Source organism: Myotis myotis, unplaced genomic scaffold, assembly GCF_014108235.1.
Source record: "Myotis myotis isolate mMyoMyo1 unplaced genomic scaffold, mMyoMyo1.p scaffold_m19_p_16, whole genome shotgun sequence".
NCBI lineage: Eukaryota > Metazoa > Chordata > Mammalia > Chiroptera > Vespertilionidae > Myotis > Myotis myotis.
In genome coordinates, this window is record NW_023416320.1 from 12845838 (window position 1) to 13134195 (window position 288358).

Consider the following 288358-nt stretch of genomic DNA (forward strand, 5'->3'; position numbering starts at 1 on the left):
CTGTCAGCACCTTGACCTTGGACTTCCAGCCTATGGAACTGAGAGAATAAGACACCTATTATTTTTTATAGCAGCCTGACTGGACTAAAACAGTGGGTAATCATGAATTTATAGTAGATCCAAGTTATCGTGTATGACCTTTTCTCTAGAAGTATTTGGCTGCTGGGATGCAAATATGGAAAAACTGGATTATTGGGTTCATAATGGGTTGGGGAAATATATACATTTCTTGATTAGGGTAGCCCCTGCACTTATAAAGAAACACTTTTACTCAAAAAGTACATGCACAAGTAATGTAGCTATGATACAGTTTATTTCAACTAAACTAAAACAAAATACAATAACTCATTTCTTTGGGGGGGAAAAATTCTATGTATGCAGGGTTGTCCTGATTGACCATAATGTATTTGAGCAAAAAATATTAGGTACACCACACCTGAAAAAGCTCTCCGTACACAGTAGATACCAAATAACTTTGTTAAATGACCAGACATTTGGAAAAATCAAAACATGGTCATAAAACAAAGACAAATGCATGAGTTAAGAATCTTGTGAATTTAGAAAAAGACTGAGTCGTTATGTTTTTATCTGTATAAAAAATCGTTCTCCAGCTTTTCATTTGTACCTATGTTTTCTTTAATAGAAATAACCTAAAATTCAAAGGCCTAAATTTTTTCTTCGTGCAGCCTCAGGAATGTCAGATTCCCCTTCACACCTGCAGTTGTCTAAAGAGGAGCAGACCACTTCAAACAAAGACATGCAGATCTCACTTCTGTACCACATATGCAGATTCTGTGTGGGAAGAGTTCCTGATTCGGCTACCAATTCACTCAACTTAGTTCAAGACACAAGAACTGATTAGAGGACTCCGCTGGCTCTCATGTAGCCCATCAGCCTTTATCACTGAAAACCAGTTAGTGACACTTGGCCCTCAGCTTAATCTGCACAAATGCAATTTGGGAATTCTAAGACAGTGATGTTAGCATATTTAAATGTGAAATGCAAGATCCTGATGATTAAATAATTTATTTTTTAAATATGCAAGCTGCTGTCTTTTTCAATAATCACTTTTTTAATGAACAAATGAAAAACAAAATGGCAAAAGAAGCAAAAAACTTGAGTTTCCAAAATGAGACAACTGTAAAAATTTCATATATAAAGACATGACTGGGGTAAGCTTGTATTGTAATAATAATGGTTCATTATTGTATATAATTGGACAGTAAAACAGCCCTGTCTGAAAGCACTGGATCAACTGTCTCTCCAAATCCTTTTAAGACATGATTCTACATACTAAAATGAAACATTTTAAATAAATGCAATGTATCATAGGACTACCAGTTTTTATATTCCTAAAAAAAATTAACTTTAATTACTATAGCAATGATTTAAATACATGTGCTGTTAAAAAATTGTAAACATACTCTGACTTTCTTTCTTTACCTGCGAGATAATACTAAAAAGAAATTCCACAATTTCTTGATTCCTTCAAAACTAAGAACCAAAATATTAAACATAATAAATAAATATGCAACCTGGAGGCCTGGGAAGAGATATAGAATACCAAATGTAATACAGCAGTGTATTAAAAATCCAGTATTTCAGTATTAAAATTTCTTCATCTTAATACAGTTAGGTTTATTGCTAATATAAATAAGCTTCATATTAAGGCACCTGTCATTACCTCTGAGAAAAATTTGGGTTCAAAACAAAGGATATATGGACTGTAAATATGGACTATTTTTCTTTCATTCCATCCATTACAGATATTATCAATTTTAAATGTTAAGCTTTTGTACAGGAGTAAATATATTTGAACATATTACCTGAATATAGTTAAGATGTTTATGATACTTTGATACTTTAATTAATGTATACGATACCTCAATTAAAGTATGTAATACTTTAATGGGGAAATAGGCAAAATCAAATCAAGAAGGTTGACAAATGACTAAATACAAGAAACATAATGACCTTTAAAAACTACATTGTAGGGACAGTGACTATGAACAGACCTTGGCCAAGTCATTTAACTTCTCGGAGCCTCACTCTTTCCATTGGTAAAATTTCAGCACTAGCTGCTCTGTCAAGCTCAGAACACTGTTGCGAGACCAAATGAGGTGATGTAAAAACACCTGGCAAACTATGAGGCACTGAACAAACAAAGGGTATTATCATAGGCCAGATATCTCAAGTTTCTGATATTATGCTAACAAATAAGGTTATAGTCATTTCCTTTTGCATCCACTTGAGAACATCCTGTTTTAATCAATTAGGTAGTTGTGGCATGCATGGGACAAAAATTTATACAAAGAGGAAATCTCTAAATCTGAGCGTCCAGAATTTTATGACATGGTATTATGCTGTGAGTGGGGCACCCCACTGCCTGCTGGGGCTCAGGCGACCTCTGACACTTCCTTCCTGTAAAGAAGGGCAGACTGCTCAGAGAGCTTGGCTTCTGGCCTTTCCTCCAACTCCTGCACCATCTGCTATCCTGCAGCATGCACAGTTCCCTGAAAAGAACTACATCTCACAGCAGCAAAAAAAGGGTTTTAAGAGTATTAAACACAGATGAGCCCAATCACAGTACATGACTCAGCTTGGCATAAATCTGAAATGGTTCATAACCCCACCAGGTTCTCCCTGGCTTAGCCACAAGCCCGTCTTCTACATATAAAATGATTCCAGGCCAGCTTTTTCCAAAGTATGTTCTGAGGAATGCCAGTCAGGTTAGATGTTAACGAATGAGAAACATATCTGTGTTAAGTAAGTTTGGAATATGCAGAGGGAAATAAGTTTACTTACTACAGAATTTCTCAGTCTTTAATGTACTGAGTGTACACTGTAAAGAACAATAGACTGTACAGCATTTCCCAAACTCATCTGACCGCAGAACCCCACAAGAGTTATTAGAGAGCTAATAACTCTTCAAACACTCTTTGGGAAATGCTCGTCTAGCTAATTTGCCTGGTTTTAAACATTCCAGGGTTACATCTGGCAATAGTTACCCTTTTTAATTCCTAAAGGAGCAGAATCATTTTGCTCATAAGGCCAACTATTAAGATAACCTCCTGAATTCCACTCCATAAGTATCCTTCCCAAAGCAACTAAGAACCAAATTTCCTTTACTACATACCGAGGAATTCAAAGAAGTTACTCTCAAATTAATGAGAATTATGATTTTTAGGAAATCTTTATATCCTTCCTCAAACATTAAAAATACTAAGATCTAACACTAGATCTTAGGATCTAGAATTACAATTACTTTGATATGGGAGCATTTTACCACAATATCACTGCAATTAACACTATTAATAATAATACGTACTAGTAGTAATAGCAGTAGTGGTGGTGGTGGTGGTAGCACTAAGCACCCATTTTGTGCCTGAATCCTCACATGCTTTCTCTGAATTTAGGACCTACTATTACACTCATTTTATTTATTTTTATTTTTAATTTATTTTAGAGAGAGGAAGGGAGAGAGAAATATCCATCAATTGCTTCCTGCATATGCCCTGACCAGGAATCAAACCCACCAACTTTTGATTAATGAGATGATGCTCCAACCAACTGAGACACACTGGCCAGGGCTGTTACACTCATTTTAAAGGTAAGTACACTGAGGTTGAGAGTAATTAACTGACTTGCCAAGTGTCACACAAAGTAGTAAGGACAGAATCTCAAATTCAAATCTGAGACCTCACCTCAAGCTATTAATCACTACATAATGCCATCTTATATTTTGGTAACAAAACAAAAGCATTTAGGTCACATTCTGGTTGTTAAACTCGAAAGTTGGAGTGTATTCATACAGATCCAAATGGATTGATATTTGGTTTTGGATTTCCTTTTGAGCAAACTCCTAGGAATTCCTTAAAGAAGATACTTAAAAAATTTTTTTTTGTTTTTATATTTTTTAAAGCAGAGAAAAATAGACTGCTCTTTACCAATAAGTTTAGATAAGGGAAGGATTTCAGAAATCTGCATCCAAGGTGAAGACATTATCTGTGTTTTCCGCCATCACTGCAAAACGCTGATACTCTGAAACTCGTTTCTCAAAGAAATTTGTTTTCCCTTCTAAAGAAATGTTTTCCATAAAATCAAAGGGATTTTCTGCCTGAAAAATCTGAAAAAAAGAAGAAAAAGAAATGTTATTAGATATTCTGAAGAAGCCAAATTATATCCCACAAGAAGAGCAACAGATAACACCTATCTAGTCACCCACAGGACCACCTATTCCCTAAGGATCTGGAGAGGCTCAAGGCTGATAAATGTTCAGATGACTAAAATCACCTACTAACCTCTTCAAGATACTATGCTAGCATCTCTGGTATTCTAAGAAGTAGAAAGGGAAAAGGAGGTTATCTCAGGAAATGAAAGATTTAACATCAACCAACTAAAATGTTTTCAGCTTGAGAAATTTAAGACACCATAGATATTATAGACATTTTTCACAGGTATTACCATTAGGTAGTCACCTAAACATGATAGCAGAAAAGATTAAATTCCCAACAGTGTAGTGTAGACCTAAATATTTCTTAGTTCCATAAGAGAATAATCACATCAGGTAAGGAACCATGATGAGGTAAGACAGAATAAATCCTACCCACAGTGACCTTTCCAAAAAAGTGGGACATATGTTGACAAGAAGCTTTTTTATTGCTTCTCAATTCAAGAAGACGTGAAGATACAGCTGGCGGAAACTGTGAAACATTTTAATGAGTCATGAGGGGCAATAAAAGAGGACTTTTTAATTTAGGAGTATTCCAGCAGAAATTATGAACACCACAGAAAGAATACATTCAAATAACCCAATTAAAAATGGGCAAAGAATCTTAGTAGACAAGAAAGCATTTCTCTAAAGAAAATTTACAAAAGGCCAATTAGCACATGAAAAGATGCTCAAAATCATTATCCATTAGGTAAATGCAAATCAGGACTACATTAAGATACCATTTCACACACATTTAGGGCAGACAACAAGCATTGGTGAGGATGTGGAGAAATTGGAACTCTCATATACTGCTGGTGTTAATGTAAAATGGTACAGGACTGTAGAAAATGGTCTGGAAGTTCCCCTAAAGATTAAAACTAGAGTTAGCATATGACCCAGCAATTTCACTTCTAGTTAGATATCCAAGAGAAATGAAAATATATGTCCACACGAAAATTTATACATCAGTGTTCATAGCAGCATTCATAATAGCCAAAACGTAGAAATCACTCAAATGTTTATCACCTGTTAAATGGATAAAATTTAGTATAGCTAAACAAAAGAATATTACTGGGCCATAAAAAGGAATAAAGTACTGATAATACTTTCATTATACTAAGTAAAGAAGCTAAACACAAAAGACCATATGCTGTGTGATTCCACTTATATGAGAAATGGGATATACAGAAGAGGCAAATTTAAAGAGACAGAAATTAGATTATGGTGCCTAGGTCTGAGGTGGAGGTGGGGGAAAGAGAGATGTGACTGAATGCTAATCGGTACAGAGTTTCTTTGTGGGGTGATAAGAATAATGTTCTAAAACAGATTGTTGTGATAACTACATAAATGTGAATATATTAAAAACACTGTATTCTTCATTTATTAATAGATGAATTGTATACTCTGATTTATATCTTTACACACACACACACACACACACACACACACACACACACACACACAGGTGTGTGTGTATTGTCCTAAAAAATGTATACATACTTCAGCAACTGATAGCTTAATTTGAAAGTGAAATGTATTTTAATGAATACTGCCTTTATAATTATTCAAAGTGTGTGCATATATTTTGGAAATATATATATATCTTTTCTTAATTAAAAAAAAAAACAACACACTTCTACGCTAGTATGGTTGAGTGGTAGAATTCTGTGAAATTTTTCCTGTCAGAAAGTGTTTTAGGAGAGAGTGAAAATTTGTGCTACCACATACAGCCAGATAAGTGGAAAAAGTACTGGACCAATAGTTATAGATTCACTGGATTTAAAACTGGCAACCTTCCAAAAATCTGATTCAAATCATTCATGGCATAGACAAAGTAACTAAGACCAAGTGAAATTAAGTGACTTGTTTTTGACACACTGAAGTACTCAAATATTTACCGACTAATACTAAACTAAAAGAGAAGTTGAAAACATCATAAACATGGCTCCTAATTGAAATTCTGTATAAATGACAACCATTTGCTAATTTAAGTAATCTCTTATTTTACCAAAAATTGTCATCATTAAGAATAGTTCTTCTTACAGCTCCTTGAGTTCAAAGTTTAGTTTATGTATTTTAATTGCTGTTTTCTTAATATATACATTCAAGGCTATAAATTTTCCTGAGGATTCTATAAATTCTGACACATAGTAATCTTATTGTCATTTAGTTTACATTTTCCATTAGTTTATATTTTCACTTTTAATCTCATTTTAAAGGATATCTTTTCAATTTCTAAGTAGATGGAACTTTTTGGCAATCTTTTATTATGACTTTCTCATTTAAATGCATTAAAATCTAAGAGGTCTGTATAATTTCTGCTTTGGGGAGTTTATTGAGATATGTTGAAAGCCTGTGAAAAATGATGTTTTACACTATGTTTAGATTTTCTTTTGTAGGAGGCATGTTTTATATACCTATATTTAGCAAGTTCCCAAAGGGAAAACTAGACCCAGGGGTCCAAGGTTTTCCAATAAGCAGGAAAGCATGGATGTGTGGGTGTGAGGATATGGTGGTGGGATAAAGGATAGCGAGTTCACGTTAAGGTTTAAGTACACAAATTAATTTTCTTATAACAAACATATTGGTATAACTTAGGAACAAATATAAATTTTTAATACACAGTTTATAAATTTATGAGATCATATTAATATAATTGTAATCTTGATTTCTCTCATTACTTATCGATAAACAGAGAATGTTGCAACTAAAATTATAAAATACTAGAGGCTCGGAGCATGAACTTCGTACACTCAGGGGGTACCTCAGCCTGGCCTGCGCCCTCTCACAGTCTGGCAGCCCTCGGGGGATGTCTGACTGCGGGGAGTGGGCCTAAGCCAGCAGTTGGACATCCTTAGCACTGCCACACGGAGGCAGCGCACTGACCTGCAGTGAGCATCTGCCCCCTGGTGGTCTGTGTGCATCATAGCAACCGGTTGTTCTGCCGTTCAGTCAATTTGCATATTAGCCTTTTATTATATAGGATAGTTTATCTTACAAAAACCTTTCCCACACCTGACTCTTTACAGTATTTCTGTAGTTACCAGAATATAAATGCATAACCAAAAAAGGTAATAATTACCCAGAATCATGAATTTCATAAGGCTTCTCATTAAATGCAATTTAAACTTACATTTCCATGCTAAGAAATCAAACTTGTACTAGTAATTTTTAATTACCATGGTGTGGAACACAGTAAAGTTCTGTGAATGTTCCACTTACGTTGAATACAACATAACCACTTATTGTGCCTTTACTGTAAGTATGACACTATTTTAAATGCTTTAAACAATCCTTTGTGGTATTATTATTATCATCTCCATTTTATGGATAGGAAACTGAGATAAAGCTTAAGCAACTTGCCTAAGGCACATAGCTAGGAAGCAGTGGAACCAGGATTCAAACCCAGGCAGTCTGGCTGCAGCCTCCATCTGCTACGTCATGTGAAAATCACACCTCTTTACGAAACTCAGATACATTATATCTGATAAACAAAGTGACAGAAATAACTTCAAGACAACTGAGTTCAAAGAGTAAGTTATGATAGTTAATGTTGTCATAATAACTATTTCCTATTTCAAAGTATTTACCCAGCCCAGTTGGCATGGCTCAGTGGTTGAGCACCAATCTATGAACCATGTGCCCAGGTTGTGGGCTCAATCCCAGTGGAGGGTGTGCAGGAGGCAGCTGATCAATGATTCTCTCTCATCAGTGATGTTTCTATCTCTTGCTCCCTCACCCTTACTCTCTGAAATCAATAAAAATATATTTAAAAAAAAGTATTAACCCCAAAATTACAACAAAGATACATGGAGATTTATATGAGGGTAAAACACATATATGCATATGAAATGCAATTATTTAAAAATAATCCGATTTTAAATAATACATGCAATTATTATAAAATAATTTATTGAGCTTATTAATTCTAAGATTTATCAGCCTCCTACTTCTGTTATGAATTTCATTTCACGTTTCAAAGTATTTTGCAAAGCCAATTTGTTCATGCAAAACAATGGAATGGACATTTTAAAAGTAAACTAGTATATTACAAATGATTTCAGTTGAAATACAATATTTTAATCACCTCATTTGACAATAACATTTTAGCTTAGTAGTAATACATTTTAAAACATCTTACTTTTGAGAATCCAAGTTCCACAAGTAATCTGTCAGCTACAAACTCAATATACTGTTTCATCAAAACACAATTCATTCCAATGAGGCCAACTGGCAAGGCTTCTGTTAAGAACTCCTGAGAGAAAAAGAAAAATAGATTATAGTACAAAGACAGAACAATAAGTATGTATCTTCCAAATAAAAGGATAGTTTTAGTCTTATTAATCTTCTAAGTCACTAATCTTGTCCAAGAAAAGTAAACTAGGTTAAATTCTTTCAACATGGCAAACAATGTCCATTTTTTTTAAGTTGATTTCTTTTTTTAAAAAATATATTTTATTGATTTTTTACAGAAAGGAAGGGAGAGGGATAGAGAGTTAGAAACATCGATGAGAGAGAAATATCGATCAGCTGACTCCTGCACACCTCCCACTGGGTATGTGCCCGCAACCAAGGTACATGCCCTTGACCGGAATCGAACCTGGGACCTTTCAGTCTGTAGGCCGACGCTCTATCCACTGAGCCAAACCAGTCAGGGCCAATGTCCATTTTTTAAAAAAATGTTTGGGATATTTACTGTTCACATTATTTCACATTCTCAAATAGCCAAAATAAATGGAAGCTAATTATCAAATTACTGGCACTTTTAATTTTTATATTGACTGATTTTAGAGAGAGAGGAAGGGAGAAAGGGAGGGAAGGAGGGAGAGAAAGAGAGAGAAATATCGATTTGTTGTTCCACTTATTTATGCATTCATTGGTTGATTCTTGTATGTGCCCTGACTGGGGATTGAACCCGAAACGTTGGCATACTGAGAGGATGCTCAAACCAACTGAGCTACCCAGTGCCAGGGTAAATTATGGTACTTGGAGATACTTTGTTCTGAAATATCTAGAAAAAGATTCACCAAAAATAATCATTGTGGAGAATATAATTATGGAAGGATATTACAAAAGAGAGAAAACACAATTAACAAAGAAAATGAGACTGGAAGAGGGTTGGGAGATAAACTGTACTCCAAGTATATTAAAAGACAATGGTAAAGTGTTAATAGAGGAAAAATAAAAACATTAACCATCTGGACTTAGTTCTCAAAATGATTACAGATATCAAAATGTATTTTATGCCTTTTCCCCTCTCCCAATATAAAAAGTCTGGCCGTTTAACTATGCAGTATTTAAGAACATTCTTTAAAATTTGTTTTACTTTTAAACTAGTTCTTTCAAATAATAAAAACACATCCTAAGTGGAGCATCCAGATCTTTCTAGTCATAGATCGTTACATGCTATAAATTGAGTTTTACTATTCATTAATTAATTTATTTATTCTATAAGCATCTGGTGCATGCTTCTAGCTAGATACCCTGCTAGATTTTTGAGAATACAAAACAAACAAGAAACTGTCACTTCCCTCTAGTAGCTAACAATCTAAAAACATAAAGCTAAAATAATTAAAATAGTTTGTTATGGCACAAAATTTGACAGGTCAATGAGACAGAAAAAAAACAGTCCTTAAACAGACTTTATATACGTAAAGTATGTATAATACTTACATATAGAGCAAATTATAAACTGACATAATAATTGTAATACATTATCTACTGGTCCTGTCAGATTGACCATATGAAATTGCTGATTTTTATTTTTACCTGCAAAATGGCAGTTTCATATGAGTCAACCTAATAATAGAACGATACACACTTCAGAAAGTGATGTGTTAATCATATATAAGCTTCCCTGCTTACCTGCTCAATTTCAACCGCATTAACGATGATCTCCCTGACCCTTTTTTCTGAAGGCTTATTTACTAAGTATCGAAACATCAGGCAAGCAAAGTCACAGTGAAGCCCCTAAAATAGAAGAAAAAATGTCAAAAAAACCCCAACAAGTTTAATCAGCTATTTTCACACAGGGATGTGTCAAGCATCAGATAGAATAGGGTCTCAGAATGCAAGAATGTAGAAGAAGGATTAAGAGGGCCAGGAGGTTCTTTTCTTCAGATCTCATTAAAATGCAAATTACAATAACCCGTAATAAAAAATTTCAGTGCCAGCAAATCTTAGCTTATCAACATGAAAAAAGGATAATTAACAACAACAAAAACTATGACCAAAAGCATTTTGGAAAGGAAACCAAAGCAAGAAGAGCTATATAAAAGTTCATTCATTTTTTAATGTCTAAAAAAATTAAGAAATGATTTTTAAAAGTAAGTATTTAAAAAACAGATGAAACACTCAGATTTTGAAAAGACATTTATATTAAACTAGAGGCCCGGTGCACGAAATTCGTGCACGGGGGGTGGGGTGGGGGGGTGTCCCTCAGCCCGCCTGCACCCTCTTCAATCTGGGACCCTTCAGGGGATGTCCGACTGCTGGTTTAGGCCCGATCCCTGTGAAGACATCCCTCTCGCAATCCAGGACCACTGGCTCCTAACCACTCACCTGCCTACCTGCCTCGCCCCCCAACTGCCCTCCCCTGCCACCCTGACCTCACCCCCAACTGCCCTCCTCTGCCACCCTGACCTCGCCCCCAACTGCCCTCCCCTGCCACCCTGACCTCACCCCCAACTGCCCTCCCCTGCCACCCTGATCTCGCCCCCAACTGTCCCCCCCTGCCACCCTGATCTCACCCCCAACTGCCCTCCCCTGCCGACCTGATTGCCCTTAACCCCCTGCCAGCCTGATCTCGCTCCTAACTGCCTCTGTCTTGGCCCCCACAACCATGGCTTTGTCCAGAAGGAAGTTGGACATCCAAAAGATGGCCAGTTGACCTGGTCTAGATAAGAATGGCTCAAGATAAAAATGAGTTTAGTGCAATGAAAATGGAAAGTGAAGAATTAAGCATACCATTTGAAGCTGAAAAAGCAGAAATGACATTGCAAATAACTCAACCAAAGAAAAAGTTGTGAAATACCTTGACAACAGAATGGTTATGCAAATACAAGAAATGGTATAGAATGTTAAATAGTTGAAGAACAGAGCAAGGAGATTCAACCTACAATAATTTAACCCATAATAAACACAGATGTTCTAAAGCTAAAGACAACAAAGAAAATTTCAAAAAGTCAAAAAAAAAAAAAAAAAAGAGAGAAGCCAGAGATACAGAAAGATGATGGCATTCCAAACAAAATTAACAGAGAAGGACACTAAGGCAGAGTCGATTAACATTTCTAAACCACAAGAAAAATGAAACAATTTTGTAAGTCACCAAAGGGTGAAGAAGAGGAAGACACAGCCACTTTAAAGGATTACAAATGAGAGTTTTCTTAGGTTTTTCTAAATAAATCAACAAGTAACTGAAAACTATGTACAATAATAAAAGTGTAATATGCTAATTAGACCAGACATCCTTCCAGATGAAGCCAGGGCTGCACACTGACCACTAGGGGGCGGCTCCTGAGTTGAGCACCTGCCCCCTGGTGGTCTGTGCATGTCATAGTAATTGGTTGTTCTGCCGTTTGGTCGATTTGCATATTGGCCTTATATTATCATATAGGACTGAAGGCACGATGCACAAAATTTGTGCAAGAGTAGGGTAATGGTATCTCGCAGCCCTTTTCCAGTTGCATTAGAAAGTTAAATGTTAAAAAGCCAAAAAGAAAATGTGTGTGATTACTTAACTCATCACACAAAGCTCATCAATAAATTTCAAGGTTTTGTATGTTAAAAAAACAAACAAAATAAAAAAGCAAGACAAACTGGGAAAATATTTGCAATAGATATAACAAAATTCATATTTTATATTATAATCATGATAAATATTTTTAAAAATCATTTAAAAATACTTAGTGAAAGAGCTCAATCACTATGCATTAGGAATATATACCAACGAAAGTAAAGACAAGAATAAGCTAATACAGAAAAACAATATAAATGACTAATATTATTTTTAAATGTTCAATCTAAGTAGTAATCAAACAAATGCAAATAAGACCAATAATGAGATATCATTACCCTATCAAATTTGTCAAATAGCCTGGTCAGTGGTTGAGCATCCACCCATGAACCAAGAGGTTACTGGTTCAATTTCTGGTCAGGGCACATGCCCAGGTTGCAGGCTCAATCCCCAGTAAGGAGCATGCAGGAGGCAGCTGATCAATGTTTCTATATCTCTATCTCTCTCCTTTTCTCTCTCTATTAACAAAACAAAACAAAACAAAACCAATAAAAATATATTTTTAAAAAATTTGTCAAATATTTATCACATAAATCCAAATTCTAGTAAGAGAATATTAAGAAAAGACACATTCATAGGTTGCTAGGTAGGGCTGAATATTGCTATAAAATTTCTGGGAAGAAATCTGCAAGCAAGTATGAATGACCTTTAAAAGTTTTATACCTTAAAATCTAGTAATTCTACCTCTAGTAAATCTAGCTTAGAAAAACATTATGAATTTGGGACAAAGCTTACATACAAAGATATGCATTTTGCATTATAGCAAAGCAAATAAACAAAATATCTGGAAACAACCTAAATTTCTAACTATAGAATAGTCAAACAGTAATATTCATTAGAATATTATATATCTAACAAAATTACTGTTTACAAAAAATGCTTACTGTCATAGAAAAATTCTCACAATATTCTGCTAAGTGAAAAAAAAGAATAGCTTACAAAAATACAAGAATATCTCAAATTGTAAAAATATGATGTCCGTATATATCTACATAGATTTAAATGTCAAAAAAACCACCCAGAAAGAAATGCAATGAAATACTAAAAGTGATTATCTGTGTTGAGATTGAGTGATTTTATTCTCTTACTTCTCTATAATAATCAGATATGACATTAATAATAAAAATATAAGAAATTTAAAGACATGAAACAATAAAAGGTAATTATACAAAGCATTTTATGGCACTTAAAAAGTACTCACACATACTGTTTAATTGTATTTTAACAAAACCCTTTTAAGGTTCATATTTGAAGACACTGAGACTCAGAGAAATGAAGGCCACTTTGAGGTAAGCTCAGCCAGGATTAGTGTAGTCAATAAACATGAACTGAATTGCTGTAATGGACTAAATACTGAGAACAGAAAGATAAACTCAAGGAGCTTAGAGACTAGCAGAGAAGAGAGAAAAGATGTACAATATATGTTATGGACTGTAAGATAGGAACAAGTTCCAGTTTCACAGCGATACATGGAGGAAAGAGTGATCAACTTTACCTAATTAGGTCACGAAAGTTTGAGTTGCAACTTTAAGAAGGAAACCAACAAATTAAAAAACTGGTAGGAAAGATGGAAAGGGTATTGCAGGTAGAGGGAGACAAGGTTTAGTTACTATCTGGGTGTGTGTGTGCAAAATAAAAGAAACCATCTAAAATGACTCCCAGATTTCAAATTTAAATGAGTGAACGGAAGTTGGCAACCCTCAATAAGCTAGGGAAAACAGAACGAAGAATAAACTTGGGGAGAAAGATGAGTTTGACTTCGCCTTCCAGGAAAAACCATCTAACGTGCACCCGAATACACAAGTTTGGAGCTCAGAAAAGAATAGATGGACTTAAGATACTTAAGTTTTGGTTGTTACGAGCATCTGGGTGGTAGCTAATTCCATGAATAAATTAGATCAGTCAGGAGATCATACACAGTGAAAGAGGGAACCAGGATACAATATTTAAGGATGAGCAGAGGAGACTGAGGAGAAATAGTTAAGAGGCAGGAGGAAAGCAGTGTCTTAAAAGCCAAGGAAGAAATGACTTTCTTTTAATTACCAGGATCCTTGTGTCACCATAAGCATTTTCCGGGGGAAAGAAAAATAAATGAACACCAAGTATAAATACAAATACTAATAGAAGAATACTTCATTCCTTACTTCATCTCTGCTGATGAGTTCATTGGAAAAGGTGAGTCCAGGCATCAGACCTCTTTTCTTTAACCAGAATATAGCAGCAAATGAGCCTGAGAAGAAAATTCCCTCTACAGCAGCAAAGGCCACCACCCTTTCCCCTAGGAGACAAAAACTAGTTTCATTGTACGAAATATTATATGCTGCAGACATTTTTAAGCTACACACACACACACACACTTTACATATTTTTATAACAATATCACAACTATTCTGCCCAGAAACCAAATCAAGTTAGTGCAATAGCCAAGAGTCCTTAGGAGGAAATCTGCCTCCTCTACCTACTAGAGCAGAAAAGTACAGAAAGGTATATCTACTTCAAATCCTATGTCTAACACTGAACTCTCCTATAGGTCTTGGTATGTAGATAAAGGAGAACCTTCTACACTAAAAAAGAAGTGATTTATCTGTGCACCACACGTGCCTGTGAGTACAGTAAGTGTGTGGTGTGCCTCAAGAATGGAGAGTAGAAGATGGCTTTTATAACAAACTAGAGGCCTGGTGCACAAAATTTCATGCACGGGTAGGGTCCCTAGGCCTGGCTGGCATACTCACTGTTAGGCAAGGACTTTGCAGAAGCCAATCTCCTAACATGTCTCTAGTGGCAGCATATCTGCAACATTATATCTTGCGGATGATTATAGGTTTAACCCAAAAGAAGATCCTTCTCAAGCCCCTATGCCACATTGCATACCTGAAATATTTATGTACATGTCTGTCTAGGGAGAAAGGTTTGTTCGGTAAGACTGTAAAATAAAGGCAACTGAGGACGTGAACCGACTAAAGATCATAGTTGGTATCCCAGTACTTGTTGGGAGACCAAATACACAATAGCAGGCTCTTAATAAATGTGTCCTGATCTAAATCAATGGAAACTATGTAAGTACTAGATGATAAAAGACATTATGAAATTGCTAAAACTTGATGCAAAAACTGAATAAATATTTATAACTTCCCAAACAAATGTCATTATAATATTTAATTTCAAAAAGAAAGATGACTAAGTTTAAATATTACTGGCTGTCTCTAAATAGTGTTCTGGTTTGTTCTTGTTCTTTTCCCTGATTATCGTAAACAAACCAAATCAGATAGATCAATTATATCAAATACAACTATTCTGCCCAGAAACCAAATCAACAAGTTTTTTCAAAATCTTTTTAAAATTAAGCACTATATCTCAATTTTTAAAAAACTAAGCATATATTTAAGAATTTTTAGTTATACTGGAGTTGAATCTTCTTATAACATGTTAACTTTCAAATAAGCTAATGCTTTTTTAAGGAATATTCTTAAATTCTCTTTAGCTAAATGTAAAGGATTAGAAGAGTCTGGTTCTGAGGAAAGAACAGTTGTTCTACTGCATTCTAGTAGGTCACCTAAAATACTAGCAAAGCCCTAAGCCAACTTCATCAAGCTAAAGGCACTACCGGGCAGGTGGCACCATTAGTTCATAAAACTGCACTTCCCCAGCCAGTTAACAGGAAGTACAGGTGTTTGGTGAAGCGAGACAATGTTTTCGTGTCTTTTAGCTCCTCTCCCAAAGAGAGCCACCAATGTGTTCTTCACTTTTTCCTTTCCCACCACCCATTCCACTCTCCTGCACCATTTGAGACCATGTTCTTTTCCCCGAGGTCCTGACTCAGAACCCTAAACGGAGTTTGCCTTGAGAGTAAGCAATAGGGAGAACTTAAATGGAGCCTCTGGTGCTGCATGCTGGCTGCACCCTCCTTTAATTTTCTGTATTTCTAGGTTGCTTTCTTTGGCAGTGTCATGAAATACATGCTTTCTTGGCACCTGTTCTTCATTTTTTTTTTTTTTGCCTGTTCTCAATTTTCCATCAGTAATTATCCATCCTAATATTTTCATTGCATATTGAACACCTTGGAATTTCCCTTTTTTTAATCTCTAAAGCCATTGTTTCTCAAAATGTGCCTTTCAAACCATTTGTAGGAAATCAACTATGTATAAAATACAGATTCCTCAGTCCTACCTGGGCCTCTTACATCACTCGGGTGAAGACCAGGATTCTGCAGGGCTTTTCCACAAATTCTCCAGTGATTTTTTTGCACATTTAGAATCACTGTTTTTCTCATTCTTAAAATGAACTGAAGGCAACACAAATGTATCTGTTTCTTCCCTAATGTACTGTAAGCTTGTCATACCTTACATTACATCACTGACTGTCAATGTGTGCTCCAGGGATCGCTGGAAATTCACAGACCAAGGAGGTCTGTGGGGTCAAAACTATTTTCTTAAAAATACGAAGGCACTACTTTATATTTTTTACTACCATTCTCTCCTGAGTATATAGTGTTTTGCAGATGCTACATGGCATTACCATAATAATCTGAAAAGCCTAGTAAAATACTCTCTCTTTTCTAACTACTTATCTGAATGAGGGTGGATTTTTTTGTACACTTCAACTAAAACAACATCATGCAAATACAGAAGCAGATATAATTCAGCTGTCTTCTATTTAGTCAGGCATTAAAAAGATTTGCAAAAATTATAAAGTATGTCATTCTCACTAATTCTGTTCTGGAAAATATAGTTTTTTCATAAATATGTTAAAATCTAACAGGTTATTCTCATTTAAAAATGCATTAATAAATATGTTTAAAGTTTATTAGTTTTAATTTCTAATACAGAAATATCAATAACCCACACAAATAAAAGCACTCTGGAGTCCTCAAAAATTTTTTAAGTGTACAAATGAGTCCTGAAATAAAAAATCTTGAGATCTGCTTCCCCACATTTTAATTCAATCCAGAAAGTAAAGAACACAAATTATAAAATAGATAAGAATAAGACAGATACTTAGAGCTATTCAAATGAATTATCTGAACAGTTTAATTAATTTTAAAAAGATGTACTGAGCAACTACTACATATAAGATACAATGTTAATCACTTCCTTTAAAAAGTTATATAATTTCAACTCATCCAGAAGAGTAAAAAATAAGCCTGTTCCTGCAAATGGTTCCTTGCTCTAGTTGAATGCACTAATCTTTAGTTTTTCAGAAACTATATATTTGTTTCCTGAAGAATGTAAGACTTTGACTCACCTTAAATTTAAAAAATAAACATTCCTGAAAGCAGATATAAACTGTGGACTGCTTTAAGACTCTTGCCAGATTCTATGTGACTGACGTATTTACTTATTATACACTGACATCTTAGCCTTTCAACTTTCAATTTATTAAACAGAATAGATACAGTTTTCAATTATTTTAATTTTTTAAAATAACTATTGATTTTAGAGAGAGAAAGGGAAAGAGAGAGAAACATCGATCTTGCCCCACTAGGGGATGAACCCACAACCTGGGTATGTGCCCTGACTGGGAATCAAACCCACCACCTTTTGGTGGCCAGGACAATGCTCCAACAACTGAGCAGGGCAGTTTTAGATTATTTTAATCCTGGTTCCTAATTAATTAGAAAGAATGATTCAAATAAAGGTGCACATTGAGACTTTGAGACAGTTACACCAGGTAAAATAGTATTATAACGCTCAAGGCAAGTTTGATGTATATAAATTAAAGCTACAAACCAAAAGTAGATTTTCTATCTGCTATCCACCGCAAGGCCCAATCTGCTTTTTTCTTAACATATGGCATTGTTTCAATTGCATTAAATAAAAATTCCCTGTAAAAACAAAATAATTAATGGCAAAGTTATTAACATGTTTTTCTTAATCAAAATAAATGTTCATTGGCTAATTAGATATAATAATTGCAACTCTATGGTCTACTACCAGATTTGTAATTTTTCTGTATTTCTGCATATCCACAAAATATAGAAGTTAAAGTAAAATTCAAATTAGTGGTTTGGATCTGGTCTGATACAAGACCAAATAATTACGATATTCAATTGCTATTCAGAATGTGCTCCACAGATTAACAGGTTCTATACAAGTTCTTTTTTTTTTTTAAGCGAACACATTATTGGGCAACAGAAAACTTTACACTCCTATATATACTTCTGTATTTGAAAATTTCCCTAACATTTCATTTCAGAGTAAATTCTGCTCTTAACATAACCAAGCAATATGATAAAACTTTGTAAATAAAACCCCAGTGGTGATACCTTTTCTTGGGCTCTCTGATGTAAGTGTCTATTAGCAAACTGTACATCTCTGAGTGAACATTCTCGATGAGAATTTGAAAGCCATAGAAACAGCGAGCTTCTGGAACCTGCACCTCCTGACTAAATCGCTCCACCTATGAAAATAAGGGAAACATATATATCCAATTCTGTGCATTAAACACTGCAAATCAGAATCTGGACATCAGAATTATCACTTAAAAATTGCCTGTCATGCCACTAGCAGGTCAGAAAGATCCTATGGAGTATTTTAAGCAGTACTATTTATCAACCCTCCACAGTAAAGTAGCGGCATGATGAATTCTTAAGCAATTAAGTGAATTGATCTGTTAGGTAGAGAAACTGACTATAATGACAAATAAACTGTAGAACATCTACCAAAAAATAATTATTTCACTTTATATAACTGACCTTAAGTCTTTTTTTTCCAACAGCAGATAGATCTACTGAAGCCCCTTTCAGTTAATGATAAAAGTTCATATACCTCTATTTTCTTTAACAAGAAGGCATGCCTCCTGGCCAACCATAATACAAGTTTAAAAACGGGGAGCCAGAACCCAGAGCTCTATTACAGAGCTCCAGAAGGGTTATTTAGGTGCAGGTTCTTTATTAGGGTTCACATCTAAGGGTAGAAATCAAACTCATGCTTATGCATTTTAAATTGGTACAAGATGCTTGGTATAATGACATGGTGCTGGTCAAATAATAGAAATGTATTCTTTCCTCTGACACTTTGTCAGAAAAACAAATTCAAGAAATAAGCTTCATCAAGTTCATCTCCTAGAGAAAAATGTTTAGGTTCAGTCTAATTATCTTACTGCCATTATCTTCATTCAACTGCTAAATGGAAACAAAAGTAAAATAAAACAAAAATCTTACCAAATTTTCATTCACTATTCCATCACTGGCTGCAAAAAAGGCTAAGATGTGGGAGATAAAGTACTTCTCATCTGATTTAAGCTTGTGCCAGTGTGGGAGATCCTTTGATAAGTCAACCTAAAATAAAAAGATTTCAACATTTTGACTTGAAGTTAAATTCTCAAAATATTTGGAAAAATAACTTCCACCTCAAAGTTAAGGAGGGACATCTCATTAGCAGGAAAATTTTTAAGAAGGAAAAAAATATTAACATCACACTACAAACTGAATGTTTGTTTTCACCATCATCCACAAATATCTATGTTGAAATGTCCAAAGTGGTGGTGTTTGGAGGTGGAGCCTTTGGGGTGATTAGGCCATGAGAGTGAAGCCCGCATGGATGGGATTAGTGCCCTTATGAAAGAGGTCCAGAGAGCTCTACGGTAAGTATGTTTCACAGTCACCTCATAAACATTTGAGGTATATAATTGTCCTTTGTCCTTCTTTTATTTATTCTACAAAACCCTAATCTCTTTTACCATTTTAAAAAGGACTTGTTCACCCTTTGAATCATTTGTGTTCTTTTCTAAAATCCTTTCCTCATTACTTTATTCTTTCACTGATTACTGAGCACCTACTTACTATTCCTGAACTTAAAGGATTTGACAGTTGGGGTGTTCTAGTCAAGAATGAGAAGTGGCTTTCATTAGTTATTTTTATTTACTTGCAGCAAGTAAAGGAGACGGGATTCACATTCAAAGCACTGGCTTGCGAAAGGGAGGCTTAGCCATTGGTTATCTACACTACTTGGCTAGTTCCACATTGGTTTCTTCTTTTCAGTTGACTACACTTAGTGTTGGGTTCCTGTCAAGCTCATTCTCTTTACAGCTGCATCTGCAAAATACTGTGCTACATTTTACATTTAGCAAGAATAGCATTTAGTCAAAACTAAATGCCCAGACTGTGAAACCCTTGCCCTATCTAACACTACAAATGCCAGACACTGTGCTAAGCATTGGGATACAATGGGGCAGGAAGGGGAAAATATTTGCAAATATCTTTTAAGATATACAAGCTAAAAATCAGGTCCTATATTATTTTAGTTCAACTGAGGTTTAATTGAAGGATACCTTCCTGGTTTTTAACTACTATACTCCTGATATTAAATGTTAATATTACAATATGCTCACTCCGACATATCAAACGTATCTCTTCAAACACTCAGCTTTCAAAAGGTCCTATAAATTTTATTTATATTACATTGGTCATTTTCCATTCCCAGTGTAAACCCTCTAGCCAGCTTTATCTTATTTCAGTAAAGTCATCCATTTACCATCTAAATATTGATTCCAAATTACTAGTTATCAGAATTCTGTGGATAGTTTTAAAAAAAGAATCCCAGAACTTTGTCTTTTGAATCAAGGTTTCTGATAATAAGCCATATCTTACCTAATAATAGACAAACATGTAAATTGACTGTACCTTTCCTATGCTACCAAGCCAATCAGGAGAGTATGCAAATTAACCTAACAAAGATGGCGGTTAATTTGCATACATAGGCTCCAAGCGGTGGAGCAGAGCCTAACTGCCCAGGGGCCATGAGGCTTCGCTGCGCTGCCGGCCCCAGGGCCAGCTCCAGCCGGAGCCCAGCCACAGCGAAAGCCTGGGTGCCGGGTGCCGGAGGAAAACCGGTGCCAGCAGCCAGGGGAAAGGAAGGCCTATTGCACGAATCTCTTCATGCAACAGGCCTCTAGTTTAGGAATAAAGCTAAACCACTGATAAAACAATAAAATCTAAAGTTGATTAAATTATAACTCATATAATTGTTTAAATGAAAAATATGTGGAACTAAATGTATTAGACTCCCTTTCAAAATATGTGTTTGAATCTTCCTATAAGCTGCCTATTAAATATATACAACCTGCATATTACAGGGTGGGGCAAAACTAGTTTTACAGTTGTTCATATGGAAAACAATGCACTAATAAATAATAATCCAAGAATAAACTCAGAACTGTAAACTTTTTGCTCTACCCTGCATAATTTTTCAAATCAGTGTTTCTTAGTCATAATACAACATATATTACATTTGCTTAAAAAATGCATATAATTTTCAAATGAATTTCAAGAAACTCAAGAATCACAAGTACCTTCTAAACACAGTGAATGAAAAAGCCACCTGTATCCTCCCTTTGTTCTCTTAACTATATCTAACAAAAAAACTTTCTAAAAACCACAAACAGTTGGTGATAGTCAGGTGTGCCAAGCACTACAACCCAATTTAAAAATGCTGGGGTCTTGTTTTGCTCTATATGTTAAATATAACAAAGATGTTAACAATATAACAAGGTTGAGTAGGTGGGTAAAATTCATAACAGAAGCTTCAAAAATTGGTGCTTCTGATTTCTGTGCAACTCTCCCCCCATTCTGTGTAAAATAATGGTTTACAGTTATCTGGCTTACTAAGTGCCAAGTAACATTCTAAATATGACATTAATCTCATTAATAAGATTTCTCTGATCAATCCTCATAACAACCCCCCAAACCAGGTACTATTAGCTCAGTATAACAATGAGGAAGATACACAGAGAGGCTAAGCAACTTTTCCAGTTCCACAGCAAATGGTAGATCCAGGATTTGTCTGCTCTCGAGCCTGCATTCGTTACAGCATGTATTTACATGTACAGAATCACTCTCATGAAAAAACAGACAGGCATATAGGCCCAAATATATCTATCCAAACAGATATATATAGAGAGAAATATATAGTAGAGGTAGAGATATAGAGAGATTAATACACACATATACCCAGAGAGCAAGAGTTCTATGCAGGTATCATCCATCATACTGGTACAATGTCCATTTTTCGATGTCTTGTAACAGAAGATGTGAACACTGCAACACAGAACATGATTACTGACGAAAGGCGATGCCACTTACCTCTTCTGCTGTCCAGAAGGATGCCTGTGCCTGTTTATACATTTTCCAAATATCGGGGTACTGGATTGGAAAGATGACAAATCGGCGCGAACTCTTTCTTAGGAGTGGTTCTTCACTTGACTTTGCTTCATTTTCGTTGGTATCTGAAGATAACCTCTTTGAAAATTAAAGTACAAACACCCATTTTGTGTAGACATCTCCTCCTTATCCATACCTAAACATACATCTGAGGGAGCTGGGGAAACAGCATAGGTGTGGGAGCCAGCCTGGTTGGGTTGAAGCCTTACTTGTCACCTCGTAGCTGGTTAATAAGTGTTTGGTTGGTTGTGTAATCGTAGCAAGTGGCTTAACATCTTTGAGCCTCAGTTTCCTCATCAGTAAAATAATACCTCTCTCACAGGTGATCATCAAATTAATTTTGATGATTAAAGTGCTTTAAACAGAGCCTGGCACATAATAAGCCTTGAACAAAGTTATTGTCATTAATGCTATTTTGAGGATAAGCACAAAACTAGACCCATAAATGTCACAGAGGGAACATTTCTAAGTTAGTGAACCAAACATTCCCTTTCGTTCCTCTCTCAAAGACAGAATGCTGGTTTGAGATAGAAATAAGCTAGTTATAAGCTTTTTGGTTTTTTTAGTTTAATGTTTTCTTTTCTAATTTTAACTGAAATATAATCTTACCTGAAAACTCTGTACCAACAGAGGTTTTGTCTGAAGCTGACCATATACCAATTTGTTATTGCTATTTACATGTTAAACTTACTGCATAGAGCCTCACTGTGGGCTGTCTCAAAGCTTTGTGGAATAAAGTGAGGAACACATACCTACGTACATACTACTTGGAAACAAGGTGGCATTCTCACAAGGTAGAGAGCCATATTTCTTTTTAAATAGTCAGCAAGAGTATCAGAAGAGTTGTGTGTCCATGAGAATGATTATATGTAAAGTATATACAAATAGGCTAAAACGTGTATAAATTGAGACTATTGGGACATATTTCAATTCTGGACTCCCAACTCAAACTGTTTCTCTTCTGTACCAGGAATACCAGGCCCGAACATTGTGTTCCTCACCATTGCCTCCACCAGTCCTCATACCTCTCCAAATCAAGTGTGCTTAAGCTTTGAGGCTAAGAGGCAAGACCAGATGACAGAAAGGCCCACAGTCAACACCTGAGACACACAGACACAGGTGGGCTTCCACATTTCACACATGCTGCCATTGCAGCATAGACTGCCTTATTTGGTAAGTACTTATTCTGAAGGCACAAATCTCCCCAGATAGAGCACATAAGCCCCAGAGTGTAGAAACTAGTTTTTCTCTATTGTGATGTTCCTGTAGGACTGTGTCAAGCATAAAAGGCCAATAAGCATTAGCTAAGCAAGTGAATGAATGGGCTAATTTCTCTTTATCCTGGGCTCGGGTTACTGAATATTGTTAGACTTTTTTTAGTTTAACGTAAGGTCACAATACATCAGTGAAATAATATAATGACCACTCAAATCAAGCCTTCTCGGAGTGCCCCCATCTTTCTCCCCACCCTCCATTACCCCAAATGCCTGGATTAAGTCCAACATAGCACATGATTCACTGCAATTTCATTCCCTATTATGTGTCTATAGACTCCTCTAGACTATCCTTCTTGAGAATAAAAACGAACTTTACTTTAGTGGAATCCCCAGAGCCTAGCATAGTACTTGGCACTTAGTCGAAATTCATTCCAGAAAAAAATGAAGAAAATGTTTTAAATGGAAGTGGTCAAGTTTTTTAAATGTGTGTGTTATGTGTGTTGCCACTGAGTGCGTTCATTCTCCAAAGAACCATAAGATACTGACACACTGCGGTTCTAGGCTCCAGAACAGGAGGTAGGCATAAGAGCAGGTCCTCTGGGTCTGGCACGGAGGCTCTTTTGCGCCATCACCACATGGATGCTTTATATACATTATCCCACTTAATCTGTAAACAACTCTGACACATAGAAAACTATTTCCATTTTACAGATGGGGAAACTAAATCTTGAAGGATGTAAATAGCATACCCAGGATCCTACAACTAATAAGTGGCAGAAATAAGATTAGAACTGAGATATGTCTGAACTCAAAGCCTTGCCTGAGGCTACACCTCTGTATGCATGGACAGCAGCTAGAGGAAGGCCAGCTCTATCTAAAACCCAGAATTCAAAACACTGAAATGAACTACACCTACAGAAGAGTATACATTACTATCTCCCACTAAGCAAAGTTCCTTCAACAAAGTGGTAGTGATATAACTGGCAAAGGAGGAAACCACCAAATTTGACTTTAGGAAAAAATAATTTCTTTGTCAATAAAGTTGAAAGAACCAATGTGACTTGAAACTGGAACAAAAGAAAGAAAGAAAAAACACACAGCCAAATCGGTAAGGTTTAAAGCAATGGTTTTTAACTGATGCAAGTTTAAAAATCTACAGAGGAATACTTTCTCAAAATGCATTTGCCTTCCCTTTTACCAGGTTAAAATTAATATATGTAATGAAATTACGAAGCATTGATGGGGACATAGTTCACAGGTGAATGAGACAATAAAAATAAGACTGAAAATAAACATTTTGGAATTTGCCACCTCTATAGGTGAACCAAATAACCCTATTTTATTCTAGACTGTCCTTTATAGTACACAATTGTATTCATTTAAAATAAGCGCATTCATGTTTTCAGGCAAGTTATTTAATCTGAGCATCATCATCTGTAAATCAAAGATAATACTTGCCATACTCTGCACACTTTCAAGTGCTATACACTTTTAAAATTATTACTGTGTTATTATTGAACATAATAATTTCTGGTTGGCTCTCTCTCTATACTTAAAGAAATGATAAAAGAACTATTATAGTGGTTAATTATTTGATCAATCAATACCTTCTATGACTGCCCTCAGGGAAATAAAGAACTCTTAGAAAAGTTTCAAATTTAAAGCCCAATTGAAAAGGCAGAAGTCTGCAGTCGACAGGTATTTCAAACTTGTCTAGGCCCATGTTGTTCTTCCTTTAGTTCTCCTCGGTTGTGCTTTTATCATCATTATAGCATTTTGCTATGATTCTGCATTTCTCTTTTCTTTTTCTTTCTTAAATATGTTTTGTCTCTGGGGTACAGAGCTAGAATCCTTGACCTTCACTATATTTGCGATGTGGCCTGTACTGAAGTTGAGAAGGACATCATAAGCAGCAAACCTTTCACACGAAGCATCCTGGAGTTTTTAAACGCTGACAATAATTGATCAACAACAGGATCTACGAAAACTGCTCAAGACTTGTACCTTTAAATTAGAATGAAAATCATGTTTGTACATTTATTCTTCCTATTCCATCCTGATAATATGTGGACTGTTAAGAGAAGAAGCTGGGTTAAAGGGCAGTATGAAAGATTTTGCAATGTGAATAAAACAAGTTTAACCAATATAAACCTTTGAACTGAGCTAGATATGACATGGAAATATTGCTTATTTTCATGATGCTTGGAAAAATTCACAAACATGTTAATGCAGTGTCAGGAGTGTCACGAGTACATTCCAAAGCTGTAGACTCTCTATGCACCTGGGTTAGGAAGCCAAATGTTAGAAAAGAAAGCAATGTGAAGGGGAGGGGCGGGGGGAAGGGCCTAAGAGCATGTAACATTTTTTAAAAACTGGAAGAATCTTTGTAAATTGGACTTACAGTATGGGGGGACAATGGAAGGAGATGAAATCAGAAAGAACGCAGAGAGTACTTCCCAAGTGTGTTTTCCAAATGTGCTCTGAAGAACTCTGTGGTCTCTCTAGTGTCACAAACATGAGATTAGAACTTTAGTTTTAAATGTGTTTTCAACCTTTTAAAAATAGTAATAAAAATAACAAGTTGTTTTCTACTGTACAGCAAGGAAACTACCAATGCGTGAACTTGTGTTTCCAGGTTGTCGTTTTTCTTTTTGGTGTGTGTTTGGGGGAGGGGATAAGCTTGGAGGACAGTTTCTCTAGCTAGCTCTGCTTAACTGAAGAATGCCATGAGACTGAAAGAGAGGCAGTTAAAAAAAAAGCAAAAAATAAAAAATACCCAGTAATCATGTGTATCTATTTTTCAGGAGTAAACCAAAAAAAATTTTAACCCTCCTCCTACCCCCCCAAAAGGAAAAAGAAATAATATTAATGGTACCAATAATACAGTAGAAGCCCTCCTATTCAAAGTAATCCAAACTGGTAGTTGAAAATTGGCTAATGTAAGAAATCAGAAGAAAATGACTTAGCTTAAAACATGTAACTTACATTTACTAACTAATCTTTTATAAAGCCAAAGCTTTTTGTTATTGTTGTTAAATTGGCTCATTGATTGACATCCCAAATTTTTCTGGCATAAACACACTATGATGCATCACCTATGCTTTTTAGTTTTAACATCCTTAAGATAGAGCAATCTGAGGGCAGAATCCTTACCTCTTTTATAAATATCACCAATCTTTTTTTATTTTTATCTAAGTCTACAGATTTTGTTTTAACAACTTATCTTTATTGAGTTTCCCAAGCTTTCAAGTTTTCATAAACAATTTTCTTTTCATACTCATATATTATTAGTTTACATAATAGTTAAATTACAATAGTTACAAGTACAGTTGGTATAAAGAGGACTAGAAATAAAGATAACTGATGCTGGTAAGGTAAAACTCAGAATTATGTGAATGCATCAGGGAGCAGCCTCAATGCACTCTAACGCACATGGGTTGATAAATGCTCAGAACTGGCTAGCAGTACATTTATTAAGAGAACTCTGGTAAATATGCAAAGGAACTGTTTGCTAAGTTTGGTATAAATCTTCAGTTATCATCTACACCCCAATTCAAAGCAGCAGGTTCATCAAAACAGCCTCATTATTCCATTAATTGATTTATAATATTACATATGTTTACTTTAAAAATTACATTCATAAAATACACAAAAGTGGATTTAATCAGTGTTGCACTTATAATTTTGTTTGGAAAATAGGCCCAGGTGTTAAAGCCATGGGAGGGCCTTAAATGCAAATCTACATGAATTTTGCCACAGCTATTTCCCTAAAGCCATTTTGATGCAACTGTTTTGACTCTTTTTTACCCCAGGGTCATCATTTAGATGAAATGAAACAAAACAAATAAAAAAATAGTTAGCTTTCAGCTTTTAAAATCTGTACTCCATTTCTAGGCTTTATCTCAGGTTAAAGTGGATATGTCTACTTTGCATATTAAATGAATATTAAGATGTTGACTTTAAAAAATTTTGGAGCAAGTCAAAGTGATCTGCTTTGATATATAACACTGGCACCTGGCCTTTATCATGCAGACTATTGGGAGCTGTTGAAAGTCTTTAATCAGGTGAGAAACATGATCAGATCTGTGTTTTAAGATCACTTTTGTAGAAATGTGGTTAGATTAGAAGGGAAACTGGAGGCGGAGAGAACAATTTAAAAATTATTGCACTCCCCATCTCTTGCCCCAAATAGGAAATCAGCAGTAGAAACACAAAACTGATTTAAGACACATACAAAGGGCTCAGCACCTGAAGGATAACTGAATAAATCTGACAAAAACTCTTGCTTCTCTAATTAGATGTTTAACAAAAGTTTAATTTGAATGAACTCGCCCCACCAACACAAACCACAACAAGAATAAAAATCTGCGAACACAAAAGTCTTTAAAAAGTCAATTCGGTCAATAAAAAACATAATGGGTTCAGTTTCAAGATATCCAGGGGAGAGCTGAAAATACAACTCTATGGTAGGCAGAGGCACTATCTCCTCTCCTTCCCGAATAAGATAAAGATGCCATTGGAGGGTTGTGATTTTCCAGGGAAATCATAGAGGAGCAGCATGACTGAGGACCAAGCCTACAGAAAGGGGAGATGGAAAAACAGAGACAGCTGGGATTAAAACCCACTGACGTGGATGTAAAGCAAAGGCAGACTCGATCTGGTCTGGCTAAAGGGTCAACAGTTGAGACAGCGAGGAATTTGGTAAAGGGTCCACACTCTGGATATTTGCGGTTCTCAACCTGTGGGTCACGGCCTCTTTGGGGGTCGAACGACCCTTTCACAGCGGTCGCCTAAGACCATCGGAAAACACATATATAATTAATTACATATTGTTTTTGTGATTCATCACGATGCTTTAATTATGTTCAATTTGTAACAATGAAAATACATCCTGCATATCAGATATTTACCTGACGATTCATAACAGTAGCAAAATTACAGTTATGAAGTAGCAACGAAAATAATTTTATGGTTGGGGGTCACCACAACATGAGGAACTGTATTAAAGGGTCGCGGCATTAGGAAGGTTGAGAACCACTGGAAGAGGTTAGGAATTTTGTGGGCCAAAGATTTTCAAACATCTGGGGAGCTGGGAGGCTCAGACTCTAATTCTCCCCACTTGCTCCCAACCTCCAGCTGCTGGCGTTCTTTGTGCGGCGCCATTTGAAAAGCATTTCTATGGATAGACGTGGAAAATTCCTGAGTAGCAATGAACATGAACAGAGATGGCATTAGGAAGATTCATCAGATATCCATGAATTAAGAAAGAAAAACACCCTAGATTTTGGTAGTAACTATGGTGTCAAGTTCAGAGGTGGAAATGACAACCTGAATTAAAGATATGGCAGCTGGCATGCAAAAGCTGCTTGAGTGGGACTTTGCCAGTCTGAGGAGCCGGGCATTTTTTGGGTGGGAACTGAGACCCTTTGGGGAGTTTTTATTTGGAGGGGGTGACATGGAGGCCCTGATTTGATGACGGATTAAGTTGGCAGAGGTAAACAGGACCGGGGAGCAGGTAAGACTGAGGGTAGAGAGACAACTAGGTGGGAAGGGATGCGAATCTGAAATCAAGTTTCTTAGAGGTATTCCACCTTCTCTTCCATCCCAAGAGCTTTTGATTCATTATCAAAATTGATTACTAGGTGTAGGCCCCGTGATTTACATTTTTTACAAAGTACTCCGGGTGATTCTGATGCACCTCAAATGCTAGACAAAGTACTTAAGGCATCCTTGCACCTCAAGTTTAAACCGTTCAGACCGTAACATGCGTTCACTTAGATTCATTCTAGACCTAAAGTTCTGCTCCTGTGTCTGTGGATGTGTATCGCTTAGATGGGGATAATAAATGAAAATCAGCTGCCAGGTCTTTAGCCTAAATGACTGCGGGCACGAAAGGAAACATCTGAATGGTCTCATTCAAGGGGGAAAATCAGTACTAAACGTATTTGTGTTTCAAAACAGGAAGAAAAATCAGTACTAAACGTATTTGTGTTTCAAAACAGGAAGAAAAAGTTTGAGGGATATTTTCAACAAACATTTAGTTAGTTACTAAATGTTTACAAAATAAAAAAGTATTTTTATTTTGGAAATAAAATCTGGAATCTGCCACTTTCTAAAGAAATGTAGGGCTAAGCATAATTCTCTGTCTGGAACTCTATGAAATCAAAGAAACGACACGCAGCAACAGGTTCAAGCGAAAAACAAATGGTTTAGAAGTATTTACAAAAAAAACCCCCCAGGGTATGGAAGTTATAGAGCAACAATTTCAACTACCCGACGACACTCAGTCACGGTTTCTTTACTGTTCCTATGTACGTTTATTGACGTAGAAGCAGAGGAGAGGACAAGCACGTTAATTTCGGTTTATGCAGCACCGTAACCCACTGTCCTTTGCATAAAGCATTTCACTCCGTGCTCTGTGCGGGCAGGATCATGTCTACTGTGCCCATGAAGCAAGTTACGCCCCAGCGATTCACAGCGAAGCAGCCAGGTCTGCGCAAAACGGGCCGCCCGAGCTGATCACCTTGATTAAGGTTTCCCGTCCACCTGCGTCAACTCCCACCCCACCCACCCCCCCGGGCGGCATGCACTTCGCTACATCCACCAGCCCTGGCCCCGGGCCTCGGTTTCCCCGGCCAGGTCTCCAGAAACGGGACGGACGCGGGGAGAGTCACGGAGGGGGTGCGCTCGCCGCGGCCTGAACCCCAGAGCGTTGCCCTGTCCGGGCCTGGGTGCAGCGCGGGGGAGCCGAAGCCCGGCTCCTACCCCTCCCCTCCCGGGGGGACGGCCTCCTGGGCACTGGAAAGGACGAAAGCAGGCTGCGGCGAGGGCTCCGGGCCCGGCCTACGCAGGGTTTCCGACGGCAACGGGTAAAACTTCCCGCAGCGGTCCTGCCCCTGGCCAGTCCCCGCCGCACCCTGCGTGCCACTGGCCAGGGTGACTGTGGACCCGAGGAAAAGCGGCCGCAACGTTTACCTCCTCCAGCTCAGGCCCGGCCACTTCCGGCCTTTCCGGGTCGCCCATCGCGCAGACTCCGCCAGAGCTCCGGCCGCTGAGGGAACCGAGCGCTCCAGGCCACCTCCAACCGGGACTGGACCCAGGTGGCCCGCGGGGCTGCGGAGTCCGCCCTTCCCCGCGGCAGAGACCCCTCCCACGCCGGTCCGCCCCGCCTCGCTCCACTGCGCCGCCCCGGCTGTCTCGCCCGCCCATTGAGGGACTCTCCCTGCGCAGGCCTGGTCCTGCCTTCCCAGCCTCACGGACCCGCCCACTCCGGATGTCCCCGCCCCCTCTACTGCCCCGCCTCACGCCTGTCCAATGAGGGCGCTCCCTGCGCCTGCCGGCTCCGCCTTCCCTGCCGCAGGGTCCCGCCTCCCGCCTGCGGGGCTAAGACGCTCGCCCAGCAGCCACCGGCCTCGCTTCCCCGCCCTCGGCCTGAGGTTCTCCGCCGGCGGCGTTCGGCCACGCCCTCCACGGCGGCTGGGGCTCTACTGCTCCGGTGCAGGAGGGGCTCGCCATGCCAGGCCACCTCTCCCAGCTGCTCTCGCCGTGGCATAAGGAACATGGTATGTCGCGCTCCTCGGCCGTCCCGAGAGACTGCCAGGTGGTGGTTAGGGGGAAAGCCACACGCTTGGTGGAAGAAAAAAAAACACCACAAAAACAAAAACCGCACCGTTAACAAATTAACAAGTAGCAACAGCCACTTTGTGTTGTCTTTAAGCTCCCGAAAGAAAGGAAGTGGTGGAGGGAAAAGTGTGTGTGTGCCTAGGGGCGGGGGCGGGGCGGCTCGAGATGAGGCGGGGGCAATGGCTCCATTTAGGAAAAGTCGTGGAAAGCTCTGAGATGGTTTCAACAAACGGAGCCTTTAGTCACGTTGAATTACCACTGAATGGTCAGTCAGGACGTCTCTTAAGTAGCGACAGCAAAGCCCCTCCTGCTGCAGCTGAAGAAACTAAGTGTCCGCCTACAGTGGTTCTCAACCTTCTGGCCCTTTAAATACAGTTCCTCATGGTGTGACCCAACCATAAAATCATTTTCGTTGCTACTTCATAACGTCATGTTGCTACTGTGATGAATCATCATGTAAATATCTGATATGCAGGGTGGTCTTAGGCGACCCCTGTGAAAGGGTCTTTGACGGCCAAAGGGGTCCCGACCCACAGGTTGAGAACCGCAGGCCCTAGGAGGCGTGGGCGGCGGGCTCCGGCCAAGCGCTGGCTCCAGTCGCGGAGAGGAGAGCCGCCCGTCGCAGCTGCGGGCAGTGGCGACTGATGGGCACAGCCATTTGGTTGAATTACGGATACCCGGCTCTTAAGGGACCCACCTAAAGCAGTGGTTCTCAACCTTGGCCGCACATTACAATCCCCTGGGAATCTTTTTAAAGTCCTGATTTCTGGGCCTCATCCTCCGGAAATTCTGTTTGTTACTAAAGTTGTGGCCCCACCCCAGAACAAAGAAACAATTTCAGGAGGATGAGGCCCAGAAATCAGGACTTTAAAAAAGATTCCCAGGTGATTCTAATGTGTAGCCAAGGTTGAGAACCACTGATCTAAAGAAATCTACCACAGAAAGGGAAAACCATTTGATCTCACAGACAAAAACGAGGTCCAGGGGCTGGAGGCTGAATCAGTCACCAGCGGCCAGCGACTCTGACCGTCAGTCATGCCTGTCATGGAGCCTCCACAAACCCCAAATGGCAGGGCTCGGGGAGCTCCCGCGCTGGGAGAGAACAGGGAAGCGCCGCATCCTTTCCCCGCGCATGGCCCATCGGACTGTCCCTCGTTTCTATCCGTTTGTAAGAAACCGGTGATCTCGTAACATGTTTCTCCTGAGTCCTGTGAGCCACGCTGGCAAATCACTCAAACCCCAGGAAGGCGTCCCGGGACCTGGGCCTGCAGCGGGCACCTGGGCCCGGGGACAGGGTCAGAGTGGAGGTGACTTGTCGGACACCCGCGGTGGCACGGCGCTTCGTGGGGGTGCAGGGCCACCTCCCCGCCCTCCCCACCCCAGATCCTGGAACTGGGTGATCAGAAGCTCCAATGACCAGCGCACTCGCTTACCATCAGACCTTCCACAGAAGTGTCCAGCCCGCTGTCTGAGAACGCAAGCTCCAGACACCTGGAGTACATACTGCACACGTAGGCTGCGTAACCCTAGTTACGCAAGCTGTTTAACCTGCGTTTCCCTACCTGAGGATGGACAGGCTTTCTCTCATAGGATAAAATGAAATATGCATGTGTACGTATAAGTACTAACACAAGTTAGTAATTAAGAAACTCCAGGATAGTCATAACAATCCAGTAATATGTATTTTTTTAATTTTAAGAGGTAATGTAAGATACTTTCCTTTTCTTTAAAGTATCTTGACATAAAGTCACACTTTAAGTTTCTACATTAATCAAATGATGTTTAAAGAATTAATCTGTATGCCTACCTACTTAATGTAAACATTGAAAATATTTTCAATTACTGCTCAGGCAGGTTCTGAAAGCACTTTAACCAGTCCTTTATCAGGAGGAAGAGCCTAATTCAGGATAAGGTGGTTAACAGAAGCACTTTTAAATAGGTTATAAGTTGTAGCCATTTGGCTCTTGGGAGTTTGCAAACGGGGGCATTTATATTTGGAGGTAAAAAATAGAAAAAAGGAAAAAAAAGTAATGCTCTTTGGGCAGTGTTTCATAGTCACCTGGAATGCTGTTTAAGAATAAGGATTTCTGTCTTCCACTTAAGATTTACTGAACAAGACCGTGACTGAGATCTGCATGAACAAATTCCACACGAGAATCTCGGGCCTACAGTCACGCGAGAACAACTGCCTCGAGGGAAGACCTCTCAGTTTTAAGATTAGACCTAGAAATTACTGACAACCTTTAAACACACAAAATATCTTTAGGAGATAAATGTTTAGGGGCAAATACTAAGCAGTGAAATCATACTCTTAAAAGCCCTCTCAGAGAAGTCTGTCCCAGTAAGCCATTATGCTGGAGTCTTGATATTCAGATGACTTAGGGGGAAAATTAAAAGTAGCAACACTCTGAAAACCCTCAGTAAAGTTCATTCTTGGTCTTCTCTTCCTAAATTTGTTTTCAATTCTATTAGATTTAATCACTAAGCAAGACCAAAAGAGAACTTTATTTTACATGACTTTATTTTACATTTAAAATCATTTTATGCTTTACTTAAAAAAAAAAAAAAAGACTCGCTGTTTTTAATATTCCTAAACGCATTTTAACCAAAATCTTGATTTAGGAAGACTTAAGACATTTTGTATTATTTTAAATATTTTTCTCAGTAATTATTAAAAATAAGTTCACAATTAGGGTTTCAAATGTCCTAATCATATCTGATTTGTTCTCATTTCATACTTTATCAATCCCATAATGTGCATACAGAAGTGAAGGTGATATATGTTACTATTTCAGACATATCAATAATCAGCTCTTAATCTAACTACTATTTCACTTACTCAGAAATAGCATTTAGACACAAAAACCAATGTTACTTTGTAAAATAACCTTTGGTTAATTTACACAAATCTAACAGCATGTTGTGTAAGTTTTGAGTAATACAAGTTGCACTATCATTTTAGTTTTTAATATATATATGTCAGCAAGGCTGAGGACAGCATGTAGTTCATTCTGAAGGAAGTTATATAATAAAAGTGTAGTGCCTTTGAACATGAAAAACATCCTGAAGGCCAGGAGTCCTATGAAGGAACTGAGAGGTAGGAGAGATTCCAGAGAATCTCTGCTCATTTTCAGTATGTGAAGTGACTAGTTTAAGTCACTTTATTGAAGACTTTGTGAAGAAAACCGTGTTCCATATTGTGCCATTGAATGAAGGTACCACAAGAATTTAGGTATTGGTCTGAGGTTACATAATGGGCCATCGAAAAAAGAACCTGTCACATAGTAGATGAGTTAATTCCCTTGCCAAGTGGGTCCCAACTTCACTTCCCCATTTATAAAAAGAAAATGTGGCCTGGCCAGTGGCATTCAGGATTCTCTGCTAACTGTAAAATGTGGACTGATTTTGTTTCTTATAGTCCATGTGTATATAAACTTTCAGTTCTTCAAATCAAAATTTTTTTGCACATAACCATGTCAGTGTATTACCCTTAGTTTAAAAATGTACAACTAGATAAAATAAAAACTATTGTTTCTTCAATATTACTTGACATTTCTTCTGTAATTTATTTAAAAAAGTAAATGTAACAAGATACTTAAAAAAGGCTTTAGATACAAAAGTAGTTAAGCTGCTCACGAACATTTAAAATTACCAAAATGTATCTTCAGTAATCATGATCTTATAAAACATTTTACAGTTATCAGAAAGTGCCCAGGCTGAGTTTACATAACTGAATACCTTAGTACAAATGTCTAGTTAGAACTGAAGTGCAGTAACCTCTTGACTGACTGCTCACTGAGTAAAGATACAAAGGGGAAAAGGTGATTGTGATCAAGTATTGGCCCCATCATATGTACAAAAAGTGCCCTCACTCAAATGAACAATTACATGCAAAATATTAGTGATTTCATTTAATATCCTAGAGTTCAATGCAGCCAAAATAAACCGCAATAAGTGGTTTTTATAGGTAAAAGTGATTTTACCTCTAAGATCTGAATGTCTAGAACTTTTTACAAGTTCCATATACATGATGATACACAATTGCAGCCAACCACAAATTCAACACCATAAAAAAGTTAAAATGAAAACACAGAACATACTTAATTTTTTATTTTGAAATTCCCTATTCCCTCTATACAAGAACCTTTGCTGAAACACTTTTCACAAAGGCAGCAGTGAATTTTCAGAACATTTTACATTTTTCCCCCCTCAGCAAAAAGATAAATCACAGTGTAAATTATGTTGTTCTGCTGTCATCTTTGGCTGGGGTTAGACCCAGAAGTTGTTAACTAGCAAATCATAGTTAAATGTTGCTAGTGCTCCTCAGTCCTTTATGCTACAAACTCAGCAAGGAATGTTTGTATTTATCTCTTTAAGGTACCTCCAGGGGGTGTGACAGCATTGACTTCCATAAACTTTTATAGACAAATGAAAAAAATCTACAAAATTCGCTAGTAATATTACACAGCAGTTACACACTTTTTATACTCTACACAAAACCAAAATTCTTGGTCTTAATGGCGAGTAGCAATTTCTGTTTGAGAATCTGTTTAGAGGAATAGAGTGGGACGTAAAGTCGAGAAATGCAAGTATTTGCAGTAGGAAGATGTTGGTCATCTGGTGGTCTTATTGTGATTGAGGGCATAGGCTGAAATCCTTCTTCACTGGCTGGTAATGATGGGCTTGATGTCCAAAAGTAAACCTAAACAGGAATATAATAATTACAGTTTTGGTTTTTAACAGATTAACCCTCAACCCTTAATTCTCGCAATATACTCACAAAGCCCCATTCTTGTATTAAAATCTACATAAGGGTACTGTACTTTTTGAACTGAGTTTTAAATTTATTTCTTGTACTGAAAAGGGAAGATTCAGGGTCAGAAGGGAAAAAAAGTGTCAGATATAGAAAAGAAACGTTTCAGGCTCTCAGTTTCTCATCTGTAACATGAGGCTATTGGACCAAAGGTTCTCTAAGGGTCTTTCCAGGGGCTAAATTGCATGGCATACCTCATAATGGAAAAATGCAGCATCTCCACACCCCCCCCCCCACTCCCAAGGCTCAAAATTCACACAGGTTTTTTAAAAAGTTATTTTACAGTTTATCTATTAGCAAAACAACCCAGTAATTTCAGTGCTACACTGTGACACAGAGTAACTTTATAAAAGTGATTAATGAGAACATCTACTGTACATGAAAATCCATGCAATAAGCCATATAACATTGTTTTACTACACATCTATTTTGTGTGATGTAAGATGAATGTTAACTTCTACTTTATCTTTTTACTTAAATATGATAACATAATCTTTATTTTTATTAATACATTCCATTCATCATTGACCCATACATATATACATACATATCACTCTTCAGTCTTCAGTGATAACAAAATAGTGCCAATCTCTAAGGTTATTTATTTTTTAAAAAATATATTTTATTGATTTTTTTACAGAGAGAAAGGGAGAGGGACAGAGAGCCAGAAACATCGATGAGAGAGAAACATCGATCAGCCGCCTCCTGCACACTCCCCACTGGGGATGTGTCCACAACCAAGGTACATGCCCTTGACTGGAATCGAACCCGGGACCCTTGAGTCCACAGGCTGACACTCTATCCACTGAGCCAAACCGGTCAGGGCTCAGGTAAAGCCTTTTAAGTCTAACACATTTATATTTATAGTATACAGCTAAACAAACAACTATATCCAAAATCCCAGAGGAAACCTAAATGAACTAACTTGCTGTAATTCCTGAAGCAAATAGTTTTATGAAAAATCCAGTAACTCTAGAAACCCTATAATTTCAGGACTAATAATTCAAGGGAGAACCATTTGAAAAACCCTGTTATAGTCTAATATCCCTCAGCATTTCCCCTCAGACACATCAGGATAAAACCAACAATATGTGAAGGAAAAGAGAAGAGAGGGAAAGGACACCTTGATAAACTGCTTACGCCCTAGGAATAGATTTTATATAGGCATTTAAAGAGTGGAGCTCATAAATTATAGCTATGGATAGGAAATATTAAGGCCCTTATATTGAGAGAGTCTCTCTCGCTCGCTCTCTCAAAACTGAAGAGTTAGCACATTTCTTTCAGGGAAAGCAGAAACTGCAGTGAGATTTAACTTGACTAACTGGAAGAGGATGTTATTAGTTTAAAAACAGCAGAAAATTAAAACTAGGGAATAGATAAGAATTCATATAAGATAGCCAATCATTTCTATTTCTGTTTCTGATAAGCTTTACAAAACTAATACGCTGCTTGTTACAGGGAAACAAAGTTCCCAAATCCAAAGACTGACTAAAGTGATAGAACTCTACCAAGCTATTTAGGTGCTCTTGATGGCAACAAGGACAGATATGGTATTAGCCCTGGTAGGGAATTTAGGGTCCACAAGATTGGGAAAGTCAAATAACATGGAACCAATCACATAGAATTTACCACCTAGGGAATAATCTAAGTGGAAATCAATTACCAGGACGGCTAAGCCAAGAATAGAACCTGGTGACAGCCAGGACTGCTGAACAAACAGAAATATTAGTGAAGAAATACTGGAAGGCAGGGGGAAAAGGGGTGTGCACATGTAAAGATTAAGGAATACTAAAAGTACAAGTAACCATTTCCCCCTCTTGAATAAAATTTGGGGCTATACTAGATAATGTGATCATTTTTATACATTCCATGAATAGTCTAGTCTAGATTACTGAGCACTAAGGCTGGTCTAGTGGAGACTTCTCTTTCAAGATTAATGGACAGGCTGATTTGGTTATGGATATATTCCAGGTTGGTCTGACTTTAGGATCAACTTTTCACTATGACCAAAGTTGATGTTACCTAATCTATGCTTCTAAGTTAATAATAGTAAGATTAAAATCATAGGCTTAATATTCACATATCACAATAAAGCTACTCTATTCCTAGTGCGAGATAATAGTCAAGACACTACACTATTCAGAAATGTTGCAAAGGCTAATCAAAAGGATGACGGAGCAGCCAAAATATATAAGCACTATGGGGGTGGGGGTCTCAACAATATGCTGGTATTATTTTCTAAGACTAATAATGTCATATTAATAGCTAAGATGTATTTATTTCACTCTGCTTATAGCTTTATTAATACTTCAAATGTTCTGTTATAGAGTAGAAAAACAAAACTGCCCATTATTTCTAACTCTCTATAATTTCTTTAGCCAAAATTAAAATAACCCACCATTTCAAACTTAAAACAAAAGGCTATCATACACAGTATTTTAAATTTTTATATTTTGTTATACAAAGTCTGTGAACTTAACTTACAAGATCTTGCCGTTCTGTCATGCTCATCTTCTCTACTATTGACCAGAACCAACGCTTGAATTGTAAGAGCTTCTCGGCATTTTCTCCTAAGAATGAAGAATATAAATTCAATATACTGTATCAGTAGTTATATTTTAGAGTGTTTGTTATAAAAAATGTATATAATTAAAATGTTCTATAGCCCGGCTGGCATAGCTCAGTCATTGAGTGTCGACCTATGAACCAGGAGGTCATGGTTCAATTCCGGGTCAGGGCATATGCCTGGGTTGTAGGCTCAATCCCCAGTGTGGGGCATGCAGGAGGCAGCTGATTAATGATTCTCTCTCATTATTGATGTTTCTATCTCTCTCCCTCTCCTTTCCTCTCTGAAATCAATAATATATACACACACACAATGTTATATAGGTCTAATTCCTAATATAGAAAATCAGAACCATTTGCATAATATAACACCTCTATAGTTTCTTAGTCAATAGTAACTCAAGATGACAAGAAAAATGAACCACCAGTCTCAAAATTGATAATCACATGATTTTAATTCCATTTGATAAGTCATGATTATTCTCATGTTCTTAAACCAGTGCTTCTCGAATTTTAATGAGTTTACATCACTTGGGGATCTTTTTAACATGCAGATTCTCATTCACTAGGTCTAGGAGGAAGAGAGTGGGGGAAAAACAAAAATTCTACATTTATAGAAAGCTTCAGATGATGCTGCTGATCTGAGGATCATACTTGGAGTATCTTTAGATATATTCTTTCCCCTCCTAGGTTTTTTTACTTGTAAATGAGACAAATTCTTATCTGAGAAATACTGAACACTATATTAAAAAATAGTACAAAATGATTACATGATGTCTTATACATTGCCAAGCATGAAGGAAAACAAGAAAATTTATCCAAATTTAACTGACTATAATTTGGCTGAAGCTGTTTGCAAAGTATGGGGGAAAAAAGGGAGAAAACTTGGTGCCTTCAATGTATGCAATAATCTTAGACTATAGGTATAATCCTCTCATAATGAATTTCTTGGACCTTCCAGTATTTTATCGTGTAGTCACAGCTAAAAAGTCTATTCCGAGACTACAGGACTTTGAAAAAAGAGAGTTGCAGCAAATCAAGCACTGAAGGTAAATGTTATTCTAGGAGGATTATTATCACTACCTCTCTTTATTCTTTCTAGATACTCCAGGTATTTGTGTGCTGCTATATCTTTGTGTGTTTAGGTCTAGTTCTACAAAGCAAACATCATGCAAATTCTTTAATCAGAGTTTGAGAGACATGAATTGGATAAGTTTAATGGAACTGACACATGGATTTTTTTTTTCTTAACTAGTATATAAAAAATCCTTCTCACCCAGTTGCTCACCACAAGGAATTTTTACTTTTTTACAAACCATATATTCTTTAAAATCTAAGAAAATTAAGCGATAAAAAATAACCTAACATCATTCAATCATGTTAAAAAAATAATATAAAAAAACCTTTTAAGCATCAGTAACACAACATTTCCAAAGTCCTGTAAATGTATCTAAAAGTTAGAAACTCGGAAAATGCTGACTGACCAACTATCTATGTATCTTATTCCTTAAATAAACATTTCAAAAATTTCATACCTGATTCATCATTGAAAGAGGTAAAACTGATCAGCATCTGCACATTAACTTCACCACAGCCATTTACCAAAAGCCTAAAATCTTCTGCTGTTAAATCTTCTAATGAGTTTTTTGGAAGCACATCCAGTAGACCTTTCCTCATTGCCTAGAGAATTTCAGAAATCATCTTTTTATTACTATTGGTACTTTTCCATGTACCTTTATTGTTAAGTCCCAATATTTAATTTTAGCAGCCTCTCTCTAAAAATATTAGTTCTCATTTTAAACCAGAGAGAAAAACATTAGGTTCTGTATTTTTAATTTCTTAATAATAGATTCAAAAGAGAGGCAAAGGGGGAAAATGGCTTCAGGAATGGGCTTCATTTCAAAAGTGAACTAGTATTATATACCAGCCATTAACTAAAGTAATTGTTTAAACCGTATTAATAACAAACAGGGTAGTCACTGAATAATAAGAATAGCTTCAATTTGTCAAATATGCTATCCTGTCAACATCCTAAGCTAGGTATGATAATGACAAAACAAACTTCTCCAACACAAGCCCAAAATCTAGAAACTTACTGAGAAATTACCATGTGCCAAGAATTGTTCTAAGCACCTTACATGTATTAGTTCATTCAACCCTATCCTCACCTTGCAGAGGAGGGAACCAAGGCACAAAGAACTTAAGTAGTTAGCTAATGTTACACAGCTACAGGGTGCTGCAGCCATGATCTGAACCCTGACAGTACAACTCCAGAGCCTGCAGTTACTCCCAGTCCAAGCATCAGTCCTAACTCTACATAAACAAACATTTTAGCCCAGAGGGGGAGTTAATGTGGCAAGCTTGATGTCGCTCTTCAGAAGGGCCTGGGTGGCCCTTGGCTGGCACCTAGGAACTTAACTTGGTTTTTCGAATATTCCCTACATTACTAACTGATGTGGCTGTACTCAATGTCTGGAGCAATGAACCCTGCTGTACAGCTTGCCTAAACTCTTTGAGCAAACAGGGTGATTTACGATGAACACGTGCTTTTCCCTGGGGGTCTGATTTCCAGTAATCATGGTTGGTTGTACAGTCAGGAATATGCTTACGGGACTGGCCTCCAATTAAAAAACCTTAGGCTGGCTCTTAAGCAAGCTCCCCTAAGCACAAACACTGCACATGTACTGCCGTAACTCACTGTTGGAGGAAGAACTTTGGAAGCCTGCACCTGGATGCCTCCATACTATGCCTGATGTATTTTTTCCCCTTTTGCTATAATAAACCATAACTATGAACACAACTGCCCCTGAGTCCTAGGAGTCCAACTAGTAGGTCAGCAAAAGTATGGATGGTCATAGGACCCCAAAACAGTAGTCATTTCAGTCCCATAAACATCCTTTACAAACTTTTGCCCATCAAATTAACTTTCTGATGATTACATGTTTTTTTCATGTAGTTTCACCCAAAGGAAAGTAATAGGTCTGAATTCAGGTGCAATTTACATTGTAAATAAATGCACTTTGGTTTAAAATTTTTGACCATTTATAGACAGGTAAATATACTCTGAGTTAGTTTACCACACAGGAATACACAGAGCCTCATTAGATCAAGTAACACTTTTTTAGTAAACACTTACATGTAGTGGCTGTTCTGCAACTACCAACATTCTGTGCTCTGCATATTTCCGCACATATTCATACACATTCTGGGGAGTCACTGGTATATTTACACCATTAGGAATAAGTTCAACCTGTGAAAAATTCAGCAATGTAATCTAAAAGCAATTTTGTCAAAGCAGTAATAAGTTTACAGTTTGTATGGTAAACTGAACATGGGTCACTTTCCATGATCCAACTCCCGCTCCCACCCTGTAGGAAATTTAGTGAAGGAATTCTGTAAGCAGACTGTGAGACCTTGGGAACCTGGCCAGCAACTCAGTCTAAATAAGGCCAAAGAGAAACTGCTTCTAGAAGTTAGCCTGAAAAAGGAGACATATGTACTACTATTTGTAGCACTTTAAACAAAATAAAATTAAAAAAAAAATACCCTAAAAAAAAGTTGTGGTACATTAACACAATGGAATACTATACATATACAAAAAAAGAAGTTAGCCTGGATTGTAAACAGCTCGTGTTTTGACCTCATGCATATCCCTCCCATGCATGCACGGATTTTCTCTGTCTTCTATATATTATAAAACCTTGTGCTGGGAAAGTCTGGGTGGTGGCAAACAACAGCATTGGCTAGTCACCCTGGCAGTAAACTGCACCAATCAGCTGCTGCCAGTGAGCACTTAAATCCTAATAAACCCATGTCTTCCACAGTCAGTCCTCCAGGTTATTTCTTTGGAATCCACAAAAAAAATAGCTGAGGTTTTCTGGGACCTCAGCACTTTGCATAACACAGTTCATAAAGCAATTTCATACATTTTTTAATCTAAAAACAATTCTGTATATGACAAGTATCTAAAGATACAAACAAGTGACAACCCCCCCCCCCTTCTGCCTCTCAAATCTCTCCATCTGTTAATCTCCTGTGTCTTTTCTGCATACCCCCTCACACACACCTTCTCCCTCTCCCTCCCTCTCTCTCTCTGCTCCTGTTTATCTAAATTGTTTCTATATAAAACAAGCACAATAGACCAACCAAATGCTCTTTCCAGAATCAGAAAACTACATAACTGCTTTACCTGTCCTCCACCCTCTTCTTTACACAGGTCAATCGCAAATGCCAAATCCATTGCTGAGAAAACAGCATCAGCATCTGAACTCTGGGAAGCGAGGATAAGTTGCCGCAAACTCTCATACATCACAGGATCAAAAAAAGCAAAATCATGCCAGTTGACCTAAGAAAGTAATCATATGAAAAATTTTTTTTTACTTTATTCATTAGTAAATTAAAATGTATGATAAAAAATAATTTGGAGATATACTGATAAAGAATAATTTTCCAGTAAATATCTAATAACTGATCTAAAGGGTTAAAAATTTAATCTTTGGTTCTGATAATACATTTTAATCGTTAACGCAAGTACAACATATTTTTTTGAAACAATTTAAAGCCCATAGTATAATTTTTTAAGTTCCAAAAAAATATATTTGCAAAAACCAGCACTAATTTTTAAACAATGATTATGCTGAGCAACTGATCCTAAATTAAATATGAATCCTAGTCTTGACAATAATTATAAAATACAGATTATTCTAGAACATTTTAGGTAGGACACTTTTAAGAATTCAATAGGTTGTTCTATTTTTTTAAAAAAGAATATGTAATATATTGCTGTATTAATAGAAAACAATAGTGGGCTTGATTAAAAATATTTTTAAATGATTTATAATGGCTATAATGCATTAAAATTTAGTATCAAATTAATGCCATAAACAATATGCTAGTATATAATTATTTTATAAAAGAAAAATTTTACAATTATAAGAGCAGTTTGGTTCATTAAAACACTTACTTTTCTACCAAGCAACACTTTAATCACATGCCTATTCAATGTGATAGGACATAGTTCATTCTGTAACAGACATAGTCCAAGAATCCTAAAAATAAAACCAGGAAATATTTAAATTTACAAATAATTCTAAAACATGTATAACCCCTCACACATGGAGATAATATACATACAGTATTTTGAGAAATCTTCTATAGCCCCATTTTAATCAGTATGAATTAGAATATATATACATTTAAAAAACTAATGTATTTTAAAGTTTAATTAATTGAAATTTTTTGGAAATTCAAATATAAGATGGGAGATATTTTACCTGCCAATGTTTCTGAAACAATTCAACCTTGCTTCTGTATTTTTGCCAGGTCTTGGAGTATAAAATCCTCTTTTTCCAGGTTGGTAAAACAAAGGGGCATTGTCATCACCATCATCTGTATCATCTAGATCCATATCTACTACACTTCGACTAGAGCCATGACGCTTTCGGTTTTCCTAGTAATAGAGTATCAGAGATTAAGTGCCAAAGTTAATTTTAAAAACAAAGCATATGAACTTAAAATCACTCAAAGTGAAGTCAGGTAGGTAGAGCAACACGTCTTTCACTTCTCTGTTTATATAAATAAAAGCATTTTAATGAAACTCTGGTAGCTTCTTTCACCTTAATTCCTTAAATATATTTTCCCTGCATCTAGAAGTCTAGAATGATAATTCTTTTTTTTTCTTTTTTTTATATTTTATTAATTTTTTACAGAGAGGAAGGGAGAGAGACAGAGAGTCAGAAACATCGATGAGAAACACCAATCAGCTGCCTCCTGCACATCTCCTACTGGGGATGTGCCCGCAACCCAGGTACATGCCCTTGACCGGAATCGAACCTGGGATCTTTCAGTCCGCAGGCCGACGCTCTATCCACTGAGCCAAACCGGTTTCGGCTAGAATGATAATTCTTAAAGCACTTTAAGGACGATGTTCCATTCTCGTCCAACCTTCCCAGTTTTTGATGAGAAATCCAGTCTTTCAAATCATCATTTCCCTCTATGTAAGGCACTGGTTTTTGGCTGCTTTGTTTTATTTTTTACAAAAGCAGTTTTATTGTAATGTGTCTGGACATAGGTTTCTTTTAGTTTATCCTGTTTATAGTTCACTGACCTTCTTGAATCTATAAATCTGCCTTGCATCAAATTTGGGAAGTTTCAGCTATTATTTCTTCAATTATTTTTTCTGTAGCAAGCTCTTTCTCCTCTTTTCTGGGTACTCCAATAACATGAATGTTTGATCACTCATGATCCCTGAAATGGTTCCATTTGAAATCTGTTTTTCAACATGGATAATTTCTAGCTCTCTTCAAGTTGACTGGCACTTTTCTCTGTCTTCATTCTGCTACTGAGCTATCCAGTGAAATATTTTCTTTTAGACATTGTACTTTAATTCTAGTATTTTCCTTTCGTTCTCTTATAAAGTTTCTATTTCTCTGCTTAGAACCTCTATTTTGTCATTCCTTTACTTCAGAGAAAGAACATGAGATGTAAAGTCTTTGATAATTCCAACAAGAGGGTCATCTCTAAGTTAACATCTACTGGGAGAATTGGTCAGTCTTTCCTGGTTCTTTGATATTGAGTAATTTTGGAGTGTTTCCCAGATTTTGAATATTAAATTGTGAAAGTTGAGAATGTTGATATTTTGGCAATCAACCTGGTTAGCTTCAGATTGGAAGTGTCACTTTCTGTGTGCAGTGGTTCCAATACCAATTAAGTTTCCAAAGCTTTTCATTTTACCATTTAGGGCCTGCTCTGCATATTCACCATTTGATGTAGACTGGGATTTGGGACAGTGATTTATACGCTGTAAGTTAGTTCCCAAAGCCTTTGTTCTATCTTCTAGCTAAGATGGAGTAGCAATGATCATACCAAGTGTTTTTTCAAACTTTGCTTTCCTGCTCCAATCTGTTTGCTACTGTTTACTTTTCAGGATCCTCAGGCAGTTCCATTTTGTATTTGTCTAGAATTTTTAGATGTAAGCAGTGAAAGAGGTAAGATTATACTGGGTTTGCTCCATCTTGGCTGACAATGAAGTCTTTTGTAGCTAAAGAATAACACGTATCTGCACTAAAAAGCCTTCCTTATTGCTATACCACATCATATTTTGTCTGCATCTTTTGCACTCACTGCTTCTTTGAAGAATAAGCTCTAGGCTTCCATATTGCCTCTCCTCTGCTATTAATTCATGACATCTCTAAATTAAAGCTTAATTCAGGCTGTGATTAAATGGAGGCAGCCAGTGAATGGGGTTATATTGAGCCCTAACTAAACCAATCTCATTACTTGATTGTGTACATGACACCTATCTTTGTTTTTTTCTCTACTATAATCAAGCATTTTACTTATAAAGACATAGTTCCTTCATAAATATGGCTTTTCTCCCCTCCTGTAATTCAAATTACAAGTGCTTATTAATAGCACATATACAAAATATCCCTTACCTGTACCTTTTCTGAGGAGTCTAATAATCCAAGATCCAGGATACTATCAGCTCCATTTTCCCTAAAAACAAACAAAATACCTTTCACATTCCAGGTAAGTGAAATATAGAATTTAGTGTAGAGAAAACATGTGAATTTAAATTTATTTATAATTTATAAATACATTTACGTTTTGAAGTAAATAAAAAGCACTAGATGTTCCAAGCCATGATTCAAAATAATGAACTAAAGGCTACGACAAAATAATGTAGTCTTCATAGGGGTGCTAAAAGTTAAGCTTCGGGAAGCATTATAAAGAACAGAAAAATGTTCAGAAAGCAATCACAATTGGAATCAAATTCTTTAGTGTATTATTCTAGGATACTAATAACTTTATACTCACTCCATAATCCATGTAGGTGAAGAAAGCAGTCAACATTATGTATTATTTGCATTCTGTAGAAACACTACTAAATTAACAAACCTTCCATACATTTACAAAACTTTTTCTCATCAAAAAGGTACAATCCTCTCAATATTTTCTATAATGGGCTGAGCTCTATCAATGTGCTGATACCCCAGAGACAGGAAAGAGGAATAAAGAAATAGTGCATAAAGTCTAGAGGAGAAATGTAGTAATAGCAAAGAAAATAAATTTCTAGCAATAGTTTTTGGCTTGGACCATTCAAAGTCTGAAATAAGGGAAGTGGCTGTTTAGTTTCAGAGGTTAGCCTACCTGGCTTTCCATCTTTAGGACTATATCTAAACTAAGTTCCTCATTCAAAATCATGACTAAGAAGAAAAAATAAACTTTCATCTAAAGTAAGTAACATCTCAAAGCCTCAAACTGGATATTAGGGTAGTCCCAGAATAGAAGGCACAATATAAGTACGACATATTTTCCTAATGTCACTTGTCACCTTGGAAAAAGAAGGGCAAGTATTTAACTGTTAGAAATTGAAACATTTTCTATTCAAGTAAATTATACAATGGAAAGCAAAAGCTTGCATGGATTAAGATAAATCAGGAGGCCTAAAAGAAATTTCATTCTTATAGCAAGAACTCAGGGACTATACCCCAATTTCTTGAGGTATTTAGTTTCTGCAATGAGGATGGTATCCTGATGGGAGAATTTGAGATGTGTTTCTTATAATTTCTAAACATCTCGTACATAAGGGATGCTTAAACACTACTTTCTAATAAATGTGAAACTCGGCTCTCTCAATCATGGATTTTAAGCCATCTCTTGAAAAGCCATTTAAAGTCTTATACTTTATAGTATAAATTCTAAGATATGGTGGCATCCACATCCTAATAATAAAGCAGCTGATATGTAAACTGAAATGCCTTCCCAAATGTACACATTACCGTCCATGTGCAATAATGAGTTCCATGGCTTCATCCACTCTTGCTCTCAGAGAATCTTCACTTGCTAGAAGGAGAAGCAACTGAGCTGGGGATAATTCCAACAACATGCCAGTGATTTTACTTGCAAAAGCCTGTAAATGATGAATAAATGTTAATTGCCCCTACTCTCTGAAATTTGTTTAAATCAGCAATCTTGCATGCTCCAAAAAGAAAAAGGAAAATAAGAAATTTAGATAACAATTCAAAAACTTCTGAACCAATAAGGTATTTTATTAAACTAGAAGCTTAATTATAGAGAACTTTGGTAGGGAATGAATAGCCCATGCACTAGCAGTCTTGTTAAAGCTATTTTAATATTTATATAGTGAGCCTTTTTGTAACGCTCTTGATATTCATGAGTTAACATACAAATAATTTCTGTTTTATTTCCTATCAGAATGCCAGAAACCTTTCTTTCATTTAATGGTAGGAAAAAAGAGAGGAAGGGAAGAAGTGAAGGAGGAAGAGAGAGAAAAAGATGCTGATATTTAAGGCTAAGGATTTACTGACAGAAATATAATTGGGTTTCTGTTTTATTATTCTTTTGCTATAACTTGTACATATAGTTATGTACAAAGACAAAAATCACAACCAGTTTGTTTCATATTATGAAAGAAACCTCTGAGAGAACATTCAAAATAAAAATCTTATCATATTTATCATCAGTTAAGGTACAATATTTGCAATGTGTTCTAACTACAGATTGATAACAGATAAAAAGTGTACTTTAAAATGTAACAATATGTGCAAATATGGCAAATACAATGCACAGGTAATTCTTTAGCACACAGGAACTTATTAGGTAGAATGCCAAGGTAGCACAGGTAGGAAAACTGAACAAACCTCAAGCTATCTACAGTTTCCCTCCAGCAAGCATGTTCCTTCCTAAGCTTTATTCTTACTACAGTCCTCAACCACATGACTTGCCAGGAGCTGACAATTTTTTCAAATACCAACTTTAATTAAGCGGCAGCCAACTGCACTGTACATACTGGTTGCATTGCTTGTACACGGGGATAGAGTCTTTCTCCAAGCGCCTGACGATGTGCAGGCAGAGGATCAGGATCATCACTAGGATTCCCTTCAGATGCTGGTCTGAAGGGTCTAGTGTCGATGGAAAGCTGTCTTCTAAAGTCTCTGAAAGAAGAACAATGCTATTATGATTTGATTTCCTTTGTCTGTAAAATGAAAATATCAGCACAACAGGTAATGAAGGTAGATTCACAATGCATAGTTCAATTTGATTCTAAGGGAAGAGGACCTTAAAATACCAGAATCAAGAGCCCACCCATGATTCCTGGAGACTGTAGTCAAAAGTAAAATGCCAATCATCCTACCAGGAGAAAAATTGAAAGGTTTAAATAACATAATTGCAACAATTATAATTTTAAAATAAACTTAAGAAAGAATGCTATGAAGTTTCAACAATTAAGAACATGAGGATAAATAAAAAGCGAATACAATTTCAACTGCCCTTGAGTTTTTAAAGCAGAACATTTTAAAAACGGTGAGACTATTTTAGTTATTATATATGTATCCAAATATTAATTTTAATTTTCTAGAAAATAGTCCATAATTAAGATTCTCTTATTTACAAACCTGCCTTCAATTCATCAGAAAAGCTAGAATTCAACAAAAGATAAAAAATTATCTCACCTATCCCGATCTCTCCGAGAACCTGCTCGCAAGCCACTACTTCTCCTCATTTCCCTCTCTCTCTCCCTTTCCCGATCCCGCTCTCCTCTATTCCTTAATCTTTGCATCAAACCTGGAAGGAAATATGAAATACACTTTGTTTAGATGAATGTAATTTCAACTACTTCACAGTCAATGTGAGGACATGACATAACAGCTTTAGAGCATCACTCTCCCTATGGTTTTGAGGGTTGGAGTGATTGTGCAGAATGTATCTAGCATATAATAGGTGTTAGTTCAGTATTTGTTTAATTAATTTTTCCTCTTTTGTCACATCAAAGCTGTGAAATAATATGTAGCAACTGGGCTATGTTAGTTTCACCAGAAATAATGCTGACATTTCTTACAGGATTAGAATCATATTCACACATCTTTCCTATTATTAGTATTTGATTTTATATATTATAGGCCATCCAGAACATTAACTATCATTACTTTTAAAACTATAAACATAAGCCTGAGTATGGTTTCCAAAGAATATGCAGAAAGATTATTTTTGAATCATTATGACTCCCTAGGTTTCCTCATTTACATTTGCCAATTTCTTATTGTAAGATTACTAGAGGCCCGATGCACAAATTTCGAGCAAGGGGCTCAGCCCTCGCAGCCCCAGTTTCATCTGGAAGGTCGTCCAGCTGTCCAGTCTAATTAGCATATTTTATTATTATAGATAGAAAGTCAAATGGTAAAACTAATGATGAAAGGCTGGGGTACGCTCCCCATCTTTTCATCCTTAATCCTTTCTAGAGCTCATTCAGCCTCTACAGTGGTGGTTTACAAAATCCTAATAAAATGCATCTACAGCCTAGGTAAAATAGGATTTTCTTAGTAACTCCCTCTCCCCCTCAATTATTATATCCTCCCACCTACAAAACTGATAATATTCTGTCCCCTATTCACGAATGACCAATTATCACTTACTCAAGCCTTTTGCAATTTTCACTTTTTTACTTGCTAATTGGAATCTTGAAAATTAGGCAAGAGTTCTAATCCCAAAGTACTGCTCCTCAAAGGAGGTAAAGACCTTACACCAGAATGTTAACAGAAATCTCACTACCAAAATACAAAGTTAGTGATATAAGCCAACCAATTTACATTTGGTTGCCAAGCTCCATAGCTTACTGGGAGCCAGTAGCAACTCCATAAAGCATACGTTTAATAGCACTGCTCTGGGGAACGTTATTTTCTTCTCAAGTATCTGAACTAATTAAATATAGAGGCTGAACTTGTATATTTCCATGGATCTTTGTTTTACTTTATGAGATGTACCATGGGTCTTACAACCTCCCACCCATAAACCTGTAACAACTAAAATGATAAATTTTAATTTTCATTAAGGAAAACATATGACAAAAGGGCAAACTGCTAAACTATCAATTAGAATAGTGTAAACAAGATTAAATCATTAATCTAGAATGAAAGTATATAAAAATGTAATGTACATTAAAGTTCTCTCACTATAAATACATATAACCATGATTATCACTGTTTTAATCAAACAAGAAAAGATTTTTATGATGTTTGCTATCTGTCGAGTACTTACTTGTATGAGTGCCTTTGTTGGCATTTTGGATACAATCTAGATTTGGCAATTTTTCATTTGACAAAAACGCCTGTGCAATGGCTGTATAAAAACTTCGTGCTACACCACTGCCCTCTCCTGGCTCGTCCTTAAATGTGACTTTTACTCTGTGTACAGCCATTGGTGTAGTAGCACATCTTCGCCCAAAGTGATTGTTCAGCTGCCTCATGGTCTGCTGAATAAGAAGATCTCGATCCCGATCCACCTATTAAAACATCGAAGAGTAATAAATTCAGTGTTGGAAACCATCCTGAAAATTTTCTATGTAACATCTGAACATCTAATTTTAGCTTTTTCTTGATAATTTAAATCAGCAGTCGCCAGCCAACCGGTGGTCCATGAGGTCCGAAAGGTTGGTGACCACTGATTTAAATAACTAACAAAAGTAACTTAGGTTCTCAGAGATTTATACATTCCAAATAAACAACACTCAAAAGTATACAAGAATGTCTTGTATTAAATCAGGATAATGGAATTTAACACTTTCTTAAAAGGTCTACTAGAAACAGCAATTCATTCAATTTTGGAATGCACCAGAATAAACTGCAAGTGGATCTACAGTGAAAATTTTTTAAAAATAGCAAATACTAAAAGAAAATATGGAACACCACACACAAAGTTAAAGGAAATGACAACTAGGGAAAATTTTCATACCTTCTAATACAAATATACATATTCATGAGTAGTATGCATTATCACCTAAAGATAATATGATTCTAAAACACAAACCAACTTAAACAGAAAAAAAAAAAAATGGGCAAGATACATCAACAAAGAATTCACAAAAAAAGAAATATCCTTACATATATGAAACAACGTTTAACCTTGCTCGTAAAGGAAAGGCAAATTAAAACTATACTGTAATGCCACTTTTTAATCTGTCAGATTGGTAAAGTCTAAAAATTTGACAAAATGCTGGCAAGGCTATTCTCAAATTGATGTTCAAAGTGTAAAAATATACAACCATTATGCAGAGGTGTTTGCCAATACTTGGCAAAATTATGTATGCACATGCCCTTTGACCCGTATCTAGGTTCAATGTCTAGGAATCTCTCAACCTAGGTAAAATATAGGACACACTAGACCACAAGAGAAACACAGGAGGCTACTCATCACACTAGTTACTGTAACAGCAAAAAGACTGTAAACAAACCAAAATGCCTATCAATAGGAGACTGACTGAAAAAAAAAAACAACAAAAAAAAACCCCAGATACAATTATAAAATGTCTTAGCAGTACAGTAGGACTAAACAGCTGTAATAGAAAGCAGAATATCTCTACATGCAGTTAAGGCTTTATCTCTAGGATATACGCTTTACTGGTAAAATAAAGATGGAGTAAAATGTATTATCATAGTGGGGGGAGGAAAGGGGAGAGAGAGAAAGGTAATGAATACACATGCATGATTATAAATTTTTAAAGTGAGGAGGGAAATAAACTTTAATTTAAAACTTGAAGGGCAGGGGACATGTAAAAGAGACAAAAATAGGAATAGAAACTAGATTTCTCTGAATACATACATCTTCTTTGTAGAGTTGACCTTGCAACATTGTAGATATTTTACATTCATTATGAAAAATAAAAAAATAAAAGGAGAAAGCAACCCCTAAAAGCTGAAAGCAAAGTAAAAGAAAAGGCCCTAATTATATGGAGATGATAGCAAAACCACACAAAGATAAATTATTTCAAGTAACTTTAAAACAAAGTAATTTGACTGTACATCTCCCAACTGGATATGCTCTAAGGACAAAAAAAAAAAAACAAAACCCTGCAAATAAATCTTAAGCTATTTTCAATAATCATTTTGTGGTAGTGTTGACATTGTGATTTTCAGACTGATACATGTATGCTGTAGGATAAAAGCAAATGAGTGAAGTTATCAGTGTTGTTGGGAATTTGGATATTCAGTTTGGAAGAAAGGCAATCAAGACTAAGAGGTGAAAATCAAAAAAACAACTGTGTGATCCCTAATCTTAAATTTGATTGCGATTATCAGGATGAACTCATGATGTAATTTTCTTCTTGTTCTTTTGTTTGTTAAAAAGCATTTCCTAGCTCTCTCCACTAAAAAGGCCTAGAATCAATGACTGCCCTAGGAGGCTGCGAGAAACCTTAAGAGCCCAGATTATAATCTCAAAATACAATTTCCTACCAAAAGGAACAAGGACTTCTTGAAGAAATGGCTGACTTAAGTAAGGTCTTTGATGGGTTATATATACAAGATGAGACATACCAAAAAAAGAAGGAAGTTGTCAAAGATTATTCATGTCAAAAGGATTCAAGAGCCAAAAAGGAATCAGACTCCCATTAATCAGAGACAATTTGAGCATCAACTGGAATAATATCCCCAATGAAATGAAGCCCATCAGAAACATTTAAATCCATGTGTTCTTAATGATACTTTAAAAGAGAGAGAGAGAAACTGAAACAAAAAAATCACTGATCATCATTAGAGGATGCTAGGAAGCAGACAGCCCCTATTCTAAATGTGGTAACTACCATTTATTTTCTTTAAATTTTGAATTATACAGCACATTATATCCCTAAGCAAGATTAATTTTTGTTTTTAAACTTAATATAAATGGCATACTATATGTTTAGTATAAGAAATTCTAAATACCTTTACCTCTAGTGATAAATCTCTTGACTGCTGATTTCTCAGTTTTTCCATTTCTCTACGGAATTTTGATTCTTTTACCTCAAAACCACCCAATTCGGTTAGGATCTTAAAAAAAATGCATGACAGAATTATTCTCTGAAATACGTTTTTATAGACAAAATAGAATTTAAAGTGGTCAAAATACATACTGATCCAGGTTCTGCTCCAACATCTTCCATGAATACCCTGCCGAACAGTTCTAATGAAAGGCGCCAACGTCCTAGCAGCATATCATGGGAAATAACCATTCCCATGAAGCTACACTGTGGCCTGTAAGAAATTTAAGGGAAGAGGGGGGAAGTAATTTAGCCAACTCTAAAAATTCCCTGTAATTTACTTAGTCTTTTAATATTCTGAGGCTTTAAGTATTTTAAACCATTCTTCTCTAATGGAGAACTTTCTATAGCTCCTCCTTCCTCACAGAACGTCTCATTTTTATTCAATTGTTCCTGCTATCTTTTAAGTCAGGCTACCTCCTATTTTCAACTTTCACTTTACCTCTTCTCCTTCAAGTACAATGTCTATCCCCATTAGGTGATTCCCAGACACCTCTCTAGTTCACACTTCCACAATGGACCAGAATTTCCACTATGTTAGATATAACCACTCCAATGATACTCAGCTCAACATGGTAAACTGAATATGGCCTCTTTGCTACAGTGACATTGCCTCCAGACCTCTTTCAGTAGTTACATGTACTTCCTTACTGCACCAACATGAAACAAATTCTAATTTTTCTTCCCAAAGTTCCTCCAGAGTGATCAAGGCAAGGCCTTCATGAGCTTCTCCTTCCTTTCCATGATTTCCTTTCCACCCCCCAAAGGCATAGGCAATAATCTACTTCAGCCTTTTTTGTTTAAACCAATAGCCAGAACTAATAACAGCTTTCTAATTTATCTCCCTACCTCTATTCTTCTATCAATCCACCTGCTTCTACACATTCTAACCACCTCAGCTCAAGCCATACTGTCTCTAGGAAACCTGGGCCACCCTAGTCCATGATTCTTTCTTGCCTTTTATGGTTGTTAGGCCATGTATGTAAAGTATATATAGTTTCCTAAACTAGTTTAATTCCTCCTAAGCAAAAATATTATCTGACATTATGTAAGCAAAAAACACAGAGCATAATAATCTACAAATCATTTGGTGATTAGCCATATTGAGCAACAGTGTATACTGGCAAATTTTTATTGGGAAAGCAAAGAGCCTATCTCTTGCAAGAGAATGACCTACTGTGGACCTGGCAAAGAATGTCAAGTAAGTGTGAGAACCACAAATCTAGAAACCTTTCTAGTTATTCGCATGTCCCCCCCTTAACTGAGCTGCTGGAAATAAGTCTATAATTGGTTATTTGACATGGAGATATACATATATATAAAATAATTAAAGCATAATATGCTAATTAGACCAGACAGCTGAACGATCTTCCAGACATCCTTCCGCAGCTGCAAGGGCTGAGCCCTTTGCATGAATTTCGTGCATCGGGCCTCATATATATATATATATATATATATATATATATATATATACACACACACACACACACACACACACACACACACACAAACACACACATATATATATATACTTTAACTCAGTACTGAACATTAAAAACCAGTCTTAGAATTTCCTCAAAGGGAGAAAATAATAATAATGCCAACCAAAATAATAATGACAACACAGTCACAAAAAGACAACAATCCATAAAACTAAAATTTAGTATTTAATATCTGCTTATAACCTATGAAAACACAAAAATATAAAATAACATTTAATTATACTATTCGTCAAAAAATGAAATAAAATTGTAAAATTTCTAAATAAAAAATTCTTACAATTATATCACAGCCATAAAAGTAATACAACAGAAAAACTATCTTCACTTAGCAAATACCTGAAAGAGGTAAGAGGTGGCCCTTCACTTTCAGTCAGTCCTATTTCTGCCAGTAAACTGCTTTTCAGCTGTGCAGCAAGATCATGAGCAGATGGCCCTGGTTTAGCACTCTCAGCTTCTTCTGGCACCATGTTCTGTTCTTCCCCTTCCTTTTTTTGCCGATTTTGCATGTTCATTACATTTTTCAAGTTGGCAGCATAAGACATTTTAGTTGGAAGAACCTATGAATTTTTACATTTAAAAGTTACATATTAAAAAAACTAACTAGATTTTGTCTTCAACTTACTACTATACCATAGCAATCACATGCAAGTGATGGAATTCCTTTCTGGCACTTCACCTACAAAGATGCAGCTGTTTCTTGTCTGTCTGATTCCCCTCACTGACCACCAAGTCCAGTGCATCTACCACAGCAGCCTCCAAGAACTTTTAAAAGAATCTCTGTAGCATCTGTGGTTATTAAGTCTCTTATGCATCTTCAGGTTTGTTTTTTTTGTCATTTAGATAATAAAAAATTATATTCAACTAAATTTCTTTGATGACAGCTCTTAAACATGTAATTACTTTTTTCATTGGAGATACAGTACAGAATTTTAGGCTCTGAAATCAGACTTTTATCTAAAATCTAGATCTTTCACTTAACCAGCTGTATAACAATACACATTACCACATGAAATATATGTAATCTCTCCAATTTATTACCCATAAAATCAAGATAACAATGTTTTCTACCCAACGTGGCTATAAGAATTAATTGAGACAGTGCTTAGGAGATAGAATTATTGAACAAATTATTAATATTACCTTATTTATTCACATTCTAAATTCAAAAAGAAAAATTTCAAGCTAATTATTATTATACATGCTCATATAAAGTATGTATTCATATATGTACATATAAGTTTAAATTTTCAGGAACATTATAACAATAAACTGTAATATAGGAAGAGCACATAATAAAACTCCTGCTTTATTGATGAAGTAACCTGACATAGCACAATTAGTCTCAAAGCTGGCTAATAAAATAGTTGGAATTCCTTTTGTTGACATAAAACAGGAATTTCTGATACTTAAATTACTTGAGGAAATAGAATATTCTGAATTAATGCAGTTCCAAAAATTAAAAAAATGCTTATTTACAAATACTGTATTGCAAAGATTTTTACTATCTTACCTCAAGGCAGTTTCTATCCACTGTAACCTCCATTAAGCATTTCCCACTATTGGCAGATGAAGAATAAAGACCCTGACTTGGTCGGCCAAAAAGATCCTCCTTTCTAGCATTTGGCTGCAATTTTAGCAGAAATATTCTAGTTACATTGTACATTTGAAAAAAAAAAAAAGTCAATTAAAAAGAAACCTGAATGCCAGTTAATTTAAATCACCTGCAACAAATGTGGTTGATCAGCCAAGGGGATGGCTTCAGCCAGAGGCACTTCAAATGGATTTGGGGGTATACACCCAAGGAATGTCATGGAATCTGAGCGTCGGAAAAATGGATGATTTTGGCCAGTTTCTGCAGGAAGAGAGTCATCATCCTTATCATTCAAAGTAGCACCTAAACATAAAGAGATGAAATGTATGGTTTTTAGAAAAATTATTTAATCATTGGGGAAGGGTAAAAGAATCTTAATCTGCTCAGTCCAAATTACCTCTATAAATTTTAATGGCACTCAAAAATAAGTTAATAGTCCAAAATTTTTATAATATTTTTAAATAATTTAAATTTTTAGTAGCTCAAAAGGATAATAATGGTAAATTTTATGTTATGTGTATTTTAAATAACAAGAACTTGCCAAAAAATAATTAGCAGTAACAAATATTGCTCCATTTTATATTAGATGGAAGTTTCCCATATCCTTTCTCTTTATCTCTCTCTAAAGATTCAGACCCGAATACGGGGTAGATTCCTGAGCATATTCATGACCCGGCCCACATGACTCCAAAAAGAGGAAATGGTCAGGAGCTGAAATGTGAGCATTTGCTTACTTGTAAGTTCTGCTTCCTCTGTAAGGAGACAGAGAAATTCTCTGGACACTCATGAATCCCGATAGGAAGTCAGCACACCAACTCCCTTTAATGGAATTAAACTTTGAGAGGGGCTTACTGTGTGCTGTGAAAACAATAGGAAGCAATGGCTGGGTACTCAAAACTACCACTTAGCTCAGTTGTCTTTCCCTGGGTTGGGTGAAAGTGCTAGCTGATAATAAGGGTCAAGTGGACTAACTGACCCCATTTAAAAAACTTTTTTAATTCCACTTGAGTAGCTGGAAACGACAAACTGCAGAAAATCCCCAAAATTCCTTGAGTTTGGAATACTTTTTTTTTAATTACAGATTTTGATATTTGATATTTCTCATCTTCTCGACTAAATCTATTTTGCATCAATATTAACGAAGGTTCTGCTAAGACTTTAATGCAATGCCTACACACTTAAGAGTAAAAATAAAACTAAGAAATGTACAGGAGAGATGCAAAGATTATGCAGGAAAAATACTGATTATTGAAAAGTTCATAACGTTTCTTTAATCATTCTTATTTATGAAGCAAATAATGCAAGGTTTTATAAGGAAAAATGGACAGAAAAGGCAAGAAATGGAACACAGAGAAGAATAGAGAAATCCCCACCCAGACAGAAAATAATGAAGTTAAAAAGCTTGAAGGGGAACTACTGAGGCAGCCATTTCTTGCAGTAGATTAGCAGATTTTCTGTGCACTAACTTTGATTGGTGTCATCATCATTTTCGTGTTCTGAATCTTCATTATCAATACCCAGTTCCAAGAGTTCTCGCGTCCTTTAAAAAGACAAATGAGTTGTTTTACATGAAATTTTTGTGTAATATGAACAGAAGCAAAGATGATGGGAATTATAAGCAAAAAACAATGAAAAGGGTTGTTAAGTATCTAAATAACTTCAAACATTTTGATAAAGTTTCAGACTTTGGGAATGATAGACTGACCAGCCATGAGTGTCACAATTACAAAATAGATTTAAATACAAGTAAAAAGCTAATCAGACCAAGAAACAGTGAGTATTTATACAAAGTCTAATATATGATCAACCAGACCAAACTATCTCGAATATAAAGCTTAACTGGATTCTTACGTTTCCTGTTTTAAGTGAGGCTTTAGCTACAGTGAAAGGTTGGGTATACTCAAGTCCACTTTCCCACATGAAATAGTCCTGCACCATTTCTCTTTTGCAAAGCTGTTCTCCTTACTCCAAGTATTGGACAATATACTAATGAAGACCACACTGAGCAATTATTTCTTAAACCAACCTCAGGGCAAGTATGAATACCTTTTGCGTTCCAGTTGAGGTGTATCCAATGTTGTCTGCTGATTCATTGCTTTAATCCAATATATAAGGGCTTGAAAAACATATGCTACATGCTTCAGTGAGCAAACATCCAAAACTGGAAGGACATCCGAATGCTCATCATTATGAGACCGCATTAGAGAAAGAGCATAATTTAGGAAGTCCCCTCGAGCTGACATCATTCCTTGACGAGCACTAAGCAATGTGGCACGGCTATAGGATAAAAAGAAATGAAAATGTTTACAAAAAAGAACACAAACATGAAATTTACCACCATCATAAATATGCAAAATTAGGAACTGAAACTATCCTATATAATAAGAGTGTAATATGCAAATAGACCGAACTGAACAGCCAATCAAAGCATAATATGCTAATGATATGCTAACTGCTCAACTGCTCGCTATGATGTGCACTGACCACCAGGGGGCAGACAGTCAACTGGCCAACCAGTCGCTATGATGTGCACTGACCACCAGGGGGCAGACAGTCAACTGGCCAACCAGTCGCTATGATGTACACTGACCACCAGGGGGCAGATGCTCTGACCAGTAGGTTAGCTTGCTGCTGGGGACTGGACACGCCATGGAGCCCTTCCGTGATCCCTCCCTGGTCCAACTGTGCACCGGTGGGGTCCCTCAGCCTGGCCTGCGCTCTCTCACAATCTGGGACCCCTCGGGGGATGTCAGAGAGCCCGTTTCAGCACAATCCCACAGGCCACTCCCCTTGGGAGGGTGCCAGATGCAGGGCTTCATGGCTGGTGGATGCTGCTGTGGCAGCGCAAACCTCTCCCGATCGGGACTGATTGGGTGCGAGTCCGAGGCAGGCACAGTGGGGCCAGGATGAGCGGGAGCAGCAGGTAGGAGCTGCAGGTGGCATTGGACTGTGGGTTTTCGGCCCGATCCCTGCAGGCCATCCAGAAGGACCCCACCTGTGCACGAATTCATGCACCTGGCTTCTAGTCCATAGATAAAAACTACCCACAGGCTTAAACTATCCATTAAGCCTGTGGCTCTGCTTCAGAAATATGACTATTGTGTATGATTTACAGTCCTGTACTTTGACACAGGAAAGAAATTCTAATATCCTTGGGAATGGCAGAAGGAACGCCTTCCCTAAAGAATGGTTCTCAAAGTTTAGCATCCATCAAAATCACCTGGAGGGCTTGTTAAAGGGGATAGTTGGCCCCACCCTTATAGTTTCAAGTAGGTGTTGGGTAGGGCCCCAAAATTTGCATTTTTAACAAGTTCTTAGATGATACTCTTGCTGCTGCTCTGGGGACCACATTTGAGAGCCATGGCCTAAAATGACACCAAAAGCATAAGCAACAGAAGAAAACAGAGATAGCACTGGACTTTCTCAAAAGTAAAAACGTTTGTCCTTCAAAGGACACCATCAAGAAAGTGAAAACAACCCACAGAATAGGACAAAATTTCTGCAAATACTTTTTCTGATAAGGAACGAGTATCCAGAATATATAAAGAACTCATACAACTCAATAATAAAAGGACAAGCCAACTTAAAAAAGGACCAAGATCTAAATACCAGTAGACATTTCTCCAAAGACAATATACTAACGGCCAATAAAACATGAAAAGATGCTCAACATCATTAGCAATTAGGAAAATGAGTATCAAAACCACAATGAGACACCACTTCACACCTACTAGGATGGCTATTGTCAAAAAGACAGACAATAACAAGTGTTGGCAAAGATGTGGAGAAACTGGAACCCTCCATGCACTGGTACTGGGAATATAAAATGAGACAGCCACTTTAGAAATGAGTCTGGCAGTTCCTCAAAAGATTAAACAGATTACTATATGATCCAGCAATCTCCCAACCAGGTATAGACCCAAAATAATTGAAAACACATGTCCACACAAATGCATGTCTATACCTGTACACAAGTGTTCATAGCAGTATTATTCATAACAGCCAAAAAGGTGGCCAAAGGCATATTTTGGCCATAATAGCCAAAAACAACCTAAGTACCCATAAGCTTATGGACAGATAAACAAAATATGGCATATCCATATAAAGGAATATTACTAGGGAATAATGTACTAATGCATACTCAACCTGGATGAACCTTAAAACCATTATGCTAAGTAAAAGAAGCCAGGCACAAAAGACCACATATTATACAAATCCATCTATGTGCAATATCCAGAATAGACAAATCTAGAGAGACAGAGAGTAGTAGATCAGTGGTTGCTTAGGGTTGGAAGGTAGGGGAAATGGGAGATAACTGATAATAGGCATGGAGTTTCTTGTGTAAAGTATTCCAAAATTCATTGTGACGGTTGTGCATAGCCATGATTATGCTCAAAACTATGGTACTATATACACTTTAAACAGGTTATTTCTCAATAAAGCTCTTATAGTAGAGTGAGAGCAAGAGAGAAAGGAAGAACCCTGTGACCAATGAAAGATCTATTACCAGAACTCTGTTCTTCAGAATAGACTAGCCCAGGGGTGGGCAAACTTTTTGACTCGAGGGCCACAATGGGTTCTTAAACTGGACCGGAGGGCCGGAACAAAAGCATGAATGGAGTATTTGTGTGAACTAATATAAATTCAAAGTAAACATCATTACATAAAAGGGTACGGTCTTTTTTTTTTTTTTTTTTTTAGTTTTATTCATTTCAAACGGGCCAGCCCGCGGGCTGTAGTTTGCCCACGGCTGGACTAGCCTAATGAAGACAAGGCTTGTGCCGGTTTGTAGAGCAGGCTTCCTACAGCAGGAAAGCTGATGCCACCAAAATCTTATCTCTAGTCCAGATCTCTCTGCCAAGAATTCAATTTTGCGTAATGGACATTTCCATCAAATTCTCTCACAGTTCTTAAGTTCAAAAGCAAGTATTTTCATTACACTCCTCTATGTTTTTCTTTATATTTTCCTATTAGTTATTCATAATCAAAGTCTGAAAATCTCAAAGTAAATTCTGCCTCCTTTTGCTCTATCCCTCAACAAGGCTCTAACCTGTTTATGATTTCAAAGCTTCTCTCTCCTCCCTTCCTGACTTTTACCTGCCACTTTAGTTTAGGAACTATTACACTCCAACCACAGTCTGGTTAAATTTCCTAAGCAGTCTCCTAGACCTTGCTTTCCCCCTTTTATGATCCACCCAAAGAAGCAAAGTTGTTTAGCCTGAGCCAAAGCTAGAACCAAATCCTAGGACTCTGACTTGAGGTATAGGCACTTTCACTACATAGCACTGCCACTGCTCTAGTAGTGATCAATGTTTGACCTAATTCCTAGTCCTGAAAAAGGTTATTTTATAACTGAATAGAAAGAACATAACAAATCCACAAAGAAGTATTCTTTAATTATGATTCAGCAGGCTGGAGAAGGTAGAAAAAGAAATGTAATTTGAAGAACCAAAGAACAGCTATGGTAATTACAGAATTTCCCCCTCCTGAGTACAAAGTACATTCATATTCAATCATGTTCAATGAATTTACGCCTTTTCCATGAATATATGCCTTTCAAGGGGAACGGGAATGCAGAGCTTGGGGATTAAGATAAGGAACTTGGGGATTAAGACAAGGACGTAGCCAGGAGTGGGGAATGTCTGGCTCCAGGGCCATATAAGGCCCGCAAAACCATTTGGTCTGGCCTTGCAAAGGCATTAGGGGTGAGTTTGTTAAATGTTTGACCAAATATAGCAGGCTAGTTTTTAAGTTGATAATTTTGTATGGCTCAAGAATGATGTTATAAATACCCAAATGGCCCTTGACAAAAAAATGGTTCCCCACCCCTGATGTAAACCAACTACTTCAAAAATGATGATGTATCCTATATAATAAAGGGGTAATATGCAAACTGACCGCCACACCCTCACACATGATGACTGCCCCCATGTGGTCACAAGATGGCCTGCAGGGGACGGCAGTTGTGAGCGACCAGGACAGCAGGGGAAGGTAATTGGGGGTGCCCGGGCCAGCAGAGGAGGGCAGTTGGGGGGGGACCAGGCCTGCAGGGGAGGGAAGTTGGGGGTGATTGGGCTGGCAGGGGAGCATCGATCAGGCTGGCAGGGGAGTGGTTAGGGGGTGATCAGGCTGGCAGGCGGAAGTGGTTAGGGGCAATAAGGCAGGCAGGCAGGTGAGCAGTTGGGAGCCAGCAGTCCCAGATTGGAGAGGGTGCAGGTTGAGCTGAGGGACACCCCCCCACACACACACCCCATGCATGAATTTTGTGCACTGGGCCTCTAGTCCTATGTAATAAAAGGCTAATATGCAAATATCCTATATAATAAAAGGCTAATATTCAAATATGATGCACACTGACCACCAGGGGGCAGACAATCCAGGAGTTGCCCCTTGGTGGTCAGTGTGCTCCCACAAGGGAAGTGCCACTCAGGCAGAAGTCGGGCTCATGGCTGGCGAGCACAGAGGCAGTGGTGGGAGCCTCTCCCGCCTCCGTGGCAATGCTAAGGATGTCCAACTGACAGCCTAGTGGGCCTAACCCACCAGTCGGACATCCTCCCAGGGCCCCCAGACTGTGAGAGGGCACAGGCCAGGCTGAGGGGACACCCCCCCCCCAGTGCACAAATTTCGTGCACCGGGCCTCTAGCTTAGCATAAGATTCCTACAATACAAATGAATTTTTAAAAAATAGCCTGGATTATAACTTATTTGTTTTGCTACACAGTTAAAAAGAAGTAATGTAAGTTACTAAATTCCTCCTTCACAACAAACTGAGACCTTATGTAAAAAATATTCTAGAATACAAGGGTCTGTCAAAACATACAAGCATAACTGAAGACTTTCATACCGTCTGCCCTCAAGGGTTCGTAAACTAGCCTCTTCTCGTGCGGTCATCCTCTCTCTCCGTGCTGAGTTCTGAGAAGCATGAAGAGGATGATTTGGGTGTCCCGGGTCACCGGCAGATGCTAATGCAGAACCATAACGTAACTGAGCTTCAGTAGAATCCATAATACTGACCATCCAGTTCCATGTGGGAATAAGCTTCTCTTCTACATAGTTCTATGAAGACCAAACTAAAATAGTTAAAACTGTAAAAACCAAACTAATATAGTTAAAACTAACAAAATAAAGTTAAATTTGATACACAGCAGATCCTTGAATAATGTCATTTTGTTGATGTGATACTATAGGAACTTAACTCTTATTTATATCCATTAGTATTATGGTAAAATTGGTTTCATTTTGCTTAAAGTCAAAGAACCTATCAATAACCTATAGGGAGGACTTACGGTAGTATTATGTAAACATTTAAGTATTTGTAACATTAATTCCCATTATACTGAAATTCTCATAATTGACAGCCAAAAAATATATCTGAACAAGTAAGTTTTCAGAAGTTTCATACCTGTAAGTTTACTGCATCTTGGTAAGTCAATTTCACAGCCGCTGGAATCTGCGAGTATACTAGGTGATTATACTTAGGAATAAGGCCCATCAAGTCTGAGATTTGTCTGATGACAATGCTGTAAGCCCTGGCTAAACTGCTTGCAGATGTTAAGTAGCTGCTGGCATTGCTAGCTTCCAACGCAGCTGCTGCCGCCGCAGCACTCGTGCTGATGGTACCACTGCGGCGTAAGTTCGAAGGATCGATATAAATCAAACCTGCTGAACTTGCTGTAAGGAAAAAAGGACAAGCGCAATAAGCTAATGCCAGTTGCTAACTATGTTTCTTGAGCACTATATATATGCAAATGTGGAAACAGCCAAAAACTTTAAGCCATGCTAATTTATGAATGATAAGGGAGACAAGAATTACTATAAACCAGAGGCAATTTTGCCACTGCCCCCACAAAAGGGGGGGACATTTGGCAACATAAGCAAACATTCTTGGTTGTCACATGAGAGCGAGGGGTTGCTAATGGCATCTAATGAGTAGCTAACCAGCACAGATGATGCTAAACACCCTGCAATGCACAATTACAAAAATAAACAAATATTTAGCAATGGTACAAAGATTGAGAAACCATGATATATGCTTATAGAAATAATTTTTATATTTGACCTCAGCGAAATAGAAACTATTATGAAACTATCTGTTTTCTAGAGGAACATGTGGAACTTCATAAAAATACCTAGTCAACACTTTAGGAATACCAAGTTTTCAGACTTACCTGCTGGTGTGGATGTGCTGGAAGGGGCTGTGCTGGCTGCTCGCTGATGCTGGGTGTTGCGGACAGCCCATTGCATGGAACGGGGAGCTTGGGCAGCACCATTAGCGTGGGAGCTGTTCGTGGTTCTCTCTAAAGGCTCATCAAGCATAAAGGTCTCCTGCTCTATGTCGTCACTCTGACTACTGCTACTATCAGAATCACTCGAGTCATTTGACTGCGAGTCATCTTCAGAAAAGAAGGCAGGAACACTGCTTGCACCTAAATTTTTAATTTTTAAAAGCAAAACCATTGTGAGTTTGTTGACATTTAAGACTACAGTGTACCCCCTCATTCAGGAAAATATATGTACTAAACAGAATGTCAGGCTGTATTCAACAAACCACAAAACACATCATTAAAATAGTTTAATTAGAAAGAACTCTTTTAAATGAACCTTAAAATTAATCCATTATTTAAAATAACAAAAAAGCAAAAAATTATTAAAATAGTACCTTCTTTACTAACACTTATAGGGAAAAAGAATGATGTTATATATAGATTTAGTCACCCTTGTGCATAGTATGCAGAATACAGTTTAACCAATTCATGCTAAATACAACAGAGTCTTAGTAGAAGTAAGGAAGTTGCTGGGATAAGGGACCATACCTGCTTCTGAGCCAGCAGTTGCTGCAGTGACAACACTTCTGCGCCCACTGGCATTATCTTGGTTGCTATGATTGCTTTCACTGTCACTTTCTGTTTCAGCTGCTGCTAGCAAGTCCAGCTCCATGTCACTCCCTAGCAAATACATTTAAATAAGAATAAAAAAGACGTACAAACTCCCTGTGGGTCCAGACTGGGTCTTATAAGTCAGAGTATCATAAGGGAGGGAACTATGAGAGAGGGGGAAGAAAGGGCAAAGAGAAGGGATAGATACACTACAGTGAGCATAACTTCCTGTAAGCAGGAAAAGGATGCCTAGGTAAACTATGGCACTAAGTGGATTATCATACAGCAATTCAAAGTCTGCCCCGCAGAGCCTTATGTAAAAAGTGTTGAGCTGACGACTTCAGCAGGGGGAAGAGCTCTGGGCTAGGCCCACTGCTTCCTTCTCATCTATGGGGAAGAAAGTTAAAAACGTCTATTCTTCATGTAAAACAGTAGATACAAATATCAAAACATACAAAAAGATAAACTTTAAATATGTACAATTTATTGTACATTAGTTACACTGTAATAAAGTTGGTTCCAAAAAAAGTCTATTCTATGACTACTGATAAAAATGGTTAAGGTGACTACGTAGCAAAAAGGCCAAAATGATTATTTTCAAGTTAAAAAGAAAGTCACAAAAATTTCATATACAATATCTAAAGGACACAAATGGGAATAGGAAAAATGGTTAAGGTGACTACCTAACAAAAAGGCCAAAATGTTATTTTCAAGTTAAAAAGAAAGTCACAAAAATTTCATATACAATATCTAAAGGACACAAATGGGAATAGGGCAGTACAGGGCAGGACTGAAAGTAAAATACAAACTGTTAGCATACAGCTGACATTATGGGTCATATGTCTTCCTTTTCTCTAATTTCCAAATGTCTCATAATACAGTTATGATTATTTTAATTTCTAAAAGCCCTATAAAAAAATAAAGTGACTTAAACCAAAAGGTAGAGAGGGAGAAGAGAATTATGTTATAAATATACATATATTTATATATGGGTGTATGTACATACAATAGTGGGGCAAAAGTAGGTTGCTAGTTGTGAGCACATGAAACAGTATTCATTCTTGTATTATTTATTAATTACTGTATTATTTTCCATACAAACAACTGTTTGTATTTACACACACATACTACCTCCTAACAGTTGAAACATGCTACAGAATCCCCTGGCAGAAAATAAGTTGAACATTTTGCTAAACATCAAATGGGGCTTTTCTCTGTATTAAAATCTCTCTTTAAGGTACCCGATTTACTCATGTTGAAAAATTTCTCAAATAACTTGCATACCGTCCTCATCATGCTCATCATGTTGGCCCTCAGCCTCAGCATTTTCTTCCCCATGTTCTTCCTGTTCATCATGATGATCCTCTTCTCCAGCCACACCTTCTACCACCTCAACCTAAATCCAGAATCTTATTTGTAGACCATCAAAGCATTAAATAAACCACTTCTCTACACATGTTCCTCCACAGCAATTAGCCAACAAAAACACAAGGATCCCTAAATACAGGGAACTGAACTCTTCATTTGCTAGTGACAATTTGCTATCAAAATTATGTTGACCTATCTCAATGTTTATAATTATTGTCCATATATAGAACCTCAAAATTAGAACTATAACAATGTATAGTTTTTTAACTTTTGCAATTATAAAATTTACCCAAAAAATACGCAGTTTTCTCTTTACTTCAAATACATTGCACAAAACTACTAAAACTGTTTCTAACATTGAGAAGATCTTTTCTATTAATCCTTAAGTTAAAACAAGTTAATGTTTCCAATTTCCTATTACCCAGTTAATCAAGCACTATTAAAATATTTTTAAGATGTATAACCACAAATGAGAACAAAAATCCAGAAGCTGGCAACAAATGCATTCAACAATAGTAAGCTATTATCAATAAAACTTCTAATGACTACTTTCCCCTCCTCCCCTCCCAAATAAAAGCCTCTTGTTCACCCCAGTTAAAACTACCTCTTCCACGTCTGCCGAGACAATGTCATCCTGTTCTTCGTCTCTGCCCCGAACAGGCTGAGACTGGCTGATGCGCCTCTGCTGTGGGTTGCGGAGGATGTAGGACGACTGAGACTGGCTGGAGCTGTAAGGAAGCGGAGGTCAGAAGTACACTGCAGTCACACCTCGGACATAATGGTACTCAGTGTGATTCACTTGCTAGGATGCTATTTTAAATCGGACCTGAAAATTCTTGGAAACCAGTAAAAACTCATCTAGTCTCTCAGGAAATATAAACCCCAAAGAAATTATTTTATCATCAAGAATAGCTCATAAATCTCAGAATTGTGTTGTGGTTTTTAAGATATGTTTTTACTGATTTCAGAGAGAGAAAGGGAGAGAAATAGAAACATCAGTAACAGAGAATCATCAACCAGTCAGTTCACTTCCACACGCCCCCTACTGGGGATCGAGCCTGCATCTTGGCAATGTGGCCTGACTGGAATCAAACTATGACCTCCTGGTTCATAGGTGTTGACACTCAACCACTGAACCACACTGGCCAGGCTCAGAATTGTTGTTACTTTACTTTTCATGAGTCCTTACACTGAAATATTTTAAAGGGAAGTTTTCCCTTTTCCATGCTTTCAATACCAGCACTCCTTAACTTCCAAAGGCTCCAAGAAGCATTCATCCATTAACAAAAGTGTGCTTACTATAAATAATTCACTCTTTAAGAGACCTGACATTATTACCTACTTTGCATCAGCTTATGAACCTTTGACTTGCTGGATGTATACGGGGGGAACACATCAGTTCAAAAGTGTGATGTTAAAATAGAATCATAATAAAAGGTGGGTGACAAAATAATGTTACTTTCCTAAAAATCAAATTGAGAAACAGCCAAGAAAGGACAGAAGCCTCCATTATTTAAAAAATAAATAAAAATGGGAGAACAAGAGAATGCAGCTTAAAAGGCAGGCAGTGGCTAAATTACCCTGTGACCTACCTATTATCCTTTATTTACAGACTAGAGGCCCGATGCATGAAATTCGTGCAAGAGTAGGCCTTCCTTCCCCCGGCTGCCAGCACCGGCTTCCCTCTGGTCGCCCTCCGGCATCTGGGACCTGGGCTTTCCTTGCAGCCCTGACTTTGTCCAGAAGGACGTCTGGTCTAATTAGTATATTATGCTTTTATTATTATAGATTATTATATATTTTAAATCACTTCACCTCAGCTGCTCTGAGAAACAAAATTAAACCAGTTATACATGAAGAGTCATCAACTGAGACACAGCCTTGGACTAGACATGTCCCTTGGACTAAAGGGTTAAAGGAGCCATAGTTTTCACAGAAGACAGCCTGGGTGTGAGCAATAGGAAGTTACATCATAGCAATCCTCTCTTCTATCAAGTACATGAGCCAAATATAAATCAAGAAAGGACAACAGATTTCAAGAGACTTATCCTGTATCAGCCAAGGTGGAGACAGGAAAAACATCTTTTCAGAGAACTTCTAACTACAAGCCTACACTCATGAGAGTTTGGAGCTGAAATTTGCACTTTGAGGGAGGGTGGGCTTCAGTGTTGGCCAATCCAGTACCTCAACACTATCAGAAAGCACCAAGCAGCATTTTCTCTCCCTACTCTGCCATCTAATACTCTGCCTGATGTAACAGCAAAGGAAAATACCTGTCTAGATTTTTAAATATTTCTAAACGTCAATAGCTGTGGAACCTGCTATCTAACACCTCTCTGAGCCTCGGTTTCCTCCCTTTTAAAACTGGAGTGATAGTGGTACCTAACAGTTATTGGGTACCACAAAACAGGTAATACAGCTATAATGCTTAGGGAAGTTCCTAGTTTATGCTAAACTTTCAGTGACAGTTATTATATGAGGCACAGAGACAGAGTAAACACAAATGAATTAATAAAGACATTAAGAGTTTTAAGGAGGTGGGAGGAAGCAACAGAAAAGCAAAACAACTGAACTTAAGAATTTATACTCAATGTAGTGGTAAACACCATCTACCATCTAACATAAGAGAAATCCCAGAAACTGGTCAAGTGTATATGTTTTATTTAAGACATGCTTGGAACCCTGGTCAGAAGACAACCTATTCGAAGGAGTGATTGTACTGTATTATAATGGACTTCTATATTATGAAGTAGTAGAAGACATTAGCACTGATAAGTGTTGATTATCAAATGAGATCTACTTCTGGAAGGACATAAGAGGTTGGCCCAACAATACAACAAGGGGAATGGAGTAAAGAGCAGAGCTTAAGAGTACACAATACTTTAATACTAAGCAAGGTGAAAAAAATCTTAAAATTTAGTAGGAACAGGCTCATGGATACTCTTCAGAGATGAGATGCTTCCAAAATCTGTTCAATGCAATAAAAAATTTTACGTCCTTTGGGGGGTTGGGCGGACACAAAAGGGAAGGGCATAAGGAATTCACAAGGTAATACCACCTAAGTAATTGGGGGTTCCTCACAGGGTGTAAGAATCAGGAACATCACAAGAGTACAAGAAGATTTCACTAGCAGAACCTTTGGATACTGAGGTATATCTGGCAAGTCTGAAAAGATATAGCTTGATTTGTAACAGTTTTCAGCAAATCCTGGAGTACATCAGTGACAAGGCTACCATGGGAGAGCTTTTACAGACACACCTAGATTTAGATTCCAGGGTGTCCTACAAGACCTGATAATAAATGGAAAGTTGGGACACATACTGGCATATGGAGTATAAGGAGAACAGTGAGAGCAGATACTCAACATCACTCAAACGAAACTCAGGGGTTAAGATTTGGGAACTCTCCAAATCCTAAAGGAGGCCATCCTTAGGACATAGGTGTTCAGAAAGAAGAAGGGTCTTTAGGTCTTAAAGATCCTTATTAAAACATTATTACATATATACACAGTAACAAAATCAGACTCAAGAAAACCAACAACATAAACAAGTTACTTGCTAAAGGCCTCTAGTGCCTTGCCACCCGTAAGTGTGACCCCTAAACCAGCAGCTTTGGCATTATCTGACAGTCTAAGAAATACCGAATCTCAGGCCCCACCCAGCCCTCCAGAATCAGCCTCTGCATTTTTTAGTAAGATCCCCAAGTGATTTGCATGCGTATTAAAGCTTGAGAAGCACTGCGCTAAATAAAAGGTACCAGAACATTTAGTTTTAGGTTCCAAACATTCTGACTCAACAAACTTCAGTCTAGCAAGGTAAATTATCAACTAAATGGAAAAGATGAGATTTAAGAATAAGTAACTTTGTAACTAGAAATTTTTATTACTGAGTTGTTTTAGCCCCTTCCTAGTTAATATGGCTGTTGTGGAAAATATTTTAAAATTCTATCATTCTGATTGTTATCTACATAAGTTGTGCGCCATAGCACCAGCCTTTGGACACAGAGAAAGTTATCTTTTATCTTTTCATTCTTTAACTTGGCCTTCCAACAGGCTATTATTTAAAGGTAAAAAAAAAAAACAGAAAATAACGATGTCTACAGAAGTCTTAAGGTTTCTTATCAGATTACCGTCATGGCCTAATAAAAATAGTGCCTTTCCAAACCAAAACGAAAACCCACAACTATATGTCTATTAGATATGGAGGTATAATTTTTATTTATTTTTTATTTTTTTATTTTTAAATATATTTTATTGATTTTTTTTTACAGAGAGGAAGGGAGAGAGATAGAGAGTTAGAAACATCGATGAGAGAGAAACATCGATCAGCCCAGGTACATGCCCTTGACCGGAATCGAACCCGGGACCCTTCAGTCTGCAGGCTGACGCTCTATCCACTGAGCCAAACCAGCTTTGGCTGGAGGTATAATTTTTAAAGTACTTTTACATGTTCCAAACAAAGTAAAATCTTCACCATTTGATATACAAATGATTATGTACACCACCTGAATGCTCATGCAAAGGTTTTCGTTAAGTCAAATGTGATGTTTCCAGAGAAAGAATTAATCAGAATCTGTTACCAGGTAGAAATTTACCTGCTAGACTGATCAGATGATGGTCGTGGTGGTAGTGGTTCCACTGAAAATAATTCTTCACTGCCTTGCATGGCATCTATGCTGGTACTAGCCAGAGTAAAAGGTGCAGTTGGGCGAGCGATCCCCATTCTGACAGGAACTATCAGCGACTCTGCTACATTGCACAATTCTTCCACTGCATAAGGCAGCAGTGCCTGGAATACACGCTTGCATTTTCCAATTGGCTGCGGAATAAAGTTGCTAGAGCAAAAAGGAAAATACAGGAATCTTTTATGAATCCTTTCATATACATGATGTCAGTTTCACAAAAAGTTTGTGCAAAATGATGCAAAAGTCAAAAGGGATGCCTTACTTTTTCTTTTTGGATGAAGCCATTTCCACACTAAGAATAACAAAAACTCTTGCCACAGAGCGCAAAAACCTCATTGTCACAGCAATGGCTTCTTCCCGACGTCCAGGTGTGTACTTGTTCTGGAGTTCTTTCACCAGCGTGCCCAGGAGGGTATCCAGAAGCTTTAAGAAATTATAACCACTCCATTAGTGCTGAGACATCGCAGAAGATGTTTAGACATTCATTACACAAAAAGTTCCAACCCTTTTCAATGTTCACATTTCATAATAAAAATCTCCAAATAAATTTAACCAAAACATTTACAAAGTCAGTGATTAGTTTATGTCACATGTTGACCAGTGCTTGGCCTATAGGTCTCAGATGCCTGACTTCTTGTGTTCAGTCTCACAGTCCTATGGACAGCAATTAAAATTTAGAAGAATAATACCAAGTATGTCAGGTGAGAGGAAGAATATATTTCATTCACTATAGGGTACTTATTAAAGCACCTAAGTAGAGTTAACTATTTATATTAATAAATTTATAATCCCATCCCTATCACTTAACTATTATTATTATTACTTTCTAGTCTCATTTCCATGCATGGTCTACCATATAAGTATCAATTACTGAGAACATCCAATTTCATGTTATTTTCTGGGTTTTTTTTAATGTTATTTAACCCTTATTCTTATTTTTTTTAATTCAAATATCTGTTTTTAAAAATCTATTTTTATTGATTTGAGAGAGAGGGAAAGAGAGAGGGAGATAGAATACTGATGAGAGAGAAACACCCATTACCTGCCTTCTGCCCCTCCTCCCCCCAATTGGATATTGAGCCCGCAACCCTGGCATGTGCCCTGAGACTGGGAATCTAACCAGTGACCTCTTGGTACATGGGACAATGCTCAATTAACTGAGCCATATCGGCCTGACAAAATAACCCTTATTTGTAAATTGCTACATTACATTCAGTAGTGGTTTAACTCTAATTTGATTCATTTGTCCATTAATATTGGATCCATAAAGTATTTTGTTTTTTAATTTTACATTACATTATGATACAACTTTTTCTTTCTCATATAATAAATTATTACCTTACTAGAGGCCCAGTGCACAGATTCGTGCACATTGAAAGTAAATTAATTAGAAGGTGGCCAGAAGGGTGGGACTGGGTGAGAAGGGCCAGCCACACCCTGGAGCCAACCTCCCACGGTCTCTCCCCAGCCGGCCACACCTAGGGCGGCGCAGGGGCTTGAAGGGCATCTGCAGAGTGAGCGGGGTCCCTCCGGCAGGTGGGATCCTTCAGCCTGGCCTGCGGGGATCAGGCTAAGCCGGCAGTCCAACATCCCCGAGGGGTCCTGGAGTGCAAGAGGGCACTCTGCACAGCTGCTGTGCTGAGCGTCTGCCCCTGATGGTCATTGCGCGTCACAGCTACCAGCCAGTTGGCCTGTCAGCCGGTAGGCCACTTAGGCTTTTCTGTATGTAGAGGACAAGTTCTGACAACAATGGTATTTCATGGTTCTTGGCACTGCTAAGCTGTTTTCCAAAAGGGTGCCAAATACAATGCCGCCCATCAGTGTAAGTGTGCCTTTACCATAACCTCATCAACACTGGGTCTTATAGTTTATATCCTTTTCTAATTTCACAGCAAAAGGGATACTTAAAAAGTTTAATTTGAACACTGCTCCAATCATTTTTACACTGTTGTATTTAGGAATTTACTTAGAATGAAAAGAGTTTCTGCTGTTAACTGAGACATTTAAATCACCCCAAAATTCCATTCCCCTTAATGTACTGCTTCATTAGAGCTTATCAGTACTTAGGAATTTGGACTAGTAAAATTATGGAAAGTTAAGTAAGAAAAACTGCCTTTTCATGTGCCTATACATAAACATTCAAAGGACTTACTTACCAAGATATCTGCTGTACACTTGACTATAAGGCAATGAGTAAAACAGTCCAGCCGAATCGTGCCGCTTTGCTGATTGAGGTATACTTGCTCTTCTGGCAAAAGGTGGCCTATCCTACTGCTGGCACTGAGACTGAATGGGGAAGGAAAGAGAATGCACTGTAACTGCCTACACTAACATGGGAAGTAGATAAATCTAAAAAGAATTTAATGAATACACACGGATCTTTATTCTCCTGTGAGCCAAACATAATCATAGATTTCAAAGCATTCCAGTCCTGTAGAACGCGCTCCAACGCAAGCTGGGCAAATCTGGGGGGCTCTAAGTCATGATCAGGCATATCTGAATCTAAAAAGAAATAATGGGTGAGACAAAAGAGTAAACATCCACTTTTCCTATGTGGATGTTTTCCATAACTGTAAAATTTACTCACCTTCGGGATTGGCTGTTTTTCGATTACGATCCTCCCTGATCCGAGGAGGTCTGTACTGGCAATGCTCTACTGTCTGCCTTGCAACTGTTTGCACTAAAAACAATAGCAGGTGCTCTCCCCTATACAAAACAGAACACTGTTGTCAGGGGGACTGTGTGTTTGTTTGGGGAGGGGAGGGGGGACTGGGGACGGCACTCAGATGTGCATCCTTTTTCCACCTAATTTATGTCCTAAAAACCCCACTTGCCTGCTGTTTGGCAGAGTGACCAGATTAGTAGCAGTGAGCAGGCGATAAAGTAGATCAAGACGAGCAGATTTCTGTCCAGCAATTAGAGTTTTGCATTTACATTTCTCCCAACAATCACAATAGGCTGTCGGTGATGTCCGTTTGAGTCTAGAAAGAATTCATACACAACTATAAAAACTGAAATTTTTTTAAAGATACAAAGATTATATTGAAAAATGGAGGCATTGAACCAAACAGAACTTAATAATTTTTGAACGCAAAGTGCAACTGTTAAAATATATGTAACAAGAATTACACAAAACTCTTATGAGAAGAGGTATCTCAAATAGGACTCAGTATAGTCACTTTCTCTGGAGTGTGTTCCTATTTCCCCACAGCCCCAGTTCAGTTTATGTGATCTTCCTATGTGCCTCTCATGAACCAAAACCCTATGGGCAGATGTTTCTTGCTTGTGTCCTCTGATAAGAGTGTCAACCCTGTGAGGACAGGGACTAACTTTGTCCACCACCACCCTAACTTCTAGCACAATGAGAGCACTTAGTAAAGGCAATCAATGAATAAAGACGATCAATTTTAGATACCTAAAATAAGGCAGACGAACAGCCAAAATTCTTGAATAAAAATCCTAAGTATTAATACAATATCTATAAAGTTTTCTACTTGTCCTACATAACTGCTTATTTTAAAGCAGAATAGGTGGTTTTTACAAACCAGCCTCCCTTACCTGTAACACCTACCCATCTGCACCAGTTACACTCATGTCCCTACGAGACTCTGAGGCACTCGGGTACTTACTACTTCTCAGATCTGTGAAAACTAACAAACTAGCTCCGGTAAGTCTACTGCTGAATTGAAAGGTTATCACCTTTAATTTAACATCCATTATGATTCTCTTAATGTGATTTCTTGCTACAAGGGACCTAATACTGGAGAATATAGACAAAATCATCCTATCCCTACATCTCAAAAGATTAACTAACTAGATCCTAGTCACAATGTATGTCCACATATTCCTTTGCATATGAGCCTTCTTTTATTTAAAGAACAAACATTTCAAAGTACACTTTAAATCAAGAGCCACACTCTAATATGTAAACTGGCTTAAAGAGGAAAGAGGACTAGATGGTAAAACCTCATGCTTTCTGAACTATGGAACAAAACATGACTTGGTACCGATGATTTTAATGCAGCAACAGGAATCTAAGCAGTTTACAATGTTACAGGAAACCAGATCGTACTCACTTGCAATCATGGCCTTTATGGCAAACCCTGGCACACTCCGTACAACAACAGAGTGACTCCAGCAAGCCACAGGTTCGACACTCAAAAATATCCTAAAATTAAAAGGGTATACTTCAATAAAACACACACACACACATATATAAAATTATTATTTCTGGCATTTTCTAAAACATTTCAATGATGATAGCAGAACAAAATTAATGCGCTCTGGAAACAAAGTAATGGATGTTATAGTGAATATACATTTTACAATATTAGACAAATGCAAATCATATAATCTTATTCTACCAGTAGGACAAAAATAATTTATACCATCCAAAAAAGAGAATTACAGCTATAAAATCTACATCAAGAGTAGTGGATCAGATTATACTACCCAGTGAAGATTTCTCATTTTCATGATATCCCATAACTAAGTTAAGAATCAACTTCTCTGCTTCATTTATTTAGGAATTAAATAAAAATTAATTTTCTTTGGAGAATTTTATAACTCAGAGTAACAGGAAATATCAGACTTGTAATATACCAAGATAAACTATAACTCTAGTTATGGTCAAAGGGGAAAAAAAGAAAACCTGAAGATAGCGTAAACATAGGAAAATGTAAAATAACTTACCTGGTTAATGTGCTCTGCTCCAGTCCATGTAAAACTGCAGGTATCATTACAACATAAGACATATAATGGAGAGTCATCAGGGTTGGTGCCTGATGGGCAAACCATTCCCATAAAAACATCTTCCTCTTTTTCACTTGAGGATACTTCAGCTACAAAGATTAAAGAAAGGACTTAATCACAGCCATATGCTATTTCCTCAAATGGAAAAGCTCTAACATTTACATAGTATAAATAAGAAACTACTACATATTAATAAAAAGAAAAAAGAAAAAACCTGATATACAAAGTCAATATGCAAGGAAATCCAGTCAATTCTGTGCAAAGTGTAACTATCTCATAACCACGTTTGAGGACAATACAAATGCACCACACATCAGCCACCTGAGTCCTGCACTGAGTTATGCAGTTAAGATTCAAGTTCAACCAATTTAACAAAGTATAGACAATCACATCAAGTATTTATAGCCAGTATTTTAAAGAAGATAACTACTTCAATCTATTAAAGGCTACATGACAGGAATTGATATTCCTTAATGTTTTCTATTAAGCAAGTATTCCAAGTCAGAAGAACAATAAGATATCTGACCTCTAACTTCTATAAAATGTTATCACTAACACCATTTTAACCACTGGCGGGTTCTATCAATAATTCATCTTTATTTTCAAAAGATAGGTCATCACATTATATATTATGGAAACATTTTGAAATGTAAGAAATCTATACCAGCTGCTTTTTGCTAGGAAGTTAGAATATATAACTCACTTGAAAAAAGTGTAAGCATGAATTTTACACACAAACACTAACATATACACGCACAAAATAAGTATCTTGATAATTTCTAATCGATCATATCCTTTCAATATACAGAAATTAGTTTTGAATAATTACAATATTATGTGTATAGAAGAGAATCTATTCAAATTTTAAAATATGCAACTCATTCAGGACTTGAAATAAATTACCTTTTGCAATTTTCTGGGCTGTTTCTAAGATGGTAATTGCAGCTGGGTAAGCTCGGCCACTTACAGCTGACATAAATGGGGTCATTCCCCTTGCATCCCTAAAATGAGAAAAATTGTACATAAAAATATTATCAATTACTTTTCCTTACTGATTGTAAAAAAAGAAAGACATATTCATGATGCAGTAACTAATTATGTTTTGTTAAATAATGTCCCACCACTCAAAAAGAATGTTCTGGTCTCATTTATCTCACTTAGGAAAGAAAGTCCCCGTCTCTCTAAACCGTGCTTCCTTCCTTAGCCTTTAGTGACACTATTGACCAGTAAGGGCTCTGGAGTCAAACCAACTCTTTTTAAACGTAGGAATAGGAATAAGGCTCTGTTTCATAAGATTGTGATGAGGATTAAATAAATTACTTAAAAAGCTTTTAGTACAATGCCTGCCAAATAATATGTACTCAATACGCGTTAGCTATTATTATGTATTTTCCCTTACACACATGCCTTCAATATTCTTTACTGAATTTCTACTCTCCCCTGGAATTTCCAAAATCCCAACCTCAGACATTTGTGCTTCCCCCTCTCATCCACCACAGCAGCTGCCACTTCTATGAGGTCAGTACAGTCCCAGCACCTACACCTGCTCCTTGACAAATCTAGTTAGGATTTCCCAGTGACCCCTCCCATTCAACATACCTAACCGCTAAAGTCATCTTTCTCCCAGATCTGCTCTCGACCTGAATTCTCTCTGAGAGCCAACAGCATCACTGTCGCTAGTAACTAAGACAAAACTTGGATTCTTTATGAAAATCCTCCTTCTAAATCAATTTTTTACCTCTGCTTCTAATCTTTTCTATCTTTAACAAATCAGTGTATTGCAACACACAAAATGAAGGCTGTAAGTAGGCATACACAATATAGCCTCAACTTTACTCTCTACTCGTGCCTAATTTTAACGCTTTTTTATACCACATTCATATTATTATTTTTATAACCCCACTTTGATACTGTTATAGTCTAAACAAAGCCATTATTCAGAGGATCCAAGCCCAAAGAATAGACCGAAGTGGTGACTTTAACCTAACTTTTCAGATTCACTGGCTACTATTCTTCTCTTCTGACCGTCCACCTTCAATTAGACGAGTTACTGTCTTAAAATATTTATAGTTCTCCATTTTAATGTTGTTGCTCACTCTTCTCCCTACTCATTCCTCATGGTTCTACTCAAACTTCATATTCATAAAGCTTCCTACTTCAGAACACATGTTTCCCTTATGTTTATTCCAAAATACATGTGTCCTTCCTGTCCCAAATTAATGTCTCAGTTCTGGAAGCAAGAGATGAACCAAGGTTGGAATTCCTGCTGTGCCACTCACTAGAGTTGTATAACCCTGGGTAAGTTCAATAACCTCTGAAAGCCTGGATTTTCAAATGTATGATGGGAATAATATCACCTACTTCAGACGGTTATTTCTAGAATTAGGAGTTAATGCAAGTAGAGTTTGGCACAGATGATGACTAATTTTTATAAAAGTGTTTATTGTTATGAGCTTGTAAAGATAAACAATCATGCTGAAAGCAGGATATGATCTATTAATGGTTAATGAGCATTTACCACAGAATACTTATCAAAAACTCTGCATAATCTCATGATGATGCATTCTGCAAGCCAAAAAAATTTCCAAAGAAACCATCAGAATCATCATGCAGTTCTAAATACCGATTCCAGGCCCCATCCCACACCTACTGAGTCATACTTCTAGTGTAGAGCTTTGGGGAAGAATCTGTATAATTTTCAAAGTTTTCCAAGCGACAGTGGTAGAACTAATTTACGGATTCACATTTGAGAATAAAACACATCTTTTTAACATATATACACTCAAATCAAGCTAACATAAAATCACTTTATATTCATTTAGTGGACACTGAATTTTATGGAGAAAGCATCTTTCACTGAAGAGAGCATAGTAACAGAGGGCATACAATGTTGGATTCTATTAAGTATATTAAACTTCTTACTTGGCAGAAAGGAGTTCTCGTAGATAGGGCTGCAGAACAACACTGTCACATAACAATTTCAATATAAAATGAGCATTGGCCTTTCGATCCTTGGATTCTACTACAGATGGCTCTGTGGAAGGACCTGTAATTAAGCAGATCCATTTGGTAACAAAACAAGAATAAACAAGACTGAGTGAAAGAATATTCTGGAATAATACATACCAACTATCTATTAAATATACCACGAGAAAAATATTCTAGTATTAGTAATAAATTAATAACTTCATTAAAGAGAATTTAAACACATTAACACATTTTACAAATCTCAACTGATGAAATGTATGTGCATCCACACAATTTCACTGACACATGGAAGATAATTCAGAGAATGAGATGCTTCTCAAGCCAAGGAACATCTCCTTGAGATAAAAGTGTGGCTCTGTCAAACCCATTTGTGAAGTGTGTTCCTCCAAATGTCTAAGCAAATGCAGTAGTAGATTCTCACCTGGAATGGTGGAGGTGCTTGGTCCTTGAGCAGTGCCAGAGGCTGCTGTGGTAAGAGATCCCACAGCAGGGGCCAGGATAAAATCAATGTCACCATCTTTCAGTAAACAGAATAGCAGAATGCATATCATTATAGGCAACATATCCCTAACTTGTTTTCTTAACTGGACTTAAGGCTCTTCTGTACAAGCCAAACGACAAATCAGACAGAGGTTTAAATATAAACTTATTTCCCTAACTATAAAAGAAGGAATCCACTAGATAATTTACTGATTTACCCAGACGTATTGCTAAGTAGCTTATCAGTATGGAAATATTTCAGTAAGAAATACCTGACAAGATTTTCTGGAATTTTAATTCTTAAATTACAAACCCCTTAAACCAAATCTTTATAACTAAATTAGTTACAATACACATTACGCTTTTAAACATTTCAGATTTACCAATAACCCATTTAAAATGCTCAATTTCTCTTCTTTCATAACCCTGTCTTTTTGTTAAAAACTAAATAAAATAACAGATCTTACCAGGATCCATCGCAGGAGGATCAGGAACCCAACTAGGGGGGGCTATCGGGGGTGAAACTGGATCCTGATGGTCACTGGATGAAGCTCCAGCTTCATGTCTACCCAAACCAGCCGCTCTCAATGAACGTCTCATCATTTCCCGTAATCTCAAACTAGAAGAATATGGACAAAATGAAAACTCACTACCATGACTAAATGTAATGAAAAGGTACACAGAACTTCTCATCTGAGATCAAAGTTTGTTCTACAAGCAAATGCTCCAGGCAAAGGTAGTGAAGTACAAATGCCAATTCTGAAATCACAGAATAAATCAGTGAGGGACAGACATGAAACTGGAGGCTCCTAGTCCCCAGCTCAGCATTAAAACCACTAATTTAAGCACAGGGAACAAAAGTTGCCGTGAAGATTAGAAAATAATCTCTCATACAGTTAAGACAAATGAGCAGCTGAATATTAAAACAAAAAAAATTTTCTGTCCCATTTATAATTAGTAAGAATTAAGTTTAATAATAGACATCAGCGAACAGACTAAGCACAAAACTAGTACAGACTGATTTAACCCACTAAATCCCTTGTCTGTGATCTCAAAAGCAATTGAATTAATATTCAGAGTAAGTAATTTTACAACAAAGACCAATTTAGATTTATTTTTTATACACAGTTTGTTTTTTTAACAGTACGACTTCCATCACAATGAAATTAACGAATGAAACTGGAGCTTGTAAAATGTGTTGTTAGATTAATGTCTGGGCGTGATTTTTTTTTTCCTAAAAAAAAAAAAGTACTGCACAGATGTGCACATCACTAAAAAGAAAAATATCATAAACACAGACCTCGTTAGGGGAACTGGTAACTACCTACATATAAAAAAATCTGAACCTCTGAATAAAAGCTTACAAAGGCTACAAAATTAATACATTAAAAACTAACAGCAATTAAGAGAGAGCACATGAGGCAAATCAGACACAACTTTAGAGCTTCTGAATAGAGTAAAAATTCAATTTTAAGGGCCAGGCAACACAAGGGATTTCATTCTACCTTGCAGATTTAATCCCAAAGATATGACATTTCTGATGTAAAAGACCTAACACCTTACCAGGTGAGCATTATGTCTATAAATAAGTGATTTAGAAAGATTCTTAATGTTTGAATCTCTAATTATGATTATTTAATCCATAGTAAATGTGTTTTTCCACAGAAGTGATTTAGAAAGATTCTTATTAATGTTTGAATCTCTAATTATGATTATTTAATCCAAAGGAAATGTGTTTTCCCATAGCAATACATTTTCAAATTTTTAAGTATATTTTTATTTAAAGCATTTACGAAAATTTCTTTTAGAGACTACTTTCAGGAACACGTCTATTTTACAAGGGATTTTGCATGATGATGTACTTTTGGGAACAGAAACATTCTTTGGAAGTAAATTTTAGTGTCTCAAGTAGTATCTTAGTTATTATAACATTCACTATTTAAAAATACCTACAGTAAATTATTTTACGTTATCCATGTCTTCTCTCTCTCTCTCCCAATTCAGAAATCTGAGTTTAAGAGTCTTTATAGTATGGAGGGGAGTAGGTTGCAGTGATTATTTCGGGTGAAGTCACGGTCATGTCCAAAGACATCACCCAGAGAGAATGCAGGCTCCTTACCAGGAACAGCACACACCAGGGTGACTGTCCACACTATGATGCTCCTATGCAATTTCAATTAAGCTCAACATAGACACTTAGTATCCTAATGTGCCTTACTCAAAACATACACAGAGAATCAGCAATAATTGGGAAGCACTGCAAATGACCTGAAAATAAATGCATGTTTGGGCTTAACAAGAAGAAGGCTTACACCAGACCAGGATCACAAACTCAATGTCTCCTGGGCCCGGAAGATAAAGTAAGTCGAGGAAAGGGCAGGCAGGTGTAAGGAGGAGGGAACAATGACAAACTAGAGGTGTACACACTCATCTAAAAGCAGTCAAATCTTAAAGAAAAAAATGTAACATTGCACAGGCCAAAGAAAACATGTGGGCTATTCTCCAACCTCTAATTTAGAGTAGATTAAGAATAAATGAAGATAAATGGAGACCACAGTCTCATCTTGAACTTTCAAACTCCCAACTTTGTTGTTGTGATGTAGTCAATTCAATATTAAATGAGGGGACCATTCCTTGTCATTTAAAAAAGTTGTCCTTAACCTCTTTTCTTCATTAGGTCTTGGGAACATTTTTAAGTACAATGCCCAGCTCCTCATATAGATTCTTTAAAAACAAAAACAAAAAAACAAAAAAAAGAAAATTATTCTTCAAGATGTTGTACACAATTCATGAAGATTCACCTGTATCCTCAGTGGCTGAGGACAATACTGAGGAGATACCACCTTGGCTGCTAAGATTCAGAGTTTTGACATTTCTTCGTATAGGCTTGCCTGGAAGTCATCGTATTTTCTGACAATATGGAAGAATTCAAGGATGATGTAATTTCCTCTTTGTAAGCACGTAATATCCATGCTACAGAAGCCTGAGAATCCAGTCATGTTCAAACATACCACTGTGACAAAAAAGCGAAGGTCATGTGTCTTCCAGATTAACAATCTCTAGAGTACATACACCTGCAATCAGATGCATCAATCAAGCCTTCCACTAACTCTGCCCTTTGTACTCAGGAACTAGTGAGTCACACAACAAAACTTCTGAGTCAAATCATCATCTGAAGGCATTTAACAGTACTCCAGTCAACATTGAAACTGCATCAGTTTTGAGCTTAGAGCTCATGAATCCCAGCCTGCATAATCATCAAGGGGCATCGCCTAGAAAATCCATTGTAGGCTAGAGGAGGGTTTCACTTCAATGAAGCAGTCTGTGGACTTCCTACTGCCCGGCGTAGATAATAAGACTCCTGTGCTTTCATCTGTTCAATCGGCAGCCCTGAGCTTGAACTGTGTAAGAGCACTGCAGTGAAATCTTCGGCAAATGCCTCAAAGGAGCTTACTGGCAAATTATTTCTGTGAGCAACACATCACCCACTCTTGAAGCTCCTTTTAGTCTTTGCCTTCAAAAATAATCCTTATATGAAAAAAAGATGGCAGCACTGGCACTGGACCACCCATATCAGAGTCCAACTTGATTTGCACCTGTATATTCCCTGAGGAAATGAAAGACCTGAAATAATTCAGACACTAATTTCTTCATGAAGAATTTAAGTTGCTCTCCATTTTAGACCAAATACTTTGTCTGCTTAGTGTAATCCTAAACAAATAAGCTGGTCATCATTTCCATTTTGTATAGTCTATATAATGTTATGTACTGTTTTAAGTTATAATTTGGTCACCCAAAAATAGCTTTTTTATAAATCTCACTTTGGGATGTTTTTGAACCTGGGAAGCTATCAAGTTGGTACCAATATTAGAAGAATCATTTCTAAAGGGAAAGTTGAATATGGAACAGAAGATAGGCAGAGACTCTTCATTCTGAATAGACTTTACAACTATCACATTAGCACAGCGAGCAGTGCTCCATTAATGATCTGTCAAGTATTCAGTTTTGGCTGTCATGTCTATTATGAGTGTGCTTTTTCTTCAGAAAAACAACTATATCCTGAATTCTTTATATCCGTTACCTATTCAAACACCTAGTAATTGTCAATGTGTTAGTAAGGTTTGTCCATCCCACAACTCAGGAAGCCTGAAAGTTTATAATACCAACTATTCATAATATATACCAGCCTTTCATTTCTTCCCAGATCATTAAGACATCTGAGAAATTGACCTAAATAAGCAATCTGTAAATAAAAGATTGAGGTTCTTTCAATTACTGTTATTAGTTGTTCTCCAACTAAATAAAATAACTTCCTAGAAAACAAAAATGATCAATTTAAAACACATTCAAAGAATCAAGTTTGAACTACTTGTCTAAATTATCTCAAATTTTTGAAGCATCCTAGGTCCTACTGTTCTATGCTTAAATTCTAAGTAGGTATTATCAGATATTATTCCCAGGGAGGAACACAATAAAATAAAAGGACCCACCAATCATGCATATGATAGGTAAGAGATACATTTATTTCTGTACTTGGGTTATGTTTCTGTCAATGAAACTTTCCTGGTAAAAATCACATTACCTTCGGCTACTTGATGATCCAGCCCGGTTACCCGGGCCATTACTTGAAACGACTGATATTGCATTTGCAATGGCTTCAACTGCAGAAAGCCTTTCAGCAAAAGTATTTCTTTCAGAGCGCTCTGCTTCTGAAACATAAAAGAAGAAATTAGCATCAACTTAAACTTCAAACATAACTAAGAGATTAAATGTGTATAGGCCATTAAATGCTAATCGCTATGTATTCTCGAGTATGCTCTAATTTACATACCAGAGATAATTAATAACTTAAGTTTCCTCTCTAAAGCAATAAGCAATTAAGATATATTCAACTACAACCTTTAATATGAATTACTTTTTAAATCTGCCTTACTTTTCAAACCCAAAAGGTTAAGAATACTGTTATTCATAAATAGAATGAAACAGCTTTCACTACTAAGGAAGAAAAAGACCCCCGTATCAGTACCTCAATCTTAGTTTATATACTACGTATTCAAATCACTATTCTAAAATGTGGCTACTAGAAGATCGTTGGCAGAATTCAAAATAAGAAAAAGCATGAATTACACAGTTGCACTTCAGGTTTTCAGTTTTTCTCTTAATTCATCAATTAAAAACATTAAGGCAAAAATACTTATTTACTTTTCCAAAAACATCTAACAAATAATCAGGTGATTTTTCCCTCTACATTCTGAAATTTGAGATAAAGGTTGTTGCCTTAATATAACTTGTCTTCACTTAGTCATCTGAAATTATAAAACCTGTAAACCTCATAAGTATTACACATACAGTCTGTACATATCAGAGAGAATAGAACTCAAAACAACAAAAACACATTTGATTAAAATTTTATTTGCTTATGTCACACTCAATCCTAATAAGACACAAAATTGTACCTTCTAAGAATGACAAAACTCCTAGATTTTATGAAGAAAAATAAAAGTGCCATAATTTTTATAGTGATTTTTCTTTCCTTTAATAGTTACTATATTCTAAAATTCCTTTTAAAGATGTCGATATAAGTTTTAATCTCACCCTCCTCTTCTTTAGTTTCCTTATTGCTGGTTGGAAAGCAAACTGATACACAAGCATGCAAAATATTCCGATTTCCATCACATCTGTGGCTGATGAATGTCTGTAGCATCTGTAGATTCTGCTCTAAAACAACCGCTTGCTCAAGATTCATAAGATATTGTCGACAGGCCTCATAGTCACAGCGTAAGATGTGCTGCATTAAGGTTTGTTTCTGTGCTCAGACAAATTAGGGAAAATATCTTCAATAAATTTGAGTAACACTGCACATGTCAAAAATTTCTCATGGCCAACAAAATAATATAATCAGCTCTGCAAATAAGTAAAGACAATCTGAGGTAGCCTAGCAAAAGGAGCTGAACTTAAGGGTACACTTTAAATTAAATAAAGTATACAATTGACAGGAATGAAAAAAGGTGGGTAAATTTTCTGTTTAAAAACAACAACAACACAAAACAGTAAATATTTTCAGCTTTTGCAACTACCTCAACTCTGTGGCTACAGTGGGGAAGCAGCCATATACAATGTACAACTGAATGGCAGCAGCTAGATTTGGCCTGCAGGCCATATTCTGCCAACCCCTGGTTTATGTCATGTAAGCCAGCGGTTGCCAACCGGTGGACCACTGGTGGTTCGTGAGGTCCGAAAGATTGGCGACTGCTGATATAAGCGGTATATAACTATCAAATTAGGACCTTAATTAGTATTGTTAATCAATTAAGCGTATACATTTTATTTCAAACCTACTCATACCCTCTTAAAGGTTATTATCACACTATGGTACATGAAAACCAAAATCTTCAACTCCCCAGAAATTATGACACATGCAGTCCCCCAAACGTGACAACGAATGTCCTTCACTGTCAAAGACATGGTAGAACTGATAAAGCATCTATAATAATAAAAAGCGTAATATGCTGATTAAACCGGACAGCCGAACGACCTTCCAGACATCCTTCCAGATGAAGCTGGGGCTGCGAGGGCCAGGCCCCTTGCATGAATTTCATGCATCGGGCCTCTAGTAGAACATAATAACTATCAGAGACAGCATGCTATAGACTGAATATTTGTGTGTGTCTCCCCCCCTCCCCCCACCCAAATTCAAATGCTGAAACCCAATCCCCAATGCAATGGTGTTTGGAGGCGAGACCTTTGGGAAGTGATTAGGTCATCAATTTGGAGCCTCATGAATGGGATTAATGCACTTTAAAAAGGCTGAAGGCCCGGCCTCAGTGGTTGACAATCAACCTATGAACCAGGAGGTTGCACTTCGATTCCCAGTCAAGGCACATGCCCAGGTTGTGGGGTCAGTCCCCAGTGTGGGACATGCAGGAGGTGGCTGATCAATGATTCTCTCTCATCACTGATGTTTCTCTCTCTTCTCTCTCTCTCTCTCCCCCAACCCTCCCTCTCCCCCCTTTCATCTCTGAATCAATAAAAATATATATATTTTAAAAAAGACTGAAGAAAGCCGAGTTCTCCCCTCCCACCATATGAGGGTAAAGCAGGCCCTCACCAGACACCAAATCTGCCCACGCCTTGATTTTGGACTTCTATCCTCCAGAAATGGGAGAAATAAAATTCTGCTGTTTATAAGCCACTCAAGTCTACGGCAGCATAAACAGGCAAAGCCACAGCATGAACATACCGAAAAGTCCAAATGGGCTTCTTTCAGGACGTAAAACTATAGTTATGACATATTTAATGGAATGAATCCAAAGCACTGGGTTTGGAAAACAAACCAAGTACTATTGTTCATTTTAACTAGAATTAGAAATTACTGGAAGAAAGCAGGTGGGAAAAGAGTGTGGAAACACAAAGGAGAGAAGAAAGATGCATTCGAACAACCTGTTATCTCCCCCACCCCAAGCAGACTAAATAACCCATCCTTTCCCCCATCCTCATGGGGAGGAGAATTCAGGATTGGGGGAGGGGAGAGGAGGCACAAGAAAATATAGCTAAAAACTATCTTCAGTACCCACCACATTGATAAACCATTTTGATTGTGGAATTAAAACTAAGACTCTGAGGTGAACCCATAAACTACAATCTCCAGTTCAAGAGTATGAGGGCCACATAAGACTAACCCTGACACAGTCTGGTGACATACTAGTATATGCATTAATCAGTCTATTGAGAAAATATGTCAAAGTCTGTCCAAAGAATAAGCAGCACAGTACTTTTAAAAGTAACGAAAACCCACTCTGCAGCACTCCGCTGTGACACACTTTTCAAGCAGCCAGCCAGCCAGCCAGCCAGTCATCTGGTTGGAAGCAGCTGCTAAGGGAACTTCCATCTCCAACCTGCTGGACTGAACACGGGCTCTTGCACAGAGTGTCAGTATCACACTCACTGTTACAAGCAAAGAAGTTTATTTTGCATCACTCTATGTTGTATTTGTCACTTATTCGTACAGCAAAACGAAGGGAGAGGAGAGTTCATTAAAAATAATTCTTGCAAGTCTACTATGCACCAAGCCCTGAGGTACAAAGATAAATGAGTCACTTTATCCCTACCCGTGGGATGAGGACACATTTCATCTTTACCCCTGAGAAGCTGAAGAAGTGAAGGGGTCATGGAATCAAATGCCTGCAGAAGCATCTGAAGTAATATAAATGAATGAAGGAGGCTGGTTGTAAAAAGATAGACAAACTGTATAGTAAATAAATGACAACATGTGGACTCAGAGCAATAAATTTTAAGCAGCAGGAGCTGCAATGAATTGGAGAACAAGACACCATTCATTCTAGTTTTCCTCCAACCTTTATTCATGCTCCTTTTCTCAGTCTCTTAGGCAGGTTCCTTATTATCTCCTGGCATTTAAATGCTGGGCTGAGTCCTTAGACCTTTTCTCTTCTCCATAAGCTTGCTAATTGCATTACAGTTCCTTTAAATATCACAGATATGCATACTACATCTCCTAAGTATATTTCCCCAGCTTGGTCCTCTCTCTCTTGTCTTCAGACTTACACATCTAACTTTCTATGCACCATTTCCTCTTGGATATCTTAAAGGCATCTAAATCTAGCATGTCTAAAACCAAACTCCTGCCCTAGCCAGTTTGCTCAGTAGACAGAGCATTCATTGGCCTGTGGACTGATGGGTCCAGAGTTCGATTCCAGTCAAGTGTACATGCCTGGGTTTCGGGCTCAATCCCTAGTAGGGGGGAGTGCAGGAGGCAGCCGATCAATGCTTCTCTTTCATCATTGATGTTTCTTTCTCTCTCTCTCTCTCTCTCTCTCTCTTTCTCTCTCTCTCTCTCTCCCCCCCCCTTCCTCTCTGAAAAAAATATTTTTTAAAAAAATAAATAAATAAAACCAAACTCCTGCTATCACACCCCAGCCCCTGAACCTGCTTCATCACTAGTCTTCACCTCCATGAATGGCAATTTCATTTTTCTAAAAACTTTCACCCTCTTGCTTCCTCTATTTAACACCATATAGTTAGCCATAAGCAAATCCTGTTGGCTCTATCTGAAAACATATCTAGAATTATCTAAAATCTAACCAGTTATGACTCATAGCTGCCTCCTGAGCCAAGCCACCAGAATCACCTCCCACCTAGACTATTTTAATAGCCTCCTATGGCCTCCCTACTTCCCCTGTCCTCCTAGTACTCCCAGCATGTCAGCAGTGATCCTCTCTAAGTCCAATCAGGTCAATCTCTGCTCACATTGCTCCAATAAACTCCAAAGGTGTTACCTCCCCCAACAAATACCTCAACAGCAGCATGCGAAACGGACTCCTCCTCCTCCCTTTCTTCCTCCTATGTGTCCTCTCCACATCAGCCTCACCCGACTCAGACGCTGCACAGCCAACTCCTTCCTTTCATTTACTGCTGGCATCCAGTCACCACACTTTATAGCTTCTCCTTCCTCATCTCTCTCAAATCTATCCCCTCTTCCTCATTTTCAGTAATTCAAGCTTTCTCTCTCACTGGATAATTGTACTGGCCTGTTTACCTGGCCTCTGAACTTCTCCATCCACTGCTAAATCTCCCTTATGAAGAGCCAGCTTAAATTCCTTCTCCTCCTAGCTTTCAGGGGAACTCTGACACCCCTTAGGTTAGCACACAAGACTCCCTACTACCTTTCTCCAGGCTTAGCGGTGCCACTCACTAATCGTTATGGGCCCTACCTTCTGGTTCTATCAAAAGAATGTGCACGTCCTGGCCGGTGTTGCGAAGTGGTTAGAGTGTTAGCCTTGGCACCCAAGGGTCTTGGGTCCAATTCCCAGTCAAGGACATGTACCTGGGTTGCACATTTGATCCAAGTCCTCGGTTGGGGCATGTGTGGGAGGCAACCAATGTGTGTGTCTCTCGGCCTCCCTTCTTTCCACTCTTTCTAAAAATGAACACTAACCAAAAAAAGCAACAACCAACAAAAGAGATTGTACATATTCTCCCATGCCTGAGATAACAAACTCCCACCTTCATCTTGTGTCCAAAAGACTCCTCTCTTATTTAGAGTTCCATGTAGACATCGCCTCCTCAGAGAAGCCTTCTCTATAATCACAGTCTGATTTATAATGGTCCTCAGACTGTTTATGCCATTCTCAACACTTAAATTGCATGTAATCACTAATTTACTCATCTCTCTTGTCCTATTAGCTCCTATAGGGAGGGACAATGAATGATTTTTCAAGACTGCTTCCCTGGACTCCAGTATCTTCTGAATTCAAATACCAAGTAGTTTCCAAAGTCACATTACCTCTACAGCCATGATGATAATAGCAGCTTTCTTTTTGATTGTTGAATTGGCAGGCAGATTTATTAAAGAATGTACACCCATGCCAAGACTACTAATGGGTGGAAGATCAAGCCAATCAGGATCCCTTATTCCTCCCATGCAATCTTTGGCCATTGGGTAAATAGTACCATTTCCATCTCGAAGAATAATAGGAGACTCCTATAACAGAGAGAAAATAAAAGATGGCTACCAAACTGTACCTCTCATTTTTTCCAATAGGTGTATTTGTTTTTAATTAGATAATGGGTGTGTGTGTGTGTTAGTAATAATAACCAAATAAGAAACTTAGTATTCAAATGTGCTGAAAATTCTAAATTCTTCAATAGTTTAATAACAAGCAAACTAGAGCCAGATTCCAAGCTTCACGTAAATAACAATGTTGTCATGTCACTTTTCAAAAGCAAAAATAAGCCTCTGTACCTGTCCAGCAGTGAAAATGGCTACATTCCTCTCATTCTGACCAAGGAAAGCAATGCTGCTTGTCGGGAAATTGTTTTCCTGCTCTGCTTTTCCTGTCGCAAGATCAAAGATACAGTACCGTACCCAATTTCCAGTCTTCAAAACAGCATGCACACCTTTAAAACATGTAAATGTAAAAATATTATTACATGTCTTTAGTAATCTCTAATAAGTACTACCAAATTTTGACCTTTCTGCCCATATTTGTAAGTCAATTCTAACAGATACATTTTATTCCATAACATTACACCCAGAGAACAAAACTGTCAACTGCCTCAAATCACTTGATTCTGCTCAACTGCTGTACACAAGTGTTAAGAGGATATAGAATATGCCAGCTGAAAAACTTGCCGAATCTTTACCTTTGGAATCTACATTCACTGCTAATATTTCTGTTTTTTCAGGTATACAAAGCTTTTTAGGAGTCCTTTGGAAACAGTCAGGAACTTTTGGTGTTCCACCAGTTTTGACAACCTGCATGACACGAAAAGAATTTTGCTCTCAAATTCGTAACATCCCCAAGGAGTCAGTCCCAGTATTCACCCACTTAGCGAGTCCGCCACACTTACCTGCAGTTCATCGATTCTAAGTAACCTACAGTCCTGCAGGAGCGAAGAAGGGTCCGCATCTGAGCCAGAGCCGCTCTGACAGTTTGTATTGCTGGATGTGCCAGGAAATTTTACAGCAACATAGGCTCCGTCCACTTTTAGCACCTAGAAATAGAGGTAAGTAAATATGCTACATTAATAACTTATATGAAATCAGTACGCAAACGGCATTCATTCATTAATTTAACATTGAGGCATTTAATTCCTTGTATTTCTTCAATAATCACCAAGTTGTAAAATTAACCTGAACAAACTCGCCAAAACTTGATATCTATTAGCAAGGCTTATTTTCTAGAGAAAAGCTAAACTACATAGCCTGTGGATGTTTGGCAATCAACTGAAAAAATTAGTATAATCTACAAAATCCTCGCTCATTCCTCTTTATTAGTTTAGAGCCCCGCTGTGCAATGATGGCAATGTTCTGTACCTGCACTGTCCTATCTGAGAGCTATTAGTGGCTATTAAGCACTTGAAACGGGAGTTGATGTGACCGAGTAGCTGGCTTTAATGTTACTTAATTTTACTAAAATTAATTAGCCAAATACACAGTGAGGGGCTGCCATGCTGGACAGCACAGGTATACAGTCAATGCACGGAAAGGCAAGCGCAGGACTTGAAACTAGAATACCTGAGTCCCACCTCTGCTACTTACTGCTTTTGATTTTGCGCCAGTGAGACATTCTCAGAAGAAAAACCTGCCCATAAACTATAGTTATATTTTGACAATCAAATGAAAATGGAGTATGCAAAAGGTTTTTGTAAATTGCAGCATGTGGTGGGTATAACTATTCTTTCCATTAAGAACATATGAAAGAACATCATATTTCAGAAATTAATGGGCAATCAGGAAAACCTTTACTTTGCAGATATTTTACAACTACAGATCTATTTTGGTTTTAAGTATATGCAGAGAAAAAGAGGAAATTAATGCTATTCCAGCTGATAGCCTCTACTAACTTGTTTCCTAGAAGGCAAGACGCACTCCAGAAAGAAGGGAAGTGAAAGGTGACTTAGAGTAGTAAGATTTTTAAATGTTATGTAAAATGATCTCCATTAGAACCGTCTAACAGTTCCAGTCTAACAGTTATAATGGACTATATAAAAAGGTAATCTATCTTTGCAACTTTTCTGCACATCTAAAATTATTCCAAAACAATATTTCTTTAAAAATCAAATAGCATAAATGCTCAAGGAGAGGCATAATAATCATCTATCTGTCATGCGTAGAGGAGATACCAGCATCTCATTAGGGATGGAACTTTAAGAGGTCATTGAAGGTGAGAAATAAAGCAGCTTTGAAGAAAGAGCTGATGAACACTCACCAACCATAAACTCTTGGATAACCAATAGCATTACAGTTGTTAGTAATTAGTTCTTAGATATTCTGAACACACCTTGCCAACGGGAACATTCTTAACATCTTCCACAAAAACGACTTCCCGAAGAGACCACTGCTCTTCGTTCACCTTTTCCTCCTCTTTGGGGGCAGGGGTGGACCGTCGTCGTTCTTAGACAACAACAAAATGGTAAGTACCAAAAAGAAAATGTAAAAGAGACTTTATAGATTTCATCTAAGTATATGAATAAAAGATCATTCGTAAAGGGATACATAATTGAGGTAACACAGCAGTCCACCTGGGACCTATTGACCAACAGGTACTACACATAACACTTACTGTATGGCATTGACGCACTGCTGGCGATGGAGGATGCATCACTACACGTGGATGCCGGAGATGGTGGGGGTCCCATTTCTGTTTTCACTGGTTCCTGCTTGCTTTCAGGCCTGAGATTAGAAATAAGATTCTCCTTATAATTAGGAATGTGAAGTATCAGGCACTTGTCAAATCGCTATTTTTAAGACTCACGTTTATTCTTACATAAGGGAATAAAACATTAAAAATTTATACAAAATGGTATATTTTTAGGACTCAAGTTATTGTAGAGGGTACACAGTACCTACTTCAAATTTTTAGTACTGGTTTAAAATAGGGAAGAAAAATATACCATATAATGCTATCAACAACTTGGAACAATGCTTAAAATAAGCCTTATCAAGGAATAACAATGAAAGCTACACTTGGTTTATCAACATAGTTTTATCAAAAGCCTCTTGAGCAAACAAGTTTCACATTTCAGTGAACCCTGATGTGGACACATAACAATTTAACTGAAAAAAATGGTAAAAGCAGCCCTAACCGGCTTGGCTCAGTGGATAGAGCATCAGCCTGCGGACTCAAGGGTCCCAGGTTCGATTCCGGTCAAGGGCATGTACCTTGGTTGCGGGCACATCCCCAGTAGGGGGTGTGCAAGAGGCAGCTGGTCGATGTTTCTAACTCTCTATCCCTCTCCCTTCCTCTCTGTAAAAAAATCAATAAAATATATTTTTAAAAAAATGGTAAAAGCAAATAAATAAAAACATCCACTAGATCATTAATTTCTTGGAGTTCAAAGAAGGAACTCTACTCACAATGGTTACACAATTTATTCTTAAATCATCTGGTGATGAACCATCACCTGCTATAACTAACATGATAAATTAATTATAGGATTAAATAAACTACCCCTCTTCATTGAGTTAGTCTACAGATGCTAAAAATAAATATTTTTATTCATTAAAGGGCAGAAGTCAATTTTTAACCAAAAAAGTCACTTTTAGTCAGAATGTGTTATATACAGATCATCCTGGCATGTATTATAATCAGGGCCATCATCCTACCCTAACCTTCATCTTCTTCCCCCCACCAGGAACTTCATCTGAGTTTAGACACAGTCCACAGAAAACCAGTGCTGTTTTCACCAGCATTTAGCAAAGTGCTCGTGCAAGCACACATGAACAGTTGGCTCATGCAAATCTTGTGATGGTGGAAGCAAGCCGATTCTGACTAATCACTAGCATGCCTTTAAAGTGAATGCATTTCAATGACTTGCTAAAAAGAATTGATTGACATGAAAATGATTATCTTCTTAGCATTTAATTTCACTTAGTTCATTTACTAAATCTATTAATATAGATGGAAAATTTCAAGGAAGATCTTGAAAAACTTATGTACAGAATTTAAAAAGCATATTCCATTTTAATCTCGTTTACACTAGTTTTATGCACATCAAAAATATTTCAAACACTCTTCACAAAGTTTCATAAAAAATAAAAATGTGTTTTTGTTACTTTTATTTTTAGGATTAAAAAGAAATCAATGTAATTAGGGAGAGAGTCTATAAACCTTTTTAAAGAAGATCTAAAACAAACAAACAAAAAACTTTAGACATAAATTACAATAGTTTTGGCTTATTAAAGATTCTTTTGTTTTAATCTTCATACAAAGATATGTTTTTTTGGTTTGAGAGAGCGGGAGAGAGAGAGAAAGAAAGGCTTCAATGTGAAAGAGAAACATTAATCAGTTGCTTAGGGTGAGGGGTCGAACCCACAACCTAGGTATGAGCCCTGACTGGGAGTCAAACCCTCAACCTTTTTGATGTACAAGATGAAGCTCTAACCAACTGAGACGCTCAGCCAGGGCTAAGACTCTTATTTAACTTATTTAATGGTAATCCCCATGTTTCAGAATTTCAATTTGCATTTTTTAACAGTAAGAGGAATAACAGCAATAGATGTAGTAAATTTATAATCATTATATTCACTTGAGCAAACTAAAAGTTTTCAGAACTTTAAAAAAAACTATATGTGTAGTAAAATTCCAATTATTTCTTTTTAATGCCTGTATACATTTAGAAAAAAATACATCAAAATATTTAAAATGTTATTTCTGGGGTAGAATATTCTTCTTCCATGTTTCCATAATAGTCACATATTTTTATAAGATTAAGAAAACAGTTATTTAAAAACTCTTATTCAACTTAATCCTCACCTGAGGACATTTTTTTCCATTGATTTTTTTTTTTGGGGGGGGGGGATGGAAGGGAGGGAGGGAGAAAGGGAGGAGGGAAAGAGAGAGGGAGAGAGAGAAACATTAATGTGAGACACATCAACTGGTTGCTTCCCACTTATGTGCGGCACCCAGGTTTGTGCCCCTGATCAGAAATCGAACCCAAGACCCTTCAGTGCTCAGACTGACACTCTAACCACTAAGCAGCACAGACCTGGGTATAATACACAAATATTTTTAAAGATGAATAGATGCTTATAATAGTACAGGTGTTAAGATCAGTGTACTGAGCTCCCAAACCATAAGCCAGCCCCAGAACATGGGCTATCTACAATTTAGTGATATTTCTGTTCACAGGCAAGATGTTAGTTAGAAACTGAGATAATTAAAAGGGAGAGGGGGAGAAAGCTGACCTAACATAGTAAGGCTGAACGTGTTGTTACCACTACATAACACCTTCAACAGACACACTCTAACAACAAAACAAAGACAACAAAAGAGAACCATACACACTGTCATTCTGGCAATTAATCAAGAACTATAATATATGAATATTAACCAAGCAGCAAACAGTAAATTTTACCAATTCTTTTCCAAACTCCTGAGGATCTTAACAAGAACCCATCATATTAATACTTTTCTGAGTCACCATACAGCTCTAAGTCTCCCTTAATTATTCTCTTCATATACAGTGCAAACTAGAAGTGGTATAAAATCAAGATTAGTTAGGGTCTAGTACTTACTTAGCTTCAGTAGTTTTGCTAGCTTTGTCCATACTTTTCAAGCTCTCAGGGGATCTAAGTTGAAATCTACAGCTATCATTCATATTCCAAACGGACTCCATTAAGACACCAACTTTAGGAATCCCAGCATTAATTGAAAATGCAACTGCTCCAGCATGATAAAGAGGATTATTTCTTAAGCATACCTGGCAAACAAAAGAAAAATCACCATCAAGATGACATACTAGAAGCTATTTCAAAAGTGTATAAAAATGCATGTGAAAGTATATTGCTTCCTCGGTTTTCCAAATACAATTTTACAAATCAAGAGGCTGATAAAGCATTGGCTTCAAGGTCTAAATTAAAAAGTTATTCCCCAAAATAAGGACCAAGAATAACTGTAGGACATTTGCTAAAAATTTCAGGCAGCAAATATTCTGCCATTCTGCCATAAGGAAACAACTGAAATAGTAGAGAAGAAACTAACAAGGTAATATAAAAAGTGAAATGTGAACAAAACAAGTACACTTTTTAAAAATATATATTTTATTGATTTTTTACAGAGAGGAAGGGAGAGGGATAGAGAGTTAGAAACACCGATGAGAGAGAAACATCGATTCAGCTGCTTCCTGCACACTCCCCACTGGGGATGTGCCTGCAACCAAGGTACATGCCCTTGACCGGAATCAAACCTGGGACCCTTCAGTCCCCAGGCCGACGCTCTATCCACTGAGCCAAACTGGTTAGGGCACAAGTACACTTTTTGTCTGTTTCTTGTAATTTGAATTATTTTCTTTAATTCATGACCCTATATAGATTCTATCACTTCACAGCTATTGATGCTTGTTTCCCACAGAAGACTGTTGTTTTCTACAGGCCAGAAGCTTCCTGAGATAATGTAAGTTTTCTCTTAAATTAAAAGAGTACGCACACATTAGTGTTAGCATTTAGCGGAGTTCAATCTATAGAACAATCTATAGTTCAATTTAAGAACAATCTATAAATTTTCACTGCAAGAGAACATCCTGAAACCAATAAGGTGCAAGGCGGCACTGTCAAATGCACTAACGCTAGCACCAAAAAAAGACATAAATATCATTTCTGGAAATCTCTTGATTTCTCTAGTAGCCTAATCTTACTGATGTTCTGTTCAATTACCTAATAACTAATGATCATGTTGTACTTGACAGTGGCATATATGAAGATCCTGTTTTTTGGTGATTTATACTTAAAGTGACACAGAAGCTATACATTTGATAAGTATGACAACTGGAAACAATGGCATAGAATCGCAGTTCTATCAAAAGAACAGTTATACGTCACCAAGTGTAGTTCTATGATCTCTAATGAATAGTTCTTAATAGCTAGCTTCTTGAAAAAGGTGTATCCTGCTTTGCTGTGACTTAAAGGGAAGTTTCACCCACAAATTTTCAGAAAAGAATGGTGGAAAGCTTAAAAGTCTGAAAGAGGACCAATAAGAAGGCTATACTTGAAGAAGAAATGTGGCGAGACATATTAGATGTATTAAAGCCTTCTAATAAAAATAAATGCACCTTAAAGTCAGGAGTTGTATATCCAGGGTCCAACATCTAACAAGATATACAATGAAAATACAAGCCCACCTCAGAGGTATTGTGGGTTCTGTTCCATATCACCACAATAACGTTAATATCACAAAGCGAGTCTCACAAATTTTTTGGTTTCCCGGCGCATATAAAAGTTTATGCTATTATTGTAATCCATTAGGTGTGCAATATCATTATGTCTAAAAAAATTATGTACCTTAATTTAAAAATACTTTATTGCTCAAATGCTAACTATCATCTGAGCCTGTTGGAAAAATAATGTGGATAAGACGTCTTTGCCACAAACCTTCAATTTGTAAAAAAACACAACATCTGCAAAACACAATAAAAGGAGGTATGCCTGTACATTTCTCTCAACAATTATGATCTGTGAGTGCAGGTGCAGCTAAAAACTCTACATGATCAATAATTTTTTCTGATGCTAACGCATGATCACTCGTTCTGTGGCTGTGACTGTCTTAAACCTTCAATTGTTTGTAGGTTCAAAACAAAATCTTAGTTCTACACCAAACTGTTAACATGTTGCTATCTTTCAGCAATTTCATGCCATGCTATTTTTTGTTCAGCTTTTCTTCAGTGTATCTCTAAAGTATTTGTTCAGCTCCGCCCCCCGTCTATAGTAATGTCATCCTACATGGTAATAAGGCAATTGTGAGTCCAGTGAACAACGAACTTGGAGAACATCAGAGAGCAATGTTTGAACTAACTAGGAAAAGGGGAGCTCCAAGAAGAGAGAGAACTGTCCAAAGCAACTGACATAAATAGTACAATAATAGTCAAAACAGTGCGTAATTGCTGAAAACTTTCTAGTTGGAAGGCCAACAAAGGATCAGAACAAGACAACCACGAGTAGACAAAAAATAGCCACAAACAAAAAGAACAGCTCCATTTCAGCTGTGTTTTAGAGAAAAATAACAGCTAAAATGGTTAAAACTTTTTAAGACTCAGAGAATATAAGTAATACGGTAGAGAGAAAAAAATGAACGGAAAGTGTCAGATGAGGAAATTAGCTCCACATTATGTAATAAAATCCACCATTTGTCTAAGTGTTAGGGATTATAAAGTCCTTAAACATTCACTACAGTACTTACTATAATGAATATAAATGTCAAGTTTTATCCTGAAATTAAACTTCTATGAGTCTAATGAATCATGTAACAATAGCCCTCAAACTCTTCCCTATTAAACATCACTGAGAACCTAAAAATATTTTGTTTTGTCATATAGTTGGTTTTTAATATGTAAATAGTTAAAACTGAGAAATTTGAAAATATTCATTTAACAGTAATATATCCCATGTTGATATAATTTTTAAGAAAAAAAAAATAACTACATTTTCAAAGAATCAGCAAGAAAAGTGGCATTGTTTGCAAGTCTCTTAATGTCCAATTTAACAGAAGACAGCTGGAATCCCATGTCTGCTTCTGCATCCAATCTGCTGTGATGTGACTTTTGAGTAAATATGGGACGACAGTCCAGCCTCACACAGGTATGCAACTGGAGAAAGGTACTCTGCAGACTCCTGGGAAGGTTGCAGTATTAGAAAAAGCACCTTCCATAAGATACCTGTAGGAGTCTTAAACCATCTGAGTCAAGAAACAGAAACTGGTGGAAACCTGGGTAATTTGACGAAGCCTCCAGCCTCCACTGATAATGTCCCCAGAGAGCAGTATGTTTTGAAAGGCTGGATCATTAGGAATCACCTGGAATGTGTGTTAAATTCAATGATGCCTGAGCCCCACCACCAGACAAACCAAAGGAACAGGAACATTTCCGGTAAGAGGCTCCAGACTCGGCATCTAAGTACCAAATGATTGTTAAAACCAGACAAGTCTGGGAACCCTGCCCCATGGGGAAACCTCCTGACACTGGAGCAGACTCTCTGTATGTTACTCGACTACTGAAAAGAGAGTGATGTGCCACATTCATGCTACTGGAACCTGGCCCTTTAAATGACATTCAGTTGAGAGGGGAATTACTTACAGGGAAGAAAGTGATTTTGCAGAGAAATAATGTCCCTTAGGACAGGATTAATTCTAATCACTTACCTGGGTGCCAACAGTGATATTAGGCATCGAAGAAATACCAGCACTAGATTTGGGCTTTTTATTTTTTGCTCTCGCTTTCTCTAACATTTTCTTCCTTTGACTGAAAGGGACTACACCCCTGAAAAGACAAAGCATGAATTGGTCAAATAAGTGCCCCAAAAAACCCATTAAACAAATCTGAAATTATACATACTATTTAGGCATTTCTGGTATACTCCTTCTCCAATATTTTTGCTTCAGAATATTAACATGTTCAGTTCATTCTTAAGTATAACTTGTTCATAGGTTTTATACATAACTGGATCCATTTTTATTAAAACCTTTAGTATTAAAATTTACAGAAAATTCATCAGTTGATATTTTATTATATTCCCTATATATTATTTCTGCCAATGCAAACTTACTGACACAAGAGAGAATACATTTAAAATTCCCTTTAATAGTAAAAGGATAACTAAGGTATACAATATTCATAAATTGAAATACTTTAATAACCCTTAAAATTGTATTTTATTTAATTTTTTTAAAAATATATTTTATTGATTTTTTACAGAGAGAAAGGGAGAGGGATAGAGAGTTAGAAACATCGATGAGAGAGAAACATCCATCAGCTGCCTCCTGCACACCCCCTACTGGGGATGTGCCCGCAACTACGGTACATGCCCTTGACCGGAATCGAACCCGGGACCCTTGAGTCCACAGGTTGACGCTCTATCCCCTGAGCCAAACCGGCTAGGGCTAAAATTACATTTTAAGTAACACTGTTGAATTAGAAAGTCCCCTATAACCTATGCTTTCAATTATGTAAAAAAAGGGACACATTTACGTATAAGAACGAACGACTAAAATACCACTAAATGTTAACAGTAGTTATATCTTTGAGATGTGGAATTATAGGTGATTTTTGTTACTACTTTGTATTTTTATAAAATTTCTAATGCACTAAGTATACATTATTTTTATAGGCTTCTCTTTTACGGTATTTTTAATGTTACTTTGCTCCAAAGTGAAACTTCCCTCTCTATAAAGCACCTTTTGCTGACCTTCTCATGTTGGTATTCCAAGCACCTATCTATGCACATAAAGCATTCAGAGTCCCCCTCCCAGTGATACTCACCACCAATATAAATTGTTTTCTAGCTGGGCACAGGTATAGAGGGCACAGCAATGTAAAGAAACTATCCGTTCACCTTGAAGTTCAGAATAAGTCTGTGCAGTGTGCTCTAACTTAGAAGCCACAGAACTTAAAGTTTCATCTACCCATGTGGCAACCTAAAGAATAAAATAGCAAAGGTTTAAATAAAAACAAGTAACCTTTTCAAAAGAATTGTGGTCAAAACTTTATATTCTATGGGCTGGAATTCTAAAATTCCAGTTTTGAGCTAAATGCTAAAAAAAAAAACATAATTCAGAAAAGGTTCTTAGTAAGACTAGAAAGTAAAATACTTTCTTTACACAAATAAGTCAAAATAGCAGTTACTGAAATGATTGTCTAAAGCCATGTAAGGCATTAATTAAAAGTAAACACTTGCTCCAACAATTTTAAAAAGAATTTAATGACTCTTTTAAAGCCAAACTGATAATCTGAGGCATAATATTCATACTTTCTCATTTTATAATGTAATCTCAAGTTACAATGCCTTTCATATCTCTTTTCATCAGCACTTACCGTGAATATTTTTTCCTTCCCTTAAAACAGAAAGCTACCTCCAGAGTTGGATTATAATATAGAGAGATAAACACACAACAAAAAGACTATATTGGATTACTCTACTAAGGCTGAAACACTTTGTATATGTGGATCTACTTAGAAAGACAAAAGGAAAAGATGGAAAAGGGAGAAGAAAATCAAGAAAATAAGCATAAAATGTTCATCAATCAATGCAAAGTGTTTCATACCTTGTTATTTTCTGTAGCTACAGTTGCTCTTATGCTATTTGCAGACAGGAGGACTATCTTTTCATTGGTTAGCCCCAAAAATGTTGCTCGTGGATGATGCAATGAAGGATTCTTTGAAAGCATAAGAAAAATGATCACCATTTGTATGCTGATAATGTAGAGCTAGTCAATGAAAGATTTAATATAAAATACCTGTGCATTCCTGTAAGGCTCCGATTCACTCCACTTCCACTGATAAAGTTCTCCTTTACTGCTCACAGCCAAAAGCTCAGAATATAGGGCCCCAATACAGATGAATTTTGTCCCATCCTATAAAGTAAAAATATCACAATGTATAAATATAACAGTTGCCGAACTAATGGTTTGGATACAATATTACATAAAACCTGGATTATGTGAACACATAAGCCAGCTATGAAATTCTTCAGCACAGCCTCCAGGCCCTCTCTATGGCCCCAGCTCCCTCCCTCCAGTCACACTGGCCTTCTTCCCGCTCCTGGACCATGTCCACCAGGAACCCACCATGTCCTTATTCTTGTCTTGTTTCTCATGTGACTCGTTCCCTCTCCTGAATCAAGTCTGCTCAGATGAGACCTTCTCTGACCACACTATCTATAAAACCACCACTCACATATTTTATCTCCGTACTCTGCCTTCTTTTTCCTTCATAGCATTTCACAATTTATATTATATTAACTTGTTCATGCTCTATCTCAATGGAATAATAAGCTTTGTATTGTTTACTACTGTCTCCCCAGTTCTTAGAACAGTGCACATAGTAGGTAAAGCAGGGAAAGCTGAGTGTCAAAACAGATCCCCTCTCTGTAGGCTTTTTCAAGCTGCTAAAACAAACGTCTGTGTTGGTTTTTAAGGTAAAAGTTTGTTTAGTTTTAAGGTGATGTACATGCAATAAGATGGAATGCAATTAAATTATACAAAGCTTAGACAATAAATGTAAATAAACAATGTCAATGATAATTTTTTTTGTTTAATTTTTTAATTCTCACCCGAAGATATTTTTCCATTGATTTTTAGAGAGAATGAGAGAGAGAGGAAAAGACAGAGAGAAACATCGATGTGAGAGAAACACATCAATTGGTTGCCTCCTACACACTCCCTGACCAGGGTCCGGGCCGGGAAGGAGTCTGCAACTGTGAGGTACATGCCCTTGACCAGAATCAAACCCGGACCCTTTGGTCTACAGTGTGGCATGCTATCCACTGAGCCAAACCGGCTAGGGCTCAATAATAATTTCTTAAACATAAGACCAATATGATCAGAGTCATGAAGCTACCCAGAAATCTCACCTCCAAACTTGCCAATAACATATTTTAGCTTGTACTTTTTGCTACTGGTCTATGCACTACTTTCTTTGGAATTCTGGCTCTAAGGTATGCTAAACTAATGGTGTCTTTATGGTTTTCTTTCAAATTCCAATCTTATTTGGTCAGATGGGTTATAGTGCTCAGCTAAAAAGCCTGTGAATTCTGCCAAGATTTTAAATGTAATAGTAACAGGTTATGACTCAGAGTTGTACAAAAAGAATACTAATTTTCACCTTCTAGTTTACCAGTACCTGTCAGCCCCATTTTCAAGGCATGATGGGAGAGACCAAATTTGAAATGCTCTAAGTTAGCAATTCCTCTCTTCCCTTCCCCAGGGGTATCTGAAAGTCGTATCCACTCTCTCCATGGCTGCTGCATCAAATCTTAACATTTCCCACCACACTTCCTTCTCAACCCCTTGGTTCAAAGAATGATATAATCAGACCAAGTAGGTCCAAAACTGGGACCCAACACTTAAACTAAGCACATGACATCAAGTAACTTATGTCATTTCTCTGAACGCATTTCTTCACCTCTAAAATGAGTGTAATAATAACACATATGGAGAGGGGAGGGTAAAAATCAAGTATAGTCACATATAAAGTACACAGCACAGGACCCAACACAAGCAAGTGATCAGTCCAAGTCAACCATCATTCCCTGCTCCCCTGACTTCATCTCCTACTCACCCAGAAAGCACAAGCTTCCTGAGTATTCCCACTTCTAGATTCATTTAACGAAAAAGCACCCCATCTGAGAGAAAGAAGTGTCCTCCTCGCCTATTTAAAGATCACACACACACACACACACACACACACACACACTGGATACAACCCTCTCTTGTAACACCAACCACCACCCACGCTGATCTCTCCTTCCTGCTACTCACATGAAGTGAAGGATCACTTGGCATGTTTCACGTTAGCAGCTTTGCTTAACAGCCATAGCAGCACCTACAACAGCTATATCAATGCCCATGCATTTAATCAATCCACCTGCTCTTTAAACTTCTATTAGAACCACTGACCCTGCTCATCATCAGTTCTGGAACCTCTTCTCTTCCCTACTTACAGGTAACCACTTTCTGTTGGTCTTCCCCCGATCTTCATGACTATTTTCTCCTTCGCACTACCATGCACTCCCTGCCCCAGATTCTGTCTTTGCCTCTTTATTCCAATTATGTTCCACCCTCAGCCTAAACGACTGCATCCACTAGGGCACCATGCTTTTAAACATGTGAACCTCCTTTTCCTAACCTGGAGGAGCTCTCTACCTGGATGCCTGAAGTACCATAACACTGCCAAGCAAAGCCATCAGCTCCTCCAAAGCTGCCTATCTCCCGCAGTCCCCATCTAAACAAAAGACATCACCACCTCCTTTGGGCACTCTCCTCACCCCTCCTCCTCCCCCTCCCTCCTCCTCCCTCCTCCTCCTCCTCCTCTTTCAACAACCTAATGACTAGTGGACGTGGCACACTTGTCTCAGATTCCTCTCAAATTCCTCCTTTCCTCTCTACCACAGACACTGCTTTGGTTGAGGGCCTCACGGTTCCTCTTTAACAATTCTATCAGTCGCTTAACTGACTTTAGATTTTTCCTATTCCTTTCTTTCTCCCTCAATGCCAAAAATGTTCATCTCTTTAAAAATAAACAACACAAAATCCCACCTATCTCATCAGATTACTTCTCCAAGAACTCGACTGACGTCCTGGGGAGTGCAGAGCAACATCCTAATTTCGTGGCCAGGTGTTTAGGGCCCTGTGGTCTTGCTCCATCTTGCTCTTCTCCTCCCTGCTACAAAGCAGCAACTCTGAATTCTCATTGTTACCAAACACACGGTGACCTTTCATGACTCTGGCCCATGCTCGATAGGTTTGAAATGCTTCTGCATCTTAGTCAACACCTACTTTATCTTAAAAATGCTGCTTAAATATCTTCTTCTCTGGGAGTCTTTGCCAGATCTCTCATGTACTATTAGTTCTTCCCCTCTGGGCCCGAGGCACTGTATGCTCACCTTCAGTGTATCACTGATCACACTGTGAATACATTATGTGGTATTTGAATGTCTATCTTCCCCACTAAGTTTCCTGTGGGAAAATCATACTGTATTCACTTTTATATTCCCAAAGGCCAGCTTGGCACGTGGCACATAGTAGGAAGACACTGACAATTGCATGAACAAATGAATCAAGTCAATGCCTTACCAGAGCAGTGCCATCTGAGCAAACCATCCTTGTGACAAAAGCATGACGCACAAGGCCCCCCCAGAACTGACTTGCCTGTATCCTTCAAGGTTGAGGCAACATTCCCCAGGATGATAAGCCCTGAGTGAGCCAACTGAACCCTGAAGGTCCTAAAAACCCACTATGGACATACGCAGATGATGGGACAACCATCAACCAAGGGAAGACAATGAAAAAATCACTGACTGCTTCCTGCCTGTTTTATATTGTAGGTAGAGAAATACAAAACCATCAAATACACACAAGGGAACAGTGTTTTAGCTCCCTCATTTTCACAATGTCATAGAAAACAGTGCTTTTCTTGTTTGAATGACAGACTAACAGCTGCTTCTGAACAAGTTGGGGGCCTGCTTCAACCCGACTGGAAAGGTGAATATGCATTGTTTCCATAACGATGAGTAGTTTAGCTCTATTTAACAAAAATCAAATTAGAGGTTGAATCTAATTAGTAAATTTACAACTGTCTGGATAGCAATAAGTGAGTCATCAATCAAATTAGAAATTCTTCCCCAAAGGAAGAGGGACAACTTAAAAATATGATGGAAATGAGCTCCTGGCCAAAATTTAAAAAAAAAAAAAAAAAAAAAAAAAAAAGGTCAGCCCAGTAACATGAACTCCCACTCATCTATATTTAGTAATTTATATTTTGAAAAGGTTGGCCTTTCTATTCCTAAATTTCTCCCCACAAAACTTGGTTTTGATCTTTTTGATTTAAATTTTCCTACTATTAGCAAACACTAGTCTTCCCGTAAGTGTGAGCTCCAAAAGCAATGTACTATGTATTATGGTTGAAACAGATGGAATACAACACAGGCTATAGTGCCATTTGGTCATCTGTCCTTATTCACCTTCAGTTCTACCTGCCTACCTAGTTTTCCATAGGATCCTCTGCCTGCCTTTAGTTCCTTTTCAGAACCATTTCTCTTTTTGCTCTTATTTCATTATTAAATTACCAGAGGCCTATTGCACGAAGAGATTCATGCAATAGGCCTTCCTTTCCCCTGGCTACTGGCACCGGTTTTCCTCCGGCACCCAGCACCCGGCACCCATGCCTTCGCTCTGGCCGGGCTCCAGCCAGAGCCGGCCCCAGGGCTGTGAGGCTTTCGCTGCTCCACGGGCCCCGTGGCAGTCAGGCTTCGCTCCACCACTTGGAGCCTATGTATGCAAATTAACCACCATCTCCGTTAGGTTAATTTGCACACTCTCCTGGTTGGCTGGTTAGTGTAGGGAAGGTACGGTCAATTTACATGTTTGTCTATTATTAGATACTAGAGGCCCGGTACACAAAACTTTGTGCACTCGGGGGGGAGAGGGGGTCCCTCAGCCTGGTCTGTGCCCTCTCACAGTCTGGGACCCCTCAGAAGATAACGACCTGCTGGCTTAGGCCTGCTCCCGGGTGGCAGAGGGAAGGCCCAATCCCTAGGTACAGCCCCTGGTCGGGCTCAGAGCAGGGCCGATTGGGGAGTTGGGGCGCCGCCCCCTGTCATGCACAGAGCAGGGCAGATTGGGAGGTTGCAATGCCAACCTCAGTCACGCTCAGGGTAGGGCTGATTGGGGGATTGGGGCACTGCCCCCTGTCACACTCAAGGCAGGGTCGATAGGGAAGTTGCGGCGCTACCCCCTGTCATGCACAGAGCAGGGCAGATCAGGGGGTTGGGGCGCTGCCCCCTGTCATGCACAGAGCAGGGCCCATCAGGGGGGTTGGGGCTCCGTACCCTGTCATACACAGAGCAGGGTCGATCAGGGGGTTGAGGAGTTCCCCCCCCGTCACGCACAGAGTAGGGCCAATAGGGGAGTTGGGGCACCGCCCCCTGTCACACACAGAGCAGGGCCCATCAGGGGGGTTGGGGCTCCGTACCCTGTCACACACACAGCAGGGCCGATCAGGGGGTTGAGGAGCTCCCCACTGTCACTCACAGAGCAGGACCCATCAGGGGGGTTGAGGCACTGCCCCCCGTCACACACAGAGCAGGGCAGATCAGTGGGTTGGGGCGCCGCCCTCTATCACCCACAGAGCAGGGCCGATCAGGGGGTTAGGGCGTTGCACCCTGTCACACACAGAGCCGCAGGGCGATCAGGGGGTTTGGGTGCTGCCCCCTGTCACGCTGATCCCGGTGCCGGAAGGCCTCACGGCTCTGCTGATCCCAGTGCCAGGAGGCATATTACCCTTTTACTATATAGGATAGAGGCCTGGTGCACGGGTGGGGGCTGGCTGGTTTGCCCTGAAGGGTGTCCTGGATCAGGGTGGGAGTCCCCACTGGGGTGCCTGGCCAGTCTGGCTGAGGGGCTGAGGGCCGTTTTCAGGCTGAGGGGTGACTGAAGCTCCCAACCGCTCCTTTTTTTCTTTTTTTTATTCTGGGCCAGCTTTAGCTCTGAGGCCTCGGCTGCTGAAAACAGGTTTCTGGCCTTTGTTTACCGTCTGTATTTGATACAATGTTGCGGTTCGGCTGGCTGAAGCCCTGCTGAGTAAAGCAGGTTTCTGGGGTTTTGTTTAGCTTCTACATTTGCAACATAGTTGCTTAGAGTTGCAGCTGAGAGGCTGGCAAGTCAGGCAGGGGAATGTTGGAGTCCTCCATCACTGAAGCAAGCAAGCCTCATGTTAGTTTCAAGCTGCCTGGCTGCCGGCCACCATCTTGGCTGACAGTTAATTTGCATGTCTCTCTGATTAGCCAATGGGAAGGGTAGCGGTCATACGCCAATTACCATGTTTCTCTTTTATTAGTGTAGAAGACATTTGTGACACACCTAGCTAACTTGTAACAGTTATCCTGGAAACTTTCCAGTGTCAATTAAAAACAATAACAAAGACCTCTCCCACCAGTTTCCACATCTGGAACCCTGCAGGGGAAGCAATATGACTGAGTTTGATCAACTGGTTCCAACAAGGAGGCTGCTCCAAATAGCTTAAGTACGGAGCCAAACGTTATGGAGCTATTTCCTCTCAACACCATTCAAAGAAACTGTGACTATATTACATACAACTCTGTAATACAAAAGGTTGGTGGGATTAAATGTTCTGATTTCTCCTAGACTATGTGAAAATAGATCCAGAACAGCAGGGACATGACCGCAAATTAACAGTACTGACTTGCTGATTCAGTCTGTTTCTTCATCACCACCACACAACTCTCACCAAAGCTCCTCTCTGCGAGCTTGCTGGAAAGAAGGGATGTATTCTGTGATGGGCACAAGTGAAACTTCTATGTTCAGCTTCAGCAGAATTACTTAGCATGGATTTCTGTGTAATTTTTCTCCTTCCTCTCCCTTCAACATTTATTACACTGCTCTTATCTGCATTCTACTTTTAAGTCTTTGTTTCTATAATTGCATTTTCCCCCTTGTGAATAAGTCACTTTAGATTGGTATAAATACATATACAGTTACAATTTACACATTCACATATATAGTTACACATATTTGGTTACAATGTGCAACACAGAACTAAGTTTCTAGTCTGAAAAAAGTAAATTGGGGGGGGAAAAAAAAAGACTGAGAAGTGAAAATGGAGCCATGTTAGATAATCACCTACTTAAGAAATTTCATGTTCTCATTGAAGTAACTGAATTATCAAAGCTATTTCCAGAAATGTAAAGTACAATAAGCAAAGAGAGGGAGGGGCAGGAATAGGGGAGAGAAAAAAGTGCTGGGAGATTGGGGGGAGGAGAGAGAGCATAATAAGAAAGTTGATACTTTCAGTAATACCAATCAGAAACCAGTATAAACTTGGCTAGTTTTTACATCAGGGCCTGGACTTAAAGGCACAGACATAAAACACTCCCTCCACTTCTTACTTTGTTGCATATAGACTGCCTTTTAATGTCCTATTATGCTAAATTATTATTGTAATTAATAATTACATCACCCACTACATAACTCTCTCACTCTCCATGACCTGCAGCAACTTCCTCTTTCTTTGTAGAACAGGACCCTGCCTGAACCTTGGTCTTTACACTTTACTTATATGAATTCATTTAAGTCTAATGAAAATCCCATAAAATAAAAACCATTATTATTCTCATCTCATAGACAAAAAACAAAGTCCCGGGGAGATTCTAGAATTTGACCACAACCAGTAAGTGGCAGAGGCAGGATATAAACTCCAGGAGTCTGGCTCCAGAGTCCACACTTTTAGTAATTACTCTGTGTGGCCTCCTGGGACTCCCCAAAGCCCTTTGTATCTAATTTTATTACTGTACCTACTTGGAAGTATTAATATTTTTCTGCCTTCCTACAAAATTCTCACCCTAATACTTAAGCAAGAAACCTATCACATTCAATTAAAACTGATTTAATTACCCTCACACCTCTGTCTTCATGAAGTTTTCAACATCCTATGATAAATTTCAATTATGCTTTAATACTAGTTTTGACTTTTAACTGAAAGGGTAATTCATGGAAATGAAGTTTAAGGTTATCTCAAACATTTTTCAGCTCAAGATTATACTATAAAGGCTTAAAGAAAAGAGAATATTCCACCTTTAAAGGAAGTTTACTAGCCTACAAAATGGTAAAATTTTGAAGTAGCTGTTCTTCTATGTGGGTGGTGGGAAAGTCAGTACTAATCCAGATAATATACCAATGGAATTACACCCTAACTAAAAGAAAGAATAAAAAAAACAACAACAACTATGGGTACAAACCAAAATTATAATCTAAAATAAGCTGGGATGCATATTTTTAGAAATACAGACAGAGAGACAGACACACTGCTTCCCAGTAGTGCATGCTGACATCTCCCTGAACTCTCCACCTCTCTCTCCATTCCCTAATGAAGGCCTTCCCCCAAACCTTCTACTCCTCGGGAATCACTGTCCCAATTTTGAAGGACCACTATGGTCCAGCATGTTGCCTGATCCTTCATATGGGATTCACCCTATGCTCCCTTATGATAGCTTTGAATGTTGCCCTAAAGTTACCTGAAGGCAAGGTCTTTTTACCCTTCAATAAATAACTCTATGCTGTCTTTCTGAATGTAGTACCCAGCCCTGTAAATAATCATCTACTGGTATTTGTCGATAATTGATAATGCTTAATAGTTTGATTAGGCTTAAGCTGTTTTCTTTCCCTGAATTAAAATTTTTGATGTCTAACTGTCAATCATAAACTAATAAAAAGGGGTTCTTTTTCAGTGACAATATTTTAAATTAGGTGTTTAGTAAGAAAGAAAAGTATAGCTAAGCTACATCTTATTTCACATACTGCTATTCCTCCTCCAGTCAATGTCTAAACAAACCAAGGAAATATACTAAGTAAGGTCTGTGCAGTATCAAGATTTCATGATGCACTTAGTAACTATCTCTGAAAACAAGTTGTGCCTAAAAACATGCCTACCAGTAAAGGCAAATCACTGGCTAAATCTAACAATGGGTACACTGGCCAGAGGGAAACTTTGCTAAACTTGTACAATTCAAAATACTTTCATTAATCAAAAATAATAAAAGATAAAGAAGCTTAGACTAATATGTATGCGATGACACTGTGAAAATAAGATTGTGAGTCTTCTTGACTCCCTGCCAATAGGCAGACACAGCTCTAATATGATGCAGGCAAGAGAAATAGGAAACGCACAACAATGTACTATACAAACAAAAAGAAAGCCCGTGGTTTAAATCACCTTCTATCATATGAAATGAAAGTTAGAACTTTGGAAATTTCTAGTTTTATGGAAATAAGTAAAAGAATTCAACTCAGGGAAAATCTGTCAGCTGCCAAGGAAACCAGAATAACCTTTTGCTTACAAAGAGACTGATTAAAATTCATGCTCCTTCTTACATTCAAGTTTTCTACATGAGCTGAATACAGAAGAAAATAAATGAACTATGTCAAGATTCATAATAACTATGAAAAATAGTTAGATAATATTTTCCTTTAATATTCCAAAATCAACTTAAAAGACAGAAAAGAAATCCTTATCAGAAACTCCTTATCTGCTAGAGTTTAACCTCAAAATTCTTATCTTCTTTTATTTCTACTGATGAACATTTCCTACCCAACTGTTTCTGGAAATAAGAAGCAGCACCCCAAAAGAGGTGAAAACCTACGGCTTCCAATAGGACCCTCTGAAGATGAATCACCCATCACTTATGACAATGAAACCCACACACCATCAACAGGGTGCATCACTAGTGGCAGTGGTGGGCTCTTAAAGACTCAAGTCACCTTAACAAATCACCCTAACAAATCCTGGCTGCTCTCTACCAGCCTATACATGGAGCCTCTCTGGTGGCAGAGCAGAACTCCTCCAGTGCATTACAGTTCAGCCTGTTTGTCGCCCACAGCATTTAAAGCACAGAGGCTGCCGCATTCACTGCCATCCAGGGACAGCTAACTAGTCAGAGAAAAACAGATCCCTGATCTTGCCCTCACATGCATGCTTGTATCCAAATGACCACAAACGTGCCCTGCAAAAACCGGGGTCCACGTGACATTATAAAACAAATCTTATTAGTGATATACCATCAGTTACTGGTATAATTATCACGAGAAAAAGAGTTCTAAAACAGAAGGCTGATGTATTACCTGGAATTACCATTCTGATTTACTTCATCAAGTAGAAAAAAAACCTGCACCACTGAAACACAGCTCACTAATACTACTCATGTAATGCAAAATAAAGATACCCTACATACATGCATGCATGCATACATAAATACATACATATTTTTTTTTCTTTTTTAATCCTCACCCAAGGATATTTTCCCATTGATTTTTTGGAGAGGATGGAATGGAGAGAGGAAGGGAAGAAGAGAGAGAGAAACACTGATGTGAGAGAGTCGATTGGTTATTTCCACATGTGCAACCCAGGTACATGCCCTTGATCAGGAACTGAACCAAACACCTTTTGGTGCTCAGGCCAATGCTCTAGCCACTGAGAAAACTACTTACTTTTTAAACAAAACAAAAAAATCACTGTGTGTGTGTGTGTGTGTGTGTGTGTGTGTGTGTGTGTGTGTGTTTTATTAATAATAGTACAAAAATCTGAAATAAAATAGAAACCTTTTTTGGGGGGTGTGGAGGGGGTAGAAGGGTGGTTATCAGGAATCTATTTAAATGGCAAGGGTGGGGATTTTTTCCAAATACCTTATCAGGCCACCACTGCAAATCTTCTCCTAGAGACACTGGACTTTGAACAGGTGTGTTTTTCTTATCCAAGTTTGGCTCTCCTTCCTTGCTGGTAGAGCCCCTTTCATTATCAAATGAGGCTCCGTCAAGCCACCTTCGTTCACGTAAACGTAAAACGGATTCACGTTCACGCAACAGCTCAGAGTCTCTCTCTAAGGGAAGAAGGAGAACTGGTATGCAATTGGGTCACACCAGTGGGATAAAAGTAAGCCACTCTCTAGTAAAGACCCTTCAGGATGCAACTAACAGCAGTTTATCTACTCACAAAAATTAAATGTAAATGTATTTCTAATAAGCCTGACATGCAACATTCAAAACATTAACTCTTTCAAGTGAAAGTATAAAAATAATAAACTAGTATTTTTAAAAACTCTGTAGAGGCAGACTTTTTTGAATCCCAACATGTTTTTATAGCAGAATTACTTTAAACTGCTACAGATTTTTTAAATGGAATTTAAAATTCTGGGCTTTCATTAAAAAGGCTTACCATAACTTTTTATTTATTTATTAGAAATGTGCATAAATTAGAATTTCAACATGTGAGATACATATGTAAACCAAAAGTATTTGCTAGAATGTTTTGTTACTTAAAAAAAACCAAAAAACTATACATACAGGAAAAACCTTGAAATGATTAAATCTATTAATATTAACTAAAAAACTTTTTATAATCCAAGGCCTAGTTTAGAGTAATTTATAGGCTGGATTTTTATGAATAAGTGTAATTTTGAAATTTTTAAGAAACCAGACAGGCTTTTATTTTTAAGAATCTTTATAGAAAAATTTTCTTATCTTACAAAATGCTTCCCCTGCAATTGACTACAAATTCTCTAACCAGTTTTTGCAGCTCCAAGTTTTTGATAAGAAAGATTAAAAACAAAATTAATTTGATCCATTCAAACTGCCACCAATGCAGGTCAAAAATCAGCAAGTACCAGCAATTTCACATGGTTCAAATTAAAAGTAATGCCTACTATGACATAGAATGACATAAAGTAAAGGGAGAAATTTACAAGGGGTTATTTGTGTTAGGTACTGAATATTTTAAAACTCATTACTTGATGCATTTAAGGCAGTAAAGTATGCATTCAAATTTCTTTAAAGCTATTACATAATAGGTTCAGTATGTTTAAAAAATCATAGGTTTGTTCTTTTAAAACTGGTTTTAATTACTAAATATTTGCAGCAAGAGCTTAATATAATATGGCAACTTCTTCAATTTATTAATGATCGGTAAATTATATAGCTGATTGTTATTAAATGAAGCAGTTTTACATTCCGGAAAGTAAAAACATTTAACAAAATTAAAATGCAAACTAAATCTATACCAACATAGACAAAGTCCTATATTTGTATGATTTCAAAATCTTCTTTCTAACCTCTATTATACCTTCTTAAAATAGCATTTTATTAAGCTAAACACTTCTATATTTATAATTGGCCAATCCCTTTCTAAGAAGTTTTTTCACTCTTTCGTTTAACCAGGATTTAAAATTAACAGAATAATCACTTTAATTTAATCAAATAAACTAAAGAGATTTGTTTTCTGAATGCTGCATGTCACTATAAAGTAGAATTCTGCTTTTAGTTCAGAATCCATAATCCTATTTAAAAATACAGTCGTAACCCTTGATGAGTATTCCAAAGTAGATATAATCATCTCCAAAGTATTGTGGCTCTTCAAAATAAAAATAACTAGTTTTAATGCCAAAACATCCAAAAAAACTAATAAGTAATTATTTCATCTACTGTAATATTAACAAATACAGCAAATTTTACCACTCGCTCTCCATACAGCCAGCCAATAGTCACAAAGAAATGCAAAATTACCTCGAGATGAGCCTAGCCTGGAAAGTGATGAGCGACGAAATGAAGGGTAACCAAAATAGCTAATGTCTTCAGAAAACATGGCATCCGCATCAATAATGACACTTGGGTGGGCAGAATGAATGTCAGCATCAAGAAGAGACATAAGATCCTCTACAAAACAGAAACAAATAAAAATGAAGCAGATATAGAGAAAACACCTGCAGACCATCGAAAGATCTCTGCAAATTAAAACAGATTAAAATCAGAAACTGACTGACATAACCTGAGCGAAAAAAGCAGTCATTACCTAGGAAATAAAGTGATCATTCTTAACAAATATTTTAAGGAACATCAACTGTATGTCTGCTTACTTGTACTACTTACTAAATAATCACAAGAAAATAAGATTTCTTAAGATACTTGTGACATCACAGAGATAATACAGTTAAAATTTAAATGCAGTTTAAGACATATTCAGTAATAAGGGCACCAAAAAACAAAAGTCCAAAGTCATTTGTCAGCCAGTGATAAAGCCATGGACAGACATCCATTTCTTTACTGGGACCAAACACATGTACACTGAGCAGACATTTCCCCATTTTTCCTTAAAAAAGAATTTGTAATTAAAAAACAAACAAACAAACATTACAGGGCCCTAGCCGGTTTGGCTCAGTGGATAGAGCATCGGCCTGAGGACTGAAGGGTCATGAGTTTGATTCCAGCCAAGGGCACGTAACTCAGTTGCAGGCTTCTTCCCAGCCCGTGCCCTGGTCGGGGTATGTGCAGGAGGCAACTAACTGATGTTTCTCTCACATCAATATTTTTCTGTCTTTCTCTCTTCCACATTCTCTGAAAATTAATGGAAATTATCCTCAGGTAAGGATTAAAAACAAAAACTAAAAAGCACTCTAGGGAGAAATATCTACCACCTTGGATATTAAAGTCAGAATACTCATTGTACTTTAAAATTCTATTCCCCAGTTTAAAAACAACCTTTCCCTTCAGAGATGACAAAATCATGATGGTGATCCACCAACCTCCAGGCAAGTAGGATTCGCTGGCTGTGTCATCCCCATCATCTCCATCTTCATCATCCCGGCTAAGTAAATTATTTACTGCAAGGTTTACATCGAGGTTTGTTCGCTGAAGTTCCCGAATAATGACACTTCTGGATTTGCCTTGTAAAACAACTTGGGCCTGAAATGCAAAGAGCGTTATTTTAATTCCCCTTTGATTAAATTCTTTCTCAAAATCATCTTTCTAGGATCAATATAGGAGAGCAATATTTCACAATTCATGATATGAGTCATGACTATAATTCACTATATTCAGTTAAACCTCATCCTTATGTTAAGTGTTCTACAAGGGCCATACCTGTGAAATCAGCTCCTCCGGGATGACGGAGGCTGGAATGACTGGCTGGGGCTGACTGCCCAAAAGCCCAGACCCTCGATCCCGTCCTGTCCGAATCACTCGAGTCTGTCGACGGGAATCTCGCGCTCCAGCTGACGACCTACCAGAGGATCCTCCTCCACTTCCACCTACTCCAGAACTCCAGCGACTTCTAAAATTGGATAATTTAGAGAATTATAAGTTTATACACTCATTCTGAAAAGATCACTTCAGATCTCATTTTCATTCTCTTAAGCTAAGATAAAGCTGTCTAACTGATAATCATATGGTAGTCTTTTGATAGAACAAGATTAATAGTACTTAGCTTTAAAATAACACTTCCAATTTTTTAAAAATGTTTATATATAAAGCCACCCTTTAGAAAGGTACCAGTAAACACCATACTTTTGTATCTTTAAAATATATTTTAAAGGATCCACATACCAAATATTCTAGCCACAACTCTAACGTGAGTTATAGCACACATCTCACCTCTGCATGAAGGACACATCAGACGTAACTACCAACACAGTCACACAAAAAGTAAAATTCAGAGTTTAGGACTCAAAGTGCTTTGCATGGAATAAAACATTCATTTGCAAAGATAATACATTGTTCAATAGTATTTAGCACTCTTAACTAACTTGACCAAGAGTAATTACTCTTAGAAAGGGTTTGACATCTACATGGGCTACATGGACCAAGTCTTGTCCATACACCTGATTGGTTGGTTGGTTAAAAAGATATATACATCATCAAAAATAAGGAAAGTCTGAGAAAGTGTCAGACAAGAGGAGCGCCTAAGGAAAAAAGATGACTAAATATAATGTGGTGTCCTGAATGGGATCCTGGATCACAAAAAGGACATTAGGGGAAAACTCAGGAAATGTGAATAACCTTAGGCCTCCAATTAATAATAATGTATCAGTACATATACGTTAACTAAAAAAAAATGCACCATATAATGTTAGATGTTAATAACAGTAAAAACTGAGTGTAGGGTATATGGGAACTCTCGACACTATCTTTGTAATTTTTCTGTTAATTTAAACCTATTCTAAAAGAAGTTACTTAAAAGAGGATATACATACACAAACAGATCCGTGTGTATATTACACACACTATATATTCACACATACTGTAGATGTATGATTGGTATGCGTGTGCCTGTGTGTGTGTGTGCGTGCGTATTTATTTAAATAAAAATATTAATTAGTTCCAACATTTAAATCAGGAGATTTAACATAAAAATCCAGATTTGCAGCTTTTCTAAGGACAAAAAGAGGGGGGATGGGCCATTGGAATTTGTATTTGGCAACAATTACCCTATAGTAATAGTCAGCTGATCATCTTTTTATTTTATTTTTTTAAAATATATTTTATTGATTTTTTACAGAGAGGAAGGGAGAGAGATAGAGAGCTAGAAACATCGATGAGAGAGAAACATCAACCAGCTGCCTCCTGCACACCCCCACTGGGGATGTGCCCGCAACCAAGGCACACCCCCTGACCGGAATCGAGCCTGGGGCCCTTGAGTCCGCAGGCCCACTGAGCCAAACTGGCTAGGGCTGATCATCTCTTTTTAAAATAGGGCACCCACCTAGTTTGTCAAAGCTCTACTACCTACTATCTTACCAACCTAGTCAGCTTCAACTATTTACAATTATGTTGACCTGGCTTGGCTCTTACATTTCAAATCCTGTAGAAATTATTAGCTCAGATTAAATTTCAAAAGGAATATGATAGTTCAAGCAGCTTATACCTATCACCTATTACGTCCAGTGACCTATAATAATAAAAGCATAATATGCTAATTAGACCAGAGGTCCTTCCGGACGAAGCTGGGGCTGTGAGGGAAGCCTGGGTCCCAGGTGCCTGCCGGAGGCCGGAGAGAAGCCAGTGCGGGCAGCGGGGGGGAGGAAGACCTACTCTTGAACAGGAATTTCGTGCATTGGGCCTCTAATAACAAATAACAGAATAAAGAGACTTTAGATATTAATATCTCCATTTTAAATTTACTCTTGAATACAAATAAATCCTCTCTCTGCCCCAAATACTCTTGGAGTTCTTACACTTACATAACCTGGTTTGAAATGAGTTTAACAAAAATATCTAGTTTTCTGAAATATCTCCCAGGATAAATTTGAGTAAACAATGTAACAGCAACAACTAGAAATCTTTAGCACACAAACCTGCCAATTAGTAAAAACACCAATATAGCCCTAGCCAGTTTGGCTCAGTGGATAGAGCGTTGGCCTGCGGACTGAAGGGTCCCATGTTTGAGTCCGGTCAAGGGCATATGCCTAGGTTGAGGACTCCATCCCCAGTGGGGGGCGTGTAGGAGGCAGCCAATCTATGGTTCTCATCATTGATGTTTCTATCTCTCTCTCCCCCTCTTCCTTCCTCTCTGAAATCAATAAAAATATGTTTTTTTAAAAAAACAAAACACCAATATATTAAAAATATTTAAGTCCCATACATTTTGACTGCTATGCATTCCTATGAGTAAACTAAATGATCAATTCTCAATTATCCATTCTGATGAAAAGAAAACTAGTAACAACTACCCCCAAATCTTTCCAATGCAGTTCTCAAATACAGAGACCACTCACGCCCTGATTCACGACACCTCTCTGAACCCAAAGGGAACAAGCCACGACTCTTAAGATACAGACTGGGGACAACGGTCTTTGGGAATGGTCTCTGTCATATTTGACTGCATTTGATAAATCTGCGGGTAAAAGTTCTCTTTGTAGACTCAAGATCTACCTGTCCTAGATTCTCTATTACAAATTATAAATCGCAAACTTCTTTCAAGTTTATTATAATCAACACAAAAAGAGGGGGGGAAACTACACAACTCAAGGAAAAAATTATTATGAAAGAAAATACTTTTGACCCTATGTAATTTCTTTATCTACAAAATAATCTGATTACAATTTCACCATCAACAAACTGAGAAGACTTTTCATAGAGATTGTTCAGAGAAACAATCAGCTTTTAAGTGTGTTCACTTTGTAAACATCTACAAGTGAGGTAAACAATGACTCGCAATGAGTTGTCAGTGGGCACTGTGACATTTTTTAATATTCCAATTCATGGACCCAATACAAAAGAAATTTTACACAGTTTGTTCTGGAGTGTGCATGTGCGCACGTGTGTGTGTGTGTGAGAGAGAGAGAGAGAGAGAGAGAGAGAGAGAGAGAGAGAGAGAGAGAGAGAGAGAGAGAGAGAAAATGTGGGCAAAGATTGGTAAGGGGAAACTCAAAATTATTGAGTATCTGCATTTTCAAAGTCTCTTTTTTTTTTTAATCTTCACCCGAGGGTATTTTTTCCATTGTTTTTCAAACTGAGTGGGAGAGAGGAGGAGGAGAAAGAGAGAGAGAAACTGAGATGAGAGAGACACATCGATTGGTTGCCTCCTGCATGCACCCTGACCAGGAGTGGGGAGGAAACCCACAACTGGGGTATATACCCTTGACCACCCTTGACCAGGAATCAAACCCAAGACTCTTTGGTCTGAGGGCTGACACCCTAACCACTGAGCAAAACAGCCAGGGCTCAGTCTTACAATTAGCCCTAATCTTCTTTGGAATAGGTCTACCAAGGTTTTATTCAAGCTTAAATGTACTATATTTTATTATATTTGTTGAATATTTTATTAGCCAAGTAATTAAATTCCACCGCTGTATTTGAGTCCTTCTTTACACAACCTATTATAATTGGTTATATAGAAGTTTTATAAAGAGAAGAGGATTTAAATCTAGGCTAGTGATGGTGAACCTTTTGAGCTCGGCGTGTCAGCATTTTGAAAAACGCTAACTTAACTCTGGTGCCGTGTCACATATAGAAATTTTTTGATATTTGCAACCATAGTAAAACAAAGACTTATATTTTTGATATTTACTTTATATATTTAAATGCCATTTAACAAAGAAAAATCAACCAAAAAAATGAGTTTGCGTGTCACCTCTGACACGCATCATAGGTTCGCCATCACTGCTGTACATCATCATATCATCAAGAAGATACAAATTAAAATAATGAGATACCACTATACACCTATTAGAATAACCCAAATAAAGAACACGGGCACTACCAAATGCTGGTGTGGGTGTGGAGGAACAGGGACTCTCTCACCTTTTGTTGGTGGGAAAACAAATGATACAGCTACTGTGGCAGTTTGCTGGGCTCTTACAAAATTAAACATACTCAACATACGATCTAGTAATTGTGTTCCTAGGTATCTATCCAAAGGAGTGAAAGCCTTATGCCCACACAAAAACCTGCACACAATGTCACAACTGCCAAAAGTTGGAGGCAATCAAGATGTTCTTCAGCAGGAGAATGAATAAGTAAACCATGGTGTATCCATACAATGGACTTTTATCGTGACAAAAAAGAAATGAGCTCCCAAGACATAAAAAGACGTGGAAGAAACTTAAATGCATATTACTAAGTGAAAGAAGCGAATCTAGAAAGGCTACAAAGTGTATGATCCCAATTATGTAATAGTCTGGAAAAATCACCATTTATCCTCCCAACAACCTCCTGAAAACTGAAGAGTTCAGTGGTTGCCAAGGGTTATGAGGAGGGTAGGATAAAATAGGCAGAGCACTGTGTGATACTATATAATGGAAACTACGTTATAAATTTGTCCAAACCCATAGAATGCACAGTCAGCTACAGACTGTGGGTGATGGTGTATCCATAAAGGTTTGTCTGGTGTCAGGATGGCCGAGTGGTCTAAGGCGCCAGACTCAAGCTCCGCTTCCATAAAGGTTTGTCAATTATAACAAATGGACCACTGGAGGAGGATGTGAAGCAGCAAGGGCTGATGTAGAAGCTGCAAGTTATCCAGAAGGTTATTTGAGATAATTAATAAAGGTTGCTACACTGAACAACAGATTTTCAATGTAGACAAAACAGCCTTACTTACATAGAAAGAAGATGCCATCTAGTACTTACATAGCTATAGAGAAGTTAATGCTTGCCTTCAAAGCTTCTAAGGATAAGCTGACTCTCTTATTAGAGGCTAATGCAGCTGGCGACTTTAAGTCAAAGTAAATGTTCATTTCCCATTCCAAAAGCATAGGGCCATTAAGATCCAGGTTAAATCTACTCTGCCTGTGCTCTATAAATGGAGTAACAAAGCGTGGATAACAGCACATCTGTTTACAACATGGTTTACTGAATATGTTAAGCCTACTGTTGAGACCTACTGCTCAGAAAATAAGATTCCTATCAAAATATTCCTGCTCATTGACAATGCACCTGTGGTCACCCAAGAGCTCTGATGGAGATGTACAAGATTAATGTTGTTTTCATGCCTGCTAATGCAACATCCATTCTGCAGCCCATGGGTCAAGGAGTAATTTCAACTTTCAGGTCTTATTATTTAAGAAATATGTTTCATAGGCTATTGCTGTCATGATTCCTCCAGTGGGTCTGGGAAAGAATTAATCATCCTAGATGCCATAAGAACAACTGTGATTTATGTGAAAATGTCAAAATAGCAACATTAACAGAAATTTGGAAGATGATCCCAACCCTCACTGAGGGGTTGAGGGGTTCATGACTTCATTGGAGGAAGTAAACGTAGATGTGGTAGAAATAACAAGAGAACCAGAATTAGAAGTGGAGCCTGAAGTTGCTATGAAAATTACTGAAAAAATAAGAAAAGAATTGAGAATTTCACATAAACTTAGTTGATAAAGTAGCAGCAAGATTTGAGAATTGACTCCAATTTTGGTAAAAGTTCTACTGTAGGTAAAATACTATCAAGCAGCATCGCATGCTGCAGAGAAATCGTTCATGAGAAGAAGAGTCAATCAATGTGGCAAACTTCACTATTGTCTTATTGTAAGAAAGTGCCACAGCCACCCCAATAATGAGCAACCACCACCCTGATCAGTCAGCAGCCATCAATGTTGAGGCAAGACCTTCCACCAGCACAAAGATTACAAAGGCTCACATGACGGTAAGCAGTTTTAGTAAGTATTTTTAATTAAGGTACATACATTATTTTTTTAGACATAATGCTATTGCAATTAACAGACTAAAAATAGTGTGAGCATTACTTTCACATGCACTGGAAAAACAAAAATTTATATGACTCGCTTTATTATAATATTTGTTTTACTGCGATGGTCTGGAACCAAACTCACATTATCTCAAAAGTACTTTGCCTGTACAAATACAGAATCATTATGTTGTACACCTGAATTTATGTCAATTATACCTCAATTTTTTTTTTTAAAAAAAGGGCAAAAATAACTTTATTAAAGGCTTTAAGATTTAGTTACATGAATTTCAAACTTCACTAAGTTAATTCAGAAAGAACTATAAGATTTGGATACCAGAAAGAAAAAAATCTTAGGTTTTTTTAACCCAAGAAAGAGTCACAAAACCAAAATGGTATCACTGAAATATTTAAATAATAAAACTGACATAATAAATGGCATTATAAACACATGTGAACACTTTACATTTTTAAAAGGTCAAGAACCTGGGTTAACTGTAACTAGCCTGTATGGGTTATTTTTATTATGGTGGCTCATCATGAGCTACAGTGAGCTCCTGTGTAGAGTTCAGGAGAGTTTCCTCATCCCATCACTAGATGATACTGAAGACGAGACAGCACAATGAAAGCACTCAGAGCACTGGCCCAGACCAATGGATGACAACATCCAGCCACAACTTACCCCAGGGTGTTGCCTGCCAGCCTGCCCAGAGTCTCGGAACCTGAGAGAAACCATGGGGAGTCGCTTGTCCTACCGGGCCTTGAGGTTCTCCCTGCCCCCGAGTTGCTGTTCAACTTTGACCTAGGGAAAAAATAAGAGGTAGAACAATCACAACCTATGTATTCTCTGATTAATCCTACTAAAAACATATACTTCACATCAAAGGGCAAATCTAACAACTTATAGCCCCATAACAATCCGGAATTCTTTACTGGTTGAAACATTTTCAAGGTTTAACTACAGATGAACTATTCTTTATATTTCTTAAAGTAATCATGCTTTCCTTAGAAGCAGTTAATTGAAATTCATCATATATTGTCCAACAAACTTTTCTATATGCTATCATTTATAAAGACCAAAATTTTAAAAAGCCTGTCATTTTCAAGTTGGGTCACTTCATTTGAATATATTACAAAGGAAAAAGGAAAAAAAAAAAAAGAAAACATGATCTAACAAGTTATTTAGATCAAAGAGCAAATTTGACTTGGAACCTACCAAATACATGTCATTATTCTTGATCATCTACTCTGCTGCTATTTTAATGCTAGTATTTCTAGCTACAAATCACTGCAGTGCATAAAAATTAAAATCAAACTACACAGTAACCATTTCACTCTATTTTAAGTGTCTCATTTTCTGCAATGCTTTTTGTAAAAACATGAGGGCTACCAAAAAAATCAAAACAGGTTTAAAATAATACCTTGTAAGAGCTAAATATTAAATAGAAAGGACATCTTACCCATCATTATTATCAGGTTTACCCAATTCCAGTCTGTCTGGCTGTACTGAAAAACCGATCCTGCAAACTCTACCATCCTAAAAGCAAAGAAAATAGAAGAAATTTCCAAAGTAAAAAATGTGAGTTAAAATTTGAATTTATTCAACGAACAGATTGATCTTGTACCTATCACTGTCAATTCAGAAAACAATAAATAAACTCACTTCCAGAAGGTGCTAACACCTGAGTTGGGGAAATGTGTTTTACATATATTATCAAGAACCCAGTAAAAATAATTTAAAATATCTCAATCTAACAGAATCAGAGTAAGGAAATGACTGGATATCAGGAACTTCTTTATTATGTTACTAATTAGTTTCAAGCTCTAGTATATCATTTAAGCTTTATCTGGGCCAGAGAATTTACACAATGGGGAAATGGAACTGGGTGATCTCTGAAGTAACTCTTGCAAGAAACTGATATTTTCCATGGTTAAAAAGAAAGAAACCTGATGATGCACAGCTGTATTTTAACTGTTTATTTTCATTTCTCTCTCTTCGAATAAACAATTTACCTCAAGAAGAAAGGCAGCATGATTTGGTCCCACCACACACTGTTTAATAGTAGCCTGTTCCAATACATTCAAAGGGGGGTGGCTGGTGAATAAAAGAAAGTACGTAAGTAAAATTACTCTGTAAATAGTAAATACATCGCAGGGTTGTTTCCTTTTTAAAAAAAAAATCCAAGTAACCAAAGAAAAAAAGAGCTGGCAAAAACTGTTTTCAAAACTAATATTTACATATTTTAAAGCAATAACTGAAGAATTAACAGTTGTATCCTCATAGTCATTATAATTCCAGTTCCTTGCTATGCCAGATTTTTTAAAAGCCAGCATAAACAGAAACTGTAATTCAAATGCACCCAACTCACAAAAAGTTGAATTAGATTAAAATATTCCTAATAGATGCTTCCTAAATATGAATTCTTTTTCCTAACAAGGAAACATTCTTTTCAGGAAATTTTAAATATTTTACAGCTCTTACCTGTTTAAATTGTACTTGTTCAGTTTCTCTGAAACTTCCCGTAACCTTTAAAAACAAAACAAAACATGAATAAACCACATGTACAGATCCTTTGTAAACAAAATAATTTTATTCTGATAGGTACTTATACCATTATTTTGGTAATTTTTAACAGTAGTACACATAATGTTTGCTATATCAAGAATCCTATCTAATAATAGAGAAACATGGTAATTAACCGTAACTTCGCTACCCTTCCCATTGGCTAATCAGCAAGATATGCAAATTAACTGCCAACCAAGATGGCGGCCAACAGCCATGCAGCTGAAGCGAACATGAGGTTTGCTTGCTCCAGTGACGGAGGAAGCCAAGGTTCCCCGCCTGCCACAGCCCAGCTCTGAGCTCCAGGTGCAACAATGCTGCAATTATAGAAGCTAAACAAACCCAGAAACCTGCTTTCAGCCGCCAGCGGGCTCAGAGCTTAGAGCGCCAGTGATGGCAACAGAATTTCAATTACAGAAGCTAAACAAACCCAGATACCTGCTTTCAGCCAGCCACAGCCTCAGAGCTGGAGCCGGCTCTCAGCTCTAGTGACAGCTATAGAAGGTAAATAAATCCCAGAGAAAAAAAAAGAAGAAAAAAAAGAGGCTGGGAGCTTCAGTCGCCCACCAGCCTGAAAACGGCCCTCAGCCACTCACTCAGACTAGCCAGGCACCCCAGTGGGGACCCCCACACTGAAGGGGGTGTGACCAGCTGCAAACAGCCATCAGCCCGTCATCCAGGCTGGCCAGGCACCCAAGCAGGACCCCCACCCTGATCCAGATCACCCTTCCGGGCAAACCAGCCAGCCCCCACCCATGCACCAGGCCTCTATCCTATATAGTAAAAGGGTAATATGCAAACTGACCCTAACAGCAGAAAGACTGGGAATGACTGGTCACTATGACACACACTGACCACCAGGGGGCAGATGCTCAATGCAGGAGCTGCCTCTGGTGGTCAGTCGCTCTCACAGCGGGGAGCTCTGCTCAGCCACAAGCCAGGCTGATGGCTGCCAGTGCAGAGGTGGTGGTGGGAGCCTCTCCTGCCTCCTCAGCAGCGCTAAGGATGTCCAACTGCAGCTTAGGTCTGCTCCCTGCTGGCAAGTGGGCACCCCCCGAGGGCCGCCGGGCTGCCAGAGGAATGTCTGATTGCCAGCTTATGCCCAATCCCCCAGGGAGCAGACTAAGCCAGCAAGTGGTCACCCCCGAGGGGTCCCAGACTGTGAGAGGGCACAGGCCAGGCTGAGGGACCCCCTATCCCCAAGTGCACAAATTTTTGTTCACCGGGCCTCTAGTCTATATATATAAAAGCCCAGTGACCAGAAAGGCGAAATGACCAGAACAACCAGAATGACCAGTGGCTATGACACGCACTGAGGCAGCCAACCAGCCTGATCTGGGCCCCGGTCGGCCCCCACCCCTGGCTGGCCCGGCCACCAATGGGCTCCCAACCCCCCCATCAGGGGTGGGGCAGGATGGCCAACAGCCCGCGGCCCTACCCCCCACTGGCCCGGCCCAATTGGCCCCCATATCTGGGCAGGTGGCCGGACCCCACCCGTGCATGAATTCGTGCACCAGGCCTCTAGTGTTTTTATATTTTATCCACCCTCCCCCCCAAAATCACAAGTCAATTTTGCAATTCCCTTCCCTTACCATCCCATTAGCAATTTCAATAATAATAATAATATTGTTAATTCCATTTTACACATGAGGAAACTGAGGCTTCTATAGTTCATATAACAAAATGTGTCAGTAGAGCTGGTCCTTGAATCAGCATCCAATGGAAAGCCAATTTTTAAACACTGTGCTATATATGCCAAGAAATTCTTGAATAATGTACATGTATATCGTGAAATGAAAATACATGGGAAGCACAAATCTATTAAGAATTTAATATAACGAGGCAGAAAAAGCCCATAAGCCTAAGGGCACATCATTATGCTTTAAGCAGTTATTAACTGTCATATTCAATTTCATCTTAAAGGGCTTTATGACACAAAAATGGTACAAATTAAAACCTCAATGTCCATATCTATAAAACAAGGACAACACCTCCCATTTTTAAGAGTACTGAATATTCTTAGAAAAACCTCAGGGCTGCATTAAAAGATATTAATTCATATTACCTATTATATTGCTGCTTCTCTCAAACAGCTCTGAATTAATATACTGTAATACCCATTCAAATACTTAGCAAGCTACAGAAGTAATTTTATATGATGAAAACAAATGTAGAGATTTTAAGAGTTTGATTCCATGAAATTTAAAAAAAAAAAAAACTGCCTGGTTTTCCCAAACTTTGTCTCATAAATAATTATCTTAAAAATATACTGACAATTTTAGAATGGGAAATAATTAGGATAGTAAGTCAATATGGAATTCCATAAACTTTGCTCTCTAAAATGTGGCAAAAATACATGAAATCAAATGTCAATCATTTGTACTAACAGATCAAAATAGAATACATACTCAAAAATAAATCAGCCCTTCCCAGTTTGGCTCAGCGGATAAGAGCGTTGGCCTGCGGAATGAAGGGTCCCGGATTCTATTCCGGTCACGGCACATGCCCAGGTTGCGGGCTCAATCCCTAGTGGGGGGTGTGCAGGAGGCAGCCAATCAATGTTTCTCTGTCATCATTGATGTTTCTATCTCTCTCCCTCTCCCTCTCCCTTCCTCTCTGATAGCAATAAAAACACTCTTTAAAAAAATAAAAACTAAAATAAATAAATCAAACCTTACAGCCAGTTTAGAAAGCTACCACACAAATCATATAATATACAGGCAATTCATCTAATTATTTTAGTAAGAGACCTAGGTGCAGCCAGTTGTCCCTCAATGTTACTTTCTCCTGGTAGTTCTATCCTCTGTTCAATGCTGAGCAGCATCGTTTAAACACTAAAATGTGTACAGTATCTGACCAATACCAAATCAGATGCCTAAGCAAGAGTGACGTTCAAATAATGCCATAATTTCTTTCCCAAAAAGCATAATTCACTGGTGACTATTCTCAATCCCAGAGAATAGCATCTGATCATGTGTGATATGGCCCCCAATAAAACACATTTTCCTTTTTATAGCGTGGTATTACATTTATTTTCATTAACAAAAAATGTGTTTTATTGATCCTGGAATGTCAAGCGTTTCCTCATTTACAAGGCACACTTCTATGTCCCAAGACAAGAGAAAACACCATAAGAATAATGCACTGTGGAACTCATGAGCTCTGAGAAGGCTGGTTAAAAATCAGGGAGAGAAACTGGGAGGCTCCAAACTACAAGGCTCCCATTCTGAGCAACAGCAGCCGTTGGAAGACTCTGAACAGAGGCAGGAGCTCACTCGCCTTGGCTCGCATTTACTGCAAGTAATTTACAAAACTTTTCACCCAACTAGAGCCAGAATATGAGAAAGGGCTAAGAAAGGTTGTACTTCCCCAAAACCATAGTAGTGACACTTTTAGAAAGTACTTACTGACTGGCTTACAACTAAACCCATTCATTTCCATATCTTTTTTCTCAGCTCAACACCATCTCTAGAGTTTTCACCAAGTATACAGTAGCGGGGAGAGGCGGGGAGAGACTTGTCAAAGCTTTTTTAAAGCTGGACAACAACTGAAATTAAAGCATTAACACTCCTTTCATGGTTCCAAATATCATTCCAGGTAGATAATATTTCTAAAACTAAAATTAGCTTTGAGGATATCAAAATGCTAGAAAATATTTAATAATACAAGACCTCAGCAAATTTCAGGATACTAAGGCGACAGAGAAAATGGTTACTACCATCAATTAAGTTTTCTAATCTTAAAAATCATAGCAGACTCCTAAGCACAACTGAAATGTACACCCATCTGTATTGGAAATACCCACTGGCTAGGAAGTACTCTGGGGATTACACCCAATTCATCAATTCATCTACTAAACGGGCTCATTTAAACCCATCAGATCTCAAGTCCTCACCTATGTGAGGAAAGATGAATACTCACCTCTGGTTCTTTTCAGTCCTGAAATTCTTATGAATGTATGCAAGCAAATGCTTCGGCAGAGGATATATAAGCAATGGTTTTATGGAAATAGCACTTATGAATTGTCATATTCAATTTCATTTTACCCGTCTGAAATGTTCATATACAATTTGATTTTACCAGGACACTTATCCTATCTAATAAAAGAGAAACATGGTAATTGGCGTATGACCACTACCCTTCCCATTGGCTAATCGGGGCAATATGCAAATTAACTGCCAGCCAAGATGGCGGCCGGCAGCCAGGCAGCTTGAAACTAACATGAGGCTTGCTTGCTTGCTTCAGTGACGGAGGAAACCAACGTTCCCCACCTGCCGCTGGCAGGCCTCCGGGCTTCAGCCAGCAGGATCGCAACATTGTAAGCAAAGGCCAGAAACCTACTTTCAGCCTCGGAGGCCTAAGAGCTGGAGCCAAGCCTCAAAGCTAAAGCTGGCCCAGAATAAAAAAAGAAGAAAAAAAGGAGTGGTTGGGAGCTTCAGTCACCCCCAGCCTGAAAACAGCCCTCAGCCCCTCACCCAGACTGGCCAGGCACCCCACTGGGGACCCCCACCCTAAAGGGTGTGTGACCAGCTGCAAACAGCCATCATCCCCTCACCCAGGCTGGCCAGGCACCCCAGTGGGGACCCCCACCCTGAAGGATGTGTGACCAGCTGCAAACAGCCATCATCCCCTCACCCAGGCTGGCCAGGCACCCCAGTGGGGACCCTCAACCTCATCCAGGACACCCTTCAGGGCAAACCAGCCGGCCCCCACCTGTGCACCAGGCCTCTACCCTATATAGTAAAAGGGTAATATGCCTCCCAGCACCGGGATCAGCGGAGCCGCGAGGCCTCCCGGCACTGGGATCAGCGTGACAAGGGGCAGCGCCCAAACCCCCTGATCGCCCTGTGGCTCTGTGTGTGAGGGGGGCGGGGGGCCACAACCTCCCTATCCACCCTGCTCTGTTCATGACAGGGGAAGGCGCCCCAACCCCGTGATCAGCCCTGCTCTGTGCCTGATAGGGGGGGAGCTCCCAAAGCCCCTGATCGCCCTGCGGCTCTGTGTGTGACAGGGTGCGGCGCCCCAACCCCCTGATCGGCCCTGCTCTGTGTGTGTGTGACAGGGTAGAGCCATAACCTCCCCATCGGCCCTGCCTTGAGTGTGAGAGTGGCGGCGCCCCAACCCCCTGATCGGCCCTGCTCTGTGGGTGATAGAGGGTGGCGCCTCAACCCCCTGATGGGCCCTGCTCTGTGCGTGACAGGGTACAGAGCCCCAACCCCCCTGATGGGCCCTGCTCTGTGAGTGACAGGAGGCAGTGCCCCAACCCCCTGATTGGCCCTGCTCTGTGCGTGACAGGGGTTGGCCCCGCAACCTCCCCATCGACCCTGCCTTGAGTGTGAGAGGGGACAGTGCCCCAACCCCCCAATCAGCCCTACCCTGAGCGTGACTGAAGGTGGCATCACAACCTCCCAATCGCCCTGCTCTGTGCATGACAGGGGGCGGTGCCCCAACTCCCCAATCGGCCCTGCTCTGAGCCCGACCAGGGGCTGCACCTAGGGATTGGGCCTGCCCTCTGCCACCTGGGAGCAGGCCTAAGCCAGCAGGTCGTTATCTCCCGAGGGGTCCCAGACTGCGAGAGGGCACAGGCCGGGATGAGGGACCCCCCTACCCCCCGAGTGCACAAATTTTTGTGCACTGGGCCTCTAGTCCTATATAATAAAAGGCTAATATGCAAATCGACCTAGCAGCAGAACGACTGATAGCTATGACATGCACTAACCACCAGGGGGCAGATGCTCAACGCAGGAGCTGCCCCTGGTGGTCAGTGCGTTCCTATAGGGGGAATGCTGCTCAGCCAGAAGTGCTGAGCTGGGTTCACTGCTGGCAAGTGCAGCAGTGGTGGCAGGAGCCTCTCCCATGGGGAGCGGGCCTAAGCCATCAGTTGGACATCCACCGAGGGCTCCTGGACTGTGAGAGGGCACAGGCCGGGCTGAGGACCTCCCCCCCTCACACCCCTGAGTGCACTAATTTCATGCACCGGGTCTCTACTTTAGAATGTTTCCCCAAATATTAATTTTTTTACTTTTCTTAAATTCAATCCCAAAAGTTTATATAAAAGCAGCATCCTTCCAAATCTCAAGACAGTTATCATGACTAAACTGGCCACCTACATATTAATTTACATGAATCTCAGAAACCTTCAAGCAAAAAAAGTAGTAAACTATGTGTGTATTTGTTCCCTTTTGCATTTCCTCAGCGGACATGCAAATCACAGAATCAGTGACCAAATGACATTCATTTAAATTTACTAAATCCTGACTCTATCTACATAATTATTAGGCCCTTGTCTACTTTGAAGGGTCTTCCCCAAAAGCTTACGATGCTTAAAGTTATTAACTGTATTTCCTCTCATAGTAACATTAACAAAAGATTTCCCCATTTTTAAAATAAAAGGAAAATCATCCTACAGCTCAGCAAATTCCATTTCAGAATAAATCTTTACATGTGGTTGTGACAGAAAACAATTTTAAGAGTAAAGAGTAACATTACAAAATAACCACATAACTCCGCTCAATCTCATTCAGGGACATACAAGAAACAAAGCCTTGTGAGGTGGCTGTAACACACAATGGATAGGTAGGTTAGCAATAAGCTGGCAATCTTAGTACTCCTACACCAAAGATTTATTCGATATTCCCATTCAATACCTATGTTATTCCTTTAAATTTAGAGACATTTTACAGATCCAGAGGCTGGAATTATTTTTTTTTAGCACCACGGTAACAGCAAACTGATGTTAATAGAGAAATAGGAAAGCAAAGTATAACTACTTGCCAGAAGCTAACATTTCAATGCTGCCCTTAAAGTCCCCTATAACTTCAATCTCATTTCCCCCAAAATTTAACATTACAATTTGAAAGACAATTCATCTTCTCACTGATATTACTCAACCGGCAATAGCACTTAGTACAGATTCTTCAATTTTATAATTCTCTGCCTAACCCCCTCCCTGCCACATAACACACACCTCTAAACCAAATGTATTTTTCTAGCTGAATTTCTAATTTTAAAAAAAAAGATTTATCTAGATCCCTAGAAGGCTTCAATCCCACAGGAGAGAAAGATATTCCTGACATCCCACCTTCTACAAAATGATGGCTTTCATACACCTGTAATTGTAAGACAAGGTACACCACCCATGTTTCATGTTTACCAGCAATCGCCTTAATGGTAGCAAGTGGCATAATCAGCCACCAGTACATTTCCTCCAGTCTCACTCCTATAGTTATTTTAGACCCAACTTAAACACAACCTCCTTCCTACACTTTTTCTGGTGGCCCTTGTTTTCTGCCTACAGAAGTCTACAGCTCCCTCCTTCTATAGGACCTTCACTGTCTACATTCTAGTCATTTGTGTTTCCATCTGAATTAGCTTCACAGACTCCAAGCAAAGACAGGATGAAGCTTCGCAAGTCTTTCCCCGCTCTTCTACTTCATTAGACACAGTTCCAACAGAACTAATACTTGTATACAAGCTATTTCAGAGGCAGAATAGGTTTCTGATCATGATCTCAACAAAATTAACTCCCCAGGTCTTCCACTTCAAATTAAATTTTAGAATAAGCAAGAAAACTATGAATATTCAAATTTCTTTTAGGATAGTTGCCTATATAACTCTTATAAGCAGACCAGTCGACATAGAGAAAACATTTAATAACTCACCATTTACCCAATAATCATCTTAGCAAGCGGCCTTTAAAGTGACCTCACTCCAGATATCCACCCATAGAATAAAACTTTTACACACCCATAATGTTATCTTAAAGGACTTAGTAATCCATACAAAGAAACAATAGCCAAGAGTCAGTAAAGGTTACCTCCACTAAAGCACAGACTCTTGCAGAAATTGTCTTAAAGCTCACCTCTTGTCATCCATGTCAGAGAAGGCAGTATCATCAAAATACAAATGCAGTACATTAAAATCTTTACCCAGGTATTTCCTTGTAGAAAAAAAAATACTGTAGGAATATTTATTGCATTCTTCCAAAAGTAAACCCTCAAAATCTTAAAGCCTAAAACTCAAGAAGCAATAAAAATACACATACTTGGGGGGGTGCAGGGGAGAGTAGGGGACGACTATGTTATCAGACAGGTGGTAGAGACAGGGGTCAAATCCATGTGTAACCACAGAACATGGTCTTTTCCACTATCTCATCACGTACCTTCCTAAGTACAGGCAGAAAGAAAGTCTTTAACTTCCACACTTTTTTACACAACTATTGCACCATATTATTCACACTGCTACCTCTGAACTGGTTCTCTGCATGCCAACTATTCACATTATCACGGATAAAATAAATTCAAGCTATCACCTGGTGGGCCCACCTGCCAGCCACTGTCACTGGAGGAAAAGCCTGTGCTTCCAGCAAAGCGGCAGAGGGCATTCTGAGATGGTCATACCTGTGCCGGCATCAGCTAGCTTACTCTAGCCAGTCCAGAGGGCATCCATCCCCAAATTCCATCCAGAGCAAGCTAAAGGCAAACCACCTAAAGGCATGCTCACAGGGAAGCTCCACTAGGTGGTCTTGGGCTTAAGATGGAGGGAGTCAACAATAGTCATGTTGCACGTGACTATTTTTGTGTAAAAGGGATAAAGCCTTTCCCTCTATCCACCCACTTTGTGTTGTGACTTAAATATTAGGTGCTACCTTGACCCCTAGGGCTGAGGATAGCAGAGAAGAGTATGGGAAGATTAGAGTCACCTGGCTCAAGCAAGAAGCACCAGAACATTAGTGATGATTCTCTTCATCTCTATGATTATGAAAGACTCTCTCATTGCATGTGTGAAATTTGACTTCCAAGCATTCAATTTCAGATACATTTTTTGAAAGTCATTCTGTAGTGCTTCTATCTGAATTTGGGATTTCATGAAACAGTAAATGGAAGTGGGGATGGGTGATAATGAGAGAAGTAATATAGCTATTTTGAAAACACACACATAGAAAAAGTATTACCATACCTCATTTTCATACCAAAAATGTAAGGCGGCTATAATCTTGGAATATAAATTAAGTTTAGCTATATTAAAAACTCCCTATTATGTCATTTATTTTTCTCATGTCATAGCTGACCATAGAAAACTCCCAAATTTAACAATGAAGCAAGGAGTAAAATTATTGCAATGGCCAAAACAGGAACTAAAATTGTTACTCAGAAACAAAAGATTTTAGGCTTCAAGAAAGTAAAGAACATAATTGTCTTTCTTTGTATCATCTACAGTATTCTTAAAAAAAAATTAAGCCCTGCCTTGTGTGGCTCAGTAGATTGAGCACCATCCCGGGTTAGGGCACATGCTCACATACCCGAGTTATGGCTCAGTCCCCAGTGAGGGATGTACAGGAGGCAGCCGACCGATGTTTCTCTCTTTCTCTCTCTCTCCCTTCCTCTTTCTCTAAAAACAATAAAAAACACATTAAAAAAAAAAAAAGTAAATCAATCTTTGGATGCATATTTTCCACCTCCCCAAATATTCTTTACATGTTCTCAACAGTCTCTGTTTCTAACCCCTCATAATGTACTTTAATGATTCTCAAACTTTTTTTTACCCAGGACCACTTTATACTCTTAAAAATTGAGGACCCCCCAAAAAAGCCTTTGTTTGTGTGGGCTACATCCATTGATATTTGTAAGATTAAAGTAAAAACCAAGAAAAATTTTGAATATTTTAAAAATAACAAATTCATTACATTTTGACATAAATTACCTTATGAAAAACAACTACTTTTCAAAAAATATATGTGATAGGGGACTGTTTCCATTTTTGCAGGCCTCTTTATTATTTATCAGACTTAATATAACACAGATTCTCCGACTGGCTTCTGTATTCAATATGCCACACAGTACACCGCTTTGGTTGTAGTATATGAAGAAAAGCTAGCCTATATAAATTGTTACAAAAGGATGGAATATTTTAATACCCTTTTCAGATCGTTGTAGATATTCTTCTGTGATTTTACACCAAAACTCAACAACTGACAGTTTCTTAAAGACTGGAAGCAATGTGGAATCCAAAACCTATCTATCAATAAACTGAAAAAATGTTTTGCCCATACATGAGTCTATAACAGCCAGCATGCATTGGTCATTTGAAAAATATTGGTTTACTGACAGCTCTTCAAAACCACATTTGCTCAAGTCACTATCAATTTACAGTGTCAAACTCACAGTGCTGGATACAAATTTCCCAAAATGCTAATTTTTGCTTGAAAGCTCAATTTTATCATTGGCAACAAATAGCTTCGGTTGTTTGCCTTGAAGTAACAGACTCACTTTATTCATTTTCAAGAAAATGTCTGCCAAATATCCAAATCTGAATAACCATATATCAAATAAAAATTATATTCCATGAAAAAAATAGTCAACTTGCAACTAAAATAACTGCAAAAGCATTTCCTTAACAGAACCAATGTTACACTGAATATTAAAATGACATGTACTCAAAGGTTAAGATTTAATAAAATTAATATTTTATAGCTTCAACAAGGATCCCTTAAGTGAAACTGACATTTTCCCCTCTGCAAATACAAAAAAAAAAAAAGTGAATATAATAATTTCCAGTACAGTTGGGTACCAATAATTAGATTTATGCTACGAAGTTGGTCTTTTCTCCACCATCACTTTTGAACAACAGCACAAATAGCAAAACAGTCAAAAGACAAATATGTCTCAGTATTATTACGAAGATAGTTTTGACTTCAGAGCCCCTGAAAGGGTCTTGGGAGTCCCCAGGGTCTACAGACCACACTCTGAGAACTGCTATAGTGAATTCTAAAATGCCAGTGCCATTAAAGTAACCAATTACTAAATATTAATATGGGGGGGGGGGGGATTGTTCTTGCTTACTAAAACAGCCACAAATGATAACAAAAATAATGTCTTTATTATGTACTTCTAAAATATTTTAAATAGGTATTCTTTGATACTATACCAAATCCCAGTAAGTGATAATTTTTATTGTACTTTTTAAATATATTTTTATTGATTTCAGAGATGGAGACAGAGAGGGAGAGAGAAACATCGAGAGAGAATCATTGCTTAGATGCCTCCTGTACACGCCCCAATGGGGACCAAGCCCAAAACCCCGGTATGTGCCCTGACCGGGAACCAAGCCATGACCTCCTGGTCCACGCTCAACCACTGAGCCACGCCAGTGGGCCTGAGTTGTCTAACCGATAGTTTTGTAAAAGTTGATTGCCAAGTAGAATCAGAAACCTGATCAACAAACTTTTCATACTGTGATACTAAAATCCACCGGTCTACCTTGCACTGTAAATAAATTATTTACCCATGCATGAATCTGTTTAGATATAAAAGGGCACAGTAAAGTACCATAAAGCATATTAAAAATGTCAATACTGCCTCCCTCAGTATTCAACTTCCGTGAGGCACTAAGTGTATAGCATTTACTTGCCAGTGATTGTCAATAGCTAAAGACTAGGCAGTAGGGGCAAGGATATAAAAGAACTTCTTTAAGATTTATATGCAAAGCTGCAGTCAATAAGTATGCAGGGACATTACAGACACACTTAAGGAAATTCACAAACTGCCAGCCTACAAATGGCTACATTTCTTTAAATTTTCATTTACTGATTTTTAGAGAATGAAAGGGAGGGAGAGGAGGGAGAGAGAGAGGAGGAGAGACAGAGACAGAGACATCAGTTTGTTGTTCCACCTCTTCATGCCCTTGACAGGGGATGGAATCCACTACCCTGGCATATCAGAAAAATGCTCTATCCAACTGAGCTTTTATTTCCTGGTGGTTACTAGAAGTGTTCTTCTTACCTACCTAGCCCCGGAGGTACCTGGATTTAAGACCACAGATACAGGATTACTCCTCCTCACAACCTAAGGGAAGGGGTACTTCCTTGATGAAGAGTAATCTGAATGCAGTTTTATAATGCAAATTTCCACCTGTACATTAATCCCTAATATATCTTTGTTCAGCCATAAGTCTTAACCACATTTTATTTCTTTAAATTTGACTTGAAAATTTCTAAAATAACAGCCTCAGTTTTCTCACTTTTTGCCTAGCCAAAGAAAACTATGTCAAGTTGCAAACATCTGACTTAATTCTTAAAGGATTCCAAATCACACAAGTGACAGTTTTTGTAGAGGAAAAACCCATCTGTCAGCTTCCTGAACAATTATAGGTAAGATTTATACATACTTTATGCTTATGGAGATGAGAAATGTCAGTTTATACAATGTGTTCACTTTAAATAAATGATATAGGACATTCACCCTCAAGACACATTCAAGACCAAAAAAAAAAAAAAAAAAAAAGAAGTTTCTAAATAAATGTTATAAATTAATAAAATGATATAAATTTTTGTAAATGGGAATTTTTTTTTACTTTCCCCCCTAAAATTGTTTGTTGAAACTGTTAAAAGATTTCTATAAAACTAAGTTAACAAAATTCATGTTGTAGTAATGCTCTACAAACTATCATAGAAAAAAAATGACATTATACTTATAATTTCTTCCTCTAACCTGGAAAATGTCTCTGGCTAGAAATTCCTATATAGTGTCATAAGTAATAAAATTCCGAACTACTGTGCCATTTGAAAGATAAACACATCTCAGAGAAACTAAATGCTGAACACAAAATGAGTCATTTTCCTTTATAGCAAAACTAACCATGTTATTTTCAGCTCCATACAAAACAGGAAAAGGGAAATATGCATGCCAAATGACAAAAAGAAATTTGATAGGAAAAGATAATTCTTCTGAAAATTTCATGTCTTTCTGTCTCATCTAATTTCATTTTCTTAATGTGAGACTGTAAATACATACAAGAATCAAACTGTGCTGACTTCTTTAGAGTTCCCATACAAAAAGTTCAGCACCAGCCAAAATTTCAGGAGAATGTTTTTGGTTGTCTTTATTCTTAGGCCATATTCACGTTCTGAATATCTGCAACATCATTCACTAAAGTATCTGCCCAATGTAGATAATGTATTCAAATCATTACAAACCCAATTTTAACTCTACATACAAATCAAACCTCTCATGAGGTCACTGATGCACTTCATAGAACACACACTGCCATTTGGCAAAATATTCAGTCCTTAAGATAGAACTGCAAACTGAAATAAAATACCTGTAAAAAAAATCTGATTTTTCCATAGAAACAAGACAATTAGAAGGTTCTATTCCTGGCCAAGATCTTGATGCCATTAGATTCAGTGAGCTTCTTTAAACTAGAGCTACTGGGATTCCTTCTTGCTGCCCTTTCTACATAAAGATGAAATAGCAGTTTTACTTAAGTCTTTGAAATGGTCATTTTACATTCCTGAGCTCCCATTCCATCTGCCCCAGGAACCATACCTGCAGCCTTGTGAAGAGCAGCATGGTGGAGTGGGAAAAGAATGAGCTGCAGTGTCAGGCAGACAAACCTGGGTTCAATTCCATCCCTACCATTCACTAGCTCTATAACCCTAGGCAAGCTTTACTTTAACATCCCAGAGCCTGGAAAGTTTCTTCGTCTGTCAAGTAGATATAATTTAAATGCTCAAAAAAATGGCAGCCATTACCATTATTACTGAACTGTATTTTTCATCCTTGGAAAAGTGTGTGTGTGTGTGTTGCTGTTTCAAATCTGCCAAGCTTGCCTTTGAACTGGACGTCAAATTAAATAGGGCCCAAATTGAATCCTGAGATCTGGTAGGAACTTAAGGATGCAGAGAATGACAGCTAGGTCTGGGAATTCTTGGAATTCTGTAGACACAATAATTCTGTTTCTTGTGCATGGGTTTTTACTTCACAAAAGCAAAAGATTCCTTCTCTCCTGGCCCCTACTACCTCTCGAATCTTATCTCCTCACTCTTCCAAAGGACTCTATACTCCAAACATCACTATACTCTCATTAATTCCCTACCTAAAGTATACATCCAAAATACTCTATTTTTTTGTACATGCCTATTCCCTCAGCCTAGAATACTGTAACTACACCCTCACTGCCTTCTACATATCTAGTGACTTAGTCTCTCAAGGCTGGGCTGAAAAAAACTGTGCAAAGCCTTAACTCACCTTTCACTCCAGGCTAAACTAAGCATTTCTGAGTCCCAGTTATACCTGGGGCATATTTCATCCATAGCACTTCTCATGCTATAACTATTTGCTTGATGAAATAGTTGTCTTTCACCACCAGGCAAGCTCTATGTATTTTAGTAATTTCTTAATTCCCAGCACCTGACACACAGTAAATCTTTACTAACTGTCTGCCAATACATGGGTAGCGCTAAACGAATGAATAGACATTTACACACTGCTTCAAAATGGTGGATTTACCACTTCTCTATTCTTTTCAGTCATTTTAGATGTTCTACTATGTGGCCAATATTATGAGACTAGGTTTTTTAAAATACATCAAAGGAATGTTGTCCTACAAAATAACCCACCTGGGGGCTATACTCTAGTTCAAATGGTCCTGCAATGCTAGGAGGAAATTTTGAAATGCTTTCTTTAAGCATTATTCTGAGAAAGAGTGTACCAGACCAACAGGAAAACCACACAGTACTTTGCAGTCCTCGGAGATGGACTCTCCCAGTCTCCTCCACTTGCAGGTTCTCAACCTTCCTAACGCCGCGGCCCTTTAATACAGTTCCTCATGTTGTGGTGACCCCCAACCATAAAATTATTTTTGTTGCTATTTCATAACTGTAATTTTGCTACTGTTATGAATCGTAATGTAAGTATCTGGTATGCTATATGTGTTTTCCGATGGCTGCGACCCACAGGCTGAGAACCGCTGAGAGGGAGGCCTGCTTTCTCTCTTGCTCCCTCCCATCTCTTTCCTGTGTGATTTAATCTGGGCTGGTATTAAGGAAATGTGCTCAAGTGGCTAAAGGAAGCTGGAAGCAAAGAAAAGAGGAGAGCTCATCAGGAAGCAAAATTACAGATGAAAAGTCTGTAAGGAGCCTGCCTTTTAAGTGCCTGAAATTGACAAAACTAGTCTACCTGGCTAAGTGACTTAAAATGCAAACTAGAGAAAGTCTAATCACTGGACATCTTCTACTGACAACTAATGCAATAAAATAACATTTAATTCTGTACCAGATTAGGGAGAATTGGACTTAAATACCCATATTAAATTTTTATTTGTTTGGGTTTTGTTTGTTTTTTGGCCAATCATAAGTATTGTAGCCATGAAAAGGCAGAATTAGTGCCAACTTGGTTCTCCCCAGATAACCACAAAAAAAACAAAAACAAAAAACCCTCAAGGCTTTGAAGCCCAGCTCCAAACTAAAAGGGAACATGCATTTAACATCCCCTGCTCTCATGTTTCCACCTCTGCCCAAAACAGTGATTACCATATCTGTTTCAGAGTTGTTTTAAGAATTGGATAATATGCCACATACAAAAGTAACATGAAATCTCCAAATACAAGGCTCAGTAATTTATATTCTGGCTAAATAAATTAAGGCACATGCATGAAATACCTCTGGAAAGAATACCATTAGTCACCTATGAGGAAAGGAAGTAGGCCAAGTAAGGAACAGAGCAAGGAGAAAAACTCTTCCTGTGTGCCACTATACACTTTTTGAATTTTAAAACTTATATTATCAATTCAAAATTTAAAAGAAATTCTAAGCACTCAAAGTGATTCTGATCAACTAGGTTTGCAAAATACTTCTCTAATATACAAGTACACACAAGGACGACTTAAAATAATCACAAGATTAATGAAATATGAATCACCCTACTGTTTCAAGTTTTGTTAATGTTGCTCAGGAGAGTCCCATCTTAGAAATTCATCACAATTCACGTACATCCATAAAAGACTGGTAAGTCCTACAATAAAGAAACCTGTTTAACTATGTTTAATCTTATGTTTCCCAACTTGAAGTTGAACATGGAACGCAGTTCAGGTTATTCTTTCTAGTAAGATCTCAGGGAACCAGAGGACACTGGTTTGAGATTCTTGCTCCCTGAGGTGGAGACAGACAATGTCTTACTCTCTGCCCCAGAGCCCTGGAGAGTGCCTGGCCCAGAGAAAGCCTCTCAAAAAGCTAGAGCTCAAGAGGGACAACCTGCCTTTCCTGTCCTTTCTCTTTATCTAAACAAAAATGATTTCCCAACTTTCTTATTGCTTAATCAACTTAAAGAACAAGGTAAACAGCATAAACAATCCCACTCTGCCTAAAATTATATTGTAAAAAAGTTCAGACTACCTTCAGCAGATCATTTTTTAAATCCAAATTATATATCAACAGGCATTTTCATTCCTTTAAGTGGAAAAATAAAAGACTGACTATGATTCAAAATCATCTACTTTCAATAGACAGCAATAAATTTCAGTATCATTTCCTTCTACAACAGGGGTGGAAAACACCGGGCCCGTGGGCTATGTAAGGCCCACAAAATCATTTGTTCAGATATTTACATTATGATTCATAACAGTAGAAAAATTACAGTTATGAAGTAGCAACAAAAATAATTTTATGGTTGGGGGTCACCACAACATGAGGAACTGTATTAAAGGGTCACGGCATTAGGGGTGAGTTAACTAAATGTCTGATCAAATACAGCAGACTAATTTTTAAGTTGATAATTCTTTATACATATCCAAATGGCCCTTGGCAGAAAAAAGGTTCCCCACCCTATATAAGAAAATCTTACTGGGCATCTTTATTACCATGAAGCCAAACTAATCAAGTGAGCTTTACAATCAAACTGTCAGACAGCCTGTTTGCTTTTTACTGAAAGCACGTTCATGAGTATACCCAGAGGGCGTCTGAAAGCTGCATCAAATAGCTTCTCTGAAATCTTCGAGAACCAGGATTCTTCACATTCTTAACCTCTGATCCAGAAAGGCTTCCTTCAGGTTTAACTCAGAGATCTAAACCAAAGAGGTCAAACAAATGTCATCAAAACTATAACTCACCAGAGTCAAATTTAAGGGCTCTACCAGGTTCCTTTGGTTTTATCACTAAGGACACAAATGCACACAAATTTCTCCTCTCTAGCAACACAGCTACCAAAGCAAAGGTCTGGCTCTGGCCTTTGGCCCCAGGGGTCCACCGTTAATGCTTCCAATTCATCCCTTGACTCAAGAGGCAGGTTCCAATTTACAGACTGACAATTCTGACAGAGAGGCTCTCATTCCATCTTAGTCCCCATTCCATCTTAGTCCCCATCTCTCGGTCTCCCAACCACTTAAAATAAACAAACAAAAAACCTTAATGCCTTTTTTAAAATCCTCACCTGAGGATATTTTTTCCATTGATTTTTTTAGAGAGAGTGGAAGGGAGAGCAGAGATGGGGAAGGAAGGGAGGAAAGGAAGGGAGGGAGGGGCAGACAGAGACATCAATGGGAGAGACAGGATTGGTTGTCTCCCTGCAAGTGCCCCAACCTGGACCTGTAATCAAACCTGGCAATTCTTTGGTGCACTGGGCCCCTAGTATCTATAATAAAAGTGTAATATGCTAATCAGACCGGACGTCCTTCCAGACATTCTTCCAGACCAAACCGGGGCTGCAAGGGAAGCCTGGGTCCCCGGTGCCTGCCAGCAACTGGAGGGAAGCCCGGGTCCCAGGTACCAGAGGGAAGCCGGTGCCCAGCAGCCAGGGGAGGGAAGGCCTACTCTTGTATGAATTTCGTGCATTGGGCCTTTAGTATATTTATAAAACCCTAATATGCAAATAGGCCGAATGGCAGAACAACCGAACAACCAAACAACCAGTCACTCTGACGTGCACTGACCACCAGGGGGGCACGTGTGGAACATGGAGGCAGACCATGGAACACCGCGGACATCAGCTGTGGTGGAATGGTGGAACAGGCGAGCATGGGTGCCAGACCAAGGTGGGGTGCCGATCGCTGTCATCGGGGTGAGCCTCTGGTGGTTACTGAAAATTCTTTGCTCCCACAAGCCATGGTCCCACTGGGCGCTCGTACCCGCTGCCGGCACCTGGCACTGGCCCTGATTGCTCGGCACCATCAGTGGGTGCAAGCAGCAGCTGCAGGCCCCGATCACCCCTCAGGGTTTCTCCACCTCCCCCTACTCCTGAGGGGCAATCGGGGCAGCAGCTGCCTCTTGCACCCACTGCTGGCAACAGTCCCGCTGGCACCCACTGCCAGTGTCAGAGTCACCACTTGCACCCACAGCAGGCGCCAGCCCCACTCACACCCGCTGCTGGCCCTGATCGCCCCTCAGGGCTTCTCCACCTCCCCCTACTCCTGAGGGGCAATAAGGGCAGCAGCTGCCTCTTGCACCCATTGCTGGCAACGGCAACAGCGGGAGCAGAGCTGCCAGCAGACATGGGACCGGGGCCATGGTGGGAGGGGCCAGGCGGGGGCGTGGAGGATGGGCCGAGACCCGACCCTCTGTCCACTGCAGCCTCACAACCCACAGTTCCTTTCAAGGTGCACAAATTCGTGCACTGGGACCCAAGTCTACAATAAAAATTCTCACTAACCACAGACTGTGAAAACTTTCTTAGAAACTAGCACCAGCATCGAATTGTACTTAATTCCATATTTCTTAACCTTTTTCGATCTCAGGAAAACAAACACATACAGAGGTTGGTTTTTATTGTTGTTTGTTTTTCATTTACTACAGAAGTCCTTGATACAACAGTCTCCTTGTTTTCCATTTGCGAGGTTAAGTGATTTACCTGTAATTACTCAATGAAGAGGTGGGAGGGAGAGCGTGAGAAAAAACCTCTTCAGGCCGCTAGTCCTGCCATCACAGCACAACTGCCAAAGGTCCAATTCAATCAACAAATACTTCCTGAATGCTGGGTGCTGAGTATTACAGGAAGTAAACTGCACAATAAAATACGCTGGCAAGAAGGGGAGACTAACATAACCACCTGAGGGGGTTTTTACACACCTGGGGATACTGCCCCAAAAGGTGGTGCACTACTACTTGGGAAGCCTGAGAAAAAATGTAAAGTTGAGAAACACTGAGTCAAACCACACATCTTATGTAGTTTACAATCTACTTGTTAAAAAACAAACAAAAATACACACACACACACACACACACACACACACACAAATAAAATAGTAAACCAGGTGCCAAGATGCATGCTAAAGGCAAAAATTACAAGAAGGCAGAGCCGAAACCGGTTTGGCTCAGTGGATAGAGCATCGGCCTGCGGACTGAAAGGTCCCAGGTTCGATTCCGGTCAAGGGCATGTACCTGGGTTGCGGGCATATCCCCAGTAGGAGATGTGCAGGAGGCAGCTGATCGATGTTTCTCTCTCATCGATGTTTCTAACTCTCTATCTCTCTCCCTTCCGCTCTGTAAAAAATCAATAAAATATATTTAAAAAAAAAAAAAATATATATATATATATATATATATATATATATATATATATATATATAAAAAAAAAAAAAAAAAAAAAAAAAAAAAATTACAAGAAGGCAGAGCTCACTTTGGTTTAGAAGATTTGATGAGGACCAGGGCTTCAGGAGAGTCAGAATTTGGAAGCAGGCCTTGACTGGTGTTGAAATTCATCATCTCAGAAAAAGGGGCATGCCCTGGCCGGTGTGCTCAGTGGTTAGAGTGTTGGCCCATGCATCCAAGGGTCTCGGGTTCGATTCCTGGTCAAGGGCATGTACCAGGGCTGCAGGTTCGATCCCGGCCCCAATCAGGAAGCACATGAGAGGCAACCAATCAATCTCTCTCTTTCTCTTCCTTCCTTTTTCCCTTCCTCCCTCTCTCACATTCTACCCCTCCCTCTTATGCAATAAAAAAGTTAAAATTCTCCAAAATACTTCAGGATGCCAAAAAGATAATTCTAAAATTTAAATTATTTCATTTTTCTTACAAGTCATCTGAACAATGGATAGTGCTAGAGCAGTCTAAGTCAAAAAGAAAAGACCAGTGTACGTCACAGATGCAGGGTTTTTTTTTTCCCCCTTAATAGGAAAGCAGATGTAAGGGACACAGATCCAACAATCCTTCTGTAATAGAATAGTAAGAAGCTAGAAAAATTCCAGGACAAGGGAAATAGGGAAACTGAGACAGACAGTTAAACAGCTGTTTCTGTCCACCTAGGAAATCCTATCTGTCCTAAACCATGGGTTGCACTTCTCCTCCCCAACCAGAGGGTAAATAGCTTAAATCACCCTATTCAGGGAGACAAATAATAGAAATATAATAAAGTACTATTTGCCAACCATACCCAAGGACAAATTAAGTGAATAAATCTCATTTTGGTACATCAGCATAAAGCTGATGAATATTCTATTGCTCTGCCCCTAAGAACTCCCCTAAATGCCCAGCCTTTAAAAACCCCTGAAAATGAAGATCCCAAGAGAAGAGCAAAAAATTAGCAGACCCATTTCTAGGAATTTAGGGCACCGGGTACCTCTGATGTCTGGGGGTAACCCCTACCAGGAAGACTGCTGGAAGTTTGCAATAAGGAGCAGTTAAGATTCCCACCCTATAGGCAGGAGACGGCCCTTCCTAGTCTCTGACAGAACTATTCCCTGCTTACAAAAATTCCATCAGAATAATAGCCTGGGGATAGCTAGGCAGGGATGAGCACACTGGAAGATGTGAAAGCTATTTATTGAAATAGAAGTCAGCCAACCCCTATCCCAGAATGCTCGAAGCCACACTAACCTTCTAGAATTTCCCTCTCTAGAGTAACTGGCCCAATAGGAGAAAAAAAATGTTCAACATAATATAAAGCAAAATGTCAAAACAATGGAAAATAGAGAAAAGATGAGTAAATCAGAGTAGCAAGGGAGGCATCAAATATCCAAATACCAGGAGTTCCAAAAGAAGAGAGGAAAAATAGATAGGAGGAAAAAGTATTAAATAACATACAAGATTTCCTGGAATTGAATGATACGCGCTCCCAGAATAAAGGAATTTAGCCAAGTGTGTGGGGCCCAAAAAACAAACGAGAAAAGGCCCTACCATCAAGGCATATCAACATGAAATTTCTCAGCACCAGGAACTGAGGGAAGACCCTAAAACTTTTTGGGTGAAGGGCGTCAAGCAGAAAGGATCAGGTGTCAGAATGACACTGAGCTCCTCAAAAGAAATACTGGAAGCTATCACTTTGAGGATAAAGTATTCCCAATCAGAAATTCTAATCCTAAACCAATAACGATGCATCGACAAAAAGTAAATTTGTTTTCATCTAAATAAAGCAAAAAACAAAACAAAAACTGGCACACCAAAAATAAAAATAGAGCCAAGCCTGCGTGGCTCAGTGGTTGAGCATCAACCTATGAAACAGGAGGTCATGGTTCAAGTCCCAAGTCCCAAGTCCCAATCAGGGCACATGCCGGGTTGCGGTCTAGATCCCTAGTGTGGGGCTTGCAGAAGGCAGCCAATCAACAATCCTCCCTCATCAATGATGTTTCTCTCCCTCTTCCTTCCTCTGTGAAATCAATAAGAGTATATTAAAAGTCCAGCAGATTAAAAAAGAAATAGCAAAGTAGAAACAAGGTTCTAAAAACTTTATTAAAACAAACTATCAAAACTAGATCCAAAATTACTTAAAATGTACCCAAAACAGTTAACTGAGTTAGAAACAAACAAAACTTCCACTCTCCTGCCTTTTGGATACAGAAAGTATATAGATTCATTTATCCAACCAATGTCACAGGAACTGTGGTCTCATGTCCAAAAGTGATAGAAAAGAAAAATCACTATTTGTGTTTAAAATGTGTATGTGCAACCTTAAATACCTTTAAATATTCTGAACATTACTGTGCATCTACATAATCAAGAGCTTGGGGTAAGGGAGAAGAGCAAGAGACCAAAATCAAATAAACAAAAACCAAAGACCCTCTAGGGTTTGTAAAAGCTCTTTAAAAACCTGAGGAGTTCCTTACAAGCTCTTCTCTGAAACCAGTAAGTCTAAAGCAGCGGTCGCCAACCGGTGGTCCATGGAGCACTGGTGGTCGGTGAGGTCTGAAGGGTTGGCGACCGCTGGTCTAAAGCATCTTGCCCTACTGCTTTGAACTCTTAACAGTGTCTTGAGTTATTAAGCTTGACCAGAGTCTATAACGTAGACAAGCCAGAAAAACTCTAACCACAAAAATCAGGACTTCTTAAAAGACTCACTTTTAAACTAAATCAAGAGTTTTGATCTGAAATATCCCAGAAAGGTTGTTGAGTCCCTCAACACATCCAAGAAATAATTTAAACCATAATTTCTTTTCTACTGTAGCAAAGCTTACTTCCACATTTGAACTAACAGGGTATTATAGCACATCACATGCTTAATACAGAGCCTGGTACAAAATATTAGCTGCTCCTGCTATTACTGTCATTACTACCTTGGACTGAATGAAAGAAAAGCAACTGCTAAATGGGAACCAGTGAAAAAGGAATTTGAAGATGCACAACTATCATTGATGGGTGTACTACTTAGGATAAAGATAGCAAAGAATGATTCTAAATATCTACCATTATGTCCCAATAAAAAACAGAATTGAAAGAAATCTGAACTAGATCTCATAACTAGCACGTAATACCACTAGACATAACTGAAGTTCATGGATAAAAACATACTTCTTAAGTCGCATGTACTGTGAAAATAATGTGAAGCCATAGCATCTATTAAGATCTGGTTATCTCAACTTCTACAAATTACATTTAGAATTACCTATCTACCCAAGGTACATATCAACTATCTACAGGAAGTATAATTAAGGTGCTACAATCCATAGGGCACGTCCTCTTTTGAGCTCATCTAGGACTCATCAGTTCTATTCAATTTTGTAAATAATCAATTACTGCTTTGAACTATTATCATTGATATTGCTATTTTTTATAACTCAGTTTTATTTTCCCAACTACACAGTACACATCTTAGGAATGTGTCCTGTGGGAGAAAACCAAGATGGTGGCATAGGTAAACACCGGAGATTGCTGCCTCGCACAACCACTTCAAAAATACAACTAAAAGATGGAACGGCCGAAACCGGTTTGGCTCGATGGATAGAGCGTCGGCCTGCGGACTGAAAGGTCCTGGGTTCGATTCCGGTCAAGGGCATGTACCTGGGTTGCGGGCACATCCCCAGTGGGAGATGTGCAGGAGGCAGATGATCGATGTTTCTCTCTCATCGATGTTTCTGACTATCTATCTCCCTTCCTCTCTGTAAAAAAATCAATAAAATATATTTAAAAAAAAAAAAAAAAAAGATGGAACGGACATCATCCAGAACCACAGGAAAGCTGGCTGAGTGGAAATTCTACAACTAGAAGGAGAGAGAAAAGCATACCGAGACTCAGAGGAAGTGCGGTGCGGAAGTAAAATACAGAGGTACAGAGGCACATGCGGAGAGGGTTGGCGGCTGAGGACACGGTTGTCTTTTTCAATCGGGAGGGAGTCTCAAGCTCTGAGCTCCAGTTCCAGGCAAGTCTCTGGGGATCCAGACTTATACGGGAGAAACGGGGCTGTTTGGCATCGGTCAGAACTCCAGGGCAGCTTTCTCTCGGGGGTGCTTGCAGCGATTGCCGGGACACTGAGAAGCAGGGCCTCTGAGGGCAGGACTGAGAGCAGCCATAACTGCTCGCTCTACCATGTTGATCCCCTGGGACCCAGCCCCGCCCAAGCCATGAGGCTTTTGCATATGAAAGGCCTGGCCCTTTGCAATCTGGTAATTGCCTAACAAACTGCAGCTGATCCAAGGCCCCAGGGCAACTTGCATTGCGTCACAGCTGACTCCTGCTGGATAGCCTCCAGCAGAGGCTAGATTAGCACCTCCTTAGAGATCCAGGAGGCAGCGTGCCCTGTGGTCAGAGTGGGACCATCCAGATTGCAGCTCCTTGGATTCATAAAGGACACACTCAGGGGGCAGACTCAGTGAGCACCAAAGCCCCATTGAAGCAAGTCTTGCCCCGGAGGGGTGTCTCCAGCACAGTTCTCCTACTGCAGACACACTGATTCTCACAGCCAATTGGCCTGGAGGTCAATCCCTCCCAGAGTTACCTACAACAATTAAGGCTTAACTACAACAAGACTGTGCACAAAGCCCACAAGGGGGTGCACCAAGAGTGTCTACCTCAGGTAATTGGGGAGGCTGACCCACTGGGCCCTATAGGACACCTAGCACAGAAAGCCACTCTATCGACACAGCAAAGCATAAAAAAAATGCGGAGACAAAGAAACAGGACACAAATGACAGAAATGGAGAAAAGCAAACTACTTGATATAGAGTTCAAAACCACACTTTTAAGGTTTTTCAAGAATTTTCTAGAAACCGCCGATAAACTTAATGAGACCCTCAAGAAATCTAATGAGACCCTCGAGGTTGTGATAAAGGACCAACTAGAAATTAAGCATACACTGACTGAAATAAAAAATATTATACAGACCCCCAACAGCAGACTAGAGGATCGCAAGAATCAAGTCAATGATTTGAAATACGAAGAAGCAAAAAACACCCAACCAGAAAACCAAAATGAAAAAAGAATCCAAAAATACGAAGATAGCGTAAGGAGCCTCTGGGACAGCTTCAAGCGTACCAACATCCGAATTATAGCGGTGCCAGAAGAAGAGAGAGAGCAAAATATTGAAAACCTATTTGAAGAAATAATGACAGAAAACTTCCCTTACCTGGTGAAAGAAATAAGACTTACAAGGAAGCACAGAGAACCCCAAACAAAAGGAATCCAAAGAGGACCACACCAAGACACATCATAATTAAAATGCCAAGAGCAAAAGACAAAGAGAGAATCTTAAAAGCAGCAAGAGAAAGGCAGTCAGTTACCTACAAGGGAGTACCCATACGACTGTCAGCTGATTTCTCAACAGAAACTTTGCAGGCCAGAAGGAAGTGGCAAGAAATATTCAAAGTGATGAATACCAAGAACCTACAACCAAGATTACTTTATCCAGCAAAGCTATCATTCAGAATTGAAGGTCAGATAAAGAGCTTCACAGATAAGGAAAAGCTAAAGGAGTTCATCACCACTAAACCAGTATTATATGAAATGCTGAAAGGTATTCTTTAAGAGGAAGAAGAAGAAAATGGTAAAGATACAAACTATGAACAACAAATACACATCTATCAACAAGTAATCTAAAAATCAAGTGAATAAATAATCTGATGAACAGAATAAACTGGTGAATATAATAGAATCAGGGGCATAAGAAGGGAGTGGACTGACTATTCTTGGGGGGGAAAGGGGTGTGGGGGATTCAGGAAGAGACTGAACAAAAATCGTGCACCTATGGATGAGGACAAAGTGAGGGGGGTGAAGGTGGGGTTGGGGGGGAACGAGTGGAGGGGAGCTATGGGGGGAAAAAGAGGAACAACTGTAATAATCTGAACAATAAAGATTTAATTTTTTTAAAAAAGATAAAATAATAAAAAAAAAGAATGTGTCCTGTGACTTAACTTTTTGCACACTGTAGGTACTGCATAGTTTGCCTAAGTATACACCAGAGACCAACTGTTCACAACTTTCTCACCGAAACAACACATAAAAGATAGAAACAATTCAGTGTCATTACGATAATGAGTCTACAGTTCCCCAGTCTACCATCAGACACTCTAGCATGAAGAGTCTATAGGAAGAGCTTAATATATAGGTATAGGCACACTGGCTTCAGAAATGAACAATATTCCTAGTTTCAACACTCAACTGAGCATGGAAACTATTCATCAATTTATACATGGTTCCTTCTCCTCCCTCAAACCCCAGGCAAGAGGGAGGAAAAGGCACATGATGATGATTCTGCCCTCTGCAAACAGATGAATATTTTAAAGCAATTTTTAAAAATATATTCGTGTAGGCACAAGATACTGCTTTTAAAGGCTAGAACCCAGTTCTTTTCCACAATGTTCTGTTTTTACCTACAAATATTTAGAACTGCAGTTCAAAAAAGTACCCTTGAGCCTCTCAGCAGCAGGGCCTATTATGCGACTTACTATCTGAGGGTCTGTGCTGATAGATCTACCCCTCACATTGCACAGCCTGGGAACCATGCTGAGACTCCTGCAACTCAAATGTCCTCCCCAAGAGTGCTGCCAGGATGCTAAATGAGATATTTGAAAAACAGTGCTCCATAGACAGTAAGAAGTAACAACTAAAAATAATGTTTAAAGATTTACATGATCAGCCTCTAAACACTACATAATTCTAACCTAGAAAGTTACAATCCTCAATCTCCATCGAATGAGCTCCACAAAACAATCTTATTATAACTTTGCTTTTTTTAATATAATCACATAAAGAAAACTTATGTCAAAACTTGCTATCCATTGGGCTTTTTTAAAAAAATATATTTTTCTTGATTTCAGAGAGGAAGGGAGAGGGAGAGAGAGAAATATCAATGATGAGAAAGAACCATTGATCAGCTGCCTCCTGTACACCCAGGCCTAGAGACCCCACCGTGCACGAACTTTGTGCACAGGGCCTCTAGTATAATATAATAAACAGTGCCATTTGCTACCACTACTTTTAGTCTCAGCTTTCAGAAAATCCAAAATATGATTCAACTTCAATTGACACTTCACTGGCACCTCCTACCATCTTTACCATCCAGAACTTCTACCCACTCTTTCCCACTTTGAGTGTTAGACCTGGTAAGACCCTTAGACACAGTCCAATCCCACATCTTCATTTTACAATGACAACAATAAGGCCTCTTTTATTAGAAGCTGGCAAAACAACAAAAAGTACTGTATGTACAAAAAATACAGGGCTTTTCTTTTTCACATTCACATAAAAGATGATGCAACTTCACACATTCATTCCATTTAATAAAAACAGCAAGAAAAATAACAAATGACTAATATCCCTTTAAACTTGACAACAAATAATACCAGAATACCACTTAGACAAAGCTACATACTTTACCTGCAAATAGACCTTATTTTCATATTAATCATACTTTTTTTTTTTTAAATATATTTTATTGATTTTTTACAGAGAGGAAGGGAGAGAGAGATAGAGAGTTAGAAACATCGATGAGAGAGAAACATCGATCAGCTGCCTCCTGCACATCTCCCACTGGGGATATGCCCGCAACCCAGGTACATGCCCTTGACCGGAATCGAACCTGGGACCTTTCAGTCCGCAAGCCGACGCTCTATCCACTGAGCCAAACCGGTTTCGGCATATTAATCATACTTTTTCCAACAAACTTTACCTGCAAATAGAACTTATTTTCATATTAATCATACTGGTAAGCTACATATTTATTTTATCACTGACCCTGCCCAAAAGATTTTGAAACTCTCTTTTAGGAATTGGCTGTAAAGTTTATTCTGAAGTCCACTATAGCCAGTAGCTAGTACAATGCTTGGCACATTGTAGGCATACAAATGATCATTAAAACAAATTGACTCAGCAACAAAACCTTCATGGCATATTTGTCTCAGGACACAGAAAAAAAATTCAGTCCTAAAGCTGACTAATTAAATGGCTGATAAAGCTGAGTAGTTCTTATCCAAAGAAAATTCTGTTTCACAGCAAAATACACCCTGCGTCTGCACAATCATAGTAAAGAAGTAGCCCATATTCCAATCTTTAAGTCTCAGACCTTATCAAATGCTTCACAAGCCCTAAATAATGCACCCAGTCAACCACCTGCCTATGTGAGTAATACCAGTGATGTCAAAGAAGCACATTTAGATTGATTTCCCTGGGACTCAGACCTAGGATGTGGATTGTCTCTGGGATGTTAAGTTGTTTAACTGTCAAGTTCAGTACTTCTGCCTGGAAATATTAAGTGTATTAACAGTTACTACTTCCACAAAATGCATAATGTCCAGTGCCGTAAATGCCAAGTCTTGTTTTTATCTTCAAATGCATACCAAATCTTTTCTAATACTTTCATGGTACCCAAATCTCCTTCTGAATAATTATACTTTCCTAGTTTATCATATTTTTTAATGGTTGCGGTGGTTTTAGAAAAAATCTATAAATTCTTTGACAGGCCTCCCATCAAGAGCTGGAGTCTAATTATCCCTCCTTGAATAGGCCTATGACTTACTTGAGAAAAAAATGAGGCAGAGTAACTCTGCATGACTTCTAAGACTATGTCATAAAAAGGCATTCCAGCCTGATGGTCTTTCTTGGGATTCATGCCTTTGAAACTCTGAGCTGACACATATGAAGTCTGGCTACCTGGAAGCATCCATTCTGCAGAGACCACACACACAGAGGGAGAGATGCCTGAGGACCCAGCTGTTTGACTTCTATATGATGTAAGCTACCATCGACTGCAACTGCAGAAGACACCTAGAGTAAGAACCACTTAGCTGAGTATTGTCAATCCCCAGAAATAATGACTGTCGTTTCACATTAAGTTTAGAGTTGTTTATAGCACAACAATAAAAACAAACACAGAATGATAAAAAACAAAAAACTCAACATTTTCTTTGGTGTTAATTCCACTGGTATATGAATAAAGCCTCATTCATGCTTCATCTTTGATATCTTCCTTAACGGTTTCCTTTAACTGTGACAAGGTAAAAAAACAAACAAAACCTGTATATTCCCTGCACCTGTGGACTTCCTTAAACATTTATTTCAAGTATCTTATTTACAAATCTATTTAACCTTAGACTAATCTGAAGTAAATCTTTGCTCAAAATAAAAGCCAATCTTTATGTAAACATAAACAAAATCCTTACACTTCTATACACCTTTGTAACTAATATAACACTGACAGGCCAACTCTCCTGCCAACCATCCAGGTAACATACACTGATAAAATGTTCTCATTTCCTGATCCCTGCAGTCAGGGGACTATGTAAGGAAACAAAAGCTGACAAGGCTTAACACTTCACAAGTCACTGGTTTCTAATTAAAATGGTCTCCAAACATACCTGCAAGTTTAACAAGTGCACAACCTGGCCTATCACTTCCACATCTTTTGCTGCTGATAATAAGATGTTATCTGACAATCCTATTTAATAAAAGGCTAATATGCAAATAGACCAAACAGCAGAACAACCAAAAAACCGGTGGCTAAGACATGTGCTGACCACCAGGGGGCGTGTGTGGAACATGGCAGGCATTGGCTGCAGCGGGATGGTGGAGCAGGTGAGGGGGGGGGGGGGTGCCAGACCAAGGTGGGACACCGGTTGCTGTCATCGGGGCGAGCCTCTGGTGGTTACTGAAAATTCTTTGCTCCCGTGCCCTGCAATCCCACGGGGTGCTCACACCCGCTGCCGGCACCTGCCATGGTCCATGTGCACCCCCTGGTGGTCAGTGCATGTCATAGCAGCCTAGTTGTTCGGTTGTTCCACTGTTCAGTCTATTTGCATATTAGGGTTTTATATATACTAGAGGCCCTGTGCACGAATTCATGAATGGATGGGGTCCAGTCAGCCCGCCCCAATGAAGGCCTACTGGGCCAGGCCGGTGGGGGGCAGGAGCCGCGGGTGGTTGGCCAGCTGGTCCCACCCCCAATTGGGGGCATGGCTGGCTGAGGGGCCCCTGATCAGGCCGGTTGGCCGACCGCAGTGCACGTCATAGTGACTGGTCCTTCCGGCATTCCTGTTGCTTGGCTTATATAGATTATATGTTAATAAGGATATATTTTAAATAGATGTATCATATGGATATTAAACACCATACATTTCAATGGAAGTGTTTTATAATTATTAACATATAAAAAGCATGTCACTAGAATGTAAGCTCCACAAGGGCAGGAAAATTTGCCCTGAAGTATCTGGCCCAAACAAGCCCTCAATAAATATGCTGACAAACAATGAATGTATAAAAGAAACTTTAAGTCAAATTTTTATAAAATGTTTGCTGAGAATGTTCATTTCTATTTCTAATTTAGGAAGAAAATTCTGGTCAATTTACTAGGGGAAAAAAGTTTAAATTTTACCACAATGATTTTTACAAGCTGTCTTCTCCCTGGGTGAACTCAAAATCCAAAGGCTTTCCTTACACACCATTTCTTTGTGGCATGGTTGTGAGCAAACATTCTAAAAGCTCAAGTCAGAAATTATGCCCAGATCTGATTCTAATGGGCTTTGTTCAAAATCTAAGCTTAAAATAATGTTTCAAAATAATAAATCTATTTATAGAATCATTCCTCGGTTTTATGCAAAGAATTGTATGTCCTATAAGAAGTTTCTAGAGTAAGAAATTTAATGAAATTAAATCAGTATTTTTTATTCAATGCTTTTCATGTTCTTGTTTTAGGTGGATAGCTAACTAAACTATAACATTTTCCTATGGTTTTATTCTTTTTCTATTATTAAAATAATAAATGCTCAAATAGAGTTATATAAAATACTAACACATATTAAAAGACATCAAAGTAATTACTCACCCTGGTCAGGTTGGTCAATTGGGTTATAGAGCATCATCCCAATACAATAAGGTTGCAAGTTCAATCCCCAGTAAGGGTATATACAATAATCAACCAATGGACCTAGCCAGGTGGCTCAGTTGGTTGGACTGTTGTCCTGTACACCAAAAGGTCTCCAGTTTGATTCCCGGTCATGACACATATCTAGGTTTAGGGTGCCATCCCAGGTCAGGGAACATGGGGGACACCAATTGATGTTTCTCTCTCTCCCATCCTCTCTCTCTAGGAATCAATAAAAATATATCCTCAGGTGAGGACTGAGAAAAATTTAAAAAGAATCAACCAATGAATGCATAAATACGTGGAACAACAAATCAATGTTCTCCCTCACTCTAAAATCAGTAAATAGCCAGCCCAGTGGTTGAGCATCAACCTATGAACCAGGAGGTCCCGGTTAGATTCCAGATCAGGGCATACGCCCGAGTTGTGGGCTCAATCCCCAGTGTGGGGTATGCAGGAGACAGCCGATCAATAATTCTTTCTCATCATTGATGTTTCTATCTCTCTCCCTCTCTCCCTTCCTCTCTATCAATAAAAAAATTCTCTTAAATAATATCAGCATATAAAAAAAAATGTTTAAGTAATCACTCATAACCCAGAGACAAGTGCACTGCCATTTTCTTTCAGCACTTCTTATGAAACTTTTGTCTTTAACATGGTTAACCCCATGGACTGCTTTATCTCAGCGATATTGGCTCATATGCAGGATTTGCAGTTTTTCCCAACAGCAATGAGGCATTTGATCTGAACCATCCATTCAAGCTTGATCATCCTCATTAACCATAGCATACACCAATAACCTGGCTGGACAGAGGTGAAAAATGCTATTTGTAATCATGAAATCAAGCAACTGGCCTAAAATGGAATGGAATTCACACCCCTTACTGCACTGGTTCATTTACCCTAAGTCTAACCCATTAAATTAACCAGTCACAGCCAATATATGACCTAGCACATAAGATTTATTTTATCATGATAATACAAAGCTCATTACTGAAGATAGTTAACAGGGTATCTTTTTCTACCAAAAAACTGTTCAACTGATTTGATATCCTATGCACTCATTATTCTAAGCATTCTGGGCTTTAGATCTTCAAATGTACCGGACTCTCTCAATTAAGGGTGTTCACACATGTTGTTCCTCCCACGCAGAAAACTCTTTCAGCCCTTAATACCCTGCCCTGAAAACACAGTCCCCACACTGGCCCCTCAGCCTCCCTCCTATTCAGAATACGGATCCTCCTTTTAAGCATTTCTTCTCCCAGTAAGCTTTCCTTCTTCCTATGTGCCTCTGGAAAAGAATCTGGAACTTTCTCTTCACTGCACTCATCTCACTGCCCTATACTAGCCAGTCTTTCCCACAGACTCAGCTCCACCACCATCCACTCAAGACTTAGACCGACATGCAGCAGAAGGCCCCAAAATTTACCGAATTAAATGAGAAATTATTTTAATGGCATATATACATATGTAGTATATCCATATTAATATTTAATTATGTTTATATAATATATGTATGTGTATCAGAAACACAAGTAACTTCCCATGCTCATTCCAAAAAGAAAAGGAAAAGCAATAAAGCTGAATTGATGCAGAATCTTGGCCACTTAACTAATCATCTTGGGCACTCCAGCCCTCAATTTCCGCAGCTATAAATAAAAAAAAAATCCTAAAATCTTCCTTGGTATAAAATGTCGAACATCTCAAATATTATTTCCTACTCAGCAATCAAACTCAAGTAGACCTGCAGTCTACTACTCCAGTCAAAAGGTAAGATCAATTACCACAGCCTAACATACAGATGATAATAGGTATCCTGGAAAATAGAGGTTCAATTCCCACCGAGCACTTGACAGCACTGGGACCTCCTAAACAGCCTTGGGAAAGAAAACAGTTTCAACCCAGCAGAAATCAAAGGTGAGCAAACACTCCCACCCCCAGTTGGTGACACACAGTCAATGTGCTTTTGCTTTATCCCACATTATTACTAGTGAGCTTTTGTCACATAGAACCTTCCCCCATTAAATTTATATGAAAAGTGTAATTAAAAGATAATATAATTATACTAATACATCAGTCCTAGCCGTTTGAAATTTTTTGAAAAATACAGAATATTTGGGCTGATTTTTAAGAGTTCCCCTCCAGTTAATAACCAACAGGGGAAGTTTAGAACACCCACAATTCTAAAAACCCCTTAGAACAAGTACAAAAGGGCAGAAAAGCAGGTCTGAGGCAGGAAATAATACTAAATCTTAAAATGTCAAAGGTGACCAACATACATCAACTATAACTCATCAAACACTATCTAGAGGGCCCAAATCACACAGACTCAAAGCTGATATTAACTTTCAAATATCAAATACACCCTCTCATCTTACAAATGAGTAGTAACCTAAGACTCACTGCAGGCAATGGCTTGTCTAAGATCTCACCACTGGTCAATACGAAGACCAAGCCGCCTACCTCCAAATCCAGTATCTTTCCAGTTCTCAGAGCTCTGCCCCCATCAGGACCTGTCTGTAGGACAAAATCTTTTGGATATACAGTAACCCTCCCAAATTCTGTAAGAACTGTAATACTTGATTATGAATGTCAATACCATAAAACAAACCTGAAGATAGGTAAAAATGTATTACAAAACTTAAAAGTTAAGCAGATACATCTAAATTTAAAAAAATGTATTTTTGACTATTTCATCTCACCTACAGGTCTTAATTCTGGTATGAAATTCTAAACCCAATAAAACCTATCTATTACATGAATATCTACAACCATAATCTTCAAATAGTTATTGGCAGTACATTAGATGAATTGAAGTATTATAAACAAAAATAATAACCATGAAAGAGTCAGAGGACACTTGGTCTCAAAATAAGTGTCTTTGCTACTACACTGCTCTCCTGGCAGTGTGCAAGCTGGCCACAGGATCCCAGTCCCACCCTGGACACAAGTGACAGGAAGGAGCAGACTCCCCACATAAACTCTTCAGGTATCCCCTCTCCCTCCTTGCCAACTCCCAATACAGTCAAAGCATAAGGATGAAGCAACCAGTTTTCATACCCTGATGGGCCAATTATCTTTACTTATTATCCCTAGACAGTATCTTTTGCAAATAAAGAGCAAAGAACAAAAAACCCGCTGACTATTCTCACACAACACTTCTGGACTCTCATTATCAGTGTCAAATACAGGCAGCAATGATGAACCCCTCCCGCTGCTGACAGTATCTTCAATCCTATAAACGAAAATGCATTAGGCTCAAGAGAATGGAAAGAAAATGAAACCAGTCCCCACACCCTGAAACCTGTCTTCAAAGCCCTTCAGAAGCACCAAGTTTAATTATCAGTTCCTTCTTCCTTCTGACTTCATCTAACCCCTTACTTAATCTTTATTTGTATGTCTGTCTCCCCATTAAACTGAAAGCCCCATGAAGCAGAGATCATCATTTTTGTATACCAATGTATATAATTTAGTTGGCAAAATACTCATTGAATTGAGCAGAAGAGTAAAATTTATTTTCCCACTTTCCTAGTTCATTTTTTTCATTCATCAACAAAATTTAAGTATCAGTTCTTTCTTCCCCAAGTCATTCCACAATACAAAAACCCTTTAACAAAATTCTAAGAGAATAGAAATTGGAGTGGGAAAAACATAAAGGATCTGGCCCAATTATCTAATTTTACAAATGAGTTATATCATTTACTCCTGGTCACATGGCCAGTTGGTGTCAGATAAAAAAAGAACAAATCCCCGGCCACTGTTTTCCTCCCATTTATATTCCATTCACCATCAAATACAAGAGGAACTGACTAAAAACTTAATCCCTGCCTACTGTATCTTCCATCAATTTAAAATCATCTAAAAATACCAAGTTTTCTTTAAATATTTGTCTTCTAATCTATGTTATTTTAGCAGAGAAATAAACAATGTTCAAAAATGCATATAAGTCCTAGTTGGTTTGGCTCAGTGGATAGAGCATCGGCCTGCGGGCTGAAGGGTTCTATGTTCAATTCCGGTCAAAGGCACATGCCTGGGTTGCAAGCCTGATCCCCAGTGTGGGGCATGCAGGAGGCAGCCGATCAATGATTCTCTCTCGTCATTGATGTTTCTGACTCTGTCTCCCTCTCCTTTCCTCTCTGAAATCAATAAAAAAAAATATATCTTTAAATGCATATAAGAAAAATGTTCCTTTCCATCTCTAGTATTTTGACAAGGATATGAAAAATACTTGGCACAATCAAGATGTTACCATTGGGGGAAGCTGGGTTATGGGTATAGGAGACCTCTCTGCATTATTTTTATAACTTCTTATGAGTTTATCCTTGTTTTAAAGTAAAAAGTTTAATTTTCCAAAAAGCACACGACACATCCACCTGATGCCACTCCCTAGGCCCACTAATCTATCACCTCACTTTTCTCCAAACTTTCCCAATAAGCCAGAAAAAGTTCCAACTACTTCTCAACCCGAAGTTCCAGGCAGGGATGGTGCAGCAACCTGGTCTAGCAGCACCCCTGGCCTGGCACAATGTTTGAGAAGCACACAAACATTTACTGACCAAGGAAAATTAATCTAACACTGCCCTCAAACTCTGTGCAGGCAACACAGAGCAAATATTTACACAGGCCAACTCTTTCACCAGTCTTTCTGTTTGCTACTGATCAGATCAGCTTCACTCCCTCAACTGTAACCCTATGAGCACTGACATCTGTTTTTAAAAAGCTATCATCCCATGGCCTGGCTGGTTTGGCTCAGTGGATAGAGCATTGGCCTGCAGACTGAGGGGTCCTGGGGGGTTCAAATCCAGTCAAGGGCACATGCCCTTGTTGCAGGCTCAATCCCCAGTAGGGGGTGGGCAGGAGGCAGCCGATCAATGATTCTCTCTCATCATTGATGTTTCTCTCTCTCTCTCTCTCTCCTTCTCCCTTCCTCTCTGAAATCAATAAAAATATTTTTTTTAAAAAAAGCTATCATCCAGGGTCTTACAGTTCTGAGGATGACATAATATTTATGTAACTTAAATTTTTAAAATTTCATCTGTAGAAACAAAAAGTCTCAAAAGACAGAAAAACACCCTATTCTCACTCAGCTAGAGAACCCATAATCAGAGGGGGAAAGAATGGCTGAGAGTTGCGAGGAACTGACAAGCTTGACCCTATTTGCTGTCACCAACTCATTTTAAACTAAGAAAATGGTAAAAGCCTTCTATACAGTGATCTATTTAGTACCATAAAGTAGTCAGTCCACCTTGTATTTGATTATTTAAAGCACTACTTTAAATCAAAGAACCTCTTAATCAGAAAAAGCCACCACAATAAATGTTTTTACTACAATTTGGTTAAGGTTATGTTACTCTTAAAAACCTCAACATTATTGCCAGAAAAACTTTCCATTAGAAAAAAAAAGTTTACGCCTTAACCAGTTTGGCTCAGTGGATAGAGCGTCGGCCTGCAGACTCAAGGGTCCCAGGTTCGATTCCGGTCAAGGGCATGTACCTTGGTTGCGGGCACATCCCCAGTGGGGAGTGTGCAGGAGGCAGCTGATCGATGTTTCTCTCTCGTCAATGTTTCTAACTCTCTATTCCTCTTCCTTCCTCTCTGTAAAAATATCAATAAAATATATTAAAAAAAAAAAGTTTAAACATAACATACCCAAAAACAAATGCTACCACCCCTCAAGAATGTCCTAAAATCTACCAAAGAAAGATTAAATCTTCCTGTCATAAAAAGAAGTTTTACATTTCCAAAGAGTCTTCTGAGGACTCAAGAGGCCCTGGTGAAGAAAAGCCAAAGACCAACTGCCCAGAATCCCAGCCCCTCAACAGTTTTGGGAAACCAAACAAATTCTGGGATGTTACGGGTGAGCTGTTTACTGCAAGACTGATTACTGTCTCTGAATGTCCATGCTGTATGTATCTTGCAGTAGCTCTCTGTTCTCAGAAGCGGCAGAAAGATGAGCAGCTGCCAACAAAAGCCGTCCACATGTCATCCCTGACTTGCAGACCATGAGCTGTAAACCTCCCCATACAGAAGACACCCTACCCTGGTTCTGTGTCTGCGTCCCCTCAGCAGTGATAGAGACCTAACAGGGAATTAGTAGGAGCAGGTGGCAGCAATTTGTACTCATCCCTGCTGGCAACTGCAAGAGGCAAAAAAAAAGTAGTTCCTACACATCATAATGAAAATGCCAAAAATTAAAGACAAAGAGAGAATCTTAAAGGCAGCAAGTGAAAAGAAAACTGTTACCTACAAAGGAGTTCCCATAGGCTGACACCTGATTTCTCATCAGAAACTCTACAGGCCACAAGGGAATGGCATGAAGTGCTCAAAGTAATGGAAAGCAAGGATCTGAGACCAAGTTTACTATGTCCAGCAAGACTATCATTCAAAATAGACTGTCAAAAAAAGAGCTTCCCAGACAAAAAAAAGGCTAAAGGAGTTCACCACCACCAAGCCAGCATTACAAGAAATGCTAAAGGGATTCCTGAGAAGAAGAAACAGAGAGAAACCTAGCCATACAGAATTACAATGGCTATAAATAAGTACCTCTCAATAATGACCCTAAATGTAAATGGATTAAATACTCCAATCAAAAGGTGTAGGGTAGCTGAATGGATACAAAAACATGACCCAACTATATGCTGTCTACAAGAGGCCCACCTCAAAATAAAGAGACACACAGGATCAAAGTGAAGGGATGGAAAAAAATTTTCCATGTAAATGGAAAAGAAAAAAAAGCTGGAGTAGCAATACTTATATCAGACAAAATAGACTTTAAAAGCATAAGGAAATAAACCAGCTGGAGAAAAGATAAATATCATATCATATGATCTCATTCATTTGTGGAATATAAAGAACATAAACTGATGAACAAAAATAGAGCAGGGGGAGGATATTCTAGAATACAATAGAAGTAATCCTGTTATTTGCAGATTTTTAACATTTCCTACAACTTTTGTGATCCCATACTATGTTAGTACAGTTTTGGTAATATTATTACACTTAAAATCCTTTTATTCTTGAAATATTAATGTTTATTGCATGTAATATATGTAAGATCGTTTTTCTTGAATAACTGGTGTTTATTGCATGTAATATTATCATACTTTAAATTGTTTTTCTTGAGATATTATTTATTGCATGTAACATTATATTTAAGATCGTTTTTCTTGAAATACAAAAAAAATAGACACAAAAAAACAAGTAGTTCCTATACCTCCCCAAAGAACCATCACAGAAACAAAAGGTCACACAGTGCACAGCATGGAAGCAGTCCCTCACCCTCATTATTCTGTCTATAGAGAACCATCACAACACCTGCAATCACTTAAGGAAAACACCAAAGGGTTTCTAGGCGATGAAGACCAGCTTAAACACCACTAGAACTCTAAGCATACTAAGAATGAATGTTTAAACGAGATTTGCATGCAATTTAAGAAAAATCGCTTGATTAGTACTTCCTTTAAAGACAAAGTAGGGTTTCCATATGCAGATGATAACACAGCCATTATACTTTGGGACAGGAAACAAAGCCACTCCTTCAACATAATAGATGAACTGCACAAGCCCAATATCCTATCGCCCCAAAGCCTTTTATATAAAACCGTTTTCATCATTTAGACATCAAAACTGCCCTGCCATATTGTCTGTTTTGGCTTTCTCATCAAATTAATTACACTTCCTAATCTCAAAATTGGCTTTTTCTTAAGATTTAGAAAACCCATCATCCTCCACTTTTCACATCACAACAAGCGGGCTGTCACACACACAAAAAAAATACTTTTGGTGTGATGAAAATGTTCTATTTTTTTTTAATATTTTTTTATTGGTTTCAGAGAGAGGGACAGAAACATCAATGAGAATCATTGACAGGCTGCCTCCTGCATGCCCCCTACTAGGGATCAAGCCCCAAACCCGGGCATGTGCACTGACCAGGAATTGAACCCTGACCTCCTGGTTCATGAGTAGACACTCAACCACTGAACCACACAGGCTGGGCTGTGATATAGCTTAATTGTGGTGGTGGGTATACAAATTTTGTATACATTTGTCAAAATTCATCAAACCGTACACTTCAAATGGGTGGATTTTTTATTTTTTTATTTTATTGAGTTTTTACAGAGAGGAAGGGAGAAAGATAGAGAGTCAGAAACATCGATGAGAGAGAAACATCGATCAGCTGCCTCCTGCACATCTCCCACTGGGGATGTGCCCGCAACCCAGGTACATGCCCCCAACCGGAATCGAACCCGGGACCTTTCAGTCCGCAGGCCGAAGCTCTATCCACTGAGCCAAACCGGTTTCGGCTCAAATGGGTGGATTTTATTGTAAGTTATACTTCAATAAAGCTGATTTACAAAACAAGAGTAGAGAAAGTTGAAAACATTTAATTACGACTAATCATACCATCTGAAATTAAGCAAATTTTGCTATGTAGGTAAGAAATTCTGTCTTAAAGACATGAATACACATGAAAGAACACTGATTTCTAATGCTTTATTACATACTAGAGGCCCGGTGCACGAAATTCATGCACTCAGGGAGGGGTGTGTGTGTGTGTTTGTGTGTGTCCCTTAGCCCAACCTGCACCCTCTTGCAGTCCAGGAGCCCTCGGGGGATGTCTGACTGAGTTGGACATCCTTAGCGCTGCCACGGAAGCGGGAGAGTCTCCCGCCACCGCCACTGCGCTCACCAGCCATAAGCCTGGCTTCTGGCTGAGCGGTGCTCTCCCTGTGGGAGTGCACTGACCACTAGAGGGCAGCTCCTGTGTTGAGCGTCTGCCCCCTGGTGGTCAGTGCGTGTTACCAGTCGTTCCACCGTTTGGTTGATTTGCATATTATGCTATTATTATATAGGAAGGATGCCGACAAAAATGACAGTGTCACAGAACATAGTTACCATATTTCTCATTTTAAAGGGTTTATTACCTCTATACTGATCTGTCCAGGAATATGAAATATGGCCTCATTAGGAATAATTTCTAATAGCCAAGTTCAAATTACCAATAGTCTCACCTCTATATATTAACTTAGAAGAATGCTGCTAACTTTTCACGTGGCAATCTTATTCCTCAATGTGTTCCATAGGAAATTACTTTAAACTTCAAGAATTCCACCTTATCATTACACAATCATTACAAGTGACTGCTGACAAAATGCTATCACACTGGAGGTTAAGAAGTGACAGCATCAAACTGAAGGGAACCTTAAGATTTCCAGTGTGATGCTGACCCTCCTACTAAGTCTACAATCTAAACAAACTTTCTCTTAAGAATGTCAAATGTTGTAACATGTTAGAACCTAATTAGTTTTATCAGGTAAAATTATCAAAATTGTTGATCGAAAATAAGTGTTTATGTGACAATAGGAAAATATAAACAGACTGACATCTTATATTAAGGTATTTTTTGTTTTGTTTTTTTTAGGTCTTCATCTCTGAGATACATTTTGAAGGTATAATGATTCAATTACCTAACGGAAAGGAATATGTGTGGAAGAGGCTTGAAACCAGACTGGCCATAAGTAGATAACTGTTGAGATTGGGTAATGTACCTGAGTGTTCATTATACTATTTTATCTTTTGTATATGTTTAAAATTTCCATAATAAAAAGCTTAAAAATTTTCAGAGGAAAACTTTAAAATTGCTTTCAATAACCCTATAAATTCTACTGAAGTATAATTTGATAATCTCCAATAATTATACTTTCCTTTAGAGACTATTTCGTAAATAACCTGATTAAGGAAAAATCCTGACCTTTCTTAAGTTCATCCCATTATTCCCAGTTGTATTCATGTGTACCATGCAATTTACTTCACAGGTGCCTGCTTACTACTAAACCTACAATATAATCACTGATTTCTTCATTTATAAAATTGATCTGCCCTTCTTTGCTTTGCTTTCCAATATTTTGTTTGGCTATTTCATACCCTGTCTTTAATATTACTTTTCTTAATCAAGTTAGTGAAGCTCACCTGTATTTTCCCAGTACAGTTATTCTGTATTATTTGTAGTAACGATCTCAATAATCAAATAGGGAGATTTCCCACTGATGATGTGATTGATGCTCTATCCCACACAGACTAATAGTTGTCTTTTTTGATGTAGCACGCTGAAATTTTAGGTTGCTTTCAACTACCCTCCACAACCTTTGTTCAGCTCCATGAAATCCCTGGCATATTTTCTGACTCCTACTGAGAGGGCCAGGGTATGCCTGAGTCTTTAAAACCCAACAGTTCCAAATAAAAGTAAGGAGCACTTACTAAATGTCATGCCCTGTGCAAAAAAAAAAAAAAAAAAAAAAGGCACTCTGACTTGTGGTCACTGATCTCTAACAGAACTTTCAGTGATGAGGGCGCTGTTCTGTATCTGCACTGTCCAGCATGGTGACCACTAGCTCCATGTGGCTACAGAAACTTGAAATGTGACCAGTGTTACTGAGGAACTGACTTTTTAATTTTATTTCATTTTAATTAACTTCAATTTAAATAGTCACATGAGACTAGCTTATATTGCTTTGATTTTTCTTCATGAAGATTATTTCCATTTAGTTTTATAACTATATGCATTTAAAATAATCTTGGACAGTTTCTCAACTTCAGCACAACAGACATTGGGACAGGAGTTTCGTTGTTGTCGGAGGGTTGGCCTGTGCACTGTAGGATGTTTAGCAGCACCTCAGCAATGCTCCAACTGTGACAATCAAAGTGTCCCCAAACACTGCCAAAATGCCCCTTTGGGGAGGCGGGGGCGGGGGTGCAAAAATCACACCCAGTTTAAAACTATAAAACTATTGATCTAAGGTTAAGAGTCTGGATTGTGTATTCAGTGCTAAGAATATTCTAGGGCCATTTTTGGGAACCAGATTACACTTAAAAGCAGTTACAACTAGCCATCTCTTCATTATATTTTCTGCAGAATCTGCATTATAATATTTGTGTTTTCCCACTACCTAAACTGCTCCTCACTGACCTTGAGGCAGGGGTGTGGAGGGTGGGAAGGAGAGACAGGGAGTAAAGTTCTAAGTGGTTAAATGACTAGACTACCACAACACAGCTAATGAACAGCATGGCTAAAACAAATCCAGATTTAGGAATTCCAAATCTCAAACTCCTGTCTGTATTATCTTACCTTGTAGTCTTATAGCACCTACAGGAGGAAGCTCCTTAGAGAAAAGCCATTTTGATATGAAAATCTCAACCAAGACTGTTAATCACTGCACAACATATGACAATGCCCAAAGCAAAGCTCACAGGAAAAGTCCACGTACAGAAAAAACAGTGAGAACTGGCTTGTGCTGTTAACAACCTGCATTCAAGACAGTGACAAGCCACGCCATACCCACATCAACTTTAAAAGGCCTCCCCTCTCCTAATCTAGTTTTAGGAAAGGGTTGAGAGGGTTAGCACCCTAAAAAAAGGCAAAAGTCAATTTGGAGCCATGAGGTAGGTAGGTAGGAGGGAAGAGAAAATCAAAACTCTAAGTCAAGTAACTGCTCTAAGGCTGGCATGTCTCAGGAAGCAGAAATATCCCAGAATACAGACCATGTGGAACAGTAGAAAGAGCCCTGGACCTTGGAAAAAGTCCGAAGAGCCATCACGTGGACCTCATCAGTCAGTCGCTCACTGTGTACCGGGATAAATTCCGTCAATCTCTAGGCCTGCTTTTCCAACTCATTAGTGAGAAGACTGGTCTACAGGACTTCCTGGGCCCTTTCCAGGTCTCAGTGAGCAGGCATTTTCCAGCTCTCCCCTCAACCTGGACAGGCAGACCCATGTTCTTGATATCCTTTTCCTATTTCTCTGAGACAATGTTTTAAGCAGAAACAGCACTAACTCCAGAAATTCCCTAGAAAGAAAACTGAAAGGTCACAAACGTATCTGAGCATGGAATGGTTTCAATTCACCACAATGAATATTTACAGAAGGCCAGCCACTCAGCACCAGGGACCTTGTAATCACTCCAGGAAACTACAACCAACCAACATGCTAAGATCTCTAAACGCCTCATCTCTGCCCTAGCCATCTCCATCTATATTCATCAACTGCATTCATTATTTGGTCTCCCAGGGTCAATAATTAAAGGCTTTAATACACAAAAATAAACAAAGACTACTGCGGAATTATCAAGTTTGAAAACACAAAGAAAAAAAATCAATGTTTCAACTTTTTTAAATACTGAGTGCATTTTACATGTTTGAGACATCACACGACTACACTGAACAAAATATTTGATTTTTAAAAGAATGTGGCTAAAGAAAAAACCTTATTTGAAGAAAATATTGATATTTTGAATCCCCTAAATTTTCTTTAACTGAGCAATTTATTTGCAGTACACCACACTGCCTGTCCAATCTTAATTTCTGTGTAAAGAATGAAGTCTACTTGTTCAGACCCCTTTTAACCCCAAACTATCATTTCATTTGTGACTATCACAGGCACATTTCACGTATAAAAATCAAGCTAAAGTAGCACATTCTTTTCTATTATCAAAACTTGCTAAACCTTGATAAGGCTGTTATCCTCACTACTATTCTAGTCTTGTTCCAGATGTTAAGATTCCAGAACAGCAGTATCTTTGGAAACAGGCTTTTCCCAAGCAATGCAGCAATAGGTTGACTGGCTCCTTCTTTTTGAAGGGGAGACAGAAAGCTCTACCGCAAGTCAATTACTTCAAAACTTAGTGTGCAGGGCTGTCTCAAATGCTGCCTTCACAAATCTCAACAGACCAGACATTTATACTCCAATACAAATGTAGGTCCCTAAAATTTTACCTACAGCACTTCCCTATTTTTTCAAAATACCTGCATCCTTGATGCACACATTTTATGGTCTGAATCAAATCCACTTATCTTATTTCATGCTTGAAAACTAAAGATGATCTAAATATTGTATACTGACACTAGAGGAATCAAAACCAAAGTGGATTACTTGTTTGTACTAGGAATGGGGGGGAGGGGGGGAGGACAGCTTAAAAAGATACATTACTGGTCAATTTCTCAGACTAGCTGAAGCAAAAGGAATGCTCAAAAATGAACCAAACTGCCCAAATACTACTGCAAAATAGGTTCTGGCATGTGTGGTCCTTGGGTAAATTAGTCGGGACTCTCGGTATGTAGTAAAGACTCTCTCCTCCATGGTGGAATTTTCTGTTAAAAGACGTTATACTCCATGCACTACCAACTTGGTTCTATCCTCACTACTAGCCAGATTCGAAATTTCACCAAAAAAATCTGTTAGAAGCCTTTCAAGAGATCTCTAATGAGATATCAGATTAAGGATCCCGTAATAAAAATCTTACATGACTTAAAGCTTCTTTCAGTATTTTCGGAAAGTATTCCAGAAGTTTCACAAACACGTTAAATTATGGCTACAACCAAGACGCGTGAAACCCGAGCCAGTGGTCGGATGGAGAGGCTGTCGCCCCCCTGAGGCACTTAGATCCAGGGCCAGTGTCTCAGCAGCAAGTTAGGCCTCTCCCTCCCCCTCCCGGGAAGCGCATGACAAATCGGGTGTCACACAACTCAGGTCACCCGGCCACCTCGCAAAAATCCTCCCGAACTTCAAAACCTCGACCCAGATGGCCTCCGCCATGCAAATGAAAAGGGGCCGGGAAAGCACAGGGGGAAGGCGGCTCAGCATGTCCCCCCTTGTGACCCCGTAGACACTCAGCCCATCATCAGATCCGAGTCCTGGAGTCTAAGACTTGCTTTAATGGAGGCCTCCCTCCACCGCCGTGGAGTCTCTGTTTTACATCAGAAAGGGAACTTTTCCTGCTTTATCTCAGTTCCCTGGGAGCAGGCGGCCCTGCAATTCAATATCCTAAACTGGCAGGGGACGGTGGAGGAGGAAAGAGAGGACTCCACGGCCAAGACGGCCTTCTTGTGAAAGACAAAAAAACAAACACACACACACACACACACACACAAAAATCACCATCCCTCCTCCGCCCATAGCAAACCCACCCCAGAAATTCACAGCGCGTCCAGGGAGGCAGCCCTGCGAACTGCAAACGTCTGGGAGTTCCTCTGCTACTCTAGGCTGGGTTTTCAGCTGTCAAATTACAACTCAGGACAACACTGTCATTAGAATAAAAAAAAAAAAAAAAAAAGGAAACAAAAAAAGAAAAGCTCGCACCACAGGGAAGGGAGCAGGAGAGCAGAGGGAATCCGACCCACTTCCCCGCCCCCGCCCGGATCCACCCCAACCCCGGGCAGGCCAGCCTCCCCGCAGGGGCTCCAATTTAATAATAATAACAACAGTCATGGCGCTTCCTCCCCGCCCCCCATCGCGACGATCTGCCGGGAACCAGCGCCCCCCCCCCCCATCCCCGGGTTCCCCAGGCTGCCCGGGTCCAGGCCGCCCCCGGGACACCACTCCCGGGGGCCCGGGCCAGCCCCGCCGGCCGGGGCCCCTCCGCCCGCTCCCCCTCTTCCCTCTCTTTTCACCGCCACCATCCCCCATCCGCATTGTCTGTCTCAATTCAACTTTGACTAATATGGATTCCTCGGGCCTGGGCCCGGCGGTAATTACAGCCCCCTCCCACCCACCCCCCGCGGCTCCCCGGAGCCGGACCCTCCCCATCTCCGCCGAGTTCAACGCGGCTCCTCGGAAAGGGGGGGGGACCCCGCGCTGCCCCCGCAGCCCCGCGCCCCCGGACCCGAAGTTGGCCCCGGAAAGGGCCTAGCCGGGGGCAGTGAGGACACCCCTACCGGCCCCCACCCCGCCCGCACCCCCTCCCCCACCCCCTCGCCAACCGGCCGGCGGGTAAACACCGGCGTCCGCCCCGGCGCGGCCCCGCGGGGGAGCACGGGGCGGGGAGACGCCCCTCCCCCGCCCGCCGGCCCCATTACCTGTCATTGAGCTGGTCCTCGGTGCCCGGCAGCGGGTGAACCACGAAATGGATGGACGTCATGGTGCTTCCTTCTCGTCCTCCTCCCGAGGACGGCCCCCTCGCGCTCTCGCCCGCCCGCCCCCCCGAACCCACTTCCCCTCCCCGAAACCCACTGCCGCCGCCGCCGCCGCCTCCCAGACCCCAAAGGGACGGCAGCAAAGGCGCAGGGGCCGCCGCTCGCTGCCGGGCGTGTGTCCGCGGCCCGGCGGCCCGGCGAGGCGGGCAGGAGGGCAGGTCTCCTCGCCACCCGCTCCCCGGCGAGAGCGCGCAGGGCTGTGAGGCCGGCGGCGGTGGGGCGCCCGGGGCGGGAGAAGGGCCGGGCTGCGGGGACGGTGTGGTCCCGGCGGCGGACGGGGTCCGGACTGGGGAGGTGGGAGGGGGACGGGCCCGCACCGCGCGTCACTGGCGAGAAGCCGCCGCCAGAGCCGCCGCCAGCGCCGCCGCCGCCATCTTCACTTCTGCCCCAGTTTCTCCGCCTCGCAGGCTCGGCTCCCGAGCGGCGGGGGAGGGGCAAACGGGGGGAGGAGGAGGGAGGAGACCGGCGGGCGGGGGGTCCGACTGCGAGGGGCGGGGCTCCGGGAAACGGGCGGTCAGGCCCTTGCGATTGGGCGGCTCAACGTCGTCGGGCCACGGCGCTGTAAGGCGCGCGCCGATTGGTCCGTTCGGCCCCGAGCCCGGCCCCCGCCGCGGGTGGGGCTGGGCCCGCTCGGGTGCGTGTCCCGGGAGCACGTGTTGGGGAGTGAGCGGCGGAGGGGCGCGTCCGCCCGCGGGGGGAGCGGGGAGGAGCGGGTCCGGCCGGCGTGCGAGCGTGTCCGGAGAGGTGGCAGGAAGAGGGGTCCCGCATGCCCTTTGATTTCCGGGGAGCCGACCTCATTATTGTGCAAACCCGCGGGGGGTGGGGGGGCGCTGTTCCCGTCCTTCCTCCGCAGTTACATTTAAAGTGGAAGCTCAGGGGCAGGAGAGGCACCGCCGCCTGTTGGCGAAGGTAGGTTATGTAAGAGCCTTTCCAACCAGGCCCTGGGGTAGGAGCCCAGAGCCAACGCCTCCTACCGCCTGGGTTTCCCCAGTTACCCCGCCGCCGCCACCATCCATCCCGTGGCCGCACAAAGGAAAAATGGAAATTTCCACCAACTTCCAATAGTTTATGATTTTCTGACGACTTTCAAGTGAAAGGTGATCTGCCCTGCAGAGGCGTTCTTCAGCTGGACGCCAGTTCGCGAGTGGATCTAGTTGTTTTTTCTCCAGGGAGCCAGTTCATAGCTTCCCTTCAAAGCCTCTTCCAAAAAAAATCAGGTACCTATTTCAAAGCAAAAGTGAAAACATGAAGCCAAGCCGCTCGCTTCTCCAGTCTGTGGGTGCTTCTTAAAATCAGGGGTCCTGTGAAAAGTTCATGTTCAATGACACTTTTTCTCTGGTGGATGCATCACACACTTTTGCTTAGGAAGTTCTTTTGAGCAAAATACATGAAAGTTTATTTGTAAATCAGAATAGATAATGGAACACTTTTTGTAGGTCACCAGCTCCCAAATTGGCACAGATTAGTGTTGACGAAAAGTAAATTCAAGACCAGTTATTTGTTAGGTGCCCCTATGAGCCATGGGGAGGCAGAGCGGACCAGTGGACACGGCTAGTTTTAGACCCAGACAGACCTAGATTTGTGTCCTGTTGCTGTTATTTAGGTATGGGACATGGATTAAATTGTTTAACCTATCAAAGCATCTTTTTTCTCATTTGTAAAATATTCTAAGGAATAGATCTACATAGGTTATGGTGAGGTCTACGTAAAATAACTTACGTCAAGCACGTAGGGCACCTCATGACACTTAGTAGGTTTTGCAAATGGGAACTTTTGTTTGCCAAGGGGTCACTATGTGCCACTTTATGCACTTACTAGAGGCCCCGTGCACAACATTCATGCACTGGGGTGGGGGGGAATCCCTCAGCCCGGCCTGTCCAGGACCCCTCGGGGGGATGTCTGACTTTGGGCTGGACATCCCCCAAGGAGTCCTTAGTGCTGTGGCAGAGGCAGGAGAGGCTCCTACCACCACTGCTGTGCTCACCAGCTGGTGGCCCAGCTTCTGGCCGAGCAGCACTCCCCCTGTGGGAGCACACTGACCACCAGGGGATAGCTCCTGCATTGAGCATCTGCCCCCTGATGGTCAGTGCGCACCATAGCGACCAGTCGTTTGCCATTCAGTCCGCTGTTCGGTCGATTTGCATATTGGGGTTTTATTATATAGGACCAGAGACCCTGTGCACAAAATTCATGCGCAGGTGGGGTCCCTAGGCCTGGCTGGCAATCAGGGCCAGCTGGGGCCTTCCCTCCCGTGGCCCCTCTCCCCCGCTGGCCCCACCTTCCTGCTGGCTGCCAGCTGCCGGCCGGGGCCTGCTGGATTGGGGAAGGGACCAGGGGAGGTTGCCTGGCTGCAGGAGGTTGGTTGTGGGAGCGCACTGACCACCAGGGGGCAGCTCCTGCATTGAGCGCCTGCCCCCTGGTGGTCAGTGCACGTCATAGCGACCAGTCGTTCCAGCATTCTGGTCGCTTAGGCTTTCATATATATATATATAGATTATATAGGATGTCTTAATACTCAGCTCCCACTATGGGGTGTATGTCATTATCCCCATTATACACTGAGGCTCAAACACCTTAGGTAACTACTGAAGCTGAAGCTGAAACCCAGGTCAACTAACTTTGATTCGTTGCTCTTTCCACTGTACCACACACAGATAATTTAGAAAGAACAGAATATTCAAAGCCAATAGGAAAAAAATGTGATATGATAAATGCAATAAGAATCCTATGGAGTTAAAGAAGGAAGTGACTCCAGTCAAGAAAATTAAGAAAAGTCACTTAATTTAAGATGAGCTTCCAAGAAGATTCTGGGCAAATAGAACATCTAGCCCTGTGGTCGGCAAACTGCGGCTCTTTGGCTCCTTGAGTGTGGCTCTTCCTAAGCCTTAGGAGTACCCTAATTAAGTTAATAACAATTAACTTACCTATATAGTTTAAGTTTTAAAAATTTGGCTCTCAAAAGAAATTTCAGTCGTTGTACTGTTGATATTTGGCTCTGTTGACTAAATGAGTTTGCCGAACACTGATCTAACCTAACCCTAGTCATTTTAGATTTGCCTCTTAACAAACCCCACACCACACCAGACTTTGCCTCATGATTCTTTCTTCCAAATCTACCTTTCTTTGTGCCCTGCCCTGCTTCCAACTTCCACCTCCCACTTTCCTAGCACTGAGACTTTCTGGCCTGTTTGAGGCTGGCCTCCTGATGGTAGGCAGCCCATTCAAACTGCCCACTTGGCCTTTGACTGACAACCACCTTGACATAGCAACCTTTTTGTCCCAGAACGGCGTGTTAAGGAGAATTTTAGTCCCACTTTGGTGGGTCACACTTCGAACAGGGAAAAGTAAGAATAAAGGTGCCGAGTTGTGCAAGCCCATTGCATGAATGGAGGAGGGAAATACTAAATAGGGAATGGAGGAAAGCAGGGTTCAAGCAGAAGCTTTGGGAAAAGTCAAAATGCAGTGCAAGCCTAGAAAAGGAGGAGGGGCTTTCCCCCTAATAATTAGGACTTTTTCTCCCTCTGAAGACAACTAGACAAGTTAGCCAAATATTTCTGTAGACCTGCTTAATGGTACAAGAGAGTTAACAAAATAATGATGAATTACCAAACAAGGACCCAAGGGATGAATACGACCCAAAGAAGTGAGTTTTGTGTTTGGAGCCCCTTTTTCCTCTGGGATGAATGCCAATTCCAGAAGGACAGAGTGAGAAGCCAAGAGGCTGAGCGGTTCTGACAAGCACTCAGGGCTAAAACAGCAGGGATTGATGTCCAGGGTCCCCCAGTGCAGTGGCGAGTGCTAATGAACCCCTCTTATTTTGTGTTGAGCCCTGGAGAGCTCTACCTCTGAAATAAGCCAGGTCTTAGATTTGGTTTCCAAAAACACAGACCTTAAGACAAGGATTTAGTTACATAGTTTATTTAGGAAGTGATTGCAGAAAGCACTATATGGGAACGAAGAAATGAGACACGAAAGGGGAAAAAACAAGATGAGCTGGTGAATGCTTTACCACGGTGGGCAACTGGAATTCAATCCCACTGGGGACCACCGAGGGACTGTGTGGCACACACCTCAGAATTATCCCATTGATTGAGGGGGTAGGACACAGTAGGTATTTATCCATCAGCTTCATCCCTTATGAGTTGAGGACTGATTGTGGGTTGTTAACTCCCTGACGGCACGCTTTCCCCACTGGGGTCAAAGCACACTACTAAAGAACAGCCTCAACAATGAAAGTAAAATAAAGACGTTCCAAAAAGAAAAAGAAATATGAGAAACTTTTATGAGTCAACCCACACTAGAGGGTATCATTCAACCAAAAGGAAAATGATTCCCCAGTGCAGGCCCAAAGAGGCCTCAAGGAACACAGAACAATGAAAAGGGGAATATAGAAGGATGTAGGTATATGATGGCTGTCTGAATAAAACAACGGAGCCTAAAAATCCAAAACCAGAGACTTCCAGGTGCTGGCAAAGGTGCAGAGCAATAAAAACCCTCATCCCTTGCTGGTGGGAATACTAAATGGTACAGCCACTTTAGAAGACAGTGTGGGGGTTTCTTACCAAATTAAACATACATTTAACACATGACCCAGCCATCATACTCTTTGGTATTTATCCAAAGAATTTGAGACTTATATCCATACAAAAACCTGCACACAGACACTTATAGCAGATTTATTCATAATTGTCAAAACTTGGAAGCAACAAAGATGTCCTTCCGTAGGTGAATGTATAAGTAAACTGTGGTACATCCAGACAATGGAATATTATTCACACTAAAAAATTAAGCTATCAAGCATGAGAAGATATGGAGGAACTTTAAAGGCATATCACTAAATGAAAGAAGCCGATCTGAAAGTTTATGTAATCTGATTTCAACTATATGACATTCTAAAGAAAGGCAAAACTATGACGACAGTGAAAATTTCAGTGTTCGCCAGAGGTTAAGGAAGAGAGAGGGATGATTAGCAGAGCTCAGATGGTTTTTAGGGCAGTAAAACTACTCGGAATGATACTATAATGGTGGATACGTGTCATTATACATTTGTCCAAACCCATACAGTGTACAGTACCAAGAGTGAACCCTAATGTGAACTATGGACTCTGGATGCTAATGATGTTTCTATGTCCTTTCATCAGTTGTAACCAGTGGACCACTCTGGTGGGAGGTGTTGGTGATTGGCAGGCTATGCATGTGTGGAGGCAGGAATATATGGGAAATTGCTGTACCTTCTTCTCCATTTTTCTGTGAACCTAAAACTGCTCTAAAATATAAAGTCTACTTTAAAATTTTCAAATAAATATTAGCAAAGCAAATTCAAAAGGATAGTAGACTATAAACAAGTTCAATGATTTGACATAAGAAAATCAGCAAAGCCCTAGCCGGTTTGGTTCAGTGGATAGAGTGTTAGCCCACAGACTGAAGGGTCCTGGGTTCGACTCTGGTCAAGGACACATATCTAGGGTGCAGGCTTGATCCCTGGCCCTGGTCAGGGCATGTGCAGGAGGCAACCAATGGATATGTCTCTCTTACATCGATGTTTTGTTCTCTGTCTTTCCCCCTCCCTTCTACTCTCTCTAAAAAATCAATGGAAAAATATCCTCGGGTGAGGATTAACAAAAATAAATAAAAAATAAGAAAATCAGCAAATGTAATTCACCATATAAACATAATAAAAGAAAAATTATTAAGAAAAGGGTGTTATAAAACGTTATAACCATTCATAAAGAAAATTTCTTAGCAAACAATGAATAGGAGACTTCTTTAATTTGAAAAGGGCATTTCTAAAAACCTTACAGGAAACATCTTTTGTAAAGGTGACATGTTAAAAGCTTTGCCCCTAAGATTGGAAACAGAAGGTCTATTCTCACCATTACTTTTTAACATTGCAGTAGGGTCCCAGGTCATGCAATGAAACAAGCAAAAAAAATTTTAAATACAGAAATTAACTTTCCGAAGGCAGCTGCCAAAGTTAGCAGAGGGACAAATTGTGGCAATCAATGGTTGAAAGCACTTTCAGGGCACCCAGAAGCCAGGGTGGCGAGGCAGGTACTGTTAGGCTGGAAAAGGGTGGCCATGCCCTGTGAGGTCATTCACATTTCTGGCAATTTCTACAGCATTAAGTGGAGATACCAGCCTTGGCCTTCTTCCACAAGCAGGTAGACATCAACTCATTCCTGTCACTTCTGGATCCCCAAGCACATCTTCCCAGCGGTTCTCAACCTGTGGGTCGTGAACAATGAAAATACATCCTGCATATCAGATATTTACATTACGATTCATTACAGTGATGAAGTAGCAACGAAAATAATTTTATGGTTGGGGGCCACCACAACATGAGGACCTGTGTTAAAGGGTCGCGGCATTAGGAAGGTTGAGAACCACTGAGACAGACTATGCAACACGTGCTGCCCCACAAGATGAAGCATGGCCAGGCCCCCTTAGAGCATCTCACGGTGTTAGGAAAAAGCAGATGGCCATTTCTGCTCAAGTTTCTGTGTCTGAAGCCCACACAAAGTTTTGCCTGCCCGAGGCACCTGATTTGTGAAGTTGACTGAAAGTAACAGGTGGTGACAGCCACCCTGGAGAAGAAGAGGCAGGATGAGGCCAAGATTCACTCCTGGAGGAAGCAGCTCAAACAAGCCAAGAAAAACAAAGGGAAGGAAACCAACACACAAACAGAGGTGCTCGAGGCTCATAGACTCCTAATTTAAACCAATAAAAACTGTTCACACCTATATATATATATATATATATGTTTTAGAAAGTAAAATATAAAATACCATTATTTCCACAGGACATATTTTAATATATAAAAGTTATCACTAGTAAGCAACTCTTGCAAAATAGCAGAAATAAGTATAATGTCCAACAAAAATCTGTTGTTTTTATATGCAAAACAAGAATTAGAAAAATAAAAGGTTATCAAAAAAATAAAGAAAAGAAAATGTTTAAAACAACTTTTAAATAATATAAAAACAATAAAATAGCTAATATCTAAGAACAAATTCAGTGAAAGATGTGGAAAACCTCTACACAGAGGACTTCAAAACATTTTTGAGAGAAATCAAAGATGGTCTGAATAAGTAAAGGGGTGTACCGTGTTCATGGGCTAGTATGCCTAATACTGTGACGTTGCCTCGTCTATTTAAACAATCTACAGGTTTAGTGTAATCTCAAAAACAATTCCAACACTTCTCTTGCACCCCAGTGAAACTTCACAAGTTGGTTTTGAATCTTATATAGACATGTAAAGAGAAACAAAGAGATCAATGAGATAGGATAAAGACCTCAGACACAGACCAAAGGTTAATGAATGCAGGACTATGACAACTTAGGCACTGCAAGGCAGTATGGAAAAGAAAGTGATTGCAATAAATTGTGCTGGGATGATTATTATTTTTTTTAAATTTACCTTAAACCCTACCCGCATCATACATAAAGATCCAGGTGGACTATAGATCTAAGTGTAAAAGGCTAATAATAAAATCTCTAAGAAGATATTATAAAAGGATAGCTGTATGACAGTAGAATAGGGGAAAGCTTCCTAAACTGGGCATAAAAGCTCTACTCATAAATAAAGAGGATCATTATGTTAGACTGTTTCATATTTCATAAGTAAGAATTTCTTTTCATCAAAAAGACAATATTAAGAGTTTGTGGGGGAAATGAACCACTGAATGGAAGAAGATATTTGCAATACACATTACTGGCAAAGGGCTCACATCCAGAATGTATTTTTAAATTCTTAGAAATTACACATTTTAAAAAAAAAGAATTTTTTTAATAGGCAAAACACTAGAATAGACACTCCACCAAAGGAATACATAAATGACTAATAAACATATGATAAGGTGCTTAACCTCATTCTCCTCAGGAAAAAGCAAATTAAAATCCCAGTGAGATACTACTGCACACCCTTCAGGATGGCTATAAATCAAACAGACTGACCATTAAAAGTGTTAGTGACAGCCCTAACCGGTTTGGCTCAGTGGATAGAGCATCAGCCTGTGGACTGAAGGGTCCCAGGTTCGATTCCGGTCAAGGGCATGTACCTTGGTTGTGGGCACATCCCCAGTAGGGAGTGTGCAGGAGGCAGCTGATCGATGTTTCTCTCTCATCGATGTTTCTAACTCTCTATCCCTCTCCCTTCCTCTCTGTAAAAAAATCAATAACATATATAAAATAAAAATGTTAGTGATGGTGTGGAACAAGAACTCATATTTACAGGTGGTGAGAGCTTAAACTAATACAATCACTTTGGAAAACAGTTTTTCACTTTCTACTGAAGTGAAACATACATATGTCCAAATATTTGACTCCAAGGTATATACCAAACAGGTGTGCATAAATGCACCAAGAGATAAGGCAAAGAATGTCCATAGCAACACTATTTATAAAAGCCCCAAATTGTAAGCAATTCAAATGACCATCAAAAATAGAATGTCATGGTATATATTTAGAAGCAGCACAAGGGGACCTTCTGGATACTGACAGTGTCCTATCCCTGACCTGGGTGCTGGTTAAAAGGTGTTCATTCTTTGATAATTCATTTAGCTGTGCATTTTTATTTTGTGTTTTGCTGTATGCGTGCTAAATTTCACTATAGAAAAAGAGTTTTTTAAGAAAAGTGGTTCTACCTCACACCATATAGAAAAAAAAAAATTAAGATTTTTTTTAAGTGGCTCTCCCTCACACCATATTGACCCATCAAAATGGATCATAGACCTAAATGTAAGAGCAAAAGCTTCAGAACTCTTACAAGATAGAACAAGCCTTTGTGACCTCAGACAAGACAATAGTTTCTTAAATACAAAAAACACAAACAACTAAAAAAATAGATAGATTGGACATCATAAAAACTTAACATTTTTGTGCTTCAAAGGACAAGATCAAGAAAGTAGAAAGGCAACCCATGGAATGGGAGGTAATATTTACAAGACATATATCTGATATGGAACTAGCATCTATAATATATTTAAAACACTCTTACAACTCAACAATAAAAAGACAAATAATACAATTTAGAAATGGGCAAAGGGGAAAGAAGAAGCTGAGGATGAGCCAAAGTTTATGAAAGAAGATGAATAAGAATGGGTAAAGCACTGGTTTGTGAAGCTGTAGTAATGCTGAGAGCATATACTCCTGACTGCTCCATCAAAGACTGCGGTCTAGCCCTGCCCGCTGTTGTTCAGTGGCTAGAGCGTTGGCTCTCGCACTGAAGGGTCTCGGGTTCAATTCCCAGTCAAAGGCATGTACCTGGGTTGCAGGTTCCATCCCTGGCCTCATTCTGGGCGCGTGTGGGAGGCAAATAATTGATATGTTTCTCTCTCTCTTCACTCCCTTCCTCTCTTCTATTCTATCTCTAAAAAGAAAGAAGAAGAAAGAAGAAGAAGAAGAAAGAAAGAAAGAAGGAAGGAAGGAAGGAAGGAAGGAAGGAAGGAAGGAAGGAAGGAAGGAAGGAAGGAAGGAAGGGAAAAGAAAAAAAAAAAGCAATGGAAAAAAATATCCTTGGGTGAAGATTAACAACAACAACAAAAGAGTGCTGTCTAGGAAATGAAAATATTTTGAAGGTGAAAAATTAAAGCTCATATTAGAAAAAAAGACTATCAGAGATCATTGAGTTGTATTAAATGAAGTCAAGCCTCCAGACTTAGATAACGCCATACTGACAAATAAAAATTTTAAAATCTTGGGGATGGGGTAAGGGGACCGGGCAAAGGATTTGACATTTCTCCAAAGAATATATACAAATAAGCACATGGAAAGATGCTTAACATCACTAGTCATTAGGAAAATGCAATTATGCCTACAATGAGATATTACTTCTCTTCTACTAGGATGGTGAAAATAAAAAGGATGGACAATCACAAATGTTGGAGAGGATCTGGAAGTTGAAACCCTCATACATTGTTGCTGAGACTGTAAAATGGAGTGGCCACTTGGGAAAACAGTTCATCAGTTTTAACAATTCCTCCAAAAGTCAAACATAGACATAAACGGTAAGACCACTTTTAGGCATAGCCCCAAGAAAACTGGAAACTTATGTCCACACAAAAACTTGTACATAAATGTCCAAAGTGGCATTATTTATGATAGAGAAATAGTGGAAATAACCCAAATGTCTATCAACCAATAAATGGATAAATTAAAAGCGGTATATCCAGCAATGGAATACTACTTGTCATAAAAAAGAATGAAGTACTGAGCATGCTACAGCATGAATAAACCTTGAAACATTATGCTAAGTGAAAGAAGCCAGACATGAAAGGCCGAATGTTGCATGTTTCCATTTATAGGATGTGTACAGAATAGATAAATCCATAAAGACAGAAAGTAGATTATTAGTTGCCAGGGACTAGGGGAAGAGGAAATGGGCAGTGATGCTAATAGGCATGAGTTTTATTGATGGGGGTCATAAGCATGTTCTGGAACTAGATAGTGGTGATGGTTGCACAAGTCTGTGACTGTACTAAAAACCACTGAAGTATAGCTTGAAAAGGGTCAGTTTATGACATGGTAATTATATCTTAACACATTCAAAAAAAAAAAAAGAAAGAAAGAAAAGTGATTGTATAACTTTATACTCCCCTAGCAGTACAGTGAATTCAGGTTGAGATATGCAATTTTTAATTAATAAAGTTAGTTTCTATCTTCTCATTGAATTTTTAAAATTTTTTTATTGATTTCAGAGAAGAAGGGAGAGGGAGATAGAAACATCAATGATGAGAGAGAATCATTGATCAGCTGCCTCTTGCACACCCCCTACTGGGGATCGAGCCCACAAACCCAGGCATGTGCCCTTGACTGGAATCGAACCTGGGACCCTTTAGTCCACGGGCCGATGCTCTATTCACTGAGCCAAACCAGCTAGGGCTTCTCATTGAATTTTTTAAAAATCTCTCTATCATTCATTCAAAGAATGAGTTATTGAGTGACAACTATATGCTAAGCACTAAGTATTGCAGATAGATGCAATGGGGTAGGCAAGGTCTCTGCCCTGTGGAGCTTACAATCTAGTGTTGAGGGGTGAGAAAAAGTACTTTGTTAAAATACTTTCACAAAAGGTAAGTCTGTGCCCCAAATCACACATTTAGTACATAGAGGAGTCATTTATGGAAAGCAGGACCAAGTTCAGCAGGATCGTAGTAGTCATGCCATCCAGTGCCCTCATTTTACAGAAAAATCTGAGGCTCAGGGAGGTCACACTGCCCAGTGACACATGGCTTGTACCACACTATCACAAACGTACAAGCATCTCAAGTTTGGGAGCCTAAGGGGACCCTAGAAACTCTCAAGGTCAATCCATGTAAGACCTTTCAGCTTAAGATGCCCCTCAGATATGGGAAAGCCCTCCAACATGCATTCCACACTGTTCATTGCTATTTGCCAGGTGCCAGGCATTGTATCATGTGCTGGGAGCCTGGCAGTGATCAATGATGAGAGAGTATCATGGATTGGCTGCCTCCTGCATGCCCCACACTGGGGATTGAGCCTGCAACCTGGTCATGTGCCCTGACCGGGAATGGAACCGTGACCTCCGGGTTCATAGGTTGATGTTCAACCACTGAGCCACACCAGCCAGACTGGAATCTGTATTTTTAATGCTTCCCTAAGGCAACTATGGTGAGGAGCCAGGTATGGGAACCATAACCTAGTGTGCCCCACAGCTTTTAGAGCTAAGATCAGCAAGACCCAGAAAGACTCACTCAAACCCACAACTAGATAAAATATGTTTAATGCCCAAACCTGGGAATAGCTGTGTGTGTGTGTATGTGTGTGCGCATGCCAAAAACACTGGATAGAACCAGGAAGGCAAAGCATTTATTCATTCATCGAACAAACATTGAACACGTACCTGGTGCAGTATGCTAGCAACAAGGGATACAGCGAACATAAGACAGTATCTTTCTTACTTTCATGTGGCTTATACTTGGTGGGAGTGGAGGTGGGAGCAGGGAGAAAGCCAGGAAAGAAATAAACAAAATAATTTAAACTTCAATAGTGGGAAGTATTACAAAGTGAGGCCAAGCGGGTACCAAGTCAGTGGAAGATAATCCATTAGGTTGAACCATATAAAAATGTCAGTATTTGACCATTTTTGATCTACAGAAACAACAGTAGCATGTGGTTTAGCTTTACGAATAGGAGTTAGAGAGAGGCTGAGTCCTCTCACCCCAGGGAAAATAGTCTCACAAGATGGGGCTGATCTGAACATGAGGATGACAGACACAAGCTGAGAGGGAGGGTTTCCGTGGAGGAACAGTGGGAGAGAAGCTGGACAGAGGGGCCATTCACTCCAGATATGTACGGAACGCAGTGTAAAAGCCTCGCAGCCATAAACGTGAAATGCACAGTCACCATTCTTAACAAAGTTATTTACACTTTGATTAAAGAGCCAATCGCGCTGGCCGGTGTGGCTCAGTTGGTTGGAGCGTTATATCATGGACCAGAAGGTCACAGGTTCAATTCCCGGTCAGGGCACATGTCTAGGTTGCAGGTTCCATCCCTCATTGGAGCTTGTATAGGAGGCAACTGATCCATGTTCTCTCTCACATCGATGTTTCTCTCTCTCTCCTCTCTCTCTCTCTCTCTCTCTCTCTCTTTCTCTCTCTCTAAAATCAATTAGCACATCCTCAGGTGAGGATTAAAAAACATGACAGTCAAGAAAAATCATGAATAATAAAAAATCAAATATTTCCACACAAAGATTCACGCTAGACCAGTGGTTGGCAAACCACGGCTCGCGAGCCACATGCGGCTCTTTGGCCCCTTGAGTGTGGCTCTTCGACAAAATACCACGTGCGGACACGCCCGTACAGTGCGATTGAAACTTCGTGGCCCATGCGCAGAAGTCGGTTTTCGGAAAGGAGGTAGGCGAAACAAGTACACAAGACGAGTGTGGATGGGAGAGTTGGAAGGGATCAATCTCAGTGAACGTACCTCAATCAGATTGAGGACGTTTTTAGCAAAGGCCAGCTTAGGAGTACCCTAATTAAGTTAATAACAATGTACCTACCTATATAGTTTAAGTTTAAAAAATTTGGCTCTCAAAAGAAATTTCAATCATTGTACTGTTGACATTTGGCTCTGTTGACTAATGAGTTTGCCGACCACTGCGCTAGACCATTGCTGCAAACATCCTGCCAAAACTTGCCCGTTTTGAGTCTGCGATCCAAACGCTGCTTTCTCAGTAACGTTAGCCATCACCTCCACAGTCAGGCGACCCTGCTTTCTCCCCGGAACCTCCACAATGAACTCTCCATCTGCTGTACACCAGGTACTGACCGGCTTCACCCCCTTCTTCGCTCAGTTCACTTCCTTACGGGGACGACTGTGCCGTGTTCACCCTGGCTTCTCTGCCCGTGGATAACCGTCACTGGTTCCAGATCCATAGATGGAAAACGAATCAATAAATGACGACTCTCCGAGCTTTGCTTTGTATTTAAGGTTACGTGAGGCTGTAATAAATTGTTCCAAGTAACTGATTTCGCAATTAAAGTACAGGTTAGTTCCCAGGGGAGCCACCTGCCGAAGGAGGATTCCTGTCCCCTGGGCACCGTTAAGCTGCAGCTCACAGAGATAAGCCCTTCAACAGGGGAGGTCAGCCTGTGTTTGCTCAGCATGATTAAACTCCATAACAGTGTCGGTCTCCCAGGCAAGGCCCGGCCTGCCCCACTGCCCTAGTCCCCCCAACAGCTCTGTGTTCTGTGGAAATGGTGCCGCCGCTGGCGGCATTTCCCACAGTTGCCCTACGTGTACTTGGAGTCATTAGGTTTCCTCCCATCTATCTTTTCTGCAGAGGAAATAATCCCTTCAGCTTGTGCTCAGGGGCAAACATTTCCAGCCACTGGAGTTGCCACGAGGGCTCTGTACTGGACGCCACCCAGCCACGTCTATAGGATTCAGGAGCTGGCTGTTCCAGTGTGTGCATGACCCAGGCCTTTTGCTCACTTTCCTCCCTGCTTCTGCTGTTTATGTGTGAGGAAATGTTACTGCTCTGTAACATTTCCCTCCGTGTCTGGGACGAATACGAATGCTTACATTTGTTTAGTGCTTTGCAATCTACAAAATGGCATTATGTCTACACACACTTGTTTTAGCTTCCTAACAGTCCTGCCCAATAGATTTCATGATTCTCTTTCTCCAGCGAAGCAATGATAAATGACTTGTCTGCCATCGCACAGCCAGAAAGTACATCAATTGGGTATTGAACCCAGCCTCCGATTCTCTGTCCAGAGCTGTTACTGTTAAACCCATCAGAGAATGCTAATTTCCCACTTGGCTCTCTATTAGAAGTCACGGGAGGAGTGGGATGGGAGAGTGGTTTCCGGACACGATGATTAGAAGTAATCCACAGATTGAAATCTGTGGCCCACTGGCTCGGGCATTCCACCTTGGCAGCAAGGCTGTGGCATCCACCTTGGAGTGGTCCACAGCTTCAACAACTGTATGGCCTTGGCCCCAAAAAGACACTCTTCCTTCCTTCCTTCCTCCCTCCCTCCCTCCCTCCCTCCCTCCCTCCCTTCCTTCCTTCCTTCCTTCCTTCCTTCCTTCCTTCCTTCCTTCCTTCCTTCCTCCTTCCCTCCCTCCCTCCCTCCCTTCCCCTCCCTCCCTCCCCTCCTCCCTCCCTTCCTTCCCTTCCTTCCTTCTTCCTTCCTCCCCTCCTTCCTTCCTTCCTTCCTTCCTCCTTCCTTCCTTCCTTCCTCCTTCCCTCCCTCCCTCCCTCCCTCCCTTCCCCCTCCCTCCCTCCTCCCCCTCCTCCCCTCCCTCCTTCCCTTCCTTCCTTCCTTCCTTCCTTCCTTCCTTCCTTCCTTCCTTCCTCCTCCCTTCTTCCCTCCCTCCCTTCCCCCTCCCTCCCTCCCCCCTCCTTCCCTCCCTCCCTTTTCTTCCTTCCTTCCTTACTTCTTTCCTTTCTTTTCTTTTTCCTTTTCTTTCTTTCTTTCTTTCTTTCTTTCTTTCTTTCTTTCTTTCTTTCTTTCTTTCTTTTCTTTCTTTCTTTCCTTTCAAAATTCTTATAAGACTTTTTGTGAGCCAAACTGATGACCTATGCAGGAGAGCAAGATATCAAAAGCTCAGAGGATACACCTTTTGAGAAGTGTCTATTTTCAAATCTATTGCCCCTCCTAGGGGTAATCGTGTCTATCCCATTGAATTCTGTCCCCTGAGTCATGGTGTGTGAATCACTCAAACAAGCAAACTAAAGTCAATGTCTACTTGTGCTTTACAACCTTCAAAGTATTCTGTAACCTCTGAGCTACCTGTGGGAGGAAAATAACAATATTAAAACCCCCACTTTACAGATCAGAAGACTGAGGATCAGAGTGCACCTCTGAGCAACTTTGCAAGATCACACTATTGGAGGCTTAGAAGGGGGAAGTATCTTCTGGCTCCAAATCTTATGCTTTTGCCAGACAGACTGGTTATGAACAATCTTCATCTATAATAATACTAATTAACATGTACATTGTGCTTTGAAGTTTTACCACGATTTTTCACATAGAGTTCCTTAATCTTCCACAACCCCTGAAGGCTGATACTGTTATTAATTATCCCAATATTGTTTTTAAATTCTCAGCCACATTATCATTATACCCTTTCACCTCCGACTAGTAAGTGCAACTCTCAAGAACATTCATTTATTCATTCAAAAGATGTTGAGCACTTATGTGTCAGACCCAGCACTTGTTACAATGGTCAGACTACCGTTACCAGAATTGGGACATGGTATTTGTGATTAGCGGAGAAATGATGGAGGCAGAGAGATCTGCCTGATACTTTGTCGTCAGAAATGGGGTGACTACGTTTACAGAAGGGAAGTGACCAACCACAGGGGAAAAAAAGGCAGCCTCACAAATGCATCAGATGATTCAATTAGTGTCTGTTTCCACAGACTAGAAAATAGATTTTCTATGCGCAGCCTAAAAGGGAACATTAGCCTAGCCTTGGTCTGTGGGCCCTGTCCATACACAAAGATACCAATCATCATGAGTAATGTCCTTGTAAAATGCTGAGGATAATATTACAGGTCATGGTTATTGAATTGATAAGTGATTAAAGGTTGGCTATGGAGCCCTTCCTTGACTGGGTTCAAGTGCTCACGGCCCCATGCAGAGGGAAATCAGTAGAGCAGTACTTCAGTGATGAAGAGAGGAAGCAGAACAGCCACACACTCATTTCTTCACTTCTTCCTTCTCCTCTTTTCATGTCTTTTCTGTACAGCTACCCTAGCAAGAACGGTCAGAGATTGAACAGAGACAACTAGAGACTAAACTGAGAAGGCTGTCCTGACCTAGGTGTCCTGGGGAGACTGGATTCCACTGGGGTCATGACAGGGTGGGTGGCGTTCTCAATTTGCCTTAATATTTTATTTTCATCCATATGAGGGCCACTCACCATTGATCCTATTGTTCATTGCCACTCTGACTGCCACCAAGATGCTGACCAATTTGCCAGGAGAAAGGACTTGGTTCTCGTCACCTTCCAATGAGAACTGTAGCTGGGAGGGGCACGTGGGGAACAGGGGAAGCATTCACCCCCCCCCTGAAGACAGCCTTCAGAACTGGTGCCTTTCCAGCGATCATTGAGGGACTATTCTGACATGTAAAAGCAGACGCAGCGTGAAAGCAGGACTGTGCAAAGCGGAAGGAAGGCCGCCGGAGAGCACGCATGCTCCGTGTGCTTGCCCTGTACCCATATCAGCCCACATGCTGTACAAGCAATGGCGCAGGCCCTCCCGCGCCGGCCAGTCTGCCTGCCTCTCCAGATCCACTCTGCACAGAGCTCTCACCCCAGGAGGCCCATCCCAGCTGACTGCACCAGTGGGGCTCCCTGGCCCAGGCCTCCATTTGTGCTAAACCAATGGCTGCCACTAGCAGGCGATTTTCCACCCCCAGCTCCCTCTCTGCTGGGCCAGGGTTTCCTAGGGCTTGCTGATTGAAAGCCACAGCGGACTCCTACATCTATGGCTCTGCCCAGTTTCCAGTAACCACTCCCTCTCCTTTGCTCTTCGGGCTGGGGGTGATGACCTGGGAGTTGTTTTACCCCCACGCCCCACCATGCTTCACTAACCCTTGCTGGTTTTTCTAAGTAGCCCCTTCATTAAATGTTATTCAATGGCCTCTTTTGAGAGGGCCACCTAATTTCAGGCAGGCCCCTAACCATTATGCCATCCCAAAGCTTGCTCCTCCTAAGATTGCAACCTGCCTGTGTCCACTTTCCACCCTTCACTGAGACCCTCCCTCATTCCCCTCCTTCTCTCCTCTGTTCCTCATACTGTAAATTCAAAGCTCCTAATCTTTTCCCTGCCGGTTCCTTTAGTGCTCATCTGGGTTCATTTTAATTAAATTACATGAAAGTAATACACCCTAAGGCAGTGCTTCCTGACCTTAATTCCCCGCCCCACCCCCACTCTGAGTGGGCATTCTGATGAGAAGTGGGTAAGGAGAACAGGGAACCAGTGTGGCTGTGGGTCCTGGATTGAAAAGGTACAGCTGTTTCTGTGTGTGTGTGTGTGTGTGTGTGTGTGTGTGCGCGCGTGTGGCAGTGCATGGCCACAAGCTGATCAGGGAGAGAAAGATAGAAACATCAATGATGAGAAGGAATCATAGATTGGCTGCCTCCTGCATGCCCCCTACTAGGGATTGAGCCTGCAACCCAGGCATGTGCCCTTGGCTAGAATCGAACCCGGGACCCTTCAGTCCACAGGCCAATGCTCTATCCACTGAGCCAAACCAGCCACAAGTTGATTTTTAAGGTTGTCGATTTCTCTCTGCAGCACAGGAAATTGAGAGCAGTCCTATGCTCCAGGTCATGGTCTCTTCCTTTCCTGTCGTGGTGAATGGAGAAGTGGCCCCTGGTCACCTGAGGGTGGGCGCACTCTGGGCTGGACTCCTTCCTGGGCCATGGCCTAAAGCTGTGGATGTCCTGGAACCTGGAAGGTCTTGATCTTGGGGTCTCCACTCTATATCCTCCACAATGCATGGCTAGGCTGGATGGCCTGGCCTGTTTGCTGGAAGCTGGCCCTTTGGGGCTGGCTCTTTATGTGGGTTGTTATCTTCTTGGGCCACCAGTTGGGACACCCTTGTCCTACTCACCCCTGGTTTCTTCCTGGAGTTGTGCTTGGGCTGTTTGGGCCCCGAAGGGACCAAGGAATATTCTCAGCAATCCCATGCACTGGAGGGCCAGAGACTGGGGGGGAAATTGCTGGTGTCAGGGGTCCTCCCGAGATATAAGCCTGGGATGTTCTCCCAGGACAACGTTTGGGATACTCCAGCTGGAGATTCTTCTCCCAAGGCGCCTTCTTCCTGGGTTTTGCTAAGGCAGGTGACGGCCTGTCCGCTCTCTTCCCGCTGACCACGCTTGGCATTTTCTTAGCTGATGACTTGTTGGGAGAAGAGAGATCCAATTCTCCAGCAAACTCCCTTTGTACGGTTACAGCTAATGTGCAAGGAACAGAGGACAGGAAAGCACCAGGCCCACCAAGGATGCCCTGTCTGGATGTGTCTTCAGAGTCATTCAAACCACTGGACTTCCTTCCTTCTCTGAAGAAAACGCCTCTCCTCTTAGCTGTGACTCAGGGAACTCCTCTGATGACAGGTTGGAGGGCTCTGAGTCTGGGGGTGGCAGGTCAGGTGAAGTCAGCCCCTCACCATCATGGGGGGAACCTCATGTCTGGTTGCAGGCCCAACAGCTGGGCGGGTAAGAGACTCTCTTTTATAGTGAATTTCATTCAAAATACATGTAAAGCAACTCAAAGCAGCTTTGTGAACGAGGCCGTCCCACTCGTTTTTATAGGACCAGCAAAAGGGGTTTCCTGCCCAGCTCCTGGGAATCTCTAAAATGTGAATGAGATTTAACCCTAATAAGAGTCATTTCAATTAGTTTTTTTTAAAAAATTCTAAATGAATCTGCAAAAATTAGAATAAAAGGAAAAGACTTGGGGTCTTATCTCTGGAATCTATTCCCTGGGATGGCTTCCTGTGCTGAATCTATAGTTACCTGTAGCTGGAATCAAAGATTTAGTCCAGATTCGGAGAGGGATTTATTGTGTAAGAAGAATGCCAACCCCAGTTCGGGACTCCTTCCATACGCTCGAGGCAGGAGCCTTTGGTCTGAAAAGGTCCACGGAAAAAGAGAACAGATGGGAGTGTTGAGGAACTATGGGCTTCCGTTTCCAGAACTACTGGGGGCTAGAGAATATAAAACCCTTCCCTTCACAAACTCCTTTAAACATTGGGTGAAACTCAGCAATCGTCCTTTTAAATAGGTAGTCGAGCTCCTAAGGAAGCAGGAGAAATCCAAAGGTCCAAATGAAAAATGGATCTGAGAGCCTTGTCTGGCGCTACAAACCTTGAAGGGTTATGTCCCTGGGAAAAGGTAAGAACTAGAAAATAACCACCCGTCAGTATGGGGGAGACCACCAGGCAGCATGTCTGTTGAGCCCAGACTCTGCGTGGCGGTGAAAAAGAGTCAGAGCTGATCATTTCTCACCATGGCTTACCCTCAAGTGATTCTGTGGCTCCAGTGTATTCTACTGATACTCCAAGCGCGTAGTAGGTGCTCAGGTAATATTAACGCCATTCCTCTTTGGGTCACCTAGAGATGATTGTCAAGCTGAATCCAGACAGTATATGAGCTTTATTTGACTCATAGGATTTTTTAAAAAATGGATTTGCTGAATTAGATATCAAGAGATGTTACATACAATCCCTAGTATCCAAAATCACTTTTAGAAATTTGAAGCTCTCATCACCCACACTCACATTTGTCAACAGCTGCCCCTTCAGATGCAATGCCCACCCCTAGCTGGCCCCTGTCTCCACTATTCCCCTTACTCTCACACCGGCCACTCTCATTTTCTAGGTCCCCTGCCTGGTTCCTGGGCTCACTGCACTTTGACATTGCTCTAATAACTTATTTCTTGTTCTGGCGTCCAGCCTAAAATAATTCCTCAACAACTCAATATTTATGGAAAAAGAGTCTTATTTAAGTGCACATAAGTCACAAAATGTCAAGAACTAAAATCCCCTACTATTGGTAATATTTCATTTTTAACTAGTTACCAAGGTTACACTATCAAATATTTGTAATTATTCTAAAATTTCTCTCTAGAGAGTTCTCCCTCTGTATCTTTTTTTAAAAAATATATTTTATTGATTTTTTACAGAGCGGAAGGGAGAGGGATAGAGAGTTAGAAACATCAATGATAGAGAAACATTGATCAGCTACCTCCTGCACACCCCCCACTGGGTATGTGTCCGCAACCAAGGTACATGCCCCCGACCGGAATCGAACCTGGGACCCTTCAGTCTGCAGGCCGACGCTCTATCCACTGAGCCACGCCGGCCGGGCCTCCCTCTGTATCTTATTAGTGAAAAATTATCTCCTAATCACATCCTGCTTCAAACTACATAACATCACAAGACAGCCTCTGAAATTATAATTATTTCTGTATCCTTAATCTTCAGTAACTTCAACAATTCTCTAAAACAGATTGAAATAGGGAATTAACTTTTATATCTTTTGGTTATTGTTTGGTTATTGTTTGCTTGAACCATGAAGCAGAGTTCTTTCTGGGCTTTTGGTTCTGATATGTTTCAGAAAGTTTGTTAGGCGTTACTTTTAAATTTCTTATCACCTTTATAATTACAATTTCTTCATGCAATTATCTAGTTACAATGAAGAAAGACATGTAACTGCTGTCGAACTTTATACTGCTGGCCTATTTGCTTTGTTTTAGCCAGAGTCTGGCACACTTTGCAGAACAAAATGAAGCCTCGCCCTAAAACTTTTAACACAATAGTCAAAACACACCAGTTCTTTGCTGTGCCAAAAATCTCCACTCTAATGTTCCAATGCAACAGAGCTGTGGGAAAGGATATACACAACTTTTTCAAAAGGGATTCAGCAGTCATTAAAATTCATTTCTCACCAATGATGAGAGAAGACTATCTCAAGAAGAATGCCTCAAAAGCACCTGGAAAATTTTCAAGATCCTCTGTAGGGTATAAAGCAGTATTTAGAAAGTCACTGCATGTTATCTGAACTTAATTTTTGAGTAGGCAGTATACCTACTCAATCCAGAAAACTGCATTTTCCCAGTTAGTGATTAAAAATTTCAAAGGCCTTTTTCTACTGCCCCTCAGAATTCTTGTGCTCTTTCATAACTTTTCATTTCTACCTTCGTCAACTTCCTCTTATCTTTTCTCAACTTTCTCCCCCAGAAAAGTATAGGGGTCCCCTCAGACCTTCTGGTTCTTTCTCAGTTGTATGACAGTACCACCCAATGACAAAGCAGTGCGTCGGTTAGTCACTAAAATGCGTGTGTGCTGCGGGGAGGATGTCTTGCTATGTCACAAAATACAGCTTTACTTTAGGCAACTACTTGCAATTAATATAACTTTTAATTATTTATAAAATTGTCTGTATTTTTGTCAGGTACAGTAGCCTTTCAAAAATGGAAATAGAGGCGATGTAGAATGAAGCCGGTGGTGGGCCTAAGATGAGCCGCAGTGGTCATTCACAGGCACTCTGTTGTTTTCTTGGCAGGAACTCTGGTTTGTCACTGGACTGACCACTCCCTGTTGCTTCTGCCAGGTCTCCTTGCTCCCTTTCCCATTCGGGTCACCTGCCTCACCCGGAAAGCATTTCAGTCTGCAGCCCCCGAGGCAGTAAAAACCTGAAAAGCTGAAGCCAGGAATGTGTCATCTCAGCGCCTCGAGGACCTCTGTGCATGGGGAGGCTGCTGCAGGCCCTGCCCAACTTGGAGAACGAAAATGCATGGCATCCAGTGAAGCCTTCTCACATTTACAACACAGGTAGCTGCAGCGGGAGAACCACAGGCAGGTCAGCCCAGGAAGGGAGACTCCCCGCCCCCCCCACCCCACCCCAAGGCAGCAGGCACCATCTGCAGAGGGCTTACAGAGGTGGAGCATCGCACAAGCCCAGGATAGCCAGCAAAGACTGAAACGTAAAACCTCAGGAAAGCAGTTGATGATTTACTTTACAGGTGAGGCAACAAGGCTGATAGTTTGTCTATTAATAATAATAATAATAATAATAATAATAATAATAATAAACTTGCTTAGAGCACAGAACCTTTTTTAAAATGACATAGAGACCTTATACACTTTGTTTTAACTTAACACACGTAAACACCAGTCTTTACATGTAGAGCTCAGTTGTTTTCTGTTCGTGTGGGTCCGTGGGATTCTGAGTTACCTTTCCTTTCCTGCAGAAGCCATCCCCATAATGCACTGCCTTCAGCTTCCAGGTGAGGGGCCGCTCAGGTGGAGCAAAAACAGGAGAGCCCGTGTGAAGGAAAGCGAACGTATTTTTCTGCAAAATTTTCACAATCTCCTTTCCAATCTTTTACAATTGTGTTCACATCAAATTCAAAAGCAGCTTTTTTTTCTTTTCCTTTTTCTTTTTTTTTTAGCTACCCATCTTGTTCAATCTTCTCAAAGTCCTAGTGTAGGCTTCAATAGTGTATTAGCCTTCCACTGCTGCTGTAACAAGTTACCACAATCTTAGCTGCTTAACCCAATACCCGTTTACTATCTCACTGGTCTGTAGGTCAGAAGTTCAGGGGGCTCCACGTAGGGTCCCGCGAGGCTGCCTCCACCTGCCTGCTGCCTCTTAGGCTCCGTCACTGAAGGAGTTACATGAGATAGGTTCTCAGTGAGTCATCAGGTAGGGAAAAGTGGGGTTCACCAGGTTGATATAGGTGCCAGTGCTGGGTCTGAGGCCACTCGGCAAAAGTGCCAGGGATACCGAGTCCAGCTGCCACCCACTGGGTGCTTGCATACCTTTGTGGTAAGGCCGGGCCTCAGGGAGTCATCAGGGTGAGGCCAGCAGAGTTTATCAGGTCCTCATAGGCCAAGATTTGGCCATGTGAATGGAAGGCGCTGCACTGGTCTAGTAGGGAAGGGAAAAACCTCTCCCGTCCTACAGAGAGCCACACAATTCAGTCTGTCCCAAAGTCTGCCAGGAGCCCCATCTCAGCAGGGCAGGGCCACCGGGAGTCAGGAGAGGGGCAATACTTGTCAGGCTTGGGGGTAGGTGGTGGGTGTGGGCCTACATGGGTAGGGGCGACTGTATGCCATTTATATAAGGGACTTGAGTACCTGAGGATTTCAGTATCTGTGAGGGTCCAGAAAACAATCTCCGAGGATACCAAGGAGCAATGGCAGCTAAGTTTTTAGGGAATCAAAAGTTATATGCGGATTTCTGTCTGCGCAGGGGTCAGCGCTTAAACTCCCACACCGTTCAAGGGTCAACTGTACCGTAAACATGTGTCAGTATGTTTTCCCAAGAGATGGTGAGTTTGGGGCTGTTAAATGTAAGCTGGTTAAGAAGAACCTGTAATGCATGAAGCATTGAAGCCATGTGATCATTTTGATAGATGCTGATGAGAAGCTCTGGGTGGTTGGGGATTGTTCTGATGGCATTTTCTGAAGGGTAACTGGATGGGGCCCAGACTCTTTGGCAATCCTCCCAGATTAAAGTATCTGGAATTTCTTCTTTGTGGCTGATCGTTTTCTCTGGAGGCTAATCCTCTAGAACTGCCTGGGTTGGAGGTGGTGATAGGAATACGAACAACCTCCAGTGTTAGGAGGGCCAGGATTGGGAATGGGGCCCGGGGTTCAGAAGGCAGACTTTTAAAATTTTCTCAGCGTGTTCTTGACCCCTATGTTCAGCATGACATGATGCTGCCAGTTTCTTGATTCTGCTGGTTCATGTCGTGTTTCCCGCTTGAAATTAGTTAGGTTTCAGCTCTCTCCTCTCGGCTAAGTCTTGCCACTCAGCCATATGCTTCGCCAGCTTTGAAATGTTGTTCCCTCTTGTCTCGGCTTCTGCAACATCTGAAACAGATAGCCTCTTATTTTGCACTTAGTGCATTTTTCAGAATGTCCACACATGATCTGAACATTTCACTAATTTTACTGGGAATGTAACTTGACACTTCCATCTCATTGTATTGTTAAAATGTTCTTAACATGTACTGAGCTTGGGGAGTGCAAATATAATTTTTTCCTATATAAATATCAGCCACAAAAGTCTCAGATTGTAATATAGTTATGCACTATGAAATTTGAATATTAAAAATTAAGAAGCAATTTATTGATAAAACATTGACTAGAGAGGCTTCCTGTAGTCTATGCTTTCTTTGTGAGAAGAAAATTTATTCTACCCAAAAAAGGGCAGGAAAGGAGAAAAAATAAATGAAAAGTTAAATGAGAAATAAATCCTAATGTCATATTAATGAAAATACATGTAAATGGTAAGGTTACTGTGTTAGAGTTCTCCAGAGAAACAGAGCCAACAGGACAGATAGCGAAATAGATTACTATATGGTAAGGAATTGGCTCATGTGATGATGGAGGCAGACAAGTCCCTAGATTTGCAGTTTTCAGCTTGAGACACAGGAGAGCTGACATGTGGTTCTAGTCCAGAGGCCAGTAGGTACAAAACCCAGGAAGAACCGATGTTTCAGTTCAAACCCAAAGGCAAGAAAAACCAATATCCTGGCTCAAGACAGACAAGAGGACATTCCCTCTCACTTGTTGGGGCGTCAGCCTTTTTATATCCGGGCCTTCATCCGATTCAGTGAGGCCCGCTCACAGAGGGCAATTCAGCAAGCTCATCCACACAGCCAGCCTCCTAATGAATGAGCTTTCCTATGGCCTCGTCTTAAAATATATATGAGCAACCAAGGATCGCTAGACATTAGAGAAAAGGCTGCAGCAAGAGAGAGAATGAGCAAATTAAACTGAGAAATCAATCGTACGACAAATAAGTCAGAGAACAGAGAGTGAATTTTAAAAAATCCTTTCGCATATTCAGAAATCACTGAGAAATAAAAGTTGTAACTTTAGAACAAGAAAAGGAAGCTTTGTAAAAATGATAGAGTGGGAGGACAAGAAAGATATTGTTACTGAACGCAAAGGGTTCTCCCCCTCAAGTGCTCTACTAAAGAACAAGACGTGGTTGTTGCCAGGTAGTTTTACTTGTAGCGAGTAAAGATATGGGATTCATATCCAAAGCTCTGTCTCCCTCAAGGGAGGCTCACCCATTTGCTTATATACACTATTTGTTCAATTATGTGTTGATTTCTTTCTTTTAATTTTCAATTACAGTTTATTTTCAGTAGAGGCCTGGTGCACAAAATTCATACACTCAGTGGGATGGGGGAGGGAGGTCCTCAGCTCAGCCTGCACCCTCTCACAGTCCAGGAACCCTCAGGGGATGTCCAACTGATGGCTTAGGCCCGCTTCCTGTGGGGCGTCATCCTTAGCGCTCCCACAGAGGCGCTCGCCAGCCGTGAGCCCGGCTTCTGGTTGAGCGGGCTCCTCCTGTGAGAGTGCACTGACCACCAGGGGGCAGCTCTTGCACTGAGCGTCTGCTCCCTGGTGGTCAGTGTGAGTCATAGCGACAGGTCATTCCAATGTTTGGTCGATTTGCATATTAGCCTTTTATTATATAGGATATTAGTTTATATTAGTTTCAGGTGTACAGCATAGTAGTTAAACAATCATATACCTTACAAAGTGTTTCCCCTGATATTTCTAGTACCCACCTGGCACTTACAGTTTTTACAGTATTATTGAGTATATTTCCTATGCTGTACTTTACATCCCATGACTATTTTGTACTTCTCAATCCCTTCACCACTTTCACCCAGTCACCCAAATCCCCTTACCTCTGGTAACCACCAGTCCACTTCCTGTTGTCTATGGGTCTGTTTCAATTTTGTTCGTTCATTTATTTTGTTCTTTAGATTCCACATATAAGTGAAATCATATGGTATCTGCCTTTTTCTGACTTGCAATTGGCTACATTTACCCAGTTGAGTTCCTGTCAAGCTCATCCTGTTTACAGCTTTGTCTACAAAATACTGTGCTACATTTTAACATTCAGCAAGAATAACATTTAGAACTGCCCAGACCTTGAGACCCTGACTTATCTAACAAAACCTTAGAAATTCAAAATGATTGCCAAATTTAAAAAATTGAATAGAAGCTTTGGAAAATAAAGTAGAAAAATCTCTTAGAAAGTAGAACAAAAAAACAGAGAGGAGGAAAATGTGAGAGTAATAAGGTCAATATCTCATGAATTATAATTACAGTAAAAGAACAGAAACAAAGGGGTGGAGATAAAGAAATCATGGAATAGAATTGATTTTTATTGAATTCTTGTATTTGTAGTAATGTTTGTAATGCTTCTAAGGCCATAGCAACAAATAAAACACCATATCAACAGTTAAAATCTGAGGGGGTAACTAATGAATTTAATTCCAATATGTGTTAATTAATTTTTTTTTACATTACTGAATAACACGAAAGTGAAATAATGAAGAGGTATGTCTGATTGTCACTCATTTGTCAATTATGTGAGCAACTTCTTTGTTGACTTGGATAACAGTTTTCAAATACTGGAAGAATATTTTCTCATTTTTCTATGCTCTTCACAATGTAACGGCTACAGATGTGATACACTTTTGTTTAATTTGCATTATTAACATTTTCTCCATTACTTCCTAAATCTAGAAAATCAACAAAACTATAGCATTTGTCAATTTCTGTGGTACCAACGAAATTGGTCACCATGACTCACTTCAAACTACCAACATGCTAGCCCTGGATGCAGAGTTGGGAAGAGATATACAAGAACACACATTGCCTATATCTATATATGTTATATATTCCCAACATATAGATGCAATGTACATAAATAACCTGAAGAACATGGATACTTGTAGTAAAATAATTAGGAAGTTTTGAGTACACTTTAGTATTAATTCATCTAATTATAAGTTTACATAATTAAAAGTTTACTGATGGCTGTGTTTAACACTGGCTCACCAACTCCTGAAAATTAAGTGAGCTCTCAGAGCTGGTTTGCATGGACTCAGCACATCACGGGAGCACACCATGCAACCATCTCTGGTGCCACAGAGCCTTCCCACCCCAGAAGGCCCTCTCTGCCCAGCCCTGGCCCCAGCCCCGCCACCCTTAGAGATAACCTCTATGCTGAGTTCACAGGGTATACTTTTGAGGTAAAGAATAAAGTTCTTTATTTTATTTGGGAAAGTTCTACATTTTATTTGGGAAAGTTCATACGATCTGAATGTTTATAACGCTTCTAAATGCCCTAGCAACAAATAAAACACCATATCAACAGTTAAAATTCATTTGTAATTGTATTTTTAATTATTTTTTGATTGTTTTAAACTATATTTCACAGAATACCTTTCTTCTTTTACAACTTAATTTAAAAATTTTTCAAAAAAATATTTTTTTTCATTTGTTTTATTTTCATTAATTTTTTAAAAATATATTTTTATTGATTTCAGAGAGGAAGGAAGAGGGAGAGAAAGAAACATCAATGATGAGAAAGAATCATTGATCGGCTGCCTCCTGCATGCCCCCTATAGAGGATTGAGCCTGCAACCCAGGCTTGTGCCCTGACGGGGAATTGAACCATGACCTCCTGGTTCATAGGTCAATGCTCAACCACTGAGCCACAGCAGCTGGGCACTAAGCAAACTTAGATGGGAAGGAAACTCCACCTCAGGTTCTAGGAGGCACCCCTGGAAGCTCAGCTGCCCATCTGGTCTCGCTGCCTTTGAGGAGAAAGCTGCCCTGCATGCTGGCCAGCAGGCATCAGTGCCAAAGACCCTGCCAGCGCCTGGCCTAAGCCCTGGATGTCTTCATCTTCCTCCCAGCCAGGGCCTTGAATTGCCATCTTCACATGAGGCTTTGTCAGCTAGTAGTAGCCGAATATCAACCAGGCAGCGTAAGACAGGTCACGAAGTGCTGACTGGATGCGAAGCAGTAGTCTGTATGCGTGCTTCTGAGAAAACGAAAAGCCAATTCTCCCAGTAATTCTACTGGGGAGAGGTGGCTCACAGCGCGGTGTATTAGGTGTTTGTCACGCTGAATGAGGTAAATCTTTCCTTTCAGACAAAGGTCTTGGAGTCCTCAATCTAGTTCTGCTGGGAAAAATAAATTGCAAACTCTTTTGTTCAAGCCTACACACTTGAAAGAATAGCTCGGAAGGAGGAAGCATCACACTTCCCATCACTGAGGCAAATGCCTGTGCAGGCTGGCCTGGAGGGGGACAAAGAAGCTTCCTCTGTTTTCCTGCAGCCAGAAAACTGTAGTGACCACAAAGCCCTGGGAACCCTTCTGAGTGTTTCTCTCCTCAAACAATCAAGTGGAAAGTGACTCTGTAATCCGTTCCTAGTTGACGGAGATGGCAGCAGTGAAGCCGACCTTGCCAAAGATGACCTCATTGACTCGAGAACAAAGGAAACGACGTAAGGAGTTCAAGTTGAAGAGCTGGAGAGCACCCTGGTGTTCCTGACCCACGCCCATGCTGAGCTGGCCACGGTTACGCAGACTTCAGTGAGGCCGGGTTTCAACCCTCAGTTCCATCAAAGCAGGTTCAAGTCCATTGGATGGTGATATTTGTCTTATCTTTTCAAAAACCACACAACTTATGTTTGGCTCAGTAGATAGATCGTCGGCCTGCGGCCTGAAGGGTCCCAGGTCTGATTCCAGTCGAGGACATGTACCTTGGTGAGGCAGCTGATCAATGTTTCTAGCTCTCTATCCCTCTCCCTTCCTCTCTGTAAAAAAATCAATAAAATATATATATGTTTTTAAAAGGTAACTATAAAAAAGAAAAAAAACCCCACAACTTCTTACTAAACCCAAGGGGCCTCCCTGGAGGAAGTTGGGAGATAGGAACGATGACCAGCAGAATTCTAAGGACCCCCAAGGCCCCCACCCCTGGTGCGCACGGTTTGTATAACCTCCGTCCCTGGATGCAGGCAGAACCTGTGAAAATGAGGGGACATCACTCTTGTGATTATCGATTTCTAGTCCGTTGTTAATCCAAAGGGAGATGATCCAGGTGGGCCGAACCTACTCAGGTGAGTCCTTAAAGAGACACACTTCCTGCTGGCCTGGAAGCCAGCAAACATCCATGTTGACAACTGCCTGTGGAGGCCACGTGGCAGGGAACCAGGCCTGACGCTGCACACCATTGTGTTGGGCAGCACACATCCCAGTGGGCAGAACACAGCCACATGGCACCACCTGGATGCAAAGGGATAAGAAAAGATGGCTTTCCGGCGTGCCAAGGCAGAGAGGGCAGAGGTACTGGGGGATGCCTTGCCCGTCCCTGCGAATGCCCTTGCTTCTGGTAACCAAATGCCTGTTTCATTCTCTCTCCAACACATAGAACACTGCCCCTCGCCCTGCAGAAAGGAACAACCCAAAGTCTCAGTTACTTCATTCAGCTCAAAACTCAGGATTTTCAGATCACGTGTTGCTGTGCAGTGCTCTCTACCAGGTCTCAAGATAGGGCTCCTCGTGTGCGACGTCAGCACTTGCACGCCCCTGAGAGCGAGCTTGTCCTCAAACTTTGCACCAGGGACACCTCACTTGCCTCACCCTGGTCCTGGCCCTGCCTCCTGCACATACGGATAAAATGGCGGGACACAGAATGACTGCGTGCATCACTCACATTGGGAAGGGAAAATGGAAAACACAGCAGTCGCTGGTCCATAGAGCTTTGCAATCCTGAGTCTAGGCATTCACACCCTTGACTAAGCCCGGATTCTCTTCTCTGAGAGGAAGTTTCCACTGTTTTCTGTGGCTCTGCACCTACCCTTTGGCATGGTCTCCATTGTGCATCACTGTCTTTGGCTACAACTGAAATGTATATTTGGAAGGATGTCTGCCTTGGAAGCTAGATTAGGGGCTCAAAGCTTGAATAGTCAAAATGCTTTTCGTCTGGGTTGCTGGATTCGAAAGCTTTGTAGGCTTCTTGTGGCTTTACCTTCAGTCAGTTAGCTTATGTGCCAGTAACCTTACCCAAAATTCCTTTCCAGGCATAGTTTCCAAGGCTGCCTTATTTTTTTGTTCCCAATCTGCCCTCTTCCCCCATGGCTCTTTCAACTTAATGGTATCTACCTTCAGACCTAGGTTGGAAGGCTACACCCTCAACCTGATCTTTAATGCAAGGCAAAGCCACATGTTCAACTGAGAAATTTTCTTGGGACTTTGTTGCTCAAAGCCTTATCTGTTCTTATATCTTTCATTAGGAGCCTAACATAACTGGGTTTTCCAACTCGGTGAGACCCTGAATTTCTGGACTTTTCTCTGTTTCTCGTCACTTTTGCTTACAAATTGGCTAAACGTGTCCTGTGCTCATCTCTTTCTTTCAATAGCCTGTTAAATGCAGCAAATAGAAACCAATGCACTACTAATAAGTTGTTTTCCCATTTTTCCCCCACAGAGCTACAAGTCCAACAGGCATAGAGTCTGCCTCCAAGATATCACAGGTGACAATTTTACCCGAGTTTTTGGGTTGGTTTTTTTTTTTTTGCGCCCCTGACGTCAGATTTCTAGATATCAACCTGCTGTATCTGTTTTCGTGCTGCTTACTATATGGTGCCACAAGTTATTTGGAGTTTTTGGGTTTTTTTTACAGCATTTTTAGTACTAATTTTTCTATTATCTGGGATGAGAAATTCAGGTTACTCTAACAAACCACCCCCAAAACTCAGTGGCTTGACCCAACAAACTATTTCTGGCTGACATCACAGTCAGACATGGGTCCGTAAAAGGGCTTTGCACCATGTGGTCACGCAGGACTTAGGATCCTTTTATCTGAGGCTCCGGTATCTTGTAGGGGCCTCGGAGTCCATTCCTGAATCCTCTGCATTTTGGAACATAAGGGACAGAGAGAGAACTGGAAGTATTTTACAAGAAATTTGACAGACCATACCGGAATGCAGCGCATAGCACTTGTGTCTATATTCCATTGGCCAGAATTCATTCCCGAGTCCTGATGCAAGGGTAACAGAGTAAGTCTCGCATCCATGTTGAGTGAAGACGTGGTACTTTAACCAGGGCTTGCTAAGGTACATGGCTCTTTGTCCATCCTGTAAATGTCTGCGAAAACCAGCTTTGTGGGTGTCCCTGTCTATCTTTGGTAGAATTCTGCCCCCTCTCTTGCTGGCAGGGTGACAATCATCCCTTCCTGTTGCTGTTCACGTGCCTGTCCGCAGGGCCCTCTTCCTGCTTGTACAATTCCAAAATGCCTGTAAGCTGGAAGCCAGGTAGCATGCTTATTAGGCTGTGTGTCCCCGCAGGACACAGGAGCTGTGAGTCAGGACCCAGCGGGGAGTCTGGGCTTCCTAGGGGGGAAAATACATGAGTTCTTATACCATCTGCTTCGTTTTCTCATGGACTCGGGTTTCTTAGCTGTATTCCCAAGAGGCTGCAGATTGCTGAGCTCTAGAGAAGTGAGAGGTTGTAAACAGATGAAGGTTTTATTTCAAAGTGTAGCAGTGTCAGCACATGCTTTTCATAAATTTCAGACAGTTACTTAGTGCTGAGTCAGGGTGCCATGGCAAGGGAGTGCCCTGAAGTTATAAACCTTTCACATCAGCTCTGCAGGTGGGTTTTCACTTTATTTGCATATAATCAAGCCAGACTTTAAGGGGACTGTCCTCGTTTTGTGGATTTACGTCTCTATATTTTGAGGGGAAAGTAAGAGAAGGGGGTTTGATCACTCGCACCTCTGCTAGCATCAGAGAAACTAAAGCTCCAACACTTTTGATCTGGCTCCCTGGCAAACTGGATGTGATTTGTTTTTAACATTCATATTTCCTCTGCCCAGAGCATGCTATTTGCTTGGTCTTGTGATCTCTTTGCCATGATATTTGTTCTGTATTATTCCACAGACTCCATGGCAGATTAATTATTCTTGAAACCTGATCATTACACTGCTAGTGAGTCGGCACACACTCACTGTAAGCTGCTGGAGCCCTAGCTGGTTTGGCTCAGCAAATAGAGCGTCGGCCTGCGGACTGAAGGGTTCCGGGTTCGATTCCGGTCAAGGGCACATGTCTGGGTTGCGGGCTCGATCCCCAGTAGGGGATGTGCAGGAGGCAGCCGATCAGTGATTCTCTGTCATCATTGATGTTTCTATCTTTCTCTCCCTCTCCCTTCCTCTCTGAAATCAATACAAATATATTTAAAAATAAATAAATGGAGCTGCTGGAGAAGAGGAGGGCTGCTTCCTCATGAACCCTACTCTTCAAGACTGATGTAGTCATCAAACCAAAAAATCCTCAAATACTTACGCCCTGGCTGGTGTGGCTCAATGGTAAGAGCACAAGCCCGTGCACCCAAAGGTTGTGGGTTTGATTCCCAGTCAGGGGTACGTACCTGGGTTGTAGGTTCAATTCCTGACCCCAATCAGGGTGTGTGCAGGATGCAACCATTAGATATCTCTCTCTCTCTCTCTCCCCCCCCCCTTCCACTCTATCTAAAATCAATGGGAAAATATCCTCGGGTGAGGATTAACCACCACCACCACAAATCCTCAAATACTTAGGAATGGCAACATGTGCAAGTAAATCAGGAGTTGGGGCTGTCACCTGTAGTTAATGTTGTGGATTTTTATTATTGTTAGTCTCAGTGACAGAACTTGCTATTTGCCCCCAATATTTATTCTCCCTTTGTTTTTCAGCAATAGAATGGTTATGTGGGCACTTGGCCACTCAGAGGAAGCACTACCTTACCAGCCTTCCTGCCCCCTGACTGGCTCCTGTGTCCTAGATCAGACCAGTGGGAAGGAGTGATCACGATTTTGAGGAAGTCTCACTATGGGAAAAGAGTATGTCTACTTCTTTCTCTCTAAACCACGACGTGAAAGCTTTATGTTGAGAATGGAAAAGCAAGAAGAAGACAGGAACGTGGGTCCCTGCTCGGGGCACAGCCGCCATACCAGTTCTGGACTGCCCTTCCAGACTTTCCCGTAAGAGAAATAAGTTACCATCTTGTATAGGCCACTGCCACTGTGATGTTGCTGTCACCTGCTATTAAATCTAATCCGGATAAAGTCCCCATCTTTGGAATGAATGTTGTGCACCAGGCAGGAAGTGGGCTTTTCTTTTCTTGCTATCGCAGAGTCTGGGTGCACATCAGATTGAAATGGGGCGTTCAGACCAAGACCTTTCAGTGCAATTGGTGACCTATTACTGTCTGTCTGAGATCTATTTAAAACTCCGTCTTTAGGGTGAAACTTCTTCTCTTACCACTTACAAATGAATTGTGGGTAACCAAAAATCAGTTCTACCTGTAGATAGTCCTGGTAAACCAGGTACACACTCTCCAACAGTCTGTGTTGACAAAGATTAAGGATATACTAGTAGTACATGTGATTTAAGTATCATCAGATTTGAGGCTAATTATAGATTTCTCATCACCTAAAAAAATAGTAGGAATTATAAATCCCAGTGGAGGCTCTGAGTCTGGCTGATGGAGACAATGACGAGGTAGATTCCGGGGACAGGCAGCAAAGACATAAACTTGATGGCTGAGGTCTTGGAGGCAAAACTCCCACGTGAGATATGGATGTCTCCCACTGATTCATGGGACAGGGTCAACTGCTCAGATCTCCCTCTGACTGGAAACTGGTAATTATGCCTCATTTCACATAGTTGATTAAACACTTCAAGCGGAATAAATGCCTGGAGGAGTTTCCCAGCCTGCAAAGTTACTGGGAGGGCCACTCGGGACAGTTGGCTCACATATTAGCAATCTGGTCCCCTTCATGAATCCCATGGATATGCTGCTCGCTGGTTTGACCCAGAAGGTGGGTTTTGTCTATATTTCAAAACTAGTGGCCCGGTGCACAAATTCGTGCACACTGAAAGGAAATTAATTAGAAGAAATATTTTCATATTGCTATTCACTCTTTCTCTATAATAGAAGTGTCAACCAAATTCATGATCAACAATGACAGATTGAAACACATGCGTGCAATTGGCGCCAGTGAGAGCTTTATATGTATTGCTCATGCATGAGTCAACTTAGCCTTTTATAGATATAAAATAAACTTGCTTAGTTAGACCTGCTTTCTGATGTAGCTAAACTTTTCCAGCCCAGTGAAGCACCCCAACTTCTCTTTCAGGTAATTGTCAGCAACACAGCAGTAAATATCAGCACGAAGCAGATTATTATTGTAGATCACGCAGGGAGAACAAAGGGTGAATTATTTAACTGCAGCTGTGTTTGACTATATTCTGCGCAGTGAGAAAACCTGTAGCCATTTTCAAGGTCTACCATTTCTTACTTCTTTTCAGTCGGGTCAAGTTTTTCTAAGCTTTCTAAATCTCCATTTTTCCGGCTAATGAAAAGAAAATAGGATTTCACCGAGTCTCCTATCTACCAACTCCAGGACTTCTGTGAGCATCAAATGAGATGAAGCATGGGAAAACGCTTCACAGACATTTGGTTACAGTGTAAAGTGTTTCTACCTGGCTATAAAGCAAGTCATCATAGTGACCAGTTAGAAGGTGAGAAGGACACAGCATGTTAGCCTTTTATATAGATAGATGACCAATTAAGGACTTCTATGAAGATAGAGCAGAAGCACTTTTCCCCATTTTTCCCACTAAGTACAATGGAAAACCCTGTAATATATAAAACGAACATAGGAGACTCAGGTGGAAAGAAGATGGCAGACCAGCTAGGGCAGCGGTTCTCAACCTGTGGTCGCGACCCCTTTGGTGGTCAAACGACCCTTTCACAGGGGTCGCCTAAGACCATCCTGCATATCAGATATTTACATGACGATTCATCACAGTAGCAACATTACAGTTATGAAGTAGCAACGAAAATAATTTTATGGTTGGGTCACAACAGGAGGGAACTGTATTTAAAGGGCTAGAAGGTTGAGAACCACTGAGCTAGGGCCTTTGATACCCGAGGAGCAACACGGGTTAGTGCTCTGGGCTTCCCGTTTGCCTTGCCTATCTCATACTTGGAGTTCAAGATGCCAACAACCCAGACATGCCAACAAGCTAAGAAAAACAAAAAAGCCCCAACAAAAGCCTGCTCTCTCCAGCCAAAGAACCAGAAAAGGGGCAGCCTGGCAAGAACAGAAGACTTTTAGCTGAAAACTGCTCTACTGTTGCCAAACACCAAAAAAAAAAATGGTAGTCCACCCCCACCAATGCGCGAGTGGGGAGCTTAGGTGGTTCCTTCTTGAGACTGTAACGTCAATTATGAATATAAAATGCAAAATGTAAAACCCATTGCCAGGGTGGTGTGAGAGGGCAGAATAGGGAGCCGAGAATTTTATGCCCACAAGAGGTAACACTACTCCCTTCCTGGACTCAGTGGAGAGAGACCATGTGGAGAACCTGGCCTCTGCCCACCCCCCCCACCCCACCCCCCACGCACACACAGTGATGCAGCACCTTGCTTCCCACTGGAGTGATGTCAGGGGAGGCCTAGTGGACAGTCAGGACTTTCACTGCCTGGCACTAACAAGACCACGCCCCACTCTGTGGTGTCACATGAGGAGCAATACTGAGGCACTCCTACCTCTCCCAGCCAGAGAGAGGTGTCAGTGCAGACCTGGCAAAAAGCAGGAACCTCCACCCCAACCCAGCCATAGTGAAGAGCACCCCCCCCCCAAATCAAGTGTCAACAGAGCCGAGTGGGAAATCTGGACTTCTACCCCCACTTGGCAGCCATGAGGCAGAACCTTCCCCCTGCCCCTGCCAGAACAAAGTCAGAGAAAGCCAGCTAAAACAAAAGGTCTTTAATAAGATCCAAAGCCTCATAATACCCCCAAACCCCAGATTCACATTTTAAAAATCACTCCTCATACCAAAACCCATGAAGATCACAAACTGAATGAAAAAAGAGCCACCAGATAGATGCCAATATCGAGGATGACAGAGACGTTAGAATCACTTGACAAAGATTTTAAAGCAGCCATCATACACATGCTTCAATGAGCAATTAAGAACAGGCTTGAAACAAAACAAACATAGACTCAGCAAAGAAATAAATGGTCTCGGCAAAGAAATAGAGGATATAAAAGAGAACCAAACTTAAAAAGACAGTAACAAATTAAAAACTCGGTGGATGGGCTCAATAGCAGAATGGAGGGGCTAGAGGAACAAATCAGTGAAGTTGAAGCTAGAACAATAGAAATGACCCAATCTGAACCACAGAGAGAAAATAGACTGAGGGGGGAAAAATAAAACAGACACAAAAATTAACAGTGCCTCAGGGAAAAGAGGAGAAAGAAAACAACAATGAAAAAGTACTGGGTTTTTTGAAAAACAAAAACAACCCCACCACACCCAGTATGGAATAGATTATTTGAATAGCCTTATAACTATTAAGGACATTGAATTTTTATTTTATTTTATTTTTTTAATATACTTTATTGATTTTTTACAGAGAGGAAGGGAGAGAGATAGAGAGTTAGAAACATCGATGAGAGAGAAACATCGATCAGCTGCCTTCTGCACATCTTCTACTGGGGATGTGCCCGCAATCCAGGTACATGCCCTTGACCGGAATCGATCCTGGGACCTTTCAGTCCGCAGGCCAACGCTCTATCCACTGAGCCAAATCGGTTTCGGCATGAATTTTTAAATAAAAGATCCCCAAAAGAAATTTCCAGGCTCAGAGTTTCATTGGAAAATGTAACCCAACGCTTAAGGGAAAAAAAATAACATCAGTTCTACATGATCTTTGCCAGAAAAGAGTACTTCTCAATTCCTTTTATGAAGCTACTATTATCCTGATGTCCGTAGGAGATTTAAGGAATTGGGGGGATGATCAAAGAAAAAGATAAAACCACAAGGGAAGTAGTATACAAGTTTGATTGGACAGGGTTCCATGTGAGAAGTTCTCACAGCAGGAGACCTCCAGAGTCTTGTGGCCAGAGGGCTACTGTCCAGAAATGGAGAAGAACCAGGGCACGACCAGAGCGGGGATCAGAGAGGGGGATTATGTGTCCAGGTGATGTTACTCAAATGCACGGTGCAGAGTCTCTGAATCACAGAACTCACAACGACAACAGCTGCTGGGGTCTTCTCACCATGAGACTCTACCTTATCAATGACTCTATCTTATCTATTTTTAAGGTCATTGGATGCTGGATGTGTAAAAAGGAAGTTTTGGCCTCCCCTCCTTTAGACTTAGATCATAATAATATTTTTACTGCTTTTGGGTCAGCTGGATGCATAACTGCTTGGTTATGGAGGATAGCGACCCAAGCATGCCCTTCTGTGCAGGCCACCCGTGGGGATTTGTCATCATGATCAAAGAGTGGACTTCCCAGGCCTTGGGTCCTCATGGATAATTATTGCCAGAAAGAACAGCTTAGGGGCCATTATTCAAGAACCAAATCCACTGTTTTGAATAGATATCCCTCAATGTTTTACCTCAAATAAGCCCATAAAACCAGGAAGATCACTGATGGTCCAAGATTCATGGAGAAAAGGAAGAGGGTGTGTTCTGCCCCCCTCGAGACACAGGGTCTGCTTTTCCAGGGAGAAGCCTCAGGTGACACCTGTCACCTTGGACACTTTGCCATGTCTGCTGGGTGGTCCTGGGCCTTACGGGCTTAGAAACCTAGCTTTGTCAGTTACGCTCACCTTAACCAGGCATATGAGATTAGATAGAAAACCCAAAGACCTCTGCACTAATTTACTCAGAAGTGTGCTCCAAACATGCTCTCATTAATGCTTTGAGGCTACAAGGAAGGCATTCTTTTAACAACCAGGAAATAAGGGTGCCCACTGAGACCTACGTTACAAAATCAAAACATAATGGAGATTATAGACTGAAATACCTACGTGGGCATGGGGAGCCCATTTTCGCCCTGTCGTCAAGTTGTATGGGAAGCCAAATCATAAACGGAGTAACAATTAAATTCATTTACAACATCGAAGATAATTGTTGTGAGGGGAATACACAAATGTCCGCATTCTCCATACAAAATCTCTCTGCAGGGACACGGACATGAGAAGCTAGGGAAATCAAGAGATTGCTTATAAACATGGAATGAGAACAAGAGAAGAGGGATTCATTGCATGTTTAATGGTATCACGCACACAGAGCGTGACACAACCAGCTCACTTTAGGGAGGTTCTTGCCTAGGAATCGGAACATTTATGGCCACTTGGTCACAATCTCCTGCTTCTACCCCCACATGGGGAATAGCCTTTCCAGCCCCCCTATCCTTTGTGTAGGATCGTCAAGACCTGCCTGGGCAGCATTCTCCTCCTTCAAGGAGATTTTCACTATTTCCCCTGCAAGCCATTATGTTCTGATTTTATAGTTTCCCTCTCAGAGGACCATCTTATTCCAAGCTCTTGAGATGCCGTTCAGTAGCCTACAAATACTGACAAGCAAATATTTTGCAGCGCGTTTATCTTGGAAACCACCTCCAGAAGCTCTGTGGCTCAAATCAATAAAGATTTTTTTCTTTTATTGACCCAGGCGGTCATTGGTATAACTGTTCTAAAACCCTTCAAGGGCAAGTAATTTCTGTATTGCCAAGGGGTTGGAGGCTTGGGGCTTTTTTTTCCACGGTCTGTATTAGACCAGGTTGCAAATTGTTTTCTAAATAATCACTTCTACTCCCAGCATGGTGCAAATAAACAAAATAACATCATGCTGAGCCTGCACACGCAGGCCACTGAGCTAGAATGTACTTCAAAATATATTCATATTTAGTCTTTATTTTGTAAGAGCTGATACATGTGTACGAAAATGTGTTTTTCTTCTCCCTTTTGAATAATCTGTCTTTGTCTGCTTTCTACCAGTGGCTCTGATAGCTTACTTTTGTCAAGGGGTGACAATGAGTGGCAAAGCAATTCAGCTGCTAGAACGACGTACAAGCGCCCTTCTTGAGGCTGAGTTCATAAACATTATCTATCTGTGTGTGCTGCTGACAATAATTCCTCTCTTCAGCCATGAAATTGCTAGTGAGAAGTGCTCACATTTACTGTGGCGTTTTAAGCACAGATTTCCTCTCCGTGGAATGATAATGCATCTTTGTTGTGGCATATCCTTACTTATCAGTCACTGACAATGATATGGGCATACACTGGTTTCTTCACCTGGGTCTCTGGTTCGCATCAGCTTGAATGATGACATACTTTGGCTGCCACATCCTCTAGCAGTCGTCATCATCAGATGAAAGACTGGACCAGGAATGCAAGTTAAGGTGCCCTCATCAGCAGAATGCAGGGGCCACAGGCATCCAAGCCAGCAGCTGAATTAAGGGGAGCTTGAGAGCTAGTATTTCAGGGTTAGGCTCATGAGCTTGCCCATGTGCCTTGAGCTGTGCACATTTACAAATCCTTGGCTCTCGGGCCTTTTATAACATACACATGCCAGGCAGGGACCCCCACTGCAAACAGAAACCTAAGGGGTTACTATATACCACTCAGTCCCACACCCCTCCCAGGTTCTTACTTCAAGGGTCTGTGTTGAGGAAACATCCTGATTGTTGCAGGTGGCCCATGGCCTATATTATAAAGGCTTTTCATATAGACGCTCTTGTTCATTGTGACCTTCATACATTTCTTTGAAATTCATTAACCTAAAAATCACCACATTTTCCCTGGAAAGTTGTCTCCTAGAAAGTGACCTCGCTGAAGCATTTTGCCACCTGATGTTTAACGTGTGGATGCACTTAAATGTTTTTTTTTTTTTCCCCAACTATACTATCTCAAGGACTTGCAAAAATAATGTGGCTTTTTTTGTTCTGAGTAATGCCTGACCTGCTGACGTCATTGTGCAATGTGGAATTATAATAATAAAACTAACGTCAACCACCGCCACCACCGAACTAACAATAGCCTTGAGCATTTCAGTGTTCAGAGCCTTAAGCCCTGTTCTAAGTACTTCGCAGATACTCACACATCTCACCCTCACAGATTCATGAAGTAGGAACTTTTATTGTCTTCATTTTACAATGGAAGAAACCGAGGCACAGACAGGTTAGCTAACTCGCTTAAGGTTACACATGTATCAGAAGAGATGCGTGTGCCTAGCAGGTGTGGCTCAGTGGTTGAGCGTTGACCTATAAACCAGGAGGTCACTGTTTGATTCCTGATCAGGGCACATGCCTGGGATTGTGGGCTTGATCCCCAGTGGGGGGCATGCAGGAGGCAGTCAGTCAATGATTCTCTCTCATCATTGATGTTTCTTTCTCTCTTTCCCTCTCCCTTCCTCTCTCTGAAGTCAATAAGAACATTTTTTAAAAAGAGAGAGAGAGATGTGTACATGCTCTTTGGAAAAAAATTAATTTTTTGTCTTTAGTCTATAAAAATAATGCATGCTTCTGGTTAAAAACAGTTTCTATAAGACTGAGAATTATAATAAAAAAGTAAAAAAAAAAAAATTTGCACCAAATTCTACCACTCAGAGATAACCACTGATAATATTTAAATTCCTCCAAACATCTCTTTATATATATATATATATTTTTTTTTAATATATTTTATTGATTTTTTACAGAGAGGAAGGGAGAGAGACAGAGAGTTAGAAACATCGATGAGAGAGAAACATCGATCAGCTGCCTCCTGCACATCTCCCACTGGGGATGTGCCCGCAACCCAGGTACATGCCCTTGACCGGAATCGAACCTGGGACCTTTCAGTCCGCAGGCCGACGCTCTATCCACTGAGCCAAACCGGCTTCAGCACCTCTTTATATGTTTAGGATCATTATTGATTTGTGATTATCATAGCATAAATGGGATCAAGCACACAAAACTCTCCTGTAACTTCCTTTTCCTCTCCACTCTATTACCTGGACGTCGGCAGAAATGACACTCTGAAGACCTGGAAGTGTTATGTCAATCTCTCTGGTTATTAGAGTGATGAGGGCTGAGGGGTGCCTCCCAGCATGATAAGAAGGGAGGCCTCGAGATCCAAGTGTTTCCAGCCCCGGAAGGACTCTTGTCTTACTTCACTGCAGGAATTATTTCAGTCTGATGTTTAAAGTAGGCCTCCTTCAGCGTGACACAGAAATCCCTTCTAGAACGCAAGCTAAGGAGTGCTGCTGGCCAGTGACGAGGACCTGAGGGCCTGACCCCCAGCTCTCTGGAGAATCAGCCAGGCTCTGGGCTGAGGATGGTTAATGATGTCTGTCACTCACCACCTGCCCCCGGGAAAGCCCACCCTGCAGACAGGTCCCCTCTGTGATGAAGCTGAGCAGAGAGCTGTCACCACTGGTATTATTTCAGCAGGACAGTGACATGAGACGGGCTAGTGAGAGAAGAAGGCCAAGCCTCTCCAGGAAACGAGGCAAGTTTTATGATGAGAGCAGCCCCAATGAGCCTCACTAGGAGACACTGTGCCCCTCAGTCAACGTGAACCACGGCCCTGAGATGCGCAGCGCACAGCACGGGGAGTCTTCGGGGACGGCCCACCGTCGGTGGCTGACCCTGGGCCTGTGGGACAAACATATCCCGCGGCCAGTTGGAAGAGAACATTTCTAACAGAATTCCAAGTATGACAGCTGATACCTCGCAGAATAGCCTCACGCCTGGTTCTCCTTTTAAAAATCTTGTTGAGGAATCAAGGAATCCTGTGTCTACACAGGAAAGTGGATTCCTAGCTGGCTGTTGAAGGAGGAAATTCTCGGAAGCGTGCACACTCGTGGTGCCCGTTGTATCCCTGTAGGGTGGTGCTCGATGTGGGAATGGCTCTGGCTCACCAGAAACATGCCTAGCATTTTAAGAAATGTTTTACATCCTATCTTCAGACTTAGAGGAAACAAGAAAAAGTACAAGAAAGAAAATGAACACCATCCATAATTCTTTCACCCCAAATAATCATGGTTAATATTCAGGTCTATGTCCTTCTAGCTTTCCCCCCACCTCAGCGTTGTTTTTAAAGGTAACTGAGTACCTATCCATACAAATTCACTCTATATTTTATAAGCATATTTGCCAATACCATTTAAAAATTCTACACAAATGTCAAGTTTGATGGCTGCATACTATTCCACCACCCAAAGTTCTACAGCCACCAAAATAGAGTTAGATCATTTCTTCCAAATAGATTCCTCACACCCTTCCATAAAATATTACCCAAGTCACCCCTGCGGTCTCGGGGATGGCATTTACTGAAAGAATATTCATCCTGCCTTCATTTTTACTTTCAATGTTTTAAAGTAATTCCTGTACATGTTAAACAAACAAACGAACCTGAGCAAACGTCAACGTGTTGAAAAATAGATTTAAAAGAAAAGGCTCACTTCTCTGTCCCCACATTCTCCTCCGCACAGGTGACACTGCTGTGAGTTTCTTGGGCATTTTCCAAAGATGTACTGTGCACACGTAAGCACGCATGTGACGGAGGTACCCAATTTTTTTCGCACAAACGACCGTTCTCTACACACTGCTCTCACCTTGCTTTGTGACCTAATGTAGAGAAAAAGTGTCAAGTGGCTAAATCACAGAGTATGGGAGTCAGACTTCCTGGGTTTAAAATTCAAGTGCCACTGCTCTGGCCCAGGGGCTCAGGCGGTTGGAGCATTGTCCCGCACACCAGAAAGTGGTGGGTTTGATTCCCGGTCAGGGCATATGCCTAGGTTTTGGGTTCCATCCCTGGTTGGGGTGGGTATGGGAGGCAACCGGTTGATGTTTCTCTCTCCCCCTTTCTTTCTCTCTAAAAAAAACACACAATAAAAACATATCCTCGGGTGATGATTAAAAAGGAATTAAAATTCTAGTGCCACTGTTAAATAGTCATGTATTCTTGAACAAATGACCTAATCTCTCTGTTCTCCACTTTCTTCGCCTGTACTATGCTACTAACGACGGCACCCACCTCATTGGTCCCGGTCCCTTTTTTGACATTATGGGTTGAATTGTGTTGTCCCTGCCAAGAGACATGCTGAAGTCCTCACCCCTAGGGCCTCAGAATGCGACCCTTATTTGGAAATAAGTATTTATAGAGTCATCAAGTTAAAATGAGGCCATGAGGGTGGGCCCTGATTCAAAAGTATAGGTGTTCACATAAAAAGAGGAAATTTGGATACAGACACAGACATGCATGTGGGGAGAATGCCGCGTGAAGGTGGGAGTGATGCTGCCACAAGCCAAGGAGCGTCAGGGGCATCAGAGCTGGAAGAGGCAAGGAAGGAACCCCCTCTGCAGGCTCCAGTGGGCCCGTGGCCCTGCCGACACCTTGGTGCCTGACTTCTAGCCTGTAGAACTGTGAGCCCGTAAGTTTCTGTTGTACTGTGTTATTACAGTCCTGGCAAACAAATACACATGGATCCAATGAGTTGATATATGTGCAGAATTCAGTCCATGCCTGATACTCATCAAATACTAAGTAAGTGCTAGCTATCAGTATTACTTAGATCTGCCTCATTTCCCCCCACTCCCCTCCCTTTTGGCAACCATCTGTTGGTTGTCTGTATCTATGGGTTTGTTTCTGTTTTGTTTTGCTTATTCATTTGGGTTTTGTTTTTTTTTTAAGTTTCCACAGAAAAGTGAGATCAAACAGCTCAAGTGCCCATTAGTAGATGAGTGGATGAAAAAAAGCTGTGGTACATTCACACAATGGAATACTATGCAGCTATAAAAAAGAAGGATCTCTTACCCTTTGAGACAGCATGGAGGGACCTGGAGAGTATTGTGCTACGCGAATAAGCCAGTCAGAGGAAGACAAGTATCTCAAATGTGCCCTGACCGGGGATCAAACCCGCAAACTAGGCAATGGCCCTGACCGCGAATTGAACCTGCAACCTTTTGCTATACCGGATAGGGCTCCAACCAACTGAGCTGCCTGGCCAAGGCAATTGATGCCTCATTCTTTTAATGACTTTCTTGGTGGTTTTGTCAAAATTTATCTTTTAAATATATATTATCAAAGCAATACAGTTTTTAAAATTAGTACTAAAAGTTATATAATGAAAAATATCAGTATTTTTCTCTACTCATCTTATAACCCTCGATCTCATTCCCAAAAGCAAGCATTTTTCAGTTACTTAGGTCTTCCTTCTGGTGTTTTTACCCATATTTCTAAGGAATATGCTTATACTATCACTTTTTAATTTTTCAGTTTTAGACATTCTCTTTTGTTTTCCTGTTATGATAAACAAGAAGTGTGATTTATGGAAAACCCTACCCCCTACACACACAAACACACACACTTCCCCTCTCGTCATTTTCACGATATGATTACATAGCCATTTTTAGTTATGTAATAGATAACGAAAATAGATTTTTTTAATTCTCTGACATTGAATTGAGACTCCAAAGCTGAGAAAAATAGGCTCATGTTCTAAGTAGAGATTTTAGACAATCCATGCAGGGCTTGCAAATTGGGTGGCCCCAGAGTGATTCTTCTTGCTTTAGCTGCTAACTTCCTGCGCTGTCAGCAGTGAGCAAGGGGGTTTGGGGAGAGTTATGTTTCCTACCCCACCTCCATGCAGAATGGGAGAAGGACTCCTCCCATTCATCCTACACTGAGTGAGGGGGATTTCAAGAGGATCTTCACAGAGTATGATATGTGCTCCCTGAAGTTTGGGGAAATAGTCCCATAACTTGGTGTATGACTCACACCTGAAAAAAAAAAATCTGAAGGCCAGAGCTTCCTGGAGCAGCCTGCCTGGAAGCAGAACAAAGAGTTAAGGTTGGCCAACATTTCCAGGGATTGGGGGGAGGGGGGTTGGGATGTGGTTTCTATGGGCCAGATTGGATTCTGTGGAAGACAGCTGCCTACAGGTGGCTTTCAAAAGTTCCCTACACAACAGCGCCATCTCGAAGGGTAAAAAGTGACCCCAACAGAGAGTAGTCAGCCAGAAGCCCTACGCCAGTCGTCAGCAAAGGCTTGTGAGTCACATGTGGCTCTTTGGCCCCGTGGCATGGGCCACGAAGTTTCAATCGCACTGTACGTGTGCACCCGCATGTGGTATTTTGTGGAAGAGCCACACTCAAGGGGCCAGTTTGCTGACCACTGCCCTACGCTGAGGGGACAATTGTCAGTGGTCATACAAACGAGGCATTGTCCAGGTCTAGGCAATTACAGCTAAAACATCGTAAGTGATGAGTGGCTCCCATGAGTCAGCCTTGGCCGTGTGACCTACAAAGAAGGCATCCATGGCAGATGACAACTCCGCAGGCCGGGTGCTTCTCTCCCCCTTGTTTCTACTCTTTCCATGTCTGCATCTCAGTCTGGAAGAGCCAGAGGCAGCACAGTGAGCAAGGTGGAATAAGGTGATGCTGACCCTCCACCCAGGGCTGCCAGGTTTAGCAAATAAAATTACAGGAAGCCCAGTGAAATTTGAATTTTAGACACACAATGAATGCTTTTTTAAAGCATAAGTACATCCTATGCAATATCTGGGACATAGTTCTCCTAAAAGTATTTGCTGCTTTCTGGAATTCACATTTAGCTGGGCGTCCCGTGTTTTATTTGGCAGCCCTACCTGTACTTCTTGCCCGCTGCAAACTTCAAGCCTGGGTCAGGCCCAAGCTGTGGGAGAGGAGAAGTATAAATTGGGAATCAGACTACACTGGACTTTGGATAACCTGAAAAGAATTGAGGCAACTCATTAATAACCTAAAAGTACTTTAAAAAGTTACAGGTACTGTCTGCTAGTTCATCCACGGAGCTGCTAAACTTTAGCAGCTAAAGGGAGATAACCATAATAGAGAGGTCAGCGGCTGAAACCTTCCAAATGCATCTTGTTCAATAAGCTACTTACAGTTATATTTGGTTCAGCGTTTAGGTTGTTATTTCTACATCAATGTTATTTGTTGCGGAGCCAATGTGTGAACTAAGATTGCATTTCTTGTACAACTTCCTATTTTTTTTTCCTTTGAGTTAATAATTGCCCAGAAAAGTATTTTTCATGATTAAAAGCTGTTTGTATTCTTTCCCTGGGAACTGCCTGTTCATGTCCTCTGTTGGGTTGTTGAGCTTTCTCTCACTAACTTATAAAAGTTTACTTATATACGAAGAAAATTAACCTAAAAGAACGCTCTTGCATGGGGAAAGAGAAACGGCAAGTCACCGACGACAGGCTGATCTTTTCTGACATCTGTATTGGGAAGCTCAGATTTCCTCTGCCCTGTTGTTAATACCTAGTCTTGGCCCTCCAAAATTTTCTCCAATCAGTAGTTTCTTTACATATTTCTTTAATGCTCACATGCTCGATCTTGATTAAAAAGTTCCCACGGAGGGTGTGTAGGAGTAAGACCGCCTATTCTCATTTTTCTCCTTTAGACACGATCATTCATCCTTGGGAAAGTTTTCCATGAAATTAACCCACAGCAGGAAAATAGTTGCAAATATCACCTCAGAGAAACTATGAGAACGTTCTCTGGTGATAACATTACCATGTGGCTGGAACATGGAACACAAAGATTAAAATCTCAAATGTGTTCCTTCCTCTGTTCACGATCTTCTGATTCTCATCTGATAACAAATCTCATTGTTATTTTTCAGTGCCACTTGATAAAATCAGGCCCTCACTGCTTAACTGCCTGGTGACTTTCGTCTCCGAGCTCCCACTGAAGTAGTGGGCGTTGTAGGATAAGGAACTGTTGCATGTTAGACCACTGCCGCTGCATATAAATTTCCCATGTAAATGGCTGCAAGCCACTCAGCTAATTTTCACATGTAATTCTTTTCAAAGAATCCCTTTGTTCTGGAGGGAAATAGAACATTCAAAAAACAAGTGCATTAAAATGTGAATTCAAAAAAGATCTCAGAGAACAATAGGCTAAAAAAATTGCATTTCGGACGGGCTCTCGGTAGAGGCCTACATTTGTCAATAGTTCCTCAGAAGAGCCCGGGAAGCTGCTCCATTTTCTTATTTTTATTTATAAATTCAATTTTAAGACTGCGATGAGTCATGCCGATTCTCCTGTTTCACTGTCTAATTTGTTTATTTCTCTATGACACGTAAGAAGGCTGAATTCCAGAATCCCTGGGCCCGGAATAAAAAATCTTTGCCTGCCTTGCCGGTGCCAGCTGTGTTTAGTCTCAGCGATACCATCCTCAGCATATGTAATATTTCGCATTCCTGTTCTGCCTAATCTCCCTATTCAGTGGGAAACTAGATCCTTGGGGACCCCTGTCTTAAAAACTGAGAAATGTTTTCCTTCTTGTCTCTCTGCAGCACAAAAGTTCTGCGATCGGGTTTTGTGTTTATTTGACAGAGCGACGAGACAAAAATCTGATCGGTGCACAAATCAATTAATCAAGCAAAGGCAACCCAGGATATCTAAAGCGCCCCGAAGGAAGAAGGTGAGTGTGTGCTGAGGGGTGGTCCTGTTCTGGCACAACGGTAGGTGTTTTCACTCGTGTAGTTTTTATTGAAACCTTGCAACAGATTCCTCGAGGTAGATGAGAAATCCGAAAGTCAGTTACTTGCTGAAGGCCTCCAGCTGGTCAGTGTCCAGGGATTTTCCCACTGCTCCCTACCTCATACCCAGTTCGCCAGCCACACAAACAGTAGGCAGTTCTTCTTGAGCTGACACTCATTATCCAAACGTCAGCTTGGGCACAAAAGCTGGGTGATTTCGTTTGGGCACAAACATCACCATAATATGAATATCCCGATGTACGGTTTCCTGAAACTGATGGAAGGAATGTCTGAGAAATGCTAGAATCACAGGCAAACACTGGTAAATCAAAGTCTTGCAGAGTTAGACCAGTTAACAATTAAAGAGGAGAAAAATGGGCATAAGAGGATCTTCAAAAGAGAAACATTTGAAAATCATAGATTAAAGGAGGCAGCTGAAAAAAAATAAAAGAAGGACTTCAACATATTTGTCAAATGTGCTACCAGGTGGGTTTTTTGTTGTTGTTAGTCCTCATCAGAGGATATTTTTCTCATTGATTTTTAGAGAAAGTGGAAAGGAGGGAGGAAGGGGGGAAGTGAGGGAGGGAGGGAGAGAGAGACAGAGAGAGAGAGAAAGCGAGATAGAAATTTCCATGTGAAAGAGACACATTGATTCAACCAATCACACACCCAACTAGGGCTGGGGATCAACGCTGCAACCCAGGTACATGCCCTTGACTGGGACTTGAACTCGAGACCCTTCAGTATGCAGGCCGACACTCTAAACATTGAGCCACTGGTCAGGGCTACCAGACATTTTTTTTTAAAAAGTGGACTCCTCTTGGGGCCCAGAGTAAGCTGCCCCTAAATATATTGTTTTGGCATATTGATTATTTTGAATTAAAGTTACTTAAAAAATGGCTGGTGTAAGATGGGTGTGTCCTTAATCCTCCTCTGTGTCCCTGAATGTGGGAAATAAACCTGCCTGTGAAAGGTCCCCCACCCCCACCCCCACCCCGTACCTGAGGGCTGAGAGAGACATCCTTATCACCACCGTTAGAGAATCCAGGGCCCAGGAGCCTGATAAACAAACCTTGCTACTTGTTTCCTAATTTACTACCCAGCCCAAACTTTGCTTGGATTCCTCAATAATGAGCACCCAAACCTAATCAACTCCTCACAAATTATTGTTTCTTTGTATAAAAAGATATAAAAGCTGCCTGCTTTTCAGTCACTCCCAAACATCAATTTTATGATTTTTCATGCACATGAAATGAAATTGTTTTTTTTCTCCTGTTAACGTCTTGTGTCAATTTTCTTGTTAGTCCAATCACAGGAACGCAAGAGAGGTAAGGGGAAAACTCCCCCTCTCCAACACTGCCAAGCCCTAAATCAACACTAACTGTTTTTCATTCTAAAAAGTAGGGCAGACTGACAATCACTACCTAACTTTTGTTAAAAATGTATAATTAGGGTGGGAGGGAGTGGGAGAGGGCAATGGGGTGGCGGGGGGGGAGAAAGGACATATGTAATACTTTCAACAATAAAGATTTATAAAATATATATATACACACATATACATAAATGATAAAGGTTATTATATTGTTAAAGTTTAAAGTTCACTTTCCAAGATCAAATTTGAATCCATTTTCCCATATCTTATATAAAATATTTTATATTTCAATTTAATTTATTATTTATTTTTTAAAAAATATTTTTATTGATTTCAGAGAGGAAGGGAGAGGGAGAAAGAGATAGAAACATCAATGATGAGAGTATCATGGATTGGCTGCCTCCTGCATGCCCCTTCCTGGGCATGTGCCCTGACCAGGAATTGAGCCGTGACCCCCTGGTTCATAGATCAACACTCAACCACAAAGCGACACTGGTCAGGCATGATCTTTAAGCTCAGACTTGAGTAGGAACTAACTAGGAATGTGTGTTATGGGTGCTGTGGATTGGGTTGGAAATGCAGTCCCAGGGAGAGGGAACCGGGGGCAGGGGGAAGCTGAGGAGAGAGGCTACAGGACGCATTTAGAAGTACAACATACCTCTTGGGCTCTACTCTGCAAACACATCCAGGGTTCACACTGTGCCTGTGTTGAAAAAGAGTATGACCCAAATGCCACTTAAGTGCTGTAAAAATAAACTCTTCTGGTTATACCAGCTTGGGATGATCAGAAGGATGCTGTTAGGATCAGGAGGTTTCCTATTAATTCCTTATTTTCAGTGTTTGTTCATTTCACACATACCACATGTCAAATGGTGGAAAGAATTCTATTGAAAAACTCACTGAATGCCCCAAATAGGCCGGAGATGTTACATAAGGAATGGAAGTTCATGATCTTTTCATCTTCAGAAGGTCTGTGCTCCAATGGAACACACATTTTATTGATGGACGTAGTAATTACAAGGAGAATATCAGATTTTGGTTTCCCGTGTGGTGTGTACAACATGTGGCATTTCAGAAGCCCGTGAGGTGCTTATTAAAAATGCATATTCCTTCTCTCCCCGACACCAACTAGATGGATGGAGGCAGACGCTCAGGCACATCCAAGACTTGGCTCCACGTGTAACCCACTGCCACACACGAGGTGCTGAGCGCGTCCCCCTCTCGCGTGGCCAGGCAGGGGGCATTTGCGAGGCCGCCAGTGTCCTGGCACCACGCCCATCTTTGTGTGCTTGCATCCAACTGTCATGACTCTATGTATGTCAAGTTGGTGGAAGCCCTTTGTGCTGAACAACAAACCAACCTATTTATGTTTCACAACAACAAGGAACGGGGGAGATGGGCAGGCCTCGGTAAAGACGGCAGTGAGGGGAAACGCTGCAGAGTGGATTGGCTGGCTGCAGTTGTGTGGTGGTAAAGGACAAACATAGCGAAGAATCTCAAAGATGTCACTGATGCTCAGCGGTGTGGCTCAGTGATTGAGCGTTGACCTATGAACCAAGAGGTCATGGTTCGATTCCCGGTCAGGGCACATGTCCAGGTTATGGGCTCGATCCCCAGTATGAGGCCTACAGGAGGCAGCCGAGCAATGATTCTCTCTCATCATTGATGTTTCTATCTCTCTCTCCCTCTCCCTTCTTCTCTGAAATCAATAAAAACATTGTGTGTTTTTTTAAAAGGATGTCATTGAAGTATACTTCAAGGGCAATAAATAAATAAGTGGCCCTTGTTTTAATAAAATATGCATATCCCCAAATTCCACGAATCTACTGCATCAGAACTTTTATGGTGGGATCGACAGGGCTAACTCCCTGGGTGATTCTGCCACACACCCAAGTTTGAGAACTTCCGCTCTATCGACATGGCTCTAAAGTGCCTAATGGCAGCACGGAGCCAAGCTGGCTGCCTGAGAACTGCCTGGCATTTCGTTTCTGTCTCTGATTATTGACTTTGTACTTCACTTGGATTTCCACCAATATCCCTTTCCTGCTCCAGGAGCTTATCTAAGACATCACATTACATTTAGTCACCATGTTCTAGTCCTCTCTGTTCTGTGAGAGTTTCTTAGAGTTTTCTTGTCTTTTCACGACCCTGAGAGCTTTGAAGAGTCCTGGCCTGGTATTTTGTAGAACGTCCCTCAATTTGGGTTTGTCTCATGTTTTCCTTATGGTGATACTGAAGTTATGGGTTTGGGGAAAGAATACCACAGAAGTGAAGGACATCATCGCTCAGTAGCCACGGCGGACTGGTGCTGGGACCCCCTCAGTTACTAAATCGAAGCATGCTCAAGTCCCTTATATGAAATGACTTGGCATTTGCATATAACCTATGCACATCCTCCCGTATACTTTAAATCATCTCTAGATTCCTTATAATGTAAATGTTATATAAGTAGTTGTTATATGGTATTGTTTTGGGGAATAATGACAAGAAAAAACAGTCTATACATGTTCAGAACAGATGCAACCATTACAGGCCTCACCACACAGTACATGTCAGACTCTGCCCCTTTGTGGTCTCTAGAATGGAGTGTTCTGCTGAATGTAAAATGAAAGGGGTGCTTTATAAGTGACTTTGGACTCTGTCTGGCTAACTACATCCCTACCATCCATGTAGAGGAGGGCTGCGTGTTTAGGGCTTCACTCAGGGATTGGATCCAAGTTGAGGAATTAGGGGCATCTGAGCTGCCAAGCACAGACCAGTGATTCTCAAAGCCTGGTCCGAGGAGCAGCAGCCTCAGCATTATCTGGGAACTCACCACCCCAGACCTACTGACTCAGAAACCCTGGGGGTGGGGCCAGATGGTTTCTGTTTCAATGAGCCCTCCAGGTAACTCTGAAGATAATGTTTGAGAACCACTGCCCTCCAGGAGCCTATGACATCTGCCTTAGCATCCAAGTTAGCAGAATGGAGCTTATAAGCAAAAAGAAGGCACCATGGGCGGTAGGGGTGCCCAGGGTATCCCTTCTGGGGTAGAGGTTCACAGTGTACAGCTGCCGCCTGGACCTTGACGCTGCCAAGTGCGTGTTCTTGGGAATGAATGGTTTCCCCAGAGAGCTGGCACCAGGGGGCTGTGTGCATTTCCCAGTCGGGTCTCTAAACAAGAACCTGCAGGAGGTTCCAGGGGAGGCTCAGGGAACCACAGCTTGTCCACAGGCAAGAAATTCTTGCAGACCTGCCCCATCTGCCCAGGTGGGATGTTTAAGGAGAGTTGAGGCTCATTCTTGTTTCCACATAAGCAGAGTGGGGGCTCTGCATGAGCCCCGCCCCCCACCCCTTGTCGCTTTCCTTCTCTGGGTTTCAAAGTAGAGCTACCTTGGCTTTATTCCCCCCACCCAAAACCAGTTCACCTCGGCCAACGAGTGTGGGAGACACAGTTTACACTCGTATCAGTATTTATTAATTGCTGTATTCTTTTCCGTACTAACCATGGGAAGCCTATGTTTGCCCCAGTCTGTGTATATATGTGTGTGTATCTTGAGAGGTTTTTCATGGCTCCAGAACACTCTGGGCCTGGATCATTATGCCAGCTGTCTCTGTCAGCAAGTGATCTTATAAAATATTTAAGGCTCCATCCGACTTGGGTATTGGGAGGAGATGAATTTGCCTATAAAAGCCTAATGCCTTCTCTAGGGGTTTGGCCACAGCACTGCCAGGGGGAATGCTGACAAGGAGCTCTGTACCTGGGGTGCTGGCAGCTCGTCACCCCCACTCAGCAGGCCTTTGCATCAACTGGGAAAGATGCGGCAGAACTAAAATCTGCATTATTATTCTTTTCATTATATTCGCTCTATTTTCCTTCCTTTGCTAGAAGTTCAATTCAAAAATTTCAAATACCAAAATGATTGTTTAAAAGGATATTTAGATATTTAGCATGGAACAGATTGACATACCTCGATGTGAGGTTGGGGGGACAAGAAGAGAGAAATCAAAGAACTTATATACTTACTGGAGGCCCGGCACATGAAATTTGTGCGCAGGTATGGTCCCTAGGCCTGGCCTGCGATCAGGGCCATCCTCCCTGGTTGCCCACAGCCAGCCCTGCCCCCTGCCACCACCCACCCCGGTTCCCCATTTGCCATCAAGAGATTGGAGCCTGACGGCCGGGGGAGGGACCAAGAAGTCAGCCGTTCCCGCCTACTCACCGGCCCCGCCCCCGCCATGGGTTGCCTTCTATGTGTGGGGTGACTGGTGGGGCGGGGGCCTTGGCCTGGCACCACCTGCATCCCCCACCACCCACCCTTGGTTCCCCTTTCGCCATCGGGCGATCAGGGCCTGCCAGTGGGGAAAGGGACCAAGAGGTGGTCAGTGCGCCTCATAGTGACTGGTTGAGCGGTTGTTATGGTCGTTCCACTGTTAGAGTCAATTTGCATATTGCCCTTTTATTATATAGGATATGCATAGTCCATGGACACATGCAATAGGATAGTGAAGACCTGGGTTGGGGGTTAGGGGCTGGAAGGAGTGGGGAGGGAAGAGGAGGAAATGGGAGATATCTGTAATAATAAAAAAACAGATTGTCTTGGTTGGTGGCTCAATGGTTAGAGTGTTGGCCTGTGCACTGAAGGGTTGTGGGTTCCATTCCCAGTCAAGGGCATGTACCTTGGTTGTAGGTCGATCCCCGGCCCTGGTCAGGGCGTGTGCAGGAGGCAGCCACTCTCTCTATCTCTATCTCGATCTCTATCTCTATCTCTATTTCTATCTCTATCTCTATCTCTTTTTCTCTCTCTCTCTTTCTCTCCCCATCCTGCCCTTCCTTCCACTCTCTCTAAAAATCAATGGAAAGAATATCCTATGGTGAGGACCAACAACAACAACAACAAAGTATTTAGTTTAAAAAGCCATCTTAGTCCCAGCCTGAGGTTGGGGACAAAAAAAAAGGCAGCATAGGCCCTGAATGGGAAACTGTCCCCTCAGGGATGCTGGCTGAAACCCCGAGGCCTTCCAGCAAGGGGCGACAGAGGCTGGCCACCAGCAAGCTGGACACCACGTGGTCCCTGTGGCAAGAGCAGACTTTTCAATCCCTCTGCAAGACCAGATGGGTTTCTCTAAATGTCTTGCCCTGGGCTGAGAGAAGCTGATCCCGAGGACGGGTGCGCTGGCATTGACACTGGCAGAAACTGGGCTTCCTGCGTCTCAAGTTTCCCAGAACGGTCTGCCTTATTGACTTACACTTCAGGGTGCAAACTGAAAGCTCTTGAAAAGCTGTGCCTATTTACCTCATAAAAGGTTTAGCTGCTTTACACACACACACACACACACACACTCTCCTCTCTCCCTCTCTCTCTCTCTCTCTCTCTCTCTCTCTCTCTCTCTCTCTCTCCAAGCTGTCATTCTGCAAAGAGAGCATTGTATTTATATATTACATTTTAACTAGTCTCCCTGGTCTCTTTCCCTTGCATTAACAGCTGTTCTGAGGGTCATAAAAAGCCAACCCCTGGGTTCCCTACAGTAGTGCAGACTTAACCCGAGGGCTACCCCTGGAATTATGTGCCCAACTGTGTATATGAACATTCCCTCCTAGAGGCAAGAGGTCATGGCTGTCATCAGAGCGTCAAAGAGGTCGGAAGGTGTTTAAGAACCTCAGCAAGTTGTTCACATTTAAATGCCATGGTAATATTAATTCTGTCACCTGCAAATAGATATTCCTGAAGGATCGTGATCAAGGTTATTCACCAGTGCCTTCCTGCTCAACACAATACAACACAACACATATACCCCAAATCAGACTCGTAGTCATATTTTTGTTTTCTGAGAATAAAAGAATCTTTGCAATTTAGCATAGTGTTCTTATACCCCAACCATCATCCTAAATTCAGTTGTTAATGTTTGTCCTTGAAGGTTTTAAGGTTTTTTTTAATTAAAAGAGAAAAAAAGTACAGATACAATTTAAGTCCTCATGATTCCTGGTCTAATTTCTCTTCCCAAGAGTAACTACAATGCTCAATTTAGCATGTATCCCTCCAGCCCATTGTTTAAATCTTGTACATATATGTAGCCCTGAACAATATATAGTATGGCTTTTATATCTTTAAACTAGAAGCCTGGTGCACAAAATTCATGCAATGGGGGGTGTCCCTCAGCCCAGCCATCACCCTCTCCAATCTGGGAACCCTTGGGCAGTCAGACATCTCTCTTACAATCCAGGACTGCTGGCCCCCAACTGTTCACCTGCCTGCCAGCCTGCTCACTCCCTAACCACTCCCCTGCCAGCCTGATTGATGCCTAACTGCCCTCCCCTGCAGGCCTGGTCGCCCCAACTGTCCTCCTCTGCTGGTCCAGTCACCCCTAACTGCCTTCCCTTGCCAGCATGGTTGCCCCTAACTGCCCTCCCCTGCAGGCCTGATCACCCACAACTGCCCTCCCCTGCCGGCAATCTTGTGCGAGGGTGTGATGGTCAATTTGCATATTAACTCATTATTATATAGGATGGTATCATTCTGAATGTACCATCCCGCAACTTGTTTTCTTCACTCAAAATTATACTTTTGAAAGCTCTCCATATGATATATACAAATCTAGCTCATGCCTTTGCATTTGCTATTTTGTATTTAAACCTTTTAAAAATATACATATATATTTTTATTGATTTCAGAGAGGAAGGGAGAGGGAGAAAGAGATAGAAACATCAATGATGAGAGAGAATCATTGATTGGCTGCCTCCTGCATGCCCCCTACCAGGGATTGAACCCACAACCCGGGCATGTACCCTTGACTGGATTCGAACCTGGGACCCTTCCACAGGCTGACGACGCTCTATCTACTGAGCCAAACCAGTAGGGCTGTATTTTAACCTTTAAATGCAGCACATTTTTTGTATTCACCATGGAAACAATTGGCAATTATATCCAAATGCCAATAGGTACTCAGGTTGTTTTTTATTTCTTGATCTTACAAACAATGCAGCAATGCATCTCCATGATGGAGTCTCCTTGTGTGAGTGTGTCCTAGGGTGGACACCTAGACATGGAACTGCTGGGCTATAGAGTATGTGCATGTTCATATTTAATAAGAACTGCCAAAGGGGGTCTCCAGAGTTTTCACTCCTCCAGCAGCACATGAGATGAAGTGAATATTTTCCACCCACAGGGCTCAGATGAAAATGCACCTGCCCTGCCTGGTGCGTGTGGCTCAGTGGTTGAGCATTGACCTAGGAACCAGGAGGTCCAATTCCCAGTCAGGGCCCTTGCCTGGACTGTGGGCTCGATCCCCAGGAGGGGGCATGCAGGAGGCAGCCTAATGACTCTCTCTCATCATTGATGTTTCTGTTCTCCCTTTCCCTCTCCCTCTCCCTTCCTCTCTGAAATACATAAAAATATTTTTTTTAAAAAAAGGAAATGCACTTGACCTGAGGCCTCCTGCCTCCTTTTACCTGTGTTCTGACAGCTACGTCCCCAAGTACAGAGATGAGAGCCCTTCAAGTAAAGGCTTTTGGGGGACATCATTCCCAAATTGTTTTCAATCCATGAGGCACAGGCAACTTGCTGTGGCCTACACCCTGGGGTTGTGTTCCAGCCCAACTACCAAGACTCTTAGCCTTTATTTCTCCTGACCTGATAGAACTGTGGAAACTCTTCATCTGCTCCTACCCGGGTCCTAAGCTGACCCTGCCCAGGGCCCTGACACTGGTCACCTTGTTACCTTGCTGCTTGGTTTGGTTTGTCCATTCATTGCACAAGAATTTATTAAGTCAGTACCTGGGTGAGGGGGTGCAAAGATAAACCAGACAATATGATAACTGCCATCTGTAGAGGGCATGCCATCCTAGAGCAGCGTAGGTTCTTATCTTGACCAGTCCTTCCAACATGCCTGTGAAGTAGGTACTATCATTATCTCCTTTTGACCGGGCAGGAAACCGAGGCTTTGAGTTCAGGATGATCTCACTCGCCCAGGCAAAGCTAGGATTCCAGCCCAAGACATCCTGTCTAAATCAAGTAAGAGGAGCTCTTTGTGGAGCAGGAATGAGAGGTCACTTTGGTTAAGGGGATCAGAGGAGAATATAGAAAGTGACATTAGGAATGGGCTAGAATGCTGTTACATATTTTAATGGGGCGTGATGGTGGGGAGGTTAGAGGATGCACAAAACCACGAGGTGGGAAAGAGCAGAATCTGTAGAAAATTGCAGAAGTCGAGTAGGACATAAACCAGGAGAACAAGTTGGGCCTTGAGTGACAGGTGAGGGCATTTTAACCTCAGTCAGTGGAGAGGATGAGTCAGCACAGGCTTTTGAGCTGCAGAGCGATGGGATCAGAGCCAGAAGCAATAATGAGGATGGAATTATGGGCAAGAGAACCGCTGTAGCACATCTCCCAGCTTTCCTGCTCTTGCTGACTTCAAAATCATGGAGATGGTCTCCTATTTTATCTTCTTGAAGATTTAGTGTTTTACCTTTCACACTTAGATCTACATCTTGGCGTTGATGTTTACGTATGTTGTGACACAGGGGATCAAGATGCATGTCTATGCCATTTGGACATCCAATTGACCCAGCATCCCTTATTTTAAAAGACTGTCCTTTCCCCATTGTTGCAGAATCACCTCTAACCTGTATTCTGTATCTGTGTTTGTGGGAGTCTCATGATGAGCTCTGTTCTAAAATTTTGGTTCTGCCATTTGCCCAGGTCCTGTAATGTTTCCCTCTTAATGCTTTGAATTCTTTGTTCCAAGAAGTAGATCTTAGTGGCCAGTCATGTATCCAGTTTGCTGAGATCCACAGGGAAGGCTGTGCTGGATCACTCTACTGGGAACTCTTTCCCAGAATTCCTTTCTCTGTATGATTCTGGGTTGCGTGGGCCAAAAGCGAAGCTGTGTGAGATTCAGGAAGCAGAAACGAACCAGACACCACAGTCTAAAGGTTGATGTTGGTAAGAGGCGGCGAGACAGACTCAGACGTGCCAGCAGGCTCCGGTTTGCCCTCATTCTTCCTGTCTGCCTGCTCTGCCAGCCACAGCAGCCCGGGCGCTGCCAGCAGATGCTGTGCTGTGCAGCTCAGAGGCGCTGCTGTCATGAGGAGCCAACCATCCTCCCTCGGCTTCTACCCCTGCCCCCTCCCATCCCGCTCCAGCAGCTGCTGGTGCCTGGTCGTCCAGATTTCCCTGCAAGTCAGGACTGATGGTGACTTGACTCCGATCCTTCAACTCCCCTTTCCAGACCTTGACCTCCCCAGCTCTTCCCAGAAGTACGTAAGGTCCATTTCCTATATGTGGGACGCGGCCAGGGTGTTTGGACAGGTTCAAGCCTTGGACTACTGAGAGGACACAGTCCTCTCATGGCCACGTGCAAGTCCCAGCTTGGATGGCAGAGCCCTCCCAGCACAATGATAGCCAACAGCTGTAGTTGTGAGCTTGAGCCTGTGGTCCGAACACGTGGCCCCACGTGCCTTGTGGCAGAGTTCAGGTGCATGTAGTGGCGTGGGATTGAAACCAATGAGAATGTTGTAAACAACTTGATCACGCCCTTACTTTGCCTGGTGGCATCTGCTCTAAAATAAAGACACGGCTTGTGGGCGTGGTCGCTGTCTCTCTCCATCAGAGAGGGCAGCGTCCCACCGAGACCCAGCTTTCGTTCTCTTGCCTGTCTTTTCTAAGCCTTTCATCACCCCCACTCGGGTTCACCCGGGGCCGTGCCGGCGCGGCACAACTATAGCGAATTCCTCATCCCATAACTTACAGTGGTTCTGCTTCCCTGCTGGGCCGTCTGGCACACACATGTTGAAATCATCAAGGCACTGCAGCAGTGGCAGGCCCCACACCAGCACAGCGATAAAATGGGCAGCGGATGACAGCCCTGGCAACGTGACCACGCTGCTGATTCTGAATTCGTGACCCTGAAGCTGGTTCCTTTACCTCTCGGCTTGTCCTTCCCCTGCCCCCTTCCTAGCTTCTTTGGATCATCCCTCCTCTATGCCCCCGTCTCTCTCCCTCCAGGTTGAAAACCCATTTGGGGGCTTGTCTTGCGAATCTTTGCATTCCTCTTTGCCTGGAGGGAGCAATCAGAAGCCGTGAGAGATTCGCTGTGGCTGGGAGAGCTCGCAGAGGGAACAAGAATAGGTAACGTTTTCCTGGGGGTCATGTGCCAAGTCCTCTGTGAAGGACTTACACACTAACGTACTCATCCTCACCTCACTTCTCCAAAGCAAGTCCTGTTAGATCCTCATGTTATAGATGGGGAAACTGGGAATCGGAGTAACTAGAAAACTAAACCATCACCACAGTCCCCTACTCAATATCCAGACAAAAACTAGGGATGGGGGCAGGGGGGCGGGTGATTTGTCTTCAAATTTAATAGTTTAAAAAGAGCCTTTCCTTATGAATAATCATTTTAAAATTTTGGTGTTTTAAAATTAAACTTGAATATGCAAGGGAGGCCTGGTATATGGGAAGAATTTCTGTGCATGTAGGTTGTGGGGGTGGTTTTTGTGTCAAAAATGGAAGCTAAGCCCTGGCCAGTGTGCTCAGTGGTTAGAGCATCAGCCTGCACACCAAAGGGTCAGGGGTTTGATTCCTGGTCAAGGGCATGTACCTCCATTGCAGGTTCAATCCCAGGGCCTGGTCAGCGCCCATGCAGGAGGCAACCAATCTGTGTGTCTTTCTCACATCAATGTCTCTCTCTCTCTCTCCTTCCCCCTCCAACCCTCCTTTCCACTCTCTCTAAAAAGCAATGGAAAAAATATCCTTCAGCTTGGCTGGCATGGCTCAGTGGTTGAGCGTCGACCTATGAACCAGGAGGTCATGATTCGACTCCTGGTCAGAGCACATGCCTGGATTGCAAGTTCAATCCCTGGTGGCGGTTGTGCAGGAGGCAGCCGATTAATGATTCTCTCCCATCATTGATGTTCCTCTCTCTCTCCCTCTCCCTTCCTCTCTGAAATAAAGGGAAAAAAAGTTATGTATTTTTTAAAAGCCTCTCACTCAAGGGTGTGTGTGTGTGTGTGTGTGTGTGTGTGTGTGTATGAGTTTATCAGTGGTTTAGTAAAAGCGGGGTCTTGCACTTCAGCTCATGACATCGAACATGATAGGACCCAATCATTACTCCAGGAACCTTTGAGTGTGGCCTTATCTGGAAATAGTGTCTTTCAGATGTAATTAGGGATCGTGGGATAAGATCATCCTGGATTTAGAGTAGGCCCTACATTCAAGCATGTCTTTAGAAGGGAATGGAGGAAAGACACAGCGAAGAAGGCCATGTGGTGATGGAAGCAGAGAATGAATGCAGTGATGTCGCCACAAACCCAGGAAGGCTGGAGCGGGAGGGTTCTCCCTGGAGCCTTTGGAGGAAGTCGGCCTCCTGCCACCTCAGGCCTGTACTTCTGGCCTCTAGACTTATGGAGAGAATACATCCCTTTCCTTCTAACCCAAGTGTGTGATCATTTGTTACAGCAGCCCTAGGACCAATATATATGCTTTTACCCCCACTTTACAGATAAGGAAATGAAAGTGAACTAACTTGCTTGGGTTCTGTTTTATGCAAAGAGCCGATTTACGCTGGATGAACGCAAAGCTGCTGAGTGTCTGTAAGCGAAATGACCAGGGACCAAAACAGGAAAATGAGGACAAACGTGTAGCCCGTGTCTCTCCTGGAGAAAACGAAAACAAGTCCAGATCCTTTCACTTAGTGTGCGACTTCGCACACACACCAGAGCTCTTTTTCTTGGGTCAGGAAACCCGTCTTGGAAGGAAAAAGCTAGCAACATAGAACTCAGGGGAACGTGAAAAGCAGCTCCATGCAACTCTGTGGAAGAGACCGGCCCAGCCAGAACCAGCCCCGGAGACTCATGACTTACACGCTGGGGAGACTTTGAACAGATTAAATTAATAGAGCAATTAGGGGCAGGAAGCAGGTTTAGCCTCTTACAATCTAGGAGTCAAAGGGTAAGTTTTCAGAACAGTTTGGTTTGTAGGAGCAAATCGCGTGTTGCATTTTAATCTTTCCTTGTTTGGTTTCTTTTTAAAGTGCTGAAGTGGCAAGTCTAGAGAGCAGTAAATAATCACAGATTTCTCCTGAGATGCCAACGCGGGGCATCATTAATTTTCAAGTCCACCCATTTCCCCAAAACACAAGGAGCCGTGCCTGGACTTGAGGGTTTGATCCACGTACCCGGGGGGAAGATTCCTAACCCACACCATTACAGACCAGGAGGCTTTTCTTGCCTTTCTTTTGAAAAAAGTTTGCATTTTTCCGTAGTTGCAAAATAATAATAAATGCTCAATGTACAAAACTTGAAAAGGCACAAGGAAAATGAAAGGAACAAAATAAATACCATCATCTCACTTCCAACATATTGAAATTTCTTTTCCAGTATTTTAGATATAGCTATAGATGGAAATGCGTAATTCAACATCAAGCTGCCTGTAACGGCTCCTGCATGTTCATGGGAGGGCTGAGGTGAGGCAAAATTCATATTTGCAGAGAAAAAATAAAATAGCTAACATTCAGTAGTATTTACTTTTTGCCAAACATTATTCCACGCACTCCATACATTATTAGCTCTAAGAACTTTGCCTATCGCCACATTCAAAGATACTGTTCTGCATTTCGCTCATTTAATTCTCAGCAACCCTATGAAATGTCAGTGCATCTTTGTTTCATATCTAAGGAAACGGAGGCAGTGAAGAACCGTGCCGCAGACCACAAGCCTGTAAGTGGGAGAGAGCTGGGATTTGCTACTTTACTTGGGAAGCAAGTGATGGGCTGTGCCTGCAAGCGCAGGACTTTCTCTTAGAGACTGGTGAGGCGGGAGAGGCGGGAGGGACTCACGATTCCGTTTCTCCGAGTTGGTCTCTGCTGTCCCGGGCTGAATTCTGTCAGAGTCATCAGGGAGTCATGGTTTGTAATCTTGGGGTGGGGAGGGGGAGATTGAAGAGGGAAGAACCTAGAGAGCGGACCTGCCCTGGCTCCAGCTCTATGGCCAAGTCCGTGGCTAAGGCCACGCCCACGATGGCCACGCCCACGATGGCCACGCCCACCCACGGCCAGGGCCAAGCCTGCCCCCGCTGTGGTCAGAGCCTAGGATCGTGGGAGATGCTCACTGCAAGAAAGGTGGTGCTCCGAACACTAAGGAAAAGTCTGCCACACACACATTTGCCTTGTGCAGCTGGTTTTGGAGAAATTCAGGGAAGTGGCTAAATCCCACGTCTGAGCTGGGGCAGTGAAGTAGAAAACGGAGCCTCCGTGGGCTGAGAATGAGACTGGAGGCAGCAGTGAGCTCCTGGGAATCTGGATACGTCTGGGGCAGGATATTGTACTTTCCACAAACTTGGAATAGGGGATACAACCAGTTTCATTTTAAGCCTAAAGGGCTGAACAACCTGGAAAAGAGATACACATGCATATACACAACATTCTCTCTATAACATGCATGTTTTATATATTATGTAAAACATGTTTGATATAAACATACAAGTAGGTATGTAAATCATTCTCTAGAAAAGTGGCATTATATATAAATCTATGTAGATACAGTGTATATTATATAAACGTATGATTGTATTACATAGCATATATGATATATATTATGACATATATACTCAACAAAATACACACATTTTATATATATAAAATATATAAGTACATATTGATGTAGTTCTATTAAAATATAACATTACATATGGTTTTAATCTTTCCTATTAAATTTTGTTTTGCAAAAATGGGACATTATTATACATATAATTTTATGGGGTTTTTACTTAGGAATACACTGACTATTTTACCATTTCAGTAATATTCTTTTACAATATTATTATTAATATAATTTTATATTCTATATGAAGACATCATAATTTGCTTAACCAGTCTTTTATTTTGGTTATTTAGGCTGTTTTGAGTTTTTGTCATAAATAATGTTGCCAATTAACTTTCTTACAAATAGATCTCTGATTTGACACACAGGGCCTGACTGGAAACAGGTGGCACACTAAAACTGGGTAATTTTTAATTTATTTTATTTTTGTTAGTATATTTTTATTGATTTCAGAGAGGAAGGGAGAAGGAGAGAGAGAGAGAGAGAAACATCAATGATGAAAGAGAATCATTGATCAGCTGCCTCCTGCACGCCCCCCACTGGGGACCGAGCCCACAACCTGGGCATGTGCCCTTGACTGGAATTGAACCTGGGATCCTTCAGTTGGCAGGCCAACGCAGTATCCACTGAGCCAAACCAGCCAGGGCTAAAATTGGGCAATTAAGGGGCATCTTATAAAAGGACAATGTACAAAGGCATTAAACCAGCGAGGGACAGTACAGTGCTAGGGATACTACCACCCCTAGACTGGAGGGGAGAGGGAGGAGCCATCACCAGGACCTGGAGATGGTGTATGGGGAGGGTCACCTGACTGGAGAGTCAGCAGAGGAACCCGGGGAAACGGTGTCCGCCCATGACTCTCATCAGCAGGGCCCAGCCAGAAACCAGAGGCCAGTCCACACACGTCAGCCCCCAGGGGCACAGAAGGATGGCGAAGAGTAGACAGTGGATCTGGAGAAGCAAACTGAGGTTTTTGTACCATAAAGAAGTGTGTTAACATTTCCACATCAATAACAGTGTGAAAAAGCACCCATTTCTCTATCATACCCACACAGAGACTGGGCAGTACCCCTTGTAGGAGGTTGAATAATGACTCTCAACAATATCAGGTCTGTAATCCCTGGAACCTCTAAGTATTGTTTACCTTATATTGAAGAAAGGTCTTTGCAGATGTGACTAAATTAAGGATCTTGCAAAGTGGATCCTGTGTGCAATCACAGCTGTCCTTCTAAGAGAGAGGTAAGAAGACAAAGTAATGTCACACAAAGCAGATTGGAGTCATATGGCCACATCCCAAGGAATGCCAACAGCCACCAGAAGTCTGCGTTTGACCCCAATTTCAACATTTATTTATAAGCTTAGGGACCTCGGACAATTTCCTTCATCTCTCTAAGCGTTGGGTTCCCATTTGTAAAGTAATGATAATATCTCCTACCTAGTTGTGTTCACAGGGTTAGATGAACTAATAAAGCCAATATACTGGACTCCTCCCCTTCATTGATCTAGCAAAGGGTCAGCAAATTTTTCTCAAAAGGGCCACCTTGTAAAGATTTTAGGCTCTGCAAGCCATGCAGTCTCTGTTGCAACTACTCAGCTTTGTTGTTGCAGCCCCAAAGCAGTCATAGGCAGTACGTTAATGAAAGAGCATGGCTGTGTCAGTAAAACTTTATTAAAACAGTCAGTGTGCAGGATTCGCCTCACAGGCTGTAGTTTGCCAGTCCTCGATCTAGATGAGAGAGGAGTCAGCAAATTAGAGCCCGTGGGCCAAATCTGGCCTGCTTCCTGTTTTTGAAGCTTGTGAACTAAAGATGATTTTTACATTTGGGGGAAAAAAATGGTTGGAAAACACAAAAGAAGAAGATTTATGACATGTGAAACTTATATGAAATTCAAGTTTCAGTGTCCATAAATAAAGTTTTATTGGCACACACTCATCTGTTTATGTCTGAGCGATGGCTGCTCCCATGCATGCTACAATGGCACAGATGAGTAGTTGTAACAGATGGTAGGTGGCACCCTCTTTGATCTACAGTGCTGCCCAGTGGCTGTTGTATATAAAGAAATGGGTTGGTCTTTGTTCCTAGATCCTGGGAGGTATCTTCTAAGTTCAGAGTTTCCCAAGTGACAGGAGTATCTCTGTTATGCTTGGTGGTTACTGATGGTTTATGCTAATAAGGTGACTTACCGTGAACTTATGCCGGACAGTTTATGCTGATGAGATGAGGCAGAATGGGGACAGGCCACACCAGGAAGATTAATCACGTGATTAGAACCATTTGGGGTGGATATCAGCATGATCTCTGGGGCAGGAAGAGGAGGGAGGAGAGCTGGAGATTGACTTCATCCTCTTGCTCATTGAGTCAATGAATCATGTCTGCATAATGAAACTCCAATAAAAACTCTAAACACAGACCGTGGGTGAGCTTCCCTGGTTGTTGAAACGCATCAGTGTGCTGCGAGAGTGGCACAGCTGAGGACGGGGAAAGCTTCATGTTTGCCACCCTCCCGATTTCTCTCTTGCTTCTCTTCATTGGGCTAATCCTGATTTGTATTTTTTATTATAAGACTGTAACCGTAAGTGTAGCACTTTCCTGAGTTTTGTGAGTCATTCTAGTGAATGATTGAACCTCGGGGAGTAATGGGAACCCCAAAATTTGTAGCCAATCGGTTAAAGGTAGATATCTTGGGAACCCCAGAGATTGAGACTGGTGTCTGATGTGAAAGACGTTTTGTGGAGAATTGTGCCCTTAACCTGTGAAATCCGACCTAACTCCAGGTAGCATCAGAATTGCATTGCAACAGTGCACCACAAGTTGCAGGTGCCGTGGTCGTTACAACTGGACAGTATTTTGAGAGTCAACACTATCACTACGTGGTGGCATTCATAGGGTTTTTTTTCACTTTATATGTTGATAATATGTGCATACCTGTCATGTCAAAACAAAAAGGGAAAAATGGACTCGGAATGTCACATTTTTAGACACAGTGAAGTGTGGATTATTTTGATATTGAACCTGATGGCAAAGCATGTAGTGATTCTATAGCTACACTAAAAGAATACAGTATACATCGAAATCACTAGACTAGGCACACATCACTATTTTCCCAAAGTCACAGAAAAGCAACAATCAGAAAAATCACAGAATTTAAAATGGCATATCTCACGACAACAGAATTTCTTCACAAAAATAAAAAACAAAAAGGAGGCTGCAACCAAAGTGGCTCATTTTTGAGTGGCCCATCATTAGCCAAGCAGGAATTGCCATTTATTAATGGCGAGTTAATGAGATGATATTTGATTATAGCAGCCAAGGAAATATGTCCAGAGAAAATGAACATGTTTAAGTCTATTAGATTTTCTTAAATTACTTGAAGATTTGAGGACTTTGGGAGCAACATTAGTAGTCAATTAAAAAAACAAACAAATGATTTTGAGTGGTTTTCTTTGGCCCATAATGAGTTGATAGATGTTACAGATAATACTCAATTGTTAATCTGAGAAGTCCATGCCAAGTCTGAAGTGGCTAAAGAATTAGCCTCGATGAATAGTCTGTACAGAACAACTAAAAGTGAGAATATTTTCCAAAAAGTTGAGAAAATGAGTTCAGTACAACCTGAAGTGGAATCTGCTAAGATGTGTTACAAATGATGATGGGGGAAAAATAATATGTGTGGAGCAGAAAAATAGTTAGTTGGGGAAATTTACAAAGCTTGTGAAGATTCAGGGTATTGAAAACCTATGGTTATTCGTCATACTGCTCATCAGCTGTTACGTGGAGGAAATCCTTGCATCTATCATGTGTTACTGAACCAGTAGAGTCAGTTGTTGTTGTGAACTTAACTCTTGCCAGTTCCATGAATTTTTGTCAAAAATGGAAGCTAAGTCCTGGTTGGTGTGGCTTAGTGGTTGGAGCATGAGCCCGCACACCGAAGGGTCAGGGGTTTGATTCCTGGTCAAAAACCAGCATAACTTTTGACGCCCCCAAAACGTAACCACTAATAGCCTACTGTTGACCAGAAGCCTTACTGATAACATAAAGCATCGATTAACACATATCTAGTATGTTATATTTTTTATATACTGTACTCCTACAATAAAATAAGCTAGGGGGAAAATGTTATTTAAAAATCATAAGGAAGAGAAAATACATTTCTAGTATTTACTGAAAAAAACCTGCATAGAAGTGGACCCATGCAATTCAAACTCATGTTTTTTTTTTTTTTTTTTTTTTTTTTTTTTTTTTTTTATTGCTTAAAGTATTACAAAGGGTATTACATATGTGTCCATTTTATCCCCCCGCCCTAGACAGTCCCCTAGCCTCCCCTATCCCCCAATGTCTTATGTCCACTGGTTATGCTTCTATGCATGCATACAAGTCCTTTAGTTGATCTCTTACCCCCCTACCTCCTGCCCCGCAACCCTCCCCGGCCTTCCTGCTGCAGTTTGACAATCTGTCAAACTCATGTTTTGAAGGGTCCTCTGTAGTTTGAAAAACAATGGTTCGCGTGTAAAGGAGTGTGTGCTCGTTTGTCTCAAAGCCGAATGGCCTCCTCCTTTTGGTTTGGCTGCTCAGTTCACCCCAGAGGAACCCTCTGCTGGGTTTCCACACCCCTCCTTCGACCTGATTCCAAAACCTTCAGTTCTATTCTACGCATAACCAAGGCTCCTCTGTAAGATGGATGGTGTAATCGTTTCCTAGGTCTGCCCTAACGAATTAGCATAAACTAGATGGCTCATAACAGTGGAAATTTATTTGCTCACAGTTCTAGAAGCCAGAAGTCTGAAACCAAGCTTTCAGCAGGGCCATGCTCCCTCTGAAACCTGCTGGGGAATCTGTCCTTGCCTCCTCCTAGCTTCTGGTGGTGCGCCAGCAAGCTCCGTCATTCCTCGGCTTGTAGAGGCAGCACTCCACTCCTGTCCTGACGTGGCATTCCCGTGTGTCTTCCCGTCGTCTTGTGTGTTCTAATTTCCCCTTTTTATAAGAATACCAGCAAGATTGGATTAGAGCCCGCCCTAGTGACCTCATTTTAACTTGATTCCCTCTATAAAAGCCCTATTTCTGTATAAGATCATATTCTGAAGTACTGGGGTTGGGACTTTTCAGGGGGACAAATTCAACCCATAACAGATGGCAATGAAGAATGTCCAATCTGCTAGGGCTTAAAAGACTGCTAAGCACCCCAGGCCTCAGGGCTATGGAAGGGTGTGAGTCCCTGCACCGGGTTGGAGAAGGGAACCAGCATGTGTTGCGTGCCGTTATGTGCATGGTTCTGTATTAAGCACATTGCAGACACCACCTGTTAAATCCACACCATCCCCTTGGGATGCAGATGCTATTGTGTCCATTTTACAGATGAGAAAACTGAGGCTAGGTCAGGTCATTAGGCTAGGATTTGATCAATTTGGGATTCTAGTTGTGGTCTGCTCAGGAAAGTGGGTTTGCTGTTCATGCTGGTAACTATGTCACTTCCATTCCCACAATATCCGTGGACTCTTGGTGAGTTTTAGAATCTAGTCAGTGATGAGGGTGATAGCTAATCCCCTCTCCTAGTTTCAGACATGACCCACTGGGTTGCATCCTTTATCCAGACTTAACCATGAGCATCATATGAAAGCAGAAGTGAAATATTTTGCCCTTTTCACAAGGTTGTCACACTGTCAGAGTTTTATAACCAGGCACTGAATTGCAAGGCTGATTTCTGAGCAGCCAACATGTGCCGGAAGATGTTTTCAAATGAGGAATCACCTGCAACTCCATGCCACTGAGACACGTCAGAGATAGTATCAGAAATCTTCACCCTGTGCCAGGCCCTGAGTCTGGGCATGCACATATATTTTCTTGTTTAATTATCGAAAACTAGAGGCCTGGTACACGAACTCGTGCATGGGTGGGGTCCGGCCAGCCCACCCCGAATCGGGGCTGCATGGGGGAGGGGCTGCAGGCAGTTGGCAGGCCGGCCCCACCCCCCGATTGATCGATTGATCGGGGTGAAGGGGGCTGATCGGAGGCAGGGCCGCTGGTGGTTGGTGGGCCCACCCCTCCCCCTGGTCGAACTTCCAGTAGAACTCCTGGTTGAGGGGACAATTTGCATATTAGCTTTTATTATATAGGATGCCCAATGAGATTGGTATTCTGGTTGCAGTTCCAGATAAAAAAAATGGAGGCCCAGGATTTTTGTTTGATTTGAAAGCCCTGCTCTGAATTATGATGGCCCACCAGTTACACTTACACACACACACACACACACACACACACACACACACACTACTACCAATAACAACAACAAACACTAGCAGTGTTCAAACCCACAGGGATCCAAAGACCTTCACCGTGAGGGTGTTGAAGCCTCGCTCTCCAGAACCAGAGGGCCTTCCCCCCACCCACGCGGCACTACAGGAATGGCTCATCTGCCAGGGGCCTTTCCCGGAGCCTGACCAGGTGGCTATTTCGAATTGAATGTCAAAATACGCAGACAGAGGTTTCTCTTGGGGCTGCCTTTCCTTTGTCTCCCCGTCCACCCCCACCCTCTCTGTGCCTTGTACTTGTTAACAGTGCGGGCTTACCCAGCACTTTTTATTTTTAGGATCTCAAAAGGTTGGAACAAGACATTTTTATTATTTCCACGTGCTCATGACGGGGGAAATCAAAATCACAACGACTCTTATGATCATGACGACTTGGATGGTTTTGCAGCAAACAATTCAAAATAGCAGCAGCCTTGGCTGGCGGGTGGTGTGCCTGGCTGGGCGGTGAGGATGGCTGCGGGCTAGATGGGCTGACCTGCCCCCAGGACTGGGGGCGGGGATGGGGGGGTGGGGAGGTGGGGGGTTGAACTGTGTGAAAACAGTTCCTTCCTGCCTTTGCTCTGAGGAGGACGCTGGGGACCGGCAAGGCCCACAGCTGGGCTGCCTCAGCTGATGCTCACGGGCGTTAGCCATTTTAATCATTTCAAATTCATTTCAAACACTAGGAATCGCCGTTTGCCACTGCCTCTGTTGTTTTTTTCCTTTTCTTTTTCCACAGACATATTAATATGGATGTGGCTAGCAGGTTCCAGGCTTTGAATGGTGCTCATTAAGTCACAGCTGGCTGGGAATACTTGTCAGTCTATGCCTTTATTTCGCAAGCCGGTTTCATTGGGAAATTAAAATGGGCTCCTCCGGGCAGCCCCTTGCCTGCAAGCGAAGCAGCCTTCCCCTCGGGGAGGGGAGCCTGTGTTCCCGTTCGCTCTCTTCTCAGAAGAAACACACATATAATTCCAGGAATGAAGACATTGAGTTTGGTGATCACCCTCACAAAAAGAAAGCCCTTGAACTAACCCTGGTGGGGGAACATTCCATCCAGCGGTTCCTGCAGGGGTTTTCTGCACCCACCCGCACCCCCTATCCATTGAGGGAACAGCCCGCCTGCTTGGGGATGTCCCCTTGTCACTCACCAGTTTCTGAGTGGAAGCGTGGCCGGCCCCGGGGCCCCGGCGTTGCACACTTGCCTCTGCTGAAGTGCATGGTTTGTTTTCCAAACTCGGCACTGTGTTTATTTTATTTTTTTAAAGAGCTAAGGAAAAGGCTGATTCATGATTACCCCAGAGGCATTCCTTCAGGCAGTGGTTCTCAACCTTGGCTGCCCATTAGAATCACCTGGGAATCTTGTTAAAATCCTGATTTCTGGGCCTCATCCTCCGGAAATTCTGTTTCTTTGTTATGGGGCGGGGCCACAACATTAGTAACAAAGAAACAGAATTTCCTGAGGATGAAGCCCAGAAATCAGGATTTTTAAAAAGATTCCCAGGGGATTCTAATGTGCAGCCAAGGTTGAGAACCACTGCCTGAAGGGATGCTAATACCCTCAAGACCAGCCCTCCCCCTGGGAGGGGTCAAGACAGGAAAACCTCTTTGGCTTCAGTAAAACGAGCTCAGTCAAATAAATCCCCTGGGAAGCAAGCTGTTAACAAAGGGACTCCCAGGCCCACCCGGGGTCTGCGGGAACAGAACCCGGCCGGCAGGGGCCGACAATGGGCCTTTTCACAGCTGCCCGGGGGGTCATTTGCATCCCAAGTTTGGGAGCCAGTGAGAGGGGGACACCCACTCATTGTCTGGGGGAGGGGGAGGGGAGGGAGGGCGAGGGTTAGGGTGTAACCCTGAGTCACTCTGCACTGGTGAGCCTGCCCTTTGATTGGACGCAGCTGAGCTCCCCTGGCAGCCTGGTGCTTCATTGGGAAATGACAAATTAGAAAATGATGTGCAATTAAGCCCTCCGCGAGGCAGCTCATCGGCTCACCCCCTCCTGTGCCTCAGAGTCCGGCTGTGTCCCTGGGTCATCGAGAATGTCCCCGGGACTCCCGCGTCCTGCGGGCTGACGGGTGACAGAGCAGAAGCCCTCAGAGCTGCTGCCTGCCAACCCGGAAGCCTGCGGCCGCCCCCGGCTGGGCTCAGACTCCCCGACGCTGCCGACGGGAAGCCGGCACGTCCACAGATGTGTTTGTAGTGGTTTCCAAAAGTCAGCCCAGCCCAGCCCAGCCCGAGTCTGGATCTGGCTGGCGGATTAAACATACAGAGTCCTGGGCCCCAGCCCAGAGTCACTGGTGGAGTGCCTTGGAGGCTGAGCCCTGCCATCTGTATTCATAGCAGCGCCCCCACTCACCCCCCCCCTCCCCACCCCGCCGCCCCTCCCGGGTAACAGACAGCACTGCTTGCGGGATCAGGAGGTGATTAGAAAGGAGCCCACAGAGAAGTCGATGTGAAGAGCAGAAAGGAGCCATCGCGTGGCGGGCGCTGGGAGAGCCTGCAGCCCGCAGCCACCAGATGTCCTAACGAGGGACCACATCACGAGACGGAGAAGAAAGGCGTCCCTTCGAAGGAGGCTGTGGGGGCCCACATTTGTTTTGCTCCCATTTCACGCCAGGAGCTTCGGGAAAGAGGGGAGGGTGGGACGGAGAAGACTGGGGTTGCACAAGCTGCTGGCTCTGCTGAGGGTTTTTCTCTTTCTTTTTTTTAAAGGGATATTTCCAGTGTGTGCTGTAAAAGATGCTGGGGGGGCGGGGGGGAGAAAGAAAAAGCCCTGATTTGTAACGTTTGATGATTTCCCTCAAGTGAATATTCCTTCCATGGTCCAATTTCAAGCCACCCATGTGATGCCACTGAGCGTGAGGTTCGGGGGAGAGGCCCGATCTGTGCTCCAGCCACCTCGGGACAGTCCCTAATTCAAAGGACGTCCTCCAGCATGATCTGCAGCCACAGCACCAACTGGCCACCCTGGTATCCCCGTGGGACAGGGACAGGCAGGGGAATGAAGGAGTCTTCAACCTGGATGCCTGCTCCTGGGGTTGGCTGACAGACAGTGGTATGAGAGTCTAAGGTGCACACTAGCCCTAACCCTACACTCAGTGATGCCACACTGCTGGCCTGAAACCAGCCACAGTCAGAGTATTGACAACATGGTAACTGGCAAACCTGTAAATCAGGCCATTGTCCCTGGAGAGCTGGCTGCACAGATCTATCACCACATCACCGCTGGCCAGTCATCCCACTGAGAGGCCGGGTCCTAACCACCTGTCTTAGTTCAGCTCCGGCTGCCCTGACAAAATCCCACAGACCGGGTGGCTGAGGCAACAGAAATGGATTTTCTCACCGTTCTGGAGACTGGAAGCCCAAGATCAGAGCGTGGGCAGGGTTGGTTTCTCAGTGGCCTGGTCCTTGGCTTGCAGATGGCCTTCCTCCCACCGAGTCCTCACCTGGCCTTGACTGTGTGTGCGCCACACGGGTGTCTCTCCCAGGCTTTTAAGGACGAAAGTCCTATTGAAGTATGACCTCGTTTGACCTGAATTCCCTCGTTAAAGGCCCAGTGTCCAATTCGCACAGGGGGTTAGGACTTCAACGTAGGGATTTTGAAGGAGACACAAACCGTGTCACAGCTCCATGTTCCAGGCAGTGTTTCGGTGACATCATCATATGTCTGTTCAAATAGGTTGCCGTCCCTGTCTTGACCAACTCACAGCTCACATGTCCATGTATGTCCAGGGCAGTGTAGGTGTGGGCATTTCAAGCCCTCTGCCACGGTGGAGCAAGGGAAGGGCTTATAATTCTGGGGAATGAAGGAGTCTTCAACCTGGCAACTGTGAGCCACACAGCCAGCGGTTAGGAAACAGTTGTCTTTCCCCAGGAGCCCCGGGGAGACGTGGTGTCAGAGCCTGGGTGTCAACGCCTGCATCACTTACAACTTCGTGCAGCAGAGCAGAGGAGCCAGGGCCTGCTCCGAATGCCCTGTTGTCCGGTATAGGTGCCGGTTGCCTTGTGAAAACCCACCAGGCTGTACACCGAGGTGTCACTATTCTATGTGGATGTTGCTCTTCAGTAAAATTTACATTCAGTAAAAGAAGGCCCTCCTGCCACTGTGGGATTTGCCCCTCCCCCCCCCCCCCCCCCCCCCCCCACGTCTGCCCGCCTGCATCTCCCCTTCCTTCTCCTCCCACTCCTCTCCTGGAGGCCACGGGTCCTGTTGGTTGGTGTCTAAGGCACAGGATGTGAGCTGTGGGGCTGCCCGGCCCCTGTCCCCTCAGGGTTCACTCCCCTGGGTCCCTCTCTCTGTCCATCATTTTTGAAATGAGAGAATTTCCTCCCTAAGAGAAATCCTTGTGCCAGCTTCTGGGAATACAATGTTCCTCCCGCTGGAAGCGATGGGAGGGCTCACAGGGGAGCAGGCAGCCCGCAGAGGTGGGTGGTGGTGGCGCCTGGAGCCACAGGGCCAGCACAGTGCGTTTTCTGCGTCTGGGACTTGCGCCCTGGGCAGCCGTGGAGACGTCACTGCTCTGTTCTCACCTGTGAAAAAGCCACAATGTTGGCACCTACATCAAAGGGTCAGCAGGGAAGACTCAAGGCACAAACGCAGGACCAGCACCTAGAATGTTGTCTGGGATATGCAGCTACCATTACTGCCATAGGGGAGGAAGAATGTTCCTGCCACCCTTCTAGGGTCTTTGTCTGGTCGAATAATTGAATTAGCAGGAGAAACAAGTATAATTACATCCTGAGCTAAGGAGCGGGAGAGGGCCTGAGGGTCCGGAGAGGAGAAGGTAATTCATAGGGCGATTAGAAGAGCAGGTGTTGGTAATTAGACATGTGTCCTGCCACACATCTGGGTCATTCCAATGAAAATTATCTCTGGTGATAGGGCTCTTTCTGGGTCAGACCGCTCCCTAAATTCTCTTAAGCAGTTAAGGGGGGCGGGGGTAAGTTTTTCTTGAATCTGCTGGGTATGTATTTATTATTTTTGAATTTTCAATTGCAGTTTACACTCAGTATTATTCTGTATCAGTTTCAGATGTACAACACAGTGGTTAGAAAACCATGTCCCTTTCCAGAGTGGTCCCCCCACTACTTCAAGGACCCCTCTCACCCATTCCTGTTTATCTCGATATTATCGACTGTATTCCCTATGCTGTAATCTACATCTCTGTGACTATTCTGCAGCCACCAATTTGTGCTGCTTAATCCCTTCTCCTTTGTCACCCAGTCCCCCAACCCAGCTGCCAGTCTGTTCTCTGTGTCAGAGTGCAGTTTGTTTGTTTGTTTTGTTCATTAGATTCAACAAATAAGTGAAATCATATGGTATTTGTCTTTCACCAACTGGCTTATTTCACTTAGCCTCATATTCTCCAGATCCATCCATGCTGTCACAAAGGGTAAGATCTCCTCCTTTTTTTACAGCTACGTAGTATTCCACTGTATGAATGTACCACAGCTTTTTTATCCACTCATCTACTGATGGGCACTTGGGCTGCTTCTAAACCTTCGCTATTATAAATAATGCTACAGTGAACATAGGGGTGCATATATTCTTTCAAATTAGTGTTTCGGGGTTTTTTGCAGATATATTCCCAGAAGTAGAATCTCTGAGTCATAAGGCAAGCCCACTTTTAATTTTTTTAAGAACATCCACACTGTTTTCCGTAGTGGTTGCACCAGTCTGCATTCCCACCAACAGTGCATGAGGGTTCCCTTTACACCACATCCCCATACTTAAGACTGCAACATGAATCTGTTGTTTACTGATTTACTGATAATCGCCATTCTGACAGGTGGGAAGTGATATCTCATTGTGGTTTCGATTTGCATCTCTCGGATGATCAGTGATGTTGAGCAACTTTTCATATGTCTTTTGGCCACCTGTATGTCTTCCTTGGAGAAGTGTCTATAGTGTCTATTCAGACCTTCTGCCCACTTTCCAATTGAGTTGTTTGTTTTTCTGGTGTTGAGTTGTCTGAGTTCTTTATACATTTTGAATATTAACCCCTTATCAGATGTATCATTGACGAATATCTTCTCCCATTCAGGGGATTGTCCTTTTTTTTTGGTTGGTTTCCTTTGCTGTTCTGCCAGGTCCTGATTGCCTTTGGCTCATAATGATCCACGCACCAAAGTAGCACATTTCATCATGATGAAGACTGCTTTGAACCCTCGGCATACAGGATAGCTAAGGAAAAGCGCTCTGGCTTTGTGCGGTGTTGCTGTCATGCACCCTGGCCCTCTCCCCAGTTAAGACTGCAACATGAATCTAGGCAGGCGAGATGGAGCCACGGACAGATGCCATGCTGCACTGAGTCCAGGCTTCCCTCGAATCCGAGACTATGCTCCCTGCTCCTGGTGGTGAGTTCTTTCTCAAGAAGCAAATGGACCCTAGCAGGACTCACCACTCCAGGAAGCCAGACCCCTGCCTCAGAGGTTTGTAAAGTTTCACTCATAACAAATAAATGTCTCCCTTTCTTTTACACACCCACAGGTGTGCACACACACATCATTCACAACTGGACATTGAACTTTTAACTCTTCCTCCTCCTGAGCTCCAGGGTTGCTGTTGGCCTTTGGATGTTTGCTAGAAGAACAAATGAATGAGATACTCAATCAGCAACATGTGGAAACAGAAGCCTCCTCATTTGAGAGCTTCCAAGCAGGATCTAGAAGCCCTGAAGAGCCAAGGGCCCCACCATGGCAGCCTCTGTTTCTGAGTTCAAACTCCCATAGTCCACGTCCCCCCATGCCAAAGTCCCAGAGCAGGGAACCTGCCGACCAGCTGCTGTTGGGCTGAGTCACCCAGAACATTGGGTACAAAGAGGGTTTCTCGTACCCATAAATTTCTTGGTGCAGAAATTTATGCCCAGGGTGGAGGCAGGTCTTGTCTTAGGAGGACTTCAGCCAGAGTCCTCCATTCATTTCCCCAGACGGGTAGGAGAGGGTTCAATTCTTACAGAAGAGGTGAGTGCGTAGGCAGACTCCCCAAAAGTTCTACAACAGAGTTCTGCAATGTGAGGCTAAATCAAATGGTTTAGGAAGAGGTTAGTTATTGCAGCTTTGTGGCGTCACAGTGCAGTGCAACTTCCAGAATCCGAACTAAAGCAGCGATTCTCCACATGAGATCCCCCAACCCTTTCAGGGGTCTGAGCGGTCCTTCCTTTTTCAACTCCACATCTGTGTAAGGCTGGATTCTTTTATGCTTAAAGCAAACATATTGCACCTGGCCAGTGTGGCTCAGTGGTTGAGCATCGACCTATGAACCCGGAAGTCACGGTTCTATTCCCAGTCAGGACACAGGCCTGGGTTGTGGGCTCGATCCCCAGTGTGGGGTGTGCAGGAGGCAGCTGATCAATGTTTCTCTCTCATCATTAATGTTTCTATCTCTCTCTCCTCTCTCTCTCCCTTCATCTCTGAAATCATCTCTGAAATAATATATACATTTAAAAGGCAAACATATTGTAACAGAAGATAGGTCATGATGGATTGAAGGCAGAGGAGATATTTCAGCTGTCCTCTATGGAGCTGGACTTCAAACACATTTGTGAAAATGTAAAACAATGCCACTGTTCCCAACATTTGTTTTCTGAAAAGACTTCCCATAAAAAAAAATTACTTGTATTTATTATTATTTTTAAATGATTACATATTCTGTATATTTCTCAGCTTTGATTTCTAATATGGTAAATACCAATAAAACACACAGAACCAAAAGCTCTTTGAGGCCCTTGATAATTAAGGGTACAGTGGTCCTAAGAATAAGAAGTTTGAGAACCACTGACTGAGAGCAAGAAGACCGGTACCACACTCTCTCCTCGGTCTGTTTCCTTCCTCCTGGGGCCTCCTGACCTTCAGCCCAAAGGGACCCTGGGGCTTGGCCTCTGTCCAGCTCCTGGCGCTGGGAGTCCCACCTTGTTCTCTCTCTGCTGGGCTTCGCAGGGATGAGGAAGAGTCAGGGATCTGAATGTGCCTCAGCTCTCCAGGGAAAGCTGAGTCACCCAGAACATTGGGTACGAAGAGCGTTTCATAGCGCACAGCCTCTGCTTAAAAGCAACCCCAGCTGGAGGTAGGAAATCCACTTCCTGGGCAGAAAGACTTGGGTCGCCTTTGTGGGAACGTTTTGTTCTGAGCGCATTTTCCTCGGTAGGAATTGTCAGAGAAAGTTCTTGCTTCTCTGTAAGATCAGGCATCCATGCTGTGTGAGGGGGAAATCCTTGGTCAGGAATGCTCCTTTGGGAGAGGAAAACTTCCGTGCTGAGAGCAGAGAGAGGGCTTCAGGCGCTGGAGAGGCACTGAGCCACCCATCACAAGGTGACTGACTACCTCGGGCCACAGGCGGGGCCAGAGCGGGAAAGCACATCGCCAACACAACGTGCAGCAAACAAGCTCTAGGTGTGTGGACCGTGACAGAAGTGGGGAATCTGCAAGTCCTAAGGTTCAAGTCCAATTCCTCTCTCATCTTTCAGGTGAGAATAAAGCAACATTTTCTTCTCAAGGGTCCCTGGTCTTCAGAGACAGAGACCGGAGGCTGACTGACCCGGCGGCACCCTTGCCCTGTCGCTTGCTGTGTGAACTCTGTGCCTCAGTCTTCTTATCTGTAAATGGGGATAAAAAGTCCCTACTTCAGAGGGACATTGTGAGAATTAGCCTGGCACAGACTTGAACACCCATTAAGTGTGAAATATTATTACTCAAGTAAGTGTCTACTATGAGTCAGGCAGTTACGGTGGGGGCGGTGGTAGGAGCATAAAATTCTCAACCCCTGGCGCTAAGCGTGAAGAGGGCCCTTCTTTTTGTAGGACGGCGTGGAAATGTGCTCATAGGTTTGAATGATTCCAGTGTGAAGTTTAAGGAAGTGCAGGAAGTTTTTTGGCCTCTGTTTTCTAGAGCAATCCAAATTGCAGCTAACAATTTTTCTTGGAGAATTCATGAGTCTGAAGGGGAGGAAGGGCAGGTGGAGATATGAGAGAGTGGGAGAAAGAGTCAGACTGCAGTTGTCATGAAGGATCTGGAGAAACACAGGTTTGCACCCTGCCGTGGCCAGCTCCATCGTTTACACGGGGCACACGGGATGGGCCACCACAGGCACTTGGTATTCCTGCCCTCATTTCCAGCCTGTGTCTCCTGCCCCAGTTTTGGCACCAAAGTCCCACATCCCAGGAAAGCATTCAGTTCCAGGGCAAACCAGGATGGTGACCACTAACACCCCCATCCACTCCTCAAATCTGACTGAGGAAATTTACTCATGTAGTTACTTGGTGTATAAAATCCCATGACTCCTTCCCAATTAATGCCTGCATGATATTTGCTGAAGGAAAGAGGAAATCACCTCTTGAGATGCATATCAGACCTTGCCAGCCAAGAGCAACCTCCTGCTGCAACAACTTGGACCCCAAGTTGACTCACTCCTATGGGGTGCAGCTGTCAGAGTGATCTACCAACACCCTCCAGCTCCTTCTCCCTCACCTTCTTTAGAAGGAAGACATTTGTTAAAGGTCTAATGGGGTTGGGGGGCTGGACGGACCTGTGTGTTTGGTCATAGGAGTACTGGTTCTTCTAAACTAATAAGCGGGCACCCCATCCCCTATACAAGCCCCCAGTTCTTCCTTGCTTATCTGCCTGGGGTGCTTGAGCAAAGAATCCCTGTTAAAAAGAAAGGACCAATCCAAGGAGGACCAGTCCAGGCGGAACTGGTAGGTCAGCTGATACACCAGTAGACTTGTCCCATTCTGGCCTAGCTCCTGTCTCTGAACCCAGAAGTAGCTGCATCAAAGCCACCATTCCTGAAGGTCCTGCATAGGTCGATGCTCAACCACTGAGCCACACCAGGAGGTTATGGCCCGGCCGGTGTGGCTCAGTGGTTGAGCATCGACCTATGCACCAGGAGGTTATGGTTTGATTCCCGGTCAGGGCACATGCTCAGGTTGTGGGCTCGATCCCAGTGTGGGGTATGCAGGAGGCAGCCGATCAATGATTCTCTCTCATCATTGATGTTTTCTATCTCTCTCTCTCTCTCCCTCTCCTTTCCTCTCTGAAATCAATAACAATATATTTTTTTTAAAAAAGAAGGAAGCTAGTCTGGATGACTTCGTTTTTCCAAGCTAAGGTTCTGGGATTCTGACTTCAGTGAAGGCTCTCCTGCCCCAGGGACAGTCCATGGATAGGATGTTTTCAGACATCCCCCTCCCCCCCTCCCCCCCACTGTTGTCCTGTACCCACAGGACCTTCAGGAATGGTGGCTTTGATGCAGCTACTTCTGGGTTCAGAGACAGGAGCTGGGCCAGAATGGGACAAGTCTACTGGTGTATCAGCTGACCTACCAGTTCCGCCTGGACTGGTCCTCCTTGGACTGGTCCGGGGGCACAGGCTGTTGTTTAGAAGTATCAGACGCTGACAGGGTCGCTTAAGAGAGGCAGGCGTCTATTGGAAGGATATGGAGAGCTCACGTACTCAAAGGAAAGCTGAAGAACTAATTTGAAAATGACAGAATAGGACAGAAACGAAGGTATAGTATCGTCTCTTTGGATCCACTTCAGTATGAATCAGCGTCAGCAACTTTCAGTCTTTGAAAGTTCAAATTCCCAGAAGAGAAGCCGATTGGCCAGCTTTGGTTAATGCCCTGCCCCTTGACTGGGCAACCGTGTTGGTGGGACCCAATGGCAGAGGATGGGGTAGGAGGGAAGGTATTTTACTAAATGAAGATGCCATGGATGATGGGCAGGCCGAACTGTGGATGTTCACTACAGCAGACTTCGCAGCGGGACGGCTCTGAAGCCCACCTCAATGTTAGAGGCAGGGTCCAGAGGTGGGCTTAGCAATTCAATGCAGAGTTGCTAGTGTGACAGACATTTTTTCTTTATAAAATTGGTGACATCTTCTTTGAAGACACTTAGAAATCACAGAAAAGCCCGGAAAAGAGACATGTAAACGTTATCTGTCATCCCACAACTTAGGAATGCCAGTTCCTTTTTCAGGGTTTCTTTTCTCCTTGTATGAATTGCTGTTAACATAGCTGAGGACACATTGTGTATATCACTTTGCATTTGATGTGTAAGTGCCACACGCGGATCCAAAGCTGCTAGAGGAGAATCTTAGTGACATCGGCCCGGAGAATGGGCGCGACCTGCCACTGTCCTACCTGGCGGAAGAGGCAGAGGAGACCCTTTGTGGCCCACAGTTCCACCAACATGGGGGATCAGCACCCACTGTGCCCAGCCCGGGAAGTTGCCAAGGCCTGCCCTCCACCACAGAGGAGGCTCATTCTGCACACCAGCCAGGGTGGACGGGAGCTTCCACAGGCACAGCCTGTGTCAGAAGGGCACCCATCCTCATGTTAGCCCACGGAAGCCCCTTGTGTTTGTGCTTCCGGAAGCTGTGACTCTAGACTATTCCTGTGGGTTTCTGTTTTTTTATTTTTATTTATTTTTTATTTTTTCCATCACCTTTTATACCCCATATACCTTCCTCCTCTCCTCTCCCTCCCCCCGTTCTGCAGGTTTTGATGAGTGTCTATATTGTCCTTCTGACACGAACAGGTCACATTTCCATCTGATTTTTTTTTTTTCATTTTTTGTTTGTTTTGTTTTGTTTCTGATAATCCTCACCTGAGGATATTTTTCCATTGATCTTTTAGAGAGAGTAGAAGAGAGAAAGACAGAGCGAAACATCGATGTGAGAGAGACACAGCGATTGGTTGCCTCCTGCATGCGCCCTGACCAAGGCCAGGGCTGGTGAGGAGCCTGCAACCAAGATACATGCCCTTGACCGGAATAGAACCTGGGACCCGTTGGTCCACAGGGTGATGCTCTATCCACCGAGTCAAACCAGCTAGGGCTCCATCTGATCTTTAAAGGAGTCACCAGTACCTTTGTTAAGTCACTTGAAGTGATGTCGAGAAAATGCATCATGATGAAGACTGAAATCACTAGAAGGATGGGAAGGAAGGGTGGGAGAATCCTAGTTAAAACACAGCAGTAGCCGTCTTCATAATGTGCCATGTGTATACAGATGTGTGTACTTAAATCCCCAAACTTGTGTATTTAAGAATCTAAAACTGAGAACTTGCTTGTGTTGACCTTCACTGACATTTGCTAAGGGATGAGATTCATGGTGATATTAGGGTTTAGAAGTCTATCACTTGGAGCGAGAGACATCTGTAGGCCTGTGATGAGCTCTCGGGAAAGCGTAGCCCATGTTCCTGTCAGCGGAGTCCACTCTCAGAGCTGGGTGGAATCACTCCTGAAAGGCTTCACACTGTCCAGAGAGGAGTGTTATTCATCCCCTGGGACTCAGGGGCCACCCTCCCATTCTCATACCTCCAGGGAAACTTGGTTTCTTTACTAAGACACTTCATCTCACAGAAAGGTGCCCCTCGGTCAAGGCTGGGGAGCCCTGGGGAATGCCGGGCTTGGTCTAGTGACAAATTAGGGACTTCAGTGTAGGGGCTCTTCCCTCTCTAATTCTCCTTCTATGAGCCTTCCATGAGCTCCTGTACTTCCCTCATTTCTTATTACTGTTCCCGAGGAGTCTTCTTCCACCCTCTCCTTTTTTCAGTCTATTCTTTCTTCTCAATGATCTTGCCCACTTCAGGGTTCCAACTACCTATAAAACTGTGGCTCCTGAATTGATATCTCTAGCCCAGCTTTCACTTGAGTTTCAGACCCACTTATCCACAGACTACTCCACGCTTCTACCTTACAGTTGTCATGTACGTCTCAAGTTCAGCATGTCCTCCAAACTCATTCTTCTTCCTGTGTCTCTTACCCCAGTCAATGGCACCATGAATCTGCCACGCTAGAAACCTAGGAGTCATTACTCCCTCCCTCTATCCTTGTGCTATTGTTGAATTCTGTTTAATTCATTAATTTGGTCATTTGGTGAATAAATCTGAAGCCCCTAATATGTACCAGGCAGGGTGGTAGGTAACCAATGATGAGGAAAAAAAGACAAGGTTCCCTGGCCAGGTAGCTCAGTTGGTTAGAGAGTCATCCCAATACGCCAAGTTTGTAGGGTTTGAGCCCTGGTCAGGGCACATACAAGAATCAACCAATGAATATGTAAATATGAAGAACAAAAATCTGATCTCTTTCTCTCCCTCCCTCCCTCCTTCCCCCCTTCTCTCTGTCTCAAATCAATTTTTAAAAAAATTTTAAAAAAAAGACAAGTTCCCTGCCTTTATATTTGGGGAAACAGACAAATGATGGTGCAAAAGAAATATGCAAAGCCATGAGTGTTTAGTTTGGGGAAGGAAAATTTAAGAGAAGATCAAAAGAATTCCTTGGGAGTTAACTAGATCGAGGACATGGTGTGGGAGTTCAATTTCTAAACAGGCGGGTCAGAATGCCCACAGTCCTAAATGAGATGGATTGAGTGAGACTTCAAGAAGCCTAATGAATTACAGGAATAATGATGGGAGGGGAGACTGGAGAGGAAGGTTAGAGGCCCTATTGTTCAGCACCTTAAAAGGATTTGGGCCCTTCTTCTATAAGGACAGGAAAGGCATTGGGGACTTTTTTGGGAGTAGGGTTAAGGAATGACCGATTTATATATGAAAGTCACTCTAGCTGAATGGGTTGGATGCGGCCTGAGTGGATGTGGGGAAGGTGATCCCATTGGCTTCCTTCTTGCCATCCCTATAGCAGGGACCCCCAGTCCAGACTTTGGCTGTCTCTTGCCTTCTAGCAGAAGTCACCACTAATGTTATCCCCTTTTAATGTACCTTCAGTGTGGCTCTCAGACCTACCTTTCAACTTCTCGCAACAACAAAGAAAAATCAGTGATTCTTTGCCGAAACCGGTTTGGCTCAGTGGATAGAGCGTCAGCCTGCGGACTGAAAGGTCCCAGGTTCGATTCCGGTCAAGGGCATGTACCAGGGTTGCGGGCACATCCCCGGTGGGGCGTGTGCAGGAGGCAGCTGATCGATGTTTCTCTCTCATCGATGTTTCTAACTCTCTATCTCTCTCCCTTTCTCTCTATAAAAAAATCAATAAAATATATTTAAAAAAAAAAAAAAAAGAAAGAAAAATCAGTGATTCTTCATTGTGTTCAAAATAAAGTCCAAACTCTTGGCTGGCCCACAAGTCACTTCAAGCCTGGCCCCTGTCTCCTTCTCCAGTGTCACATCCAACTACTTGTCCTCAAGTACCCTGGGTCTTAGTCTATAAAAAGGGGATTTGAGAGCAGGATAGCAGTTTGAGGGGAAGGGCCCAAGTCCTCGAGCCAAAGCTGAGGCTGAGCCTGAGGTCCAGGGTGTTGAGCCCGTTGGGAGCACAGGAGACCTCCCCAAGTAGGGGCTTCAGGCAGTTGGCTTCGAGCAATGTGAGGCATGGCCACAAGAGTATCAAGGAATCACTCAGGGCCAAGGCATTGGAGACTTGGACACAGACCAGAGGGGTAGTTGCTGGGCAGTGGTGACCGAGGACAGGACCCTAAGCCTTGAGAGATGGACACTTCGGAGCAGGACCCAGACCACTGGAGAACTGATGTCACAGCATGGCCAGGACTCCAGCTCTTAAAGGAAGGGCAGGACTCAGCCCTGGCTGGATGACTCAGCTGGCTGCAGTGACGTCCTGCCCTGTACACTGAAGCGTCGCCGGTTTAATTCCTGGTCAGGGCACATACCCAGATTTCGGGTTTGATCCCTGGTCAGGGTGCATTTGGAGGCAACTGATCAATGTTTCTCTCTCACATCAATTTTTTCTCTCTCTCCCTTCCTCTATCTCTAAAGTAAATAAAAATATATCCTTGGGTGAGGATAAAAAAAAAGGGGGGGGGCAGGATTCAGAGACTGGGGGCTCAGAAGGTCAAGGACAAAGACTGACTTGAGGATGACTTTGCAAGGAGAACCATGGGAAAGTTCTTTATATTCTACATATGAAGAGACTAGGGGCCAGAATGAATCCCAGAGTGTAAGGGGCAAGGCTAAGCGTGAGGTCAAGGCTGAGCAGCTAGAATGTAGAGAAAGGAGCCAGGCAGCTCCTTCCATCGCCCACACTAAGATCTTCACAGCTTCAGCCAGTCCTCAGGGCACCCGCACACAAGTCAAGGACATTAAAGTTTAGCCCCATGAACCCCAAAGAGCTGTGAGTGCTTGGGGGACCCATCCCACTTCAAGATGAATGAGATTTCAACATTAGTATAGTTCTGAGAGCAGCTTTATAACCCTGAGGAGGGCCTCTGGAGACCGTGTCTGTGTACGGTTCTCATGGCAACCAAGCGACTATGACATCCTTCAGGGGTGGTGAGGTCACAGAACACAAGCTTTAAAGTAAGTGAAGCATGTGTGCCTGATTTATTTTTAAAAGAAACTTCTGAGAAGAGCTTAGAACAATTTTTTTCCCCCGAGTGCCATTTCCCAACGGTACTCACAGAACAATAAGGTGTGACTGTAATGGCTGCACTGAGTTGTCTTTTGGACAGTGTTAGAAGGGACATAAAGAAGGTGGACAGAGAACTGAGGCAATTGAGATGCATCGACGAGCTCAGCACACGATGCCTGTGTGACTTATATATGCACCCGTACTGCTGTTGTGACTTGCACCCATACCCGTACTGCCTGTGCTATTCGAAGCGCTCACGAGCCTGCGGCCTGTGCGATCTCTACTACCCTTGTTGCCTGTGTGACTTCAAGCTTTACTGTCTCCGACCATCCCTCAGAAGTTTGGAGAGGAAAGCCATTAGAGCCATAGAAGATGAAAAGAGAGAGCTTGCCAAGTAAAGGAACTTTTTAAGATTTTTTATAGTTGGTATAATTAGCCTTATAAGTTAGATAAGGGTAGGGGGATGGGACCATCGATACTTGAACAAAGAGGAAGAGGGTTCAGGTTAATGCCTCTGGTGGCTTAGCAAAGATTTAAGAAAAGAGGAAAAGGGTCTGTGATGGGGATTAGAAGATTCTCAAAAGACAGTGTAATGATGTCAATTGGCAGGATTGTTGTTGGTTTATAGCAGGAGTGCCAACATGATAAATAATATGGCTTTAATGAGGGAGAGAAGCAGGAGGTGTCATTAAAAAGCTATTGCAAGCAGTGAACCACACATTTTTTCTGGTTATGAATAAAGTGATTTGAGTATATTTGGACTTACAGAAATGACTCCAGGAGAAGTAATAATAATTGATCAAATCCTTAATGTCTGCCCGAGGCTTTAAGAGCAAATTGAACAATAGAGGCATTTTCTGGGTGATGTCGGAAGACCTTTCTCTCATCCCCCAACTTCAGATAAAGACTTAAAATTCATCTGGAGTTGGCTTCTATTATGTTGGCCCCTCCGACTCTACTAAAGGTCGTGCAAATAAACTACAGAACTGAGAGTCTCCACTTTCAGAACAGAGCTGAAAAGGCTTAATTAATTGAATTGGGTAATTTTAAAAGTCATTTAAAATGTTTTCTGTTTCATTACATTTTCTTTTTTTCGTCTGGAGAAGCTTTCCTTTTCTTACTTTCCACATATGCTGTTTAGTCTGTTACAATTATTGAAAAAACTGCTTGAAAGCCCAGTCCCCTGGTGAAATAAATTCTGGTCCATCCATACATTGAAATGATAATGTAGATGTAAAAAGGATTGATGAAGCATTTTAGGTATTGTTGTATTAAGTGAAAAAAACAAGGTACCAAAAAAAACCAAAACTATTTAATATGCTATTTTTTAAGGATGTGCACAAATAGATATTTTTGTTGAACTATACTTGACATATACCGTTGTGTAAATTTAAGGTGTACAACATGTTAATTTGTTACATTCGTATAATGTAATATGACTGCCATTGTAGCGATAATTAGCACCTCTATAATCATATAACATAATTATCATTTCTTTTTAGTGGTTGAAATAATTAAGTTCTAGTCCCTTAGCAAGTTTGATGATTATAATACAATATTCTTGTCTATATTTCTATACTGTGCTAATGTTAGATCACTAGAACTTATTTACTACTCATTGCAAGTTTCTATCTTTAAACAGCATTGTCCCATCCTGATGATTAATTAAGAGAGAGAGAGAGAGAGAGAGAGAAGGAGATGGGGAGACAGAGAGTGAGTGGGACCCTTGACAACAGTGACAGTGGTGTTTCACTGGAAAGGGTAACAAGGCAATTATTGTTCATGTCATCAGTCACCAAAGGCCAAGAACAAACCTGCCTTAATAGTGGAGGATGGGGTTACTGCCTATAAACTCATCTACACTCAACTTGAACCACTTTTTATTTTTACTCCTTGGAGTACCAAGTTACAAGAAGTATGCACATTGAGCCAGGGGTTCTTTTGTAATACTTGGTCTGTGTCCACGCTCCCTCTCCCTTTGAACGCTGATGACCTTGGATTCAGGTCCTTCAGCCCATGCCCCCTAGCTGTCCCTCCTCTCCAGGCGCTCCGGGGAGAAAGCCTCTGTTCTTTATCCTCTCTATCCTGGAGGCCCCCTCCGCCTCCAGGAGGCCCTACTTCTTGAATTAGACCCCAAGCTTAATTCTCAGCAGAGAGGTCTGTACACAAGGTAACACTTTCAATGGTTTGTGATACCTTCCCTGACAATGTCTGGATTTTTGCTCACTTTCTCTGTGCCTGCGGCAGTACAGGAAGCTGGTGAGGTCTTTACATTGACTCCCAGATCTCTAAACTGGTAGATCCATTTTACAAGTGACCTCAGACTTGCCCTCTTGTGTCTCCTCGCAGCCCCTTCCCTTCCAGCACATGCACACCCTCCTACGCTCTATTTCTGACAGCGCAGCATTTCGCTATCCTAAATATTCCATTTTTCCTGAATATGGATGAAAATTTCAAGCTCTGGCCCCAATCCCAGAGGACTCTCACTGTTCATATTTTTTCTTCCAGTGAAATGCCTCTTTTTTGCTTACATCGCAGCTAACGCCCAATCCGTGACTAAACAGATCCAGAAATATTAGCTTGATTCAATTTTTTTTTAAAAAAACAACAATTTTCGGTGTGAAACATTGCCTGAAGCTTGTTGAGTTTAGCAATCATATTCATGACCTTTTGCTCCTTTAAAAAACAAACAAAAAAAAAAACACGCTAGCTGTTTGGTCAGGTAGGATGTGTCCTGTCAGATGTTGTCCAGAAGGTTCTTTGCCGACCCAGAAAGTAAGGTTCCTTGGTCTGCGGCTGCCACGGCCTCACCGGCACAGAGTTTCTGTGTGGGAGTCCGTCTGCTCTGCGCTGCTGCTGCTTCACCAACTGATGGGAAGAGTTTCCTGACAGTTGAATTGCTCCCCGAGTTTCCTGAGCATCCCTGAGTGTATCTACGTGATGGATGCGAGTGCCTGCATACTTGTGTGCATGTGGGTAGACACTGGGGCTGGAAGGCCGATCATTCTCCTTGTTTACTGAGCAGTTCAAGAGACACGTTGGCGGTGTCTTCCTCAGCAGAGACCCAAGCAAGTACTCTGGTTTCTTTAGCTTCTTGGATGTTCTCTTTCCCACCAAATTAACGCCTGCACAGCAAGCACACGCTGGCGGCTCCCCTGACCCTTCCTTCCTCTTCTGGACGTCCAAGGACTGAAGTAACGGAATTGGATTTCCTTTGTAAGAAGCTGTGCCGCCAACCCGACTTGGTTTGCACCTCAGTCAGCGCCTCACTTTGTGGGCTCTCCGTGCTCTGTACTCACGTGGGAGAAACAAGAGCCAGCTGCCAGGCTCCCCTGCCCTTCGGGGTTTGGTACCTAATGAATGAGGCCCTGCAGCTGCTCTGCTCCTGGCAGAAGTCTTCATGGACAAAGGAACCTCGACTTGCAGCCACACTGCAGGGGGCCAGTGGCCTCACCCCTGCAGCCTTGGCTGACACCTGGAAACTGGTCCTGAGGTTGCACGTCGCCCCACTCACCACTGTGGTCGGTCTGAGTCTCAGTGAAAAATACCCTCGAAGATCCCCACACAAGGGGCACCCGTCTTCTGTGAACCTCACACATCTGCCTTCTCATTTCTTTCCTGGTTCGGCCCTTCACACTCTGAGAACGGGGTTTTCACGGAATCACTCTTACTCTTGAGGCTGATGAAGGCCAGCCCACATGGTGGCTTCTTTGCCGGGTTAGCAGGGCCTGGCCCAGTTTTGAGCCCTCGGGGAAACCTTTCCATCCCCCACCCTCACCCCGTTCCTTGACTCAGAAGCTATGGCCTGGTTAAAGGGGGGAACCCTGGCGGGTGAAAGACTGGCTTCCTTCCGTGGGAAGGGAGGAATCTCAGTCTCCTCATACCCACAGGTCTCGGAGCCCAGTCACCCCCGGAGGGCAGGAGTAGGAGCTGCTGCCCATCTAGGCCAAGTGCATGTCTGCTATTCCGTTTGGCCTTATTTAATGATACAGGACGGGGTTTGGTCACTTCAAACCTCAGGTTTGGGGAAAGCCTGAATAAGGTGGAGCCTGATAGACTTACCCTTTAAGAGTGAAACTGTCCCTCGACCTTCCACTTCGTTTCATCCTTGTACCATCGTGGCCATCTTACAATCATGAAACAGACTTTGCAGCCCTGTCCTTGGTCACCAGGAGGTGGGAGATCCGGGACTTGAAGCCAGGCTTGCCTAGTCTGGCCAGTGATTCTCAAAGAGCGATCTCTGGGCCAGCAGCGGGAGCACCACCTGGAACTTGTTAGAAATGCAAATTCTCAGCTCCTCTGGCAGGCCTGCTGAGTCAGAACTCTGGGGGTGGGGCCGAGCCACCTGTTTCCACCAGCTCTGTGGGGGGTGCACCTGCATCGGGGATGCGCTCCTGCCATGGCATCGTTCTTCGGTATCAACCAAAATCTGGAGAAAAGAGACAAGGCCGGAAAAGAAGGGAAGAGGGAGAAGAAAGAAGGGGAAAAACATGTTGGAAAAGAGGGATCTAGTTTACTAGGTCCTAAAGGGCTCTAAATTAGCAGAAAAAGCAAAGTACCTCAAGGACCACTAGAGAAAGGCCTACTCCCCTTGGCTCTTGAGTAAAGTGAGGCATATATATATATATATATATATATATATATATATATATATATATATGATATCAGAGAGGAAGGGAGAGGAAGAGAGAGAGAGAGAAACATCAATAATGAGAGAATCATTGATTGGCTGCCTCCTGCACGCCCCCTACTGAGGATCCAGCCCACAACACGGGGAATGTGCCCTTGACTGCAATCGGGACCCTTCAGTCCACAAGCCGACACTCTATCCACTGAGCCAAACCAGCTAGGGCAAGAGGCCTTTCTGACATCTTTGTTACTGTATTCATCACCAGGCTGCACCGCGGTTATACCTTTGTGAAGATGGCTGGCTGTGTAGCTCATCATTGCAGTGGGCCGTGTGTGTCACCTTCAGGCGCTTGGTTGTACGTTCAGGTGAAATTCAGAGTCAGTAGGGAGAAGAGGTGGCAGACATAGACACTGGCCGTCCACTCGCTTTACCCCAGCTTTCCAAGAGGCTTCCGCAACAAACCAAAGGGGCCAGTTTCCTGTTTACTGTGGCTAAGCTCCGTCATGACAAGTACAGGAGGCAGTCCCCACGGAGCCACGGACGATCCCATGTGGGATGAGGAGGCCACCTCTAGGCAGGAGTCAAGTTGCACGTTGAGAGATGAGTCTGATGAGTAAAATGTGGCTCTGGCAATTTCTCCGAAAACCGCACATCCTCGCTGTTAGCCTCTGACCTAGGAACAAAAGGAAGAAAAACCTGGCCGTGCCAAGACTTCCTGGGCAACTTTCTGAAGATCCACTTTGGAGAGACTCCTGTGCAGCTGCTGCAGGGACAAAGGAGACAGAGTGATGGGAACAGAGAAGAGGGGGAGCCTAAGCAATAAAATACATGAAATTGTCCCCGAAGATGCAGGTTGCTAAGAGGAGGAGATGGACCTTGGAGTCTGCTGTGGCTTATAGATCTGGCTCCCAGATCTGCCTCCTGCACAGGGCCTGGGGCCTCGGTGAAATCAGTCGTGGCAGTAGCCAGGTCTAGCAATCCTGCTTGGGGTCCCTGGCCATTCTTTGTGAGGCCCAGCCCTGCCTGCATGGCGGACTTTGATGTTTTGGATGTTTCTTATCTCCACCTGGAAGGTCTGAGCTGAACAGAAGAGCTTGGCTCTCAGTCCACACACACCAAGGGAGAGTCTTGGAGACCTGGGGCACTCGTCTGCTCTGTGCTCCTCTCTTGGCTCGGGCTGTTGGGGCTTCAGGCCTGTGCTCCATCCACTGAGGCATGGAGCCCCTTTGTGTGCTGCTCTCTGGCCATCCAGACAGAGAGAATGCCTTTTCTCCTGTTGTTCTCACAGGGTCACGTACAGATTTCAAAGACAGTCCAATTCTCTTCCTTTCCTCTTAGTATGGCCTATGGGTACCCTGGCACACCTGGGCCCCATACCACCCCCAGGGGTGGAAATGGAGCCGAATGACTGTCCCAGTCCTCTGGGTGCCTTGCCTAAGATTTTTGTCAGCCTCAACATCTTCTATTAGACCATTTTGGAATTAGCCAGTAAGAACCCTGGTTTATAACTGTCAGTACAAGGGCTCACATTGTTAAACCAATCATGATAGGGCTTATCAAGAGAAAAATGCAGATTCGAAGCCATATGTATAGCATGATTTCATAATAGCACACACAAAACTATATATCTATGTAGAAATAGATACACACACACACAGAGTCTAACCCCAAAATGTTAAATGTTATATAGACTTATGGGTATTTAAAAAAAATATACGCCATCTTTTTGCTTATCTGTATTTCCTGAGTTTTCTGCAATGAACTTACCTAACTTATGTAACAAAAAGAAGCGTATAAATAAAATTCAGCATAAAAAGTAAGAATTCAAAATGTATCTCAAACCAATAGCCCAATCATTGAGTCCAGACGCCTCAAACTGGAAGAAGTTCTAGGAATCCCACACACCAAGGCCTTCCTTTGGAGACAGAGATACAAGAGTTGCCAGGAGTCTCTCTTAGAACACAGATTGTCTTAATGTAAGGGATAAAAGACCATTTCAGAGCGCTGAGTTGTCTTGGGAAGGATTGGGCATTTAGAAAATGGACCCTGGCAGGCCAGCGTCTGAGAGCTCATAATCTTGCCATTAACAGGCCTGCATATGAATCCCGACCCTGCCATTCACCACTGTTCCCTTCTCCTCACCTGTAAAACGGTGATAATTACATTGGCAATAAAGGGTTATTGTGAAGATTAAACAAAACAATGCCTTTACCAGGTTAGCACTTTCTATGGTACATTGTGGGGGTGGGGGTGGGGGGCTGGGGAGACAAAACCCAACATCTCCAGCACGTGCCAAGCACTATTATAAATACTTTTAATTCATTCACTAATTTAAGCCTCACAACAACTCCAGAAGTAGGTCCCAGAGTTACAGATGCGGAAACTGAGGCACAGAGATTCAGTAACTTGTCCACGTGGCAGAGCCAAGATTTGGACCTAAACGGGTTGCAGGACTTGTGCTCCTATGCACTTCACTTGACCACCTCCTGGTGTATCATAAGTGATTGATTCGTGTGAGCTGCTGTTATGGATGTTGTATTATTCAGGATTTATGCACCGGACTGAGGAGCAGCAATAAGGCCGCTCTACATAACCCATGGAGATCTGCTCCAAGGGCCACCAGCAGGGGTACCTACCAATCAGCTTGGTGGTGGGAAGAGAAAAACCTTGATGCGTAGTGTTTGCCAATTTCCATGGTGTAAAGGTGCTCACCATGCTATATTTCAAGCTGCCAACATGAAGTCACTAGGCGAGGAGGTGGTAGGATCCAGCACACAGCCCCCTGCAAGGGGACTTCCCTGCTGGGGCCAGCCATCCAGAGCCTGGAGCAGCCACCGGCAGGAGGAGACGAGGCAGGGCGTGGCATCCAGCCTTGTCATTTGTTGATGGGGTGTTGAGGCTGAGTCTGTGTGATGGCCCAGTGATGGCACCTGTCCCATGGATAAGCAGGGCTGAATTCTAAGGCTGACAGCCATCATTTTAAATGGTATCTTATTAGTTGGATCCTGTTAAAAAAAAAAAAAAAAAAAAAAAAAAAAAAAAACATAATAGTAATAATAATAATGATCATGGCCGAAACCGGTTTGGCTCAGTGGATAGAGCGTCGGCCTGCGGACTGAAAGGTTCCAGGTTCGATTCCGGTCAAGGGCATGTACCTGGGTTGCGGGCATATCCCCAGTGGGAGATGTGCAGGAGGCAGCTGATTGGTGTTTCTCTCTCATCGATGTTTCTAACTCTCTATCTCTCTCCCTTCCTCTCTGTAAAAAGTCAATAAAATATATTAAAAAAATAATAATAATAATAATAATAATGATCATGGTAATAATTAAGCAGGGTGTATAATGTGCCGAGTACAATTTTAGGCAAAATACATCATTTCATTGAGCCAATACTATGATGTAGGTACTGTTACTATTTTCATTTTACAGATGAGGAAACTGAGGCACAGCGAGGGCAAGGAACCTGCCCAAGTTTCCGTAACTGATCAAAGGAGGAGCTGGGATTTAAACACAAAAGAAATATCTGGAAGGCCAAGCCTCTCACTGTTGTTAACAGAGGTTTACCTGTGGGGAGTGTCATTTACATGGGAGGCCTTTTGTAGTTTACTTTATACACTTCTGTAAAATGTGATTTTCCATACGGATGGGTGTTTACTTTCGCTATTAAAAAAAAAAAAATAGAGATCAACAGATTGCTTCTCAAGCTGAGTTCTGAGATTTTCCTCTCGCCCTGTCCATGTTCTCCATCGCAGACTGAGAAGAACCACCAACAGGATTCTGGCCTCCTCTTGCTGTAGCAGTAACATTTTAGGATCGGTGAACGTGTGCGGCTTTGAACCCGACCAAGTGAAGGTCCGCGTGAAGGACGGAAAGGTGTGCGTGTCAGCGGAGCGGGAGAATAGGTATGACTGCCTGGGCTCGAAGAAGTACAGCTACATGAACATCTGCAAGGAGTTCAGCCTGCCCCCGTGCGTGGACGAGAAGGACGTGACCTACTCCTACGGGCTGGGCAGCTGCGTCAAGATCGAGTCTCCGTGCTACCCCTGCACGTCTCCCTGCAGCCCCTGCAACCCCTGCAACCCCTGCAACCCCTGCAACCCCTGTAACCCCTGCAACCCCTGTAACCCCTGCAACCCCTGCAACCCCTGCAGCCCCTGCAGCCCCTGCGACCCTTGCAACCCCTGCTACCCCTGCGGCAGCCGATTCTCCTGTAGGAAGATGATTTTGTGAAGCGTAGGAAGCCATGATGTAGTTAGGTAGTTACTCCGGCCAGGCAGCTCTTCCAGTGTTTTTCTTCCCCTTCCTAGGCCCCTGTTACTCCAGTACATAGGGAACTGAATACATAGGTGCAACGCGCTGGTGTCGTGTGCAAGTCTTTCGGTCCCACCCAGGCAGGAGGCCTGCCCAGCGAGAGGGCCTGGGAGGAATTCATGGGTGGGAATGGGAGAGAGAGATCTGCCCTCCCGTGTCCTCCTCAACACCCAACTGCTGCCAAGATCCAGGAAAAGATGCTCTTGGTGGGCAAACCCAGACACTGTGTGTCCAAATGGTGCCGTGAAATGGCCAAGCCCAGCAACCTCACCGTGAAAGCAGGCGCAGGCTAGGGTGAAGGCAGGTGCTTTTGTGAAGCTGCTGCAGTGGGGAGCACTGGAGAGAGAAGGACGCCCCAGGCAAACTGCGGTCGGCCTTCTTACTGGGCAACAATCGGAGGAGAAATGCATGTCCATGGACCAAGGGGTGGGGTGGCCATGTAGCTTGTCGTTTCTTTCAACTTGCCCAGGGCCTGGGGGCATGGCCGCCTCCGGTTCAGGGTGGTTTGCAACATCCTCTGGTGGATTTATTTCAACTGTCCGTTTGGCTCAACCTCCTTTCTAGGCACCGAAGCCCAGTTCCGAGTTCCGGAGTGGAACGTCCAGCTTTCACAAAATGACTGTGTTGTTCACCTGAACTGGGGTCCTCAGGAGCTGGCCCGGGAGCCACTCTTGACGCCAGGACAGAACAAAGTGGAGAAGAGGAAGGAGATGATGGGGGCAGGGGAGGCCACAGTGAGGGCACAGGCCGGCTTCAGGCCTGACTCTTAAAGGGAACGTTAACCCTCGCGTTTGCACAGTTCGTCTTTCCATTAATCCAGCGGTTCTCAACCCGCTGGATTTCATTCGAGGGAAGTGATGGACCTCTAGCATAGGTGGTGAATAAAAACATTGAACATTTCAAACAATGATCACCTAGCAACCAGGCATAAATGACTATGCTGGGGTGTACCAAATGCTAGAATTACCCGTATAAGTGTCTTGCCGTGTTTTGATTCCACGTTCATAAATCTTCCAGTTTCTAAGTTACAGACGTTTGAAAATGCTTTTGAAAACACTTCACCCTGTGGAGTAAATGGCATCCCAGTGGGGTCTTGAACCAGCAGGAGTCTCTCCCCGAGGGCATCATCCCAGGGCATGCCTGCTTCATTCTTCTACTCACCCACTGACCTCCTCACCCTCCTGTTAGCCCAGCAATTCCTTCATCCAACCTGCCCTTTCACAGGCCGGAGGCGGTGCTCTGCAGCAGCAATGGGGAGAGAAAAATACCCTTTTCACAAACGCCTCGGATTAAACTTAAGGAGGGCTACTGTGGAAGGGTGGAGGGAGGAGGGAGTTCCTAAGAAACTGAATTTACAAGGGCTAGGAGAAGCCAGAGGGGCCCTCCAGACAGGCCTTGGGCATGGCTATGGAATGCACGGTTGACATCACTGCTTGGCAGGGCACCTCAGGGAAGCCACAGGCCTAGCGTCAGCTCAGCGCCTGGCCTGCGAGGGCTGGTTGTCTGAGTCCACTCACCACCCTCACAGGAAAGATTTGCTATAAAGGCAAGTGTTTCATCTACCGAGCATCTGCTGTAAGTGAATCACAGAGCCAGGAGCTGTTGTCAAGGAGAAGTACATTTCCAGGGGCTTCCCGTAGTGAAGGCAAGACTAGCACCTGTGCTATGATTGTCAGGCACTTGACAGTGTGTGATCCAGAATTAAATTGTATGGTGTGGATGTTGTGGTCTCAGCAACAGAGAATGTGTGTGGGAGGTGAAGCAAGCCAGAGGCAGCAGAACCTGGGGGCGGGCCTTTCTGAGTCCTCGAGGAAAGTCCGAAAGCAGGGCTTACTCCATGAACTAACTGGCCTCCTGAGGAGGGGGAGAGGGTGGGTTCCAGGGAGGAGAAAGAAGAAACACTTGCTATTTCCCAAATTGTCTTTTGCTGGTTGGATGGAGCACTGGGCTCAGACAGCTCTGCGACGGCCTTGAATGTATTTGCAGATTTGCGTCCACCTGAGTCCAAATGCTGTCCTCCATCTGCCAGGATGGGAGACGGAGTGGGGAAGCTGAGGCATGGTGGCTCTGGATCGGCAGAGGCAAGGCATTGGAACAGAGGGTACCTGAGAGATGAGGGAGGCTCTGAGCTGCTTCACTGTTCAGCATGTTTTAATAACTGAACATATAAATTAAGTAAATATACCACCTTCTAATAAACATGCTTAGTAAATATTGTAGAATTAAGGTTGGAGGTGAAGATAATTATACTTCTCAATGAACACGGAATACATTCTAGAGCTGAAGAGCTGTTTAATAGTATCCTATATAATAAAAGGCTAATATGCAAATTGACCGAACAGCGAAACGACCAGTCGCTATGACATGCACTGACCACCAGGGGGCAGACGCTCAAAGCAGGAGGTGCTCCCTGGTGGTCAGTGTGCTCCCAAAGGGGGAGCGCTGCTCAGACAGAAGCTGGTTTCATGGCTGGTGAGCACAGCGGCAGTGGCGGGGGCTGAGGGAACCGCCCCCCCCCCAAGTGCACCAATTTCATGCACTGGGCCTCTAGTTATAAATAAAAGGGGATCCATGCCCCAGACTCTCAAGTATTGTTTGATTTCTTTCAAAACTCATGCAGTAAAAATTACTTTATAAAATGACATTAAAGAACCTCAATTGACTGTTCTCCAGTCATTGTAAAATCTTTTTAGTGAATTGTTTGGGCTCCAGAACTAGTGGAAAAGTAGTTTTAAATGATCTCAACTTCTCTTCCTGACACAGAAATTCCTCCTCTCTCTCTCTCTCTCTCTCTCTCTCTCACACACACACACCACCCACACACACACACACTGTGAGTGTCACAGACTAGAAAAGGTTTAGATACTCTGATTTAGACATTTTGGTTGAAAATATGCTGAAAGTTGAGATAAAATTGATACTGAAACCAGATGACTTGGGTTTAGAACACAAGTCAGGGGGGAGGGCGTTTCTGGGTGACCCAGATGGATCCAGGCGAAGTTGGCAGGCCTTGGGGCCTCTATCAGAGCAGAGTTCTCACCAGACTCCTGGTTGAGTCACATGGGTTGGGGTTGTGGTTGAAGTCACCCCCAAGGAGCGACTACTTTTGATGCTGACCTGGAAGCCCATCTCTCCTGTCTGGCGATGTACAGTAGAGTAGGTACTGGTTCCTATCTCTAAAGGCATGAAACAAAGACAAAAGACACCGACGGCTTAGGCCTCTTTGTCCTGATGAACGTCCCAGATCTGGCCATCAGACAAGTACCCAAGCCCTGGCACTGCATTAGTCACACAAGCCTCAGCACACCTGGCGGGTGTAGCGTCACGCCTTGGCGGCTCATAAACCTGGCCTTTGACAGATGACGAAGCTGTGATTCCAGGGCCTTGCATGTGCTTCCGAGAACGTGACAGTCACAGGGAGAGTCCTAGGGCCAGGATGCCAGAAAGGGTGTGGAAATCCAGCATTCACTACTCTAGAGGAGACTGGTCCAGCCCTAAGACGCTCTTCCAGGCGGGCACCTTCCTCTCTGCACGGGAGAGAGCTCCCCCAGCGTAAGGGCAGGACCCACGTGGTTGAAATAACTTCTGCTCTTAATGGAATGGGACCACCAAGCACTAGAATATCTGGAATTTTTAGTCTGGAAAATCTGGAGGGAGATACTCCTTTTCTTCAACTACTAGTAAAACTTCAGTGGTAACTGTCTTCAGACACTAAACCAGTGGTTCTCAACCTTCTGGCCCTTTAAATATAGTTCCTCATGTGGTGACCCAACCATAAAATTATTTTCGTTGCTACTTCATAACTGTCATGTTGCTGCTGTTATGAATCGTCATGTAAATATCTGATATGCAGGATGGTCTTAGGGGACCCCTGTGAAAGGGTCGTTTGACTGCCAAAGGGGTGCGACCCACAGGTTGAGAACCGCTGTACTAAACTGAGGAAAATGGTCCGAGAAGAGTGTTACACTGGTGATTTTTTTTTTTTTTTTTTTTTTTGGTGTAAAACCTTTTTTTTTTTACATTTATGAATTCGTAGATTAGAAATTCAGACAAGGTATAGTGGGGCTGCTTTGTCTTTGCTCCATTTGGGACGATCCAAGTGGCTGGAATCTTCCGGAGGCTTCTTCACTCACTATTTGGCATCTGGGCTGGGATGACTCCTAAGCTGGGGTTGCTGACAGTGTCATCTGGTCTGTAATTTTATTTTTACAGATGTTTTATTTTATTTCAGTGTTCATTCTCATCCATTGATTTTTTTTTTTTTTAAGAGAGAGTGGAAGGGAGGGGGAGAGACAGAATGAGAAACATTGATGTGAGAGAGACACATCGATGGGTTGCTTCCAGCACGCACCTCAACTGGGCTGGGGATCGAGCCTGCAGCCAAGACAGGCACCCTTGACCGGAATTGAACCCACGACCCTTCCGTCCGAGGGCCGATGCTCTATCCACTGAACCAAACTGGCTAGGGCTGGTCTGTAACTTTAGATGAAAAGTCTACAGTGGTGTAGAAACCATCATACTTCATTATATACCAAAAGACCTATTTTTACTGAAAACATAAAAAGACAACATAAAAAGTATCGTAATATTCAGCGTTAAAACGTTTCCACTAATGGACCATTTGGAATTAATACTGCATTAGAAAAATTACAGGAATATGGCCACCAGGCCTGTAAAAACAAGAACTGTCGGACACACTTGAACAAGCTTTGTTTACTGTTTCTGTCCCATATGTGTGTGGTTTCTCCCATATGTTTGTGGTAACCATTCAAATTGAAAATGGATCAAGGTTTAGTGTCGGTTCTATACTAACGAGTATGTGTCCCAGATTTTCTGGGACAGCCCAGATCGCAAAGGACTGTATCCTGGTTTGGGGGTGGGAGCCTGGGGTCCCGGGTGCCGCCTGTGTGTGGTCAGGGTCTCCTGGTGGAGGTGTTGAGGGGCTACAGCACAGGTCAGTAGGATGACACCCGAGATAGCAACAGAACAAAGGGTACCCGAACAGAAAAGGGTGTTTGAGCCAAACGGGCAGTCCCTGAAGGCACACGCAGAGGTGGCAGGAAAGCACGAGGCCAGGATGTGTCTGGGCAGAACAACTGGACAAAGGATGAGGCAATTATCTCGGAAGAGGAAGACGATCGTCTTGAGTCAGCAGCTTATCACCTTCCAGGACCATCGGTGTCAAATATTTTTAGCCTTAAACTCCAGCCAGGAGCTTCTGAGCTGGTCCCACCTCCTAGGAAGGGGTGGGTTCTAGAAAAGGGAGCCTATAGGCCTGCTTTGCGGGAGAAGCTGTCATTCCTCCTCCGTGGGGACCCACGTGAGGGCGGCCTCTGTGCCCAGCAGCCTGAGAGGATGCGGGAATGGCCAAAACCAGATCTTTGCCCCTGAGGAGTGTTTGATCCACTGTGGGAGGCAGATGTGGAAACTGATGCCTTGTGATTCCACTTTATCAAGGATTCCTATCTAGACAGGACCAAGCCCCGAGGGGCGCGCAGGGGCCTGAGCCACGGACCAGCCATTGACCACAGGAGAGCTGGGGGGACTCAGCAGGCCACCTCTTGCCCCTCGGTGGGTGAGCGAGGGGGTACGGAAGTTGCTTCTCTGGGGTGTGTATCAGCTCTTCTGAGAAGCCTCCTTTTGCTTCTCTCCCTGTTTTCTCCCCTTTAAGGACCTGTCGGCGTCTCGGCAGGAAGCACTGCCGAGGCTCTACCCACTGAGCAAACCGGCCAGGGCGCAGGCTTCCTTTTCTGACTGTGGTGAGGATGCAGCCTTGCTGTGTTTTGAGAACAATAAATAAAACAGCTCTGCCAAGTACCACAGACGCAAAGTGCGTCCTTAGTACATGTTGGTTCTGACGGAAGATAAGAAACCCTGAGCTTCCGGGTACAGCAGGGCTGACATGGGCGGGATGTGCCCGAGCCCGTCCTGGCAAGTCTCTGGATTTCCTTCTCCCTCCCTCCCTCCCTCCTTCCCTCCCTCCCGCTGCCCCAACCCGGCCCATCCCCTCACATCCTCGTTCCCTGGAGCCTAGGCTGGAGCCGCCAGTGCACTCATAACCTTCCCCTCGGGTCCCCAGGGGTCTCCATCTCTCCCTTCCTCCCCGTTGGTCTCACCCCCTCTTTTTCCTCCAGGTGTTGGGAGGTTCTGTGAGGTGCCAGCTGCAGGGCCAGGTGCCTGGGGGTTCGGAGACTTAGGATCCCACATGCTTCCTGATCTCCAGGAGCTCAGCAGCCGGGAGAGCAGAGCAATCAGGTTTCCACTCTGGACTTCGGCGAGGCATAGCAGCACGGCCATGGCCACAACACGTCCGGGGCACCCTTTCTTCATCTGCAAGATGGGAGAGGAACAAGTGCCTCCGGGGGCGGTTTTGAAAGTCACAGGGCACCCTCCGCTCTTAGCATTCACACAGCCGGATTTTGTTTGTTCTGTTGGTTTGGTTTGGGGTTGTTGTTGTTTTTTGGGTTTTTTTTTTTGTTTTTTTGTTTTTTTTTCCTGTACAGATGCTTTTATTGGGGACACTCAGGGCTGGGAGGGCAGGGGCCGCGGGTTCAGTTGTTGGCCAGGATCTCCTCAACCCAGGGCATGAGCTCCGTGACGCGGGCGTACACGGCAGGCGTGGAGGTGGAGCAGGTGCCGCTGCCCCAGGACACGATGCCCACCAGGGTCCAGGTGCCGTCCTTCTGGCAGACCAGGGGGCCACCAGAGTCGCCCATGCAGGAGGAGACGCCGCTGGCGCCGGCGCAGACCATCACGTCGGTGATCTTGTTGCCCCAGAACTTCTTGCCCTCGGCGTTGGACAGGAGGGGCAGGGCCGCCTGCTGCAGCTTCTCAGGGGTCTTGTTGGCTGGAGGGGGAGGGAGGTCAGCGCTTCTCGCCCCGCAGGTCCTCATCCTTAGCAACACGATGGCCGATGGCCGTGGGCACAGAGCTCCCCTCCCTCAGGCCCCACCAGCGTCTGTGGGGCGCGGCTCCTCTGGTTCCACACAAACCCCCCACGGGGTGAGGGGCGGCGGGGCCTGCAGGGACCCCCTCCACCCCCTTCCTGCTGCCTCTGTCCTGTCCCAGGACCAGCCGGAGCCGTGGCCCGAGGAAGCGGAGGGGGCTGCAGGGGAATCAGGCAGGGCCAGCAGCCGGGGAGGGGGACCAGGCCCCACTCTCAGAACCGGAACCAGACCTGGACCTCACTCCCAGCCCAGATGGCAGCGAGCGGGCCGCTCCCCGCTCCTGGGTCTGGGGAGAAGCGAGGCAGGCCCTGCCTGCGGGTGCCCAGCTCGGGGTTGTGTGTGTTTTTTGCCTGTAGAGAAAAAAACACACGGTACCACCTCATCAGGAATGGAACTCCCTTCTCTCTAGAGATATGCAAGATATGTGGGAGGTGAAAAATAATACATAGCAATGCATTCTATAAGCTGAAAGGCAGACAATAAATCCGTTGGGCAATTTCTCAGTTCTAAGGCTAAAGAAACCCCATTTTTGCCTGGGGAAAGGTGCCCTTAGGACGATGTCCTAGGGGGCATCAGTTTGTACAAATGAGACCCCCCCCAGGACTGCAAAGGGGTTCTGCTTTCCCTGCAAAGGTAGACAGTCAGAGCAGAGATGATTATCAAGAATGACGCAGGGGCAGGCATTGCATTTATTCTATTTCACTTCTAAGTTTAGTTTTCCAACCATGTGACAGATATAATCGCAGAGACTGCCGAGTGCCGGGGGCGAGGGAAACCTGCATGCTGGTCTTGCCTTTGGAAACTACCTCCTGGAGAACAAACGGTGTTACACCGGGATGTTATTAGGTTGCCGGAGCTTAAAAGAACACTTTGTTAGCGGAACTTACTGATGTAGATTCCACAATAAAAGGTAGACACGGAGCATCTTGCTGTGGGAGGTTCCTTATTGGATTTCCTGAGCGATTTCTTTTTATTCACATCTACGTGGAAAATCTTGTAAAACATGGGACTATGGTTTGCATTAATTTCTCTCTTAAATGACTTCTGTTTTGTTTTCGCCTCTGTGGGGCTGGGCAGGAATGAGGAACCTGGGAGCTGTCCTCCTTACCCACCTGATTTAGGATGAAAAAGAGGGTCTTCGCTTCCCTCTAGTGGCTGCTCTGGTCTCCTGTCCACAGAAACTGCGCTGAGAGGCTGGGACCACAGAGGGCAGAGCAGGCAGCCTCCGGGAGGGTAACCTGAGAAGGCCCCCAGCTGGGCAGGCGGGGAGAGAGGAAAATGACTCCCACGGGGCTGCCAGCTCCTGTGCCCCCCTCCCGCAGGAAACGGGCATCCTCGTGGGCATCCGCAGCAGCTCCCCCTGCTTCCAGGCTGCGCCAGGAGGCCGGGACCCCCCAGGGCAGGAAGGCTCGCGGGGGAGGGGAGCAATGCGGGAGCCCTCCTGCCTCCTAGTTCTGCCGTGTGCCACACATGCTTCTAAAAGATGCATACATTCATCGCTTCTCGGCCTTTTGGCTAAGATCAAGTGTAGTAAAAGATGCATACATTCACTAAAGCTTTGAAGACATTGAGCAATTTATCGAAGTCAAACACCAAATGAACTCTCAGGAGACTATGATCAGAAAGGGAAATTTCAGGGTTGGAGGCCCCAGGAGTTCCATCTCAAAGGCTTTAGAGAGAATTCCCTGTAAAAGGTGTTCATATGACATTCTCGGTCAGACTGGCACTTGCAGGGCTTTTGGTATCATGTCACCATTTCACCCCTAACTCAGTGCCGTGGCAAACTGGTCAGCAGTAGCACATGACTTGGTGGCTAGATGAAAGTCTCATATTCATATTTATCTACAGTAGCAAATAGCACCAGGTTTCCTAAAAGCTTAGAGTTGGCGGTGCGCAGGCAGGCTAAGTAGCCATCTCAGACGGCGAGTAAAGAAAAACTGAATTTAATTAAAGAAAAGGGGATGCGAGATGGGGATATCCTAAGGGAAGGGCTACACAGCACTGAGCCAAAGGGTCCTGGGTCCGTGATGGCAGCAAAAGTAAACTTAGGACAGAAGAAGTAACAGGAGAGCCTAGGCTGGGCTGCTTTGGCTCTTGGAGAAGCCAGAGAAAGGGGGCCTTGGAAACAGGTTCAGGGGTTTAAAGGTGTCGCACCCCTCCTCATGGGGCCTCTTGTAAGTCCATTTTGGTCTGCTGGGGAGAAAGCCTACTGTGGTTCTGACCCCAGGCCCTGCAGGGGTTCTCAACCTTCCAAATGCCGCGACCCTTTAATACAGTTCCTCATGTTGTGGTGACCCCCAATCTCATTGTTACAAATTGAACATAATTCAAGCATAGTGATTAATCATAAAACAATATGCAGTTATGTAGGTGTTTTCCAATGGTCTTAGGTAACCCCTGTGAAAGGGTCGTTCGACCCCCGAGGGGGTCGCGACCCACAGGTTGAGAACCGCTGCCCCAGGTACCATCTGGAGGGACCATCCACACTCCTGGTCATTCAGGCCCCATATTTTGTATCACCTTCGACTTCCACCGCTACATTCTCTTCCATCTACTGAGCAACCCCCAAATCAGGGCCCCGTGCGTCTCCTCGGTTTCCCTGGTCCCACCCCCTGCGTTGTGCAAGCCCCTCAGGCTCGCACCCAGGCGCTCCCCTCCGACCCAGCCTTACCCACAGCCATCCGAGAAGCACTTTAAAGGGTAACTCAGGTCCCATTCCTCCCTGTCCAAAACCCCTCTTGGACCCTGTTTGCCTGTGGCTCCAAGTTGAATCTCCTGGATAGGCAGTCACAATGTACCCTTCCAGCATTTTCCAGGACTTTCAGAGTCTGAACCGCAGGGTCTAAGACCATCTCCCCCGCTCCCAAGGTGCCCTGATCCCTCCTATTCTGGCTCAGGTTCGTCCTGCTCATGCGCCATCTGCCTGGCCAATCCTACCCATCCTCCAAGGTCCGGCTGTCATGTACCTCCTCCCGTGTCCCAGCCACAAGGCCCAGCACCCACCCTGCCCACGCCCACCAGTAGCCCAGACTTCTCTGCTTCTGTAGCCCTTTGCTTATAAATTCTGTTTTGGTCCTTGCCCTGCTCTGCCTCCATGTGCCCAGATGCCCCCTCCTAGAGGGCGGACCTGAGGTTTGTCCCTACCGCACTCCCTGCGCCACCCTGAGGTGGGAGGGGACCCCTGTGGAGGGGGCTGGGTGCAGGTCAAGGCTGCTGGTGTTTGCACATTAGCGGGTGCACACTGGCGGCCGTCCCGGGCCAGCCTGCCCTGAGAATCAGCCACAACGCCCTCCCACCCGCTCCTGCCAGCACAGCCGGCTGCCTTCCAGGGGTGTGCGGACAGTCCAGTAAATGCTGTTTGTAACCCGAGTCCCTGTTAAAAATAGCCCCAGGCAGGTCTGACCCACTAAGAGTCTCCTGGGGACTCCCAGGTGGGGTGAGCTTTTCCTGGCAGCACATGCGCATGCTTAAAGGGACCCCCTCCCCGCAGGGCCACCTAAGCCGCCTGGGGCCTGTCCTCCCTCACAGAGAGCGCCTCTCTTGGCCCAGGTTTGGGGAAGGCCTCTGGCTTCTTCTCCCTGGGCTTCCCAGGCCCCGGGTGGGACTGCGGAGGTCATGGCCAGATGTACTCCTGCTGACAGACACCAGTGAGCTAATACATCCCATTTTTACCCACGTACAACAAGCAAGAACCTGAGACATATCTCTCCTAATTGGTCCTCCTGCCTCCAAGCTTGCTAACCCCCAATCCAGCCTCCAAATGGCTTGCCCATGGATCTTTCTAAGTTGCTGATCCAGAGACACTCCTTTCCTGACAGAACTCTTCAATGACTCTCAACCATGGAAGAAGAAGTCCAGATTCTTCAACATGGCATTTCCTGTAGACTCTGCTGTCTGAACCATCGTTTCCAACCTCGTCTCTGCCTGGCACCCGAACCACGCACCCATGGTCACTGCCCTGGGGCTAGCTCAGAGTTCCTGCGGCCAGAAATGCCATTTCCCGCCGAATGGAACCCCGCGTGTCCTTCAGGTTCCATCTCTGATGAGGATGATTTCCCAATACGCAAACCCAAATCAGTTTTAATTTCAAAGTGCTCACCAAATATTTGTTGAGCAACTCCTATGTGCCAGGCACTGGGCCAAAAGCTGAGGAACTTGACACAGTTTTTGCTTTCATGGAACTTAGAGTCTAGATGGGGGTATGTGGGAGGCAGGTAGGGAGTATAAGTATATTAGACGGGGCGCTTTCAGCTCAAGTAACAGAATGAGTCACCCCAAGTGGTTTGAGCAATAAGTGCTCTCATACAGCATATAGGACGTTGTGCGGTAGGCAGAACTGAGAACGGGTGAATTCAGTGGTTCAGTGATGTTGGGGTCTGGGGATATAAGGTAGAATTAGGGTCCGACCTTATAGGACTACTGTAGGATTAAATGGATTCTACTTATTAAATGAGTTCCATTGCTCTATTGCTTTAAAATGGTTAACTTTATGTTATGTGAATCTCACCTCAATAAAGAATATGTAGCTACAAGTTTGTTCTTTGAGACATGGTTTGAAATAGCAAAACATCGGGTACAATCTAATACCCACCAATGTTAAATAAATTAAAGTCTATCCTCACTGGAGGATATGTTGTTGTTTTAAATTAAATTTTTTAAGAGGGAGAAGGAGGGAGACTTTGGGTGGGTGGGAACTGGGTGGAGGGGGACAATGGGGGGGAAGGGCACATCGGTAATACTCTCAACAATAACGATTTTTTAAAAAGAGAGAAGAAGGGAGAGCGAGAAACATAGATGTGAGAGAGAAACATCTATTGGTTGCCTCCCATATGGGCCCCAACCAGGGAGTGAACCCACCACCTAGGTATATGCCCTGACCCAGGAATTGAACCTTCTGGTGCGTGGAACAACGCTCCAACCAACTGAGCCACCCGGCCAGGCCCTCCCCTTACTTCTTAATAGGCAGGTCATGTGGTCAACCCTGGCTGCTAGAGAATTTGGGAAAATGATTTTTTGGCAAAAAAAAAAGTAACAGGAATTGGAAAATGTGAGGGAGAGTAATAGGGAGGGGGAGGCATCTTTAGCTGTAAACAATGGCTACTGCCATTTAATGAGTGGGACCAGTGACCCTGAAAGTCTTATTTTGTACGGTCTGTTGAGACACCCTGGAGATCAATTATGAGTTTTCCCTGCAGGTTCAAACCTGGCTGCCCTGTTAACAAGGAACAGGGAGTGAGGGGGGCAGGACGGGTGGCAGCTGGGCAGGCACCTAACAATGACTGCCACAGTATGGGAATGACTCGCTGTAATTCGATCGCTAAATGTTCAACAAGGCCATGGCATTGAAACTGATTGGGGTTGCAGCAGGTGTTCTTGGTTTTTGTTGGTGTGTGGCAGCTGCATCCATCCATCCATCCATCCATTTATTCAATGAACACAACTCAAACTGACTTAAGTAAAAAAAAAAAAAAAAAAGGTTCCATTATCAGCACACATAACCAAAAGTCCAGAGGAAAATTTTCAGTGTCTCCAGCATCTCAAGTGGCTCTGCTTTCTCTATGTTGATTTCATTTAAACAGGCCCCTCCCACTTGGAGGTGAAATGGCCACCAGCCATTCCAGGTTCACATTCTGGTCTCTCCGGTAGCCCCTGGGCGAGAGAGCTTCTCTTCACTTAGTCCGCACACCAAGTCTAATTGGGCCACGTGGGGCAAGAACTCATTCCTGTGGCAGCTCTGCACTGGGGGGTAGGTTATACAGCCCGCCGAGGCTTGGTGGCCCATGCAGCAGAGAGGAGGGGGCGACGGGAGTGGGGAGTGCCCACAAATTACACGGCTCATTTGTGAAGAATGGTAGGAGGTATGCGTGTTTGGAAAGATTTTTCAAGATGGTACTTTGGTTTCCACTTAAATAAGAAGATTGGCCTATTGTTACAGATGCATTAATCTTATCAGATGAAGAGGAAGAAGAAGAAAAAGAAGTCCTATAAAGTCAGTAGTAGGCACATGGGCCTGTGGGCGTGTCACCAAGAGATAGCTTTGACTAGTGCTATTGTCCACAGTTTCAGAGGAAAAGACAATGATGAAATGATTTGATCTCGTAAGTGGAAGTGGTCTTCTCTGTCAAGTTCTACAGTATGTGAGCGTCTCACACCAAGATCCTAAACTTTGGCTTTTGTGTGTGGAGCCAATTTTTCACCAGAGCCTGACAGACATCCCTGCGTTCTGTTACACCAGTTCCAGGCCCTGGCACAGAAGAGGCCTAGCTCACAATGCCATGGCTTGGATTCCTTCTGGGGCTAGTTCCCCGGCAAACTTCTGTCGTGCTCTGACAGGTGACCCTCCTAAAAAGGGTTGAGGAACATGGCAACTTTCAAGCTGGCCCCAGCCATGGCATGGCGGTAAGAGCGCTATGTGTATTCGGTCTGCATTCTTCACAGGGGAAGGCTCACAACTTCATGTTGACCTCTGGCTGCCTTCCCAGACGGGAAATTCAGTGCCAAGGACATGCTTTTAGCTACTGCCTGTTCGGACAGTGAAAGATCAGGTGCATCCCAGACGGAATTCCTCCCTCGAAGGTTCCCTGAAAATTAGGGGCAGGAAATTCAGTGCCAAGGACATGCTTTTAGCTACTGCCTGTTCGGACAGTGAAAGATCAAGTGCATCCCAGACGGAATTCCTCCCTCGAAGGTTCCCTGAAAATTAGGGGCATGTAAACTGCTTGGACATGCTCACAGGCTTCCAGGTGCGGCACCCAGGTGTGTAGAGAGCGGCGAAGTTCTTCTCTGTGCTCTACATTCTGATACTATTCTGTTTTTCTCTGCTTTTTACTGCATATTGATTATTGAAAGGATAGATCTGGCATGAAAACATCTTAGAAAACATCAAGAATCAAAGCTATACATAAATATATTCATCTGCTTGAATGTCAATAATAACAATTATAATAACTAACATATGTTGTCCCAGACACTCCAGATATTATATGTAATATCTCATTTAATCCTAAAACTATCTCAATGAGGTACCGATCCAACCTTCCCATTTTACTGATACAGGGAACGAGGCGAACAGGTCAAATGACTTGCCCAAGGTTACACAGTGAGTGGCAACACTGAAATTTAAACCCAGCAAGACTGACGTTTAACTTCTACCTAATTCTAACCCGCACCCTGCATGGAACCATACATGGCACATTAGTATGGATTAATAACACTTTCCTTTAAAATAAGATTCAGATGCCTATTCCCAATAATCACAGGAAATCCTAATTTCCACATAGTTCAGATTATAGGAACTGGGAAGATCGGGAACAGTGAGGGTTCAAGCCAAACAGAACTCATCAGCCCAGCCCCGCCCAGCCAGCAGCCCAGGAGAGGCTCTGACTGTGTGAGCTGGGTCTGGCGTTTTGGCACTAAGAAGCATCCCAGGCAAAGCAAGGAGGGGGCGGGGGGGGGGGGGGGCGTGCCAGGAACATTAATTACCTCTGGGCCCAGACAGCTGGGGGCTGTCAGGCACCCTTTCCTCTCTGAAGGGCGTCAGGAGTTCTCCTGCTGAAAGTGCCCAGACATGGCCTGCTCAGCAAGTCAACGCTGCCTCAAAGGGACATTAAAGTTCTCAACACATGTGGGCAGCAAAAGCCCTCCTGACCAGCAAGGAGTCAAAAAAATGGTGCCTATTTTGATACTTATTTTTAAAGTGCCTGCACGTTGGGTCCAGAGCTTGGTCCTTCCCGAGACAGGGAGGTGGGTGGGAGAGGGAGGATTGTCCCAGCTCACCGCTCTGTCCAGAACGAGCAGCAGGCTGAGCCTCGGGCGATGAACGGACAGGCCTGAGGACTCCAAGATGGCACCTCATCTTCTTGGCTCACTAACAGAATAATGAGAAAAAAAACCATATTCCTTAAAGCAGCCACATTTTACCCTAGAAAGCAAACTGGTGGGCTGTCTAGCACTGAGAGATGCTGATGGTGGTGGTGATGCTGACGGTGACAGCTAAGTATTCATTTGTTATATCTCTGTGTCAGGCCCTGCATGAAACTCTACACAAGTTATTTCACTTAATCTTAATGAACGTACAGGGTGGTCCTCTTATCGTCATTTTACCAGGCAGGAAAACGAGCTTTTCAGAAATGCGGGAGCTTCCCTGGTGCCACGGAGGAGGCAGTGGCGCTGGCGGTGGCGCCCGCGGAGGCCTGGCTGCTCTCCACCCTTCGGCACCATTGCGGGCAGCAGCACTCGTGCTGCTTTTCCAAGGATACACACACATCTGCGGCTTCCTCCAATACGGACACTGCACCTTCACTTTTTCATTCTTTTCTTTCACTTTTCTTCCAGAACCTTTTTCAGAGGCTGCCCCCGTTTTTAAGGGCCAGAAAGGCTCTTTAAAAATAATTAGAATGGAGATCCTTGGAGACCCTTGCCCTAGACACAGCAAAAGTTCTTATCCAGATGTAGATTGGACACAAGACTCAAGAACCTAATCTGTTTTCCTCCAGACTAAAAACTGTATAACCTGGTTATTTTCCTTTTAAATAATTGCTCTAGTTTTTTTTAAAAAATATATATGTATGTCCTTTATGTTTTTATTGATTTTAGAAAGAGGGAGGGAGAGGAAGAGAGAGAGAAACATCAGTGAGGAGAGAGAATCATTAATTGGCTGCCTCCTGCACGCCCCACCCTGTGAATCCAGCCCACAACCCAGGCATGGGCCCTTGTAGGGACTCTAACTGTGAACTCCTAGTTTATAGGTTGATGCTCAGACGCTGAGCCACACTGGCCGGGCTAACTGTTCTAGTTTTGATATAGAATTTAAAAACCTGCTGGGGTAGGGAAGGAGGAAATAGAGTCCTGATTCCATTGTCTGCAGGTAGTCGGGTTCCTCACCCAGATTCTGCATTGAAATGGGCCTGAGGGTGGGTGAGGTTACTTACAATAGCTTTCTGAATTGTTTAAGATTCTGGAGCAGGGGTGGGCAAACTTTTTGACTCCAGGGCCACAATGGGTTCTTAAACTGGACCAGAGGGCCGGAACAAAAGCATGGATGGAGTGTTTGTGTGAACTAATATAAATTCAAAGTAAACATCATTACATAAAAGGGTACAGCCAGATCTGGCCCGCGGGCCGTAGTTTGCCCACGGTTGTAATCTGGAGTGAGTGAGAGGTACAAAGTTACCTAGACTCCCGTTTGGCAGAAAACCAAGATGGAAAAAAAAAATCAAGGGGCAAGGTGTCCAGAAAATGACCCAAAAGACGTCCGCCAGGCCAGCTGCGGACAATCCAACAGCGCATGGGGAATTCAGGCGCAGTGAGCCCTCCTGCCAGGCAAAACATCGGACCTCACAGGGCGCTGAAAACCGGCATCCCCAAGGAAGAAGGAAGTTGGCTGGCAAAGGAGCCCAGCTGGCCGAAAGCCAGTGACCAGACCCAGAAAAGTGCTTCTTCAACTCCCTGCCTGGTTCAGCAGGGGGCGCCCGCTCCTCTGGCTGCAGCCGACTCTCCTGACAGTCACCAGGACACTCAGCCACGGCCTTTCACCTGGGTCTTCTCCAAAGGGCTGGGCCAGAGCCACGTTTCTCTGTGCCCTCCACCCCCACCCACCCAGCATAATCACCCGAGATTCGTCCCTGCCCCACTGAGTCAGAAGCTCATGGCTGTGGCTCAGGAACCAGCCTTTTAAACAGAACCTCCAGGTCGAAAATCAAGGGTAAGAACCAGTGAACGGCAAACAGCTTGAAAATGAACAGAAATGCTGTGTTGTCCCCTGGGGTCTCCCTGGAGCCCGGCACAGGGTCTGTGACTGGTCAGTGATCAGCAGCTATTTAGCAGATGAACGAACGGTACCAGAGGCTACTTCGCCATCCTCTGGGGTAGCGGGCAGCTCACAGGGGGCCCGAGCCTCCTGAGGCCAGGGCCAGTGCTCCTGTACGCTCAGCTGGGCCTGGCAGCTCTCCTTTGCCCTGCACTGCGGCTCAGCCACCTCTGGGCAGCCAGCAAGGCCACCCTGCAGGCAGACGCTTGTCTCTCCAGCAAACTGCCAGGCCAGCCAGGTCGGGCTCTCTGGACTGGTATTTGGCAGAACAGGGACCAACCTCAGACGTGTAGACAGCCGCCCTGCCCGGTGCCAGGAGGGTGCTGCTGGGGTCAGCCCCAGGAGACGCCTAAGGAACTCTTGGCAGTTTAACCCCGTTAAACCACACAGAACCATCCAGCCTCCCAGGGGGTCGGGTTCTCCCTTCCTGGGCTGGCCCTCTGTTGTTAAAGCCGTGCAGCAGCCCCTATCTCGCCCTCCCACTGCCCCCAACAAGGACACCGAGTCCTGGACCTTGCAAGCCGATGAAGTTATCTGCCGCAGTCACACTGCCTCATGCACGCAGAGAGCGGATAACTTTCAACATGATTTCATTTCTGTTGTCTCTGTTATCTCACTTCACACAGGGGTATTATTACCCCACCTGACAGAATCAATTGGCTGAGCCAGTGCTCAAGGTCACAGACCTGCTTCGTGGCGGAGCCAGCACCATGACCAAGGCCTGGGCCTTTGCTCTTGTCAGACCTGGGAGAGGCGGCCGGCCACAAGTTTCAAACATGACTGTGCTTCACACTCACCCAGGAGTGTATTTCATATTGACGGATGGAAGCAGAGCTCATCGAGTTCAGGGCACCCAGGAGCCTGCGTTTTAACACGCGCCTCCAATGGAAGTGAACAGAGCAATAGGCATAAGACATATTCCTTCTGGGGACCTCGCCGGTGTATGTGGTTGGACAAAAGTGAATCGATTTATTGGTGAGAAGTTGGCAGCCCTTGGCAGGGAAAATTGTGCCTGAAACCCTCAAGCCCTTGCCCCAGCTGCAGCGGGGCCCCTTCAGAGTGACTCGCCCTTTAAAAGGAGAAAACCCTCCAAAACCCCATTAAAAGGAGAAAACCCTCCAAAACCCGAAGCCCACTATCTCAACAAGGAGGTGCCGTTTCTTTCTTCCTTCTCTTCGCTGCCAGGAAGTTACCTTTGGCTGCATATTCTTAGGCCAGTTTTTAAATTTTGCCCCATCTTTGCTTTAAGCTGTTTTTTTAAAACACCTTTTGTTGTCCGCCCCAGCCCCACCCCCACCCCGACCCCCACCTCTTTCAAACTCCTGAAAGCTTGACCTTTTCTTCCACACACCAAAGGCTCCCGAGTGAAAAGTGTCTGGGGCTCACGTTGGAGCAAGCAGTTTACTTGCACTGCGTCCCACTGGATACCATCCCCACAGCCAGACCTCGGGCCCACACCGGCCTGCTGCCCGCCCCACAAAACCGCCTGTGGGAGGTACAGGCATGCCTCGTCTTATTGTCCTTCACAGATGTTGCTTGTTTGTTTGTTTGTTTGTTTTTTAACAAAAGTCGAAGGCAAGACCCTCCACCAATTAAAACATTATGACTCACTTTATTGCAATACTTGCTTTATTGCGGTGGTCTAGAAGGGGACCCGCAATACCTCCGAGGCCTGCCTGAGTATGTATTTACCCGGTTCCCTGTATTAAATGCTCCCGGGGAGGGGAAGGTACAATATGCCCGCCCAGCCCCACAGGCCCATCCCTACATGAGACCCTCCTCTAAGTGGAATCAGCAAGTTGATGATGGCAGAAAAATGAAGAAAAATCTAAGTTGGCTCTGACCATGTCTCCTAAGTTCTCTTAGATTGCACAGACGTTGGTGTGTCTGTTTTGAAATGGTCTCTCTCAGTTTTTTCCTTCAAGTGCAGTGCCCACGCCCTCCTGAAGAGCTTGTTATTAACGTGTTTCACTCAAAGTTTCTGTTTTGCTCACTTCTAGTCTCTTGAAAATCTTTGCATAACTTGTTTTCTAATTATAAAAACGTGTGTTCATTCAGAAAATTTGGAAATCCCAGACAAGTATAAAATAAAAAATAAAAAATCACCAATGGTACCACCATCCAGAGTCCTTCTTCTATTAACATTCTGATGTATATAATTCTGTTTTTATACCCAGAGAATTTTTAAAAATATATTTGGGATCATACTATTTCATAGCTCAATTTTTTTCACTTAATATCTATATATATAAAAGCCTAAGTGACCATTTGACCGTTCAACTGGTAGCTATGATGTCCACTGACCACCAGGGGGCAGACACTCAACGCACAGGCATGGAAACATGGAACAGACTGATGAATCTCAGAGGGGAGAGGGCAGAGGAGAAGGGAGAGGACAGGAAGAGATTAACCAATGATCTTATATGCATACTAGAGGCCCAATGCACAGATCAGGCCAAAACCCACAGTCCGACATCCCCTGAGGGGTCCCGGATTGTGAGAGGGTGCAGGCCAGGCCAAGGGACCCCACCAGTGCACGAATCCATGCACTGGGCCTCTAGTATTATGATAATTTCCTTAGATCCTTATCTTCTTCAAAAGCATGATTTTTTTTAAAGATCTCCATAGAATCACATCATTCAGAAGTGCCATAATGTCCTTACTCATCCTCTTAGTGGACACTGTAGAGGACATTCCTCATTCTTAGGGATCACTCACACTTTGTATCTGAGCCCTCTCCCTATATTTAGAGACTCTCCCACCCAGTGAGACAGAAACCATCCCAGGAGGGATAATACACGCTTTCCCAGGCTCCCTTACAGCTAGAGCGTAGGCACATGTCCTGGGCTTTGCCAATGAGATGACTTTGCCCCAGCTTGGAATTGGAAGCTGGAGTGTGAAGAAGCAGGGATCTCAAGGCCTCTAGTTGACTGAAAGTGAGGCAGGGGTGGCAGCTCTGTCAGGTTCTAGCAGGTTCCAGACCCCATCATTCAGCAGCTGCTGTGCTGACAGCATCAGCTGCTGCGTTTGTGCCCAGGGGCATCAGAGGGGGTGGGGGCGGGGGTCTTCATTAGACATACTGAGGCATGATTCTGAGTGTTGTTTTTTTGCCTCCTCCAAGCCTGACTCCCTGGTTTTCCTGAAGATTCTGTGAGCTATTCACTATGTTTTAATAAATCCTGTTTTGTTTTTGCTTAAAATAGCCAGACTTAGTTTCTGTTGCTTATAACAAAGAACATCTGATTGACAAAAATTATTTAGTTTGTTTTAACATTTGCCATTGTGGCCAACATCCTTGGACATAACTGTGTACACATCTATCAATTTCTGAGGTTAAATTCCTAGAAGTAGAATTCCTAGGCTCTTGACAAATATTACTAAATTATGCTCCAGGACACTAGGAATTTCTAATGTTCATTTTTGCAGTTCCCTGTAGTTTTTAGAGGTGATATTTATTTGTATATATATATATTACAGAGGTAGGCAAAAGTAGGTTTACAGTCATTCATAATGAATAATACAATAATTAATAAATAATACAAAAGACTGTTTCGTGTACTCACAACTGTAAACCTCCTTTTGCCCACTCTTTATTTTCCCAGTGTTCATTTATTCATGTGACAAACACATGCTATGTGTCAGGCTCTGCACAAGGCCCTTCAAAATAAGGATGCATTCGGCTAACGACATTCATGTGCTGCATGATGACGTTTCAGTCGACTGCTAACCGCATCCACGCTGGTGGTCCCATAAGACCACAAGGAAGCTGAACAATTCCTGTTGCCTAGTGACACAGCCACTGTAAGGTCACAGCACAATGCACTGCTGTGTTGCGACTGTCTAGGATAGTCACGCTATCCGTTAGAAATGCCGGGGGGCACTGGCCTGGGCCCCTGGTGAGCTCCCCATAGACACCTCCCCTTTCTAAATCAGTGTTAGGACTGGACTGACCCTGTGGTTTTTATTATGATTGAAAGGCGCCCTTCAGTAACAGCCATTAGGAAACTTTGAAAAAAGAATGAATTTTTTACTTACAGGCCCTGGTGGCACAAGGAATGCCAGGGGCCACACAGCAAGGTAGCAGGAAGCGGGGAGAGAGAGAGGACATCTGCATGTGAGCATGGGGCTCTCAGGTAGGCAGTTGGACAGACATGAACAGAGCAAGGGTGATGGGCCAGGTACAGAAGGTCATCAGGGTGGAAAGCCCCCGTTGCCTAGCAATGGGCAAAACTGGGAAAACAACCCCCAGGGTAACCTTTCCTACCCTAGCATATCACTGGCCATGCGGTTTCCATCATAACCTCTCCCTCAAGCATTAACCCCCAGGGATAACATCTAGGCCTGTTATGGTTCAGCTCCAGACCCACAAAAGCAGCAAAACCAGACAGACTCTCCTGCCCAGCACTCCCTCTGCCTCCACCCTGGTCCCCGAGTGCAGCATACGTGGCTCTCTCTGGGGGAGCTGGGCCAGGCAGACCTGCTCTGTGGAGGTGCCACAGGCCTCTGTCCACCCAGCTCTGAGCTCCTTGGAGGCACGAACGTGCTCTGTTGGACACTCGGCCCCTCCCCCTGAAGTTCATGGGAGCAGTGGTGCTGGACTAAGGTCAGATGGTGACGTCCCCTGCGTGCCCTGAGAAGTCTGACCCCACCCTGTGGTAAGGAGGTGACTCTGGGTGGCGGTCCCAGGGTTTAGAACGCTCACTCAGAGCAGCGCCTGCGGGGAGTGAGACCACGGTGAACATGTGTGGCTGAGGAGAGCACCAAGCAACAGCAGCTCTCATCATGTGATATCCTCCCGTCCCCCTCTTACACCTCCCACCCTCGCGTCCCTGACTCCAAAACAAGGACACTGTGTGGCTGGCTGGCTTCCCGGGGGCTCCCCAGACAGCAGGCTGGATGCACCTTCGGCGGCCCAAGAATCAGCCAACGAAGACAGAGGTTGGTATGAAGAACATGTCCACGCTCCACGTGAGAAAAATGTGGCTCAGAGAAGCTCAGCAACATGCCCAAGAGGAGGTCAGTGGGGAAGCCGGGGTTTGAAGCCACAATAGTTTGTTTTCAACTTTCCAAGCAGAAGTTGAATCTTGCTCTGCTCTTCCAACTGGCCTGGGATCCCTCCGGCACTTAGCCCGCAGTTGGGCTGAGTTTCTTAGGACCAGCCTGACCCGAAGCAGCCCCTCCCTGGTAACCCCGTTCCAAACGTGGCCACTGGGTAGACTCAGTGTTAAGGCAGCCAAACCAGAACAGAGGATCGAGGGCCGGGCCAAGCTCCCGCTCCAAGTCTCTCCCACAATGACCGGTGGCTACTGCTGAGGCCACCCAGGGTGCCTGTGCACCGGCCAAAAGAGGAGGGTGGCTTAGGCACAGCCACATGCACTCCCTTGGAAAGGACTGAGTGGCCCTAGCCGGTTTGGCTCAGAGGATAGAGCCTCGGCCTGCAGACTAAGGGGTCCCGGGTTCGATTCCTGGTCGGGGCACATGCCCGGGGTTGTGGGCTCGATCCCCAGTGGGAGCGTGCAGGAGGCAGCCAATCCATGATTCTCTCTCATCAATAATGTTTCTCTCTCTCTCTACCTCTCCTTTCCTCTCTGAAATCACTAAAGATATATTTTTTTAAAAAAAGGACTGAGTGCACAAGTGCCGAAGAAAGCGTGCAAACAAAACTGAACAGTCCCTAAAACATTCAGGTGCAGAAAACAAGGTTAACCACCTCGCCACCCAAGCAGCAGGCCCGGGAGAAGAAGCCAGCCGGGAGCTCCAGCTGGAGCCCAAAGCATGGGGCTCAGCCGTCTTGCCTGATCCCAGAGTTTTTATGATGAAACAGCATGTGTCACCCCAAAACCTGTGCCTGTAAAGTCCTCCAGGGGAACCCCCTTTCTGGTCCCTTGCAGCAGAGATCCCCAATAGGTCAACCTTACACCCAGACAGGCTCCCTGAGGCGGCTGGGGCATTTGGAATGCAGACATCATCTTTCTCATGAACACGTACATGTCACGCCCACTCGGTGTCAGGCATTCTAGTGCTGTATCTGTGCTGATTCCTTTCAGCCTCACGCTTAATCCGAACTGGCCCTAAATCACACCAGTAAGTGGTGGAATGGGGATTGAAAGCCAATAGTCCACAGTTTGTGTTTTTAACCACCATTCCAAATATTCTTAAAATGTATAGAGAAGATCACCTTTTTACCCATTTAGCATTTGCAATACCCTCACTGCCAAACCAGGCACAAGGCAGCTGTGGTCAGCTCTATGCTCTTTCTCTCCTACTCCTTAGAGCTGCAAAGTACAAAATGCCCGGAGATCACCGCACACCCCCTTTCGCGCCCGCCTCTGCTTCCCTCGGCCCCTCCCTGAGGATTCCACCTCCAGTCTTCTTCCCCACACATACGATGCTTCAGGTGAAAGGCATAGATTATCCTCATTAAAAACTTGTGAATCTCAAAATCAAGGCATTGATTCCAGAAGGTGTCATGATGAGCTAAGAGGCATCATCGCAATTATTAAAACAGTGCCGGATACTTTTTGCTTTGTCTCCACCAGCTTACCCAGGGCAGTGGCGGTGTGCGAAGGGGGAGGGCGGAGGCAGCTGCTCCTTCCTCTTGGGAAGCTGGGTGGGCACTGCCAACATGTGCAACGGAGCTTCTTTGTTCAGGGCCCAGGGCCCGGGGACTTGTCCCTTCTTCGTTACGCAAATATAAGGTGCCATTGTGGTGGGGGAAGAAGTGTCATAGTTCCTTTTATTCTTTGACGTCACCACCCTTAATACCTCTTGGTATGCAGGAGTGGTCCTCGAGGGAGGTGAATCAATCCACTGGGAGCAAAGCAGCCTCATGGGGCAAAAGGGATTGTATCAGTCAGTATCCATATACATAAAAGGCTAATATGTTAAGTGTCCCTTCTACCGCCCGACTGGTCGCTATGACGTGCACTGACCACTGGGGGCAGACGCTCAACGCAGGAGCTGCTGAGCTGCAGTGACTTGGCAGCAGCAGTTCTTGGGTGACGCACCCTGAAACCAGAGAGGAGGGAGCCCGATTCCTCGATTCCTCACAGGGCCGCATGATTCCACCTTTGGCTGTGGGTTACGTTGTTGCTGGGGCACTGTCGGTCCCGAATCTGGTTTACTGCACACTTGCATTTGCATTCCACACCCTGTACGACAGCAACTTTGCCCTCTCGCACTCCGGGTCCCCTCGGGGGATGTCGGAGAGCCGTTTTGGCCCCATCCCCGCAGGCCAGGCCGAGGGACCCCACCTGCTGGAGAAACCCCGCAGATGCCCTTCCAGCCACGGGGCCACCCAGGTGCAGCTGGCCGGGGAGAGACTGGGTGGTTGGCTCCAGGGCGTGTCCGGCCCTGTCTTGTCCTGTCCGTGCTCCCCCCTCCACGCCCCTGCCACTTTGTAATTAATTTCCTTTCAATGTGCATGAATCCCTGCACTGGGTCACTAGTTCATTTATAAGTCAAGGTTATGCTGCAGCAACAAACAATCCCCCAAATCACAAAATCTTAAAGCAAAAAAATGCTCATGAACCAATTTCTCATAATAAATCTCTTTACACACACACACAAGCACTCACACACACACACACACATACTAGTTCCCCCTTATCCATGGAGGACATGTCCCAAGACCTCCAGTGGATGCCAGAAATGGCAGATAGTACCAAACTCTATATATACTATGATAAAGTTTAATTTATAAATTAGGCACAGTAAGAAATTAACTACAATAACTAATAATAAAATAGAACAATTATAATTATATACTATAATAAAAATTATGTGAATGTGGCCTCTCTCAAAATATTTTATTGTACTGTCCTCACCCTTCTCTTTGTGATGATCTGAGATAATAAAATGCCTACGCGATGAGATGAAGTGAGGTGAGTGGGCAGCATTAGGCTACTATTAACCTTCTGAAGATACATCAGAAGGAGGGTCATCTGATCCTGGATCACTGAGCCACGATGATGTTGTTGGTTGGTCAGAAGCAGACCATGTTGATGGTTGAGGAAATTTAATTTTTTGGGACTGCAGTGGATCACAGGTAACTGAAACCTCAGAAAGTGAAATAGCAGATAAGAGGGTTGCAGGGAGCGGCTCTAGAGTTAAGCCTTGGATTGACCTGTGGCAGAGCCACAAACAAGTCCCAGCTTAGAGGGCAGAGCCCTCTTAGCATAATGAAGCTTGACCTTATAGCGCTCCCTAGATTCTTCCCGGGTAGTTAATGGGCTGTGGGAGGTGCAGCAAGTGCTGCCAAAACAAATGGAACTCACAAGAACATCGTAACTATGGTGACCACTACCTTGTTTTTCTCGGACTATAAAATAAAACCTCAGCTTGCTGGCTGGATCCTTCTCTGTGGCCTCATCCAGGCACAGGAGATCCACCCAGCCCCAGTTATACTCTCTTCGTCTATCTTTTCTTTAATCCTTTGCCGCCCCACCTCAGGCTCACTGAACCCTTGGTTGTGCTGGCACGGCACAAGGGTGGGGTAGAGGGCTACTCCTATGTGTGTGTGTATCTTCAATGGTTCTCTTTCTTTGGAGAACCGTAATATACCAGGTCTTTTAATTTGACCGGTGCTATTTCCCTGACACCTTCTCCAGGGCACAGCTACCTGTGTAGAGAACTGAAGGCAGTTCTATCTGAGAACCAACTCTAAATTGTTTTTCAAGCTGGTCTCAAGCTGGCCAAAAAATTATGAGGATGGGGTTAAGGCACCAAGAATAAAGCAGTGAGACATCTCCAGGAGAAAGGCTCCCCGTAAGGTGTCCCTTAGGATGTCGTCTCCCTAAAGGTTTCTGCTAGCTCCAAGGCTTCGCTCCCCGACCAGACCCTTGATGACAGCCCCCATTTATGTCCCTGCTGCATGATGAGTGTCCTCCACAGAGAAAGGGAGTGAGAGTTGAAGCAAAATTTCCCATCCATGCCAGGCTAAGCAGTTAGAATCACACAGAGGGCCTCAGTGAGCCTTGTGCATGTCCATCTGCATCAGATTTCTTCTCTGCCCTGTAGAAAATGCAACCAGTCCTGGCTGAGTAGCTCAGTGGATAGAGCGTTGGCCTGCGGACTGAAGGGTCCCGGGTTCGATTCCGATCAAGAGCACATGCCTGGGTTGCAGACTCGTTCCCCAGTGTGGGGCGTGCAGGAGGCAGCCAATCAATGATTCTCATCATTGATGCTTCTATCTCTCTCTCTCCCTCTCCCTTCCTCTCTGAAATCAATTTAAAAAAAAAGAAAGAAGAAGAAAGAAAGAAAGAAAGAAAGAAAGAAAGAAAGAAAGAAAGAAAGAAAGAAAGAGAAAGAAAGAAAGAAAGAAAGAAAGAAAGAAAGAAAGAAAGAAAGAAAGAAAGAAAGAAAGAAAGAAAATGCAACCAAGAGAACCTAAATGCTCTTTAAGAATTTGGAAGGTATAGTAAATGGTCCTGTTAACATCAGCAGAGAGTTATGGGAATCAGAAAAAGGTAGTTTTGCCCGGGCTGGGTAGCTCAGTTGGTTCGCTCAGTCCCGACATGCCAAGGTTGCAGGTTCGATCCCCAGTCAGGGCACATCCTAGACTCCACCAATGAATGCATACACAAGTGGGACAACAATTGATATTTCCCTCTCTCTAAAAATCAGTAAGTAAAAATTTTTAAAAATAAAAATAAAAGGTAGTCTTGAGCTTTTCATCACCTTTGTCTGTGTCCTTAGGCCACGTAGCAACTTCCCAATTGTTCTCCTTCCCTACAATTGCACAGGCCTCCTTTGGGTTCTTTTCAGTCTGACAAAAACTAGTGGGCCCCTGCTGTGTGCCAGGCACTGCGCTAGATGCTGGGGATGTGAGAGCAGCGAGCACGACCCACAGAGTCCTTTCTTCATGGAGTTTTACACTCAAGAGAAAAAAAAGACACTAAGAAATTTTAGTTAAAAGGCAATGATTGTTGTGATAGTGGAAATGTCAAGGTGAAAGAGCAGGAAACACTCCCAGCTGAGAAAAATGCATGTGAAGGCTCAGAGTGTGGACACGATACAGAGACTACGGTGGAGAGTGGTGTGGGAGACGGGTAGAAGCCTGATCTGCTCAGGATATTCAGCAGCCACTTGCCACACGTGGCTGCTGAGCAGGTGAAAGGCAGTTAGTCCAGCTGAGATGTGCTGTAAGCATATAATACATACCAGATTTCAAGATTAGTATAAAAATGTAATCTATATCATTAACAATCTTATATTGATCTTATGTTGAACTGATGAT

At 42.0% G+C, this 288358-nt stretch overlaps 3 protein-coding genes, 1 long non-coding RNA gene and 1 pseudogene across 28 annotated transcripts; 1 reads left to right on the plus strand and 4 right to left on the minus strand.

The window, feature by feature from the left end:
- Positions 1-294: 294 nt before the first annotated feature.
- RRM2B (ribonucleotide reductase regulatory TP53 inducible subunit M2B) lies at positions 295-30591 on the minus strand. Of its 3 annotated transcripts, none has more exons than XM_036337939.1 (9): positions 30357-30590; positions 22087-22242; positions 19168-19284; positions 18271-18404; positions 17735-17829; positions 14153-14286; positions 10079-10183; positions 8355-8468; positions 295-4126 (listed from the first exon to the last, which is right to left on the minus strand). In XM_036337939.1, exons 1-9 carry the CDS (start codon positions 30588-30590, stop codon positions 3974-3976), a joined length of 1242 nt encoding a protein of 413 aa, XP_036193832.1. In that variant the 3' UTR covers positions 295-3973. The 3 variants fall into 3 exon arrangements, with proteins under 3 accessions (XP_036193832.1, XP_036193834.1, XP_036193833.1); XM_036337941.1 differs by having other exon boundaries at positions 22087-22229; positions 30357-30530; XM_036337940.1 differs by lacking the exon at positions 295-4126 and adding an exon at positions 4732-5078 and having other exon boundaries at positions 30357-30591.
- Positions 30592-34550: 3959 nt separating this feature from the next.
- On the minus strand, positions 34551-168683 carry UBR5 (ubiquitin protein ligase E3 component n-recognin 5). 22 transcript variants are annotated; one of them, XM_036337918.1, is made up of 59 exons: positions 168573-168683; positions 123380-123424; positions 122911-122992; positions 122358-122434; positions 121580-121699; positions 114858-115047; positions 114521-114680; positions 113505-113654; positions 111633-111826; positions 101178-101294; positions 100986-101096; positions 100204-100358; positions 99087-99204; positions 95474-95658; positions 92520-92629; positions 92238-92350; positions 90805-90948; positions 90598-90709; positions 90197-90351; positions 89738-89935; positions 85033-85243; positions 84020-84146; positions 79905-80056; positions 79379-79474; positions 78892-79015; positions 76873-76970; positions 75910-76058; positions 75294-75385; positions 74052-74198; positions 73805-73923; positions 73593-73719; positions 73374-73503; positions 71480-71640; positions 71128-71367; positions 67139-67262; positions 66451-66562; positions 65104-65235; positions 64459-64716; positions 63693-63961; positions 63135-63346; positions 58337-58567; positions 57757-57830; positions 56421-56593; positions 56210-56323; positions 55036-55256; positions 53291-53411; positions 53109-53207; positions 50443-50686; positions 48861-48972; positions 48197-48341; positions 47166-47296; positions 45819-45879; positions 43656-43831; positions 43346-43430; positions 42572-42727; positions 41519-41632; positions 39918-40062; positions 38302-38387; positions 34551-35706 (listed from the first exon to the last, which is right to left on the minus strand). In XM_036337918.1, the coding sequence occupies exons 1-59, from the start codon at positions 168632-168634 to the stop codon at positions 35494-35496; spliced, it is 8379 nt and encodes a 2792-aa protein (XP_036193811.1). In that variant the 5' UTR covers positions 168635-168683; the 3' UTR covers positions 34551-35493. The 22 variants fall into 22 exon arrangements, 20 of the variants coding, with proteins under 20 accessions (XP_036193811.1, XP_036193807.1, XP_036193804.1 ...); XM_036337914.1 differs by having other exon boundaries at positions 53103-53207; positions 63111-63346; XM_036337911.1 differs by having other exon boundaries at positions 53103-53207; positions 63111-63346; positions 84020-84143; positions 111633-111844.
- A 17724-nt stretch (positions 168684-186407) lies between these two features.
- LOC118670771 lies at positions 186408-199589 on the minus strand (annotated as a pseudogene).
- A 31801-nt stretch (positions 199590-231390) lies between these two features.
- On the minus strand, positions 231391-238416 carry LOC118670672. Of its 2 annotated transcripts, none has more exons than XR_004972431.1 (5): positions 238261-238416; positions 235586-235796; positions 233009-233197; positions 231968-232051; positions 231391-231774 (listed from the first exon to the last, which is right to left on the minus strand). It is a non-coding gene; the product is annotated as an uncharacterized LOC118670672 (long non-coding RNA). The 2 variants fall into 2 exon arrangements; XR_004972430.1 differs by having other exon boundaries at positions 231391-231787.
- A 14081-nt stretch (positions 238417-252497) lies between these two features.
- On the plus strand, positions 252498-261285 carry ODF1 (outer dense fiber of sperm tails 1). Its single transcript, XM_036338355.1, has 2 exons — positions 252498-252820; positions 260808-261285. Exons 1-2 carry the CDS (start codon positions 252498-252500, stop codon positions 261283-261285), a joined length of 801 nt encoding a protein of 266 aa, XP_036194248.1.
- The last annotated feature ends 27073 nt before the right edge of the window (positions 261286-288358 follow it).

What these genes read in the sequence shown, in the direction of transcription:
- RRM2B (XM_036337939.1), bottom strand. Translation starts at nt 30,590, where the DNA reads ATGGGCGGGCGAGACAGCCGGGGCGGCGCAGTGGAGCGAGGCGGGGCG. An exon ending in GAATAGTGAATGAAAATTTG is followed by an intron (nt 18,405 to 19,167) that starts GTAAGATTTTTG and finishes TTATTTTCATAG; the next exon opens with GTGGAGCGATTTAGTCAGGA. An exon ending in TGGAACTTGGATTCTCAAAA is followed by an intron (nt 4,127 to 8,354) that starts GTAAGATGTTTT and finishes TCTTTTTTTCAG; the next exon opens with ATTTTTCAGGCAGAAAATCC.
- UBR5 (XM_036337910.1), bottom strand. Translation starts at nt 168,634, where the DNA reads ATGACGTCCATCCATTTCGTGGTTCACCCGCTGCCGGGCACCGAGGAC. An exon ending in CCATTTTCACTGCTGGACAG is followed by an intron (nt 89,936 to 90,196) that starts GTACAGAGGCTT and finishes TCTCTGTTATAG; the next exon opens with GAGTCTCCTATTATTCTTCG. An exon ending in AGTGTACAGCAGATATCTTG is followed by an intron (nt 71,641 to 73,373) that starts GTAAGTAAGTCC and finishes AATTTCTTAAAG; the next exon opens with CTTCTGGATACCCTCCTGGG.
- ODF1 (XM_036338355.1), top strand. Translation starts at nt 252,498, where the DNA reads ATGGCTGCACTGAGTTGTCTTTTGGACAGTGTTAGAAGGGACATAAAG. An exon ending in GAAAAGAGAGAGCTTGCCAA is followed by an intron (nt 252,821 to 260,807) that starts GTAAAGGAACTT and finishes TCTCCATCGCAG; the next exon opens with ACTGAGAAGAACCACCAACA.